The 288,358-nt window shown below is 41.7% G+C and overlaps 2 protein-coding genes and 1 long non-coding RNA gene across 11 annotated transcripts; 1 reads left to right on the forward strand and 2 right to left on the reverse strand.

Moving 5' to 3' along the window:
• The first annotated feature begins 17,678 nt into the window (after window positions 1-17,678).
• Window positions 17,679-121,422, forward strand: PRDM1 (PR/SET domain 1). 7 transcript variants are annotated; one of them, XM_075747805.1, is made up of 10 exons: window positions 17,679-18,220; window positions 18,869-18,962; window positions 19,695-19,733; window positions 97,965-98,213; window positions 104,952-105,071; window positions 108,265-108,517; window positions 116,300-117,408; window positions 117,717-117,845; window positions 118,258-119,807; window positions 119,838-121,422. In XM_075747805.1, the coding sequence occupies exons 4-9, from the start codon at window positions 98,031-98,033 to the stop codon at window positions 118,831-118,833; spliced, it is 2,370 nt and encodes a 789-aa protein (XP_075603920.1). In that variant the 5' UTR covers window positions 17,679-18,220; window positions 18,869-18,962; window positions 19,695-19,733; window positions 97,965-98,030; the 3' UTR covers window positions 118,834-119,807; window positions 119,838-121,422. The 7 variants fall into 7 exon arrangements, with proteins under 7 accessions (XP_075603920.1, XP_075603922.1, XP_075603924.1 ...); XM_075747807.1 differs by lacking the exons at window positions 17,679-18,220; window positions 18,869-18,962; window positions 19,695-19,733 and adding an exon at window positions 64,967-65,415; XM_075747809.1 differs by lacking the exons at window positions 17,679-18,220; window positions 18,869-18,962; window positions 19,695-19,733 and adding an exon at window positions 84,005-84,025.
• A 2,464-nt stretch (window positions 121,423-123,886) lies between these two features.
• LOC142600965 (uncharacterized) lies at window positions 123,887-147,457 on the reverse strand. Its single transcript, XR_012834478.1, has 3 exons — window positions 147,094-147,457; window positions 145,377-145,567; window positions 123,887-129,194 (listed from the first exon to the last, which is right to left on the reverse strand). It is a non-coding gene; the product is annotated as an uncharacterized LOC142600965 (long non-coding RNA).
• A 1,902-nt stretch (window positions 147,458-149,359) lies between these two features.
• ATG5 (autophagy related 5) lies at window positions 149,360-234,781 on the reverse strand. 3 transcript variants are annotated; one of them, XR_012834479.1, is made up of 9 exons: window positions 234,669-234,781; window positions 233,635-233,795; window positions 226,585-226,712; window positions 217,961-218,039; window positions 211,799-211,961; window positions 196,731-196,825; window positions 175,361-175,478; window positions 164,149-164,302; window positions 151,586-151,721 (listed from the first exon to the last, which is right to left on the reverse strand). XR_012834479.1 is itself a non-coding variant. In XM_075747811.1 (8 exons), the coding sequence occupies exons 2-8, from the start codon at window positions 233,740-233,742 to the stop codon at window positions 151,585-151,587; spliced, it is 828 nt and encodes a 275-aa protein (XP_075603926.1). In that variant the 5' UTR covers window positions 233,743-233,795; window positions 234,669-234,780; the 3' UTR covers window positions 149,360-151,584. The 3 variants fall into 3 exon arrangements, 2 of the variants coding, with proteins under 2 accessions (XP_075603926.1, XP_075603927.1); XM_075747811.1 differs by lacking the exon at window positions 164,149-164,302 and having other exon boundaries at window positions 149,360-151,721; window positions 234,669-234,780; XM_075747812.1 differs by lacking the exons at window positions 164,149-164,302; window positions 233,635-233,795; window positions 234,669-234,781 and adding an exon at window positions 230,255-230,440 and having other exon boundaries at window positions 149,360-151,721.
• Between the last annotated feature and the right edge of the window lie 53,577 nt (window positions 234,782-288,358).

Raw genomic sequence — 288,358 nt, forward strand, 5'->3', positions numbered from 1 at the left:
CTGATTTATTGACTTCCAACACTGAAGAGATCAGCTGAAGTTGACAGGAGCAATTCTCAGCACCGCTTGCACCTTATGTAGTCACTGAAATCATAAAAGAGTGTAAAAAAATTAACAGTGCCATTGCCATTCACTTGCATAATGTACAAAACAACTGCAAGTCAAACACTCTGATGGGAAATCATGATCATGACCATATGTTTTTGGAAGGTAACAGACCATAAGTGGGTATACAGCCTTTATCTTCAGAGTTATCATTGAAAAAATCTGGGAAATAGTTACCGACATTTTTCACATTTGTTTTCAAAAAATACTGTCCTTTACATCCTTTAATGTAATATACCTGTTTGTTTCCTGCAGGGAACAAAATTATATATTCATTGAATAGACCTTGACATTCATCAGAGGTCCTACCCCTATGCCTTTAAAGTCAGCGTGGGTGAGTACCTGGTCCAACCCTGTATGTCTTCACCATTCAGTGAAGCAGATCTGACAGCAAAGACATGACACAATTCCTGACTTAGGTCCCACAGGCTTCCCAGGGGAGCAAGGGAATCCTACATGGGCCCACACTTAATAGGCAATATGTATTTACTCCATGAAGGTAAGAGAAGTTTTGTTGTAGTGGGACAGTGGGAGCAGATTTTTGCAGAGCTTCCTAACATCATTTAACGTGCCACCTGCAGATGAATGTCTCAGAAAATAAGTGTTTTTATAGTGTACGCTGTCCTGGTTGTTCACAGACATATGTGAGTGGGAGCTGGATACACTATTCGTATCAGTAACATTTCATACCAATATTACGTAGATGTTAACTCAAAACGTGCTATTTTCAGTATGCCGTAATCCTCACACAAACAGTAATTCTGGACTTTCTTGTTCATGAAGCAGAGTTAGAATGTACGAGGGTCAGCACTGTTCAAAAGGTGAAAATAGAGACAATCTTTAGGCCAAAAAGCCCACGCTCTTTGCAAATTTTTATTTAAATATATAAGTGTGATTAAAATTATTTAATACCAGAACTCATAGAGTCTAAGCAGGAGTGGCTGTAAAGAGGAAGAAAAAGTAGATGGAGCACTAGAAAAAAAAATTGAGATTTTTGTTCCAGTTCCGAGAAAGTGGTTAAGAAGTCCGTGGATGGCTGTTCATGCAGTTCTTACTCTGGCAAAACTGCCACTGCCTTTAACTGCGGTTCACTCAGTTGGATCAGCCTGCTAATCAACTAAGCACTTTTCATTTCATGGCAATAAGAAGGTGTGCTGAAAATGCCATCATATCTCTAACCATCTTCAAAGCCTAGAATGTCTTCACACCATTTCATGGGTTTCCCCTTTCCACTACTAAAAAAGGATGCTATAAAAGTCATGATTTAAATGATATATTGCAATTTTATGGACTTGGAAGCTAATTTTGCTTAGAAGCATTTTTATGGACTTTGGAAGCCATGAGTCGGGGGAAGCAGAGCTCCTAAGATCAAATACTTTCCTTCTGTAGAAAAAGGTTTTGGGGGGGAGCAGTTTCTGCCTCCTCTGGATAGGACTCAGTTGCTTCTTGACTCTCCAGTATTGAAAGGGTTTTGCTGCAAAATACACGTAAAGAGGGAATTCATTTTATCTGCCTTGCAAACAAAAGAGATTGTTTTCAGTTTCTGTTATGAGAGGGAGAAAGGGGGGGTTGTCTTTCCAGGGAAAAGCTGTAAGATGTTTTCCTTAATTAGTTTAATTACAAAATGTACTAAGACTATTAGTTAAACATTAGGCTGTTTTCGGGTTCAAAAACAGACAGATGTTAGCAGGATTAAATCAAAATACTTTATACGCCTTTGAAGATTTTTTTTTTACTCAAAGACTTCAGCTTTTTTTTTTTTCTTTTTAGGCTCTGTAACAGCTGATTTTTTTTTTCTTTTGATTAAAATTACGTCCATCTAACTCATGCAAGTCAGCTTTCATTAGCAAAACAAGCAGGATTTGGCCTATGGTATCACATTTCTGGAATTTAATGATTTCTTTCGTATTCATCCATTCTCCCTGCTCTGATCAGATTCTAATTATAGCCAAATCACAGCTATTGTCTCAAAGGATGAGTAACATTTTTGTGGTATTGGGGGGGGGGGGGGGGCAGAAGATGGCTGATTTAAAAATAGTAATTATACAAAGTAATAAGAGTTGTTTATCATCATTTTTTAATGGAAGATGGCAATAGTGGGGAAAGGGAAGGCATCTTTATATCCCAGTGAGAGAGCTTGTACAGTTTGCTGAATTGAAGCTGTCTTTCTACAGCTTCCCTCAATATTAACACTCTGTCAGCTGCTATGAGGCACTGAAGAACTAGGTAACTCCACGGTAAGAAGCACAAACCATGCTGCTTTGGGACCTAACAAAGAGTTCATGGAATATATTGACAGATGAAGTATCACTGTAGAAATAAATGTAGAACACAGAGAAATATTCATAGCCATGAGCAAATCTGCTATAAACTTAAAATTATGTCACAGTTATATACATACTAGGAGAAGAAATAACACTATATTAAGCAAATGTGTAAAGAGCTGAACCCCATGCTCATGTATACTCACGAGCAATAACAACACTTCTCTGAAACCATCGAAATTATTTCCAAACTGAATATAGGCCAATGGCATTTCAGGCACAAACATCCTTAACTATAATCATTTTATCACCTGAGAGTGACAACCTGACATAACTGCTTTTAAAGGTATGAATGTCATCAACCATAAATTAAAACAGAACTCAAAGTAAAACGAGCAATAAACTATTTTGGTCAGAAAGAAAGGCAGTTTCCAGTGCTAATATATTTACAGGCATTTTTACTTCATCACTTTTTAAATCTATTGCTAAAGACTACCTCTTAGATTGCTTATTACCGGCCTGCAAATTACTCCAAGATACATGCAAAGCCAAATGAAAGACTTCTCAAACATTCTTGCATATCAATAGAAGTTGTTTTACAAGAACAAGGCTAAATGCAGTATATCTTATTGCATTACCCTGCTGGTCACCTCAGTAAGACGAAAATGTAAAAAGCTTTTTTAGCATTTGCTTTTCAAAAGGAGCTTTGGGTACTTGTCAGCCTTTCGCCTCCACAACTGGTCTAAAAGCGTAAGTGTGAGTTCATTATTTGCTCTGAGACTAGCTTCACCAGCATCCACCAAGTAGCAAATAACAACAAAACCCACCAGATGATAGCTAATGATGAACAGATAGCTTCACAAAAAAAATCCATAGAACACAGCAAACCGGTAAATGGGTAACGCCAGAAAGACAGCTATATGTCACTACGCATTCAGTAAAAAAGCGTGCATGGTGAATATGTGCTCTCGCACGTGCACACACAGCCCAATGGCCTTTCACACATGGTAATTCCTTTAAAAGCCTTTGATGAAAAAATACAGGCTAAAATCCCTGAAATGTTCTGCCTGTACACAAACTGAGATGTGCAGTTCCTCCTCGGAAAGAACTGTATAAATATCATCAGGTGTTAGTGTAGTGCAATGGCCATCAGATTTCATTAAATGACTAAATCTATTAAACGATTAAATCCTTGGGCACACCAATTCATGTCAAGTGTAAACATACGGTGAAACACTTTTAAATCAATTACCTGATGATAAAGGAATAATCTTCTTACTTAAATGAAAGCAATTAATGTATGTCAGGGCTATGCATTTAAGAGGTTTCCAGGATCAGAACCATCCATTTGATAGCACCTAAACTCACACTTTCAGAAGTTAGATTAAATATCGCTAGCAGATGTTGAGTCGTACTATAGCACAGAGAAAACTAAATAGTGTTTAATTATTTTTTTTTTCTTCTAGCGCATTTAATTCGACGGGTTCTCACAATATCGTACTTTACACAACACTGAAATGCAGCCACTGGTTTTCCTCCTGCCATTTGTTTCAGTAGCAGTAAGCGCAACAGCGGGAGGGGAGCAGAAGAGGTGGTGCTGCTCCACTCGTACTGCTGAGAGGTGACATTGTGGGGTTCTTACCGCCAAGGGGAACATGAATAGCATGTGAAAGAGAGAAAGAGAGGTGACAGGGCCAAAAGATGTGCCCTGCGGCAGTGTCCTTGTTGCTCAAGGTAATTATGGCCATGGGGCCAGGCACAGCATCCCCATGCTGGACTGGGCGCATAATCTGCTTGTTCTCGGACCCCTGGACCACAAAGCATGAGACTTTTGAGTGGCCCCAACATACACCAGGCCAGCTGACAAAGAAGAAATACAGTCACTAGTTTAACCATGAGCATTTATAGAAATTGCGTACAGGACCTGCCACATTTTCTCTGACTCTGTCTTCCCAACCAGGCCTGTCTCCTGTTGTTGGCAGAAACTGCAGCCCTTGGTCTTGCTCTTGGCAATGTCAACCTAAGGATAAATGAAGAATTGCAGCTGCCTTCCTTTTCACACTCAGTCTCCTTTACTCCTTTCAGCCTTTTAGTTCCCACTTCTACAGATGACTTTTTTTAAAAAAATATTTCTGCAGTATCATGGCATGGTGGCATTGATAGAGAGGTGAGTGTCACCCCCTCAGGTCCACACACCCTTTCTCCCTCAGCCTGTGATCCATTCACCTCAACGTGGGCCTCACCAACCAACACCAGAGCTACTAAGCACCGCCACGGTGGCAGAATTAGGAGTCTCCCCGTACACGTAACCACTCAGGTCACGTCCTGAGCAGAAGAATGATAGTGAACACCAAGAATGAGCTCAAGGGGCCTGGCCACGGGCCCTAGCTGAAGAGCAGTGTGCATTATGTCGGATACTTCAAACACGTGGGAAAGGTCTCATAGCGTTGCGCTGTGGGTGTGCTGAATGATGTGCAGTGTTAAGTGATACTCATGCGCAGCATGACTGTGACCGTGTAATGCACAGTGAAACTGCATTACACATGGCTTGTGCAAGAAGTCTAGTCTCGATGAATATGCAATATACAGTCACTCTGCAGCAGGGCCTTAAGGCAGCCCAATTAAGTGGCAGCAACAACTGTGGGCGTTGGTGGAGCACGCTGATACCCATTCTGCTGAGAAATAGTAGTGTGTTTCTGGAGCAGACATAGTTCATCCAGCATGAGTTCAGTGTTCTCCAACATTGCAGGGTGTTGTGTGGGTTAGACGCACTCAGGGTTGCAGCAGGATGGCTACCTCTCCCTTCGCAGTGCCCCTCTCCGGCTTCCACCCTAATTCTGTGAGAGAGTAATTGCTCTTCCCAGCACATGGGGAAGGGAGAAATTCCAGCCTGCTGCCAGCCCAGGGCTCAGAAACGTCAATTGTCAGATGCAGACAGAGTCATATATGTAGGTAGGTAGGTAGGTGCAGACAGAGTGCAGACAGAGATGGAGACATGTCATGAGTCTTGAGACTTTGTTTTCCTTTGGTTGACTGGCCTTTGGCACCAGACCTTTCCTAAAATTTCACTAGTTGCATCCTTAATTCAGCCAGTCAATCTACTGTGTAGGGTCCTGGCAATTTTCTCCTCCCTGCCCTTTCCTTCATCCCCTCCTCCCACACCTGTATTTTTGGGTTTTTTTAGCTAGGGTTTCACTGTATCCTGCCACGCAATGTGTCTAATACCTATGTCTATACGGCAAACATAAAATCAGAGGGAGGAAAACCAGTCACACTCAGAAACACTTCCAGGATCACTATGTCCAGCTGTAAAATCTTTGGACCTGTGTGGCTTTGCTCTCATCCCATTCTGAGAGCCATTTCCAGAAGTGATGCGCAGGACCCTTAGATGTAGAGAAGTCCTTGATCTACAGAGTCCCAGCCTTGGCTGACTGCACCATGAATGATGACAAAATTAATCTCTCTCCACAACCTATTACACATCTTGGCTGTGCTTGTTACCACATCCTCCATTCTAGGTTTCACTGACAAGTTTAAAAGAGTCCCTGTCCATACAGGATGATACAGAACCAGATCCTCAGGGACATCATATGCAGTATAGATGTATCACAGTGAAGTGTTTGACTCATAGTAACTTTTCACTCTCACTGCCCTTAGATCCCCAAATTAACTTCTGGAACTTCAGCTATGGTTTACCTCCAGTGTATGGTCTACATACCATATATAACTGTCAGGAAAAACTTTGAGCTCTCTCCCGTTTCTGCTGAACTTCATCACAAATTCCCCTTAACCTTTAATTCGTAGATTCAAGTTCTTTCTCTAATGACTGAAGAACACTTTTAAAACCAGACCACTTCTAAGTATTAAAACCTGGGAAATAAGTTTAAAAGCCCCTCTTCTACTGTTTCCAAACCCAAATAATTGACAGAATTGCTTAATTTCAAAATCTTTCAGAGTGGAAAAAAATGTCCTGTCTGAGACTCTCCAAACTTAAGCCACAAATGCGTTTTTACCGTGACCATTTACAACTGAGAAATGTGTGGTTTATAATGGAATGATTATACAGCTTTAGATTGGGATGTCATAGGCCTTCTGGTAAGGTGAGTAAGTAAGAACGGAGCCAGTTCTGATCCTTCATGCATACATTAGGCACAACTGTTATAGTAAAGCAGCTCCCTGGCCCTTCACACACAGTTTTACCAGTTCTGGGTTTTGTGGAATTCTTTTTTTAATAAAGTGTATGGTCTAAGGCCCAGCTTGAAACAAAAATGCTCGTTGCTTGCTGAGTTGTATGAACTTTGGAAATATGGCAATAAAATGGACACATATGTTCTATTATTATTATTATTATGCTTAAGGGCTACAAAAATAAATCATTCGCCAAGCTCACATGGACAAAATGAGCACTGCCTTCTGTGAGCGTCTGTACTTACATGTATCTGTTTACTTAGATGCATCTGTTCTTGATATCTTGTGGAAAAATCAAATATTATATCTTATGAAAAACATTGCTGAAGCATTGTTCAGAAAATCAATCCTAAACCAGAAGTCCATTAAAAAAACTGAATACCTGGGTCTCTCTGCTTGGAACTCTCTTTTATTGTTATTAATAGATCATTTATCTTCAATATGGTTGGAGATAAAAATTCCTTTTTAAAGTGATGAAATGAAGAGATTTGCAAGTGCTGAAACCCCCTGATCTCCCCCTCTCTCTCATCACCTGATACAGGCTTAAGGTTTCACAGTTTGTAAAAATCAATGGGAAGTTCTCCCCTCGCCAGTTTAATAAGTACCTGAACAGAGAGGCGGCCTGTCGAAGGGGCAGTCACCTTTTGCCTGGCAGGAGGAGCTGCGAGGGCCGGGACACTGGAGCACATTGTGTCCCCGTGCGAAGGCCTTAATCAGCAGTGACGAGATTTCTTCTCCAAGTCCAGCTTCCCCCCCCCCGAGCCAGACTGTAACCCAGAGGGGAACCTGCGAGGGAACGGCCAACTTCTGCTGCAGGTTGCAGTTACTGGGGGTGGGGGGACTTCACGGTTCCCGTAAAGGGCTTTCTCCTCACTCACTAGGACAAGCACTTCACAGGGAAACTCCAAGCAGCTGCTGGGCAATTTCCTTTCAACTCTGTCCCAACATCGCTGTTTACAGTTTTATGAAGGCAGCTCCGACTGCCCCTTCTCCTCCTCTCCCTCCCACTTGTTCAAGTTTGTCGATACCCGATCCATGAACATTTGTTTCCTCCTTCCCTGGAGGAGTTTCGCGCTCCAGTGACCTCAAGTTCAGCCCCAGCGAGGCTGGCAGGAGGGCTCAGCTGGCTCTGGTTTCCCCACTTGCTGCAGTCCCTTGTGTTGGACAAGCAAAACCAGTGTAATTCAAGCAGGGGGAACCCTTCCCTTGCCAGCTCCTCACACTGCCCTGGGCTCTGCTGCCGGGCAAAAGTTCACCCGCCCTGGTCCCAGCCCACGGACGTGAACCCCCTACGCTCTGTCCATGGAGGCTGCTGGTGCTGGGGGCGTACGGGCAGGTCCGGACCCTTGCCCCCGCTCTGGCTGCCCATAGCTGTCCTCCCTGGTCTGCACCGCTCCACGCTGTTCCGCACCGCGCACCGCACTGCACACCTGCGGCCTCGCCGCACCTTCCCCAGGTGGGTCCCAACCTCGCGGCACTGCTGTGGGTGCAGTGGCAGTGGGAGGGATGGATGGACAGATGGATGGATGGATGGATGGATGGAAGGATGGGAGGGTGGCTGTGTGTTTAACTCGTCTCCAGTTTGATCTCCAGGTGGTTCCCCTCCCACCCTGTATCAATACTCTTCAGCATCAGACCCCTCTTGCCTCCCCCCCTTATGTCCCCACTTCTCTTTTCAGCAGTGACAAAGCCTTTTTCTTTAACCCGTTCGGGCTGTCCGCTGCAATCTCCCGAAGATGGATTGAGGAGGGGTTGGGAGGTCGGGGTTTTCTGCCTGTCACCCGCTGCGCGCTCCCCCCACGCCGCTCCCCCCCCCCCCCCCCCAGTGCCGCCGCCCCGCGTCCCGGAGCGGGGAGCCGCGGGGGTGCGCGGAGCTGCCGCCGGCCACTCGCGGCGGGGACGGGAGCTGGAGCCCCGGCTGGAAAGAAAGGGTGCGCGGGCGGGCGGGCGGGCGGGCAGCGGCGCAGACCCCCGCGAAACCCGGAGCAGGGGAGGGGAGAGTTCCCCCCGTGGATAAATCACCCCGGCTGTCCCGCCGGCTTCCGCGGCGCCCCGCGGAGGGTGCGCGCAGGCAGGGAGCGGGCAGGGGGCAGCGGGCGGCGGGCAGGGCTCACTGCCCGCGCCGCGGCTCCGCGCTCGGCTCCGCAGCCCGGCGGGGAGAACCGCGCTAATTGCCCTCGCGCGGAGCCATTTCGGCTCTGGCCCCACGGCACGCGGAAACCGGTGCCCCTCCGGTGGCTCCTTCTGCGCCACCGGCCACCCAAATGTTTATTAAATGCCAGCATTCGTTGCTTTCTAATTAGCGGCGCCCGAATCCGTCTGTTTTGTCTTGTTCTTCAAGACATTGCTGCTACGCGAGCACACATCAAACGAGGAAAAAATACCTATATTTTAATTAAATTACCTCGCCCTGCTCGCGGGGAAAAAAACCCCAAAACACGAAATGACACACATTCTGGGAGATAATCTTTACTTTCTAGTCTCCTCTGCCCGCTTTGCCTACGGTTATTAATTCCGGTTGTCGCGCTGTTACTTAATTGCGCGTATTTATGTTTCCCGATAGTTACATAGTAAAGCTGTTTACGCAAACTGCAGCAAGGGAACCGAGGCAAAAAGATTTTGGGAAGGATGTGAAAAAGAATGTGGTTTGATAGTGTCAGGACTACCGCGGAGCTCACATTTATATCGCACTCTTCGTCCTACCGCTTTGGGTGTGCATTTAAAAAAAAAAAAAAAAAAAAAAAAAGAAGAAGAAGAAGAAGTAAAAGAAGACACGCTCGGAACAATGTACTTTTCTCGGTGCTGCCGAGGGATGGGTGGTGGAAACCCTCCCGGGTTTGCTCCGCCGCGCAGTCCCGGGGCAAGCTCCGGCGGCCGGAGCGCCCCGCGCCAGCCACGCATGGGCCGCCGCGGCGGGGAGGCAGAGCCGGCTCCCGCTGGCCGCTGCCCCGTTGCGAGCGGCTCCAGCCCCCGCCGGCGGCTCCCGCTGAGGCCGCTCAGGTGCGCGGGGCGTCGCGGAGCAGCAGGTGGGCCAGGCCGGTCCGGTCCTCCGCGGTCACAAGTGGATTGGGGCCACGGCGAGGACTGCTTAAAGGAGAGCGGTGCGAAGGCAGAGAGATCATAAACGCGGCGCTAACTGATCCTCTCCTCCGCGCCCGTCCCCTGTCTCCGCGGCTGCGGCGCGGCAGCATCGGGGCACATCTCGCAGGTGGGGGCGCGGGGCCTCGGGGAGCCCCTCCGCCCCCGCGATGTCCCCCGGTACTGGCCGCCGGGCCAGGTCCGCTGCACCCCCCGGCCGTGGGGCTGTCGGCGCGGCTGCCGCGGAGCCCTTGCCGGGAGCTGCAACGAGCGGAGCGGTCGCTGGCGCCGTTTTGCCACCGCCCAGCCCGATCTGGGGCTAATTATTATTTTTTTTTTTTCTTTCCCCTCGAACCAGTCGCCGGTGGAATAACGGTGCGGCCATCCGGCACAGCCTTGTGCTTTGAATGTTCCGAAGTGCGGACTTCTCGGTGGTGCCTGTGCTGAAGGGTGAATCAGTCACCGGCGGGGCAAGTCCTGATGCTCAGGAAACGCACCCGGACTGGTGTCGGGAAAGAGAGTGGGCATCTTTTTTCTTGTACTTCCCGGAGGTTTATGTGAAAGGGAAAAAAAAAAAAATCCCTTTAGAGTGCGTTTTAAAGTGCACGATTTTATGATAAAACAGGAAGTTCCTCGGCCAAGGGTTTAGGTTCAGTCCGAGGAGTTAACTCGTTCCTCCGCGCCGCGATGCCGGAGGCGGGAGAGACGGGAGGTGACCGAGCCGTGCCGAGCCGTGCCGTGCCGTGCCGCTCCTCACCGGCTCCGCGGCGCTGGGAGCCACTCGCCGGGGCTAATTCAAATGTGTCCCTTCATACTCGGTTTATAAAAACCGATTCCCATCTGCGAGCAGCTCCTCAGAAGCGCAATGACCTGCTATCGGCTGTCGGAGTTTACATCTTGCCTTTGGGGTAACAATAAACTTACCCCGGGGGTGGAAATGAGATTCCAGGAAGGTGCTGATGTCTTCCTTGGATTGTCCTAAGTGTAACATTTTGCATAGTCTCTAGTGGCTTCCTGGTGATTAAAACACCACGGAATTTTTTTTTTTTTTTTTTTTTTTGGGGGGGGGGGTGGTTCAAAGGCAAGGGCCCCCGTGCTTGCAGGGGGAGAGATACACACGCTGGATTTGGGGAGCAGGGAACAGAGATCTTCCTTTAAGCAAGCACTTACTCTCCTCCTAAATCACCACTTTCAAACCCAATTCACCTAATCCGGTGAGAACCTGAGTCTCTTTCTCACTAGTACAAAAAAGATCGGGTTGTTGGGACTTTGGGATTATTGATTTCCTCACTATCGGGAAGACAGACTGAATGCAATTCAGCAGATGCAAACAGGCAGAGCCTGGCTGAGAGATTGTTTTCCTCCAGAAAGTAACCTTGCAAGATGCTGAGGTTATTGACTTTGGAGTGGGGAAGGAGGTGTCTGATAATCAGCTCACCCTCTATCTCCCTTAGATTTATAGATCAGGGCCTCCTTGTCACTCCTGAAAATATAATCATGCTGGCAATAAACCCTGAGGGAAGAATGAGAAAGCAAGTGTTTTTCCTCAGAGCTAACGCAGTGACCTTTGAGTTACATACTTAAACGAGCCATGATGTTATAGCAAGCCCAGTGCTGGTCTCTTTGATTGCCCTGTCTTGGTTAAGCTGCCCGAGAAGGTGCCAGAGCTATTCCAGCACATGAAGGACTGGCAGCACTTCCCGCACACCCAAAGCACAGTGCCTTGCTCTGGGTCCAAAACTGTTGCCACAAGGCACGGGGCTGGTTTTGAGATATGTAGTTGGGGGAGATATCTGTCTCACTTTGTTTCACCAGATGGGAAAACTGCACCAGAGGGACTGCTTTTCTTTTTTTCTGCTTTTTTTTTTTTTTTTTTTTTTTGACAGAAACGTTTCCTGTCTTCTTTGCAAAAATGTATTTTATGACCATTTTGCTGTGCAGACTTCTCCCTCTCTGGACATTGCACAGAGTAATGCAACACCTTCAATCTGTGGAGCAGATACCTCTTGATTTCTTTATCTCAGAACATGCCTTTGTCTCCCTTCGACCTGTTCTTGCTCTTCAGTGAAAACTCACCTTTTTACAAGCTGTCAAACGTAACACTAACAGCTGAGCATTCCTTGGGAGAAAAAAAAAAAACATATTTACTTAAAAATGACTTAGTATTTATGGCTCCTTGATTTTTTATTAGCCTTTTAACAATGTCTCTCACTTTAACACTAATCCAGAGGGAAGAGGCTCTCTCCTGTGCCTGTAGCAGATCTATCCAAACAGAAAAGGGGAAAAGAGCTGCTTAATCACTTCCAGTATTTCTGATATTTAAGGTCATTTTGGAACAAGTAAAAGACCCCACTTCGGTGTGCCCTCTGCTAAAAAAAATACTGTTTCCAAATTCCATGGTCTAGCCAGTTGATAAGTAGGACTCAAACAAACAGCACAAAAGGCTGCAAATGCAACTGCTCCTACAATCCCATTCTGCAGAGGAGGCACCATTTCCCAAGGGAACTCCATTTAACGAGGAAGAATGTAATCAGGAGATGAAAGTTTGGCTCTTTGACACAAAGATGGTTCAGGCTTCACAGCTCTCCTTCACTTTCTTTCCTAAACTCAGTCCCGTAACCCCAGCCTGCCCACAGTCTGGCAGACGAAAGGAGGCTAAGTGCAACTAAGTGGTATCCGTCTTAAATGGCGCAAGTGGTTACTTTGGCCAAATGCTTGACAGACTGAGAGGCATTTTTGGAGAGGCCCAAGGCAGCCACGAGGATGGGTAACAGCTCAGCAAATGTTAAACAGCAGACACAGGATTTGAAAAACACATTCACTGATTTGCCTCTCGATTTGCTGTAGTGACTCAGGATGGAAATTTGGACATCACTGTGGATAACACAGTGAAAACCTCTGGTCAAAGGGCAGCAACAGTAAAGGAAGCTAATTAAATATTGGATAGCAAAGGAAAGGGGAGGCAAGCGTGGGAGAAAGATTTACATAAGCTTTGTCATCATGTAGATCAGTGGGAAGCCCCTGCCAGGAATAGGATCTCAAAAAGAAAAGAGCAGAAATAAAATGGCTCGGGGAAAAGCACCAGGAATTGTCAGTGATACAGACAACACGGATATTTGAAAGGACCATGGCTGCCTTGGGGAGCACGGGACAATCAGAGGGTAAAATGAATAACACAGATGTGTAAAATATAGCGGGTGTTATATAAGGTAGATTAGGAATTTCTTGGCCACTCTCATGACTTGTATGAGTAATATATAAACAAGGCAAGAGGAAATGGAAAAGAGATCTTAGGAATTTTCTGTACAAGGCACAGTTAACTTGTGGAACGCACTGTCATAAGATGCCATTAAAAGCAAGGTCTTGATGGAATTCAAAGAAAAAAAAAATATATGGATAATAAGAGTTATATTCCTAATTAAGATAATATTTTTGTATTATCACATTTAAAAGCAACGGTAATCTTCATGTCTAAGTCTAAATAATAGAATGCAGGAAGAAACATGATTAATCTAAAAATGCTTTTTTGGGGCAGTTTTTGCAGCTTCCTCTGAAGTAGATGCTAGAAGCCATAATTTGAGGTTGAATACTGGATGCACCTTGGACTAAGTTAATATGACTGTTCCCATGGTTTTACATCTCTCCTGGAACAGCTTGCTTTCTTGGACAGCTTTTAGCCCTGCTTGCTAACACCAAGTCTGGAACTGAATTCACAGAATAGAAGTACCAAATATGACAATAAAATATTAAGTAGAACAAATCAAATAATGCTCCTTCAGTTTCTCCATGTTATCGTGGCATCTATGCGAATTAGGATGTCAGAAAAATATTAAGTCTCCAGATTTTTGAAGATGGGACTTGGGAGCTTTTGAAAACATTACCCACTGCCTAAACAATAATGTGTAATGTATAAACTGTTTCCCCCTTGACCTATTCAAAAATAAGAGTTGTGACCATTCATCTGGTTCTTCACATGTGGCAGAGTCGGTTTGATTTTCCTTTCCAATTCAAGTGAATGCTACAGGAAATCTTTATATTTGTGTTCTAATTTTGGGACTTAGATTTGTTTTTAGTGGAACTAGAAAAGAGTACAAGCATGGAACGTAAAGTTTCTTCAAAACTACAAAGAGAAAAGTTCCATTCTTATTTTGTTCCTTAACTTTTAATAAGGATAACTTTAATTTAACACATCTGGGCAGCTTGCAGAATATCAGATAGTGCCTGCATATCCGGTGTTCTAAGTACGCTGGACAAATACAGTGAATTAACAAATTGAAAAAAAAAAATCTCAATTTAAATAAAGCCAAGAACAACTACTGTCACTCATCAGATACCCTTACAGACCTGCAACACGATTTCTTTGCCCTTCCAAACACTCATTTATTCTAGGCAAGGGAAGAAGAGTAGGGAGGTTGTACTCTGAAAGAAAATACCTTCAGTAGAGTCAAGCTGTTTGAAGCTTAGAAAGAAAATAGGCACCAAATTTCCAGGACTCTAATGCAGTAATTTCTCCCTTGATTCAGGCTGAGCTTCAGTACCAATACCTCTGCTAACTGAAATTTCAGAGGGAAGGAAATTTCTTCAGTAGACTCGTTACCACTTCAGATCAGGCACCTTCCATGTGGAATTGCTGAAGCAGGTTACAAACCTGAAAGCAACAATCCTTACACTCGCTGGGATATAGTGGATAGCTTTACACAGAAGTATTAATTACCTTGTACAGAAAAAGTAAGGCACAATGTCTTGCCCAAGGTTATAGGAAGTCTGTCTGGTTCAGGAACAGAAAGCTCTTTCCTAACTCCTGTAGGAAAACCACCTTTCCATGCTGTATTTATTCCAGCCAGCCCACCTCACGCAGCACCAGCTTTTGTTGCATTTTGTCCATATCGGTTGTCTTTATGGCTGAAGGACAAAAAAGGGTGTAGACTGCCCCAAAGCACCTTTCCGTCAGCTCTTTTCTTCAGAACAGGATGCCATTTAGACTCATGCATACCATTAACATAAACAACCTCAGAACTACTTGAATCACAAACAGTTTGCGCAAGCATTTGGAAACAAAAATACGTGCCAGGTATACATTTTAATTTATCATTCCTTCTCGTTTTTTTGCTTATAAACGTTGGAAAATTAGAATATTGTGAAAACTACGTAAAGGGACAGCTCTGAGCTCGCTCATCCCTCTCTTCACTGCTCAGCACGCTGGCGTGCGTTCTCTGTGCACCTTGACATGCAAACACGGTCTTGGTCGCCCTGGATTATTCTCTTAATGTTCATTAAAATATTTTTCTGCTAGGCAGCGCTCCTCCCTGTAATTTTGAGGGTGGAAAGGCTTTCAGTCAGTTGATTTAAAAATGTGTTTCACTTGTTTGAGAGCACTTTTACTGATGTTAAAAAAAGCCAACAAACAAACAAAGCCCCCCAATTTACCTAAAACATCGTGGGCACTTGATGGACACTTAACTTGATATTCCTTTAATTCTAGCTTTTTATAAGTAGAACTGATGCTCTTTTTATTGCAAATATTTAAATTAAAATGCCCTGTGATGAAAGTGCGATAACAAATAAATAGGGTCGTGGTTCTTTTTAAACTAAAAAGGGAAAAGTAAAGTTCCTTCTTCTCACTTTCTGTATTTTCCCTCTTTCCTTTTGTTTTCGGGGCATCCGAAGGTAATAGAACTTGATAAAAATGCAGCGGAGGGGGTGGGGGGGTGGGGGGGGAGGAGAGGGAAGATAACATTATTCCAAGCCCCTGCTCTGTTTTGTTAGGAAAGGTTTAATCTTTAGGCAGCATCAGAAGATAGGCCTGAATGACTGCCTGATCATCTCTTCACTCTCTCTTCTTTTATCTGGATTACTCCTCACTCTTTTCAGGGATGGTATCTCACAATTCTTATTTGATAAATTAGGCTATTGTTTCCTTGTATTTCACCGATTGTAAAATGTTTTCTTTCTTAACTTCAGGCCATTGTTGCTGGGTAGAGAGCACTCTGTCACTGGAGGGGGGGATGTGTGAGGAGGGAAATATGTAATTGGGGACAGATTCTGCCCTATTTTGCCAGTTAGCAGTAGCTTGCTGTTGAGCAATCTTGATTTCATGGGAGTTTCTAGCAGAAAAACAGGGGGTCAAATTCGGCCTTCTAATTGAAGGGAAAATCCAGGAAAGATAACAAATGTTAATGGAGTATGGAATAGTCTTACACGGCAATTTAATTTTCAAGTTAGCAAATATTCAGAACAGGCCATGAACTAGATGGTTGTTGAGGGAGCATTTGTTCATAGCCTGATTTATCAGCGCTTCTTGTTGCCTCATGATAAATGCTAAAAAAGGGAAGAAACACGAACACAAACGACACGGTCATTTTTGTTCCATTTAACAGTGAATCTCAAGGGTAAGGGTTATAGTTCAGAAACAGAAACCTCAGCACAGAATACTACAATATGTGGTGCTGGGACTTTGTTGTCACTGGGATGTATATTCTGGGGGGTAATCTTTTATCTAACTGCACTGTGAAAATAAAAACCCCCAAAACAAAACCCACTGTAATTACATTTTGCTTGATCGTGCTGTGTAAAACACGCCAGACATTCAGGGAGAGCAGGCTGAGGTGCAGAGGAACCAAGCACGAGTATGTGCCAGTGCTTCACAGCTCGATGGTTGGCACTGGCATCAGCCGAGCTTCGACAAAACCCAAGAGATTGCTGCTGTGCTTGTGACAAGGGCTCAGGGGAAGGTGGTTACAGGCCGGCTCATTAAAGACGATGAACGTGTGTTGGGCCATGTTTGATGACTGTTGAGAGAAGGCCAGAGTGAAAGAGCTTACATAAAAGCATTAACAAGGACACAATGCCAGTTAACTCACTTGGCACAACGTTGTCTCTGCACAGAGCACGTGAAGCCATAACTAGTGAAGTACGTGCTGCCATGTCTTCTGGGAACGGTTGGGAGACACCAGCTCCATTACATGGTTAATGACCACCTGCCTGTGAGCGCCGTGCAGGTGATGGGCATTTCACAGAGGCACAAGAAGAGCCTCTCTGCTCTTTTCTGGCTCTCTCTTCTCCGGTTTGAACAGTACCAACACTTAGACCAGAGGTGCTCACAGAAAATTTCCTTCTTCATACAGGAGGGCCATATCTATAAGATTGGGGTGCTTACAGTAACAAAGGGGAGCGAGACAGAAGTTGTACATCCTTTTCCTATTTAATTACTTTTTCAAAATGAAGGTATTTGTGTTGAGTGTACCTCCCACCCTGGAAATGAGCTCAAAAACCATGATGCTGGGCCAGATCCATCCCTGGCATAAACGTGGGTTGCTGGACTTGCTGTGGGTGGGGTATCCTGCTGGACCCGAGCAGTCCGTGACCGTAAGTGTGGGGGCAGAGTGTTTTGGTGGGAACCGGGGAGACGATGCTGGAGATCACCTGAGGCAACCTGCCCTGTGCCAGGTATGGCGCTGCCTCTCCAGAGGGATTTTCACCAACTCCTTTAGATGTGAAGGGACCAAGCAGGTTGAGGAGTGACAGGATGTATGCGAGATCAGTCCCACTAGAAGAAGCTGGAGTTACCTTGTTCTTCTTCTTTCCCTACTTAAAACAGCGAGAGGAGGGCTGACAGCGCTGGGCCGAGCACAGCCGATACTGCCGCCGCCCCCGCAGCGGGCCCAGGGGCGTCCCCGCACCCCGCCGGGCCTGAGGGGAGGCTGCTGCCCCTGCGCGGCCCCGCGCCCTGACTAGAGGTGTGTGTAGGGGGGGGCTCCGCTCTGCCCCTCAGCCCCCTCTGGAGCGGGGCAAGGAGCTGGGCAGCGGCTAGGCCCCTCGCTCCGGGGGCTCCTGTCAAGGCGCCGCGGCCCCCGGGAGCCCCTTGGCGGGGCCAAAGTGAAAGTGAAGCGACTCCCGAAACCCTTTGGGGGTGGCGGCAGGAGCCATGTGACAGCCGGGAAGCAGCCCGGCCGCACAGGGCTGCGGAGGGCGATTAACGGGAGGCGGCGGGGGGGGGATGGGGGGATCGGGGTGGTGGTGTATGATTTCTAACGGCTGCGGTGCCCCCCGCCCCGCCCGCCACGGCAGCAGCGCCGAGCGGCCCCGCGCCGCCTCTCCCCTCCCCGCGGTTCCGCACCGCCGGCGTCTCCCTCCCTCCCTCCGCGGCCGCACTCGCGCCCGTCCCTGGAGGCGGCGGCGGCGGCGCGGGAGGCCGGGCAGGGCGGCGGGGCAAGGCAGGGCAGGGCAGGGCAGGGCAGGGCGGGCGGCTGCCCCTTCCCTCCCCTACCCTCCGCCGCGTCCCCCTCAGGCAGGGCAGCAGCGCGCCCCGTAGCGCTGCCCTCGGGAGGAGGGACTAGCCTCTCCGGCATGGTAACGGCGGCTTATTAGGGTGGTCGTCTCCCTCTTTTTCCTTTTAATTATTATTTTTAATTTTCCTTCTCGCCGCCGCCGCGGCTGTCACTGCTCTCACCGTTACTCTTATCACCGCTCTTCCCGGGGCTCCCGGCGCGGCCCTGCCCCGCCACCCCTTTGTGCCCGGCGCGATGAGGCGAGGGGCCGACGGCCGGCGGGCGCGGCCGGCCCGCGGCGCCCGGGGGCAGCGGCAGGTAAGCGGGGCGGTGGCGAGGGGCGGGCGGGGGGGCAGGTTAGGCAGGGCAGCCGCTCTTTAGACCGGGTGCGGGCGGGCAAGGTGCCGGTGCGGAGGGCAGCCTCGCCCGCGGCGGGGAGGGCGCGGGGCGGCAGTGCGCAGTGACACCCGATGCCGGGCCCCGCCGCCCGCCCCCGGAGCAGCTCGCTCCTCACCCCCGCCGCCGCGGCCGGCCGGGTTTGTTCCTTCCTTTATTTAGGCTGTGTATAAATACTTGTTATCACCACCACCTAAAAGGACACCTTCTTACTTCCCCCTATCCCCAGTTGAGACCTCTGGGGTCTCTGCCCCTTCCCGGACTGCCCCTTGCTTTAACTCTCACTGTCCCTTCCCGATATTAAACTTGTCTCCTGCTGCGTATCTTCCCTCTCCAGCCTGCCCACCCCGCTGCCCGTCCGAGCCCCCCCCCCCCCCCCCCCCCCGCCTCCAACCTTTGTGCCTATTTTGATTTGGTTTATCTCCCCCCTTTGGTTTCTAAGGGACTTCTCTCCAACCTGTCTGTAGGTATGTTTGTGTAACCAGACACTGAGAGTAGCTGTCTGCCGAGGAATTAACTCGGCAACCCCCAAAGCTTAGTTTGCATTCAATAGAGGTGTTTGTTTTTCAGGTTTAAACCTCCAGACGGGTTGAAGAAATCGCCCGAAAGGAACCACTTGGCAGATTTTGTTTCCTCCCTTGAAATCCCACTGGACGTTGAGCAGGTGGGGGACCGGGAGAGGAGAGATTTGGGGGGGTGGGGTGGGGGGGGGGTGGATGGAGAGTGACCAGGGGCTGAGTGGGAAAAGGGCTTTAAAGTTGGAAGAGTGGAGCCGCGCTTTCCCCCTTCCCCTCCTCCGAGGGCAGGGAGGATAGCTCAAGGCTCTCGCTCTCGTTCGTTAAAAATAAATACTACAGAAGTTGGCAAATTTTGTAGTTTTAGAGAAGTGGATTCTCTCCAGGATTAACGTAAAAAATGTTGATGTTTGAGGAACTGCTCTTGCTCAACCCGTAAATAAAGTGGAGATGTTGACAGTTTGTCTAGCCTCTGGTAAATGAGAACAAAAAAACCCATTTCATTTATTGAAGGGCATCAATAATTGTGAGGGTGGGAGGGAGAGGAAAGAGTTTAACTATTAACCTTTATCTGGGATCGTAAATGAGTTGAAACTTGTGTTTCTGAAGCTTCTTTTATGCATTTGCTTTTCTGTTTTCTCCCCTCCGCTTTCCTTCCTTGGAGATGGTGAAAGGTAAATGAAAACGATGATGCTCACATTAATTGGACAAGCAGGCGATTTTATGGCTCACCAGTAAAAAATAAATGCCACGGGAAAGTTGCTGTTTGTAGTGCAAGCGGTGGGAAAGTGGTCTGGAGGGTGGGTGGGGGGACGGCAAAGCAGCGGGGCTGGCTGCGGGTTGTGCTGTTACTTCAGGGGGTTTTGGTTTTGTGTTTCCAGATCATTCACTTGAAGACGCCGGAGGACGATTTGTGGAAGGTAAGAGAGCCTTTTCCCCACCAATTCTATCCTCCGGGGCCACGTACTGTGCGTACCTGAGTTATTTGCCTTCTGGTCAGGCCCACAGTGCCAGCACACTCGTGCTGGGAAGTGATAAATAGGAGAATGCTGAGCTGTTGCGGGCCATGGTGTGGATATTGGGAAGCACAGTGGTTTTTTTTAGCAAACAAATAAGCTGCTTTTATGCACCGGGATGCTTGTTAAGCTGATGAATTCCTCCCTTCCAAAAAAGGGATACTCTTTCTTTTCTTAATCAGGACATAGCTTAGGAAAACGGGAGACGAAGAGTACAATGAAAAAAGTTTCTGTTGCGACTGTTTTCTACGCGTGGAAGTAATATGCCTAACTTAACATGTAGGTTGTTTCCAGCAAAGATGTTAGTATTAATTTCGGTATGAATTGGGGAAAAAAAATATCCTTGTACCTTCTTAATTGCAGCTTTCCCAAGTGTCTTGTTATGTTACTTTGTGGCACGATTCCTGTCTGAAGTGAAATAAAATGACTCCTACTGCTTCTGAAAATAAACTGTGTCCAGTCACCAAAACTTTTCTCCTTCCTCCAGGCTTAATGAAGTGAAAGCAGGAGATCTTGGGGAGGAGGCAAGGGTGGGAGAGATACGGGATCATAAAATTTGGCAGAGCAAGTGATTAGAGGGGGTGTTGTCTTTGTTAGTTTGTCAGCGTTGGAGTTACAAGCAAAAAATGCTGTTCCAGTAAATGCAAATGCAAGTAATTCAATTGAAAATTGTAAAAATGCTTTCCCGATTTTTTTTTTCCTCAGGAAGAACAGTGTTTCACTTGATTGTCATTATTTTGTCATTCTCTTGTCCAGTAATCAAAAATACAAAGGCCAAATAATGCTACTTATGCTCATCAGTTACTGTAGAAATCTGTACAGCACACTCAGTTCTGAGGGAGTTCCTCTTCCCCCCCCTTTAAGCGAGTCCCTGCCAGCAACAAGTGTGTTGATATACTGATCTGAAGCACTTGGGCACGATGCCAACTCAAGCAATTTAAATGACATGGTTAATAGTGTCTCTACTGTCCTTATCACACAGTAGTTGTCTTTAATAAACTCAGTGAACTTCCAAGTGATAATCATGGATGACAAATTAACTTGAGCCCTAGCTCTCCTGTTCAGATGAACTCCGGTTTGCTTTGATTGATAAATATTAAATGCTAATTCCAGATGAACTATAAGAATTTGCAAAATATACCTCTCTAAATATGTGATTTCTTTCAGGCAAATAAGAGCCAATTAGATTATCTGAAGGAATTTCTAATGCTAAAGTGTTACCACAGATTCTACTGCTAGCGGTGTCATTTTCTGAAGTTTTTCTGTAGTAATAAATTTATGTGGGACACTGCATCCTTCAAACACTTCAAAAGAGGAAATAATTTTACATAAAGTAGGTAAGCCAGTATAATATGTCTAACAAATTCAAACAATTAAATTCCAGTAAAGTATTTTGGATGGAAGTGAAAATGATTGTTCCATCAGTTTCAATTTGAAATAGGTAACCTTTAAAAGCAGCTAATATAATTTCAGAAGTATGCATACTGGCAAACAGTAGGCATTTTCACAGTGGGATTTTTAAACTTTTTTTTGTACCTGTAGTACTCACACTGACTGTTCCCCTTGTAGAATTAAAAGATTACGACATACTATGAAACTAAGAAGAAGAGGCAGAGTAGTACAATTGGCAGTTTGACTGCAAATTGTATGTATGATTGCTTAGATTATGGTTTTTATTTTTTCAGATATTTGATCCTAAAAATATCTTTGCTAGGTCTCATCTTCCTGATTTCCAAACCTGGTAAATCTTGCCAAAAGCCGTAGAAATGCTCATGTTCTCAGCAGCTGTTAAGAGCTTGCTAAAGCGCTTAATAATAATGTATTTCATGTCTTGTGGCTGTGATTGAAAGACAGTGCTGTGTGCTTAACTGATAAGTTTGGAAATGCTGCTTTTAATTGTCAAGATTGTATTTTTGAAAATTAATACATTAATTCAGATTGTCTGATGTTACAGATTTGATTTCTTGTGGCTTTGTTTGCAAAATTCATTCCTTTGAGACTAGGTTCTGCCTATGTCTTAAAAGTAACAATAGATAAATAATAAAAATTGTCAATTACTTTACTAAAAGCCTTGTACAAATGAAGTTTGACAGACTTTTTTTTTCATTTTATGTGTCACCAATCATACTATAGCCACAACAAAAGTTATTTAAGTGTTAGCTTTTGTAAAAGTGAAAGACCCAAGAAGTACTGAAATCTTATCATGAAACTCCTATGGCCCAGAGAATGAGGCAAAGAGGGGAATGTGCCTTTATTTATATATTCACTATATTTTAGATGCGTTAATTTCAGTTATTCCTCGACAGGATGGATCTGCCCTATTCATTAAAATTAAATATTCATTGGTTCCAAGTAACATTTGGAAAGATACTCAATGACGTGAAGGCACAGCATTTCCAGAAACGCTTTTTGATAGTTGATAGTTCACTCCTCCTTTTAGGATGCTCTGAAATTATGATAGTGCCTTTCCGATACTCAGGATGTGAACTTAAAAGTGATCTTCATTGTTAAGCCTTGTAATTTATGAGTTTTTTCCCTGCAGCCCTCCTCAAACCTGATAGCTCTTTCAGTTTCACAGTTGGCCTCATGTTCCACTTTTCTTTTTGCTTTGAAGGCTGTGCAGAAGGCTTGTCAGGGTTTGCAGTTGCACTGCTTCGTGCAGGGCTGGGTGGCTGTGCTTGAAACCATATGGGTGTTACTCTTCAAGAATTGTTGCCACCGTTCCCGATTCCTCTTTCTTATTAAAACCAATGCTAAGGATCTCTTCATTAGCAATGTATTACATTAGAAACCACATGCTAAACATCATGTACTTTCATAATGACATTTTGAAAGATAAGGCCTTGAAGACTTGTCGGGGGGGGGGAGGGTTGGTGAAAACTGAGCACGTTAAATGCACAGAAAAAGTGTTCAGGTTCAGAAAGATTTACATATGCAGCGCATCTGAACCATTTCTCTGTATAATCTCTTTCTCTTTTATCCTCCCTTGTTTGCCATGTTCATCACTTAAGACCTGAAAATGCTAGCATGAGTAATAAGCACAATCTTACTACTGTGAGGAATGCCACTGAAGTAATTGGAATAATTTTTGGTAAAGCAGTGCCCTGTGTTTGCAGAATGGGCTAGCCCTTGTCTTTTAAGCTCTGCAGGGCAGGGAATTGTCTTCGAAGTATTTTCTGTAAAGTGCCTGGCATGTCTGTGTGCGCCAAAAAATGATAAATAATAACAAACAGTAGTTGACAATTTATGTAGACTTTTTAAAAAATTATTATTATTTTGGAATTTGCCTATAGGGTACTTTCTAGCAAAAAGAAAAATGCCAGAGTGGCTTCCAGCTGGGGCAAGATGTGCTCTGACGGCTGAGAAGCTTTTAATCGAAATAGAACACACATTTAATCGATAGTATCTTCTGTGAAGCTGTCGGGCCAAAACATCAACTGGCGTAAATCAGTGTATCTCCACTGAAGTCTGTAGAGACACGGCTGAATTACACCAGATGATGTGAGCGTCCTTTTTGGCTTTAAGAGTTTTCCTTTAATCTTCTTGCCACTTAAACTTTTACTATGATCTGCCCACATTCCAGAAATGTGGAATGAAGATGGGAGAACGTTTCCTTACTTTCCTCCTCCTTTAAGCCTTTGGTGGCTTTTCTTTTGCGTGAATACATGCTTTATTAGTTATATATGCTCTAGTCTCTCCTTCAAGCCTGTGAAGGTAGCTGTCCTCCTCAAAATTACTCCTGAAAAGGAGTGTCATTATATTCAGAAACACTCCAGTCTTGTCTAGCTTGCCACATGCAGGTGTATTGCAAGTAGCTTCCTGATCATACTGTATTTGTGATTAAAGGTTGTTAGTAAGCCTCTTACTAGCAATTTGTGTCATGTGAAGAAGTTTAGAAACATTACCCCCCACATCTATTTCCCAGAATAATTCTATTGTGTCTGCCAAGTGTCTTAATGTTTTAGTTACTAAACTGCATCATCCATATGAAGTAATTGAAAATGCTGAGTGTGTACATCTTGTGTGGTGGGAAGACTCAAATGACATTTGGGCAGTAAAGAGGAGAAATAAATGAATTTGCTTTATCTTCCAAGCGTCTAATAAACATTTTTGAAGGCAGTGTTAGTAAACTAGTTTTTGTTAGGCGTGGGAAAACTGTGTTTGAGTAGAGTGCCACTTGTTTTCAAAAGTTCAAGCTAAACCTTATTCTTTCCTATTGAAGCATAATGCCATTTTTAGAATTTCAGCATAAATATTTTTAACAAAACTTGCTTTATTAAGTAATGCAGAAAAGTAATCGAGTTTGTTAGATGACTGCCCAAAATTGATGGTTTTGAAGAAAGCTGGGATACTTGTGACTGTGTGTGTGTTTAGATTTGGAAGCAATAGAGAAATTATAAATCCTAACATCCTCACCCCCTTCTCCCCCCAGCTATGGGGACAACGTGATTAACTGCCTAATCATACATTTTTGCTCAAACATCGTCTCACCCTATACCCAGTTTTTCCTGAGCTTTATAAACTAATAATCTTCAGTGGAAAAAAAAAAGTAATAAGATGAAAATATTGTGCCCAGATGCTGCACTGCAGAAGGTCGCATAGAAATGTCTGTAAAGCCTGATAAAGAGTGGATTCTGCAAGTGGAAACGAGCATACTCCGTTTCCTTTGAACTGACTGGAAAGTTACTTTCCTCTTTCCAGCTTGCCAGTTCTTCCAGAGCTATAAAGGACCGTAGTAACTAAACCTTTCAGCAACATTTTATTAAAGCAGGAAATATATGTAATTACAACATTTCAAGTGACTCAATAAAGATACATAGAAAACCAATAATATATGCAATAATTTTAGTTCTTACAGGCGCTCAGATGTCGATTTCCTTTTTGTTTGTAGTTAGGAAAAATTTTGGATGGAAATGGGGCTGCGAAAGGGCAAGAATTGATGCCAAAAAATAAAGCACGTTTCAGAGCCTGTCTTGATTTTATTTTCTGTCGGTGATACAGTCTTTGCAGAAAGTGAAAATGTTCTAACAAAACTCTAAACTCGACTGTCAGGTTGTAAGAGTTAACCATTTTCAAAAATGTGTGATTCCTCAATATACTTCCAGCTTGTGCAAGAAGACATGTTTTCAGTCTTTTTTTTTTCCTTTTTTTTTGGTATCTATTTTACTATCAGAAACACTTTGCAGGTCTTAAATTAGTCCTGGTGGGACATCAGCTCCAGTTGAGTTATAACAGTTTATAGCGGCTGAGGATCTGATATAATACTGACTTGAGAGCCTGGTCCTGCTAATGTAACATTCAGTGAAGTCAGATTTCATAGATAGCATGTTATGGTAAGGAAAATTGAACATCTAGATTTTTATCCAATTATTTCCTAAAAATACAATTTTATAAGATGCTTTCATAGGAGAGGGAAGTCCTGTTATTTCACTGGTTTTAATGTTTTTCTTAAACTTCTGTATGTTATTTACAAACTTCAGCTAATGATGAAGAATCAAATGCCATAAACTTGCATTGTAATTTGCTATGCCTAATGGTGGTTTTAGGGTTGCAAATACTTCGCTGGCATTAATTTAAAGCTAAACCAAAATAATTTCTCCGTTCATTTCCTTGAGATTATAACACCGGTTTATGGATTGGAGAATGATTTCTGTTACATATTTTTCAAGTAATTTTTTTTTAATGTTTTTAAAGAAATTGCAGAAGTGTATGAAAGACAAGAGGTGGATGTGGGGAAGTGATTTAAAGAAAGTAAAAAAAGAAGATAAGATAATTTTTAAAACGAAGCTCAGTAAAGCTAGAAATGATTGTTATTGTGTGAACTTTATTCCTAAAGAGAAAAACCCCCAAAACCCCCAAAAGATTTTTCTTTTGAAGTTTTATAAATATTGTAAAACAGTTGAAGAAATTCTATATTGAGGATTGCTTTTGTCTGTAGTGAGGATTTTTTAAGGCTAGATCTCAGAGGATTTTATATATTAACTACAGATCACTCACGGCCAGTCACAAAAACTCTGCATGATGCCTACTCATGTAAGGTTTTTGTTTTGAAATCAAACTTTTTTTTTTTTTTTTTGTTTCTGCATTGTAAACAATTTGAGTAATATTGGACACACTACATTGAATAGCAGAACACCCAAAAGTTTGGCCGATCGGGCGTTTTCTCCTTCCACCCTTGCTCTGCAGTCGTGTTTGCGCAAGTTAAGTGTCCAGTTCTATGAATCTGATTGCAGCGGGAGGGGAACACATGGGACGATGCAGACAGAAAGTTGTTCGCGTGGGAGTGTTCGCAAAATCAGAGCCTTGTACTGTAAGTTGGCCGTCACGATTTCAAACTGAAAGCATATTAACCTATAAGCTTAAAAATAGTTACCCTTAATTTAAATATGCATTGACAGAATCCTCAAGGCTTCTAAGTGCTCTTCTGCTGTGACTTCGTATGCTGAGGCATCTATTATAGAACTTAGCAATGAGGGGGAAAAAAAAAAAAACAACCAGAAAAAATATATCTGATCAAAGCAATTGTTAGAAATGACACTATTTGATAAGATCATCTACTGAAAATAAAGGGGGAAATGAGATCTGACTGAGGTAAAACCAGGTAAATAGCTTTCAGCTCTGCTTTTGTTATTCAAGAAGAAAGAGAAACAATAGGTGCTGTTTAGAGTCAGGAGCTGCCCTTCTAACCTCTGCTGCTCTTAAAATGCCTGAAGGTTATTGCATGGTTCATGGTGGCTTTTATGCTTGTAGTTCAACTTTTAATTTTCTAACAAAAGGAGATGCAGTACCAGCCTGCTGATAAACGACGGGCAGAACAATCGGAGAGAAAAAAGGAAAAATTCCTCAATGCTTTTTTCCTCCTTTCCAGTTACTGAAGTATACTGGCATATTTTTGACAGAAGAAGAGCACTGCCTCCTGTGTTAAGCTACCAAAGCTGGAGATTGATTTTTAAAAAGTAGGAACATTATTCCTACAAGGATAGGATGTGCTTTTACATAGCCCAAACAAATGATCTGTTGCATGCTGTTACGGGGAGTGATCTGAACATCCACAGGGGCTGTATCTATTTCAATAAGATTTCTAATTCTTGCTGCACTGGCAAAATCAAGTTGAGTTAGCCTTAAATCCAGGCTTCTCACCATCAGATCTCCAGCTGCCTGGCCCAGAAGCGTTTCTGCTGAGCACGAGAAGCATCCTTTCTCTGCGAGTTGTAAAGCGGTGCACAGCGTAAGTAACAGGGACGAACGGCAGCCAGCTCTTTGGTCCTGTCCTTCTACGTGCTGCTTGAATTTGTTGGCATGATCATTGCCAGTGTTTAGAATACCATGCTTGCTGTGATGCTTTGTACTTGGATACTGGTGCAATCAGAGAAGGGGTCAACTTCTGAAGGTATTGTTTTCCAGCACAGCTGAAAGTAATGGAATGTAACAGTTTTAGGAATGTACACCTGTGAGTATATAATAAGAGAGTGTCTGTTTGTGTATTTTCATCACTGACATTCAGATCAAAGGTCCCCTAGGTGTTGCTGTAGTAAGAAAAAGGGAAAGGGGCCACATGTCTTACCAACTCTGACCTGTCCTCTTGCTTGTTGTTTGCAAGTTTTCACTAGAAAATCACTCATGAGCCTGCTTCGATGAGGTGACTTATTTTCAGGGGTTCACTTTGTGCATGTGGATAGTCAGTTCAAAAAATGGCAGATTCACGTCTCTGACCAAAAGAATAAATAACTATCACCAAGTGCTGCTGCTTAAATATCAGAACTGATACCCAATTTTGCATTGGATGGCACTGGGATATTGTCACAAATACTTAAAAAAACCCCCATTGTGTTCTGAGTGTTACTCCTGGGTAACTGATGCCAGAAAGGCTGACAAGTAAGCTGAGAAACATCTTCATCTCTACAAACACATACCAGCTTAAGCATCTTCCACCCTTTCCAACTACATGCCAGCCAAAACAAAAAGCTGAGGAGGAGTCTGTCTCTTGCCTTCCAGCTTGCTTACAGCTAAGGAAAATGTATCCCAAATGGAGGAAGATCCCCCAGGCCCTGGAAATTGTTTAATTAATCATCACGTTCAGCCTGCTCATCAAATGGCTTTTCTTTTCTCACAAGGGCAAATGAAAAAGATTATTACACCTGGGAGAAACAATGACACCTGTTAAATCTTCCTCTAATGTTAAGCACAGTTAAAAAAAAAAAAAAAGAAAAAGAAAAATATTTAATTCTAGATATGCAGAATAAGTAGAACTATGCTTGCTTTCTTTTTATGTAGGTTATGTGGGATTTCTGCTGGTACATACTTGAGTCATAATAATTTATGCTATTACACCTGGCAGTAATTCTCCTCTTCTTTAACTCAATTTGCTTAAATCAGAAATACTAGCTTTTTTATTAAGGTAGAGAGACTCTCACTGTCAAATTTTTACTTGCTTCTGTGACACATTCTACTTGATTTCTGTATAATAAAGGTGTTTTACATGAGAGTCAAAACTGCCCTCACCAGAGTCTTCAGTGGTTTTCTGCTTCTGTTGCATTAACATTTTGGTCATGATAAACGTCTTGGCAGCTTATGATGTAATTTATCATGTTGCTTCAGCACTGGGGCTTTGTCAGCAACAGGGAATCTCAGGAGGAATTTTCCATTGGCTCAACAAAGCCAGCAGCAGCACTGTGAGAATTTTACATGAAAATCTGAGTGTAGACATGGCCTAAGGGAAACTACTCGTGTGTCTGATTTTGGGGCACGTTTGGTAAGAAGTAGTAAGCCAGGGGTGTTGGGCAACTGTGGTCATCGAGCTTGCTGTCCGTGCTCAATGCGTGTAAGACCTCTTGCAATCTTTTCTCAACATGTTGTGGAAAGTTATTAGTGCTTTGATAATACACATTTTTCTCTTTCCCTGTGGGCTCTGCAGCTCCAGTTTGCTCTGGATGAATTCCTGGGGCACATTGTTTGCTTACTGTACTCAGGCTTGGGAAATTAGTATCTTATTAGGCGATAAAGACTGTTGTTTGGACAGTTTGATTTAAGATATTCTTTCCGAGATAGACAGTCAGATCAAGTCCTCATTTTGCTTTATCCGGATTTATTCCACAGAAAATCACAAGCTGGGTATAATTTGCAAATGTTTGCTTTAGTTGCAGTTTTCACAGTGTGTTCTTCCAGTCGAAGGGTGGGGAAAATATGCAGTAAGGCCTGTGACACCATTTCACACAACCCTCGGCCACATGGTTTTATTTTATTTTTGCTTTTTTTTGGCAGGCACTAAAGGGGGTGTTAATTCGTGGCCTGCTAATTTTGCTTAGAAGGTCTATTCAGCCACCAGCACAAAAAAAGGGTTACCAGCCCTGCTGTTGCCTATGGCAGCTGTGCTGCAGCAGCAGCACGTGCTACTATGATCACGAGGCTGGATTGTTGTAATTCCCTCGCAGTGAAGCCTTCAGCCCAGCTTCTCCTTTGCTTGCCCGCCGCTTCTTTGGAAAGCAGCAGCGTGGTCGCTTGTCAGCCAGGGGTACTGTAATGCTTGCTGTGTCAGCCCTCTATTTTTTTGGGTTGGCAAGCTATGTAATTGTGACTTGCATAAGGTGGTGCTGGTCTATGTGGTAGGACCTAGTTACCTTAAAGATCGCTTCCTGGAGCTTCGGTCTGAAGGATGTTTGCCTTCAGATGCTAACCTGTTTAATTTTCCCACTGTTACATTGGCTACGAGCAGGGGTGGTAAATGTTTACCTACTGGACCCTGCCCCAGCCATTCAGGTTCACCTCTAGTCCATCTTTGGTTATTTGGCCAAAGTGGCATTGTTCCAAAAGGTGCAGGTCCTCAACAGTTTAAGATCTCTCTTGCCTTCCAGTTCCTGCCTTCTCCCTCGCTCTAGAGCTGGCTCGCAGCTGATGACATACAAGCCACCTTACAGCCCTCAACCTGCAGACTAAGATGCAGAAAATCAAGTAGCTTTCTGCAGGGTTATCTCTGTGAACTAACTGGCTTTTCACGGGAGCGGACGTGCTCCATCGCCAGCAGCAAAGATACGGTGCGAGCAGCCAGCCTGGACAAGGGGGAACGGTAGCACGGCCCTAGCACCAACCCGGTTTAGTTACCTTGAAAGTGTTGCAAAAATGCAGCTCTCTGCTAGCACTGTGGTTATTACACATATTCCTAAGCAGGAAGGCCTTGTCACTGTTTTATCACATGTCTGTACACATGGGAGGGCAAGACGAAAGCTGGGACCTTTTATGCATCGCTTTTTAAGGGCCTGGGGGTGTTTGTTTTAAATGTTACCAAAATCTTTGTGGTTGCCAGTGACTGAGAGCTGGTCTGTATTGTCATATTATTTTTCTTTATGTTCGGAGATAATATATCAGCATAATAATTGCCAAACGAGGAAACTATACCACTTTAATTTAAACCCAAGGAACAAGGGTGCATCTGTCCTGCTTTCTGCAAAAGACTTGGCAATACCATAGCAGGCATTTTTGGCTGAGGCAAGGAGTCTATTTGCAGTATTTACGTAAATATTTTTTTCTGGAGGAAATGCCACTCACTGTACTTCATACTTAAGGTGATCAGCCAGTGGGAGAAAATGAGTTTGTTGCTGTTTAGCTTGCTAAAGAAGATAAACCACTCTCTGCTCATGTTTTTGCCTTTTAAATAGCAGAATTTTTTATCTTCCCTGTTTTGTTTTCCCTAAAACAAGGCTAAGGAACTAAAGCAAACTGTCTGAGTCTGGAATCAGGAATGATAAATCTTTTATTAAATTTATTTTCTTATTTTGGTCATCAGCTGAAGTGTTAAAAAACAATCAAATCCCCAAAATCTGAGTGTATGACATGCGTAACAAAAAAAGAACAGCAAAAGTCTGATTAAAATACCTTGTCCTGCCAATTGCTTAAGTTTTCGTCTCTCGATATATGTGATGTTAAAACCCAGCAAAAATAGCTAGCGAGACGGAGAGTTCAAGGAGAGGAGGTGGGAAAAAAAACTCTAGACAGAAAGGTGGATTTTGATAAAAAGCTAAATGCAGCAACAAGCAAAATGCCTTCTGTCCTCAGAATACTGTTAAAATGGGTTTGTTTAAGTTTCATCCTCAGAGGGGCTTTGTTCTGTTCCAGTGTTTCATAGGATAAAGTGATTTTTATGTCTTTTTCCCTTAAATATAAGTGGGATTTCTCTCAGATAAACAAAGTAACACACACTCAAAGCCTCTTTCTGCCTCATTTAAACACCCCACCTTATCAAAACTCCATTTCCATGAGTGATGGATCTTGGCTCTGGATGGGAGAATGAAGTATTCAATTACCTTATTTTCATGTGCTAATGAAGCAGAATGTGGCTTTAGGGGGTTTCTTTTCAGCAAGGTAGCCTGTTTGGTTATGCACATGCCGCCTTCTTATGTTTCCTTCCACGTCTCTGTCTACACTCAAGCGGTGGTCTTAATGGGCACCAGTGGCTAATCTGTCTGCCTGACAACAAGCCTTGGCCCTCTGCAGCGCAGCAGGAACAGCCCTGGCCTGTAATTAGCGGAGCCATCAAACCAACCGTTCGGCTCCAAACGATTTCTTTTGGCACCTCTTGCAACAACTTTATATGCTGAAAATCCGCGAAAGTTTGTTTTCGCTCACTTTTCTTTGCATGGTGGAGTGCTGATGTTAGCTCTGCAGTCATCAGCAGGTTTATACTCCGATAACTCTGGCTGTCCTCAAAATGGGAAAGGTACAGTTTAAATGTTTGCTGTCATTTGTTCGACAGAGCTTAAAAGTGCAGGTGCATTTGTGATGGAGTGTCCCACAGTAAAGGCAAGTATTTTTTGTATGTCGTGCAGCTGTTGATGCAGTAGAGGTATGCACTCAGCTCAGGCAGACGGAGTTACTGTTCAGTACGGGCACCCCTCCTGTGGCATCTTCTGTCAGAGGTACTGGTTTAAAGGGTGGGATCGTTCATACTCTCAAAGCTATAATATACTTTAGGTGATACCTCCTTAGCCGCAGTTGAACATCCTTTTAGCACTGTATAATAAAAATTAACACACCATGGGGGTTTTCCTAGCAACTGTATGCTAGGAATTACTGTGTCAGCTTCACCACAGTGGATGATGGAGGGAAATAACCATCCAGGAGTTACTCACTGCCAGTTATGAAGTTCTATTTTGAAAGGGATGCTCTGAGATGTCACTTATGAAGTTGAGGAACTGGAAAAAGGCAACCAATTTCCCTTTTTTCCTTCCCCCAAAGAATGAAATGAAAAAGCTTTACGTTGAAACAGATATCCAAGAGTTTGAAATTTTTTTTTTTTTTTTTTTTTTTTTGTGGAGACTTCTACAGAAAGTGAAGAGCGACTTAAATGGTAGGTGTAAGAACAGTAACCTTCAGTTCTCCTGTAAAACATTAACACAGGGAGCAAAAGACTTTTAATATATTACACATTTTTCCCCTAAGATTCATAAAGAATGTTCCTAAGAATTATTCAGCAGCACAATGAATCTCTGCTCCCGCTAACTGATGGTGACTAGTAAGTCAAAGGAGGAAGTGTAATAGACACTGAGTAGTAGCATGGGTTTTGTAAGGTGGGTGTTCTGGATTCTCCTGGAGGAAAAATAGAGGAAAAGAAATGTATGAAAACAAAAATTGAAACCGTTGGATATTCTTTTGATACAATCTTTCACAGAGGTACTAAAGTAAGTGTAGTGGTAAAGTCCTGTCATGAATTAAAACAGGTGGAAAAAATAGGAGGCCAGTGATAATAGTCCTCAGCTCTCAACCTGGAGGAGACTCCTATGTAAGTGTAGCTTTAAAAAATTGGTGTCAGGGGTGGTGTGTGTTTAGGCAGAGAGAGATCAAGAAGCAGCCGTGATCAGTGAGGTTACCTGGCCAGTGGTTTGAAGTTACGTATGTTGAGGGTGCTGGGGGAAGATAACTCGAGAAGTACGCAAGAAAATTAGGTAACTTAGTAACTCACATTGTGGCTTAAGTACGTCGCAAGCCAGATTTGATTGATGCAGTGACGTTACCGGTTCCTCTTCATGGAAATAAGGCCAATAGTGTGTTCTGCCGCAGTTGGATATGACTTTTCGTGCAAATGCCCTGGCCTGCACAGCTCCCAGGAAATTCACCTCGTGTGGAGGAAATTCCCGGCATGCTTCCTCTCCCTCCAGCCTTCCTCCCCTGGCGGGGGCGGGGGGATTTCCGTGCCTCTCCCTTATCTCTTGGCTATGCTATCTCCAGAGTGAGGGGAGGGAAAATAAGGTGTAGTTGGAGCTGTGCAGAACACTGGCTGCCTTTGGAAACCAGAGAGGCATACTGCGATCTGAACCTAGTCACAGCAGCTCTTTTATCCCTTAAATTTGGGGAAACAGTCCTGTGCTCTTTAGTTAGAGTTCGGTAAAAGAGGTTTTCGTGACTAATACTTTGTTTGCCAAAATGTGCTGTTCTGGAAAGCAAAGCAATTGACTTGGCTGGTTATGAGTTCAATTTGTTGTTCTGGTTATGAGTTGGAGAGTTTTCAGTTGAAACATTTTTAAGCTTTTAATTTCTTTAATCATTCTCAAAGCGCAGCATCTCAGAATGTCCCTTTCAAAATAAAACACTTTTTTTTTTTTTAAAATACACAAATTTTCTTTGGAAACCCTTGATGAGACATGTTTTGTTTCACATTGCTTAACATTCTTCATTCGTCCCAAAACAAAACTTTTTCACTGTGCAGGAAAAAAAAACCCTCCTGCCTTCTTAACTGGTTTTGAGACAATTCTCCTCCCCTCCACCCCCTTTTCGATGTCTCTTTCTTGGATCTGAGTAGTAGAACGTCTGGTATCTCAGTGTGGCTTGAAGTTACTAAAGCAAACTTTCCAGAGTTTGGAAAAAAATAAAGGGAAGCAACATAGCAGAACGTCTCCTGACTTGAAAAAGTAAACTTGTTTATACTGCTGCACTCAGCACTGGTCAGCTTGGCAAGAGCAGATACTTAACGTGCATTCGGAGCTAGTAGTAAATTAGAATTAGTAGTACACTGCATATCTATTTTACAAAAGTGTATTTCTTCTCAGAATAAAAAGTTTGTTACTTCTTTAGTTACTTAGGCTTTTAGCTTATTTCCCAGGTGTTTTTCAATTGAGAACATCTCACTGAAGTTGTTCATTTTAAATCCTCTCTCACTTTCTAGTCCTCATACACCAGCACCTTGCTGCACCATTTCCACTGGAAACATCGCAGAGGTATTTGTTTCCACAAGCATGTTTACTAAACTTAGAAGTTTGTAAACTGTTGTGTTTTGGCAAACTCCTCTCAGAAAACCTAAATTTTTCAGCACTCTCCATTTTAGAATGATGATGAAAGAGAAAAAAACATTTTATGGTGGTAGAGGTAATATCTTCTAAATTATTTTATATTAGGAGAAATGTTGAGTTTGCTTTTCAGTGAGATGTGTCCTGGGGACTGTGATGTAGCTTTGTATATTTAAATAGGCATAATTCCTAGGCATGAATTTTGTGTGAGAAGTGGTTATCTTACTGCATCTCATCTCACTGCAGAGAGAACTGTGAAAGTTGTATGATCATACAGTATAACTTTTGTATATAATGGGTATATACAGTATAACCACTGAATTCAGAGTACTGAATTGCACTATTCAGTGCCTGACAGATCATAAGAGGTTTGTGTGTATTATTTGTGGCTTACCAGTATCTGAAGGGGACCTACAGGAAAGCTGGTGAGGGACTGTTTATCAGGGAGGGTAGTGACAGGACAAGGGGTAATGGGTTTAAGCTGAAGGAGGGTTGATTTAGGTTAGATGTTAGAAAGAAATTCTTTACTGTTAGAGTGGTGAGGTACTGGCACAGGTTGCCCAGAGAGGTTGTGGAGGCCCCCTCCCTGGAAGTGTTTAAGACCAGGTTGGATGGGGCTTTGGGCAATGTGGTCTAGTGGAGGGTGTCCCTGCCCGCAGCAGGGGGGTTGGAACTAGATGATCTTTGAGGTCCCTTCCAACCCAAACCATTCTATGATTCTGTGATTACTTTAGAGATGCACAGACTAACAGTCCTCTTTCTGCCTGGTTATATTTAATGTAAAATTTATCTCTACTAAGAAATATAAAGCCAACAGTCTCAATAACTAAACAAAATCAAGAAGAATTGCAAGAAGAGTACAAAAATAGCAAAAGACATCTCAAGAGGAGAAGTCTCTCTCCCCAGTGAATTGATTACAAACTGAAGATTAGCATTTAGATCATGCTGTTTCTTGCATATCAGTCATCTTATGCGGACATATAGTGTCATTAAATTCTATTGTGGCAAGATAGGCAGACACATATCTTGGGGAAACTGAAAGCATTTACAGTTAAAACCCCATACCATTGCATTGCATTCAACCTGCAAACCTTCATGCATAAATAATCATAAAGCCACATTTAAGGCTGTTGTGTGTTGGATTTCACTTCAGCTTCTGAGTAAGCTGAAGGACCCGAGCAAGTAAAGCCACGACAGTAGCCTGTTCTAGAGGTGACCAGAATATGGTAAATGTCAGAAATCCACATCTGAAATAAGAGGTCGCACGCTCTTTACCAAGCGCAGACAGAGAAAAAAGGCTCTTTGATGTGGCTGTAGTGTAGTATCAGCTTTGTCTCTGACAAGACCTCTGCGCTGCAAACTTGATTTGTGTATAAAAGGCTGTACTGTTGGGTGGAAGGGCTGATACAGGCTTATCCTTCCTGTTGTCTCCACCCCCACCCGCCTTCTGCACCTCTCGGGTGATCTCTGTTTTGGCTGGCTTGAGTCTCAGCCAGCTAGTCGTCATCCCAGCCCAATCACCTAAAACCCCTGGATAATCCCATTCCAGTGCATAAACCAGAACAGCCATAACAGCGATAAACAATTGCGTAGCAGCTGCTTATTGCAGACGTACACCCCCTGGAGATGCCTCGGGAGGCAGGGGGACCTCAGATGCTCCTGCCCAGAGAGCAGCACCTCAGGTGGAAAATGCTACCTTGGTGTCTCCCTCTGGTTCCCAGCAGACATAGCGATTTCTGTACCTACAGCAATTCATGCAGTTGCTGAATGTATACCCCTTCTTAACATTAGCGTTGCTTTTCACCCCACTGCTACTCCTACTGTGCCTGGGGGCATGACCTACATAGCAAGTACCTAAGGGTCCCTCTTTCATGCTTTCCTCTTGCACAGTCCTCCTTTGCCCAGGCATTGTCACCATAAAGGAGGTAGTTTTGGTATATCTGATCTGGCAGCATAAGACAGGACAGTGCCTGTTACAGATTAGATTTTTGTACATGGAGATGTGAATATAGTAAACCTTCCAATACTGTCTTTTGTAGACAGGCAGGAACATGGCAGGAAAATGGTAAAGGATGAAATGACCAAGAGCCTCTAGTTGGGGCCACTTCACTGCCCTTCTCCTATACTCCTTTCACACTGCCACTGCCTTTTAAGTAGCTTTATGTTTTGGAAAAAAAAGGGGTTAGGTATTCTGCTAGGTAAGACATGTCCTTCTAGTCACATTAATGTTATTAAGCTGTTACATGGATCATTGGTCCTCGTACTTCAGCCATGAAACCGTGTTGGCTGGTTTGAGAAGAAATGATCCTCAGCTCTTGCATAAGTACCACTTGCCTTAGGGTAGCCGATCGGGCACGCATATGAGAGGGTTTTCACTTCCTTCAAAATTCAGGCTTTCTGTAAAGATGGCAGAAATAGGATTTAGTAGTTAGTTCAGGACATCCTCAACTTGATTACTGAAAATTAAGGGGATCCCCCTTAATATTATCATGGCAAAATAGTCACTATTGCGGCATGTGGATTGGTGTGCTTTCTCAGTGCAGCGATTTGAGGTACTGCAGGATGGAAGGGGGACCCCAGGAACCCTGCCTTCCTGGATCCCCGCTGCACCCAGAGCCCGAACGCAGCACAGCAGGCCGTCAGGCTTGTGTAGGAAAAACACTTTCACTGGCTCCAAAATCTGGGCATCCATTTAGGGTGTAATGGTTTTTCAGCTGCCAAGTTACTAATGCATGGCCCAGGCGAACTGGTGGTAATAGCTATTTCTGCTGTCCCACTCCTTACCTCTCCGTCCCAGGAACTACAGTGCTGGCTGCACCGGTGTATAAAAACTGTTGGCGACCAGCAATGCAGTGTAACTGCTAGCATGGCTGTGGTTGAGGAAAATAGATATATCTGGACTTGAAGAAGGAGCTTGAGCACTGAGCTGCCTGTTACGCTTTCGCCATGGGGATACAAGATGAGAAGTGATGGGTGAGGTGTGCCCAGAGCCCCTTCCTCCCACCCTGCGGACTCACGGGGCAGAGCTAGCATGCCAGGTAGGGCACTCTGCTCCTAGGCTGGAATGTGATGGCCTTTTATTAACCTTCTCTTACTTTTCAAAACATACTGCAGAGTATTTACCAGGACATAAAATATACACTATCAGGAGTTACCATATAGAATTGCAGCTGCCAGAATGAAAAAAGTAATCTTTGTGAAGCTGGTGATAGTGTATTTAGTGAAAATTCAGCTCTCTGAGCCAAGGAATGTCTTCAAACAGGGGTTTGTAAGTCAGAGTTGTGCACTCGAGATACCCATGGTGCCCAGACCCCCATCACTCTGCGTGGCCATGAGTGCAGTGACACAGGCCTCCCCCCCGTCATTTGCTCAGTAGATGGAGAGAGAGGACACCAGTGGAAAAGGTGACCGGGGTGGTTCCCACGTTGGCACATGGGCAGCAGGTGTGCTCCCAGTGACTGCCTGCCCGCAGCTGGGGCTGTGAGCTCTTACAGCTATCGGAACAGGACGGGCTGAGGGAATTCAGGAGGCAGTCTCTTGATTTGTGTCCCCCAGACTGCTCCTACCCCTGACGAGGGCTGCGGTGAGGCAAACAGGACTATTTATCAGGCCTCAGGTAGTCAGCCAAGCAGTTGGTTTTTCCCAAATATTCCTTGGAGAGCAACATGTAATGTATGGTGAAGGACGCTGTATAGTTTTCCTTTTTTTTTTTTTTTAACAAGGCAATTATTAATTGTAAAGGAGGTATTAATCAAAGGAGATTCATACCTCCTGGCAAATTAATCCACCCTGTAACCTTTTACTTTTGGTTATATGGTTTAATATCTTTGTATGGTAGAGCAGTAGCTGTATCACATGTTCATGTTGCAAATCAGTTTGGTCAGTTCTAGATCCGCTGTACAGCCACTTCAGATCACAGCTGACATGAGGGACTGCTCCTCCAGGTATTGTCCTGGGAATTGCTCCTCCATGCATCAGAAATCTGGCTTTTCTCTTACCTGGGTTAGGAACAAAAGAGGAGCTGATAGAAGTCGCTCATCACTGTTAGCCATGAAGCAGCCGTGACCTTGTTTGTTTTGAGCTAGTTTTTGGATGAAGAAAGCATTGACATTTCTTTCCCCTCCTTTTAGATTGATGGATGGAAGCAGTCCTTGGGATTTGGCTATTTTCAAAACAAAATATTTGACCTGAAAGGTAATATTTATAGCAGGCAGCTAATAGAAAACATGCTTGCCCTCTCTCTGTCTCTCTGTGTCTCTTGTATATGCGTGAGTGCGCGCTCCGGGTTCCTCCTGGGCCTGACCTCTGCCGCGCACGCGCTGCGGCTTCATTGACTTCACCTTCTATTCTCTTCTCCTGATAGATGAATCACTGGAAGCAGCGGGGCTCGGTATGCGGGGAAGCAGGGTGCAGGAAGTTCATGGCGGTCCCGTGCCATTCTGACCCTCTGCAAATGTCCCCTCCTGCCGGGGTGATGGATGGCACGGGGCTCCTGCGTCAGTCACTTGTGAACTCTGAAGGTCAGCCGAGAGAGCGTATTCAGCCTTCAGAAGGAGACCCTGGAGGGATGTTGATTTAGTGACATCTAGCAAGGACTGACCCTGTCAGTCAGTGCAGTAATGTTGGAGTGGGGAATGGTGTTAGCGTTGGGTCACTGGATATAAAGCAGGAGGAAATGATAGCTGGACTCCGTAAAAGCCCTCCTCCGGGTCGCTGATTGGATCTGGCAGGTGGGAAGGGGCTATTTTGGATGAGGTATCTGGCCGAAGGAGCAACTGCAGTCCCAGCTCTCTGGCGGCAGCAAGTGCCTTGCATTTAAGCGAGGACTGGGTGAGGCCTTATAATTTGTTTCCAAACAGGCGCTCTCCCTTTTTTTCCTCGAGGAAAAAAATATCTTGTCAGCGGGCCAGGAGGATCTCTAGGGAGCTTAAAAATGCCCATGGAAGTAGAAACGGCTCCTGCAGTTTTTTAGGCTCCAGCTTCCTAGGAAGTTTGGATTTGAACAAATCTAATTTCCTTGTGTTTGGAGCCCTGTGCATGTCCCTAAATTCGTTACTGTTGAGTGAGGATTTGCTGTGAGGGGAGGTGGCTCAGTGGGAGTCAAGGTAGGCACAGAACAGGCGGTGAGGTGCTTACACCACTAAAATGAATACGGAGGGGTGGAAGCAAACCAGTTGCAAAAGCAGCGTTTGGAGTGAGGTGGGAAGAACCTCTGCTGAAACAAATACAATTCTGGTCTCCCTTCCCAGTTTCCGGCAATGCAGATCAGTCCTTGCAGTCAGAAAACAGCCCCTGCCTGCGGTGCAGTGCCGGTGCACTTGCCATCAAGGCATTCGCAAGAGTGTAGTCTGACCATAGCTGTAGGCTTACCGTCTATTTCAAAACACATTGTGTTTTTTTTCCAGCCAAAATTGCTGATACACCAAACAGCAGTGGCTTCACGACAATCCTAACGCTGGAGACCTGACACGGAAAACCAGCGTTCCCCAAATATCACAAAGTTCTAGTTTTCGGCTTGGCCATTACGAGTCCCGAAATGGAGATCATACCCTAAACAAGTTGGAATTTGAGTGAATTTAAGCTGAGTATTTATTAAAGCTCTATTTAGACTGGGCCGCGATGAGGCTGGATTGCAGAGCTGCGATCAACACTCAGCAGGAGGTTATTTAGATTAAATACCAACTGTCTTGGAATGGTGGGAAAAGTTTCAGACAGAAGTTTTATTTACTGTTTTTTTGGACAAAGTTGTGGGCTTGCAGTAATATTTCAGGAATTCTGCTGGACAGATAGTTTTCCTCCCTGAAGAAATGTTCTTTTTGCGTTGCAGTGTTCTTGAATTCAGCTACTCCCTTACATATCCTCAGATGAATACGGTTGATATCCAATTTGCTACCCTCCTTTATCTCTTTACTGTGAGACTGTAATCATCCTTTTGCTTGCCTTTTTTTTTTTTTTTTTTTGCCAAGAGGAAAACAAGAGAATGGAGAACTTTTGTTTGGGTGGGAAAAAAAAGCTTCACAATTTTCTCTTTTTTCTTGAGGTTTTTCTCCCTTTCCCCTCTTTCCCATTTTTCACGTTGACCTTCCTTCTCACCTTTTCTTCTCCTGCGTCCTATCTAAAGGGTGGGCTCACTCCTCCCTTCTCATCTACTCTTTTATTTTTGAAAATAAGAATGATGACCGATTGGGTTTTTTTTTCCCTCATCGTTTATCTACTTGTCCACACCTGTTTCTTTCACTCTGGTTTCCTTCAAGTTTTAGCACGTATTTTCTCTTGTTCTGCCTTTTGCTTTTCGTTTCTCCTCTGTGATTATGCCAGATCCCCCAGTCCTCCATCTCCTCCTTTCTGAGCTGCCAGCCCTGGGCTTGGTTCCTTCTTCCCAGCCCCGCTGCTGTTGTGGTGCTGCAGACGCACTCGTGCCTTTCTGTTTTTCCCAGCGCAGCAGTGTTCAGTTTGAGCCCTAATGTGATTTGTATCATTTTATTTTGGGGTCAGCCCTTTCAATAACTAATGCATGTAGGAAGCACCGTAATGACTCTGTTGCAGTACTAAGCTTGAACTACATAAAACAGGGTCCGCTGACTTACTTTCAGAATGAGTGCACAGTGTATAAAAATCACAGAGAGGAAGAATGATACTCATGCAGTTAATGTCCCTGTAAACAGAATGAGTGATTCTGTAAACAAATGTGGCAAGCACCTCCCTAAAATTAAGAAAAACGCATGTTTCCTGTAATAGTGCTTCATGTTTATACGGGATCTCTTGTCTATTTCTGGCTCCATAAAGTGAGCAATACAAAATAGTAGAAATTATTGTTAGTCGACTAAAGATCTCCAGCCATTCTCACTTAGACAAGTAAGCGAGATTTCCTGTTTCTCATTGTCATCTGGTTACCATGACGGAGGTATTCTGTACAATTGCTAATTTTATCTAAAAATTTTTCTTTTTTTATTCCTTTTGTGTTGTTTTTTTTAAGATATTCTCAATTGTCATGAAGTTTTCCTGAAATTAGTTTTACTAATTGCTGTATATCTTTTGCCTCAGTTAGTTACTTTTCTTTTTTTCTGTATCGGAGCTTGGAGATCCCACGTCAGACCGTGCCTACCGAAATAGTCAATGGAGCTACACACAGTCCTTGTCACACAGCGCTGTGAAATAAATCACCGCACAAAGGGCCTTGGCCGTAATGGGCTAAAAGCAGCTGCTCTCCAAAAGCCACAGGCACAGACGTGCACTGTACATCAGCGGGGAACTGGTTGGAAGGTGGGGAGGTCTTGTGGGCAGAAGCTAATTAGTCAAACGCTAGAACAAAACGAACTGGCCCCATGGTCGGTGTTTAGCAGATGGATAGGAGGGAGGTACAAGGACTGACGTGTTTTATCTGTGGAGGTGCACATTGAAAGGCTGGTGTGTGAATGTGGTACGGCTTGGCATAAGCTGAGGCAGTCCAGGTGATGCCAATGGCCGAGGGAACCCTACGCGTCTTTGCGCGAGCCGTGTGGGACAGGCCTGGCAGTGGGCATCCACTCACTGTGTTAAAAAAAGGAAGTGACAGAGACTTGTACAATAGAAACTTTTCGTTAACGATTTCAACAAAATTCAACAGTACAAAAATTATAAAATTTGTTAAAATAAAACTGAAAATACTGAAAGCCTTTGATCAGAATCTACTCAAGCTCAAACTGAAACTATCTTGTTTGATTTTCCAGTATCACAGTGAAACCAAATACTCATTAAATCACTGTAACAGTATTTAACATCCTCATGTCTTTTAAGTAATCGAAAGAAGTTTTTGTTTCCAGCAGAATAATTTCATCAAAGTCACATTTATCATCTGAACTTGCTAAGCAGGTTAATCAAATTGTAATTTACTATCTATCTGAACCACAAACACCGTGTCAATTGTGCAAAGCTCTCTGGTTACACTTTCAGGTCTTACATCCTAGTTATTCCTCTTCCATCCTGCCCAGCATAAAAATGCCATTAATACTTTAAAAGCTTATAGCTCTTAACCAGAAACTGTAGGTGAACAATCTCAAGACACATAGCACACTTTTAAATAGTGTCTCCTGCAGACCCTTGTGGTGCTTAAACATGGGTTATTTCTTACAGCACCTGTCTCATATCAGCTTCCGGGAGGGTCCCATAACTATGCAGTTTCATCTTCGTATCCTGATGACAAAGAAACTGGAAATACCCTTGCCATTTAGTTTAAAAAGATGTCAACAGACATTGGAAAATTAAGATTGTTTAAAGGGAAAAAACATGAGCAAAAAAAGCTTCACAGGTCCTCGGCTCACGCAGTACTCTCGTATCACAAGCGGCAGAATTGCAAAGGAGATGGCAGAGAGCTGCTGGTATTGCCCTTCTTAGCAGCTGTTCTCTGCAGGGTAGAGGGAGACTGATCCTTGGCTGGCGTGCGTTGGCTTGCATGGCTTCCTCTTCCCAAGGTGCTTCCTTGCAGAAGCTGTGACCAAAACGGCAAGCCATCTCAGACAGTGCTAGCTTACAGCGGTTTAGGAATGGCGCCTGGTGTCGGCCAAGCAGTAGCCACCACAGGAATGTGTACCGTGGCAGCTCTGGTTTGTAAGCAGTTGGGTCCGCGTTTGCAGGAGGTCCCAGTTAGTGGACTTCCGTTTTAAAATGTTTAAACAAAATTTTAAAGTAGATTGGGATTTTGTGCCAGGGTCTGTGAGCACCCCTCTGTGTGCCCCATCACAATTCCCCGTGAGAAAGGCCACTTTAGAAAGTGTGCTCTTCTACTGTTGTAAGATCTCTAGTTTCCACAGAATTCAGCATAAACCTATAATTAATATGATTATTAAAACAGACAAGCAGCCTCTCTAAACCCGAGCACACAGCTCAGTTGCTAACATGATTGCTCATCAGCAATAAAATAATAAATTCCTATACAATAAATGCCATTTTCTCTTTTGCTGATCTAAAGAAGAGAAACATTCGTGTTCTTCATGTAAACAAGGCAACTGTAGTGACCTTCCTATTTTGGATTTCATCAGTACGTCACTCAGTTTATTTTCCAAAATGTAATAAAACGGATGGGAAAAATTCTTTGAAACTCATTAAAATGAACCCTAATATATATAATTTAAAATGTGGTTTTTCTGCCTCTACAAGCTGTTTGCATGCTATGCTATACTACTGGTTTAAGATCTCTTAGATGAGGAAAGAATGATGAATAACAAAGCTGCAGCTTTCCCCAGCATGGGGGTGACTGCCCGAGCAGAGATTTCTACCAACATAAAGAGAATTCCCGAGAAGGCGTAAGGCTGCTATTTATTGTGGTAGTCTCTGAGCCTAAATAATAACTCTGCAAATTGAACCTAGAGGTCCCATGTTGCTCCCTTATACTGATTCCCAGGAGGATATTTGACATCTCAGCAGAAAACAGAACTCCAAAGTTTTCTTTTCCATGGGTTTGTGCAAATAATGTATTCAGGTTGTATCTGTGTCCTCTCCCACAAATTTGGTCTTAGGTTCTGGCTCTGAACACATAGAAAAATTGCAGTCAGGAAGAATGAAGTTTTAACTTGGCTTCGTATTGAGACCATGAATTTGGCTTTCAGTCATGAGATTTCAAGGCAGAATCATGAATTAATCTAAATGTTTAAGCTATCAACAATTTCACAGCACACACAAAAATCATGGAAAGGTGATTTAAAGCTTATCACATACAGCGTTGTCAGGAAAGTTTTATGCGGGCCTGAATTTGTTTCATGCACTCTCAGTAGCTCTGAACAGCAAAACCTCCAACATTATGTGTCACAGAAGTAAGAAAATATACATTTCTCTGTCACTGTTAATTTGATACTGAGCTGTGATAGATTTATGAAAAAAGCTACGCGTAGGAAGCACTATTTATTTCTATATGAGGTACCACAGGAAATGTATGAAAAATGCTGTGGCATTAACACACTTTGGAAAAAAGAATGGGTTCAATGTATTGCACATATAAAGCATTATTTTCTTCTTCTTTTTATCTCCCCCCTCTAGTTTAACTTACTGTGTTTAGATGACAGGGGGAATAAAAGTAAGGCTCTGGTTCTGCAAATATTCAATAGGATTGCCAATGGCAGCAAAGCTAAGTATACTCATTTGTCAGGCAATTTAAAGAGATAGTAGGATTCATAACCAAGTGTTCTGTTTTCTTGCTTGCTCATAAATGGTTTATTTTGGGCTGATCTTAGGTTGGCTGTGTGCGGAGGGCATCAAGCCATGTTCTGAGGCAAACCTGCTTTGTTACCTTTGGAAAAAATGGTTTGGATTATGGTTTTCCCTCAAATTATTAACACGCACAAATGGTGTTTGATTTAACTTGCTTTTTATTTACATAATGATCAATGATAGGGTAGTGTCTGAATTAGCCTGGAAATCATACAACTGTTTTTATTTGACCTGGTTTCTACATTGGATGAGTTTCCTTTTCCTGCATATAAGCATCCATAAAAACATGTTGAAAATTTCAGGTCTCACCTAGTTATTCACTTTGTTGTGGCTACTGCTATCTTTATGAGTTCGATTCTACAAACACTTATGTACCAATGTTCCACTTGATGACCTGTTAACACACATTGTACAAATAAAAACCCCTTCATTCATCTAATTTTAATGTAACATTCTTCTCAGAGAATCACAGAAATAAGAGATAGAAAGGTCAACTTTGCAAACTTTTCAGTTGTGTAAGACTGTTCCCCAATTCCTGACTCTTGTCTAATGTTTCTTTTTGATTATTTTTATTACTTACCAATTGTCTGTTACTTAATAGATAACCAGATACCGCACGTTATTTAGGCAGAAGGCTTTCTTTGCCCCTGAAGCTCGAGCAGTTAGTCACGTTACCATGATCCACAGAACAGTGTTTTTCCTATGGAAAGACTGGTAGCTACGCTGTTTATAAGCTGGCAACTAAGGCGGCGTAAAACCCCATACAGTTCTGACTGTTCCTCTATACATGGAAAGTACAAAATAATTTAAGAACTGTGTTTCTCTTTTTTACTCAGGCGATGTTCCGAGTAAGATTTCAGCAGAATTGCTTTTGTGATGCAGCAAAAAAAACCCTGTCCAAGGACTTCACTGTTTGTCCCGTCTCTCTGTCTTTCTCTCTTTTTTTTTTTTTTAAGTCTTGCAAACAGACATCGCCGTTACCCAAATTAACCTCTTCTGAGTTTTGCTTTCCGCCCCCTGCCCCCCCGTATTTGGATCAGGCTTCTCTCTCTCTGGGTGGGGCGAAAAGTGAACTCTCCTAACATACAGTACAAATTAGGTCTTTTTAAAAAACAAAGACTTCTCTTAAGAATAGCTGTATTTTATTTCTGACAAAAGAAGGGAAAACACAAGTGCACACACTAAATCAAGAAGTCAAATGTGTGTAATCTGATGCCAAGTGTAAACATGTATGGACTTTACAAGGCTTGCCGACACTAGATACTCTGATTTTCTTTCATTTGAAAAAGTGCTTTTGAGTTTTCACAGTAGTGCTTGCAAGAGGCGGTCAAAATCGCAAAGTGAATAAGAGCAGGTCTACAACAGCTTGTGTTGAATCGAGACGTTTTTAATTTTTTATGGTCAGTATTTTCTGCCCAGAGTAGCTAACATAAATTTGGTAGATCTAGCTCCATATGCAGCGGGGCTTTTTGGCAGAAAGTTTCTTAAGTGAAACTATAAAAAGCTGCTAAAGAGTCAAAATATAGTCCCTCACATACTAACAAAACTGTTTGATTTCAAGGGAGTTTAAGCACCTAACTACCTCAGGATATTGGCCCTAAAGACCACCTGAATACTCTCCCAGCGCTGCAGGGCCTGAATACCTTTCTGTGTTCACTGAAGGAAAAACAGTGTGCAGAAGTTCGTGATTTAATAAATAAAGATGTTGTCTTGTCTTTGCTGCTATACTGTCAAGCTGCTGCTGTAACAAATCATGGTATTACTCCATGTGTGCAGAAGTACTGCTGTAAAACTGTAAATTTTCGGGCTGCTTAACATTTGTACTGAATGGTTCAAGCTGTGTTAATTATCTATCTGTAAGCGCTCTGGTAGCAAATGTTGGTTGGCTAGATCCCGGAGGTCTGCCAAGGAATTTTTCACATAATTTTAATGTTAACGGTATTTTTGTAGCTGGGTATTTATTTTAAACATATCACAAGGGTTTCTAAGCACTAAAAAAAAAATCATGTTTGCAGTTAGTGAGTGGGACTTTTGTTCTTCAGCCTTACCTCTAATTACAGCCTGTGACTGTGAGAAAGGGGTGTTTCGTTTTTGCTTGTTCATGCTTTAGAGCAGTTACCAGATTGCTTTGACATTGTTGTGGGGCGGCAAATGTAATGACTTTAGCCCTTTACTTTTCTTCCGAAGAGGGTGGGGCATGTGATGGTCCTTATTTCTAGTAAAGAGGGAGATACTGATCAAAATGCAGTTATAAGAGTTTTTCTGTGCTGAGAGACAGCGTGCCCCACAGTTGATGCTCTGAGCCTCTGATGTCCCAGCATGCAGGGAAAGTGAAAGATCAGGAAGATCTTACATCACCTTCCTTCCTCCCCTCCCTCCTCTTCCTCACGTGGTGGCTGAGGGCTGGTTCAGCCTACCATGCGAGCTACAGCAGCCACAGGACCGGTCTAACCTAAGCCACTCGGCACTTGTGAAAAATTGGGCACCAGAAGCCAGCTGGAAAAGTGGATGGCTTTCAGCTCTGGAGAAGTGCAGTGCCCAAGGAGCTGCACTGGTAGGTTGGGATCGCCATAGCGCAGCAATGCCCCTCGCGCTATGCGTTCCCTACGTGGGCCTGTAGGCAGAAAGGACAGCAAGATGCTGGGTTCACCCCACCTGGGAGACACCCCGTGGCAGGCAAACTCCCACCTGCCCCACTCGGGACACGTGAAGCAAATGTAGCACAAGCCAAGTCCCCAGCCCTAAAAATACCTAGGGAGGACAGTGCAACTAATTTCTTCCTCAAAACCACCCTTGGGCACAACTGCTTTAGTAGGTTGTGGTTGCTCCTCAGGAAAGTCTGATGGGAAGGGATGGGATGGCATGCTACCGCCTGTCCTGCCTGTGCTACCAGACCTGAGGGACACCATCTAAAGAAGGATCCAGAAAAGCCTAGATGAACTCATATAGTCCTTCTCTTTCCTTCCCTTCCTCCCCCAAGCATTTTCCATGTAAAAAACCAGAGAACTGGCTCCTCAAAGTCACATGGATGAGTATAAACTCTTGAAAGTGTCACGTAGCCCCTGGAATAATTCCAGATAAACCCCGGCTTGTTTGGAAAAATTGCTCCTTGAAAGAAATGAACAAACATTGGTCTCAATCCAAAGCCATGAAATCAACAGGGAGACTCTCATTACAGAGGGCTTTGGATCTGGCCCATTGGTGGCTATGATCAGAATGATGGTCTGTTACAATAAATCATTTTTAGATTCCTGTTTTACAGATGCCTGCAAAGTTTTGGTGAGAGGAGAAAGAAAAGAACAACCTTCAGCTGCCTTCACGTGAAATCTTCTCTTCCAAACTCTTTGAAACTATAATTTATGGATTGTCTTAATGTTCTACTTCGAATGCAGTACCTTTTCTTCTCTCTTTTTACAAAGATTAGAAATATATGTAACCATTTAGAGTGAAGACAGCGAATTAGCTGTGCTTCTAATGCTTTTAATTTTCTTTTTTTGGTTTTCCTTAACTGCTGAGTTTGTCAGATTATCTGCATCCATAGGTTATCCCAGGTAGTTTACATACCCATGTCACAGAAGAAGAGACAGAGACAACAGCAGGGACTGAAAGAAAAATTCAAAGTTTGTCCAAGTGAATGTGTTATATATTGAGTCCTTTAGTGTGCTTTTGCAGAACAGAAGCTTGAAACTGCTTATTTGTTAGTATCATTTGCATTGCATTCAGTTTTTTTATCATTTGGGTTTGGTTGTTTTTACTGAGAACAGTGAGCACCGAGTGCACTTGCTTTGTCAGAAAACCACAGGCTTCACTAGAAGAGAGTTGATAAATGCAATAAAGAGCAAAGTATTGATCTAGAGGTCGGAGAAGGAAGTTAGGGTATCAAAATAGTATGAGTTAGGGTATCAAACCAGAATTTTTTACCTGCAGAAAAGCCAAGGAAAAAATTTAAATCAGTGCAGAGAATATGAGGTATTTAGATTACTACTTGTAATGTAATCAAGGCCCAGCTTCCAAGAACTGTAAGTCAGGCTCTAAGTTGACTTAAAAATCACAGGTTATGAAAGTAATATTTTGAGTTCTTTAATTAACCTTCTGGGTTTGGTGCTATTAGATTTCAGTTTCAGGCTTTTCTTTGTCACCAAGAAGACTAGACACTTAATTTCTTTCTCTCATGAAGACTGAGATTCCCACAAAATCACATGATTTTTTTAATACAAGGCTTTAAAAAAAGCCTGTCTTCTAAGACTCACAGTAGAATGCTTAAGAGCTCATACCACTGGTCTTGCATAAAATATGAGCTGATGGTAGATAAGCACAGTCTCCAAACTAACTCTAATAAAAGCATTCTGATCCTCGCCTCATCTGATAGATGTCATCTTAACATCCCTAAATATTGTGCTTGTAAACTCTTAAGGGACACCTGCTACCCTTAGCTGTACAGAATAGTCTCTGCTGTGCCTGCAGTGGCAGAGGTTCTCCATCTCCCAGGCTAGGTTGGCAGCTCCAGGTGTGTTCTCTTCTCTCTTTGTACTGAGAAAGGAGAAAGCAGGGGGCAAGAGGGTGCAAAGTGGGTTCTGTCTGTATCTCTCATTAGCAGCTCTAATTAGTTGTCTTTTCCCAGAAGCCATGGAGTTGGTGGAGGGGTGCCAGTAATAATAGGTTTTCCTATTGACAAGTCTGGAAATTGAATAGAGACTGAAACTTTTCAGGTCATCTAGAAGAAAGGGCAAAATAGTACATCTAGAAATTGATGCACTGGCATCACAGAATGCTCTAGTGGGTCTCATTGACCAGCCTGCTAAGGATTAAAAGTGTGGCTGTGTGGAGTTTCAGTGTTTCACAGGGATGAATCAAATTCCACTCTTCTGTTAGGCTCACAGTGAAGACAGTAATGTTCTGGAAACAGGATCAGATTTACCAATAAGCACTACAGGCTTGTATCTTGGTCCAAACTTTGGGACTCATGTGATGTAGCAGGATCTCACAAGTGGGCTCTGGTTGCTCTTTATGGAGGAGGTAAGAAGGCAGAAGAGAAAATGTGATCCATGTTTCTGCCCTTAATTTTGAAAAGGGATGACAGTTTCAAGTAGAAAAGAGTTATAGCTGGGGTCAGGATGAGTTTGTGAGTGTTACTGAGTTGCAGGTGAAGGAGGCTTGGTAGTGCCAAGGAAGAGGCGCAGGGGTGATCTGAACGGCCAGGCCATGCCCTCCCTCATCCATCAGTTCTTGCGGCTGCAGCAGGACAGTAGCACAGCGCTGTGCAAGGGGAACATACTAATTCCTGATTTTGCTCATCAATACATCTTATTGGCTTCTTTTTTCTCAGTGCGTGAGACTGAGCGGACAATGAGAAGCTGTGCCACCGAGATGGGGACTGAAATGTGGGAGGTAAAAGGCCTCTTAGTCCCCTTTGACCAAGAAAATCCATACTTAGCCCCAGTTGTGCATGTTACTGCCTCTGGTTTGAAGAAATGGTTGAACCAACGTGCATTGGTTTGGTTTTGTTTGGTTTGTTGGTTGAGGTTTTTTTGGGGTGGGGGGTGTTTACACTTTTGAGAAGGTCTTTTTAATGCTGAATGCCCAGAGTCTACGTGCTGTCATATATGAAAGTTGATGTGGTTTCTTTAATACTCTGCATTCCTGCAAATACAGAATTACTTGCTTTCCAGCTTTTGAATGGAACAGTAGCGTGTATATGTATGTGTGTAGATGTGTTCATTTACAGTAAATGTGGAAATAGGGGAGACCTGAGAAGGATAAATGAAGAGTCAAAGTGAATCTCAGAGGACATAAGTGGTGAAAATGGGTAAACAGAAAACTCCACTGCTGTGGGAAAACATGGAGGAACAAAACCACAAACAGGAGAGGAAACAGCCAAATCTAAACAATTAACTGCAGCAGCAAGCTGCAGCAAATGTGATTTTAAAGAACAGAGTGTTCACAACAGACATGCGTCACTGCTGAAGATCAAGTATGTGAGCGCTGCTTTCCTGCTTCCTCATCCCCAGTACCTCCATGGAAAGCCCAGCCTCTCCTGTCCACCTTATTTGTTCAGTAGTGGACTTCATACAACTGATTCAGTTCTCATTAAACTGATTTACTGGGCTCGTTGGCTCTGCTCAGCTTCAGTTTATTCCTACTTTGTTTAAAATTCGGGAAGTGCTGGGGGAGGGGACAGGACACTAATGGCCGTTCTCGTGCAAGTGGAGTGGTAGCTGATTTATTGCAAAGGTTATAAAGGAAAAGTATTAAGTGTGTTCCATTCTGCTTGGCAAAGCCATCCTGCACAATGTCCAACAAAACCCTGAGAGCGCTGTTTTGTACAAAAAAAAAAAAAAAAAATGGAGGAGGGGTATGCATGTGTGTGGAGGGGGGACGCTCCACCAAAGATGTGCTCTTCTTCTTTTGAGCATTAATTAAGACTGTAAATCACAGGCAACATGAAACAACTGTATTCGACGGAACGTGGACAGTTCTGGAGTTCTGCTGTGCTTGCGCGATCAGTTCGAATACCTACACTGAAACGCTAATGGGAGAACAAACTTCAAAGAGAAATTTTGGCATGAAGAAGCGGTCTGCAGGACCATTACATGGATAAAGTTGTAAAATAGACTCCTCCGTGCAAACTGGGAAGGGAGGTGGAATGAAAGTTTGAAAGGTTTATAGGAACTCAGGCTTCTTTTCCTTTCATGCACAGTCAGTCTCACATTAATTTGGTCTCGGCTTGAAATAGGCTTGTGTATTTGTGTTTTGAATAAAAGGGGGGAGAGGAGGGAGACAGCAAAAAAAAATTGTACTTGGGTAATGAAAAGCTCAGTTCATAATCTTTAAAATTAATTTTCTTTTTCTAATAAATAGTTGAGGGAGCTCTTTTGTCACATCATAATTAATGGTGAGTCACATTCCCAGGTTTATAGAATTTAAAGCCCAAATTTGTTATGATCAGGTAGTTTTATTTCCAGCAGAACATCAGTTATAGAAATTCACCCAATAATTCCTGCACAGATCTCATGTCCTAAATGAATGTGCTAAAGCTTGTTTTTAGGAAGCCATCTAATCTTGACTTAAAGGCATTAAGTAATGCAGACACACACCCCACCCCACCCCCGCACATTCAGGTCAGGTTGTTCACTTTGTTATTATTTATTTAAAATAAAACTTAATCTTTAAAATTCCACTTTATTTCTCCATGACTTCATCTAGTTTCAGTTTCTTGCTAATGTGTCTGTACTGGAGCTGCTCTAGCGTAGTTGAGAAGATGATTTTCACCCATTGTAGAATATGGTCCATTTGTTCCTCATTTTACTTTGGTGTAAAGCTACTGGATGCAAGTAACATCTTGATGAAAAATGGTCTGTCCTTAATAGTTACTTCACAAGCAACTTATTTCCCAGCACAACATATTTACATAATTATAAGTAGACTTCTGTCCAACTACTTGTCCAGGATTCCTCAAAGCGTTTTTGGTTTGTGAAGTGTGGTTTGAAATGTAATTCATAACGTGGGGGATTCCAGGAAGCCTGATGAGGTTAATTTCCCTGCTTGTAGAATATGGTATTGTAATAGAGATATTCTCTTTAGATATGCAAGATGTATTTAAAAAAAAAAAAAATTTGTGAAGAGTAACTTTGGAAAACAAATCTGGAGTTATTTAGATTTAGTATATAGGAATCAGGAGCCCTGCTTGCAGCAATAGTCCTCATGCTTGGCATAAAGCTGCTTCTTCCACTGACCTTATTAATTTCATGCCATGAAAGGATAACCATCTGATGTCACGATACTGTTCTGAGGACTATATGTTAATATAGAAACATTATTTCTATGTTTAAATATAGTATAAATGTTTATGCAATAAGCAGGAAAAAGGAATTTGTTCTATTACAGGAATGTGCATGCTAGAGGGTTTATGGAATGAGAATTCGAGTGTCTCAAACCAAAGGTAGGGTTCAGAGTAGTTGGACTTGTCCTAACTTGCAGAAAGAGCCAATTTAACTGCATGCTACTTGTGTTGTCAAGGAAAGTACTTGATGTAAAGCACAGTGTGCCCACTGCTTTGCCACTGTCCTAGTACTTCAACTCAGTACCTCTCCTTTCCTTAATGACAAGAAAAAACACCTTAACTGACCTTCTGTTACATTTAAGACAGCATCTTTTTTCTTAATTGGGAACCAGGATTGTGCTGGCTTAGTGTGCTGTACCTTTCAGAGGTACTCAGATGGTGTTGAACAAGTGCACGCTGTTTGCGAAAGAGGGTTGAACCACAGCATAGTCATGTGTTTGAAAAGGCTTACACTTGCATGTACAACTTACACTTGCATGTCCAGATGTAAATAGTTTAAAGGGTGCACGGTCTTGAACTGTACCTTATGCTGGAAAAACAAGTAGTCTTGTCAAGAAGCCTGAGATAACCATAGACTCCTCTGTTACTTTCCCGCTGCGCTCTCTCTACCGAAAAAGAAGACACAGCACAAATGAGTACTGTATTAATAATTCTTCTTTTAAAAAGAGATTTCGGCAGTATTACAGCAGTTCATATGCAAGGCACATTCTCAGCTTGCCTAACTTGGTGCATTGCCACTGATTTCCATGGACCTAAACCAGTGTTTCTCACATCCAGCCAGTATGGCTGCATTCAGCTGCTAAGGACATCACGTGCAGCCACCATGCAAAAGCATGCTTTTATTATTCAGTTGTCTTTCTGGCAATGCTGTGGCTAGTTTAGATTGGCTGTGGCTAAATACGTGGTCACAGGAAAAACATGCGTAAAAACTTCTGACCTGAAATGATTGGCAGATGCAAAGGATCCGTCCCAGGCTCTTTAAAACAATCATACTGTAACCTTGGTTCCCTAGTTGCCCTGGTGTGCGTCTGTATGTGTGCATATATACATATATATACATATATATACACATATATATACACACACATATATATTCCTGTCAATTCTTGGACTATCCAGGAAGAATACCTATCCATAGGTCAGGGATTTATGTCAATTCACAGATACTTTATGTATACGGGAAGCAGGCAAAACATTTCTGAATGAGAGGTGGTAAAGGGAAGCAAGAACCAAGGAGAGTGTTGGTTTTTCCATTTGTTGACTTCAGATCAAGATCCAGTGCATTCCTGGGAAATACACTCCATGCAAATGAAGTGCATGGGATTACCAGCCAAGTGAAAAACACCGGCTAGTGCTATGTAAATGAATGGGCTTTCTGCCCACACTGGCTGAATCCGTGATAGCACAACAGCTGAGCAAACACCCTTCAACAGCATTTGTTACCAGTGTGGTTGCTGCTCCACAGTGATCTTCTATCTACACAGGTAAGCGTGCCTTAAGTCTCATCTTGTGGCAAGCACTTGGAAGAGAGAACATCCAAACTGAATTTCATGGTCCTCCTTTGTCTCCGGTGTGATTCTGGGCAGGGAGCTGGGGTGGCGTATTTTTCACCCAGCTTCACGTGTTTGAATTTGAGTCAGTTCTCTCAGAGCTCCGTGGAGAAAACCAGCCAACATTTACAACATGTGTATCAATCTCTTTCAGACATGTGCAACAGGGAAGTTTACATTTAGTCAGATGAAAGTGACACTTAGCATCAGACTTTAAAATGCATTAAGATGGCCAATGATGCAGATGGATGCACACTGGACATATCAAAAGATGGCGGAGATTTCACTCTAGGCTGTTCTCTGTTCCCCAAGGAGACAAAATACCTTTAAAAATCAGTCTCTGAGCCTGTGAGTTAGTGGAGCTAGCATACTGGGCAAAGGAGTCCTAGGTCCTGGAAATCTATATTGCTAACTGGTGGGAATGGTTGCTAGCAGTTTTGCCTTGACCCAACCAACACTCGTTTGGACAATTCCTGGGCACAGTTTGAGTGTTAAAGAGAGACCAGGGGTTGTTGCTGGTAGATGACTTGGATGCTGCCCTGTCATAGAGGCTAAAAGATGCTGGTAGGGTGAGCATAGGCCCTTCTGGGCAAGTAGCCTGCAGTGTCGGAGAGTGGTTGCAGCTGTGGCTGTAGCCTGTGTGTCCTTGTTCCTTGTTTATTAAATGATGGCCATAGCGTTCCCTGCCTTGGAGTTGTTCATGAGTGTAAGTTAAAGCTTGTGGAAGAGTGCCCATCCAGGGTAGTTTAGGGCCGGAGCAGCTCCGTGATCCATTTTGCACACAGCTGTACAAATGCTGGTGTCTTTATCATTGGGGAAGGCTGGGGTGGGGGAAGGTAAAGGTGTCTGCAGGTAGAAAGAGGGGGGTGGCAGCAACCAGCATTGCTGCCAGAAACTTGTTCTTCAGATGACCCCCTGTCGACTTCACCTGCCAATCCATGGTCATTTGCATAGTTCAGTATATTGGCTTCAGGGAGCCCCAGAACAAAGGCTTTCCTTAAAAAACTCAGACCTTACTCAGATAAAACTCCCACTCATGCCCCAGGGAGTTTTGCATGACGAAGGATTACGGGATGATGTCTCAGCTTTGCAGCTTCTGGTAGCTGTTTTTTAGTTCTGTGGATGAGTAAGGCTCTGCCCATTTAGAGGGAAACTTGGTTTCCATTTGCTCCCGCTCAGTTTGCTGGAAACATTTTTTAGCATCCTCTTTGTAGGCTAGAGGTGGGGCTTTTGAGGAACCTACAGGTGAAGAGGAAGGGCACCCACCAGAAGGAGATGCCTTGGGTGAAATGTGGGGAAGGACAGGGCTTGGAAGATCTTAGCAGGCAAGAGGTGGCATTTGAGTTTCGTAAGTTGCCCATACTCCCACTCACCACTCCAGGGTTTCAGAGGTGAGGAGTTACTTGGCCCTGGTAGGACTGCTGTTAAGCCCGAGCTCAGCCCGTGTGTCTGTTCAGTGTTTGGGGATCCCGAGATGCTTTTTTCCCCTCCTTTCCTGGTGTGGCAGGTATGCTGCATCATGTCTTTAGTTTCTCTGATTCTGCAATTACTCATTGTTATTTTGTGTGAGCAAAGCAGGCAGATGTTACAATACCATCCTCGTCAGCATGTCCTGCAGTTTCTGTTTCCTTGGATGAAGCAGTAAAGCAGTCACTTCAGGGCCAGAGAATTGGGCCGCATTTCATCAGCTGGAAGGTGACTAGTTAAAATCTAACTAGCAGTCTCACACCCAGTGCCTGACAGGAACAGTCTTTGAAGACTATTAAGAAAATAAAAATTCTCTGCTCTGTCATATAATGGAAATGAGTATACTTCAAACAGCCATCCGCTCTAATCTGTTAGCCAGGCCTTAGCAGCTTACCAAGCCTGTATTTAACCTATTTCCCTAATGGCAATTAAGAAATGTTTTCATTTCCCAGGGAGAGGATTGCCAATGAAATCCCCCTCTCCCCCCCAATCCCCATCCTGTGGCTCCGCTCTTTCCCTCCTCTTCCCCACACCCCAGCTCCTTCTTCCTTAGCCCAAGGCATCCAAAGCATTCCCCCTGTGTTTGGGTAGCATGCAGTGAGGAAGAAATGATTAAGCAGCTGAATGTTTGAAATCCAGCTAAATGCACCGATTATTATCTGCTTAGGGCTTTCTTATCTCGAACTGTGTGGTGCTTAATGGCAGGGCCATTGTTTTCAGCTCAAAGGTATTAATGAAGGAATCAGGGCAGCAGGCTGATGTCATAGGTGGCTGAAAGGTGACTTGCTGCACTCATTTCCCGTGCTCCACCCCTTCGCCAGTCCTTTCCAACTAGTTCAGGAGAAGGGTTAGTATTTTTAGAGTGGAGGGGGGAAAAAAAAAAAAAACAGCCAGGTTGCATTTGTGTGTCTGGTAAAAGGATTGCAGAGGCTCCTAAATATCCTGCTTAAAAGATGTACTCTCTTAGCTTCTGCTCTACTTTCTCACTTGATAAGGACTCTGAGCTGCTGGCGCAGGTCTCAGTGTGAAAGCGGCTGGCCGGCCCTTCTTCACACCTGCCCCAGGCACTGGCCAGCAGACTACACTTTATGTTCTGACCTATATCCAAGGTGAGGTTTCCACTTTGTGTTTTCGATGGGAAGAAAGAGCTGTGAGTAAGTAGCTGCCACCAGGGGTTACATCTTGAGGCGGACGCAGCCCCCAAGATGATGTGCAACTTAATGAAATGCTTATGTAGTCAAGTATCAGTTGCACTTTTTGTCACTCTTCCGAGTTAAATGACTTTTTTTTTTCTCAAATGTACACGGTTATTAGATGCCAAGTGGTGTATGTTGTGTGAAGAGAGAGACTCGTCTCTTTGGGGTGGGATATTGTGAGCATATTCAGTTTTCAATTACGCAGCACAAGCAGGGAAAGAGGCGAAGATTAGGAGTAGATTAGATTTCATTGTCATTGTTTGTATTTCAATCATACATTGTTATTTCTGTAATTCTTTTTGTGACAGATTTAATCTGACATTCCCTTATTTTTTTATTATAGACTTGAAAACCATGCTGTTTTCTTTGACTTAAAGCTTAAGAATTAGTAGTATTGCTCTACACTGTAGAACTTGGCATCACACTGCCTTCAGAAATGGTAAACGCAAATAAAATTTCATCAATTTCTTTTTTACGGATCTAGCTAAGAATTTGAAGAAAGATGTGTTAGCAGAAACTGACTTGTGGAGCTTTTGTGATTTATGGAACAACAAAAGAAAAATAGCTTTTAGGCAGTGGTGTCATTAGGTAGCAGGTAAAGAGTTCTTGTTTCCATACATATCCAAACAGGTTTCAGACAAGAATAAAAAATAATGGTGGTTTAGGTTTGGGTTTGTTTTTTTTTTTTTTATGAGACAATCTTTTTGTGTAATATGTACTTTAATCAGAGTCTTTGTGACTACAGTTAAAATTAATGTCCTTGCTGGCATGTGATTAGTAAGTTAGGATTTCTGTCTTACCTAAACGAATGAGTGAAGAGTTTACTCCTTTTTCTTATGTTTTCTTGGTTTTGTTTATTTTTCTCCATTCCAGTTTAGTTTTGGTCTGGTGAACATGTAGTAGCTTTCACTGGTCACTGGAGTATTTTGTGCCTGTTGAAGGAGCTGTCTAAATAGTCCTCTAGCAAAGGCTAGACCTCAGAAGAGAAAGCAGAGGCAGAAAAAGAGTGGCACTGAATGCCCATACGTGCATCAAAGCCAGCTGCTGTCTTGATGAATAAGATTTGCTTAACAGCAAGTCATCAAACATGGAAATGTTCCCTTCAAATTTGTTTTTTTCCTGAGGGGAAAAAAAAAAGAACTGCACACTAGTAGAATTTTTTTTTTTCCTTTCAACTTACTTGCTCATGGTTGGTTTTTTGCCATTGGAAGTGAAATCAGCTAGAGTTCTGAAGGAAAAACTGGAGAACTTTTAAAAACTGTTAGCTGAGGTGAACCAAAAGAGTTGAGTGAACTGACTGGCACTTCCAGTCCCATCCCCTCCCATCCCTCCTCCCCGTTTCTGTAGGTTCAGCAGTAAAAACCTATTGAAATGTGAGATTACCAAACTGAAGCAATCAGTCTGAAATGATTAAGGAAGACGACTATTCTTTTCTTCAGATGATCAAAAGTCATCTTGTTCAGAGTTCCTTATCTTCCAGCTGCTATTTCACAACTGTTTCTGTCTTTCTAAGTTTGTATTTCCTCTAAAATCTAAAAGTGCTTTACCTCCTATGGAAGCTTGTATGTAGAAACCATCACCAGTAGTTATAAGAAGTGGGGTCTGTCTTTCCCCTAAAATTATGTTGAGATTTTTTTAAAGGAAAAAGTGTTTGTCTATTTCTTCAGTAATTTAGCAGATTATGTGTCAAACCCAGGGTGAAATTTCATTTGCTGAACTTATCTTAAACCTCAGGAGGGGAGGAAGGTTCCGTTTAAAGGTCGAAGTGTTTCAGGATTTCAATTCAGTATGCTTTTTACCTTGAAAGTTTTCCCTTACCCTACCCAGACCTCAGATCTTAGAAGATTTTCAGATGTCTTACACATGTTCATCTTGTATTGAATTTTTTGAAACAACTCTACATTAACTCCCACAATAGTTAAATATCCACGTGCATATTACTATCCGCTGCGCACAAACATCACTCTGGGAAGAAATTCAGTGTTTGAGGTTAGGGGAGAATGCTGGAGCTGACAAAATTCAGATGCTAATGATAATTAATTTATGTAGTGGCAAAGATAGGTGCACTGCCAGGTGCTTTACAGGCAGATAAGATCTGGTTTCTGCTTCAGTGAGTTTGCAATCTGAGGCCCTGGTTTTGCAAATAGTTATGCACATGAGTTATGCCACGGAGTGCAGTGACACTGCTCATGCATGTAAAGTTACTCACCTGTAGTGAGCGTATCTGTGTACAGTTTCAACTACATTAGCTTTTCAATTGATTTCGCGGTGAGTCAGTAATTGTTCAGTGTGATAATTGAAGTTGTTTAATAAGGTCTGCAAGTCAGAAGTTAGAGGAAAATACAGGAGTCACCTTTCCTTAAGGGAATTGAAAACTGAGATTTTTCTGGGAAGTTTTTTAGGATGCAAACAATCCATGTTAGATCTGGCACTTTCATGTCACAATGGCTTAAATTATGTCTATTTGCTTACAAATCACACAGGAGAAAAAAAAATCATCTGATAATTGGAAAGAAAAAGTGTTATTCCCCATCCTCGTTTGTCGTGATGCTGATCTTGGGGCCACATTAAGAGTGTTTCCAGTGAAATTACTTTCAAGTCTGGGAAAATTTAATCAACGGAGGCCTTGGTAGCTGTAAATTTGTGGCAACAGTCCCTAATTCATCTTGTAATTCAATGACAGGCTCTGAATTGCCCGTATTTGGCCAGGGATCACCTCAGTGGACAGTTAATGAAAGAGTAGAGGGAACTTGAAGGTCAGTTGCACTGAATTCTTTTTTCTTCCTGGATGTGTCTTTTTTATTGCAACCTATCTTTCTTTGTATAATTTATTAAACAAAGCCTTTCTTGTTTCCTGCAAAGGCAAATCTATCCCTCTTTGTTTATCTGCTTTCTTTCCTCGAGGCATTTATAAAATAGCCCCAAAAGTCTCAAAATAGATGTTTCTGGTGAAATTACTAGACAGAATTACACTCTAGCCAATTTATACTTCTTGTCTGAGTGTGGTTGTGAGAATAAAACTGCAACAGATGCTGTAACCAGGTATGGTTTTGAGAGTGGAATTTGTACATCGACATCTAAATCTAATCTCAGGACAATGAGAAGACTTTAGTTACTGGCTCAAGCTCAGAATAAATGAATTTGAACTTCAGAAAACTGTGAGACTAATCACAATAGCACCAGAAAACGCATTTAGGTCTGCTGGATTCAGACTAACCAGCAGATAAGCTGGAATAGCTTTTTTTTATTGAAACCTATAGTAAATGGGTGTTGACTTAGCAAAACACAGGATTTTCTTGTGATGGATATGTAGAAAATAAAATGGAAAAAATAAAAATAAAGAGAGGGGCATGGAGTAAAAATTCTAAGGGCCTTTTCTTTTTCTTCTTCCCTCTTTCTTATTTAATACAGTAAGTGCCTGTTAACACTATTTTCTCTTTTTCAGGATCTTTTCTTTCTTTGGAGGACATCAGCCTTATATCTTGTTTTATCTCATTCACTCTGTCCCTCAGAATACCTTGTGTCTTCATCTTCTCTCTCTAGCTTACTGCTCCACCCTTTTTGCCTCCTTTTTCTATCCTTTTCCTATTGCTTTATTTTTTCTCCTTCATTTTGACTTCCATTCCAAATGCAGCATCTTCCCACCTCAGAGTTCCCTTCCCCTGTTCAGCCTGTGTCAGAAAAAAAATTTGTAGGGCTCACCATCATTTGACACTTCAAGATCAAGTGTTCTGAATGACTGCTCTGGCTTCAGAGGAAAAGGAAGTGTTGGTAGATGAAGCTGTGGTTTTCCAGCACCTGAGCTCTTAGCATCCTTTCAGTCACAACAAGATCACTGCTACTTCCTCTGAGGTTGAATTCCAAATCCTTCGCAACTCTTGGGAAGCTTCATTGACTATTAAATTAAACCTACAAAGTGGGGAGAAACAGGCAATATGAAAAGTGGGTAAAGTCCACTTTCTGCCTAGTATATAAGGAAAAATTAAAAAAAAGATTTAGAGGTGAGTATATTTTTCAAAGTACGTTTAATTTAAACTAGCCATAAGAATTACCTGCAATCTTAGGGTTATAATCTAGTCAAGGATGCCCTTACTGTAAATACAGTACAACGAGCTCTTCTATTTGTAAATTTAGGATTTCATGGCACTTTTTAATAGGCTTCTGAAGCACACGTCCATTTGACTAGCTCTGATACAGCAGTGGTCATCACTAGCTGCAGGACCTGCTATTTAGTGTGCACGAGCTGTGCCTGTCCCAGGCAGTGGGACATCTCTTGAGGATGGTGTCACTATGACCACTGTTTGTCATTTACCAGCACCAGGGGATTTCCAGCTTCAGCGCTTTTGCAGATCACAAATGTGGGATGGGAAGCAAAATGATGCCTTTTAACTTGGTCGTGCTGTTGTGCCTGTGCGGACAAGAGGGGATTTTGCCCATATTGAACCTTTCAAAATGATGCCAACGCCATCTCAGTCAAGTCCTGTGGAACAAAAATGGACTTTGTTCTTGCGCAGACCGATGTGGGAAACAAGGGGACCTCTTACAGTGTTAGCAACACCGCATTTCTACACATGATGAGTTTCCAGTATTTGTACAAGAAGGCACTCTGAGAAGGTTGATTGGAAGTGATCAGGATTGGTTTGCATCTTGATTTTGTGTATTTCTGTTTATATCAGAATAAGTGGTCTTACTTGAAATGCTGGAGTTGGCAGTAACTGCAGAGTAACAAAATTGTTTGAAAGAGGACATGAAAATCTTCTGTTTGTTTGAAGAAGGCTATTGTTAATTTAATATAATTGGGTGTCAAGCTTCAAAAACCATCATATGCTTTGTGTTTATAAAGTACTTTTCTTAATGGTGTAAAAAATTCAGTAACAACGCAAGAAACTTCTCATTGTGAGAGGAGAAAAATATTAGTGCCTTTCCTGACAGGGTTTCTTTTCACAAGGGATTCCTCTATGGAACACTAATCAAGTCCGTTCAGAATGGCCTTAATTAATTTAATTAAAATCTGTCAGATCAAACTGATTAGCCTGACATCCAGCCTGGCAGGAGGAAGGAGGCCGGTACGCACGTCGTAACTGTGTTAAGGTGAGCATGCTGTCTGCAGTCAGAGCCGTACGGCCACTGTGGTGATCAAAGCCGTCTTTCATTGTCGTCAGAATAAATGTTACGGCTCCCCCAGGCAAGTGATCCAGTTTCTTTTTGTTAGAAAATATTTTATATCTCCACAGCCCTGGACGGCAGGTACCTGGCTCTGCCTGTGATTGAAGGGGAGCGCCAGGTGACCTTTCCTACCCTTCTGACAACAGGAATACAGATTAAACATTTTTCATCCCTTCAGCATCCTCTGTCTTAGCTGTTGGCCATGACTGCGGCCGCACAGGCAGGAGAGAGACAAAGGCCACCTTGACAGGGGCGGCTGTGTGAGCGTGGGTATCGCCACAGCTGAGCTTTCTGAGGAACCGTGTGTCTGCGTGGGGCATCTACCTTTCGAAAACCAAACTGAGGTGGAAGCTGAGGAACTGCACCCTCTGCTATCTGGCTGTGCTTGTCCAAAATACGAGGAACCTCCTCAACCGCATAGGCTTCTTAATCCTGCAGCTGCTAATAATGATGTGTGGTTTCTATGGCAAACATCAGGATGGCCAACGCAATCTGTGTCTCTAGCCCTTTCCACTTCCCCTACCCCACACATGTACTTACGGAGTATCTCTCATCTTCAAAGCTTTTTTTATAAACACTTTTATCCATCGTTATAGTGGGATGGATCCATCAAAAGGGTAATAGCTAGTAAATGCTCAGGTTTTTAGGCCTCAATCCTGCAGGCGCTTAGGCATATGTTTTAGCTTTATGTACCATTCACGGTGCATGAAGTTCAGCATATGTGTAAGTTAGGAATTGCAAAGATTAAATAGCATTCCTGTTTGCTAGAAATCAAAAGGTAGATGAAAACAGTGACCCCAGCTACAGAGGAACAGCAATTCCTGAAGGAAGAGCAGCAGCAGCAGCTGGCATGAAAGACTTCCCAACAGAAGACCTGCCAGTGACGTGTGGTTGGTCTTTCTTTGTGAGAAGGAACCTTTTCCTGGCAAAATGCTTTATTTGTGAGAACCTTTTCCTGGCAAAATGCCAATGGGCCAGTTTGAGGGTGGAAGTCATCTGGGGCATCCAGTTCCAGTTGCGTGGGTGCACATGGTGAAAGCATCTTTCTATAGTTTAGCAGTATGTATTCAGTTTTAGTGCTTTTTGCTAGTGAAATGTTGGAAGAAATAGAATGTAAGTTTTGTCTGCAGGTATTTTTCCTGACTTGTAACTTCCCACTATTTTCTGGCCATGTCAGTTGAATTGATATTGATATCCTTGACACAGGCAAGGTGGCTTTAGTTTGAATAGTGAGCCTGCAGTAAAAAGGGTATGTTTGGTCAGTTTAGGATCATACCACTGGAGAAGCATGCTTTATGGAATGATTCAGGGTCATAAGGGTAGGGCAGACAAATACATAAGAACATAAGCCACTAGCCAATATATTTGTCATTTTTGAAATAAAGTAATATTTTGCCTTTTCTGCTATCTAAGCCTAAGCTTAGCTGTGTCGACACATTTTCTCCTACCTACCAAGGGCTCCTTTGATCTTGATCTTGTATTATCTCCATGCTGGCCCAAGGAGCCACCCATGATGACACCTTTTAGCGAGGGAATGTATTACGCAGTGTCTGCGTGTTCTCTGTTGATGACTAAATTCTAGCAGTTTCTTCCTAGTTGACTACCAGAGTCTGTATTTTTTTTTTTTTGTAATTCTTGCTTTTACCATGGGGTCCCTTCCCTGGTGTCTTCCCAATGTCTTCATTATTTATGTCTTAAGATAATACAAAACCAAATTCTATTTAACTGTCCTCATTAAATTGGATTCTGCTCTAAATTTTATTTTATACTTAATCATCAGGTACCTAGCTTGGAAAACTTCAAGATTCCAGTCATGTAACTGAGAGTGAGTGGTTGATTCAACACATTGCTATAATGCATGTTTGCAGATATAAATGGGCAATGAGAAGGAATTTTTAAAGAGATATTTCTTAGTAGGATATTATAGAATTTGTCTCTTCCTGCAAAACTACTGTACTAACTGTATGTACTACTTGAATCAAAGTGATTCTTATTTCTATGTTTTCTTCATCTTTTCCTTTCAACTAGCCTAATATTTGTGAGAAAATAACACTGGGCATTATTGATCTATTTTTTTCTTTTCTTCCTGGCTCCTAGGTCACAGTTTAGGCCCTAGTTCAGCAAAGTACTTAAGAAGAGGCTTATCTTTAAGCACATGTTCAAGTCTCAGCGAGTAAATGAGAATTAAGCAAATACTTAAGTACTTTACTGAATAGGGATGGAATTAAGCACGTAGTTGAATGTTTTGCTGAATCAGGGCCTTAAAATTAAAAATTAATCTTATTTGTGCCACAAAGATTGAAAAGCTAGGCACTAGATTTGGATCTTGAATTAATATAAACCAGGAACAGGGTAGCACCAACTGTCACAAGAAGAGTGTATAGGTGTAAAAACGGGGTAAAGCTGGGGTTGTTAAAGTCCTGGGTAGGTCATAGGAGAGATGCATGTTCGGTTCCTACATCTTGTTTTAGACTAAATTACTGGAGATTGACAATCCCTTGTGCTTCAGTCCTGGCACTGGTGAGCCCTGGCACACATAAAAAGCCCTATAACGTTAATAGCTGCCGTGCTAAGTCTGAAGTTGCAGAGAAGGGGCTTAATCTTTCTAAGCTTCAATACATACTCTCTTTGTCCTGTGAAGTGAAGGTAATGCAACTTCCCTTCTTTCACTTTGTGCCTCCCTTCTCTATCTGACTGGAAACTCTTTGAGGTGGTGAGGTTTCTTTCTGCATGTTTACGTGATGCCTGGCACAGTGATCTTGCTTGTGGCTTCTAGATGGTTTTGTAATAAAAGTCCATAATAATAAATGTTGTGCTTTGGGCTTGACAAAATAATTTGTGCGACATGACAGAGTATTATTGCAGCTAAGGTTTTTGTCAAGATTTAGGTTAATATGAAATAATGGCAGCGCTAAGCAGTTTTCTGACCAGCATGAGTAACTTGTGAGAATCTAGAAAAAAATATTTGAAGAAGCATGGTAACTTTCCACTGTTTTTTAGGAAGGCAGCTGCTATTTTCAGCCTCTAGAGTTGAGTAGCGTATGGATGAATGTAGGGGAACGTTTGCATGGACTGGGTTTAGGGACGTTTGTTAAATCTGCAAACATCTAGTATGAGTTTTTAGTGCCCATGAATTCCTTTTGAGCAGTTTTTGGAATCAGTAATAAACATTTGAGTTGTGTCCGTGAAGTATTTGACAACCGTAATTTCTACAAATACGGAGCTTGTGCCCAAGGCTGGCTCAGCGTGCATCACAATGTTCTGTGTTAAGCCCTTTAGCGATGCTTAGAGAAGACTGAGTGACCCAAGTGCTCGTCTTAAACTAAACTTAATTTAAGGATACCTTAACAAGTATGCATAGTGAGTGTAATACGATCTGGACGGGCGCTAGCTAATGGTTAACCCACTCTGTTGAAGCCCTGCTCCTTAAACAAACGCTATCAGTGTGGGATGAGTTGTCTTGTTTCTGCAGACAGGCGTAGGGCAGGTTGGAGACTAATGCTTTCTTCTTAGGAGTAGAAGACAGCAGGAGGGCTTTCACTGCCTGCTCAAACAGGGGAGGGAAGGAAGGCATCACGTTACTAGAGCTGCTATTTTCAAATAAAGACAGGAGGGATGACGGTAGTGGGGTCTCTGAGTATGTCCTGAAGTTCACAGGGTGGCTGACCTCAACTCAGCTGTTACTTTGATTTTTTAACTGACTGTTGTCTGAACAGGTGCTTGATGCAGTATAAAGCTGCTCAGGATAGTTGGCGTAACTTTGCTTTCATGCTTGGAGAAAGGGGAGAGAAATAGGCAAGATCATGCTTTACGCAGGAAGTTACTGTGCGGAGATACTCTGTACGGAATGAAGGGGCAAGATAGTGCTGAAACTTTGAGCTCTCTGTACAAGGCAAAAACCTAATAGATCAGGTGAGTCAAAACTCTGTGGATCTTGCTTATATGCTGGGGGCTTTGGAAACTTTGTGGAAATTGCTTGTCATAAGGCATATGGGATAACAATCTTGTTTTCTGAACTTTTACCAAGGGGAAAATTTACATTTTATATATGGGAGAGACCTCTCACCCAGGCACAGTTCTTGCAGTGTATAGCATTGCATGGTCAGCTCGATTAATCTTCTTGGCTTACAAATGGGCTCAGTTAGTATCTGTAATCTGAATAGTTCTTGAACTGTTAGAAAAACTCTGGTTCTGGATGAGTTGTAATTGTCTTTTTTTTTTTTTTTAATGGCAAACATAAATTCCCTCTGTGCATTTGAAATAAGAAAAGCAGGCTTTTGTTGAGCATAAGCAAATTACTCGTTCCTACAGGTAGAAACCCAGAAGCATGGAAGGCTTCAAAAGCACATCTAGAGCAAAAACAATGTATTTGGGGTTTTTTTTTACAGTTATGGACAGAGTAAGTTCGTATTTCAGGTTTTTGACCATGGCTAGTAGGAGATATATTAAGTACTTCAGAAATTGTCTCTTTGTGATTATTTTTTCAGACTAACTTTTCCTCCCTTGATGAATTAAGTGACAAACAAATAAGATTGTTAGCTTTGAATAAAGAAATGGACTTAAAACTTTATAGCATCTACTGCTTACAGTAGAAGCCTCTGTTCAGGACAGAAGTTTAGCATTTGATGCATTCAAGGTATTTTTATTAATCAGATAAAAATTCTTTGTTAAAACATTATTGGGTATTCAACTGCCTCTTCGTTTAGGTTATCCTTGCACTGGTGTAAATACGTTTAATTCAGTGAAGTTCCCTGTGACTTAGAGCATTAAACGTGTGACAGGAAACAAAACGATGAGAGAATTAAACAATAACTCTATCTCTTTTATTTTTGTGTTGTTTATTAACAGTATACTTCATTTGACTTTGGTTGCACAAAGGCTCTGTCAATTAAGTTAATAGTAAATGTCACTTTCTAGTTAACATGTCATGAAAGCCTCTAGAGTACATAATGATTATTTTAAGAATCTTTCATTCACAAAATAAAATACATAGCTGTAAATCTTTTCTTTTTTAGTCTTCTAAAATGACTATCAAAGAACAAAACCTTAATTTGTAGCTTGAAGTTTTTTTGTTAAAATAATTTTTTCTTGATAGACTTATTAATGTACAAGTACAATTTGATATGATAACAGAATTGATCTATAATGGGGAATGAAATAAGAGTGAAGATACATTTTAAACAGATCAATTAAATATTGACAGGGCTGAAACATAGATTATTTTGTTTTGTGAATTCTCCAGTCATTTTTTTTCAGGCAGAAAAATCACACATGGACCATCTCTATGAATTATTCTGTTAGCCCAGCTTAGGGTGCAGAAAGGTTAAGACTATAAATCAAAAATTTTGAAGTGAATCTGAAATTAGAAATCTGGAATGAGAGGCTGGTGTTGGACTCCGTGTTTGTTACACAAAAATGCACCAGCTAGTTTGCTGGGAAATTCCTCTTTTAAGCATAGCAAAATTATAAATATTTAATCTCCTTAATACCTTTTTGGATTAAAGTACTAAAGCCTAAAATTACTTTATGAATGCAAGTTTCAGGGGTATTGTTTTGTTTTGTTTTGTTTCACTAACATCCATTTTATGGCAACTTTAAGAGTTCCAGTGCACCTTCCAAATATTGACAGTGCCGGGGCTGGATGGAAAGTTCAGACCAAATCTTGAACCTCCTCCTCCTGTTGGTTCTACAGACTGTCTGGAGTCCAAAGGTTAGGAACTGCTTGTAAACTGTCTCCAGAATAAAAGCCCGTGTGCCAGGACATCAGTGCTGGTATTGTGTTCTCTATTCTTTTCCTAATTTGCAGTTTCTCCTCACCCAGCCCCCGTGGATTCTCAATGGCCTGAATTGCTGCAGCGTATTTAATGCAGTGAGGTTATGCTAATCGGTGTCAGCTGAAAGCCTTTCCTGAGACCCTGGGACTTTTCAGAGATGTTAATTCGCTTAGTGCTACAAAACTACCAAAAACCCCCAAACAAACAAACAAAAAAAACCCCAACAAAAAAAACCAAACCCACAAAAAACCCCTAAATTGTCCATTCCTGAGGATTCCTGAGGCCAGAATATTAAACCCCTGGATTCGGTCAGCTGTTTAAGTGAGCATACAGCTTTTAATGGTACTGATTTGACAGAACTATTTTCTTTAACATTAAGCACCATGTAAAAATGTGACTGATGTAATTTGGTGACTGATGTAATTTGTTAGCAGTAAAGCATCTCTTTGCAGTACATTTTCTCTGTTGGGTCTGGCATCATAAAGATTAGAATTCACGTACAAAATACTCTGTACAAGATTGACCCACTGACTACTGAACTCAACAGAAGTCTTCCTGTAACTCCAAATTCAAGTGTGCCTTGCTTAGCTCCGCAAGATGTTCATGCTGAATCAACTAAGACCATTTTATGTCCTTAAACGTGAGGCACTGCTCAACCTACAGGCATCCCAGAGTGGATGTGGACCCTTGTGGTAGGTACCTGGAGGAGAATCTTCAAGCCTGAGTTAGGTGCTGAGGCTTTCCAGGTGGCTCACTGGGAGAAGACGGTGCTCAGGAGAGGACTCCCAGGAGCCAGCAAGCTCAGCCAGAAGCATCCCGAGCTCAGTTCAACAGCACGATTTCTGCATTTTTTTTGCAAAGTGGAGGATGGGATGTAGTACAACTCTCTCCCGCAATAAACTGAGTTGCCTGTCTGTGCTTTGGATATCCTTTGAGGATCCAGGCTCAAACCTCTCAAGCAGAAGTGCAAAATGGTACATTTCCTCAGTCATAAAAAATCTGGTTCTAAATGCACTTTTCTGCCTAAAGCCCTTTTCCAAAGAAATACTTTTGCTAGAGAGACAGGGAGCGATCACTTACAGCTTTCCACAGGCAGCCCCTGTACGGATTTTACTCCCAACTGTGATAAATTTACCTCTGTTGTAGTTCATTAAGAAAACTTACGCGGGGAAATGCAATTTCTCCTCATTGTGTAAACATAACAAATAGTACTTGCCTCCTTTGACTGTTTGTTTTTCAGACATGAAACTCCTGGTAAATGGAGCTAATTAATATAAAAAAATTTAAAAACCCACACATCTTTTCCCCTCCAACAGTGTGTGTTTTTTAGTTAATAACAGAGTATGTAGAATCAGTGGTTCATCAAAGTGATCAAAGTTCCAATGAAGGCAACTTATGTCACTCTTTTAACTCTCAGTTGATCCTCAGTGATCAACTTAAACTTGTCGCTTCATTTACTAGAAATAATTTTTTTTTTGTAAGATAGCTTTTACCAAAACCTTTTTTCTGTATCAGAATTTTTTAATATTATGGTGGCATATGCCTCATGAGTATACTCTAAATAGCCTTGGTAGCCAGCAGGGATCTCTATGATAAATCATTTGACAAGGCTTCGAATGTTCTTAACTCTTAGTGAGATAATCCCAAATTTAGCATGTTAAATATTTTCAAGAAATAAGCCCGCTGACTTTTAATCTGCAGATCTGTTTTGTACAGCATGCAGTTTCCAGGTACTCGGTATCTCCCGTGCTGTGTAGCCCGTATCGCACGCATGGCTATCTAATCTTGCGGCAGGTGAGAAGTTGTAATTTGTGGGGCGTCTTATCGAAATACAGAAAACTGATGGGGAAAGAATGGTGATTGAACCGTATTTGGCCCCTACGGTCTTAATTCTGTTTTGAAAAATCAGCAGTAATGAATGAATAATCTTCAGAGCTGTTAAAGCGTTGCGGGTCGCGCGGTGCAGAGGCGAGCCCTGCAAAGCCCAGCTGCACGGGGCACCAGCGCCTCTTGCTCTCCGGGGGCCGAGCGTCCCCCCGCGCTCGCCAAGATCTGTTTGTCCAGTGATGCAAGAGTTTGCTAATTAAACAGTTCACAGCAGTGTTTGGGGCAGAACCTGTGGACATTTAACCAATTGAACAATTTATTGCTGTAATTGAAGGGGTTAGCTGGTGTTTATTAACTAGCCTTCCTGTCACGTTCGAATGGCTGGACTAACCCTTGGTCCCTGACTTGTTTTCAAGTGTCCCACCGGTGGTGTTGGCGCTGCGATTGTCGCTCTGCAGGCTGCTGCTTCAAGGCCAGAATGTTACTTATCCCACTTTTGCAAATTCAGCAACATTATTGGGCTTTTTTTTTTTTTCCCCTTGCTTAAGCATGTGTTTTATTACAAATGAAGTGCTATCCCTTTAGAGCAAAAAGGGAATTTTATCTTAGACAAAAAATAAATTGGGATAATTAAGAAATTTCAGCAAACCACTTCTGGCTTGAAAATGGGTGTTAGGCTTTGTCATCTCAGCATAGCGCTAGTTTATTTTCCTCTTACGATCATGGTCACCTCTGCTGTGTCCGTCGTCAATAAAGCGGGTTGGGGGCTAGGATAAAGGCGTCATTGCAGTGGCGTGCAGCAGGACTTCCAGTCAAACCACTGAGGCAAACCCAGTTTGGGACACGAATCTATTCAGGGGAACAATGAGTCCTGCTGGTGATAACAGGCTGCTTCTTCCCCTTACCCATGAAAGCTTCTATAACTAGAACTAATTGGCCGTTCCTAAAGTGCAATTAGGAGGGATATTAATCTGGGCCTGACAGGTGTGAAAATGTGTTTGAGTCCGTTCAAAAGACACCCTATCTGATAACCGTAGGGGGAGCCTGAAGCAATTGTGTCTATAAACTCACAAGGGTTTAGTTTGTCAGAACTGATCAGCCCGCTTTTATTAATCGCATTGGAGTCGGAGGACATTACCTCAACAGAAATGGATGGGAGGAAGTTCACTTAATACTAACATAATACTTGGTATCACTTCCACCATCAGGAAAGGAAATGCTTGCTTTCGCCTTCATTTGGGGAGGGAAAGAAAAGGGAAGACTTTTTTTTTTAAAATGTTTTTATTAGAAAGATAAGCCTGAATTATTTTGCATTAAGGATCAGTGGGGTTTTCCCCCCTCCCAGTTCACTTCTAGTGCAGTTTAATAATCTCCATTTGCAGCGTTTGCTACCTTTCTCATTTAGTTGTTCTTCATCCCACTGGGCACAGCACGTAGCAGTGACTTTAAAAGGTGGTGCCACCAAGGGTGGCATTCTCATCAGCTGTGCCGGTATTAAATAGTACTAATGTAACAGTCTGCAGTGGGGTTTCAGTACTTGTTTGAGGAACCTGGGCCAGATATGTTGCCACTAGTTAAACTTCTTTACCGCTGGTGTAAATGGGCACGGCTCAGTGGAGCTGCACTGATTTATACGTGTCTGAAGATCCTGAATTCAACCAGCGGACTTATTGCGGGATGCTGAAAGGGTTCCATCTGAATCTGCAGATGGCTGCTTGTGCTAGTGGGTGTCAGGCCTGGAACTAGATGAGGAAATTTGTATTTCCCGTTTTAATTAAAAGAAACGTTCTAAGGACGTTCTAAATGGAACAATCTAAGACTAAATGAGAAAGCCTACCCCAAAGACCTGCATCTGTTTTACATAAAATAAATGCATTAGAAGAGTGAGAAATTGCTTGAAGATGGTCTCGATACTGAAAATAGAGTGTGTTCATGGGCATGCACATGCATGTATACTGCTCAGTCAGCTAGAGTTTGTTCCAAAAGTCGAAAATTCTGTTTTGTTTCATTATGTATGGTCTGTTTTGAAAAATGTATGCGTAATGCTTTACTGGCTCATCCTTCTGAAATTATCCAAATGTCTAGACCACTGTGATATTTCTTAGAAATCTCTTAGAAGGTTCCCTAGAAAAAATGAGTCTAGAGGAGGTCTGCCTGGTCACTCAGCCCAAGCTCCTGATGGGAAAGGCAACTTCATAAAAAAATTGTTTCGCTAATGAACAAGGGCTGTCTTACCAAGGCTAGGATTTTTTTCTCCATCGCTGTGACGAAAGAGCCCCTCTCAGACTAAAGAATTTCTGGCCTGAACTTGCTCAGGCCAGTTTTGTTCTTGAGTGAGAATCTTCAGCTAAAATAGCTGAGGAAATAGTTCCTCGCTGTTTACCTCATTACATATTTATAGAGCACAACCGTATCCTTTCCCAACCTTGGCAAAGCCAGAAAGCAAGAAACCTCATGCTTACGTTGCATGATGGAACGAGGTTCAGCAGCCTTCAACAGCATAAGCAGTGATAGAGGTAGCCTTAGAAATAGTATAATATGTCCATGGACTTAAAATTGTGTGCCTTCCTGAGCAGTAAGGCTTATTAACTTAGCTGCTAATGTACCTGCGCTGCTCTCTTGATGCAGCGATGCCCCTCACGACACTGCACTCTTCCACAGTCAGCAGGCTTGGAGCTGGCTCTGCGGGCGTTGCAGCAGAGCGTGCTGCATGACACAGATGTGCCCTTTTGCAGCTTTTCTAAGAAAGACTCTGCGTTTTCTAACCTATTGCCATCTAAATTGATCTTGATTCAACATGCATGACCAGCATAGGAAATGACACCCCCCTTCCTGAGCAATAGCAAGGTTTGTAATTTCTTTGGAACCCATTGCCCTTCTGTCAAGATATCTGAATTTTCTAGATGATTTATAGGTTTAGTATTAAATTCCTGATTTAGGAGGGCAAAGCAGTCATTTTCTTGATTATTCTAGATAGTGCAAAACACACAAGAGGAAGGAGGGTCTTGTGATTGAGACGAAGGGCTGTGATTCAGGATGCGTGGGTTCAGCTCCCATCTCTGCTGTCTGCTTTCAGTGAAACCTTGGGGAAGTCATTCGATCTCTTCCTCTTACGCAAAATCTCTGACTCTTTCTCTCTTTTCTATTGAGCGGCGAGATTCTTGTCATCAGCTGCACGTTTGTATGCCTTCCCACCATCGTTGTCCACTAATGCAAACTGGCCAGCCTGCCTTCTCATGTATGGGGAGGAGGGTTCAGGTATGAGTTTTTGGGGTCCATTCATAGAATGGAGAATGTGATCCCACACCCAAATCTGCTACGAGGACTCCTGCTCGCTTTTCTGTCTCTCCCCCAATTCTGTCCCCCACCCCAGCACCTCCTTTTCTCCCCCATCCCTTCCAAACCACCCAGAAGAAGAGAGGAAGAGAAGGGCTAGCTCTCCCCCTCCGCACTGTGAAATCAAAATATATTATCAGTCTCCTCTTAACCAGATGTGGGAACAAGATGACTCAAATGCATGTCAATGGAGTGCAAGTTATGCAGTTTTGCAAGTTGCTGACTAAAATTATTGGAATTACCCAGAGCTAAATGATCTGTTATAGCTAGAAATTGGAGAGCCTCTGGTGTTTACACCATTGTTCGTGGTGGAAGGGATAAGTCCCGCTGTTCCCCTCTTCACCCTTTTTATAGCCAAAAAAGGTGCACAGTGAAGATGTTTGTTCATACGTGCTTAACCTCAAATGATTTGGACGGTGACTTTCTTCATACCTCAGTTACATTTTCATTCCTATTCAGAGTTTTCATTAGCAAGTTATTTTGTGGCTACCCAGAGTGACATTTAATAATTGCACTGAGATGTTTCTCTCTTAGAAATCTACATTGTAATAATGCAGTAAAACCTGCTTTTGCCCAAGAGATACCTGAGCAGAAAAAAATCAGCAATTAAAATAATGGTTAAATAAGCACTGATGTGGTATTTATTGATAGCAAGCCGCAGCTCTTTGCTGCGCAGCTGGGAAGAAACAAGAGAATGAATAATAGCTACCAGTGTCCCAAGTCTGAAAAGTCAGAGGAAATGGCAGCAAGAAAAAGCAAATGAAGATGGATGAAACCCCAGGATGGTGAAGGGAGACGTCCTCCATGCTGGACGGGGCTGGACGGCTGACTCCTGGGTCACCTCGGCCGTTGCTTTTTGGAGTGGTGTTTTGAAAGGGCGCTGTTTGGGAGAAGTGCTTCCTGGCTGCCACCGCCGTGCACCACTTGCAGATGCTGCCTGTGGGTCAGTGGGAGGTCACCGCCAGTTAACTCAACACCTCCAGCGAGGAGAAAGCTCTTGGGGATAAACTGCCTTACTATCACTGTCTAACCCGCCCCGAGAGAACTCGCAGATGCTTAACTTGCCCCTTAGCTTTGCCCTGAAATACGTTTCCTTGGCATCCTCAGCACTGCCAACTAACCCCTCTCCCCTCGCGGGTTCAGCATGGGTTCCTCCAGCCTGGTGGGTGGCTTTTCTCCTGGCAGGACCCTCTCCCCGTGCTGCGGCCAAAGCCGGGCTGCCCTTTGTTGCCTCACCAGCATCTCAACGGAGCTGCCAAGGACTGAGCGAGACCTTGGGGTCCGCAGAGGCGGCAGCGTCCCACGCACAGTTGGGCGCCCCCAGAGCACGCGTGGGTGCCCCCAGAGCACGCCGTGGGTGTCGGGGCACGGGGCATGGTCCCGTGGGGCTTAAAGCAAGACCAGCTCCCCGCTGCCGTGGCACTTGCAGCTCCGTGCCTCAGCAGCGCCAAAGGGAAGAGGCAGCTCTTACACCTTTGCCTGAGTGCTGTCAGTGGTGACATCTGGGGTGACATCAAGAAGGGATAGACTGAATGTGAAGGTGGAGAGTGTTTGCTTATATATATGTAAAGTCAGTGTGTCCAGCAAACTGCATCAAGTCCTGTAGGTCTCCAGAAGTGCAGCGGTTGCATTTAAATCATTGTGTTTTGAAAAAAAAAAATTAGAGATTAAACTAAATGGCACAAGTAGTGCGGGATCCCATTTCTTATATATACATAGAGGTACAAGAGAAGTCTGTATTTTACATTGCTTCTGCATTTTTGCATCTGAGAGCTCACAGGTGAGTCTGGGTGCAGACGCTCCCCGGTTGTTACGTCCTCGGGCAGCGTTTCCCAGGGTAGGGGGGTGGGGTGAGAATTGGTGGGGCTTTCTCAAGGATCCACACGGATTCTGGGCAAAAGTCTGGAAAAGGTAAAATGCTGAGGCAGGGGGACTGAACTCTGCAAAACCTCTGCAGGTTGCAGACTGCTCTGTTCTTGCCCATAAAAGAATTTAGTAGGCATATATTTTATGTGTGTGGGTACATCAGTAGATGCGTAAAAATACATATGTCTGTTTTCAATAAAAGTATTCCATGATCTAAACATCTTCCAGATAACATCTTAAAAATCTTAGGCTTCACATTTTCTCGAACAGGCTTGTTCAGGGAAACGAAAGAGGGTGCTTGACAAGATTATGGTGTTGCTTCTATACATTTCCTTTATTCTTGTGGCTAAAAGGAAATTACAGTGTGTTGTTAAGTCAAAGCGTGGTCTGTGGAGCTGAACCAAAAAAACCTTTAAATGGACTAAAATTCCCCATCTGATAAAAGGGAAAACTACACAGCAGAGAGACAGGATATCTTTAATTTAAATAGTGGGTTTAGGTATATTAGTTTAAGTTCAAAGCATCTTTCAAAGGGTATGATGCCCACATTTTTAATTTTACCTAATACTGAGCATCTGGTGTGGACTGGTTTGTGGTACTGAGAGCAAAAGGAAATACATTACTCATAGATGAAAGGAATGAGGGGGAATCAGTGTCCTGACTAAAAATAGCCTTTTTTTCACCAGTTAATATCAGCTGGAGGTTTGATTAAATAGTAATTGTCTAGAAAAAGACAATAATTGAGTGTGACTGTTTCCTTTCAGGGGCCAGGCCCAGGTGGTGAAAGTTAAGTATTGTCCTTCAGATAAGGTCCTGAAAGCAGTTTTCGTGGATGTCCACCGAGCCCTTCTGCAAAATGTCCTTTCTGGGTGCTGAGCTGCAGACAGACAAAATCCAGGCCTTTTCGCAGGGCAGCAGCAGCTTTTGGGGATGTAGCACCGGAGGATTTTATGGCTGCATTGCAGATACAAGCTGGCTCACCTCTTTGGCTGGAACTCTAACCCAGAGGCGCAGAGATCACAAGAGACAAATGGCTTGAATTAAGAAATGGGGTTGACATCCATAAAAGTCAGAGCACGTCTAGTAGGCAACATGTGTAATAAGACTATAACATTATATCTAATAGGGAGATTGGAAAGCTGTCTAAAAATGCAGCTTCTGTTCAGATCTGCACGTTCAAAACCAAAATACCCCAGGTTAATGCCTTTTGGGTTTTCCCCCCCTCTTAATTTATTAATCTAAGTCCCTGTGGTCTTTTCGTAAAAATCAGCCTGTCTTTTTCAGTACGAGGTTCATGATGATACTGGTAACAACTTCGCCTAGCTTTACTGGCAGTCCAGAGTGAAGAAATACGTATTTCTGTGTAGGTTAACAATATTTCCCTCTAGATTTCTGTAAGGTTATTCTCTCTGAATGACCCTTCTATGCTTATCACTTATCTGGAACTTTACGTATTATGAATGTCTAAGCATTATTTAATTAACCTTTGCAAGTGTCCAGTGAGCCAGAGAGCCATGAGAGACAGCCAGGCAGGAAATGCTTTTTCTGCCTTGTGAAAGTTTTCAAATTGCCACTTACTCTGAGTGGAACGGGCTGAAAACTTTGGGGAGTTTTTCGCGGAGGAAAAGTGGAGGAGGAGAGAGCGTGAGAGACCAACTGGTCTGCTGCAAAATAGCCAAAATGGACAGAGTGCTCCCTGGGGAAGGGGAAGGCTATTGTTTCAGCCCTTTGTCCTGCTTGGTGAAGGTTTGGGACTTTAGCCTTACGCCTCCACATGCTGAATTAGGACCCTAATGACGGGGCCAGAGTCAGGCCAGCTCTGCCGGGTGGCCTGGGGACAAGCGCTTGGAGAGGCGGTCGCCGTGCTCCCAAAAAGCTTTGCTGGCCATGGCTCAGACCATCTTTTCCCTTGCGCTCCAGGTGAGTGGGTCTCGCTGCAAGGCGAAGCCGAGCTCTCGTCCAGCCAGAAATATCACTCGCTTGAAAAGCAGCACACATCTTCTACCGGGAAGCCTGGGGTTTGGCCAGTCAACATTTACTAGAGGAAGCTGACCCCTTGGGTAGGTAAGGGTTGTTGCTTCAAAGCCACAGCAGAAATTGATACCATATTCAGTTTGAGAATTCGGATGTCTTAATTCTGTGGTTTAAACCACTAGACCACACTCTTTCTGAAATAGGTAGGAATATTTGCATTTTTATGTAAGGAAACTGAGGCGTGGAGAGGGTACAAGGCATGCCAGAAGCCACGTAAGAAGCCCGTGGCAGAGCTAAGAACAGAACCCAGGTTTCCTGATACCAGCACCTGTGATCAGCTACAGCATGCTGCGAGGGCAGGACAGGAAGGAACAAGAGATAAAAATTGAATTTCTTCTGAAAGTGAAGACTCTTCTTGCTTCAGCTAGCATTTTCCACTATACCCAGAGCAAAGATAAAGTCAGATTCCTTGCTGCATCCCTGTAATCTAATTTTTCTTTTCTTTAACAGTTGGGCTTAACAACGAATATCTCTTTGGCACCTACCTGGGGAAACTGCTGGCCTTCTGCTAGCCACAGATGGGTAGGCTGAAGAGACTGCCCATTGAGAATATAATCCTGGTCTGCAGGGGGCACAGAGATTTCTTCACCTCTGGGAGGCAGCCTGTAGTTTAAAGAGCCTGTTTAGGTACAGCACAGCGTGCTGAAAATTAACATGAACTTTAAAAGAGGGGGAGAGCGGTCTTCAGCTGGCGAGAAGGGTGACGAGTTTCCTTGTGATGATTCTAAATATGTAGAAAATGCTTACGAACTTTTAAAGGGCGTGTTAACCATGAGTTCGGGAAAGCAGATATTTTCCTGTCTTCCCTCATTGCAAATATAGTGGAAAAACAATGTAATTCTGTCCACGTTTATCAATGTGTTTTAACAGAAAAAAAAAATGGGGTCAATCAGTCCTCTGAAAAGAGGCTAAAATGAAGGAAGATTGAGAGTTCATCGCTTCCATATTTTGAGCCTGTGACTTCCAAAATCAAAGGCCTAGTAATCCTAATGGATTGACTTCCAAAATTCCTTGGATTTGTATTGCTGGACTTGTCTCTCTCCAGGGCTTAGCTGGATCCCTGCAGATAGATTTTCAGGTTTATATGCTGTAATTCCACTTAGTCCAGCTGTAAACTTGTGGTGGCTGAATTAATACATTATAGGGGGAAAAAAAAGGGGCGGGGGGGGGGAGAGTATACCTACAAACCCCCTAGCTTGTGTATCAAATCCTGAGGGGGGAAAACTGGGCATTTCAATTAGTTGGTTGTGTGGCCTGATTGAAGAACAGCCCCATGGCTAACAAAGCTTTGTCTGTAGTATCAGCTTGCTCCTCATCCACCAGGACAAATAGAGTGGTTGGTCATTAACGGGCTAGCCATCGGGTAGGGGTTTTGTTCTTAAATGGGGGCTTTGTCTTATCCCTGCTGTTTAAGCCCTCTCCAAGCACTCCTCACCTGTCATATCTGTCATACATTTAATTCATCACGCTCTCTGGTCAAAAGCTACACTGATAGTATCAAAAGAAGACGAGGGGGCTTCTTATAACTTTAGCGATCAAAGGAGATTACCAAGCAAATAAGATTTTAATGAAGACGGCAGGTTTGGAAAGGAGAATTTACTGCATTGCGAATTGCTAACACATAAAGGTTCATTTTATCTGTACAGTATTTGAGAGTGGAATCCCAGACTACTGCAGAAAGAAGGATGGATACATGTGTTGGTTCGTGGCTTTAATTAAAAACACAGAGGGAGGAGATGTAGGGGGAAAAAAAGAGCTCTTTTATTTCACTTATAAAGGTCATGTTTTTAATCTCTAAATATGATAAGCATAGCAGACTGTGTTTAAACACAAGTTTGTTGCAATGATGACAAATACATCAAGTGATTTGCCACTGAACTGATGTTGTCAGGCCAATGCTCTCTGTTATTTAACCTAAGTTTCAAAATATCCATCACAATTCTGAAAAATGCTTGGCCTCACTGTAACCACTCAATAGGCAAAGCAGGCAGGCAGTTCCCAGGCGCGGACACCCGCGTGTTCCTGTGATCCTGTGTGACGGAAGCCAGAGATAACAGAAATGCACCTTTTTTGTTGGCGAGCGTTTTCCAGGAACGCAGCCCAGCGCTGGGGGAGCGGGGAGCACCGAACGCCTTTGCTTCCAGGTGTGCATGGAAAAGCGCATGCTGCCCCATGGTGCTTTGTCATGGAATGCGAGCCTGCAGCACCCGCACCTTAATTCATAATTATTTGCTATTAAACCTGCAGTCTTTCCGCAGAGGAATTATCCCACTGGGGACTGTCAGTTCAAAACACATACTCTGTTTTCTGATAAAATGGGAACAACCGGTGGGGAATTACCTGTTGCAGTTCCTACCGCTACTGACGTGCAGTAGTCAAGTGCTGCATGGCCAGTCATTTGGAGATTCAGTTAGCAGCAAAGATGCTCTACTGGAAATGTAAAGCAGTGCTTCAGCCACCGGCTGGCATCCGTGCAGTGTATAGAGCCAAACCTGCCCTGTTAGCAGCAGAACTAGGCAGCTTTATTTTTGCAGTTTTTTCCACGTGATGAAAAGAAAGCCTCTGCGATTGCTGAAGCCTTTGATAAAAGAAGGGGTAGTTGTATTATTAGCAAGGACATTAACATCTTTACTTAAAAGACAGTGGGGAAGTGGCTGCCTAGCTTTCTTTAAATTGAAGATGTAGGGTCCAGGAAGGAGATCACAAAAACATGTCTGAGCTTGTCAGCCTTTACGGGTTTGGGTGGAAAACTCCAGTTCTCACTTTCCGCTGAGTAATACTGAGAGCTCATTATTTGTGTGGTTTTCAGCCTGGCTATGAATTATGAATGATTTATTTAAGAACTGATAAACTATGGGCCTGCCCTTCAGCTATGAGGAGGTCCCTACAGCTGAGGTGTTTTACATTCAGCGAGGAGATGGGCCTCAGCATCCTTCTGACGTTGGAGCTGATTTCTTATATTTTCAGTTGCATTTCAGCCAGTATCCATCCCTTTAGTTGCTTTGTTTAAACCCCATGGATCTCCTGATACGCAATGCACAATGAACTAGTTTTACTGAAAGGGAGATGAAAACTCACATGCTGTCATCTGGTGACATGAGTTTAGCTGAACCCAAGTCAGACTCAGATTTATTTGCAAGCGAAGACGGGATAAAGATACAGCCAGCATCAGTTCAGAAACTCTGCTTGAACCTTGCCTGGAGTAAGCATATCAACAAATACCTTCTCAACTGATTTGCTTGAATCAGTAACGATAAAACCCATGTGTGAATAGGGCCTAAAAATATTTACCTGACACTGCGACGAGACGGTGCAGCAGAGGCAGCGGCAGCAGGGCTCTGCTCCCCCAGCGCTCGCACCAGTTCAGTGGGTGGGTGTTAGTGGCACTGGGAGTTGCTCGGTAAAACTCTGCCCTGTAAACGGGGTTGGCATGTGTGCCAGATGCAAACATTTGCATTTACTGTTGGTTTAAGGACCTCCATGCTTTTATTCAGCTGGAAACTGTTTTGGTTTTTTTTTTCTTTTTTTTTGTTTCTCCTCTGTAAGTTAAGGGGGGGCAGAGGCTAACTTACATTATCATCCTTCCTGTCACAAATTAGAAGCTTTGGGAAGGTGTATGGGTTACTTGAGCTATGGACCAACCATCTCGACCAATGCGTTCTGGTTATAGGTCTTAAGAGTTATTTGCAAGACCAAAGTACTTATGTATAGAAGTGTTTTTTAAAAGAACATAAGTCCAGATGACAGCATATAAAAGTCAAATGACAGAGCAATTCATGGGTTATTGTTGCAAAACTAACCTTTCAAATGAGGTCCTAAAATGCTCTGTGGTTGGAGTTTCACTTAAGGAATTTAGTTTTAAGCCACTTTCTCCAAGTTTAAATCTGTCTACAGAAAACTTCAAAAACTTTTTTTTTTTTTTTTTTAAAGAGAGGAAGAAAAATAGGATGTTTTTCTTCTGCTTTAAAGTGAATGCTTTTGAAACATATCACCCCATACCTGACTGGAGTAAAAAAAAAAAAATTACCTTCAGAAACTGGGCATCAGTTTTCTTCGACAGAACAAAAGCCACCGTGCCAACACTTAGAAATTCAACACATCAGCTGTTCTTATAGCTCATACTTTATTCTCTGCATCAAAGCTCTGGTGGGGGGGGAGAAAAAACAGAGAGTGAGAGAGCGAAAGAGTCAAGCTCTTCAGAGCCTCTAATGACGCGTGCCAAACACGTGGAAGGTAAATCCCCTAATTCAGTCTATTCTTTCAGCATTCCCTGGCGGGTGGCCAAGCTAAATATTTCTGCCGGATAAAAAATGCACCCTCCTATGCGGCACTTTCTTAACAGGATGGCTCTCCAGCTTTAGCGGAGGGGGTTTCTCGGGGGGAAAGCCAACATGTGTGTTCTCTTATCTATTTATTTATTTTATTAAAAAGGGGCTTTATGGGCTGTGATTGGATTAACTTGGTGAACCCTGGAGGAAGAGGAAAAACAAATTGGGAAGCTGGTTTAGCACCCCCACCTTTTTGTCATCTTCTTTTGGGATTTCCTGGCTGGCTGCCACCTTGAGCCTGTTGAATGTTCTTTAGATCAATCAATTAAAAAGGCTTTAATATTTGGGTGATTGGAACGCAACATATGGGCTGCTGGTGCGGATGTCATGTGGTGCATGGAGTTAATTGAAATGATTAATAGAGGTGTTAGTTTCTTCAAGACTAATTGAAGAAAGAATATAATTGGAAGCATGGACTAACCATTATTGTTGACTTTTTTTAAACATATTGTGTCCCTTAAACACTTTTACATGTTTATAAGCATGCAGATAGATTTTGTTTAGATTTCTTTGACACGGGGATTTGCAAAATCACATCTACTGTACATCCAAAAGTCAAATCTATTTTAATGTAAATTAACCTGAAAAAATACTTCCATGTGTCTCATCTGTTTCAGTAACCAGCACATACACTGAATTTCTGGTACCTGTCTGTCTTTAGATCCTCGCTAGACTTACACCAGTTTACCCAGCCTCACTGTTATCTGTGTGGTTACAGCTTCCATCCTCAGAATGTGATCATCAGCCTCCAAAGGTCTGTTAGGGCACTCGTCTCTGTGCGCAGTGGGTTGTGATAATTTACGCTCTTGTGGTGTCCTAGCACACTGCAAACGTGCCAGGTATTTCAGGGAAATAGCATCTTGATCATTCTGCCCCATGCCTTGTCAGCTTGACCATATTTCAATGGGATCCAGCTATTTATACGTAGGATTGCAAAAGCCTGGCGCTGACAGTCAGAAATAAATGTGAAATGAGAGAAATTCAGAGGATTTAACTGAGATCAGATCTTTTGGCGTCTCCACTTTCTTTAAGAATAATACATACTTTTTTCAGTAGTAGTAGTCATCTGTGAATTCTTACCAAAATTGCTAAGCTCTTGCAAAATACAAAGCGTAAGCCATGAACTGGCTGCAGAGGACATCTGGCAGCAAGGAGAGGGTACAAAGGATGTGTCTTCTGACAGTCATCTCGCTGCGCAGGGTAGCTCTCAGGTTAGAAACGGGGAAACAGAGAAAACATGACAATCTCTCGTCTGTAGTTAGCAAGCACGGGCTGGCCGCCTGAGCGCCGGGCGAGGAGGAGCAGTGTTGCGTCCTGCTCGCTGCTGGGCTGTGGTTACGAGTGCCGTAGCAAACTTTCAGCTGGGGATTTCTTAAGACTGAAGATCGTGGCTTAAATAACTTGTGAATCTGCTAGAGGGCAAGCGGTTACCTTTGGGAGGAGAAAATCAGGCAAGATGGTAACGGAGTGTTGATCCAAAAGGTAAGTCAGTTCGGATTTAGGACAGATAAGCTACATTTTGAAGTGCTGTATTTTCACACCAGCCTTCTTTTTGCCTACTTTTGGTAATAGAGGAAAGGCTTATGCATAATTTTAATGTTCTGGAAGAGAAGTATCTTTCTGGAAAGGACATACAGATTTTCTCTATTGTTTTCCTTTGGACATGTGGCGCAGCTTATGTATTTGTGCATGATTTTCAGTAGTCAGAAAGTTTATTCTGAAGCCCAGAATAAACTGAATAGAGAAGTGATAGTTAAGTTTAGAGGGGGTTTGTTGTTGGCTTAGAAGAAAAGAGTATAGGATGGTTTTAATATTTTAGAGTCTTCCCACACAGATTTCCAGTGATGCTTTGAAGGCAACTGTGCGTCTGCAAAGACTTTGAGCCTCCCCGGAAGATGTGGCCTGTCTTGTGTACAGATCTGAGCAAAGCGTTTGTAGAAAGGAAGTGGCTGTCCTGTACTGGGGGCTGAGAGGAAGGGAAGACATTAGGTCTGATTGCAAGCTTCCCTTACTCCCTGTTGCCTGATCTGTGTGCACGTAGTGCTAATAATTTTAGATGAGGAGTGTGCCAGGACAGACTGGTGCAAATTAATCTTTAAAAAAATTTTTTTTTGTTTTTATTATTATTATTTGGTGATGAGATTACTCACTTAAGGATCTTGTTTTATTACAGCAAACTACTGCAATTAGATAGTCACTTGTTTATTTCTTTAATCTTAACAGCAATGAAAAATAGTAGCATCAGCATTTTTGTTGTCTCCATTGCCCTTTAGGATTTAGTATATGAAAAGGAGCACATATGTAAACTTGTTGGACCAGGAGCATCCTCTCAGTCTTTATCAAGCCTTGCTATGTTGTATAATTAATATAATTCTAGTGCATTGGCCCAGGTGACTGAAAGTGGAATAGAAGACCAAGGAAATAGGGTTTAAATCTATGCACATGCTTTGTATGTGATTTGTGTGTGATGATAATATTCTCATTCTCATACATAAGAGAATGTTCAATAACATCCCCCTAAAATTAATCTCAGGAATCTGATCTCTAATATAAGCAGGGCTGGTAGCATCATCTGTTGCTAAGACAGACCATTTGCATTAGGTGATCCCACTTTTAGGTGCTCATAAATCTACTAAATTCTGAATGTGTGACTCAGTTTCTTCTTACATTTTACTTTCCTCAGGCTGTATTTTTCCCCAAAATCTATTCTGCTATTTCCAAGAACTTGGCTATGTCAAAAATTATGTTGCTAACATTAAGAGTGTGATGACTTTTCTTTTCAAAAGTAATCTCCACCATGACAGCCCCCATTTTTTGGAGCAGAAGTTCAAATGACAGGTTCAGTGGCCTGGGGAAGCACAGTGTAAGTGGCAGGGGAGGGTGGTGGCTGTTGTTGTCAGGGATGCTGGAATACCGTCCCTCTGCTGGGAGCACTTCCCGGTTCCTCGATCTGCACACGTGCTTCACTTACATCGAGTCTCTGTTGGAGCAAGACCAGGACACACACCAGTCCCATCCCCAGCTCCATCCCTGACTCCCACTCCCAGGAGAATTGCTTTTGAGCTAGAAGCCAACCTAGACGACTGTCAGAGCAGCCCCCCAGGAGCTGTAGGAGGGCATCACAGCTCGCTTCAATGTGCGAATGCTGTTGGGTCTAGCACTGAGTGCCCGAACTGAGAGCAGAAAAGCGCATGTTTGGTGCATGCTTACTGCAAACCATCCTGAGGCCAGAAAGTCATCAAAAGGAGCTGTTTTTAAAAGCCTGTGGAGAAGAGCTGAACCTGGAGGGGATTATGCAGGAGGAAAGACTGCGCCTGGAGATCAGCAGTGTCAGGGAGGAGGGAAACTGAGAGTAAGGTTGGTACGAGTCCGAGGGATTTATCTTTATGGGTTATTGTAGACGAAGACGAGCAAGCTCGGTGTTAAAAGCGGGTGGGATGTAAGCCAGCTCTGATCCAAAAGCTGCCTGACTGCATTAGCATGGTGCTAAGCCCAAGCTAATATATCCGGCTTCTCACCAGGGCTTATTAGCTCGGGCTCAGTGCCATACTAACATAGTCACAGGACTTCGAGTTGGCTTGACACCATGTCTGCTCAACGTGTGAACTGAGCTCACCGCTACGTGACTGCAGAGGAGCACCAGGAGATGCCTGGAGACTTGACTACACCACGCTGCTGTTCAGGCTGTGGAGGCCAGGCCTGCTTGTCAGTGGGAAGGGGGACGTGGGGATGGAGAGTGTACCATGTTTGCTCAGATCAGGAGGGGAAAGAAGCGGAGGAACCAGGAGGGACTGAAACTGGCTTGATGAGAAGACCTGGCACAAAGAGCCTGGGTGTGGGAGAGGAAAATGGGAGTGACTGGAAAGGGAAACTACAAGAGGGGTCAGGAGGAACAAGGTGAGGACTTGCTGGGCAAGGAAACCGATCAGAATTCTGAGGCAAGGTCTGGAGGAGGAGATAGGAAGAGAGGAGAGGAACAAACTCAACACTAAACCTGGCATGAAACCAAGATGCCTGAAAGCAGTCATTCCTCTGCTTTCCCCAGGTTTTCCCACCTGGGAAAACCCACCAGCAAAAGTGTCCTATCCCTTCCAGTGCTTATGCTAACCTTGCCAAAAACAACCGTATGGTTGTTCTGAGCCTCTGCCTTCCCTGCCGAGGTCTGTCTGTGGCAGATCAGCATATCCCAGCTCTGCTGATGATCCATGTGGGCGTTGGTGTGATGCCAGGTCATGGGATCTCTGCTTTTTCTATTTGTAGTTTCAAAAAACTGTTGAAGAACATTACTAAAATTGCAAACTCAAGTTCTCCAGAGTTTAGGTTGTTTGCCTAACCCCAATTTGATCCTCTTATGCATTATGATACAGTCTTTAATTACTCATTTAATTACTGTTTTTTCTACTGGTTACTTGCCTCATTCAGGCATCAGGCAAGCTTGCTAGGGGAGATAAATTGGGGTGGTGTAATAAAATGTTATCTTTAAGACACCTCTTCCCCCCATCTCATTCACTGCAGCGTGAGGAAGTAAAACAGCCATGGTAAGAAGAAGCATTGCTCTTCTCAGGGCAGGTGAGCTCTGCTCTCAGGAACCAGGTATTATTTCTGCTCATGATTCTGAATAAGATTCATGCCACATCTCCTCAACAAAGCCTCTTGCAGGTGGTTGTTAATTTTGACATCTTCCGGGTGCCTGATGTGAAGCCCTTCAAAATACAGAGCCATCGCAAATGCCAGGAAGAGAACTGCTTTGAACATAGAAAGTAATATGCCGTGCTGAGTAAATCGGCTGCTCTACATTGCAAAATTAATGTACACTTTTGATGTTAATGTCATTGTGTCTCCATACCCCTTCTGCAGAGCGAGAATAGCAATAATACCTTCATCAGCATATGGGGGAGGTATTGTGAAAATCAAATTAGTCATTATTTGATATTTGTGAGGCATTCAAGTGCTGCTGTTGTGATGAGCAAAGTGGAAAAATAGAAGACAAAATTGGTTTGTCTTCCATTTGAATGAGCTGTGGTAATAGTAAGGCCTTTCAAGGAGAAAGAAGAGAGAAAAAATGTGGGAAAATGACTTTTTTTAGCCATCCCTCTTCTTTCTAAACGCTGAACAAGGAAGAGATCTGGTGGAAAAAAAGATGGTGCATCGTATGCCAGGTGTGCAAAACTGAGTGTCCGTATGCAACTCTATACCTGGCATCTCCTACCATTTGAAAGAGGGACTGATTTTGCACTGTAATAGTCTCCATTTACTGCTATTTTGGAGCATTTGTCCCAGCTTTTTATGTGAGGCTGTTGTCTTGCAAATCTGATGGTTCACTGTAAGTTTTTACAGAACTTTGACTCAGCTTCAGGGAAGGAGGAATGAAGAAGCAGAAGAGTGAACTTCTGGAAGCTGAAACCCTCCTTTCCCTGTGTTTGAGCAATCTGCGCTCTTATGAAACCTCTTGAAATCTCATTTGCTGATGTCTTTTTGACCCCCAAAATTATTCTTGTGCAAATGATGACACCCAGCAGAGATGAAATCATGGACTTGGGAAAACATATCTAGCTTATCAGAAACTGCAGGATTCCAACAATACACTAGCAACACCAGCCTTTCTTTTCTCTTTCTTTCTTTCTTTCTTTCATTCATTCATTTTTTTAAATCGTTTATGGTTAGTTGGCAGATGGTATTGTGAATCAGGTTATACGTATCTGAGGGAGCAGAATGTTTTTTCAGTTCGTATGAACCTGAATCCATGTCACGTACCAAACTGGTTTTATTCTCTCCTCTTCTGCTCATGAATTTTCTGTGTGCTTATGATTTTGATATGTTTACTAATTTCATGTTGACAGTTTTAATTACACAGTCCCAGAGTGTATAAACAGAACAAGAACTGGATATGTTTTCCAACTGAATTCAGGCTGTGTGTAAATTTTCTGTGTGGGTTGGACCCATAGCTGACTGAAATCAAAGGACGTCAAAGTTTCTTCACTGATCACCTGAAATCAGTTAGTCCTCAATTGTTGTTTTTTTGATGGTTCTGACACTAAATTTCTTTGATCTCATTGCTGAAGGAAAATGATCTGAAAGTGGATGGACAAACATCAGAAAAACGTTGAGGCTTTGGTCTCCTATATCATGCCATTAGACACCAGGCAGGGCAAAAGGAACAATTATAATCTATTTATTTGTGGATGTCTGTAAAGCCAGACGATGCATTTAAACTTGATTCTACATCGTAGATTTTTAGAATCACAAAGTAATTCCAAAAAGAAAAATATGCTTCTATGGAGTTTGCTGTGCATAGGAGGAGGGAGCTGCCCTCTAATAAACTAGCAAAAAACCAAAATAGTCTTGTTGGTCCAAAAGCAACAATTTTGAGTTCGGCTGTTCAGACGTGAGTTTTGGGTTTTGTGCTTTAAATTAAAGGCGTGGCTGAGTGTTCATTATCCCTATGATAAAAGCAGTAAAAATAGGTGCAAAATGGCTCTTGCGCAATGTTGTAATTTACCTTTATTTTAAACTGGCTTACACATCTTAATACATTATGACAATCAGAATTATCAGGCCACCAGGCAGAGAGGAGTTTGTTTTGTTAATTGCTCTTGTTAAGCCTAATTACAGAACGGGGTGGAGTGGATGCGAGGGGAGGGAGGAATCTGCTAGCAAGAGGAAATTCTAAAATCCTCGGAGCGGTTCCAGGCAGTGCGTGTAGGGGAGCGAGAGCGCGGGTGTGGTGTGTGTGTACGGGTGTGTGAGTGTGTGTAAGGGTGTGAGAGTGACGGACTTTCCATATGGACTAAAATCCTGAGATGCATGAGCTGGAGGTGGGGAACCTGTGCTGTGTGGACACATGAAGGTACAGCTGAACAAAGAAATGTGCTGTATTTTGCTTTATGAATTAATGCCTTTCTCTCTTTTTTGGGTGGCATGATGCGGATTACTTAATTTGCTGTTAATTTTTTAATTTTGTGCTGGGTTGAGTGTTAGAAGGATTTCCTGATCTGACGTTCTATCCTTTGATATTATGGGGTTGCAGACACAAGGTGCGTGTCCGTACGTAGCTGTGGGTTGGTATCCTAGATCCCTTTGAACCTTTTTCCTTCTTCCCAGTGATTGCAGTGGAGTAGTGCTGCCCACAAACTGTGTTAGTTGTTTAGACTTTCCAATGGAAAGCGTACATCCAAAGAGCCCTCCTGCCCTGCATTATTCCAGTTTGTTTGTGTGCCCCACATTACGCTGCGGGCGACTTACTGTGCCTGACCTGCATTGTCAGCCCCCTCCATTGCCTCCGGAGCCTCCGGGACGGAAGTTTCTGATAAGGCAGTTTTGAGCAAGCCAGACATAAAGCAAACGATTCTATAACAAATCTGTGCTCTTCTCCGGGGTATGTTACCTGACTTGTTTGCTGCCAAGGTGGTTTTATTGTTTTGGCTACTGGGTGGAGGGAGGAGACTAGAACAGCAGAGGAGTCACGCTTTTGTTTTGCTTAATTACAATGTACGTTTTTAATAAAACCTTTTAGCGCCGTGAATTAAATGGCATTGCAATCCTGCACAGGAAGAAAAATGCTACTGCTGTTGTAGCTGACAGCTGAGTGGTTAGATGGCCAGTGTGGCTCTGAGGCTCAGAAGCCTTTTCTTTGCTGGCTGGAGATACTGCTGGGTAAATGTGTTTACTTTTTCCTTAGTATTTATTCTAGTTAATGTGTCGCACTAGATAAATCTACTTCCTGAGTCCATCTTTCAGCTTGCTTTCTTCCCTCCCAATTGACAAATGGTTTGAGTTTGACACCATTTTATCAGTTGAGCCCCTGCTGGGTGCTGCATGCCTACTTGTTTCTGCTTTATCGTGAAAAGTGAATTATCTGCAATATTTTGTTACCATCTAACTAGCAGTTGGCAGGCTTTCCTATATGATCTGATTTAGATTTCAGCAAGGGGAGGCTGTTGTTCTGCAAAGCCCTGTTGTTGCTTTCCAGGAAAACAAAAGATCCCAGAGCTTTCTGCACCACAATCTGCTGCTGTCCCACTTTCAAGGAGGTGTTTTGTTTGTTGCGGCAGCTTCCTATCTTAAAATGATAAATTGAGCAGACATGTGTGCTGTTTTAAACCTCTGTCTCCGGGGCTTTGTGTTCACTTAGGATAAAATACATTATTTTGTGGTAGGCTGTGGTGTGATTTACACTTGGTTTAAAGATTACAAAGCAAAAGGGAAAGCATCAACATCTTTAGCAGTGGTAGTTTGATGAGGAATAGCTGTCACAAGAACTCTACTGACTTACCTCAAGTGGGTAGCAAATGCATTAGGGATTCATTAATATTAATAGTAGAATAGACATTTCCTGCATTCATTTGACATCTTCCACACTCTTTTTTTTTCCCCTTTGCTTTTTTTTTTTTTTTTAAGAGCAACTTGGAGTGCAGTTTTAACACTTATTCAAGTTAATACAAGGACGATAAGCTAAAGTTAAACAGAAGGAGACCCCTGAGTGTGTGGGGTCGGTCTCTAGGAGTCCTGGAATTTGGTGCTGTGCTTTAAAGATTGTGGTAAACTCCTGGGTGAGGCTTTCAGGGCAGTTTGCAAAACGGTCCGCTAGGTACGATTGTAACCAGAAGAAACTGTTGTCAGAAGAAATTGTTATATGAGGGTGATGGGAAGGTCACTGTCAAAATGGCATGTACGGGTTAATAACTTTGTAGATTTCTGAAGTGGACACAGTAGTGGCTTGTTCGTGTACTGGTGAAAAAAAAAGAAAATCCAAACCATTCTTCAGTCTTCAAATATTTTGTGAGGTTGGCTGAACAGTGTAGTTTGAAAAATAAATGTATGCAAGGTAATTTTTACTTGTTTTCTCTTTTAAGTCTTGTGATGCATATTTTGATACTTGTGCTCTGTCACCACTAGGCTTCCAAGCTTTCTTCAAACAAAAAAAAATCGAGAAAACCAACAAATATCTTTGAGACATAAAATAAAACCAAGAATGTTGTCAGCACCAGGAGGGAACATGTAATTGCATTTCAGCGTCCTGCACATCACATCACAATTTCACCCACTGAGCCCTTTAACTAGGAGAACTCATTGTAGGATAGTGAGGCAAGGGGCTTGCTTTTTATAGAAAACACAGCTAAGAGTTGCAGTCTATAAAACGTCAAAAAAAAAAAAAAAAGATAAGCCCCCACCAAAGCACCTAGTCTGGCAAGACTAGTGATGCAGCAGCTACAAATGCAGAAGCACACAGGGGTTTGGCAGCTCTTACTGATAGGGCAATTTGAATTGCCAGTGTGCGTCTGCTCTACTTGTTGAGCCTAATGAAAAGTAGAGTTTAATCACTGGTGTGCCAAATTGACCATGATTAGCTGTTATTGCAGATTAGTGCATTGTCTGGGGCTCCAGAATTATTGATCCGGGTGCTGTGCTCTGGTGTTTTCTGTGCCCTCTATCGTAACCTCTTCTTAATGCTTAGGGGAGGGAAGCAGGAGAGGAGAGTAGGAGGGAAGAAGTCCAGATGGGAAGAAAACAGGTCCTGAAAAGACCACATAGGAACTAGGTCAGGTACTCTGGAGATTAAAGAAGCATGCTTCATCCCTGGACGCAGGAGGCAGGGACAAGTAGCATACAATTACGAGGAATTAGAACGGCAACAAGTAGTGCAGATTTATCAGCTTTAATTGTCTATTGTCAGGACAGAGCCCTTCTTGTAGATCAGGCGCTGCCAATGCTTTAATACCTCTAATGGACTCTCTATTGTGGGATTATCTCTCCTAAGGACAATGTCTTTCTTAAAACTAGTTGTTTTGGGAAAGGGGGGGGGGGGGGGGGGCGGGGAAGAAGGGGGGGGAAAGAAGTAGCTGCAGCCCTCGGTTTTTTTCTCTCTAGTTTCTCTGGTTTGTCACATTCTGCAGGAAGTAGCTGAGAGCCCAGTGTTGCTCTTCTGTCAGCAGCGCTATTCCTTCAGGGGGACTGATAGATACCTATTGAACATTAACCCCCTTTGCTCCACCTTCCCCAACGAGCTCCTCCAGAAACAATAGCTGGTTGATAAAGAGCAGATAAGCAAGGACACCCGGCTTAAGAATCTCTCTGCTATCTTTATTTTAAAAGCTTTCCTGGGTTTTGCAAAGTAAACATTACAACATTTAAAGAAGGATAAGGTGTCAACTATTTAATGAGAAGTTGTGTTTAATAGCAGAGGAATTCTTCCCTCCCCCAGCCAACACACAGGTATGAAAAGACTGTTATTTCACCACCGTGAGGTAGGAAAGGTGGAGAAATGACAACTGTACTCTTAAAAAGCTTAAAAAGTGGTCCTTCAGCCCACCTCTGCCAGATTCCCTAATTGGCTCTAAACCCACAGTCACTATTTCGAATCCCTTGGTCCTAGATGCACGGTAGTCGTGTTGCTGGATCTGTGATAATCTGTGGGTAAATATTTTTGTTTCCACCATATGCGCTTTGTCATGGTGCGTAGCTGTTGTTTTTGTTAATCTGTTTTGAAACGCGCTCTGTGGCCAGTTCTTTGTCTGAGAAGAGTGGTGTGGTTCCACCCATGGATCTCACCCTCTTTCTGCTTGTGTTCATCAGCTCCACGAGACTGGGCAGCCTGGAGAGTATCTGAAATGAAAACTGAACTGTGAAGGAACAGAGTCCGAAGTTTCACTGTGGTTCACATCACTATGACTTATTAGGCAGGTTGAGGAGAGAAGACCCCCAAAAAGTGTCGTGACCACCAAGTTGGGAAGAGACATGAAAGTTGAATTAATGCAATTAATTCTGAGGTGGCTTCATTATTTCAGATTGTTGTGAGCTTGTTGCGGGGCTCATGTCTTTGAAATAGTCACAGGAGTGAGCCTTCTAATATATATATATACCATCCCATCCCTCCTTCATAACAATCTGGAAATCAGCCTGTTTTAAAGGATAATTTCCCGAAACACACTCTTTTTTTAGTGCTCTGTCACTAGTAAGGTTGCAAAGTGGTTGGAATGGGTTGGCCTGTTTTCATTCATTTTTCCTCAGATTTAGTTGCCGTGGACAGAATATTCAAAAGTCTGTGTTTGGGATGTGGAAGGTTGATTTTTATACAGAGGTTTTCTTGTCCGGTATAAACTTGGGTTGGTAGAAACATGCAAAGATGACACAAGCATTGTTGTATGGGCTCCTGGCTATCGTCCCTGCCTTTCCCAAGACCACCATCGCTCAGAAGCGTGATGGGGAGGCTGATGGTAACCAAGAGGGGAACATCTGTGTTCTTTGCTGTGAGGCATTTCCCCTTTTGTAAAGGTCAAGGAGATGGCTCCTTACGTTTAGTCCAGACCCTGAAGTCTGCTGCCTTTTCCCACAATGAAAAAAAAAAAAGAAGAGCGGTGACAAAGCTGCTGCTGCTGCTTTCTCAATACCTTCACCCCAGCTTGCTTCCTGGGAAACAAGAATCAGTGGCTTGGGACTGTTTTGCCTTTGCTGCTCAGCGAAGAGAAGCCCAACTTCTCACAGTGACTTGCCCTCCTGATAGCAGGCCCAGACAGCCTTGGCTCCTTCTTCTCAAACTCGAGCCTCAACAAGAGGAAACAGCTGAAGCTTAGTTCTCGCTTCTGAGTACTGTAAGAATGTTTTTTCCATTGGAGGTGGGTTGTTTTGGCTTATTCATAAGTCATCTGAGCAGTATTTGAATAAGGCCTAACTGGAAACAAAAAGGGATATGGTATTTTTGTTTGACTCCTTTTTTCTCTTTTTAAGGAAAATTTCTTGAGAGGCTAAACCAACAGAAATCAAAAGAGATGTTAAGGCTTGTGCTAGGCAGTAGCTGAGAGTGCAGCCAAAAGATCTGCTCTTGGTATGCACAGTCAAGACGAAAAAAAAACCCGTAAAGGCATTTGGAAGCGCTACAAGGCAATGACCAGGGTGCTCTGTAATTAAAGGCAGTCCCTGAAAGCTGCATGTGCTAATTCAAAAGCCTCCTGGCTACAACATACACCACCCCAAATGCCCTTGCAAAAACCTTCATGTAGATTCAAGTGCAATTTTAATTTCTCTCCTTATAGGCAATACCATGCTGAAGTTGTCGAGGGCATACAAAGCCTCTGAGATCGTATCTGAAGCCTATAGGCTGTGTTTTGCAAAGGTCAGGCCAGTCTGTGAGAAGAAGGCTGTAACTTTTCCTGTTGCACAGTCACTGCAACGTGTGCTTGGTCTCTCTCCCTTGAATCTGACGGCAGCCACATTTTCAGAAACGTGCCCCCAAGACACGAGTGTATCTCAGCAGAACTTGAAAGCAAGTTCTTCTTTGAGTTTGATTTCTCAGTTGGCTTTTAAAAGATGTGCAGTCGTGCAACTACATCATGTACCTTCTCCGAGTAATGACCACAACTGGTCCCCAAATGTTTACCAGCACAAGGATGCCTACATGCAGGAAGTGGGAAATGGGGGTGGGTCTGGTAGTTACTCTTGATGTGGTCAATCTGCCACTGACCTTGTTTGGGTAAGGGGAAGGGGAGGATGTGAAAATGAGACTCTGCTTTAATCTCTCGTGTGCATTTTATCTCCCCTCCAACTTTCTAAAGAAGTTTCATCTATTAGAGCCAGCTCCCTTCCCTCCTTCTTCCCCTTACAATTACAGCTCTCACAGGCGCAAGGGAGAACAGCAGCGGCAGCAGCTGAGGCTGAGTCGCGCAGGCTTGTTGTTGAGCTGAAGTGGTGATAGCATCAAAGGAAATGGATGGGGATTTCTGAGATCAGAGCTGTTAGGGCCATTCATGATTTGTTGCCAGGCTGAAAGCTGCTGCAGAGAGAGCTGCCTGAGAAATGCTGATTAATACGGTAATTGAGGTTTTCTATGAGCGAGAAGGAAAAAATGAAAATATGACTAAAAATGTTCTTTTTGAAATGAACAACATTTTGAGATTGCACATTCCAGACAATAGCGGCTACTGGTATGAAAGATTTCTATAAAAGAGCAGAAAACTGCTGGTTGAACAGGGCGTCTTTTTATGTTTCTCTATTAAGGAGGAAGGTCAGAAGGTCAGTCTATATATTTCTTTAATGGCAGAGTTTCCTTTGTGATTCTTACTTTAGCACACATTCTTAACAATTTGTTTCTGTCTCTTCTTTCTTGATAAACTTAGTTTTATTCCAGATCAGGCACCATTAGGCTAGACCTGCATGTCAGTGACATCCCTTCTGCGCTACGGTAGTTCTGGGCTCAGCTTCCCTGAGACACCTGGAGCTAATTTCAGGATAGCCTCAGAGTGTGCCATGGAGTTATTTGAAGTCTGTAGGCTTCACAGGCTGTACTCGCCCCCCCCAGGCTCCAGGGGAAGAGCCGCACTGACCTGGAATATTGGCATCCTCCTGTTGTCCTGAGGAATATTTCACTTCATCTGGTCTGATCTAATCTCTGCTGCTGCTGCTGCTGCTGCTTCTTCTCCAGCCCAAAAGCATTCTCAGTTCCTTGAAAGGCAGATTTGCTTTTCTCCTGCTCTCCTTCACATTAAGAAGATCAGCCCCTGAAGGAAACACATCAACCCCTCTTTTTCTTGCCCTCCCCCCCCCACCCCCCTCTTTTTTTTTTTTTTTTTTTCTTTCAAGCTAACAGGGAAGTGAAAAGCTCTGAAACAGCTGCCTCTCAGAGTGAGACTATTTTTCGGTAAAATAATCACCTTCAGTATGACTACATTGTTTTTCTGTTCTATGCGGTGTGACTCAGCATCAGTTAATTAACCCAATCAAGTAGGCCGGATTTCTCTCCTTTAATGAATGGTTCTTCCTACATCAGAGCCTTCCTAGACCTCATTTTGGATGCGCCTCGGTTTTACCAGGTATATCCAATTACATTTATATCCTTCAGCCCAGCACTCAGGCCACCTCTCTGGTGGAATTACACTGTGGTGGAAGTTAAGCCAGGACACTCACTTACAAGCAGTTGCCCTACTTATGTCTGCTGCCACAAGCCCTCCTGTGTTAGCGCACATGGAAGGTCTTTATGCAGATATACTATTCTCAGCATTGCGGACCGAAAATGGCAAGTAATCCTTTCCACACATCTTTTATCAGAGGGAGGAGGAGCAGGTTAAGGGAAAGGGATGTGTGTACACCTGTCAGAGAGACAGACAGGCACCCGATTGCATAAAATGTGCTTTTTTTCCCTCTTTCTCCCTTTTTCCTGTGAAGAACTACGTAACACCCAGATGACCCCAAAATATAAGTATGCGTGTGTTTAGAAGAATATGAAACTAGCTCCCACGTAAAGTGTCGGGAAAGTGATGAGAAATACGCTTGCAGACGTGTGAGAAGAAGGAAGAGTAGTAGAGTTGCTTCACAGTGAAGCAGCTAGCGTTCGCACTGGGCTGTAGATGGCTATAAATGGAATTGTGTATCACCGTTCCTCTGAGCCTGAGGACGCCTTGCTGAAGAGACAGGACCACTGAAGGAAGTAAGGCATCTGGTTGTTTTGTAATGAGAAGCAGGAATGCTCTTAATAATAAACAAACAGGACATTGTATGCCATCATCACAGGATGTCCTTCCTTCAGCCAGCACGCTGACTTTGGATCGGAGGAAAAAAATAAATTGGGTGCAGGGTCTGCTAATTGTGATACTAATCCTCCTTCCATCATCAGCATGCTCCCGGACGGACGGTCGCTTACGTATTGCCTTGTGCGAGATCAGCGCTTATTTTCTTACCATGCTGCAAAAGCACCGAGTTTGGAAAGAAATGCTGCCTGCCTTGTCCTGCTCCTGTCAGCTTCTCTGCTGTTAATCGGGGAGAGGGAGATTTTATTTAAAGGAAGAAACTGAAACGTTTTTCCTAATTCCTTCTACAAGAGTTGATTGGAAAGAGACTCCGGAAAGGGATAAAATAAAACCTCTGAAACTCCCAAATTGGTCGTATCAAGTAAAGTATTATAATTGTTAAGGTTTGGGAGTAAGTGCTTTGAATCGGGTTTTAATCAATGTTCTGGAACCTGAGAGTCATTTTAATTGTTATTTTTATAATGTTCTATCTAGTCAAATTAAGGGAGAACGAAAGCGGGTACGTGTTGACCTCTGGAGCTTAAAATAGCACGAAAGATAGATTTCTACTAAAAACTGTCTCAAATGCGCTTCCCGCGAAGCGCGGAGGTGCCCGCCAGACCCAGGCCGCTGGGCAGCGCCGCGCGTCTCCCTGCTTACGCAGAGCCCGTCCCCGGCCGTCACATCTTGGTCGAAAGGGGGTTTAATAAAAAAAAAAAAAAAAAAAAAAAAAAGAAAGAAAGAAAGAGGTAATAATACTAATAATTTTAAAGTCCACAACCCGTCCCGGTGGGTTGGGCGGGGGCCCGGCGCAGGGCAGGGGCGGCAGGTAGAGCCCCACCTCCCGCGCTGTGAGGGAGAGGAGCCGGGGGAGAGAGGGAGGGGCCGGGCCCGGTGCGTGAGCGCCAGCCGCGCGCGGGCCGAGCGCGAGCCGCGGGCGGGCCGAGCGCGCGGCTGTGGCAGGCGGCCCCCCAGCGTTTCCCAGAGGCAAGAGCAGGGCGCGCGGCAGCACCTGTCTGACAGCGGGGGAGGAGCGGGAGGGGAGCGGCGGCGGCTGGAGGTGTGAGTCAGTCTCCCGGGGACCCGGCCGCTGGAAGGAAGGAGAAATGTTTACTCTGTAGAGATGAGCCAGGTTTGGCGCCGACGGTGGGCTTCGGTGTGGAAACGCGCGCGGACTCTGCCCCGGTAAGGAGCGCGATGCCTCCCCCCAGCCCCCCCACCTCCACCTTCCCGGCTCCTTTTTCTCATCCTCCCCGGCCGCGCCGGCCCCGGCGCCCGAAGGACGAAGCAAAAGTTTCCTCGTCGCCTCTCCCGGGTCGGGAGCGCTCCTCTGCTCAGCATTAACCCTTTCGCTCCGCCGCGCAACTGTCACCCCCCTCACCCCCCACCCCACGCCCCCGAGTTTCTCTCTTAGTCTCCTCTCCCCCATTTAATGCCGAGAGTCAGTAACTATCGCATCGCTCGTCTCGACTTGCAGTCGCGACGGGGCGCGGGGGCTGGTCCCAAGGCGGCCGTGGGGGAGCTGCGTGCCGCGACTCCCCGCCTCAGCCTCTCCGGGCAGTTGCCGGCGGCTGCGGGCGGCCCGGCCGTGTCTTCCCCGCGCGGGAGAGGCGGTCCCGGGGGGGGGGGGGGGGGGCGCCGGGGGTCTCCTGTTAACCCCGAGTCAGTCAGCCCTTAACCTTTTCCTCGGAAGATCGTGCTCTTTCAGTCTTGGCGTTTCGGGTTGGGGTTTTTTTTTTCTTTTTTTTGTGTTTTGTTTTTGTTTTTTTCCCGGAGGAGGGGTGTGAGTTGCACAGTGGCTGTATATCCGAAAAGGAAAAATGAAGGGATTTTACACCGGGCTTGCACATCATTCCCGGCTACCGGCATAGGCACAGATTTTTGTCCCTAATGAACCTTAATGGAAAGAGCCTGACCTAGTACCCGTTTTCGGATAGGTTTGATAATAGTGCTTCTGTCCTGAATAGACAGAGGGGCTGAAGGACTTGGTGGAATTGTCCTGCGAGGGTCCTGTCCAGTGCTTTGAGACAGTAATTCTTGGAGGTACCATCAAAATCAAAAGGAATAATAGAAAAACTTATTATTATTTATTTTATTTATTTTACCTACTCCTTTCCTTCTCTGGCCTCCGAGAATGTGTTGCAGTGCTTTGTGCAGGGCTGCTGCTGCTGTAGTGATGCTGGCAGGATGTCGGCTTTCTCAGCCTTCCATGCCAAAGGATAAGGGGACGTCAGGAGGAGGCGGGGGGGGGGCAGGTTGTTTTGAAAGTTGTTTGTGTGTTGAAAGCCGGTGGGAAAGTTCAGGCTTCCCCATTTGGAAGAGGCAAGGCTGGGTTCCGCTCTTCCAACATGCGCTTTCCATTTTTAGCTTCATTCAGACGCAGACAGCAGCTCCTTTCCTCTTCCTCTCCTTGTTTGTGACACTTTTCTGAGGCAGCTTTTCCACAGGCGGCTAAGTGGTCTCACGGCCATGACCCCACGTTCTCTTCAGCATGGAATATCTTTTTTCTCTCTGAGGCATTAAGGAAAGGGTCCGAAAAAGGTAAAGCGGTTGTCAGCCTAGGGATTTTTTTTCCTTTTTGTTTTTGTTCCCTCCTCATTATTACTGAGGCTGGCGTTTTAAGGTGCTGCTTCAGTCAGAGCAGCTTCGTTTACACTGCTTTTTGGCTATTACTCAACTGTACCAACTATCCTGCATACGCTTTTAAAGTGTCACAGACTACTGTATTAGTCACGCTGTCTCAACGGAAACCACAACACTGAAGGACAATGAGGATTAAAGGCTGTTTTCTTATTTTCCAGGCTGCTACACAGTGTAGCTCGGACGCTGTGAGTTTCAAGAATCTGGTGAAAGGGAGAGAGTGGACAATGAAAATGGACATGGAGGATGCTGACATGACTCTGTGGACGGAAGCCGATTTTGAAGAGAAGTGCACATACATTGTAAATGATCACCCGTTGGATCCCAGTGCCGACGGAGGCACCCTAACTCAGGCAGAGGCTTCCTTGCCAAGGAACTTGACTTTCAAATACGCATCTAACTGCAAAGAGGTAAGCGGCAATGCTCTGGGGAAGGTTGGAGTCAGACAAGCCAAATCACAGCGTTTTGGAAAGTGTGTGCTTACCCTGGCTTCCATTCTTTAAGAGACACACACACACACACGCACCCCCCCCACCACCAAATACTGCCCACTGGCTTTTGAGATGGGACCTTAATAAGTCTTTTAAGAAACTGTGAGCTGGTCATCTGTTGTGTAATATTTTCGGTGGAAATCGCAGCCAGTCTATCCCTGAAACTGGTTCTGTACCAATTCGCAAACAGTTAAATTTTCACACAATTTGAACAGCATCTGAATAAGCATATTTAAACTGTGGGGTAGTTCTCTGTGCCAATTTCTAGCCTGCTCTTTGCCAGGACCATTCATTGCCTCTGGCTCAGAGATTAAAGTGCCTCGGTTGTCCAATAAATAGTTTTAAAAAAAGTAGAGGAAAAAAACCCCAAATTCCTGGAAATGTGTTTAATTATTTCTTTTTGTTTTCCCTTTGGTTACAAAATTGCTTTATTCTTTTTGTGAGCTTGCCGTATTCCCAACTTCCTAAATTCTTAAAAACTCCTGCATATCGATTAAGGGCGTGATGGTGGAATTGTAGCAAGCTTGACAGAAGGGTGGCCGTAGCTTAAATTAACTTTTGTTTATCTGGGACAGTATCTTCACTGGTAGCTAGCCGTGCGAGTCTGTCCTATCCTTGTCCCTGGAGTGGGTACATTCTTTGTTGTTGTTTCAGAAGGGCTGGAAAGAAATGAGCCCGGATGAGCAATTTGGTTTTGTGTTTACTCCTTCATATAGAGTAGCTATTATAGCTAGGTGTGATGTTCGGCAGGGTAATAACCCAAGGGACAACCCTTCATTTCTCCTTGTGCTGAGACTTGTGGTATAGCAGCTATTACCTGTGCTTCTACTTTGGCTAAACACACTGACCACAGAGCTGAATAGAAGAGGTACATTCATCCATGCCTATCAAATATTTCCTTCCAAAGTAGGTACTTGTTTAATCCTGTGTACAGAAACAGGGCCGGACCCCCACCTGGAGGGTATTGGCACAGTGGAATTTACTTGGCAGTGCCTAATAGAGTGCCTGATAGGTTTGGTAAGAGGTTAAAGCTGAATTCTCCTGTAAAATCACTCTTCTCTTCCCATCTGCCCTGCCCTGCCCCGCAGAGCTTTGGCAGAGAAAGGACACACTCCAGAGAAGAAGTGCAGAACCTTGTTTTGTGTTATTGCATCGTTAGATAGGTCTTACTTTGGCAGGGGGTGGTGAGGGGGGACAGATAAAGCTGTGACTCTGCTGTGTGATACGGGAGGATTTCTTGGTTGAAGGACGAGCTTGCGGCGGGACAGCTCAGGCAGATCCTCGGCAGCCGGCTGGTGACTGATTGGCTGCTCAGGCTGCTGGTTCTCTCTGCCCCTGTTCAGTCCTGCTGCTGTGGCAGGAGACATCCAAGGAGCTTTCAAAATTTCCCAGCGCTGTGTTTGGAAACACCGAGGTGTAATTTCTTTATGCTATAGCTCAGGTCGGTGAATCAGGGTAGGAGGATTGCTGCCATCTCTGTATAAGAGGTGGGGGGAGAGAGAAGTCGTTGAAAGATTCCTGGTTCTTCCTTGTAAAATGTGACCCGTGCAGCTCCCTGCTAGTGGGAGTCTGAATATAGGACATCCTCCTTTTGTTCTCCGGAGTTCCCCCTGGTCTTTTATTTGCGCTGAGTAGCACCTACCGTAAGGAGCAATAGGAACTTTCAAACCCTGACTATTTCTAAGGTAGCTCTGAAAGAAAGGGCCGGTCTGATCCTTTTTTTTCCCACCTTCTGTGAAAGCTACGGTCCTGTGAATGTACGGACAGGTCACTCATTTGCTACTTGTCTGCGGGGTGAAATAGTTGCAAATGGTGTAATCCACTTGCATTCTAGCAACTTCTGGTGAGAAACATTATACTGAGTGCGTGTTGCTCTTGCACATCGGTGTTTGTGGGGTCAGCAGGGGAGCCTGATTCTGGTTTTGACCTCATGGAAAACCACTGGAGTCCTGACAGCTCGATAGGGTGGGTTTTTTTCACTTGCGAAAGGATGAGGTAAGACTTCGGGGGATGCATGCGTGCGTGTTTGCCAGTGGGTTTCAGATGTGAGCTGTCTTCGTTGTTAACTTTGGGGAGAGCTGTGGCTTCATCTGGTTGAGAGTTTTAAATGCTGAGTCAGTTTATTGACAAAAACATATATAATACATCGCTTGTGAAACGCTAATACTGTCATGATTAGATCATGAAATCCTAGTGCTGTCATGATTAGTAGTATATCTCCATTTAGAGTAGGAAAAGTACTGCGTGCCTGCTTAGGAGGGAGGAAGTACAACCGCTGTTGTTTAGGGAGTGTTGCTTTTTGTGTTTCTCTTCCTTGCATGCTTTGTGAAGCAAGTAGCTCCTCTTTAAAGGTTTATTGAATTTGCAAGGGAGTCCGTGACACGTCATATTCTTGTTTATTCTTGGATCTTGATCGGGGATTTTTCTGAAGGACACATTTTTCATTATGAGTTCACGGTATGTGTCAGCATTTTAAAAAATGAATTACTACTGCTCGTAACATTTTAGGCTGCTAGATTTACATGAAGTCATTTATTTATTTCAATGCGTGAATTATTTATCCTTTCCTCCAGTTTTAGCAATTGACAAAAAATGATGAAATGCAGTGCCAAAATCACACTCTAAAAGGCCATATGTGAATAATCTTTTTCATGCAGACATTTAAAAACATTTTTTCCAACAATTTTTCCCTTTGGTCTCAGTCCTTAAAGCCCAAACAGCCCTTCTTGATGTAAAGGGCCAGATATTCTGCTGTCTTGAATATTACTAGTGCCTCATCCTGGTCCATGAGCTTGACAGAAACATACCTCAGCAAAGCCATTACTTGTTGCATTTCTCTGATAAGGCTGTTCCTTAGAGACAGACCCTCAATCAGTGATTTTGATGAAAGTAGTGATTTTGAGCTGTTACTAAGTGTGCCTCGCTGACCTCAGACACTTGCTCTCCCCTGTTGCTTTTCTTTCTTTTATATACGATCATCGAGGAAGCGGTCTGAAAGCATTTCATTTCATGGCATCTCTTCTAGAAAGCTGGTCACTGAACGAAGGGGAAAAATTTATGTGGGCTTATGTAGCTGTAGAACTAGTAGTTAAAAAAGAAATAAACCAGTGTTATTCCAGCACGGCCTTCCCTGTTTGCATTTGGAGAATACTGTTATTTCACTGAAGCCAATAAGAGTTTGTTTGGTGGTTTTTGTGTTTTGTTTTGTATTTTTTTTAAAAGCAGTTTAGGGGTCCCATTGCAAAATAACCTCCTCTTGCAGAATTAACAGGGCTCGTTGTTTACTTCCAGTGCCCTCTCCGCAAACAAAGATGCAGGAGTGCTGGTCTTTCAAAGCACCTTCTAATAACAAATTTGGAACCCGAGCCCATCCATCTCCTTTCCCGGGGGCTGCGGGCAGGGCGGGATGTGCTCTGCCACCCGGCCTGCTGACCAGGCCCGGCGGGCTCCAGGCCTGCCCGTGCCCACCCCCTGCTCCCGGCTCCCGGCCCCCGGCGCCGTATTAGGACCCTGGTCAGTTCCAGGGCCGCCGCCGCCGCCCCGGGCTGCTCCCGGCCCCGGCCCCGGGCTCCCCTAGCCGGGCCAGCCCGCAGGCGGCCGGGCGCTCCCCGCCAGCCCGGCTGGGCACCGCCGCTGCAGCGCCTCCAGGTTGCAGCCGGCCCCCGCTCTCCAGCCGGCTCCTCTCGGCTCATCTCTCCCGCTTGGACTGAGGGGAGAGCGGGTTAGCTCGGCCCGGCCTTGGCAGGAGTCACAGCTGCCTGCAGGGCCGGGAACCGGCCTTACGGCTTCAGGCTAACGTTTGAGTTCATCTTCGTGCTAGAAATGCTGTTTTACTGAAAGGAAAAATGTGGTAGCAGCCTGCTTGCAAGAGTGTTGAAAGTTGGAGCTTTGAAGGGAGAAGGGGGTAAGTGTCTGTACAGAGGAGATTGTTCTGAAAATAGCACGTTGCTCCCTTACGGCACAGTTTAGACCCAGAAGGCTGCACAAGGGCAGCAGGCTTGTATTTGTGGGGAGCGAGCTCAGGTCATGCTCCCCTGTGGTTCCCTGCCACGAGGCTGTTTCGGAAGGTCTCATCGCTGAGAGGCAGCAATGTGCTGAAGGACACCTGGTGGACACAAGTCTGAAATGCCTCTCTGCGACAGCTTTCCGGCAGCCCAGAGACGGCTTCCCCTCAGCTCTGGACGTGGAGTTCCTTCTCTGTTTTGCCTACAAGCCCTCGGCAGCTTCGTGGCCTCTTGTTCAGCTGCCTCCTCTAAGCTGCAGCAGGGCAGGAGTCCCTTTTGGCTGCAGCGGGGGGGGCTGCGGGCAGCCTGGAGCCAGCCTGCCCTGGTGCTGCCGGTACCCCTCTCTCGGAGGGTACCCCTCCTTGACCACAGCAGCTGAGCTTGTGGGGGCCAAGAATTGCTGACCAGAAAGCCATCTTCAGTTAAAAGTCATCTGGACAGCTTTAGTCTGGTTTAGCAAAACTTGAGTGTTGGCACAGACGGATGTGCAGAACATCCTCTGCCAAAAGAGTCTTCTGATGGGTACAGGGTGAGAAATTGTCTCCGTGTTCAGCTGGGGGAGAAGCAAACACTGAGTGTAAGGTGGATATCAAAAAGTATCTGCTGTGTCAGAGACAGCAGTTCAGTGAGTGTTTCAAGTTGACTAGTTCAAGGAGCGATTTCTAGAGATTCTGAGAATTTCATTAAAGTCGTTTTAATAAAGGCCAGAATATTTTAGAACCATGAAAAAACTCAAGCTACCATGCAGTAAAACTGGTAGGGTGTGCTGTAGCTTGGTTGTGAACTTTTCTTGAGAGGGCAGATGGATGTAAATGAAGATATATGGGGAAGATGAGAAGAACATCTGCCTTTTTCAGCTCTCTCTGAGAAATGTACAAGCAAGACAAAAATAAAACTGAGCCACTGAGCTTGTTTCAGCTTGTGGTAGGTGTAGGAAAATTTCTGGAAGTCCCTTTTCTCTCTGTTCAGTCCAGATGCACAGATCAATGGAGCATTTAACTACCTCTACTGTTGACGTTTAATTTTTTTTTTTTTTTGTAGTGTGCAGAAACACATGTTGAAATGCAGACAAGCACAAACAGCCACCATGTACACCCAGCAATCTGTTTCCGGGTGGATTACCTCCTTGACTCCATGGCTGTTATTCGTCCCCTTTATTTTGACGTTTAACACAAAATTATGCTAGGCATTAGTTGTTGAGTGGGATTTTTAATCTTGACCAATACACAGACAAGTGTTTGTCTGTCTGTCTGTCTCCCTCTCTCACACCAAAGCTGATACAACAGAAGAAAATGTAGCATGAGACAATCACAGGGTTTAGCTAATTTGTGAAGTGCTGTCTACAGTCCGGGGCTGTCCTTTGCTCCAAAGGACTGTTACGAAGAAAATTAAATGCTCACTGAAGTGAGCTGTCTGCAGGGTCTGATGAGTGCTAATCTGCTTTGGTAAAAGAACATTGATTCCTTGCAGGGTACAGACAGCAGTAATCCTAACTCTCAGTGTTCATCAACCACATCTGCTGTTCCTGTCTTGTTCTGAGATCCTGGCAAGCAAAAAGACAGGTGGCAAGATGTGTGAAGGAGATACGATTCATACATTTTGCCACGAAAGTTTGGTTATAGTACCAAATTAATGGACTTTTTGCCTTCCTTTTTTTTTTTCCCCTCTATCTGAGCAGCAGAATCAATCTTGCAAAGGCTTGGGGTTTTTCTGTTTACAAAATTGTTGTTTTTCTAACATTGTTTGGATACATTAAATTTAAGAAGATTGGTGAGGAACAGAGAGAGACAAAACCAGTAACTCAGCAGTGTTTTGCAAAGGGTTACTCCAAGGCACGTTCTTCTGAATAATGATGAATTGCTTCCTGATTTGTGGTCAGTGACTTTTTTTGGTATAATTACTGTCAAGAAGGAAGCTGAACAACTAGAGTACATTTCTTAGACCTAGCATAGTGGAGCATTTTCATCAAAACCCTTACGCCTTTTTGACCAAACCCACTTGACATATGTTACCGGAACTGCTGCCTCCTTTTTATAAAAGAGGGTGATCTGTGAGTACATGTCCCAAAGCCATTTCATATTCTGTTTTGTATGCCACTGTATGCTGGTGAGAGAATTGTAGGTCGGGGGTTTTTTTTGTTTGTTTGTCTCTTTTTAGCTATCAGGACGCTATAGAGTGAAGAAGGTGTTGGTGGTGGGAGGTTTCATTTTGATCTGGAGCAGTCATTCCAGTTCCTAACTTAGTAGAAAAGTCAGCTCTGTAGCAGTGAAGTGATTGATAGCTATTGAATAGTTTTGTTTGCCGGAACTAGACTTTTGGGGGTTGCCTTTGCTAGGAGAAGTAACTTCTGAAGCTATTTGACAGTCTCTGTACATTTCATTTGCTGTTTCTTCTTGTAAATGTATTTCCACAAAACACGTTTTCCAGGCAGTGTTCATCTTTGGCTTCCATATGTCTCAGTAAGATGCTAGTATCTAACAAAGCTGGTCGTACCGTGTCCAACACAGTTGCTAATTTATTTCTGTTTTGCTGACCTATCACTAAAAATGTCTTGCATTGGGTGCTTTACCTTGTTAAGTTCAGCGGACAGGGGAGAGGAAGACTTTTTGATTTCTGCTGGCAATGGACTGATCCTGTGCTGCTCTTCTTGTAGGTCACTGGAGTTATAAGCAAAGAGTACATCCCAAAAGGAACACGCTTTGGACCCCTGGTAGGAGAGATCTATACCAGCGATACGGTTCCCAAGAATGCGAACAGAAAATACTTTTGGCGGGTAAGCAGGAAAAAACAGCACCATGTTGTCGCAGTAAGCAGATCACTAAATGAGTACAGCTGAGAAGCTGGGTCACTTCCTGCTTCAGACCTATGTGAATGCAGGGGGCAACTTCTGTACGCTGCCAGGGACAGGCAGAGCCAGTGGGGTGAACTAAGCCAAGTAAAAGCCTGGCTGTCTTGGATGTAGGGACTGTGTGGGTGGAGAGAGCATGGGAGATGCGCAGCCCTCCCCAGCTCTGTCTTCCGAAACAGATCGGTGCTTGATTGTGTAAAGAAATAGTTCTGCTGCTTGCTGTAGGGGCAGGTGATTTTGCATTTCTTCACAGCGGAAAGTCATTCTTGTTTACGTAAATGTCATGTATCCTTGATTTTTCCACCTATGAAGAAGCTGTGAAAGTACTGCATTATCTTTTACTCTGGAATTATGATACATTTTGTGACCTTTTTTTCCTGGGTTTTAAATAGAACTGCTGTACCACAGTGGTGGTGGTCTTCAGCACGTAGCATTCAAGTCATAAGCTTTTCTTAGTCCACTTCAGAAAGTCTTAAAAGAGCAGCCCACAGATCTCAGTGAAGAGAAAAATCCATTAATGCCAGACAAACACTAAAGCTGATGTGTAATTTGTACTTTGTAGTGTAAACTGGAAGGGAGCACCAGCCAATTTGTTTTGGCTTGGGAAGTCTGCACTGGGGATTATGCTTCCGGTTTATCAGTTGACATAATCCTCAGTATCCTTTACAGACCCATTATTAATTGTTAGAGAACGTTCCTTCAGCCCCATCTCCTTCCATGGGTTTGTTTTGCTGCCTTCTAGCCATTTATGTTGTGTCTAAATTGGTGGATTTGGGAGTATATCCAAGCCTCTGTGCCCAGGTGCCTGCCTGCCTTAGCAATATCCCAGCCTCATACCCAGGTGAAACCTAGGGCAAGCACCAGCTTTCCCCACACCCTTTTCTTCCTATCTAATTGCATCATTTTGGTTTTCTCAGGTTGTCTTCATGCAATGTAATACAGCATTGCACTGGCAGTTATTTTGCATGAGTGTTTTTGCAAATCAGGCAACTGTTTTCACATTCGTTAGGCTACAAAATGTTTCTTTTAACTGAATTTTTTGGGAGCTTGCATCCGGCATAGGAAGAGACTGGTATACCAGCCCTAGCCCTGCCAGTTGCTAATAAGATGGCAAACATTGGGAAGAGGGGCTGCTAGCCATCTTGCAGGACTTCATTCATATATTGCAGGGAGAAAGATGACATCATTCTCACGGTGTGATTTTAAGCCTTAATGCGGAGGGGTCCTCAGAAATGATATCCTAGGATCCATCTAAGCATCGTTAAATTCCCTGTTATAATCTCTTGATTCGTTCAAGACACACTGCTGCACCAAAAATGAATTCCTTTCTAGGGGTCTGAAACAGGCTTGCATATGCAAAGGAAATTGTGGGAGATAACTTCCCACATGTTATTAAAGGCATCCTGGGCTTGCTGGCAGGAGCGGGAACATCTGCTGCGCGCGTGGGGGGACACTGCCTGCGCCTTGCCCACACGAGGGGAGCGGGGCCACCCGGGGCCGACGTCATTTCTGGGAACCGTGCCGTGACTCAGCACATCTGGTCTCGCCATCCCCAGAATAGGTGGGAGCCTGGTGGGGCGCCTTTGCTCCAGAGCCAGAGCGTGGTGACCGGCAGCATCCGTGGCCCTGTCATGGGAGCCATGGACGGCTGGTTTGGGAAGCGGCGGCAGGCGTTGAGTGCCGGAGCCCCGCGTTCCTGGAAGTTTGCGAGCCAGGGTGAGCAGAGAAACCCGAAGGCTCCTCTTGATGCAGCACAACTCGCCCGGCTCCCTTCCATTTTCTCATAACAAACACACCGCAAAATCTCTCGCAAGCTGCTTTGATGAGGCCACATGTATTTCCCCCTTCTCAGTTTACAGGAAGTTACTCTTAAAGAAAGTGATTCTGGTGTTTACGGCCCGCGTTAAAGGGCCAGGCTGCCTCGCCCCTCTCTGCTGGCGTCTGTCTCTCGGGGAGAAGAGGAGAGGTCCCAGCCGGCCGGCAGGCGCTCACAGGGCGTGCTGCCTGGCCAGGTAGGTGCGAAGGACAGCAGCGTGAACGCAAAGGCAGGAACACGCCATGGAGTGTTTGCCCCCAGGATAAGCTCTGTTGCCCCTTCGGAAAGGCATTTCCTGCTCAGCAAGGTGCATTGCTGGTGCAAGCTGCTCCCGCTTCAAGGTTTAGCTTTTGCCTGATCATCTGTTTTGTGAGACCCAGGAACCCCATTTCATCCAGCATGGAGCTAGTTCCCTTCGAGAGTAAGGGATGTGTCTTTAACAAACGTGTTTCCTGGATTTTTCTTTATTTTTTTTTGTCCTTTAAATAATTCTCTTATTCTTACCACTCTAAGAAACAGTAGCTTTTGTGAGTGATTGGGACATCTTTCCCCCCAAGCTGCTGAGCAGTTTTAGATTCATGTTTTCTTTCCCCTCTGTGGACAAGCCAGAACGTGTCCCTCGATAGGAAAAGTGACTTCTCGTCGGCTGGCCCCTCTCCAGGTCTTCGTTAAGTTATGGCAGGTGAAGTTCATCTTTGCCTCGCCCAGCCTTTCTACAAAAGGGCTACAGTCCAACTGTGAGCAAGTGTTGCTTTAGGACTCTGGGGGGGTGGAGGATGTTTGCATAGTTTAAACCTTTGGGCGGAGGTGGTAGGAAACTGTAAGTACAGAGGCCATAGAAAAAGGCGAGAAAGACTCTGACGTAGCACAAGCGAGTCAGTCTTATACACAGGTGACTCAAAGCATTAATGCAAGCATGCACTCAGACCTGCAGTCATTAGCATCACCCACTTGTTGATCATAGCACCAGGAATAGGACTCTAAGGTAGAGTGTTCATGCAGGGGGAGTACTCTGCATTTCAGATTTTGGGTCTGATTTGTCCATACTAGCAGAGACGCAGCTTAAGCAGAAATGGAAAAGGTGACTGTGGACTTACCTTTGAATAAACATCTCTTTTCTTAACACAGAGGATATCATAGTTGGAAAGGGGGGAACCCAGCTTGAATTCTTTTTTCAGTAATTTCTTCTCTTTTTTTTTTTTGTTTTTTAAGAAGGCTTATAATTTTTCCCCTCTGGACTCTATGTGCACGTGTTGCATATTGTGTGTATATATATTTATAGGCACTTCCTCTCTATTCCAGATCTATTCAAGTGGTGAGCTTCACCACTTCATTGACGGATTTAACGAGGACAAGAGCAACTGGATGCGTTATGTAAACCCTGGCTACTCCATTCAAGAACAGAACTTGGCTGCTTGTCAGAATGGAATGAACATCTACTTCTACACCATCAAGCCCATCCCTGCCAACCAAGAGCTGCTTGTGTGGTATTGCCGAGACTTTGCAGAGAGGCTGCACTATCCCTCCTCCAGAGAGCTGACAATGATGAACCTCAGTAAGTGGATTACAGTATAAACAAGGAATGCTAGTAATGTTTCTTCTGCCTCGATGATCTAATAATAAGTTGTATAATTACACAGCTGCATCATCTGTTGTGTCACAGTAGGTAGCTCGGAGTGGAAAAGGGGAATTAAAAAAAACCAAACCCCAACACAACAGCATGAGTTCCCTGTGCCCGTTCAAATGTAAACAGCTTATAAAATATCTGAACAGTTACTGGTTTACAGTCTGAGTCTTATCTGAAGAAACTCTGGACAAACAACCTGAATATATCCTCTGCCTTCAGAACCATAGATGTTTGTTCACTCTCAGACTTTCCAAGTCCAGATCTCATAGTGCATTGAGCACAAGTCTGCTTTGATAGCATAGACTAAAGGCTGTCCAGTCATGTTCCCAAAGGGCTGCCCTTACTATACAAGGAAGTGGCCGTGTGCCATGACTCTGTCTAGCTGTCTGACAGAATATAGGTTGACTGCATAATGCTCTTTGAGCCTTGCATCTACACGTACTTATCTTATGGGAGCAAACCTCCTGTGGTCTTCTCATCTGGTTGTTTTTTAAGCTCAGTGTAATTTGTCCCTGTTTCTTGGCTGTGTATTGCAGCTTTCGTTTTCTGTTCAAAAATAATAGCACTGGTAGCAGGGGTCAGAGGTATTTCCAGGAGTTTATCTCTGTGTTCCTCTGTGGTTTCTGACCATGAGTGCTTTACTCATAGCTTAATCACTGCCTAGCACCTCACCCAGAGCCCCTTGAAGAGAGGGAGAGATTCTTGCTGACTTCTTATTCAACTCTTAGGCTGCCTCCCCTCCTGCTAGCTGCTCTGAGATAGAGCAGAGCATTCTTTTGTCCTTCTGCCAGTGCCTACACTGAAATTTGAAAGAAAAACTGCAAGCAGGTTGTGTTGTTTTTGTTTTGTTTTTTGTTTTTGTTTTTAATAAAAAGGACTATTTGCTGTTATTTGGCAACAAATAATGGGTTATAAAATAGCAGTGTTACTTTGGGGATCATTAGAGCTAAAATGTAACCCCGCATCATGAAAATGATGTCACACATTAAGATTAATCAGAAGTGCGTCTATCCTCCACGGATGTCATCCTTTCACCAGTTTTTGGACTTTCCCTACTAAGTGTAACAAATTAGAGAAGAAAATTCGCTTTCTCTTAATGGCAGAGGGAAGAGAGGGAGGGGATGTCCTGTGCTGCTGTATTCCCTATTCAAAAAATATCTTGCTGATTCTATCATCTTTGCACATATGTCATTTCACCACTCGCTGTGCAGTTTTATTTCCTGATATGATGAACTGTTGGCTTTTCAGTGGGATGAGACAACAGCATTAAGGGTTGCTGTGGATGAGGAGTTTGCAAAGACCCGGCTAGACACATTTGGCCACTAGCTAGGAGGGTACACAAATGCAGCCTCAGTTTCCTGCATCTGCCGGCATCTTAGGTTGCCTTGCAGAAGTAGCAAGGAATGTATTTGTAAAGTGTCAACTAATTACCTGGTTACTCTTACTCAGGTCAAAACTGGGGGTGTCTGGACATGTGCAGAATAACCCATTTTAGTAAAAGTAGGCTCAGTACATGGATTTAAAGAGATGGGATCTTGAGTGACAGTTGTGTTGCTCACCCTTAACATTCGAAAGAGCAATCTTTCCAGATGCTGGGATCAAAATATGCCTTCTTTTTGGAGATAATTCTGTTTAAACCATTTAGAAATTTTATGTTAGCCCCCTTCACCTAAAGAAAATAGCAGTTCAGAAAAATGAGAAAAAGTTCTCACTTTTTTAATCTTTCCCCTCATTTTTGTGACAAACACATTCAAGCCTAAGGCCTGCAGTTAGGCCAGAAACCCTACAGGTACTGTAAGGATTGAGGTTTTTTTTCTTGAAAAGTACAGAAAAAAAATCGAGAGGTTTCCCAAAGATGCTCATTTGCTGAAGGCCCTGTTGCAACAGTGCGAGCAGGGATGGTTCTTCCAGTGTTAGTACTGGAACCAGATGAGTTTAAAGTGAATGTCAGCACCATTCCATTTTCTTCTTGCCCTTCCTCCCAGGCCACTTCTAGGTAAATCCAAAATTTGCGAACATCCTGCTGCCTCTCCAGCCTCTCTCTCTGGCGCAAGCCTGGCCTCACACTGTGTTCATCTATGAATAAAGCACAGGAGGCTTCTCCCCAGATAGCGAGCATCTTGTGTCTGCTGCAGACATGGGGCTTTGCCCCATCAAAACATCTTAACACAGTTTTGCTTGGGGGGACCTCTCAACGGTCACCTCCTTCACCTGCTATAAGCTCAGGAAAGCCCTCTCCAGCCAAACAGATTGCTAATAATCTGGTGTTTAGAGTGGCACGGCTTCCCTCAGAGGAGCAGGCGAGCATCGCTGCCTCTCCCATCTCCTGGCTGCTGGTTTTGGCACCCTCTGAGGAAGAGGGAGGGAAAGTCGGGGTCCACATCCCACCACAGGATGAAGTCAGGACTCCCTCCCGCTGGGACACGTACCGGCATGAGCGTGGGACAGCAGCGCTGCCAGCCCACGGCCGTGGTGTGTTGCACCCAGCTCCCTCCCTCCACCATGACTTCGGTGTGCAGAGCATGCTGGCGCCCGCAGGAGGCTTTGGAAGAGCCGTGACTTGGCTGGTTGCCTGGCCCGGCACAGGAGACGCCACTTGGGCCACACACCAATGGAGAGCTTCCAGTGTGGCCTCAGTCTTGGCAACTTCAAATGTAGGCAGCTGCTTTAGGTGCCTCAGGGGTTGGAGGATCACGGTCTTGAAGTTCAGCACCTCAGTTCCTCTTTAAGCACCCAAGTGGGATGGGCCTCTGGGGAAAAATGTAGCCGAGAATTTCTCTGGCTTTGTTTCCTGTAATTAGTGGCCTCAAAAATGGGAGAACTACCACTTTAGAGCATAAATATATTTACACATCCACATACAACATCTACTTGCCTCTGTAACAGCAAACTTTCAAATTAAAGGTAACTTCTCCAGTGTTAGTTCATTTGTGCCATAGAAGGAAAGCATCCAGATTCAAGACAGCAGTTAGGCATGTACTTAGTTATGGGTTTAACCCTGTCCTCCATGTTTTCTGGAATTGGGGCCTTTGACCTAGTCCTTCAGACGCTGAAGCACACACCTACCTTCATGGCCATGATTAGCTCCGAATGGAGCTATGTAACTTCAAGTGGATGTTGAAGTGCCTGCAAGGTGTTGCACAATTAGTGGTAGAGGGAGGGCTCTGCGTTATCCCAGCAGTGGAAACTCAGTCTGGTTTCAAATGATCCCCTTCTCCTTCCTGCCTGTTTTGAGGCCACTGATGTTGTTTTCTATCAAGATTTGAGATATGTCACCTTCAGATGGTGCCATTGTCCAGTAAATGGTTTTAAGTGCAACGGCACAAGATTTCTATATTCTGCTGGCCAAAATAATCAATTTTCAGTAATGTGTTAAATGTACTTAACCTCATTTAACTGGGCCCTCAGATTGTCTTTTAGTCTGTGATATTTTATTTTTGGAGTAGCAAATGGATCGAGGAAATTTGCTTCAGGGGTCCCACATAGTTTAGCATTTCATTCCTACCTCATTATAGGAGGATTATTTTGGGATGGAGGGTGGAGAGGGTAACATTTAAAAAAAAAAAATTTAAAAAAACCAAACAATTGCATTGACTCAGGACATGACTATTTGATAATAAAGTTGATGTATTGCAATCACATGATGCAACTTCCTGCTGCTCATGTCATGTTTGTATCGTCAGTCAAGTATGGGCAGGTGACATCTTCTTTTGGTCAAACTTCAGGAAAAAAGTTTTGAGTTGAGGGGAAGACAATTTGCATATTTACAAAACATTTGGCAATCTTTTTTGTTTCATTAACAGGTTTAACGGGGTATTATTTAAAATCTTCCTGATTCTCTGAAGATTAACTTTTTAATGCTGTTTCTTAAATGTGATTTATTCTTTTCTTCTTCCTGCTGGCCCTGACATGCTGGCCGTTAACTAAGCCCTGCCGCTTGCTTTCCCTTTTGTTTATGGGCAGTTTCACTTTCTGCTTTGAAGCTTTTCTGTTTGGGTTGAGAGGAAACATCTGCACTTGCTTAAAAAAATGCCTCCTGGAATCTTCAAAAGGACTCAGGAAAATTATTTTGAAATGGTATGAAAGGTTGTCTTCACAAAACCAGAATTTGGGGTCTAAAGTTGGCTTAATATTGAGCATTATTTGAAGGCTGCCTTAAAGACCTTCTCTGAGAAAAATGTTTCCAAAGGCATGTCACCCTGCCTCGGACACATTTAGAAAACAGATGATCAAATTATAGACTTCTAAATGTTGGTCTCCATTCTCATTTTGAGTGGAAACACTCTTTGTTTTGCCTGCTTCACAACTTCGAGGTTCTCTTTCTACTAGCAAAAGAGATGCTTAATTTAGATCGAAAATGTGAATCGGCATAATTAAGCTCCACCACTCAAAGTGTTTAGTACCATCTCACTCCTGAAATTACTATTGAAATTACTGTCTGCCTACAACCGTTTTTCAAGTTTTTAGAAAAAACAGATCATTGTTTTTATGAAGTCTCTCAGGCTACAGCTCGGATCCCAAGAAATGAGAGCAAAGGCTACGGCTATGTAGCAGTCTGTAGCTGGAACACCCACATTGGAGTGACTTCAGGCAGCCCCTCCGCTCAAGTTTTATTAATACCTAAAAGTAAAGGAGTTTTGTCCCTTTTCCTCTTGCACACACTGACTAATCTCAAATCTGAGCAAATAATCTGTTGACCTCAGTGAGAAGTGGATCGGGCTCCTCAAGAGGCACGTCTGGGGTTTGTTTTTTTTTTTTTTTTTTCTTTTTTTTTTTTCCCCTCCTTCCCCTCAAATCAGTACTCTAAAAGTGCAGCTGCACTGGTCTTGTTTTGTCATGAACCTCTTTTCTGTGTGTCTCTCTGACCACAGAAACTAGACAGGTCTTGGAAGAGTATGTGCCTATATTGATATATATGTATATGGGGGTGGGAGGGAGAAATGCATTTCAAGAGCAAGAGGGAGACATTGGGATCGGTAAGAACTTAAATATAAAATCACAAGTTAAGAAAAAATAGCATTTATAAGAAATATATCTCTCTAACTTTGAAGTATGGCTCCTTTAAGAGCAACAAGAAAGGTTGTAAACCTCTCTAATCCAGGTTCAGTATAAAAGGTAAGAGCCTCTCCTTGGCCCTTCTCTTATTTTACACCGTGCTGACACGCTTCTTTATGTTTTGATCTCTCTGGTGTTCCCAAGCGTCCCTTGTGCTCAGGTAATAGGGGAAAAAGCCAAGAGGGGATTTTATGGATCAAAGTTAGCTTGCGAACTAAAGAGAGCTGGCACAGTTAGACTTGAAAAATAATCTTTAAATATTGTGACTTCTGTCTGTGCATGGAAATTAGGAGGAGGAGAGGCTTTACCGGGAACTTTGAAGGGAAGGAAAGAACAATTATCTTCAGTCTGTCAAGTGGGGACATGGGCCTGTTGCACAAAGAAAGTTACGTTCTCGGTGTGAGCTTCCTTTCTGTCACTCGCAGGCTTGCTGCGGCGCATAAGCCACGTACGTCCCCACCCTGATGTTTAACCTTGTGACAGTAGGAGCCGTTCCTCCAGCTGACGCGGCCCCGGTTTCTCTATCACTTTTCCAGCAGCACCAGCACTTCTTCCTCTCTCCCTCCCCCAGATTCTTTTTTTTCTTTAAAAGAGAAAAGTGTCAATTTGAACTTCCTGCTTGACAGACCCCACTGAGAAACTGATACGGGCCTGATAAGGTGGTATTTATTTATTTGTTCTACTGCGAGCCTTTACAAGTCCTGCTTCCCGCCCCCCGCCCAGCTTTCAATACTTCCTGGTCTCCATACTTCCCAGTGCTGATAGTGTCACCGGGAATGTTTGTGCTGAGACACTGGTGTGGTGACAGGCAGCTGATAAGAAGATGTAGATAACATTATCCATAGTGCCATTGTGGAGCTTCTTGAACCTAGTAGGACCTCTGTGTTATAACTAAAAATCTGGGTGGACATTTAGAAAATGAGTTGCCAGTCTACAAGTACGGACAAAATAACAAAAGAAAGTAGATGATTTTTAATGCCAGACAGTGCAACACACTATTAATTTATCTTTGAAACAGCTCTGCATTCAACTTTAACATTGAGAGAAGTAATTGGGAAGCTGTCTGCACATTTACGTGTGTACGTGCTTGCTTACAACACACCCTATGTTTTATCCTAAATACTTTAATTGAACATAACTGTGTTCAATTGCATTTCATTGCAACTTGAAAATACACAAACTGCCCGCATATCTCAAACTAAATTTGCTTGCTACTAGTCTAATGCCATTTGAAAAAGGATGCTGCTGTAAAAGTGGGTTGCTGCTAAAAGTAGGAGCATGCTTTGAAAACAGCTCGTTTTGTGGGTGCATTTATTAAATGGCTGTTTCATTGCCTTATAGGGTAATGTTGCCAAATGATAGATTCCGTCAGAGTAGTGAACAGTGAAGCAAAGGATATGCATTCAAAGTGGCGTGGTCATTGCCTGTTCCCATCTTCCTCGCTGGGTTCAGGTGGTCCTCCAGAAAACATTGGTTCTCAGCCCAGTTAATGAAATAAGAACAGTCAGTCACAAAAGGAGAAGTTTGGCTAAAGGGCTGCGATGATACTTTCGAGTCACATACCTATTGGCGTTGACTTATACCTCCTGATGGAAAAACTTGCACATAACTAACCACGAACACAAAGCCTTCTTGTAGTTTTTCCCCTATAATAAAAAAATCTTACAAGTCATCATTTCAAGATTATATAACTGTTAACTTTGGGAGATTAGACAAAAGCAGACTTCTTCTTCTGTTTCAGTGTACTGTTTATATTATTATATTATGTCCAGATAACAAGGTAGAGTCTTTGAATACAAATAAACAGTGTATGCGTTGAACTGAGCTGAGTGGATGTTAGCTTCTGTATTTCCTTCTAAATACATATTTCTTTTTCCTTTTTTTTTTTTTTCTCAAAGTACATTTCAACTTAAGCTGGAGACAAGCAGTCTTGCTTTCTTTTGCTTTGCTTCAGCATTTTTTTTTATAAAGCACAGCTGTAAGCAGAAGAGTTTTGCATAGACTGAATGCCACAGAAATCTGCAGTAAATAGTCTGCTTTGTTGTAGATGTTCCTAAGCAGTATATTTAATGAGTAATGATCTGTTTACTGATGGAGAATACCTTCTCTTTGAAGAAGGCTTTCATCTTAGCCAGCCATGGGTTTTTTTGGTACTATAAGTAATTGAACTGGCTGGTGAAGTGACTGCTGTGGTTTGGCAAAAGCCGATTTGTCATGCCTTGTTATTTTATTGAGGAACATTTCTGGGAGCTTGTGTTCTGCAGAGTCCTTCTGTTAAACCTATATTGTGAACAAATGCTTGTTACCGCATTTATTGGAAATACTGCTTAAATAGACATTTGACAGCGAACCCTGTCAAATCTAAAGGGAAAGAAAGGTGAAATCAGTTTGCAAAGTGGAGACTAGCAAATGAATCATGATCCGGATCTGGATGTACTGGCTGGTGTCCCTTAAATTAATGATGCTTTTTGTTAACGCTTAATACCAGCAGGCATTTCTGCACACAGAAATCAGTTTTTTGGCGAGTTAAATGATTGCTCGTCTCCAAGAGTGACGCTTCCTTCCCACTAACCTTGTAGGAGTTAGACTCTGTTTTGGAGAGAGATAATAACGGTGGCATATCTAAATAATCATTACCTTGTCTTTGTGTTTCAGCACAAACCCACGTTAATCCAAAGCAGCACAGTGCTGATAAAGATGAGCTCTATCAGAAAAGCATCCCAAAGAAGGAGCACAGTGTGAAAGAAATCCTGAAAATGGAAACCAATCCTCCAAAAGGAAAAGACTTCTTCCAGAGCAACATTTCACCAGTTACTCCAGAGAAAGACTTGGATGATTTGCGTAAGAACTATAGCCCGGAGAGGTGTTTCTTCCCTCGAGTTGTCTACCCTATCCGACCTCACATTCCAGAAGATTATCTGAAAGCTTCCTTAGCATATGGGATGGACAGATCCAGCTACGTTACTCACTCGCCCATTCAGACATCTACTACACCGAGTCCTTCTGGGAGGAGCAGCCCAGACCAAAGTTTACAAAGTTCAAGCCCTCACAGCAGTCCAGGGGTCACGGTTTCACCACTGGCACCTACTTCCCAAGAGCACAGAGAGCCGTACTCTTACTTAAACGGATCGTATGGCTCAGAAGGATTGGGGTCTTATCCTGGATACGCGCCCCCTGGCCACCTCCCACCTGCCTTTCTACCATCCTATGGCCCCCAGTACCCCAAATTCCTGTTACCTCCATTCAATATGAGCTGTAATAACCTGAGCGCTTTGAACAATATCAATGGCATCAACAATTTCAATCTCTTCCCAAGGATGTATCCTCTTTATGGCAACCTGCTCAGCGGAGGTAGCCTTTCCCACCACATGTTGAACCCCACCACGCTCCCCAGTTCGTTGCCCAGTGAAGGAGGCCGTCGATTGCTGCAGCCCGATCATCCGAGAGACTTCCTCATACCAGCCCCTAACAGTGCCTTCTCTATCACGGGCGCTGCTGCCAGCATGAAGGACAAGCCATGCAGCCCCACCAGCGGGTCACCCACAGCTGGTACAGCAGCCAGTTCAGAACACATAATGCAACCTAAACCTACCTCAGTGGTGTTGGCTGCCACCGGCGGCGAAGAAGCCATGAATCTCATTAAAAGTAAGAGGAATGTGACCGGTTACAAAACCCTCCCATACCCACTGAAGAAGCAGAACGGGAAGATCAAGTATGAATGCAATGTTTGCTCCAAGACCTTTGGCCAGCTCTCCAATCTGAAGGTAGGCAGTGGAGAGGGAGACACAAGCCTTCTTGGAAGGCTCTGGTCTCTCCCTGTACGTTACATCGGGAGAGGAGGGACAGGCCTCCCTTGCTTGTTAGGCTACTTATCAGTCTGGGCTTAATGTGGCACCCCCCAGCAAGAAAGCATGGCTGTAAAGACAGCGTTTCAATACTGACGCTGCCTAATTAACTAGATAACATTGTATTTTGGCAATGGGAGGCTTCCGCTAACTTTAGGAAACATCTGAAAGTACTTTCGTTACAGTACTGGAAACTGCAGATTGTTAATTGCTTTGTTTCTCCCTAGGTGCACCTCCGAGTACACAGCGGAGAGAGACCATTTAAATGCCAGACTTGTAATAAAGGCTTCACACAGCTGGCTCACCTCCAGAAGCACTATCTGGTACACACGGGAGAAAAACCCCACGAGTGTCAGGTACGTAACACACCGGATACAACCTCCCTGGAAGGCCGAAGGGACGGCAGGGCCCATGCACACCCCGTAGGGCACGCGGGGAGGGCTGTGCCGCAAACCTTCGGCTGCTCAGGGCCGGCGGCCGCATCGCAGCTGTTCCCAGCCCTGGTGCAGCATCTGTCTGAGACAGCGGGGTTGCCTTTAGTCTGCCAGAGCAACATCCGCCTTATACAGTTTTGCCATCGGCTGTACTCAAAATGCTGTTCAGCAATATTTGAATAAAAAAAGGTGGGGATTTTTTTCCCTTTATGCGAAAGTGTGAAGCTATAAAAAGCTGCTGCTTCATCTTGCCGTCTCCTCCTAGGTGTCTCTGATTTAAACCATAAAATCCCCTCCCACTCACTCGCTGTTTCTCTGCCACCCCCCACATCAGGTTTGTCACAAGCGGTTCAGCAGCACCAGCAATCTCAAAACCCACCTGCGGCTCCACTCTGGAGAGAAGCCTTACCAGTGCAAGCTCTGCCCAGCCAAATTCACCCAGTTTGTGCACCTGAAGCTGCACAAGCGTCTCCACACCCGGGAACGTCCCCATAAATGCATCCACTGCCACAAGAGCTACATTCACCTCTGCAGCCTGCAGGTCCACCTGAAGGGCAACTGCCCTGTCGCCCCTGCCTCTGGCCTCTCCATGGAGGACCTGAATCGAATCAACGAGGAGATTGAGAAGTTCGACATCAGTGACAATGCCGACAAGTTGGAAGAAGTGGAGGACAATATCGACTTAACATCGATCGTGGAGAAGGATATACTGACCATACTCAGGAGGGAAATGGAGGGAGCTAATCTGAAAGTGTCTCTACAGAGGAACCTGGGAAATGGACTTCTCTCCTCAGGATGCAACCTTTACGAGTCGTCAGATATGTCAATTATGAAGTTGCCTCACGGTCACCCGCTACCTCTGTTACCTGTAAAGGTCAAGCAAGAAACAGTTGAACCGATGGACCCTTAAGACTTTTTGGCAAAGTGATTTTTTTTTTTTTTTTTTTTTTAATTTATGACTTGGCAAGTCAGGGTGCCTGTAGCAGTTGCTTGTACATAGTTTCAATGCTGCAAAGCAATCTTGGCTTACAGTAGTTTTCCTCGCTCTCCAGCTGAAAGAAGGAACTCCAAAGTTACTGTTTTCTCAGGGCATAAAAAGGGGCAAAGGACTGTGCATTGCCTCGCCAGTTACTAAAAGACAATCATCTATCCATAATTATTTTTTCAATGATAGTACTTCATAATTTATTATGCAATTAATCATTCTAAAAGCAATAATTAGGAAAATGTTTACAATGACTGGAAAATTCATTGTAATTTTTACTTTAAATGTTTTTATTTTTTGTTTTATGGCCATTCTTTGTAGATATTTTTTTCTGCACATCTGTTTTAAGAACCTAAGATTGGGGTTTCAGTAAATGTGTTTTATGTACCGATGTCTTTTAAACAAATGTGGTTTTTCGTATTGCCAAAGTTGGACATTTGACATACAGAATCCTAGATCTGTTGGTTTGAAAAAAGACAACAACAACAACGCTGTGTACTTTTATGTGCAAATCACCCCACTGGGAATTGAAAAGGAAAAAGAAACCAAACACCCGGAGTAGCAGCAAGTGGGGAAGAAACCGCTACCCCTGCCTCTCTGAGGATAGGAGAGAGATTGTTCTACCTGCAGCTCTGCCCGGAACAGATGTGGCACAGCAAACCCCAACCTGCCATGGACAAACCACAGGTTTTTTAGGAAACAGCTATAGCCCCACACGTTGTCACGTAACTTTATGACCAAAGGAATGCATCAGCTTGAAGTGGCTCTTCCAAAACAAAATCTCACTTCCATTCTTTTGTTTCCAAAAGCAGTTTAAAAGCAAACACACAAATATTCTTAATATTCTGCCTAAAAAGAGGGTTTTGGCAGACTTCTTTCCTCTCTCTTTTTTTGGGTTGGTTTTTTTGGTTGTTTTTTCTTTTGGCCAGAGCCTTCCAGGGATAAAAAAAAATAAAAAATGGTCAGATTCCCTGAGAAGGGGGTTTGGTTTTACATGTATTTCCTTCCCTCACTTTGCCTGGGTAGAAGTGGGGAGCAAAGTCCTTTCCTGGCACATACTTTTTTTTTTTCCCCTTCCTTCCTGTACGACTCAGATTTTTCTCAGTATTTGTGTTTGTACATTTTGTGGTTAATTTAATTAAAGAAGAAAAGGGCATTGCAAAGTTGTTGAACAACAATTACCTCAGTGCTTGTGTCCAGTGGTGCAGACAATGCTGTTTTATCTAAATGCTTTGCTACTTTAGAGAAGAAACCAAAATGTGCACAGGGAAAGATAGAATGCACGTCCTTTTATCTTTTTGTTTTGCTAAGCCCAAAGATGATATGGTGACGTTTGAGGTGTAGCAAAGAATACATGTATATTTATAGATATATTTATACCACTATACTATATATGTATATGTATATATATTTATACCACTTTAAGTTGTGAGCCAAACCATGTAATAAAACCTATTTTTCATCTAAGTGTGAAAAGCAAATGTTATCCAGTTTTGCATGTTACCAATGACCTCAAAGCCAGAAGGTTGTACTAAGGCATTTATCGCTCGCCAGCGCGTGCGCGCAGCTGTCCAGGCGAAGCCTGGACTTGCAAACGCCTTATGTGAATGATGTCACCTGCGCGTGGCGTCTCAATGAATCCGGTGGGAATGACCCTGTTTGCAGGATGGGGGCGATGGGCCCCCCCTGATGGGGGAAGGAGGCGGGTGGTCAGTGAACAAACAGCCAGAAAATGTAACTGAAAGAACTTAAAAAGAAGACAACCACGATCCGTGTGTGGTGTGTTCACAAAACACGGCGAAGGGCAGGATGGAAGTTAGTGGGGATGAGCCCCTCGTCTCGTTGCACCCTGCCATTAATGAGTTGCACGGTCAACTCGCATAAATGTAAGCAGCATTATTACACACCTCCCCTCCATGTATATCTTTTTGTCTGGTTATATTCTTACAGATTTTAAAATAGCCCACTTCAGCAATCCAGGATTCGGTGAGCTTTTTGTCAGCAAACTTCATTTTAATGCCTTCTGTTAAAAAAAAAAAAAAAAAAGATGCTGAAATACAAGTCATTCAACACAGCTTTTGAAGGACCACAGTTCATTACATTTCCACTCCTGCAAATTGTGAGGCTGACATCTTTTAAATGTAGCAATAGTTCATAAATATAGTACTTGTAGGATAAACCAAAGTATCACTACTCTGTCACTGGACACACACTTTTCCTATTATTTGCCTGTAGTGCTTTCTTGTATTTGATACAAATTTTACAAGAATTTATATGCATCAGCTTTAAGAATTGTTACTTCTCTCGACTGTTTCCCCCTTCCCTTAGAAGTTTTACATGTGAATGTAGCAACAATCAACAGTGTTTTGGGGTTTTTTTTCTGTCTCTCTTAAGAAAGACTCTGACCAAAGTTATCAGGCTTTTTACTTTGCTAGAACAACAAACTATCATATGTTTACGTATTGGTTTACATCATTATTTATGTGCAAATTGTCAAATGTAAATTAAATATAAGTGTTCATTGCTTTACTGATGCTTCCCTTGTCTTCAATCTCTCTGCACTGACCTCCTGCGCAGCCTCCTTGCGGGTGCCTTCCCCTCCCAGCCGCAAAGGCCGAGGGCGATGTCATTTCCAACAAGTTCTGCCTTTGTGGGCTCTGATTTTCTGTCATCGAAAGTTGCAAAAGCAATGCCAGAGCTCAGTACCCTGGCTTTGTTAACTATGGCGCTCTCTTCATTTTTACCTTTTTTTTTTTTTTAAAAAAAAAAGGATTTAAAAAACACCCCAAGAATTTTCAGTGTTTCGATGGAAATACTTGAATACTATCTGCCTTGCAGATATGTGACCAGGGTTCTCATTTACATATTTCCAAACAATTGTCATTTCTGGCCTGAAACCCTAACCACTGGGACCACAATGACACACTCAAAATGTTCAGCGTGAGACCACTTAGTCCTGTATCAGCGTGGTGGGAACTGCATTCAAAACAAATGTGGATCTGTTTTCATTGCTCACAAACGAGACGCAAATGCGAACTAAATCCAGAAGAAGGTCAAGTGTCCGTTCCCCCTTCCACCACCTCAGTCAAAAAATAACAATAGGCCAGGATGCCCCAGAAAAGCTAATTCAACATTTGCTACTTCCATCATTGACCATGAGATCTAAACCAGAGAGGCCATGTGCTGCCCTGCCCTACCTGAACGTTAAAGAAATAATGTTCCTGCTCATATTGAGACACTCAGCGCCGTATGATGTCTTAAAAGTACTTCACTGTCCTCCTAAAAAAATTCATTTAAACATCTGTCTCAAGAATTTGAAATACTGCCAACACCAAACTGTGGAGTTAAGAAAACCAGAGCACTGTTGTCATAAACGTGCCAAATGCAGCATGTTATATTCTTATATTCGACAGAGCTATTGCTGTAATATTTTTTTTTAAAAAAAACACAACATAGGATAACCGTTACCACCATAAATCATACTTCATTACTTGGCAAAGCGTTACATTGCGCTGGAGAGTTATGTCCTGGGGACACTTGTAAGCTTTAGAAGATGTTTAATAAAACACATTACATAAAAAGACAATGCGTGTTGTAGATCACAGCCTCACGAGGCCGAGCGCGGCAGCTGCTGCCTTCGTTTCTGGCAGCCCCCGAGCCGGTTGGAAGCTGCTGCAGGCGTGTATTGTGCCCAGAATTTCAGCCATGGCAACACCACCACCACCAGGTCGGCTAATCGTGACAACGTTAGCAAGGTGCAGGAGTGGGGGGGAAACTCCTCGTTTTGGGTGCTGCCATAAAATGGAGGCCTGCAAGGTCACATGCCCCTGGCAGAGAGCCACGGGCTGCCTGTGGGCGAGCGGGCTCGATGCCCACCTTGCTGCCATCTGCATGAAAATGTTGGGACCGAGCGTGATGTGGCCAGGAAGGAGATGTGCACTTTCCTTCCACGGCTTTGCCAGCTGAGCTGCTTTTGCCACAGGACAGGGCAAATTACAGCTGAGATAGACAGACTCATAGATTTAAGGAGGATCCTGCCCTTCTGTCTGGTTTATAAAGCCCAGTATCTCTCAGCTAGTTGCTGGGGAAGACACCGCTAATTCTCAGCATGGGCAATTACGACTTTGAGGTCAAAAACTAAGAATGTGACTCACCGAGGGAGTATGAGCCCTTCGGGTTCAAATCAGCGGCTGCCGGTGCACGGCTGCGTCCCAACACGTGCTGGGACCGCGCTCCGCACGGGATGCAGCCCAAAACCTCTGCTGTCGTTCAGAGGCGTTATGCTAGAGTGAGGCAAATAGTTGTGGCTGTAATTAAAGGCAGCCAGGAAACACTTGGCTAATTACTGCGTGAGCTGGGGCTGAGTGGATGCGGTGCGGCCGAGGAATGTGCCCGTCACTGGGCAGGTATCTGCAAAACACAAGCCGTCATGATGGCCTAAAAAAAAAAAAACCTCACCGATGGCATCGAGGTAGCTGCCCTGGCACTGAGATGGAGGTCTCCCTCCTCCGCGCAGAATCGGGGTAGACCGGCAGGGAAAAGGCAGCTGCCTGGGCTGGGATGTGGGGGGGGCACAGACGGAAATTTTGGTGACTTCAGCACTAACCAGTCCTGCCTGAACAGTGGGAAAACATGGGGGGGGGGGTTTGTCAAAATGTAACACTTCCCAAAAACCACGGGTGCTTAATTTTTCATGAGATGCTGAAAAAGGGCCATCCTGCAACCAGCATGGCTGCCGCCATTCCTGTTCTCACAAGCAGCGCATGGAAGTGCTGGCACATTGGCACGCCCATCAAGGCCACGTTTGCACTAACTGCAGTCAATGGCAGAAGGCTTGAGAGTTTCCAACACGCCGCAGGACTCTGCTTTCGCTCATTTTTAAAAGGAAGTTGGGGACGATTTCCCAGCAATTCACAGTGGTGGCTGAAGGGGAGAGGAGCCACTAATCCTTGCCGAGCCCTTTCTGCCTCAGTGTATTCTTGTCCCATGCTAGAGGGGTCAGATGTCGATTGCTCAGAGCCGCATGCAAGCACACATCACCTTCTGCTTCACAGCCAAGCCTCCTTACCTCCACGGTGACAGCTTGCAGCTTGGCACAAGTTGAATGGCACTCAGCACAGGAAAACTCAGCACAGGGAAGATGAGGTAATGCTTTCCACCTCCAGGCAGCACAGGCTTAGCCGGGTCCAGCCATTCAGCTCTGCAAACTTCAGCCTGCACAAGCTCACCTAGGAAAAGCACCTGAGACATAGCCTGGGCTCCTGAAGTCATCTTTCTCATCCTGTGCTGATGTTGTCCTACCACTCGCTATAAAATTCTCCCCGGTGCCCCCTCCCAGCTCAGGGCGATGCAGCCTCATGCACCAGCCAGAGCCCAGCACCTGAACATCTGTCTCCTGGCACTTCAGAGGCACCCGTCAGCCATCGCATCTGGCCACAAACTGCTTTCTGGAGCTGGCGGTTAAACAGACTGGCTGCCACGAGAGGTAAGCCAGGGCCTCAAGCAGAAGCCCAGCAGCGAGGCAAGGAGCTGTGGACACTGGGCGGGTGGCACACGTCCCTAGGAGGAGACCCTCCCTGGCAGGGGGGGGAACTCCAGCACAGGGCATGCCTGAATTTCCACTCATTTTTGATGCCAGGGCTTGGGGCAGAAACCTGTGCCCAGAGCACGGGGATGGGCGGCACTGGTGTGTGCATTGGGCAGAGATCTCTAAAAAGAGATGCCTGGCCCTCTGCGAAAGGGAGATGGGCACTCAGAGCTCTCCCTACCCTGTGAGCTGGTGGCCAGGCACCTTGGTGGCACGTGGGAGCGGTGGCCCTTCCTTCCCTCCTCCTCCCCAGCTGCACACGGGGAGATGGTTGGGATGCCAAACCACTTAGGTAGGTGTGACCAAATAGCCCTATTGAAGGGAGCCAAACCAGTATGACTTCCTTATTGTGCAATGATTAATAAAGGCCTTCAGCTCTTTTTTTTCCATTAATTGTGAATAGGCAAGTCCTTGATCATTTCCTTATCCAAGGACCGAGTGAGATTCCTTACAGCATTCCTGCCCCAAAGTGGCTGCCACTGTGCTGGGAAGAGAAGCAATTCCTGCAATATTGAAACCACGCACAGCAAAATCAAAGGCTGAAAAGCTCCTTCCTGGTGTGCCCATGCTGAGGACTCAGCCATCCCAATGTGATGCCAGGCTTAGGCAGACCCCAACATTCCTGCTTTTACCAATTGAGTTTTACATGGTAAATCCTAACTTAAATGAGCAAAGCAGAGAATAGCTTTTGGGTAGGAAGAGGAGTGCAGCAGGCAGCAGTCCGTATGGGATTTCTTGGATATTATAGTCTCAGTTCTCAGCTTCCCTACAGCTTTCCTAGGGCAAAACTTTCTGCGAACCACAGGAAACATTTGCTTTCCCCGTCCTTAGTTTACCTCGTGTATTCAGATAGCTTTTTTTTTTTCAAGGACAGGTTCTGTGCATTTTTACAGACCAGATATGCTCCTCTTGTCAGCCTCAAAGCCCTGTGCAGAAATTCTTTAGTAAGCGGGGAAGGTTTGGTTTCTTCTGGCCACACTGGGGCCGTGTCCCCAGGCGGGGACCCAGTTAACCAGGCTGGGTGGTGTCCCCGAGAAGTCTCATTTTACTCGCAACCAGTCATGAAAAAAACAAAAGTTAAAAATGTTGTAGAAACTGCAACCAGGTGCGAAAGGGAGCAAAGATACATGAAAAGTGAAAATTTGCCTTTTTAATAAGCCGTTACAAGTTAGTTGGGTGTTTAGGAGGGAACATGCGCTGGTGTTTATAGTCATTCAGAGAAGATTCTGTGTGTGTGTGCATGCTTTTAATGAGACCAGAGGGTGCAGAACAGGGCTCCTTTTCTAACCTATATTGCAGCAATTTGTGCATGTCTGTAGCTGTGGGTGTTATGTGCTTTCTACTCTGAGTGGTAAGTTTCAGTTTGATTCTGCTCTCGAGAGCTGCGGGGACAGTTTGCACTTGCCTTATCAACGCGGAATCCAAATAGCTTCACGGTGTGCCCGGCCCCCTGACACTGCAAACTGAAAAAACATGCTTTAAGCACAGAAAAGTGAGTGAGGTGACAACCAGAGGGCTTTTTCTCACCAGAGCATCCCAGTCTGCCAAAGCCCTTGTGCCCCGATCAGCGGGGCAATAAGCTGCCTCGAGAGCCGCAACCTTGGCACCGCCCTGAGAGGCCCCGGCTGCGATGCCGGGGCTGGGGCTCTCTTCCTACATCCCCACTGCCCTAAAACCCTGCACTGCCTCCGATGTCCCAGCACTGGGGGCCCAGCCTGCCTGCTGCAAACTGGGCAGCTGCAGGAGGTGCTTGCCCATCCCCGTTTGTCCCCGGGCTTGCCCTGAGCAAGCCTGGCCGCGAGCCACTGACCAAAATTGAGCCCATGATTAGAGACGGCAGCAAGGGAAGGGCAGGGCAGGTACTTCCATGGCCCTTGGGAAGCGGCTCTACTTTGGCTCCAAAGACTTGTGGTCTCAACAGTAATGCCTGTGCCCAGCCATGCAGGTAATTTCCAAATGAGCGTTGCTATCTTTACATCTGTTTGCTAAAAACGCCCATCTTTTAGACTATACACCAACGTCTGTGCTGCCCGTCCTGCTGTCCCCAGATGGGCTGCGACCGAGAGGTGCCCCACGTCCTCCATCCCTGTGCCTCCTGCCTGGGGGGTCCCGTGTGGCCACTGGCCCCACGGCAGCAGCCCCCGTGTTCCATCACCCTCGAGAAAAGCCTGTTCCCTGCAGAGACCCCGCAGCATGCTCAGCAACTGCTGCAGAAAAATGTTCCCCTCCTGCCCCCCCAGAATCTGGAGCCATTCAGTTCAGTGCAGTTCCCCTGGGACGCCTGGGTTCCTCTCACCCTCCTTCGGTGCCGTGCACCACAATTCACTGGGAGCCTTGTTCGTAAAATACCCGAGTGTTTCGCAAATGAAGTTATGACCTACATAGCCACTAAGAGCAATGTGCAGATTTCCTCCCTCCCTCAGATCTGCTTGAGGTTTTTAATCCCCTCCAGATACAACATTCAGGAATGACTGTGGTGTTTGCTGCACAGTCACTTGTCTTGCTTGAGCTCAAAAAGGAGCCCAGGAGAGGAGGTGGAACAGTGGCCTGAGGAGAGAAGGAGGCCAGAAAACAAAGGCCCTCCCTCTGACCATCAAACCCATTCTCCTGAAGCAGCACATACCCCTGCAGAACACTCAAAACATCAACATCCTAAATCTCAGTCCTTTGCCGCTGACCTGCTGCCCACCAGCTCCCTCTGCGCCCATTAGTCACAAGGGAACACCTCAACCGCATGTGGCACTGACTCCAAAAACACATTCAGGGATGGATCCAGCCACGGACTTCAGCTACAGGTTCTCATTTCCCCCAGATCTGGGGTATTTACGTCTGGGAATGCCTGTTGATGCCATTGCTAATGCATTTCTCTTTTTAAAATTAATTTTCAGTGTAATTGTTTAGATCAATCTAAACACTAAGGCAGTGATGTGCGTCTACACAGGGGAATACATCCAAGTTTAAGCTTATATAACAATGGAGATTTAAAAGACTGACTTTTTTTTTTTTTAAATCTAAAAATTTCAGTACTTCAAGGCCAGAGCCAAGTTTTGCAGCAAGGACAAGGACCCAGGAGCCAAGATAGCTGGGTTCTGGTTATGGTACCTCCACTAACTGGTAGCAAGGTCTAGAACAAGTCAGTTGACCTTCCCATACAACACCCGACTCATTTGTAGAATAGGTACAAGACTTGTGCAAGCTGTGGTGTAAGACTAATATTTGAACCTTGTTTTGAGATCCTCCGATATGTAACAGCATGTATTTTTGTTGTTCGTAGAGAGAACAAGTTGCTTATAGAATTATCTGCAGTATTGTAATATTTAGAAGTCCTCACTTATGGGCTACAACTACCCTGAACGCAACAAAACTCTCTCTGCCCCAAGAAGGTTACAAACGAAGCACTAATAAAAACCCAAAAAACCACAGTGGCTAGGTGCAGAGCTTAAATTTCCATTTTCTCTCAGCATTTTCCCACGAGGGGATTGCATGTGAGAGCACACAACAGAAAGTCAGATCACGCCTGGTTCAGTTGCTCTGGCATGCCATTTGGCAATACAAGAATGACATAAATTAAAGTGAAACCTCTTCACCTCAGCCTAAGTGAAAATATGAAGAGCGAGGGGGGTGAGGAGGAAGGGGGGATATTGATCCGTATCTACTCAACAGTCAGACCAGTGGTATGATGGCAACAAAAGCCATGCTTTTGCTTTTTCAGTAACTAATAATCTATAGAGAACCATTTCCTTTTCTGCTGTTGAGATAACACATTCCCACCTCAGCTGCATGCAAATAATTCGTGCCTCTGCTTAACTAATTTACCTCTCTGGTGCAGACAGAAGGGCAGAAACCTCCCACCAGCGTCGACCAATGTGCAACACTGAAAAAGAAGCCAGCTCACTCAGAACTTTCTGAAATGTTTAAATCGTTAGAGGACAACTGCACCAAACGCTCTGGAGGAGAGACATGACTTTGTGAGATTAAATGGGTTATTTTTGCTGGTCTTTGGTCCTGCCTCTGACCCACATGTGGGTTGCAGGCTGGAACCAACATTATCCAAAGAAAAGCATTTGATATCTCTGCGTAGACCACAGCTGGTCAACAACTCATCCCAGATTTAAACACAATATATTAGCTCTCATCTGTTGCCAGAAATATTACACGCTATTAAAAGCCCGGGCCCCCAGAAGTGTGCTGAAACTGAGTGGGCCTTCAATTCACATTGCTTGGAAACAAATGGGTATTGGGTCAGACATGTGTCTGTACCTGATGGAAACCTTGTTCTAATCAAAACGCTGATGCTACTTTCACTTGCTTGCATACGCACACCTCTCCCCTCACATTAACGCAACACAAGCAAGGTTGCAATGTCAAGCAGCAAAAAGTTATGAAATGCCAGAATTAATTAAGCTTGTCTGCATGTAAGCTTCAGGAACAGCCCTTGCTTGCAGGATCATGCGCTGGTTTTCCCACAGGACTTCTACCTCAGCACGCAAGGCAAGAGATGCTCGTCCTGTGCGGGACGGGGCAGGGATGCCCTCCCTCTCCTCCCATCTCCTTCGCTGGCCACGCAGCTCCAGCCTTTGTGCCCTGCTCTCCAGCTGGCGCTGGTTGCTCCTTGGTGCTTTGGTGGGTCCATCGGGAGGACGGCTGAAGGCTTCACCTGTGTCACTCACTGTCCACATGGGAGAGGAAGGTGGTATCCCTATGCATAAATAGAGAAGAAATGAAATACAGGAGTTGAAAATCAATATTCTCTTTGGGTGCCCAGACTTTCCAGGGCAGTTTATCCCAACCGAAGTGTTATTTGACTATAGTATAGCTCATCCTAACCTCAGGGGTCCCTGGGAATCCTCAATGCCTTCAAACCAAGCACCTAAAATCAGAGAATACTGTACTTCACAGCCTGTGAAAATTCAGGTTAAGTGACTTGCTCCGTGCTGTGCACAACTGCTTGGGTAACAGCCAGTGAAGTATGTGTTTCCTCCAGGCAGCACTCAGCGCCCTGGCCTCTGTCTACCCCGCTCCTTTCAATAGAGACCACCACCAAGGTGTGGGGTTTACAGATTAGAGCCTCCTTTGGTTCCCGATGGCAAAGGCCGTGGGGAAAGATAACATGCATCCTGTAAAGACCACATCATTAACGTACATCTCTATAGGCCTGACTCAGGCTTACTGCTGGCTTTTCTCAACCTCTGAGTGCCTGAGCTTGCCGCCTCAGTGCTGTTCTCACAGGTTGCCTGGGCAAGCTCCTGGGTTTTGGAAAGGACATGTCCTGGTGAGATTCGTCCCACTCTGTGGCTGGCCTGGAGGACATCAGTACAACACAGCAGGATCGGCATTTTTCCATGAATCAAGCCACCAACTCTGCTGACCGTGGCGCTGCTGCCAGAAGCAGCCTGTCACCCATTAGGTAGACTAGCACGGGCAGGTGGTGAACCCCATGCTCTTTCTCTCCATCCCTGTTACCTCCCCTTCGCTGCACCCAGCCCTGTCCTCTTGCCTTCTCAGTGAGCATCCCCACGGCTCCCGGCCCCCTGATGGTGTTGCCAGCCCTGCCAGCACACCGGCCACGGAGGAAGGTGGCCACCAGCTTCTTCAGTCTCCCCAGTCATGACCTAGTGGAGGAAAGCAGTGAAATGCCGCCTTTTCTTTGGAAAACCTGATGCCTCCTAAGCGGGGCAACCCATGAACTAAGGGTAAGGGTGAGATTAAATACTAAGAGAAAGAAAAAAAAAAAGGAAGAACATCTTTTCACAGTTTGTAGATGCAAAATGAAACTATTTTGATAGATTCAGCTCTCCCACGTTGAAAGGCCCAGACTTTCTCATCTCTGACTTTACTCTGAGGCTTGAAATTTCACCCATGACTTGACAAACTATAACATCCACAATGCTTTGTGGCTCCTCAGAAGCCTGCTGCCACCCTGCCAAAGCTCACCTTCAGTGTTTTGCTGGGTTGATATTGCCAAAGTACTCCCTCTTTTAAAGTTTCCCTATTTTGATGCATCTTACTTTTCTAATACTTCTCCCTGGAGCTGAAAACCCAGCTGTGGACTTCCTGCTGCCCTTAGCACACTGACGTCTCCATGGCTGGATACAGGCAGCCAGGGAAGAAAATACTGGGCCCAGACTACCAAAGTGTCCCCTTTACTGGCAAGTGATCACCACCAGCTTTCCCATGGATGCCGAGAAAATTGCTAAGCTGCTAAGCAAGAGTCATTTGCCTTCAGCCTCCTCACAGGGACTCACCTAACTCAGCAGAGGGCAGATCTAGCCTGGCAGCCTGATTTTGAACAGTCTTAATCTACAACCCATGTAGTGGATATTCAAATCGAGATTGGTTTATGCAGAAGCATTTTAAGTGAAGAGAACTGTGTTTAAGCCTGATCTTATGAAAGCTCAGCCATGTGCCTGGCTTGCCAAAGTTAGTTCAAAGGGATAATAATTCTACATACTGCCTTTCAAAAGATGCAGTGGGCTTGCTCTATTCTGTTGTAGTAAAAGAACAATCTAGTCACAGAGATGAAGGAATTGGTAAATGTTCCAGTCTCCACTGAGCATCTCTCAAAATGAAGTGGTCTATCTCAGTGAAGCTGCAGAGGGGTTCAAAGGAGTGGATGACACTCAGTAGTTTGTATCATACAAGGAAACCAAGGATTAAAAAATCTATTATTCTGGAATTACTGTATGAATTTTCCTCCTAGCATTGTGAAAGGTTTCTGTTTCCCCATCGACAGTTGTTGTCTAAATATGTAGTACATCACCTACTCACTGTCACCATTGTCGCACCCTTTGATTCAGGGGAGGTAAGAAGATAGGTCAAAAAAGAGGTAGCAGGTGATTGTACCACCTGTGAAATATTCATGCCTAATATGTTGTTTGCTAGAGTTGATGCTCAGATACTTAAGATATGTTTCCTGCTTACTTCTACTTCTCCTTCAAGACAATTTCTTCTTTATTGTTTCTATATCATCTTGGTGTGTTTTGGCATTGACACATGTAAGAGCCCATATATGCTCTGCCCTGCTTCAGGGATAACTAACGTACATCTCTAGAATGATTTGAAAAGGCCAGGAATGGGGAAGAACAAAAACAAATGCTTTGGAGACCTTTTGTCCTGGTACACACAGGAATTAAATTGTGTTTGTCTCCTCCCCCTGCTCTAAAGACAGAGGTGGCATTAATAATGCGGAGCACATCTCTCTCCAAGCTCTCTTGCAGCTTTTAAAACATAGAGAGCAAATGGCAAAGTTACCTTTCATCTCCTTTTGAAACTTAAGTTAGGCCTTATTGATAACAAGTGAAATTAAACTGGTTGTTGCTGTTTAACTTCTCTGTGCTATTTCCTCACATGAATTAGTCATGATCAACTCTACTTGGCAGTTGTCTTTACAAAAAACAGAACAGAGAGAAGGGTTAAGCACTCCCATACAATTTACCCAATAAATTTGTCATACCCTTATATAGAGTTGTCCCTCCAGTTCTGCCTGTTCCCTAACATATCTGGCAGTTTGAACAATGTTGGCAATATTTGAGCAATTAGGCATTCCAAGTGGAAGGGTTAATATACCTTACCCTCAAATGCAGGGTGTGTTTTGTCTTGTGCCTTCAACCATCCTTGATGAGCACTGATTGCACAACAGCTGCGAAGTAGGAAGGTCTTCTTTCAATTTCAGTACGGCCTAGATTGTTTTGGTTTAGCAAAAGGCCAGTAGTTCAATGGCTAGGACAGGACAAACACACCTTGACCTGAGTGCTATCAAGGCAGCTCACAAAGATCATTGCTGTTACCACTTTCCAAGGGTTAAAGCCTTTGGTCATACTGGCACTGGTGCAAAAACGGGTTAAAGATAACCCATAAAAGAAAAATCCCTCTGATGGAGTTCAGAGTAGGACCAGTCAAGGAGATGTGAGATTTCTGCTTTAGTTTCCCCTCTTTTGGTTGAGCAGCATTGGGATCTTGGCTTCTTTTTCAGTCAGTTCTTGGAGGCAGCACTTTGTGGTCCAAGTCTGTCGGGAAGCACTGGGCAGGCTGGGGAACTCCTGCAGCCTCACACCGGTCCCCACCGGACAGGGACAAAACCACCTCCCAAGCCAGCCAGCCCAGGAAACAACGTCCTCAGCTCAAACCATCACTGAGGTTGGAGAGAAGTGCGAGTTGAAACAACAGCCCCACAGAGAAGCACTCCAGGTAGCCAGGAGGCCACCAGCCGCTGGACCAGCTGGCACAGCCCTCCTCCGCCAGCAGCAGGTCACACCCAGGGGCCAGCCTGCCTGCCCTGCCCAGCAGGGATGCTTGGCTGTGTAGTCAGGACCTAGCTTAAGCCAGAAAAAAACAAATCCAAGCAGCAGAGAAGGAAGTTTTGCAGGTCGCAGCCACCACTGGTGCTGCCATCCACCCTGAGCCTTCAGAGGAGGTCCGGAGTGCCAGTGGACAAAGGAGATCAGGTCCGAGATGCCCGGCTGCCCCCTCCCAGGGGGACCTGAATGAATCTGAACAACCCTATGTGTGCTGGGGTGCTCCTGCAAAGCCCCACACACCTCACCAGGGTCTGTCATGCGACAGCCCCGTAATGGTAAAAACTGCTGAGAATTGGGCACTCGGCCTCTCCAGTTGTGGCTAGTGGTATTTCTCTGGCCAGGGTAATGTTGATGTTCATAATGAAGCTTTGGCAGAGAAAGACAGACATGTTGTAACCATTAGCAGATGTTGCATTTAGAATTTACCTCAGAAAAGGACAAAGGATAACTCAGCTCGATGGGGTTTTTGTGCAAGTTTGGGCCTATGCTTTCCATTGTAATACCAGTCCTGGTCTTCACCATTTTCATCCTCTGACCCAGAAAAACTTGATCATGAAAATAATGTTAGTTAGAAAATAATGGAACTGAGAAGTCATTGCAGGCACATGTGTGTCTCATTATACATCAGTTCGGTTTCACTATATATTTTACACTATGTAACATAAATTTCACTATGCGCCACAAGTATTTCAATATGTGATAGTCAGAAAGTGGCAGTTTACACTAAAAGTTTCAGTATGTGGTAGGATATTTCAAATACTATAAATCCTCCTTTTAAATGAAATGCATTGTGTAGATTAGTAAGAAATGCAGTTGTTTTAGTTTACCCAATGTGGTTTTCTTTCAGAACAGTACTTAGTTCATGTTCAATTGCCATGTTTATTTTTATCATACATATTAATGGATGATTAAGTGAAAATTCATTCAACATATACCACACAGGACTCAAGCAACCCAAGTTCCGTTTCTTAGATCTTTTATCTCAACTCAGCTTACACCATATTAACAAACACACTATATTTATGAAGACTATATTAATGAACATATTAATGAACAAAATAAATTTCCTGTGTGAAGCTTGTTATCGGCTTGTTGTTTTTTTTTAATTAATTCTCTTTGAGCAAGTAAAATTTGAGGGACCTGAAATTCCCTGTAAGGGTGAATTGTTAAAGCACCGCGCAGGTATATCAAGCATCTGCACTGAATCGCCATTTATTGCAGATGATCACCGTTTCGGTCACAACCAGCAGCAGAGGAATCTGCACTGCCAGCACTGCACTGCTAATCATGGCTTTGAATCTGTTGATCAGTTGACCATATAAGTATTGTGTTAATCAGGCCTTTTGCTAGCAAACCCCATCCCAGTTCCTGAAAAGAGGTAGTCACCATGATATTACTACACCAAAAAGCTCTGTCATACATTAGAGTTACCAGGTCGTCATATTTTCACACGTGACATCCTTCAGCACCACACAGTACAGGTTGTCTTTGAAAGATACTTGCCATGAACCAAGAGCATATCAAAACCAATCACGTGGCTTAGAAAAGCCAAGGCCCATCTGCAGCAAGGACCAGCTCCTGTAACCTTGGTCAAAGCTACACTAACGCTTCCAGACTGGTGTAGCAAAGCAATTTCCCAACATCCAGTACCTACCATCAGAAATGCAGAAAGAAAAAAAGACATTAGCCTAAACGTTGGTTATGAGTTCTCCCTCACTCTCCTCTCTTTAAAACACAAGCTACACCAAGAACAGCTCCATGCAAAGTTCTATTTTATTCAAAAAAACAGCCTCAGCAGAGAGAACTCCAGCCCGAGAGAGAAACACTAGCCAGTTACCTCTGCTCTGGCTTCTGCTCCTCAAGCTATAATCACACAGACAGTTTTCCAGCAATTTTCAATGGATAATTTCAAAATGCTAATGATCTGTACTGAAGTTCAGTGTTTAGAAGAACTGGAGGCCTCATCTACTCCGACTTGCACTGAGAAGACAAGGGTGACCCTGCACCAGTGTGACTCTGGACAAGCCACTTATAGCGTTACAAAGGCCCTGGATTAATTAGAAAATGGGTCTTTCAACGTAACTCCTTGCCCCATTGCAGGCCTAGCAGACCTCATTGGCTCCCTTCCAAATAGTTCAAGCACCTATTAACCAAGGAAAAGGTAAAGAGCTTGGGTTGTAACACGCTGGATTTCAGCCCAGCGGCTTCAAATCTCCTAACCCGCAGGAGCAGCTTATCTATGTTTGGAGGTCAAAGACCTCAACAAAGCCCCGTTAACAGGTGCACGCTGGCACAAACTCAAATGTTGGGCTTTTCAGATTACAGCGATTCTTTGGTTTCTTACAAGTGGGGCAAAAAGGGCCACCAAAGCTGCCAGTGACACACTCGAGGCTGGCCTGAGTCTGCTTATGATAATTTACTTGGCAAAACACGTCAACACGAGTGCTTCCTTAGCTCACAGAGGCTGCAATTGAATGGATCCACTATACAGCTTGGCTACCCTACTCTTCCAAAATTTAAACCCACGACCCACAATACTCCTTGTTTGTAGTTTCTACCTACCATAAGTAACAAATTCTGCCCCAGACACACCACAAAGCAAAGCTCATGAGCTGCATCAGATGTCTCCCAGTGATTGGGTTGAAGGAAACTGGAATGTTTGTGTCAGACGTGGGGCATGGAGACAGTCCAGAGAGCGGCAACTACTGTTTTCATCCCAGATGGGGGCTGGGTACAATAGGAGCTGCCTTCTTGTGCCCAGTCTGAAACTTTGAACCAATTATGTTTCCCCATGTTCCTCCTCTGAGGCAGCTTGAGAGCAGCCCTGCTGCTTGCCAGAGTGTCCGTGCATTAGACTGGATAAAATGTGGGCTCATCTCTCCATTCAGTCAGATATTTGGGATGAAATAAAGGTAAATTTTTAAAGTGCATGTCTGCTTTCCACCATGACCAAAGCTGAGCTGTTCCTGTTGCTCTTTAAGGAAAGGAGAAGAGACAACAGTACAAACTTTCCCATATTCACTTCTGTGTTAGATCTGGGCTGAGATATGTACAAAGCAATGTATTTATGCCCTAGATTCCACTGCTGATACTGCCAACAAAAGCTAAATTACAATAATTTTCCTGTAGTCAGGTTGCTAGTTGAACAAGTTTTGGAAGGAGGGAAATACATTACACACATCCTCCAAGTCCCCTCCTAAGCACTGTCAGGGTATAATTTTAGCTTACTCGTATAATTGCTGTTGAGCCATCCTTTAGCCATCATGAAAGTTACATTATCTAAGTTGTTGCATTACTTTCACTAACTCATCTTGTCCAAAGTTCTTAGTATTTCTTGACTGAAAAGACAGAACAGCAACAAAAATTCATAAAATGTATACCAACTAATCCAAACCTTTTCATTTGACCCAATTAGGCTTCACTTGTAGGCTAAAACACATGATTTCAGGAGAAGAAATTGCAGCGTAGCTTGCAGTATTTGCTGTTGTGATTTCAGAAGCAGTTGGCATCGGCTTGAAGAGCACAGTTTCATGTGTACTAATAACATTTAACAAAGGACTTTTCCATCTTTGCTGACTGAAGAAGTAGGACCATTCATAGTATATAATTAAGCTGTTGAGTTTCCGTTGTTTTGAACATAACCTAGCTTTTTTCCTCTTTACTCAGCTATGGCTGAAGCTAACAGCTGTTCATCAAAATCCTTCTGTTTTGAATCAACGTATCTCCATCTATTCAAATCTGAGAGGGGAAACGCTCACAATGCAGTTCATATTCCTGGTAGCTGGAAACATTCCCGTGGAACATCTCTGCCACAGTCATGGACATTTCTCCATTAGAAGTTAACGTCTACAGGTTTTCACACAGAAAATTTTCATCAGCCTTATTTCCTCAAGCTTTAGCAGCAAAACATTGTCATCAACACACAATAAGCAAGAACCTTGCAAAGTGACACCTTAAAGAAAAAAAAATTGATAAAAAGGTTATCTTGGCGTGGTGTGAAAATTTTCTACATCAGCAGCTTCCTGCATTCTTTTCCACTGGTTTTCTTCAAATTAGCCTTTCTTTCTTTTTTAAAAAAGACAAGTACTGGTGCTTCTTTTAGCTCTGATGATACATAACAACTGAAGATTTCAACAACATACCACGGCAAATAGTATTCTGCTGATCTTATGGAAGGAAAAAGACCAGTTAGACCAAAGCTTCTCATTCATTCATTGCTGCAAGTCCCTGCCTCCAACTGATCTGCTTGAGGGTAGGAAGGCTCTGCAGAGGGATCTGGACAGGCTGGATTGATGACCTGAGGCCAATTGTATGAGGTTCAACAAGGCTCAGTACTGGGTCCTGCACTTGGGTCACAACAACCCCATGCAACGCTACAGGCTTGGGGAAGAGTGGCTAGAAAGCTGCCCAGCAGAAAAGGACCTGGGGGTGCTGGTCGACAGCCAGCTGAATATGAGCCAGCAGTGTGCCCAAGCGACCAAGAAGGCCAACAGCATCCTGGCTTGTATCAGAAATAGTGTGGCCAGCAGGACTAGGGAAGTGATCGTCCCCCTGTACTCGGCACTGGTGAGGCCACAGCTCAAGGACTGCGTTGAGTTTTGGGCCCCTCACCAGAAGAAAGACATTGAGGTGCTGGAGCATGCCCAAAGAAGGGCAACGAAGCTGGTGAAGGGTCTAGAGCACAAGTCATATGAGGAGTGGCTGAGGGAACCGGGGTTGTTTAGCCTGGAGAAAAGGAGGCTGAGGGGAAACTTTATCGCTCCCTACAGCTACCTGAAAGAAGGTTGTAGCCAGGTGGGTGTGGGTCTCTTCTCCCAAGTAACAAGCAATAGGACAAGAGAAAATAGCTTCAAGCTGCATCAGGGGAGGTTTAAATTGGGTATTAGGATATTAGGAACAATTTCTTCACCGAAAGGGTTGTAAAGCACTGGACCAGGCTGCCCAGGGAACTGGCTGAGTCACCATCCCTGGAGGTATTTAAAAGACGTGTAGATGTGGTGCTTAGGGACATGGTTTAGTGGTGGACTTGGCAGTGCTAGGTTAACGCTTGGACTCTATGATCTTAACGGTCTTTTCCAACCTAAACAATTCTATGACTATGATGTTCCCTTCAGGACAGGGGGAGTGGCTTTGCTTTGCTGGTAAGATTGCTTGAAAGTTCTGATGGGAAAACATCAGAATGTTTGTACTGTGGCTTTTATGCTGCAAGACATAGAACAACTGTAAAATTCAGCATCTTTTGAATTCCACCTGTGTGGACAGGGAGGCATTTCCTGTTCTGGAATTGGGGTTTATTGTTTACAAGGACAGCAAAGCCCCCCCGCTTTCATTTGCAAAATGCTCCACAAATACAGATGAAAGCTACAAAGGAGACTCAGTGATCACTTTCGTATCTTAAGCAAGATGGCCAAATGAAAATAAACAGCTTATCGATTTAAAGGAGCACTGCGAGAACTCCTCCATGGTAGCACAACACATTTTACCTTCTGGACAACTGCAGAAAGTGAACAAATCACTTGTTTAATGCCTGATTTCTATATGTAGATATCTCCTGGTTCCCATTTCATGTAAGCATAGGATAACACTGAGGATGACACAAATTCCGTTCTATTATAGTAAAAGGCAACAGCAGTCAAAAAGAGGGCAGCACAGAGAGGTGTACTGTAATCAGCAGTTATCTTCTGAAGTTGGCATATCTAATAATTTCCTCAAGTTTTATTTTTTAATTTTTAAATTTTAACATCCCATTATTTTCACAGAGCTGGCAGATCCAAAGAGTTGGAGAGGAAGAGACCAAATTCAAATATTTCTTACACACAGAAGCATCAGAGGATGCTGCAATCCCAGAATGTATTTAGGAAACTCAAGAGCTGGGAAAGGTTTCAGCTACATGGGGGTTGTGCCTGGGATTAGGCACTGAGGCACAGCCTTTGGAAAGGACATCGCTCAAAAGGCACAAACCAACGTTGGCATAAAGGAACCTCACTGGTCTGGACAAACCTCAAATCATCGTGGCTTGTGCAAAAAACAAGCTTTAGAATACTCTCAATTAAGAGTACTCTCAATTAATTCTCAACAAGTGCCGTCACAGATCAGATTCACACCTTCCCTGGAATGTGGCATTTGGAATTTACCTTTATCCCTCTACTGTTTCTGTGGAAATAATGAAAAACACCAAAATAAAACTCAGATAAACCCTGAGTGGCAGGAGAAGGAAGCAGTGCTGTCTTTTTCTTGTTCAGGTAGCAATACCCCAGAGCATAATGAAAGCAATTATTTCCATCTGCCACACAACCTAGAAACCTGAAGATTGTTCTACTAGTAGAAATCTAATAAACTAGTTGAGTAACCAGAAGCAATCTACTGCTTTCTTTCGTGAATGGTCACAATATTCTGGAGATGCCACAAGTGTAGTTCACTGTTGTGCTATGCCTGGTAGGGTGGATGTTTAGTACTGGTCTCCAGACTGAGTGGTGTATCAAGCAGCAGGTGGAAGAGAACAGAAGTACATAAAACGCTGACATGCAGAAATTACTCTTTCCTTTTGGTCTGCATTTGAAAAGTATTAGACTAGTCAATTTTTACCCTTCTTTTGAGGAAAAGCTGGTAATGACCCAATTAACTCATTGTGGAAAGATAAGTGCTTTGAGATTATTCTTTGTGCAAATAGACACCATTTTTAATAAAAAGTAATTATTTCAGGATAAATGTGTAGGACTTCAGCAGGTGCAAACATCAATTTAAGTAGTGTAGTTGCCATAGTTCAGCCCATAAAGTCCCCAGATATTTAGTTGGTCACTGATATTGAGATTATTGATCACTGTCAATGAGAGCAGAGATGTCACTCCATCAATGCACCAGCACTGCCCCTCATTCCTATACATCTGACTTTTAAGCTGCTGCGTCCACGTGTCCGGACCATCCAACCCCTTTCCAACAGGAGCACAGCGCTGGGTAGGGAGGAGAAGGGAAAGCAAAACTGGCTGTAGGTATCATTTCTGCAGCCATTTAAGTCCTAACTATTTGCTAAAACAAGGACAAGTTCAATCTCTTTATGATAACTTGTATAAAACACTCCAGGAAAAGCAAAGCATTATTATCTGAAGGCACAACTTAACTTTTGAACAGTGTAACAATTTTCTTAACCATAAATATAGGACTACATAGACACATCTCTGTCTTCCATAGCTTGGTTAATAGCTATGAATGTTTTATCTTGATCAAAAGGACAACTAAGCAGATTCCAAATCATTATAAACTACTGAGAAGTAAGCATGCTAAAGAGGGAAACAGATGACCTTTCTTCAAATGACGTGGATGAAGTCTGGTACCTGGCTCCCTATACCCAGGCATAGGCTCTGGATGCACCCAAACTGTCAGTCAGCCAAGCTACATGGTGCAACCAGCCAACCCTCAGCAGTTAAGGCTCAGTTCCACGCACAGATGATGAGCTCAGATTGTTACCTGGCAAATAGCGAGTTGCTGGTTTAGCAGGACTAGCAAAATCTTAAATAAAAGATGAGATCACACACTGTTTTTTTAAGAGAAGAGTTTCAGTAGCAAATGCATAAAACAAAGCTCTTGTGTTTGCTAGAAAAGAGATTTTTAGCTGATGAAAAATCTGCAGTTACTAAACTTGTCACAGCATTCCCTATGAATTTCTCAATAACTGAGAAGGGGACTGGCTAGAAGCAGACAAGCTAGGCAGCCACTCTCCCATTGTTAAAATAATTGGGATGTCTCAAGATTCTCAATTAAGATAAACTAACTCTTGTGGTCTGATCTTGTTGAAATATTTTGGATATTCTCTGTTTCTGACAGTCCAAGGAATTCTATTATTTTGTTTGACAAAAGAGGCAAAAACAGTAGATCTGCATGATGAATCCCCACATAATCACCCTCCTAGTCAGATCAAAGAGGAGTTCTGTCTCAGTCTGCAATATTCATCCCCCACTTCTTATTTATTGGGAGCTGCATTTGCCAGATACAGTATTTTCCAGAAGGGAAAGTAAGATCCAGAATCTAAAATATCAGGAATGCTGCCTCCCCCTAACCACACACACTAACCTCAACATTATCAAAGCAGTCAAGAAAATCTGAGGGTGCTGCATTGCGTTGGTTCAAATTAAACAAGCCAAGCAAAAGATTTTTAAATTTTATTTATGAGATGTGAAAAAGTTGCCTTCTACTCTCCAAACCATAGTGCTAAATACCAAAGACACTGTGAAAGGGGCGCCTCTATTATTCAAAAAATATTTGTGTGCTTTTGGTAGATTAATTGCATTTAACATTTTGGTTAAACACACAAACAAGCACAGATTTTTGTTGTTGCTTCAAATGAAGCCAGAAAGAGAACAAAAGGCATTCAACTGAACCAATTTAGGTTTATAAACATATTAATTTTAAGAGCGCTATGTGTATACTTAAAATGAATTTACAGCAGTCAACCTTTGCAGTACGATGCCCAGTTTCACTGTATCCAAATAATCCATAAATCCAGATGCAAGTTGTCACAGACACTTCTTTGGAGAGCTTGCGAAGTTAAAAGTCAATGTTTCCTATTAATTAATAATTGTTTTCAGCTGGTTTGGCAAGTGATTAAAACAAAGTGTCTGCCTTTAATGTTACAATATAAAAATTTTCTTCTTTAGAGGCCTAAGTGCCAAGCGGGAATTACCTCATTTGCAGGAAGGTGTCATATGTGATTGCTTGGAACATTTGTAAGCAAGTAAGATGAACAGATATTGTACCTGCCAGTGCAACAATTTCCATACCACGTCCATTAAAACTGCCCACCGAGCAGTTTCAGAGGAACATCCGCTGAGGTAATTAAAACAATACTTCTCATGTTAATGGAGTACCATGCTATGAAAGAGTCATACCCATAAAGAAACTGTACGTGCTGCAAAGCATGATAGCACCTGTCCTTTCTGAGCTCCAAACCATCACCAAGATGTTCCTAACAGGCTTGGTCGATGTATCAGTGGATGGTTCAACATAACCCCAGTTCTGACCAGCGCCTGCTTCACAGCAGGATTAAAACTTGGCTTTGAGAAGGACCTTCTGCCATAACTAGCCTTCTAAACATGGTCTTTTATTCTCCAACTTCTACCAGTTCATTCCCCACAGTAAAACTGAAATAACAGTTCTCCTGGAAGCCAAATTTCCACACCCCTGCAGAGGAAGGACAGCAGACTTCACTGCACAAACTGAGAAACTCTGTTTGCAAAGTAGAAGGTGCTGACATTAACATAAGCAGCAGTAAGATCCCTAGTAATCTTCCCTATCTGAACATCGGACAAATCATTGAGAAACCTTTCTCTTCTGCTGCATTGAGAAGCTTGTGAAGTGATGAAAAGTACAGGATTTGAGCTCCTCTCTTTCTGGTACATCATGGGAGTTGCTGCTAGCTCCTCCTAGCTCTTGGCTTCTGCCTCTAGTTTTAAAAACTTTTAATATGTTCTTCATTTGTTGAAGTAGGATTTTTTTTTTAGACTACATAGCACACTTTATCTCTGCAAGGCAATGAATCCAGATAAAGCTGCAGAGTGTGCTGAGCAAGTAACGATGTGGCTGTGCTTGGGAAGTGTATTAGTGACAGAATTCAGAGGAACCAGATGCAGGTTTAGGTCAGCCCTTATCTTGGGGAAGGAGATTTTTCCACTGGTACAATACCCTTACTACGTGATCTGAATGGCAGAGTGATACTTCAGCGCTCCATCAGTGAGCCACCAAAACACTCAGCAGAAAGACAGCACAAACAGGGACATTCTTCTGTTCCTGTGATCCTATTTGCCCGTGCAAAATAAACTCAAAAATTCTCAACAAATTTCCATCCACACCATTCACACTTAATTGTATCTCATTGTACAGTGAAATTAAATAAAAATCCCAGCCACTGATTTGCTTCAAATAATTAGCAATTAGCATTGACCAATGCTAGTCAATGAAACGATCCCTGTCCTAAGGTTACTACAAATCCCTGAAAAACCTTGTTTGATATAAATAAAAAAATCACTCAGAAGAAATCCTACAGGTAAAGATGAACACTCAGATTTATTACTGTCGGGTCAAGATGCATGTGTGGTTACAGAGCATCTGGCAAATCCACAGTAATTATTCATCCTTACGTTCTCTGTCCCCAGCCAATGTCAGAGAAAGCACCCTGCTGCTCTCAGAGACGTGGGCAACCTGTTTACCCTGGGACAACAGGAGGTAAAAGTTCCCTATCTTGGGGCAGCTGTGAAAAGCTCACGCCCTTGTTTATTATGTGGCAACTACAGCACATGCCCATACATTAAGATGTTAAGGATCTTCTTTATTGATAGTATCCGCATCCATTTCAGCATAGCGCCTCACAACCCATTAGGATCAAAGCAGAACACCTAAATATGTTACAGTTCATTCCAAGCATATATTATATTCAAGATGAAGAATGTGTTTTTATCCCATCCAGACAATACCTTGCAGCAAAGATCTACTTGCTGATGCTGCACACTCCATGCCTTTGATTATTTCAGCATCTTCTAATGATGAAGAAAAAAAACCCTTTAAAAAATAAACATTTTTTTTTCTTGAATACTCAAGTCTCCTGATACCATCAAATGGTGTTTTGGAATAGAAGCCGCATGTGGTTTTGAAGCTCTGTTAATTGCTTGCAGTGACACAAGCAAGGATTGACTTGGGTGCGGGCAGGGGAAGAGGAGTTGTGCAATAGACCTCTTCCGTATGCCATCACACGATCTCGATTAGGTTTGTATACAGAAAGCTGATTACACAGAGACAGCAAAACAAGTGTGAACGGAGGTAGGTATCAGCCTTTGTGGATACTTTCATTTACTTGAGGACCAACCTTTAAGGAAAATTTAATTTACACCCTGTGTTCTCTTGCTGGAAACTTGTGTGGTTACTCCAGACCAAGTCTCTGTTAGAGGTGTGGCTCAAAAACTTGAAAGACCTAAATTTCAGAACCCCCCAAAATGATAGCTGAAGAATTAATCATTATGCCCAGTAGCTATAGTTCACCTGCTTTGTTGTTCAAGGCATGCAACAAAAAAAGGAAAGGCTGCATTATGGAAAATTGTGGCATCTGGTTTGGGGAAGGAGGGAGGGAAGAGTGCAATTAGGCAGGCTTCAGAGAACTGAAATATTTTCCCCCATGCCCCCAGAAGACACAGAACCCCACATGATTTATGGAGGCCAGAGGGGATACAACTCCTGCTGCACCTCCCTGAGGAAGCCAATCACAGCAGAACCCTTGAATGCATTCAAGTTTCAGTAAGAGATAAAATAAAGGCCAAGTAGTTCCTCTTATTGGCATATTAATTAAAACCACGCAATATATTTCAAGGAAATTGTAGGCTGACCCATTAGGATTGTGCCCTCTTAGCATCAAACTAATTGAATGCACAACCAGAAGTAGGACGACACTAATTTCACCAAAAACTGGCATTATGATTTCTTAGCGAAGGACATTTGAGCAATAAATTAAGCTGATTTTTTTTAATTGCCATTAAGGCTATTGTTCATTGATTTCCTCAACAGCTGTCAAGTATAAATTTATATACAATAAACCAAAACTGGACAGTTTCCATAAGAGAGCAGATCCCCCAGATTAGCAGAGAAACTGCCTGGGTGGTTCAGCAAAAACACACCTCAGCAGAAAGGTAGAAGTTCTTGTGTACCTTCCTGCTGAAAGGTGTCGAGTTGTAAAGTGCAGAAATGCTGATGATTAAAAATGGCACGTCCTCTTTCTACTGCCTATGCAGCCTGATTATGAATATTGACATATTTTTCTAGAACTAAACCCAATATAATGGAATCTTATTCTGACTGGAAAATGAAACAGAAAAGGCTTGTGACCAAAACTGGGTTTGGTATTTATTACAGACATTGAAAATGCGTTCTGCTGTTCTGTATGAAACATTCATAACAACATAAAGTAAAACTTCAAAACCATGAAACAGTAATTTTCATGACACAAAAGTCCTAGTCTGTTCCCTGAATAAAAAAAGCAAAGCCGATGATACGCTTTTCTACAACACAACGTATTAAAACCCTAACAAGACGTGCCTGTGCAAACCATGTCTCCATTTTGTGCAGGACCTCCTGATTCCACACAGTTGGAAGTGGCCCAGGCCTAGGATGTGCTGCAGAGGAAGAAGCCCTGAAACCATTTTTGTAAATAAAGGCCTTCATAAACAACGTGCTAAAACAATGAAGTTAAATACACCCTCTCAAGTGTACTGCTCGCTCCAAGGAGAAGGCAGCTACGGCAGACGATAACACCAGAGGTGCCAGACATTTTGCATTGCAGGTGAGAGCCAGCGCACCACCACGTTCATGGAGAGGACGGAAAAGAAAGTACACAGTGGGAGCTGTAAGATGATGAGTGAACAAGAAACTGGGTGAGATCAAGAATCCAGCTCTGTCATTTCACTCCCCATGAAGTATTTTTCTCTCAGGCCCCACCTTCACTGTGTTTTTTGATTCTCATTTCCCTCTCCCCTCCTCCGCACCTTTCTTTCACTCTTTTCCTACAGGGCTACCCAGTTTGTGGTAACAGCCAGCAGAAATGAACTCACGCCTCAGACATCGAAGGAGAAGCTGTGTGAGAAGGGCTGCGGAGCGCTCCAGAGATGGAGGTTTTAGTCACGCTCACTGAACGGTTACTGACAGCAAACCCCCAAGAGAGAGGCAGGCGCTGGAGAGCCAGGGGCAGGTTCAATCTCATCTCTAGTCGGCCGAGGTCAGGGATTAGCTAAAAAAAGAGAAGCTGCAAATTAAAGAAGAGTTTGCAAGTGAGGAACAGAACCCGTACAATAAAATTGTCACAGTGTAAATAGTCAACAACGTGTATATAACTTCCTGGGTGATGCCGGCACTTCAGGGCTTGAGGGCCGCTCCTGCGGCCTGGCCTCTGCCTCCTGTTTGCCTTGTACAGGCTTGGATCAACTTTAAAATGAAGGAAGACCAGCTGATTTCACTAATTTTGAACTGTGGAAAAAAATCCAGTGAGGGCGTGTATACATATGACTGATGGAAATAAAACCTCTGAAGTGGAGATTATTTTAATTATAGCTAGAAGAGCCTGTAAGGTGCAAGTTTCAGCCAGATAGTTTCCATTCTGATCTTTAATTCTGTAGTGATGAAAATACTGATGAGTGCCTCTGTCTAGCTGAAAGAGAATTCCGAATTATCTTTTTTTATGGCAGTTGGGACACTACTGACCCTAAGCAACAAAATCTGTAGGTACACAAGGAGAAATTATATAGGTATCTGTATGAAACAAGACATCACCAGCTTTCGCACGTGCTCTCTCCACATGCCTTTCACTGTAAGGCACCCACTGAAGGGAGAGATTTAGTGAACAACGCTATTGATTTTTATTTTTTTCCCCCACCAGAGCCCATTTTTCTTTGAAAGAGGATCTAACTTCTAGTAGCTTTGAAGATGCGCATGTGAACTTGCATTTGACAAAGTCTAGCAAGTGATCCTCCAAATTCTGGCTGATACAAACTATATCACTTATTGGACTTACCTCTTCCAGTGTACAATACTCGCAATTCTCACAATTACCGTGAATGCTAAGATGAGAGTATAATGTGTATTAGTAACTAGATCACACATTTGTGCCCACAACACATTCATTGTATTGTATCTCTTGACCTATATTAGTGAAATGATGCAAGGATTAAGGTTTTAAACATCTTCAGTGGAAAGCGCTATTTTAAAATCTGACGCATTTTGGCAGTTTCGAGTGCAGTGAAGTCAAGCTCCTCCAACCCTAACACAGTGTTTGACTGCCTCTCTTTCTATCCTAAGTGTTTTTTATCCATTTAAATACTACTGAAACCATGTGGGAAACCATACCTTTAAACTTCATATAATTGCTAGTTATTTTATACATACAAAAACCTGAACTACACAAAACTCCTCTTCATGTACCTGTTTGCATAGTTGTATTTGAAAGAAGTTTTGTATTCTTTTGTGTTCTTTAATCTATTGTTTAGAGAAACTAGCATTTCATTTCACAGTTAAAAGAACTTAATTACATGAATCGTGGAGACATAAAAGGCAAGGGAAGGGAAGAAAACATCTCTTAATTTTAAACTCTTCTTCCACAAGCTAATTTGATAGTATAACTTGAAAGTACAGAAATCTGAAATCTACTTCTGAGCATTTGAAACTTCACATCTTTTTACCTCTCTCAAAAGATATTACTCAGGTTTAGTGTGACATTTTGAAATGTCACCATCCCTGTCTCAAAACCAGAAGTTTTAACGCAGAATAGACACCTACCTGCTCTAATTCAGAAATGTGTTTTATATATGATGTGATCTTCTAAGAACCTTTGTGCATACCCTTTCTCATCCTAAGTGAAGAAAGAAAAAAAAAATCACTTCAGTAATCTCTTTGCTGTCCAAATAAACTGGGACTGCTAAAATCAATGGCTAGAGTCACTTTCCAAAAGCCTTACTATTCTGACAGAGCCACAAATTTTGAATCAAAAATACTTTGGGGGGGAAAATTTTTTCCCTGAAATACACTTTTGCCATGTCAAGAAAATAACATTAGTTTCTCAGTAAAGACAGAGTAATTTTGGTTTTGCTGGAAGGCTGAAGTTGGAAGAAGTGGTGGTACTTGCTGAAGATCCACTCAATCTCCACACATTTGCAGCACTCACAGGAGCCCTTGCGACCACTAATGCGGTTCTCTTTCTGGCATAATCTGATAATCATCAATACTAATATATTATACAAGTATGTAATCAGTTTTAACATCTACATATGTAGCATATGAATAAATATGTTCTGTAGCTAGGCTTTTTGAGGAGTTTAAAATCATCACATGAAAAATGTTTAATTTGCAAAGTACCTATGAAAGGGATTAATCTATCTTCTTCTTGTTCCTTCCCTTGATTTGGTAAATTATCACTGGCAAGCTGTGAAATTTGCTTAAAATTCTCTAAAGTGAACAGTTTTTTTTTTTTTAGCCCTACAAGTCTTCTGAGTGTGCTGATACACTTGTACAGCCAAGATGCAGACTTTCCCAAATATTGAAACTGAAAATGGCTATTGCCAGTGCCGTAAACAAGGACTTGTCACTTATACACCATTCACCATGAAAGGAAATTAAAAAAAAGGGCCATAATTATTATGCAGGATATAAATAATCCTGGAAGTGATGATCAAGAGTCTTTGTCAGCTGATAGGCTGTCAGAGCAAAACACGCAGGAACACAGAACTGAAAGGACTTTCCCAGTCACCGAGTCCAATGACTTGCTATCACAGGCAACCAGCTCTTACCCTTTCTGTTACTTAACCTTCGCATCAGCTTGCTCCACAGCTCCCAAAACTCTTCGTGGAGAAGTAACTTGAAGTAGGTCGATAGTTGTCCTTTCCACACATCTATTAATGGCTAGTTCATCCTGTACCTTCCTGTGCCTGATATGTCCTTAAGATTTAATATTTCATCACATTCCTACCATTTCTCAAATCTCCCAGTCGCATTTCCTGCAAATCACATTTCCCAATCACACCGATGCACGTACCCAGCAGTATTTGCGTTTCTGTCGCTAAGGCAGCGGCATGGTCCCTATGCCAGCCCGAATCTCTCCTTTCTGCACAGGGGCATTCAGACCTGCCCCTCCCCCCACCCCCCAATATTCCATGTGAGAACCACTGTTCCTGCAGGCAAACAATTCCTTCCCTTTTCTGAATTTTCTGTACCTAATGGTAACCCAGGATTACACATGCTTTAGCAGCGTAACACACCATCGTATGAGCTCTATTCATTTCCCAGCAGAAATCCTTCTCCTCAGTCCCTATGCCCACTCTGTATAATACATTCAGTTCAACATCTTTTCCCATTCTCCATTTTTCAGGGTTACCAGTCCTTCAGATGTCAAGTTCACATTCTTTCTAGTAATGGCAATATAATCAGACTCCCCCCCGCCCAAGAATTCATGGAAATTAATAAAAAGCTAAGATAATCAATTTCTGGCTCTTAATGAAAGGGCATCACCTTGACTGACAGCCAGTGGTATCAAAGAAATCACTGGAAAATTAACTTTCTTCACAGAACACTCTAAAATGGAGGTAGCCATTGCCAAACATCATGAAATACAGTGAGGACAGCAACAAGCTCTGTGTTTTGCTCTTTTTTAAAACTATGATTTAACTTGCTTACCAGATACACTTAAATTCTAAATGCAGAGGAGTGTGTGCACGCATGTGAAATTAATTTAGTGAGCACTATATTAGATTCTGACCAGTTCAGACCAAATCTATTTTTTCAGATGTTACAGCAGTTCAAAGAGAAGAATTTAATTAAGCCACACACCTTCTGTTGCTATTGTTATTCACAAAGTAAAAGAAACTACAGAAATGTGATTTAAATCAGGTAAAGCAAAGACACCACTTCATTTTTGTGATGATGTGCTTTTGTTTAGATGCATCACCCAACCAGCTCTTTAAGAAGCTCCTACTTATTAAGTATTAATTAGATGGTTTTGTCACTCCATGAAGAGATCCTTATTTAGCTGGAAATAAAGACAGACTCAAGCTTTGTTTTGTTTTTTAATAAAGTTTAAATAGTTAAAATAAGAGGAAAGAGTATGTTTTAAAGCCAAGCTATTTCTTTGTTCCATGCTAGGCCTTAAAAGTTGGATTTACTAGCAAATCCAGGCCATAAGAAGAGAGCTGTATACTTAAAATGCTGGTGTAGAATATATTAAAATAGCCATTGACTTACTCCAGCTTACCTTAAAACAAAGGAAACACAATCTTTACATTTTTTAAATGCACTGCCACTTATCCTGATAAACGGAAAAAATATCCCTACAAAAGACTTTTTTTTTTTCTTTTTTAAATATGAAGACTTTATAAAATATTTGCTTTATCCATTGGCAGGACTTTGAAATTCTCCATAATATTTAGATATGTCTGCCCAAGAAAAGTTTATAAATGCCAATCCAACATGGTAACAAAAATTCCAAACAGAACTGGAAATTAGAGTAACTCAACCAAATCATCCCATTATAAGAATATATTTCAATTCTGCCGAAACACAGATCAGCATGGTTTGAATTGTTTTAAAAATTCTTCATGACCCGCAGAATACAGCATAGGTTTATTTCACTATTACCTTTTCCTTTCCATTTCCTTAATTCTATTTCCTCATTTACATTTAAAACACTATCTAATTTGTTTTACTGACTTTTTCTGCCCTTAGGGCTTTTTTAGCCTCCATTCTATCCTTACCCAAGGAGATCCTTCCTCTCTTACTTCTTAAAGAGGTTTTTGTTTGATTGATTGATTTTCATTTTCTCCTTTTTCAGCTACAGGTAAGTACCCTACCATAAAGGGAGCATGGAAATGTATGGGAACAGCACTGGGAGTTACCGGGACATCTGCAAGCCAAGACTTTTGAGTAGGAACTTCAACAGCTACTATTTTTGAAAGAAAAATGTCATGCTTTCTTTATATTTGATAATATTTGACATATTTCATAATATGTCTAGTATAAACATAGTCTTGTGCCACAAACAACCACAAGCTGCAGACAAAGCACTATGGCGCCCTGTCTGATGAATTCAGCGTAACAAAAAAAAATATGGTAGACTCCTAGTAGCAGCTGTAATGGTAACAGACATTTACAAACCAAAGTGATCCAATAACCTAAAAATACATCTGCTAAACTAAGGAAAAATCTGTGCAATGAGATTAGAAGCTTCCAAATTTCAGACTGATTGCTCAGGGACCACAGTAGAAAACTAAACTCAGATGTAAGGAAGTATTAGCTTGGAAAAGCCTCAGCTTTCCAAAATTCAAAATTATTAAAAAGCAATACATCTGCTCATCATTGTATGATTTAGCTGTTTTCTACTCTATGGGAATAAACAGCAGGATACAACAGTTTGCAACATCGGTTTACTTTTAAAAAAAAATATCTTTTTAAACTAAATTAAGAAAGTATTCTTACAGAAAAAAAAAAATTCAGATGAGCACAAAAATGCCATGACAAATCCCAAGACACATTATCCTACATCACTGCTAGTCTATGAAAACTGGTTTGAATAATAAACATACTGGAGTATTCAGTGACAGCATACAAATTGAAAGTATTTGTAAATTATTAAGTTGTGCATGTTTTTAAATGACAAAACATGCTTACGGGTTTACTTTAAAATCTCTCACTGCTTGTTATCAAAGTTAAAAGATCATTTGCATACCAATACACATACTGTAAACATGAACTTCTCATTAAGGAAAGATGGGTTTACAGTAATTTGATCTTTTACAAAAAGCTATTGGTAACTGAATCTCTCCATGTCTAACTTTCTAGAAAATTAAACCAATGTTTCCACTCTCAAAGTTGAAACAGTACCGCTTTAGGAAACAGCCCTGTTTATTTGTTAATCAGAAATACAATCAAGTGGCATATTTCCATTTGCTCTTCGGCTGACAGTTTCAGCTTCATTATATTTTACAAGAAAACACCAGACTTGCAGAGGCCCTGTAAATTCTTTCATATCGCAACTGATTTAATTACAGTGGTGAAGAAAAGCAGCGGTGATGCAAAATAAGATCAGCCCAATTGCTCTTATCTGATGATAGGATCTCTCTTCCTGTTTGGCTTGCAGCAGTGAGGACTTCTTGTTTTGTTTCGGTTTTTGTTGTTTTTTGTTTTTTTCTGATCAGGCTGCCTCTCTTGAGACTGACAGAAGCAAGTTGACATGCCCTTGTAATTCCAGCTTGAGAATGATCCTCATACCAGTATAGCCGAGTTTCAATCAGTAGGTCGGGGAATGATACTAATGTGGAGAAAATTATCTGGATAGCTCATATGTTCGCTTAGCCACTGTATGGGTGTTTCCAGCATTGGCTCAATTCCATGAATCATCACTTGAGTCTTCTGCTCTCCATCTAATTCAAAGAAAAAGAGAAACCACTAGTATACCATTCAAAGTTCACAGAAAGATTAAACATATACTTAATTTACGGTTGATTTAATTGGTGTTACAGAGTTTAACATTTAACAGAATGAAAACCAGGAAATACTAGTATGGACAAAGCTGAGATTTCTATCCTCTAAAACAGAAACTTTGAGTTAAAATTAATTCCAAGAAAAAAATAGGTTAAAATGAAACTTAATGAAAGTGCCACTCTTCTTTATTAGTTGTAAGGGTTTTTTTCCCCTACAGTGATCATCACAGCTTGGAGTCAACACACTTAAGGCATATCCATCTCACCCGGCTATAAGCCATATGAATTTTACACAGATCATGCTTAAGATGTTGAGCTTCCCAAAACATACTAGTAAAGTTGTATTCTTAATAATGTGATCTCCTGAAAGAGCTGGACTACATGTAATATGTCAGGCATATAACACACGTAATATTCCTGAAGCAATTTTGGTTTGCTAAGAATAATTTACTGAAGACTCTAGCAATATTTCAGAGTTACTCAGAAGGCTGAGTTGGCACCAGCTTTTTCTCACTTAGTTTCATCTCTTGGAAAAGTTAAGCTAGCAAATGATTCCCAGTATGACAAGAATATTTTCTAAGAATATTTCAATTCTTTTTATTTATATTTGTCCCGGAGGATGCAAGTACTTTGATCCTTTGATTTAAATGATGGGAACCAGCTAAAGCAACTGACATAACTGTCATAAAATGAACTAAAAAAAACCCCAAAAATTTATTTCAGAGCCTTGAGATGAGAAGCACATCTGAAATATGCTCCAAATAATGGCCAGAAAAAAAAAAAGTAGGCAGTGACCTTTTCCTGTTTTTATACTATACTCTGTCATTCTCACATGGACCTACCACAGTGAAATCCACATTCAGTGCTCAAAAATATCACTCCCTTCTCTAACTGGCATTTCATGCCCCCCCTCAACTGTCTATCTTGCAGAACAAACCACCATGCTCCCAAAGAGTTGCACGGAAGAGAGCAGAATCTAGAAGTGAAGGTACCACTACTGGTACCTTCATACTGTATCTTTCATAGCACAGTTGTAGCATAATTTCTATTTTATAATATAGATAAAATCTTATTTGTTTGGTAACCAAAATGATTTGACAGCTGCCTGAAGAAGTTTGTATTATAACGGGGTATCTATGCCAACACAGGCTAAATTAGACTAGGAAGAATCATCCCTGAACATGCTGTTGACTTTATGCTAGTAATAATTCTTCCCGCAGAAGCAGACAGTTATGTTTGCCTAAAATAAAGCATTTTACATTAGTTACATGTTACCCACATATGGTATCATATTCTGTACAAATTCTCAATTAAATATATAAACCTTGATTCTGTACGTGGCATAGCATACACATTATCACACTAAATTAAGCATAAACAATTGCTGGTTTCTGGTTTCATTGCAGACAGGTCAAAAGAACACAGCATGTCATTTAAAAATAAACTTCTGGTATTTCCAACCAAAGCAGGCATTTATTGGGCTGAAACACTCAAGAGTATAAACTCCAAAAGAAAAGAGATTCTCAGAAACCAAGTTTCTACACTGAGAAGTTCAGGAACATCTAAATATTTTTAAAGTAACTCCCAAATATATGTATTTAACACTTTCAAATTAAAAATCTATGGTATTTCATAAATTGGCCACAGAGTTGGTGACTTTTTTTACATTTCATAATATTTAATTTTCAGAAAGAACTAATTTGTACAGACAGATGGCAGAATGCTGTTTTGGCATTAGTACTGTGCTAACAACCACCCATACACAGCTGACTTCTTAGCAAAAAATTGCACAAAAAATAGATTAAAAGCTTTAGGATCTCAGTATCATTTTCTTGCCATTGGAGGAAAGACTTATAAGTGATAAACATTTTATTTTGCTCTTCTTTTACTGTGTGACAGAGCATTTTTGGAGGTGTGTGCATGTGTATACTAACTTGTGCATCTCACTTAAAACTGCAATGCAGTTAATCTGGGTGTCCCCATTCCCTGCTCTCTACTCAACTTTGTCCCTTTCTCATACAAATCTTTTATTCTGTTCCTCAGCAAACTGAAAAAGTCTCAGAGGTCAATGAAGAATTTACAGTTTAATTAAAGTCTAAATCTCTGCATTAGCATTGTTTGTGCTTTAGTATTATCTCTGACAAAACATCACTTCTCCTTAATTCCTTTCCCCTTGAGGCTTGACTAAAGAGATCTTATCTACCAATTCTGTATTTACGGTAGCCTTCTTTCACAAAATCCATTGTTTTTACTTTAGCATTCTTCCCTCCTTTTGTTACTAGGGACCATAAACTCTCACTTAAGTCATATTTACCCCAACTTTCCTCAACTTTCATGTTTTCAGTAACTTCCCCACTTTGAAACACATACAGAGGCCCTCTCCTATAGATGGCTCCTCTGCTTTATGTAGAAAAACCTTGTCAACAGCAAATACACTAAAAAAAATTACTGGAAAATATTCTGTTTTTCTCAACAGCTAATTCATATCCACCATTACCACTGTGATCTGGGTTCCAGATGATTTGCTAGCTATCATGAAAGCTTCATCCACCTGGTTTATAGATATTTACATAATATTTTTTCTTCCATCACTGCTCATAGTCTCAAGAGTTGTAGTCTTAAAGAGCTGTGCTATTTTGTACGCATATTGACACACCAAGTTTTCCTCTTCTTGCCCATCCCATATTCTATGATAACAAAAAGTCTTTTTTTTAGACTGACAAAATGCCTCTGTAAAAGTGTACAAGTTGCTAAACACAACATATATTTAAATGAATGGTGTAAGATTTAAATGACATAATTACAAAGATTAATGTCATTCTATGTCATTGAACCAGGCCTATAAAAATTAGGGCAAATAAAAACACTCAATTGTAGTGCACAGGGTCCAGACCTGATAATATCATTACTGTCAATACTCATTTTACAATATTCAGTAATGTAGTAAAAACCCCATGATTTCCTCAAAACCAAGAGGTTCAAATTTTCCAGTCACCTCACAGACTTTTTTTTTTCCTTTTAAAATCATGATAGAACTGAGTTATGTGTTAGCTATCATATGGCCTAAAGATAGTTTCTTTTACTTTGTTGCAAATTGCTCTCTTTGTGGAAATCTGTGAATACAGAAGGCACTATAGCCCCTGAAAGTCACTAGTGGAAAGTGATAAGCACAGATTATAAAGCTTTTTGGTAAAACTTAACAATATTCCATCTCCAGAAGGCAGATAACTATGCTTACGTGTTGTGTACTAAGACATTTCTGAGACATTTCAGATCACTTTAGACACTAACTCAAAGGCTGCCACACTTGAAGTAGGTACCTGACCCAGCCTAATAAAACACACCATGTAAAGTCAGAAGAGTTTTCCAACTCTGTACAGAAAATGGAGAGAAACAGGCAGGTCTGAAGAGATGCGTTTAAGAAGAGGTCTGCTGGTCTATTGTCTGTAAAGTGCCTTAGTGTTCCTGATCAGGAAACCACCTTGATCCAGCCAAAGAAAGCATTGCCAAAGGACTCTCTTTTGCAGATAGGTGCCTGCTGGAAAGAAGGAAGGAAGGGATAGTGGCTGTTGCATCTCAGAGTCCTTGAGGCAGTGGCTCAAAGCCCTCCTCAACCTGAGGCAGCTTGAGTCCACTCGCCTTCAAGGAGAAGGCCCTAACTACTACAGAATTTGCTGTTGCTAATCCCAAGCTTCATCTAAAACCCATCAATGTTCAGGAATCAGTGAGAGACAGAAAGAACAAAGAGGAGAAAATCTACAGTCTTCTGAGAAGGTAGGAAGATTTGCAATGTCATGGTAGCACATAAGTTTTTCTGTTCCCTTTAGCTATGTAAGTTATTGCTTGCAAAGTAAACCATTCAAAATTAGGAAACAAAAGAATTTAATTAGCTTATTCAGCATCAACTCAGATTGTTACACATACCCCCGATGCAATCTAAATGCATTTTTCTACTGAATTATCTTTTTATTCAGAAAGGAAGAATTAAAGATGGAGGAAAAATAAAAGATTATTTTTGAGATAGATTCAAGTGCCTAAGAGCAGAACAGTGAGAAGGCACCGCTTCTGGCAAAGGTACGTATTTCAGCCATTTTTCACTCATTGCCACCAACATTTCAGCTACATACTCCCTTGCACCTACACAAGATTAGCTTCTCTAGCTAGACTACATCTGTGATGCACCACTTAAAATTCTTTAGTGAGATGAAATACTTCTGGTTTGAAGCCTCTAGCAATCACCTCTCAGGGCAATTTAGCTGGCTTAAATTCTTTCACTAACAGACAATACAAGATACTCAGGATTTAGCAAAAATGTCCCTGGAGTACTTAAATTAGAATCCTCCACAGGCAAGTCCTCTGCATAGCAAGTCCCACAACCTGTCTGTAGTCATCAAAATGGACAATGCAGAAACCACAATTTCTTACTCAGGGCAGTACCACTTATAAAGCTGGCTTTAAAACCCTAAAAAGGGAAATGGAACCCTGTGCTCCAAGCTAGGAGCAAATAATGCATGTCTTGCGTGATACAAGGGCACAGGACTGTATTGGTCAAGGATACTAAAAAGTGTAAGGACTAAATATAACCAAGGAAAGCATCATGCAGTAGCAGCCTTATGTATAGCGTAACAGAACTAGTTTCCAGCTTTTTCAACTGTGAAGTGGGGCATAAACATTTGCTTGCTTATCTTCAGAATACGTCATATGTTCTGGATTAGAAGATAGTAAAAGTATTCCTGATAATAGGTAGGAAATTCATCTTGGGTCAGTGTTACAAGGACCAGAGTTCTCCTTTTGTGGCTGTGGTGTGGCTGCTTTCCTTTCCACCTCTCCTGCTCCTCCCATTAGCAGGCAGGGGAACAGGCCTTTAGGTACATGTACCTTGAAGCAACTGGAGCACTCCTTCACAACGTATGTGCTCAGCAGCTGGTGTCTTGGACATCTCTGAATCTGAAGAGACACACCAACATCTTCACCAGGAATATTTTCATCTACCTCTTTAGGATCTCTTAGGAAATTACTTACAGCTACATAGCTTTCAGTAATGTGCTTCACGTGTAGATGCAACCACTAAATTCGTTACTGACAGATATTGCTGACTCACTTTTTAAAGCCTAAAGCCAAAGCTGGGTGGGGCTAAGTCCCCAGTAAGCAAAGGTGAAAAGTTCCTTCCTAAAAGCTAGACCTCTGGTCTAGCATAGAGGATCACATATGAAACTATGTGCAATTATTTACAAAGAACTACACTATATTAGCAAGTAAATTCAAAGACTATGCTCTAACCTGTAACCAGAGGTGGTAAGAACGAACTGGATAGTGGCTGAAGTTATCCTTCCCCTCTCTAGGCACCTCAGGTTGGATATTCTACGACACACAGAGAAGAGACAGCCCCAGAAAAGCTTCATAGTCTAAAGAAGTACTCCAGTGACTTCTGCACCAGTAGTAGAATATAAATAAACAAGCACCTGATGAACATACTTCACTTTTAAGTAGTTAACATCTCTAAAAACCCCCAAACCTCAATATTGTCAGTAATGGTTCGATTTGATACAGGGATCTTTCAATTGCTAGTGCTGAAACTGATGAATAGCATCTAGCTCTTCAACAGCAATCTGTCCAAAACTGAAAATGGCTCCAATGTCTGATATTAAAATTGATAATGATTGGACACTGTTTACAACAAAACAAGCTTCCCAATTATTTTGATTGCGTGTGCTACAAAAATCACATGTGCTCATAAAATATCCATACACTTCAAAAAAATTAAGCTAAGAGGTATTTATCAACACTTTCACATCACTTTTCTAATATTTACTTTAGCCAGATACCGTATCTTTTTTAATCTATGGCAAAATATTTCTTTGCTCAGTGAGCAAGCTTAGCTACAGAATGAATTCAACCCATCTATAAATCAAATATCCATGTTTTGCTTTTCTTAAGTATATTTAAAAAAAATAAAGTTAAAACATTATTTCAGGCTTTTCCATTCATAAACTCAAATCTAACTTGAACATTTCTGCAGTTTCTGGCATGTGTATGTGTAATAGCGACCAAAGTACAGAAATATGACCTCAATATAAAGGTCCCAAATAGAAAAACAAACTTGTATTTTAAACAAATCTTACCTACTCAGCTGAGTACTAACAGGTACTCAATACTGACACAATTTTGTGGGAAGTGCATACAAATAAAGTTGAACTTGGTCAAATGATCACTTGCTCTTTGAACGAGCTCATGAAGCACAAGTACTTCTGACAATTAACACCAAGTTCTCCTTGCTGATACAAAATATTTTGCATTTAAGAAATTATAGTGTCAAGATCTAAGGTTACTACACATTCTATTCAGTAGGGTGGGTTTTTTTAGTTAAAATGTTTTAAATAAGAATAAAATCTTAGTATGAGTTTTCAGAAGCTTCACACTAGGCTATTTCAGCCATCACATCCCAGGCTTTCCTCACTTTTCTGTGAATTCCACCCTACTGCAAGAAGGACTCTGCTCATTACGGTAGTAGGTTCCATTGCTAGAAGTGACTCATTTTCCATAGCAATCTTAACATACTTTTTGCCTCATTTTTATCGCACATAAACTACCACATAAAGTACCAAACATGAGTTACTTTGCTCAAACTGAAGGTCACAGTTTTCTTAAATATATGTTCTCAGCTCTGGATATTCTTGATAACTACACAGATATTCCAGAGAGTTTTTAACTGGCAAGTTCCTGGCCTCAAAGACAACCAATGGTAAATAAAATCCACAACTTTGTATTTTGTTTAAAAATCTCTTTTAAAAGGAATGTTAATTTTTAATAGGTTTACTGAACGACTCCTTACAAATAACAGAAGAGTGCTTAACTTATCTTTTCTAACTCATTCTTTTTTTTTTTAATTCTTCTCCAAAATAACAGTTCAAAACATCAATCTCTCTCCATCCTGGAGTGTTTGTCTTTCATATTAAGTGTCTCAATTTCACCCTTACAGCACCTTAATGCCACCTTACCAGAGCCCCCCATAAGAACTGCTGCTTCTTAGTCCAAAGTGCTATGACAGAACTAGACCTGTATCCACCTCAGTTAACTCAGTTCTTGCAGAGTACTTTACTACAACAGCCTAACTCCAGGCAAGATAGCCCAAGTATTCCTCCATTGTGACACTGTCATGAAGTCAATATTCATTGATTTAGCTTTAATTACTGCTGTATTTCTTTACATGGTTTTGACACAGGCCAGTTGGCTGATCTCTACATGATCTTCTTGTGGCATAAACATCTCCTACTTGAGTTTAGACAAGGAAAGGAAAAAAGGTTCTTTGACACAGTTCTCAGTATAATTAGATTTCCTGGATTATATTCCAGCAGTCCTAGTTTTCTCTATCCGCAAAATGAAAGCAAATGAATATCCAACATTATTGTCTGCATTAAGTAACATTAAATACTGAGATCAAATCAAATACTTGGTATCACCCCTATTCACCATTTTCTTCTCCATGTAATTTTTCCTCTCTCATTATTTCCTGTCATCTACCTCAAGTCTATCCTCAAGTTAGATAGCCACATTTCTGAAACATAACAAAAAATGTGGATAAAACTAATTACCACATGCAAAAGTTTATTACACTTTGGAACAGCTTTTGAGAACTTGGGTTACATTTCTAATCTCATAACAGCCAGAAAGTATGTAAACAAACTATTATTTCATTGAAAAAGTTTTTAGAGAAAGTGAATTTGGCATCAAACACCAGTAAGTCCAGGTTGCCTGAGCAGATTGTATTTAACAATTCTCCATGCAGTCCAAAAAAACAGTTAACAATGACAGTAATGCCATCCAAGACAACCAAGGGGATTTTTCCTTCTGTAAAAGAGTTCATGCAGCTCAATGGAAAAGCAGATAAGAGTATGGAAATGAAAGCTTTAACTTTTTTTTTTTAATTTTTATTCTTGTATATTTAATAGAAGCTTTTTAATGGAGTTGTTGTGATAAGTGCCAAACTAATTTATGACAGAACCCTGCAATACTTTCCTTAAACATCTAACATTTTAGTAGTTAAAACATTTTAGAAGACCTTACAATGACTGAGCCTGAGATGCTTCCCAAACATCTATCTTCAAGCGGGGGGGGGGGGGATTTTATAAGATGAAACTCCCAGGAAATATTCTGATACCCCTTCTTCCTTAGCAGAGAATCACAGAATCATTTAAGTTGGAAAAGACCTTTAAGATCATTCAGTCCAACCATAAACCTAACACTGCCAAGTCCACCACTAAACCATGTCCCTGAGCACCACATCTACACATCTTTTAAATACCTCCAGAGATGGTGACCAGGGATGGTGACTCAACCATTTCCCTGGGCAGCCTGTTCTAATGATTGAAGCAGTGCCTTAGCTCTGAACCAGCAATAAACCTGTGCTAGGTTTATAAAAGACTGGGGTTAGCAACTGAAGCTTATAAAACAATTTTCTGCCATACATTTAAGTTTGGCTACGCACACATGAACAATGTGGCAAAGTTCAATGCAAATTATGCTGCTGTTCCATGTAACAATACATTTATATATAAAAGGAACAGGCAAAGTGTGCGTTAAAAGATAAGCACTTGAATGCATGACAAATTGAGTCCAACTCATCCATGATATGTTTTCCATTGTTGAGGGAGAGCTAAATCACTTGTAGGGGTTGTGTAGCTTTTTGAAACAGCAGGCATCTTGCCTTACAATAAGTTAACCCTTTCAAGCACCACACCCTTAATTAGATTTAAGGTTTCCCTTCCCTCTAAACTGTGTACAACTGACCTTCAGAAATTAAGGCTATCTCTGTATACAGCTGGGGAGCTAAATGCGATCAGTACGGTTCTTGAAAAAAAATGAAACATTTGATAAAGTTTTTTCTCTATAAAGATTGGTATAAAGCAAATAAATTTGCTGTAAAAGACCTCTTGTTGCTAATAGTTTGCGAGAATTTTATAATGTCATTGTTTTCAAAATACTGTTATGCCAAACAATTAAATAGCAACTTCTCTATACAATCATATTATATATTCCCTATGCGTATGTACATTCATACACTTTTAAAGGTTTTTAATGGCATTCTTGAACTTTCAACCTCTGTTTTACTTCATTTTCCAGTTACTACAATTCACATCGTGCCTGCAAATATTCTTCAATTCTAATGGCCGTCCATCTTTTATAATGAACTTTTCAGCTAATCAAATGATGAACTATTCCTAGCAAGGCAAAGCAAAGAAGGATTACCGTTGCTGCAAAATCATTGTCAATACAGAAAAGACCAGCACATTTACTTGGTTTCGTGAAGCCATAACTAACTGTTAGTTTATCTGCCCAGTTTAATAAATCAAATTCAAAAGTGGACATTCGGACATAATTACAATTTAAAAACATTTGCCTGAAAAGTGATAAGTGATATATACAGATCAAAGGCTTAATGGTTGCTATTTCATGTTTTGTACCTTCCTCCATTTAACTGGAGAAAAATAAACTGGGTTTGCCTTTTTTTAAACACTACTTCCAGCAATATTATTTAACAAAATAAACAACTTCACAAGCAAACTATACATGAAAATGGAGATGAGCTATTCAATTAACCCCAAAGTATGGACAGTTTTGTTCCACGTCTGACAAATTCTTCAACCTCTGCGAAGTTGATCAGTAAAACCTCAGCTAATTGAATCCATCGATGTGAAAAACCACAGGCTCAAGTCTGTACTGCATACATCAAGCTGAAGGATTTCTGCTTCAGCCATGGCGGTAATAGTCAGTGGGGTCAGGTCAAAGAGGGTTAAAGTGAGTCAGGATATAGCCAAAGGAATACATCAAACACTGATTTTAAAAGGGCAATTAATCTTAGACAGAAATGCTTCCTGGGGAATGAGATCTCAATCTTAAGAGCACACTACATGATGTAGCAGTAAAAATGTACATATACAAGCTTAGAGAGCTTTCATCCTGTGATCACAAACAGAAGGGGAGTGCTGTTTATCAGAGAAATACAAACCCTTGCTAAAATACTTACATCAGCTTCTTCCGGGCCCTTACTCATTGAAAAATAAATTCTTTAATGAGTAGGCAATAGAATTTGCACACATGAAATATCTTTTTCTGTACACATACTGTAAGTTCTTTTGAACTGCTAGTAGATTAAAGTATTTGGAGATCTCTTCCATAGTAAAATTAAATAATTTAGTCTTGAAAAATTTAGGTAAGAGTGAATAAATGCATAATGGAATACCTGAAGGGCTTTTTACACTGAATAAAAAAAAAATTAAAAAAAAATCACAAAACAGCTACCTGTTCAGAGTTAAGATTGCAACTGAATCTTCATCAAAAGTTCATTTTAATTTTTCCATTCCAAAATATCAAGAGAGTTAGCTTCAAAGTTGATAGATTATCATATTCTCTTTATTTTTCAAGAGAGTTTGGTAACCTAAGTATTTTTTTCTTTAGAATTCAGAAAGTATTTTTCTGCTTTACAGCAAAAAATTTAGACCCATAAAACTTGCAACACATACATACAGCATTTGCAAACAGAATTTGCTCAGTTAGTATAATTAATTAATTAGCAATATTACTAGGAATCATTAGCTATGTGGACAAAACACTTCAGGCACATAGCTCTGAAATGAGTTATGGCTAATTTCTGCTGCATTAGTTTGCAATTTTAATGAGAGCTGGCTTTGCAGCTACCCTTCCACCTGAGGATACTGCTCCTCAACATCACAAGTGGCAGAATGCCATCTATTTGTGTATCTGGTTCATACATCTGGTTTATTTGCTTAAATTGCCAGCGAGTAACAGTTTGCATTAAGATATTGGACTTAATGAAGTTTCCCAAAGTGTAGACACTTGCTGCTTTTTGCTATTGTAATTGTAGTGATGATACTACCAGGAAAAAGGGCAAGGAGCACCAGAGGCATTCACAATTTCAATGACTATAGCACCTCTGCGCACATGCCAAGTCACTGTGTAAGGCTTTAACACAGACTCATAGAATGCTTTGGGTTGGAAAGGACCTCAAAGATCATCTAGTTCCAACCCCCCTGCCACAGGTAGGGACACCCTCCACTAGACCAGGTTGCCCAAAGCCCCATCCAACCTGGCCTTGAACACTCCCAGGGTGGAGGCAGCCACAACTTCTCCGGGCAACCTTTATTTTCTTACAAATATTCTCCAAATTGCTACAGGTGCCAAATAAGATAGAAAGTACAATTTATCCACTGAATGTGAAGTTATCAAAATCTCTGATTAAAACAAGGCATTCAAGAAGGGGGCGACTACTGTTAACAAGTGCTGCTGAATCCTTAAAGGAAAGAGTAAGACACAGCAAATAGTGTTTATTAGTGGATTGCTGTGTTTTACATTACTGGTAAGGCTGCTACTTTTCTCCTAATTAGTTTTTGTAGGTCCTTTAGTTTTGCAGGTTCTCTTTTTTTTAGATCTTCTTTTAAGATGTTTATTTCCTGGGAAAATCAGGCTGTACCTATACACATCAAGGCAGAATAGAATAAGACTGCAAGAGAAAAGCAAGGAAGACAGGAATGATTTTACTCAGCCCCCTCTAAAGATGCAGTACCTATATCCATTTTAAAGGTATAGATGTAGCTCATAAAATGGACCAGAACCCACTCTCTGGACCTCAGGGTAAGTGCCAGAGAACAGCTCATGTCTATTCAGCTAAATTATCTCCCCCCTCATATTGCTTACTGAGAATAGTCCCCAGATTCTTAATCCACAAACACTGCTCAAATTTTCTGGGAGAGTATTAATTGGCCTAAACCAAAATCATGCCAGAGAACTTCTAATAGCCATATAGCACAGACAACACATATTCTAGCCCTCTTTTGTTTACTAGTATAAATAAAACAACTGACATCACAATGTCTAAATCAGGTTGTGTCCTGGTTGAGAACTTCACGTTGCAAATCTTCACAGAGGTTTACTGCTGTCTCCTGAAAGCTTTGGCAGACCCACTGAAGTCTCTAGTTACACTTTCACCAGTTACAACATAAAAGGTGGCAGTGATTATACGGCATATGAATACTAACAGGATGATGACCCCTACTTGAAAAAAAAGTGTTTTGGAGCACTCTCACATTTTTCTATGAAACTAACCATAAAAAACCAACATGTAAGTCTACATACTTTGTGTACTTCAGCTGTTGCTGACATGCTTGTGTCTGTGAGCAAGGATATATAAGAGACTAGAAGAAAAGTTTGGGGGTTTGTAATTTTTTTTTTCCTGTGAAGTTTTTGATGGCTCAGTCATACTACATGACCTCTGTGATCTCCTTGGGGTGAGACAGACTGATTTAGATCAGGATTCAAAAAAAAAAATCCAATTCTTAACTCTGCTACTGACCTCAGTGTGACCAGGTGCAAGCCACATCACCCCTCTGTGCCTCTAATTTCTCCTTCCTTTTTGTCTCTCTTCACTCATCTTTTGTCTAAGTGATAAAGTCTGTGGGAACACACTGCAATGTCCATACAGTGCATAAAGAACCTGAGGTCTCCTCCTAAAACACAAAAAAATATTCCTTTTAAAACTGAAAGTTCACCACAACCAAAACATTTTGTCAAGATGCTTTGATTCCAACAGTTTTAGGAAAACTCATTTGCATGGCAGATTATTGACAGAAAACGTGCCCAACTTGTAGTGATTTTCCCCAACCTTTTCTTGACTGCCCAGATTTTCAGATCCATAGCATTCCATCAGGGATCTGGGGGTAGGATGCTGATGCTCCCAGGAAGTGCAGCTCTACTGCAGCCCATGAAGCAGACTGGTTTAGGATGAAAAATTCCACCTCTGTTCTGAAGAGAGTTTCAGACATGCTGGCTTGTGATTTCCAAATAGAATAAGCTAAATTCTTGAAAAGTTATTTCACTCTCTGGAGGATTTTACTTTCTCCATTTCATACTACTACTGTTAATAATAGACTTAAAAAACGTTGTTGTGCCTGAATAAAGTCATTGGCCTTCTGACAAATGTGAAGAGAATAGTCTGGAGTCTGATACTAATGTAACTTACTGGGTGGCCAACAGAACAAAATTAGCTGAAGCTGAACAAATTTCCAAAGGCTTGTTGGAGAAATAGGATTATTTCCTGTTTGCTGTACCTCTTCCTACACTCTACCCTTTTGAAAGTGCGTACATGTGCATGCCCAGAAACCACTTCTAAGTCACAAAGAAAAACCACATTACTCTTGTGATATTAGGAAAGTTGCTGGATGGAAGAGGAAAGACTAGAATAAACTATTTCAGTTGGAAGGGACCTACAAGGATCATCTAGTCCAACTTCCTGACCACTTCAGGGCTGACCAAAGGTTAAAGCATGTTATTAAAGGCATTGTCCAAATGTCTCTGAAACACTGACAGGCTTGGGGCATTGACCACCTCTCTAGGAAGCCTCTTCCAGTGTTTGACCACCCTCTCAGTAAAGAAATGCCTCCTCTGTTAAGAAATGTCCAGACTAGACCTCCACTGGTGCCGCTTTGAACCATTCCCACATGACCTGTGACTGGATCCTAGGGAGAAGAGCTCAGCACCTCCCTCTGCACGTCCCCTCCTCAGGAAGCAGTAGATAGCAATGAGGTCGCCCCTCAGCCTCCTGTTCTCCAAACTAGCCAATCCCAAAGTCCTTGGTTAGTCCTCATAGGACATTCCTTCCAGCCCTGTCACCAGCTGTGTTGCCCTCCTTTGGAGGCATTCAAGGACCTTCACATCCTTCTTAAATGGTGGGGCCCAGCACTGCAAACAGCACTCAAGGTAAGGCCGCACCAACGCTGAATACAGTGGGATAATCACCTCTTTTGACTTGGTTATGCTGTGTTTGATGTACCCCAGGATGAGTTGTGTCCTCTTGGCTGCCAGGGCACACTGCTGGCTCACACTGAGCCTATTCTCGACCAGCACCCTCAGACCCCTTTCTGCAGGGCTGCTCTCCAGCCACTCCTCTCCCAAATTACAGTTGTGCCTGGAATTACTCTGTCCTAGGTGCAGAGTCCAGCATTTGGACTTGTGAAATTTCATCCCATTTGCCACTAGGCAGGCGGCAGAGGGCTCACAAGCTACCAAGTGGATAATCCTTGTATAGTCAATTGAGGTAAAGTTGGAGCAGTCCTTAAAACCAAGTTATGCTTGCTGTTTCCTAAGAAATTCCATGCTGAAAGATCACAACCAGCCCCAGATCCCCACCATGTTTTTCTTTTCTTTTGAGAGCAAGCAAGCCAGAACATTACACATACACGGAAGCCTTCTCTGATTATGCAAACAGCTTGTTTAGAAATGAAGATGGCTAACAAGAAGCCATATAAACAGCATAGCCGCCACACTAAACTCAGATTATTTGCACCTTTCTGTGTAGTCATGACAAATTAATTCTATATTAATTAATTCTGTAGTCATGACTATTAATTCTATAATCTCAAGACAACCTCTGGACTTCCACTCCTTTTGATCAAAAAGAACTACTAAATCAAAAAGCATGAAATTTTAACACAGAAAAAAAAAATATTTCCATTTCAACTTAAAAACAAAAGCAACTAGGGAAGGTAGATGTGTGTGAGCATAAAAAAAATAAAAATCCAAAAGTCAGTAGTCAGACAGATGAAAGGCAGATGCAGAAGGATAATCCACGCAGATGGCCTGGTTAGGAAAAAAGAACAGGCACAAATAATGACTCACACCAGAAAGGAGATGTACATGATGACCTCCTCTAGCATGCAGAGCACCACTGAGTCAAGGACACAAGGAGAGTGGAATAGCTTGAGTAGTGGTCTGAAGTTCAGTTCTGACCTGCAAGATGACTCTCAAGGTAGAGGAGACAGTGGCCTAGAATTCATATCACTGGTGAGCTTTTAATCATCTTTTAAGTATGCCTGCACACTACGAGACCTCTAACCCTTCACAATACTGTCTTATCTGTGTGGGATGAAAGTGTGGCTAATAAATTGCCTAAAACTGACAAGGGCTGGTTATAGTTTTAAATTTAGGTGGCCTGGAGAAGTATTTCAACACTATAGCTCCACAGCATTGAAAAGCAGAGGCAAGCCTGCAGAGAGCACAAGCAGTCAGACTTAAGAGTTAGACAAAAGCTTCCTAAGTTTGTTCACTCCCGGAGCAGCAAGGACTGGGACGGTACTGTGCTGCTCCTCTCCTTGCTGTGCATCTCCCACAGTAAACCCCAGGTCCAGCTAATTCTGACCTCAGACAGAGCAAGCCCAGTCATATTTCATGTCAATCCAAAGACATTCACACTGCATCCATTTACTTCCTTTTATTGCACTATTTGTCACTTGCATCAAGATTAGGAGCCTACATGGCAAATCTAATCTAAATTCGATTTTCTGTTTGACTAATTTACTGGAAGTCAATGCTTAGAAAACTGAGGGAGAACAAAAACAATTAATATGTAGTCTCTCATACAACCTACATTAAAAAAAGCTGAGACTTAATTGAAAACAGTTGATCCCTAATTTTACAAAATTATTCAGTACAGCAAGTCTTAAGAGAAAAATCCTGGAACTCTTTTTGATCCTTGTTTTATTTCTGAAGGAACTAATGACACTGCTGTAGAAAGAGGTCAGTTCACACAGCTTTTCTGAATGAACAACAATGCTGTGAAAACTGGGATTGATTGATAGCCTACTGTTTGCGTCATTATGTCCAAATGTTTACCATTTGAGTCTTCAAGGAAGCATGAGACAAAAATCAAAACAAGTTTTATGAAGACTTCAACAACACTGGCAAATTAAAATTGTATCCAGAATTGTTTAGACATGATAGCAGTGGAAGAAAACTGTTTCCTTCTGCATTATACAATTTTTATCTTTGCATTATGCACAATGTCTTAAATTTCTGGTGTGGAAGAGGAAAGAAGTCTTTCCCTCCCCCAGAACAACTCTGTTTTCTATCATTTTAACCCTTTGCCTCTTCAAAGCATTCTGTTGAACTCAACACTGTTTCCTCTTGCAGTTGTTGCTCTGTAGTTATGCAAGATCACACTGTGTTCATCCCCTTCTAATAAGATGAGTCACCATTTCTAAATGAACTGTTTACAATATTAGGACGTTCTTTTACAGGAACTTCATAAATGTCTACTAAACTTTTTTTTTTTTTAAATTGCTGTGAATTATTCACATGCGTTTTTTCAAATTTGATAAAACTCTGAAGTTCAGAACTGGTACCACTACTTCTGGAAACAAAGGCCCCTTAACTGGCAACAGGAACACCTATCATCAGATGCATAATACCGTGGGGAAACACAGCATGGCCTCTCTAGCAGCGACAGATAACACTTAGTTTTATTTATCTGTCATAAACAACATTGTTGCTGTAAGCAGGTAGCTTAATCTACCTAATCTCAGTAAGACAGAGGTTATTAGAGAGTAGGGAAAAATAACTATGGTGCTATCTCCTTCAGGCACAAATAATTAATTTTGTTATTCAGCAGTTTTGGGAAGAATACCCATAAGTAATGTGTTCCACTGTATCAGCTATGTGACCTTATGCTCTATTTGCAGGCAACAACACGGTCTCGACATCTTCTCTTCCTTACCTGCACAGAAACTATAACTATGCAGTTAAGGGACCACAGGCAATATCAAGCTTCATCTTCGTTTGTTCCTCTCACAAATAGTAATAACTCAAGTTCTTTAAAAGACCGCCTAATTTTCTGGAACTGGAACTACTGCTGACAATTCCACTTTACCACACAAGAGCTGTCCCATTAAAGGATCAACTTTTGTCTGTGCAAGTGGCATCCACAAGCATAGGAAAAAAGATCAGACAATGAGTTTACAAGCTGTAGCATGAATAATCAGAATAATCCGATTCTAACCCTGGAGTCCTCATGAATGGGTGTTTCATATTAAAATAAAAAGAGACATCTGCCATGAGCTTAGATTCAAAAACTAAATGATGCACAGTCTATGAGAAATAAACCTAAGACTTTGGAGTGTTGGATGGAAAGGATCTTTGTACAATTTCAGGAGTGTAAAATGGTGAACAAAAAGGGAGACACTGGACAATTTTATTCTGGACTTCCCTGAGTAACCAGAACATTAGTCTTCTTGGAGGACATCTGAGAAACAAGGGATCTAAACTGGGAAATGGAAGAAAGTTGATAGAGACACACAGTCCCCTAGGTATTTAAGTATTTTAAAGTTTCATATCCAATGGTACAAAAACTTGTTGGAAAACTCAAGGAAACTGAAGCAGAAGTATAGATAATGGAACACCATAGGACGAAAGGATGGAAAACACAAAGAAAAGCTAAAGCAGAAGTGACACAATGACTAACTACTTCCCTGAAGATCTATTTGTATTAGGAAATCAGCTAAGGTTTGAAAAACTACAAAAATAGTTATATAAATTGTGGTGAGCTTGGTCAAGGAAGTAGAAGAGCCAATTTTAAAGGATATAAAAGCACATATGAAAAGAGTAACAAAGGACAGCAAGAGTCATGTATGACTAGAATAGAGGTATTGAAGAAACATGATGCAGGAAAAAGAAAGGAAACAGCTGTGGAGCCACTGACAGGAAAGAAAACAAGATGGGTCAAGACAAGTTGAAAAAAGAACTGAAAAAAAGTGCCAATCTTCCATGATGCTGGGATCAAGATCAGAAATAATTAACATTGCCCAAAAATGTAAACGACCAGCTTGCCTCAGTTTTAAGTATGAGCAAACTAGGGAGAAACAAATGTAAAAACAAAACCAAGCACTCGCTTTCCCCCCCAACAGGATGTGTTCACAACTGAGAACTAAACACAGTTTAATATGCTCAAATTCCAGAACTTGTAAAGGTTTACTTTAAAAAACTGAAAACTAAACTGAAATTGCACATCTTCTAGTAAGGATCTCCAATAACTCTAGGGGGTCAGAAATAGTAGTCCATGAATAACAAGCTAAGTATTATCTATACAGTCACAGAACGCCCAAGTTCGATTGCAATTGTATGCAGCCTTTAGATTAATTTTAGTGAACAATAATTATGGAAATATAGTAAATACAAAATGTAGTAATACACAACATAGGTTTACCCATAGTAAAATTTCAGACCGAGGTGTGTGTCTTTCATTTATGAACAGCTGTGTAACTGATAAATTACACTTTATTATTGCAATAACTAAAACCCCAAATAATAATATGCCTTAAAGAGAGATTACAGTAGGCGGCAATACAGAGGAAGTGATTAGTGGATTAGTTTGTGTTTAAGAATATTAATTTTAATATTTATTAAACATGACAAGTAGGACTTCACTGCTTCCCAAACTTCATGTCAAGACAGGAGGATCAGAACAAAGAAAAAAAATTGAAGCAAATTAAATGCATCAATATTAAATTCAAGGGGATGCACTTTCCATGATGACTTGGTCTTACTATTTCTGTTGCCACATAACCACAAGCGCTGCCCATGAAGCAGCTAAACAGGCACCAAGGAAAAAGAAAAACTACTTGGCTAATGAGAAAATACCTGATTTATCACATTTACTGTCTAAATACTCATATAGACAGAAAATTAGAGAAGGTTATATCAGATCAGTTCTAACCTAGTCTTCCAAAAGAAAGTACTGTACAGTATTGCAGTAGAAGTACTGTAAGGTGAAAAAAGAGCATCTTCCCTGAAGGTTCTCTTAACGTTGTATTATTCTTAAAGATGTTTGCTACTAATAAAGGTAGTCATTCTCCTCGTTGTTCTAGAGGAACAGGGTATCCTTTACAGTCGAGATCACTAACGTAATTGTCAAAAGCTTTAAGAACTACACTGGCTTCTTAGTGCTTGTTCTAATTCGAAGCACTGCTTTTCTTCACACTTTCCGATCATTACCAGTAATGTATAAATTGCTTGACAGGCGTTTTGACGAGTGGGTTCCAAACTGCTATACCCTCTGTGACAACTCCATTCTGGTGATTAAGGACAAAAAAAGATCAGGCTAAAACTCCTTGCAATCTGAAGACTTAAAGGATAGACTCTAAGTAGAAGTCACTCTTTCCTTTGGTCTAACAATGCCCATGACAAAGAGCATTTAACTTTTATCCATCAGTTTTCCTCTGATGAACACTTTAAGGAGATGAAACTATTTAGCAATCCAGAAAGGTGAGCACTGTACAGCAGTCATTAAGCAGGATAATATATACATAATTGAATAAAGGACCAGTTTGAGGACAGACAGGGAAGTATAGGTTGGGATAACAACTGCTCAAGTTTTTAATTTTTAGAGCACTTCAACAAACAATAAAAGCCTTGAATAAATAGTTTCATAAGCTAATTTAAATAAAATGCAGTATCTAAGCAGTTACCCACAGTCTGTAACAGTCCAAAGTAATACTGACACAATAATTTACAAAGACCATTTTCACTATCGCTGTTTTAATGTCACTATTCAACCCATTCTACTTCTGACAACATTCTTTACATCATGTTTTCAACAGTTGGTAATCAATGTATATATTCAATCCACATATATATAAAATTACATTTTTTCATTGAAATATTTTTTCTCAGCACAGTTAAAAGAGAGACTTAATTACATCCATGTTTCCTAAAGCAAAGGCATATAGACACTGTGGGTGGTTCTTGAAACCCTTCCCTCCCTCTTCTTGTGGTGGTCCCTAAGTATCTGGCAGCAAGAACAGCTCACATATATGGCTACAAATGCACAGTCTGAAAATCATATATTCTCTGTGTTCCCACGGCACAAAGCTCAGTTATGGATGTCACTATAGACAAGCAATCACAATTACCATGAAGCTTCCAGTTGAATGAAATGTCATTGGAAAAGAGAAAAACACACGAAACAGGAAAAAGTTCAACAGATGAAGAAAAACAGAAAGACAGAGAAGCTCATATTGATTGTGTTACACTGACAAAAAGATGCAGCTAATGTCACCAATGCATTAATTCACTAAAGATGGAGGATAAAAAATAGTCTTGGAAAAATATCTAAATTACTTTTTGAAAACAAGAGTGAAAAAGGTTGAGAACAACTTGCTTCACCAATATCTATTATGTTTTTAAGCATGTATTTGATGAGATACGACTTTTTTCCCCCCTTTGTTCAGAAATATTAAGTAGATGTAAACTTTGATAGCACTGGAAAAAGTCTGAAAATCCAGATGTGGGAAAGAGTTTGCTATAATTTTCTAATATACCTTTGATAATGTATTCTAATTTATTACAACATTATTTTAATGTCTTGACCAGAATGAACATAAATTGTCGATTAAGCCAAAACATGTAAGTTTACAAAAAGAAAAATTAGAAGATACCAGAAAAGGTCAAAAGAGGACAATTTTTAATATCATGAAATTCAAACAGTCTTGACCACAAGCTATTTTTCTTGCAGAAACTGTTTCATCAAGATTTTCCTGTGGAAAGAGACTGTGTTATCATCATGTTGTAGATCACATACTGAAGTCAAAGAGACATTATGGCCAGAATTATCCATTTTTTGGAGGATGGGGAAAAAAGAAGAGTAATGAGAGGCCTAAAATTTGACTTCAGATAGTGCCTGGTGCTGGCACACTCAATACCGCTCTGTAGTTTCAGGAGTTTAGTCCACTAAAGGGAGAAGTATGTCCTCATTAGGGCTGCTAAAATTTCTACAGGTAAAACTCAAAAGTGGCACTATGCAGTCTAGTGAGTTATTGTTTGGTTTTTTTTTTTTTAATAGGTCAAAGCTGTATTAGAGCATGAACACTTAATATGGTGCACATTACATTTGAATAGTGAATGAGATGAATGGATTAAGGCAAGCAAGAGAATAATCCAAGATCACTTTTTGGCTAAGTTGAATAATCATCAGAGTATGATGAAGTACTCAAGCCTAAACCCATGCTGCCCTTCAAACCTGTTAAGTGCAGCGACCTTACCCAGTGCATGTTCCTCAGCAGTAAGAATCACTGCGGTCATGGGCATCCATCTTTTCAGGTCATTTTCCGTAAGTCTTTTCCTGTCCTTTCTCTATCATCCCTCCATTTTGTCCTAGTTGTCCTTTTCCCCCGATCTATTTCCTAGGTCTTTTCTTTCTTTCTGTGTTGCCATCCTCAACTTTCTACTTTGTATTCCTGTCTGGGGAGCAGTCTACTTGTCCAGCAAACCCTGAACAAGTTTTCCCCAGTCCCTTATCTGACTACACCTGACCACCCATCCACCTGCATCATCTTGTTCTGCCAGAGCAAACTGCCCTTCAACTTTTGATTCAATTTGTTTCTCCAAATGGGTCTCCAGACCATCCAAATCACTTGGCCAGCAGGACTTCCATTCCCATTCTTTCACAGATGCCTTACAGAATCTCAGTGTGTGATCCACATGCAATATGCTTTTTTTTCTGCATCCTTTTATCATCTCCTATCCCACTTACTTTGTCCAGGTGCTCACAGTTATGTCAGTTTTTGGCTTTTGCCCCAACCTCATCCTGCCACATTCTTTATAGTCACTCCCCCCATCACATTTAATGACTCCCAGATCTGTCATTTTCTTTCAAATCATTTGTTCAGTCAGCCTGCCTCCCCTCCACTGGCTCCGTGTATCAGTCTACCCCCATATCCCCTCAAGAGTTCATATTATTTTCTGCATTTAGCTCAGACATCTTTTCTTCTGTTACCTACCACAAGGAGGAGAACACTCAGAATATAAGAAGAATTGAACAACGCAACAATACAAAGCTGCATTACAGGAGAAATTCTGCTGAATCCTAGATAGCTCACACCCACGTGAGAGAACAAAGTTATTAAACTCTAAGTTTGCAAGTTGCTCAGAATCTTAAGGATCAAGACTAGGCCAAATTTAAGCAGATTTATACAGGAACAGACAAGTATATTCCAATACAAGGAAGCCCTTCTGACAACTTTCAAATCGCTCCTCCCAAGTGTAAGGCTAGGACTTATTTTAGTTCTTTTCTTCCAAGTAATCACTGTGTTTTGCCCCTACTGAGTAAACAATATAGGCTTTTTTTTTGGTAGTCTTTAACAAAAACGAAGCAAGCAATTAGCATAGCACATTTCTATTCTGCTATTAAAGGTTGGTGCATTTGTTGACATCTGAAAAGAAGGTCTACTAATGGGAAACATCAAGTTACTGGTACTCAGATTAAAATTACATTACATTCATGCTTTTAATAAAGGCAGTAACTAGCACATTTGCCATCTGCAGTTTTAGCAAATCCACATTAAAAATATCATCCATTATATCCTGGAATAACTTTTGCATAAATGCTTTTTGAGTTTCTTTCATTTAATTTGTGCTCTTTGCCTTCCAAGTCAAAAAGCATCATCCTTCTTAGTCTTTTTTTTAAAATTCACTTTGTACCTTTTCACTAGTGTCTGTAGGATCCTCACACTTAAGTACTTAAAGATGGTTAAACTTGCTTTTGCTAACATTCAAGTATCTATTTGTATCTTGCTTTATCTTTTGGACAGTTAGTTGAAAGTATTACCTAAAATTATGCTCTAAAATTTATAGTAGCTTTATGAAAAATGGACACATGGATAGCAATATTCCATATTTTTCTAACCTTTTGTTATTTTTAGAAATTGTTTCCATGTGTTAACAAGGATTAAATGAGGGGTAAAAAAATACTTTGGAGATTTCAGTCAATTTCTAAGATCACCATACTTAAAGAAATCCATGACAACTGTTTGATTTTGAATTACATGACTTCTACATACAACATCTTAGAGACTGTTACACTGATTTCAAATTTAGTTGTCAAAAGGTCCTGATGCTACACCAGTAAATTCTTTGCCAAGATATTTTCTAGAATATCAGCGATTTCTCAAAATAAATTGCAAAATACTGACTGAAAAAAGTTACCCATTTACAGGTACTGGTAAGACAACAGCAAGAACAAGATGAAAAACATTTCACATTGAATAATTTTGATCTTAATTTGCTAAGTACATACACTTTTCAGGTGGGATAAGCATTTCTGGATGTTATTTTAACCTCAAAGATTACAAATATTGTAAGTCTGATAACTTTTACGTTTATTTTTCTGAATAAATGCTATTGTATGAAATGATATAATGCTACATGAACTGATTGGTGTCTTGTCACACAATACTACTTAGTAACCATAAATAAACTATTACATACTTATAACAATCTCTTTCTTTTCAACAAGGAAAAAAATATTCTGAAAACACCTTAAATTTCTATCAATTTTGGAGTTTTACATATGAAAAGTTTATGCAATACAAAATTAAAGGTAACTTAAAATACAACTTCTGTTGATGTTCATTTAAGAATATTTTTTAAAAATGCAGAAAATAACATGTGAATGGTTTTAAGAGCATGATTGCAAAGGAGTAGACAAATTTTAAAATAAAACTTCCAAAGATTAATTTCAGGAGTGCCTAAGGACTGAATCTCTCCAAACGTTGCAGGTAATGTATAATGGGCACACTAAAGGGCCAGGAAGGGATGAAATCTGAAACTGTGGTACGGAGACATAGTTGTACCTCCAAAATCGCCATATTAAAAACCCCTAAAAACCAAACCAAACCCCCAAAATTAAACAATAAATCAACAGAAAAAATTATCTTATTGGACAAAAGTTGTTTCTACAGTACCTTCAGAGGTGATAGCACTAGGACACACATCTTTTAGCAGATCTCCCAAAGTATGCAACTGTCCTCCTGAAGCAATTGGTCGAAATAGCTTCTGTATAAAAGGTCTCTCTGTTGTTGCCTGTTTTAATAACAAAATTAGCAAAAACAAGTATGTAGTTTTACTATTTGAGAAAGGCAGAAGATAGGACAGAACAAGAGGTTGCAGCAGAACAAACACCTGGCACTTCCATTTCTTCCGCCCTCCCCGCCCCTTGCATTCCATTCATATCATGAAATGCAGGGGAGTTTTTGTTAACAACTGAAAGTTGACACTCCAGAAAGCTGTGAAGATAATTTATAAACAGTGTCATGGATATAAAAGTGTAATTTTTTTTTAATTAAAAAAACCCTTCTGTAATGGGAATAGGATTTACTCGAACAAAACATTTTAATATATTCTTAATTTAAGTAAAACAAGCAGTGAGCACAAACTTAGGAGCTCAACGTATACCTCTGTTTTGCCAAGTCAAACAAACATCCAGTAACTTCTGTAATAGTTCTTCCTCCTTTTAGAAACATACTAAGTTTCAATGGCAAACAAGTGCTCTTATAGCTCAAGCCAGGTGAATTTATTTTCCCCAGTAGATTTTACATTGGAAAATTCAAACTATTTCAGCCACAAGAAACAGAGTACAACTAAAAAAAAAAAGGAAAAAAAATAGTGTTGTGCTTTGACAGACAAACTACAGTCTTCTGCCTACTTCAGGAATTAGTCTTGTGTAAAGGACATATATGCCCCACTTCTGCTGCAGATATGCACAGGAATTCAGAATGATTTCAACTATGGGTCCTGTTAGATCTTGCACACCATCATAATTTCTCCTGGAGACAAAAAAAGCAAATTGTTTTATTGCCTATGTCCACAACTTAGGCAATACAACTCCCAATGTTGCAGAAGAAGCAAAGTAGCTTATGGGCTCTACAGATGCAGTTCTTTAAGCACTGTGGCTATGTTAAGGTAATCCCCTTTGAGTATCTATATAAGCAACCCTGGGGTCAGCAAGCATCTGATATCGAAAGGACAGAAAAAGGCTTTTTTCCTGGCAACCTGATCTCTCCTCCCAAACTGGGCACCTGAGCCAGAAAACAGTAGTTAAAAACCTTGCAGTCAACCAACTCAAAAATTTTAATCAAGCTTTAAATTGTTGCTGACAAATTTCTGCTAGCAGCTAACTCCAGAAAGCAGCCGATGTAGCCTGCATTACGGGTGACTGGGCTCCAGTAAATTACGCTTTCATCACATATCTTAATTGGAAAAAGCAATACAAGCCACTGCCCCTTTCAAATGTCGTTTCCTACCACTTAGAAAGTGGTTCCTGTCCTACTACTTTAAAGTAAAAAATAAAAACAAACCAACACAACTCAGCATCAAGAAATATTTTATCTCCCGGTGGCATTTTTGGGGAAAAAAAAACAAACCCAACAAACAAATATAGCAAAAAATTTAAAAGATAAAAATTAATATTGAAAGGAACTTATGATGGGGTCTCTGTCACCTACCTACATGAAAAGCCACAAGCCGTAGACAACTTAATTGTCATTCACCTCTCCAAAACAGCAGGGCAAGGAGTCTTTTTGCAAGAGTGGTACGCTACCTCAAAGTAGTTCCAGGGCAGTACAGAGCAGAACTGTTGACACACAGCTACTTGTTACTTCTTGCCAACAGTCTCCAAAAAATGGAAAAAAAGTCTTTTTCCAGTTTTTATGAAGACTGATCAGAAGGAGCTGACTAGCTGCTGGAGGCAATTCTCTGTGTCTTCAGGGTAGCAGAATGTGGACACAAACAGCACTAATGAAGTGTCTGAACATATGAAAAATGATGGGAGGCACGCAGCCAGCAGGATCCACCTCAGACAAATCTACACTTGAGAAGTGAACGTTATAGTGAAGAAGTGTACCTCCAAAACATTATCAAAAATACAAATAATATAACCCTAAAACATTGTTATAGCCCAAACTACTTTATATCAAGTTTATTTTTAAAAAATAATCCATTATTCACAGAAGTGTAATCAGAGCTCCCAAGTGCTTAGCATCTGAAGTAGCAGAAGTGGAAATAAACAGCAGGAGGATGCAGGCAAAGGTGGTTATCAGCAATAGACTTTTAAGATAAGAATTTCCCAAGCACATACTGCGGTTTCTCATTATTTATTAATAGATTACAATCAAATTTTCCCTAGTTATCATAATTTAATGGCAAGAGGAAAAAGCCAAAGATGTATTTTCTAAAATCTCCCACATAGTTGCAGACTGCCGCAAAGCAAAATCCTGAGTTGTCATGAAACATTATAGAAAATTAATTCAATTTTATATTTTAAGTGTTGAGCAATACCAATGTGGTAATGTAAATAAAAATCACTGGTCTCCACCACTGTTAAAATTATAAAAGTAACTGCATGTTGTTTATACAAAGATTAGGTTCACAAAAATAATCCTACAGGCAGAGTATTACCCCAACATGCTTACACTTCTTCCCTCCCATGTAGCAGATGCTTTATGCATTGAAAGAATCAAAAGAAAAGTCCCATCCTACAATCCAGAATGCTTATAGGATAACTATTCATAGTATCTTAGTCATATAGGAGCATAAATCATTTCAGAAAAATCTTACCATCACCCCTTTCGAAGTTTGGTAGCTAGTAATATAAGCCCAACTTGACTACAGCTTTCTACTCTAGTATTTAATACAACACATGAAGGAATAGCCAACATGAGTAATTGCTTACATAATGTTGTGTTTTGTACAATATTTGCTTAATCAATCATGCAAAACAGTACTATCTGTAATCTAACCCACAAAAACATCACTGCATAGCTATTAACTGACAATGATTTTAAATAATCTACATCAGGCCTAAAGTATGTATTTGTACAGTACCCACTGGGGGTTTTTCCTACTAAGATTATCATAGCTTCAACAGAATATAGCGTTTCTTAAATTATTTTATTTTACAGTCTAGCCCCAATGTAGCTGTGACCTGTTCAAGTGATGCTGGATGCATTTGCAGGATACAATAGGTGAGAGTCAGTCAGTAATTGCTGATGGCAGATCTACCAAGGAAATACCTTCAAGTATATGAGCATATGAAGACAATCACCTGGTCCAAAATTTGCGGTGAATTTGACACTGATCATGTCTGCAAATTTTTATGAAAGCAAGTATGCAACTCTCAGTTAACATATTTTCTAGAAAGTTGGACTTATTTATTGCAATTGAAATTTCTCGTTCTTCTATACTGCACCACAAATCTTGTGCTTTGCAGAACAAAAGATGACTTTACTCTTTTTAAAGAAAGTTTAAACAGTAACAGTGATAGGAAAGTGACAGTGAAAACAAAATTACACTACAGTGAGAAAAAAAAAAATTAAAATTTCCTATTCAGCTATACTGGCCTTGAGAAGACTTATAGGTAAGGGAAAGCTTTAAGAGGTCCTTTAAGGCAGCATAAAGCCTCACAGGATCAGAGATAATCTATAGAGTTACATATTGTGCTAGAAATAACAACTCTTTTTCTTCCCTATCACCCTGCCAAAAGAAGAGTAGTCAGCTTGCCTGGTCCTTTTCAGATTCAACAGAACATCAAACACTGCATGAAATCCACAATTTAATTAGATATTTTACACGGGTTGCATCTTAAACTGAAGATGTAACTCATGAACTGCCTGGGGTTTAAACTGAAAAAATCACAGAGTTACCAGTATTTCCATTTAAAGGAAGGGATTTGGATTGTCCGTCCAAACACTCTGCTGCTACTCTAACAGTATTCAAACAAATAAAAGTTACCATACATATTGAGCCCACAAAGTATTAAAAAAATGAATTCCTTACAATTCCCACATGTGCATAAGCTGGCAGCCTAAAACTGTAAAACTTGAGACTTCCCTACATACTCCATCATATTTTCAGTAACTTGTCAAGTTCATAGTCTGTGCTGTTTTGTAATGAACCGCTTTCCACAAAAAAAAAAACCCTCATAATTTAAATTTATCATTTTGTTTAAACTGATTTAAACTCAACCAAGAAGCTTTAAAAGTACCAATAAGAGTTTGCATAATGATTTCAGCTATTTTATATAAAAAGTACAGGAAAATTAACTCCTCCCTGAAAATAAAATTAATTGTATAAATTCTATTAAGTACTCAAAAGTCCATTTCTGTATATTTTCCAAGATGTCCTCTGCTTCGTAGAAATGTTTTCAATTAAAAATCTCAATGCACAATGAAAAAGTGACTAAATGAAAAGATGACAAATTGCCGTAATCCCAGAACCATCACAATACTGTGTCTGTCGGCGAGCAAGATACTGCAAAGTCCTATCTGAAATACTGCTCTTGTGCTGAAATGCAGTTTTTCTGCTGGTATTTCTGGGTATCTTTGCCTTCTTTTTGCTTAATATTAGACCAGAATCACTGAGTACCGTCATTGTGGAAAAGGCACAAGCAATGTTTGGGGTTTTTTTTCTTTCTTTCTTTTTTAAAGACAGGCAGGTTATCAGACTGAAAGATTACATAGAAGTGGCAGCTAAGACTGAAAATCACCAATAATATCAGGTAAGAAAGAATTTGAGTCAGAATTGGAAAGAACTATTTCTGGGTGTGTAGAAAAAAAACAAGTTCTAAGGACCTAGCCTAAGGTAGCCCTCCTGAACTTGCCCTACCTCTTGTTTTAAAGTTTTACAATTTTAGTAATGTTATCTACAGTTGCTTCAACTGCTGTGTGTTTTGACTTTCATTCAGAAACTAGTGACATGAAGAAGGGTTACTTGGCTCTTTAAGCTTATTTCATATATCCTGATACCTGCAGAACAAGGCCGATAGAAACATTTGAGTGGCTTCTGGAAAAAAAATCACCAATGAATAAAAAAAATACCATGTCAGAGAGAATGTTCACATGTGTAAATAGCTAGCATCAGATGGCCAAAACAAGCCAGCAAGGCAGCCTGTGCCACAAATAGCATCAGTGATGTAGGAAGGAGAAGAACATTTGAATAGCAGGTCAAACTGACTATCATCATCTAGAAAACAAACTGTGACTGTACAGTAAAGAAATCTAAGAGCGGATTTAGCCCAACTCATATTCATTATTTTGCATTATTGGGATACCTGCAGCCTGCATAAGATGGTGATTGCAGCAAATAATAAAATGCTTTATAAGAAAAATTCTGCGTACGTAGACCTCTAATTCTTTCCCCACCATTCAGTGCTGCTGTTCTAAGCTTTCTATCTCAAATCCTGCTCGCTCTTAAACAAAACTAAAACCCAACCACTTAGTTTTGTAATGGCCAGGGTAACTCAAATAGATTAAATCAATTTTATAAGTTAAATTAAATGCTGCAAATTATTTGTGTATAAATAACTAGCCGATATCTACAGCAGTCCTTTTTTTTGTGCTTTCCTGCATATTTCTTGTTCATATAACCTACTTAATATTTTGAAGTATTAATTTATGTTTGACCTATCAAAACATCTTACGCTTATGCTACATACATCCTAATTAACTCCACAACAGAATAAAGGTGATCATGTAGTTAAAAATATCAATACTGCCTAACTGATACTTGTAAGTAATTTCTATTTCATCATTCAATAAATAAAAGCTTACAAAAAAAGCTAGGCAAGCATGTATTGAAGGCAATACTACTCTAGGCAGAAACCTGTGATGTTAAACTTCAAATTCTCCCTTTCACTTTCATTTGTAATCTCAAATTAAAAAACACAGGAGGTACTGCATTACTTATTAAATCGATTAGTTTCTTCTATGGTCCAATCTTATTTAACTTTTGTTTTTAATCTTAAAATATTTTCCTATTCACAATTGCTGCTGTTTCCCAGCATACCTTCCAGTTTATGCTTCCAAATAAATAGATTCTGAAAGATTTGTATGTCAGCTGAAGTCTCGGTATTTTACTTAAAATATTTCAAAAAATTATTATATTTTTACTTCTTCATCGACTATTTCACAAGCAATCACTTCGTGCTGCAGTCAGGATAACCTTGAAACAGTATTTTCCAATGTGCTAAGAAATAATACACTTATACGCTCTAGGACTAGAAATTCAAGTTACAGCATAACTTGAAATCCATTATTTAAATGCCAAAACACAACATCAAGGTAACTTCATTTTCACTACTGAGTTGTAGTATAGTATACCTATGCACAAACACTACATTTCAGCAAGTTAACAGCAAACCTACAGATTTAAAAAAAAGTAAAATAATTCATGTTTGTTACTTATAAATAAACTTAAATTGTGTCCAATTCCTGAAGAATTCAATAAAAGATCATTTATTCATTTCAACACAAATGAAGGAAGCCTTTTCTTAACAAGCTGCCATTACTCAAAGAGTTGTTTGAGAAACAGAAGGAAAAAACTCAGATTCCTCTCTGATACAAGACATATTTAAGCTAAAAAACTGTGATTCTTACATCTTCATTAGATGTGTGGGGAAAAAAAAGGAAATGATATGTTTCTTTCCACTTTACATCTTTTATGATAGCAAACAAGACTCAAAAATGGTTACTATGTCAGACAGAACTATAATACTTATATTTACTATGATCCAAAGAAAACACTTTTTGACTTTGGCTTTTAAAAATCTCAATATAAGATAATCTTACACTCCAAAATACATCTATTAAAGCAATTCAAAGCAAGTTACCTGCTAGAAGCAAAATGCCAGATCACTTAAATGAAAATCCTGATACAAACGGATTGCTAAAACAGAGGAAGACTTTCCATGGATTCTGAAATTATCATCACAAACATTTCCAAAGGAGGAAAACAATTGTAGTCACCATATATCTTTGTTAAGTTACACACATTTTAACACTGCATTTTACTAAGATGAATGTGATAAAGCCAAACATGAAATAAATGCATTACATTCAGTGTCCTCAGACAATTGGAATTACAATACAAGAGAGAAACTACAATGCTAGTATACTGACCAACTAAAACGAAACAAGAATATAATGTGAAAATGCTAGTTTAATAAATGCCTCTGAAATAGCCCTGGATTTTTTTTTCTGATTAGTCCAGTATTTTTTCTGTGCTGCAAGGAACTTTGATCACTGTTCTTAAAATCACTGTATTATTCATCACAGACTTGCTCCAAACTGTAGTTATAAAATTCAATTTACAGGTGGTGCGGTAACAGCAAAGCTGACTTCTAGAAAAACAGAAATTTAAGTAAATAAGCTGCTCAAAATATTCATATTGCTTTATTAAATCTTAAGTTATCTGAATTTCCGCATTAAAAAGTACTAATTACTCCCCTCTATTTCCTTAAGTGATTATTTTACTTCAACATATCAAAGTCAATGCTTATAGTCCACAGGCCGGCGGGGGGGGGAAGTGGACAGAATTCGTAATTCTGTTATTAAACCATTTTAATTGGCTTATCTCTGTTACCTCTATTTCGTAATTGCCCCAACATCCATGCTTTACAGGTCTGTTTGCAGATCACTGACCTCTGATGACAACAGACACACAAAAGGGAAGAAATTCAAATGCTGATATTTATTCTACTAGAATACCAAAACAAGCTATTTCTACAAGCCTGTCCCCCACTTAATAACAAACAAACCCAACTGATTTCTACACAAAGTCTAATTTACAGCCACAGCACAAGGCTGTGTCTGCCACTCTAAAGCACAGCATTTCACGCTATCTGGGACTTTCCAGTGACAAAATGAGAGGTTACCTTCAGGAAACTCAATGCTCAACCAGGATCAAAATGAAACACATGAAAATACCTCTTTTTATTTTTATCTATTTATTTTTTTAAGTTATTTAAAATAATTTCCTTAGAAGCACTGGTTACACTGTTGCCAGCACATATAATTTATCTGTACTAATTTCTTTGCTAGAAGGAACATACCATTCTCTTAGAAAGCATATTAGTGCAGCGTGGGCTAAAGAAACTCACGCAACTGTAGACCTCAAACTGATTACTTAGATTTAACCTTTATTTTTATACCTTTACACAGACTCAGCTAAAAATCTGTAACTGCTCTCCTCCACTTCCCTTGGCTAGCTTTCATTTGAAAGATTAAATTAGTAGGTTTTAAGAGGCATCCACAGAGCCCCAGTAAAACAAACTAAATCAAAGTTACAACACTCTTCCTCCGAATTTCAAGCAACCCTCGACCCCCTTCAAATCCCACCACAAGCAGTCAATGACTATAGGAAGGACAAGCAGCTAAGGTTAAACTCAGTAAGAAATACATAGATACACTGAAAGCAGCTTCAAAGAACTCTTTTCCTCAATCAGCTATTAAAAACCTGTAAACTTCATCTCTTTTGTAAGGAAGCACATTCACCCTTGATGCTTAGCTCCACAAGCTCAAGTACACACATACACACACGCAGACAAAGGAAATAATCTCTTGTTTTAGCCATTTAAAATCTGTTACCTTTCAAATTTCATTGGTATTTTTTGAGCTTCTATTATGAGGCATAAAACACAACAATATGATTTGTCTTTATCCTGTAATCATCGCTCCTCTCCCCTCCTTCAGATCTTCCAAGCCATAGAGGGCTTCGCCCAGGCACCCCATTGCTTCATTGTACATCTTTGACAATTTTTCTATTTCACTTATTCTCCAAGTTGTTCGGACTGGAACAACCTTCCAAGAAAATTAAGAGACTATTTCTGGTATTTCTTTAATTAGTCTCTGCAAACTCTGTCCAATAGATGCTTTAGTTATGCTTTTCACTGCTTTGAATAAGGCTGGTGTTGCTTTTGTTAACATTCAGAATTTTGAGCTGTTTACCTGCAGCGTCACATCACTGTTCAGAGAACAATCTACATTCTATTACAAAATAGAACCCATTAAAATTTTTTGAATAAAAGAACTAAGTAATGTTTTTTTATATCCAATACGTAACTAAAGATGAAAAGGAGTATAAATAAGCTCAACACACCTATCTAGAATTACCAGAAAAATTGACTCACTGACAGGATGTGATGGGGGTTGCAGGACTAGCTGTAAAGTCAACATATAGAATAAATAAAATTACTTGGTTTTCCCCATAATACACCTTAAATTGCTTTAATAAATTACATATTTTCAGTGGCTGTAAAAATTATAGTATATACCTGATTACAACCTATAGAAAAAAATGCACCCATTCACTTTTTCTTGAGTTTGTGTTAGGATTTCTGCAGCTACGTGGTGAGAAGAAAGCTTTGATTTGCTCAGGAAATGAAAAGTCTGTACGGTGATGAACAGGAACTTTATACTCCCCAGTATTTTTAAGAGGCATGCAACTAAGTTAAAAAAAACCCAAAACATCACACACAACAAAAAACTCTGACACGAACAGGCTACACATCATACATTTAATTCGCACTAACAGCAGTCACATAAATTAGCAGTGCAGAAATATATCACTAGATTGAAGCTTAAGCTAATTCTATGAATACCTGTACGTGTGCTTTAATATGGTGATGACAAATGTGTATTTGGATACATCTTTAAAAACTTCTTACTCCTAAGATTTGAAGTAACATGAAAGGATAAGATATGAAAATAACATATACTGTTATAAGAATATTTCATAAAAGGAAGGACATACAAACTTATTAAATGAAACATTGTTCTCCTATAGAAGCGTGTATTCAAATTACCCCAAATCGATTCTTACCTTTGCATAGTTTATGTAACATATCAAGAAAAACATAAGCTTGCAATCAAAATTATAACCTGTACACCTATGAAATAAAATTAAAATTTTGTTATTCTTTAAAGCATTCTTAACAGTATTACAAGCTGGAAATCCTATAGTTTTTGAACATTAATGATCACCACTTTAAAAACAAGAACAATTATATGATGGGTTCCCTTGGTGGAAGCTTGTTATGGTCTGTTATGTGGCAAATGTTATGTCAAGAATTGCTGCAAGTAATACTTAATGCCAGAACTAATTACTATCTTAGCTGAGATAGTAGTCAAATTAAAGCCACAACTAGAATTATAAACGCATCTGGAATAAGGTTAAAATTTTATGTAGTAGGGTTTATTACAGATATGTCTAGATAAGAATACTGAACAATTTTTGGTCATGAATGGTTAAGGACTAGTCTCATCATGTGTGCACAACAACTCGTGTCTTCCTTGAAGCCTTTCACTGAGCAGAACACACTGTATGAAGCAACTGCAGTTTTACCCTAACTTCCCACATAATTAATAATTTAGCATTATTACAAACCTACAGAGATATATGGCAACGTTTTCAGCTAGTTCTCCCACACACATTGTTGAGGGCCATTACTTGCTCATCTTTAAAAAAGACGAAAGAACCATTTAAAATACCACTCTTTTCCACGTTACTTAAACTGGCAACGTGCTTCCTTACAACCTTTTAAAAAAAGCTTTACGTAATAGCAACAAAATCAGTTATTACAACCATGTAAAACATTCAAAAGCCCTATCACATGTTCTACTAATCTGAAAAAGATACGCCTAGTTAGAACACATCGTTTACCAAACTCGAAGCATTCAAAATTTAACAAGTTGGCTTAATTGTAACACTTCAGAATAGAATACATTGCTTCCATTTCTCTAACTGTTTCTAAAGATGCATCATGTTGTCTACATTGATTTTGTGCCCATGTCAAACACGTTCACATCACATTGCGTACAGGCAGAGAGAAAAAAGGCACAAACCTCTCTGAGGAATGCTAGATTTTAGCTTGGTAACATCAAGGAGGAGCTTGATGCTGTCACAGAATTCATAAGAACAATGGTTCCTAAGGAACAATTTAAGCTTCTGCACTTGATAGAACGTATTTTGGCTTTTCAGATTGGCTTCTCAGCATGTTAGCATGTTGATTACAAATCCCAGATTGGTTAAGGCTGGAAGGGACTTCTAGAGGGCATCTGGTTCAAATCCCAAGCTCAAAAGCAGGGCCACCTAGAGACAGTTGCCCATGTCCAGGTGGCTTTTGAATATCTCCAAGGATGGGGATTCTACAATCTCTCTAGGCAACTTCCGCCAGTGCTCTGTGACTCTCACAGTAAAAAAAGGAAAAAAAGAAAAAAAGAAAACAATTTTCCTGATGTTCAGATGGATCCTCCTGTGTTTCAGTTTGTGCCCATTGCCTCTGGTGCTGTCAGTGGGCACAACTGAAAAATGCCTGGCTCCCTCTTCTACATACCCTCCCTTCATCTCTTTATACACATTGATGAGATCCCCTTTGAGCCTTTTCTTCTCTAGACTGAACAGTCCCAGGTCTCTCAGCCTTTTTTCCTCCTCATATTTGATGCACCAGTCCCTTAATCATCATAGTGGCCTTTGCTGGACTCTCCAGTAGCTCCATGTCTCTTCTGTACTGGGGAGCCCAGAACTGGACAGCGCTGAGTAGAGGGGAAGGATCACCTCCCTTAACCTGCCAGCAACGCTCCTCCTAAAGCAGCCCAGGATACTGTTTAGCCTTCCTTTGCCATAGGACCCACTGCTGAACACCCTGTTTTCTTTGAATTTAAAGGTTATCTAGGAGAATCTTCACATTTATGAGTGTAGACACTGAGACCCTTCTGATGTTCAGAGATTATAGTCTCTTCCATCTCTTTCAGAATGGGGTCTATTTGATACAACGTTGTTATTGTAGAACCTCAGTCCCACTGGGAACACTTGAGTCCACTGTGTGTAAGAGTGCCTGTAGACCTGTTAAATTAAGAAAGGCCATGACAGACCCACATCCCTTTAAAACAGTTATTTTCATACTGTTGCTTCTGAGCAAATCTGCAGCTGGTTGATAAATTCCATTGCTTTTGGGAAATATGGATTATTTAAAACACATTTCACAGAAGTGTTATTATTATGTCCACAGAAAATCTTTCTTCTACAGGCTGCTAAATCATGTATGGAAGGACTGAGTTTACTCTTTCTTCAGTTCTCAACCAAGAATTCAATATTTCAAGTTTTCTGTGAGAAAACAGTTGGACAGATGATAGGTTGAGAATGTACATCTGTTCTTTAAGGTGTGTTAATAAACACCCTTAAAATGCTCATTTATGTTGTGAACGATTCCAAGCAGTATTCATTACAGAGCATGATCACTTGAAGACTGGTCCTAAAGTCCCTTGTTATATGAAGGCTAAAGCAACAAAGTCATGTTATTTTGGTTTCTATAATGTGACAAAAAAGATTAACAAATGTGTGAAGAAGCTCTCTAAGTCTGCAAGATGACCACTAATATTGCTAGGCCGAAGGAGACTTGGCCCTAATCAATACTTGCTAGTATCCTGACCAACTTGGACAAGATTCCTAAATGAATACGTGGTTAAAAAAAGTAGTATTGAAGTGGTCAGTGCTCTGGATGTTTTGCTGAACAGATGAAGAGCTCTCCTAAAGGACTCTCCCCAGTCAATGTCAAAGCCCACAACTCACCAAAAACATGCAGCAAAGCTTCAGTCTGGAATGTATGCAGTTATGGACAAGACTTTGGCAACACAGCATCTTGAATATTGACCTGGGAAAATCTTAAGTATTTAAGATTGTCCAAAACAGGGTGTTGTTCTTGTAAGCAGTGATATAAGAAGGACTAGCTATAACATCTTTTATAGTCCAGCCCTTTTGGTTTAAAGAATTCCTTGGAGCTCTAATAATAGATAATAGTAACATAAAGACACGAAGAACACATTCATTCAACAGATTCCCACAGTGGAAAAAGATCTCTCACAAAACAGGAAGGAGAGAGAAATCAAGATCTCCAAGAAGCCTATCAGTAACTAAGATGAAAAATCCTGAAAAAACTCTTCATCTGCAGATATACAGCAGACACATCTAACTAAGTGACCTTTGCCAGAAAGGACTAAAAAACTCTAGAGCTAAAGCGGTACATGCTGTAGTCCAAAATACAGTGCAGATACCTTACCTAGAGGTAGTAATTTTGCTTCACAACAATCTAAAAAAATCTCAAACTGCTTCACTAAATAGGCATTTTATTGAGTGTCATCTGTGCTACAACATTTCTGACAGGGAAAAAGTACATCTGTAATACTATGCAAGCTATCCAGTGTCTGTGTCGCAAGAGAAAGGCAACAAACTTTTGAAAGATGGTGATGATCCAGCTGCTTTACAAGAAGGGTCTAAGAAACACAGAGTTCTGGACATTGAAATCCAGACGCAGAATGTACCAAAAATCAAAGGCTTTTAGGACAAGCTGGAACAAACATTATCCAAAGCAAACATCCTGTTATAGTATATAGGTAGTTTTTAGCAAGAGTATACGTTGCCAGAAGTTCCGTTACCAGTTCAATACCAAAAGTTCCAGAAGTACCATTCACAATCACTTTCATGTTAAAATCCCTAACAAGCATGGCTGAACCACATTCTGGCTGTAGCCTGGTCTTTCAAATGATCCATAAAATTTGCTTGTTCAGGGAAAGTAGCCCTATATCCTCTGAACAACTGAATTTGCATTATTTAACCTCAAGTGAATTGTACAGATTCTAGAAGCAGAAGAAAGTCAACACGCAGAGAGTGGTAACACACAGAATAGCTAGCAGGCAATGGTTACAAGGCCAGAAATAACAGAGACTAAACAGAAGGAACAGTTCCAAGAGACAGTTGTTGAGCACTGAGAAGCCAAAGACAGTTACAAGATAAGCACGGCCTTAAAGTATGAAATTTCCTTCCCAGAAAAGGATTCATACTTGCAATTGATAAAATAAAGGTATCTGAAGAGTCAGTGACAACAAATCAATAGTGCTTTTCACAGCTGCAGTATCTTACGCTCATATGCAGACCTAAGCCTCACAGAGAAGTAAGCAATTGAGTACTGGCTACCTACAAAGCAAATAACTTTAGAAATGGATTTACATCCACAAAAGTAAATATTACATTGTTTACTTAAGAGCACTCAATAGTACAATACTTCATACAACATTTTCAATTGCTTAAAAGCATTAAACCCAATAATTCTCCTTAGCTTTCTACAGTAACAATTAACTAGAAGTCAGTCCTATAGTCAAGGATAGCAAAATTTCAGAAATTTATGTCTGTTAATTCATAATGTATTCCTAGAGTATGGTGTCATATCCCGCTTCCTCATAGGCTTGTTCTATTCCACACTTATCTCTGTACAATTTGCTTTCAGTCTTCTGGAAAGTGCAAATAGAAGTCTTGGTACTTTCAAAAAAATGGAACACATTCTGTATTTTCTAATTCTCAATTTTGTGCAAAAGTTAACTTACTTTATTTACCTATTTTATTAAAAATAAGTAAAGGAAAAATAAGATGGCATACTGGCAGTGACAAATCAAAACAGGTAGTGCTGTCACTTTCACCTACACAGGGTTAACTTTTTGCATCATCATCTTAGGCTAGGCTTTGTTCTAGTTTAATTCTTAAGCAATAGGCACTGCATATGTGCTGCACAGCCCCAGGAATAACCCTTGAAGATGACACTCTTCATCCCTCTGAAGAAAAAATTCCATTTGCTTTTCCCCTTTTTCTGAATGCAAAGCAGTTCACCAACTGTGGCGTAGGTTTTTTTTTGTTTGTTTCGGTTTTTCTTTGTTTTCTGCTATTACATCAGAGTACAAGAGCAAATCTCAGAGGAATACAGCTCCGGATTGCAAGTTTCAGGTAGCAAAAATCCCTCTTGCTACAAAATAAGAACCTGACCACATAACGAAGTATGTGGTAAAAGTGGCAAATCAGTTTGTGTTGACTAAACCGAGTGAAACAGAGAACTAAAATGATCAGCTTTAATGATCAAAAGAAAGGCAGCAACATACTAAAAAGTATTGCATTTAAATTACAAGATCTAATGGTAACTCTGCACAGAACTAATTCAACTGAATTACTGCTTCATTTATTGTCTTCATCCCAGCCTCTCAACTTACGAATAAGAATTAAAACTCAAGTTTGAGGTAAAATGTGCAATTATATTTTTTAGTTGCATGTGTATATTAACTTTCATAACAAATTTATCATGATATATAAATACACAAGAGTACTACCTTAATAAAAAAGTTTAGGGGAATAGAGCCACAAGAATTCAAACCTCATGGTTTAAATTCAAATTTGTAGCGTGAACATTTACATAAATGTATTCATATCTGAGTTCATTATCATAAGCCAATTCAGAGAAGAGATGACAAATTACAGATTTACACAAAATTATTTCTTAGAAAAGTAACCTACCAATTTGTGATTAGGGAGTGCATACATTTGGTAAGATTAAGGCATTTTCAAATTAGGAATAGACAATTTTTATTTTTTATTTCCACCAAAAGTGTTAATTATTTCATTGTAACTCAAAATGTAATTTGACTTATCTTTAGATTAAAAAAAAAATCCATGTAACTTTACAAAGTTAATTTATTGACTACTGAGATGCTACTGTTTTTTTATACGTCTCGATTCTTCTAGGATCTAAGAGTATCTGATAAGAGAAAAAAAGATTTAAAACAAAATACCAGCCAATTTTCCCCAATTTGCAGAATCCAGTCTATCCCTAAATTGTTTTAAACTAGTTATAATGTAATTCATAACCTCAACAAACTATTTTTCATACGAGCAAAACTACTTTATTCTTTGTATACAAGCTACGTCTACATTCAGCTCAGGAATACTGTAGCTCCTACTGACAAGCCTGAGCTAGCTTAAAGCTATCCAGCTTGGTAACAACAGTTCAAGCAGTTCAGAGAAAATACCCAAACTGAGGTTTTTATAGCCTCATCTCTTCTGCCCCTCCTCCCCCGAGCACTGTGCAACTTTTACAATAGCTTTGACAGGCAGATTGACAGTTTTACAGATAACTTGGGCATATTTATGTAAACTTTAGTAACATATCTGACAACAAATACAGTTAATAATCTCAGATCTTTTCTTTTAAACTCTGATTGACAGCCCCCATCCTATACTGATTTTCTTAAAGGCACAAGGCTGATCTTGCACATGGATTCCTTAAGTCTTAATACAACTGCATGGATATTCCTTAATACAAAACATGTAAAAAAGTAATCTTTAACAGCATTGGTTTGAGCTAGTCCATTTCACTTTGCACTTTAATGGGCCAGAAAAGCTCACACAAATATGGAACCTCAACTGTGGTGACAGTGACCTTCAACTCAAGGTGACAACTTGTCAAATTGCTATTACTTTCAGTACAGAACTACGCAATCAAGTTCAGAAAACAAGTATTCATAACTTATGGATCACGCTGCCCGTATACAATACTTGATTGAAGGGTTTTTTTCCCCAGTAATGAGACACTAGGGAAAATATTTGCCTACCAAAGCTTTTAAACTTTGTCATTCATAAAGGTTTGATTTTGAAGTAATTTAAAACTGGTGAAAGTGTGCTAGTTTTTCTTCAGTGCTGAACTATCAGTTATTAGAATAAGTCATTCTGTGTATTTAATTGATGATGAGAGTGGTGGGGTTTTTTTTCAGCACAGAAATTCAGCTGAGCGCAGCTCTGTTACACAAGTCAACCACCATTTCACATTATTTTCCTTATCGCTCAAATTTCCTCTTCATAAAAGGACGTTTTTAAGAAATAAACTGATCTACTTTCAGCAGGCCCTTTATGAAAACATCATTTTTAATAAGAAAAGTTAAATAAGGTATTATACAGAATTCTATTCAAGAGCATTTTGCACTAGCCAACAAGATGCTGGAACTTGCTGTGTTGTGTTGCCCTCTTCAGGCCAACAGCACTTACATTTTCCATGCTTTTGCTCTTTCACAAGATACTACATTTCAACTTCTGTCATAAACATTTTCAGATTTGCAGTTTCAAGTAGCAGCTAACTTTACCTCTATCCCACCAGTGCTCGAAGTATTTTTGATGTAAAATCCTATAGAAATAAACTTCACTTTTCGCCTCTACATCTTTAACTTTTATACTAATCTTGAGGATTATCAAAATATCAGCTAGTGTTTGAAAAGATGACTAAAAAAACAACTTCAGCACTGGTAAGCAAGCCTCATGACAAAAGGCTTAAAGAGCTCAGTTGATTCAGCTTACCAAAGAAAACTGAAGCTGCAGAAATCACTCCGTAAATGAACTTGGAGGTCAGAAAGTCAAATGACTAAAGTAGAGTAAGGCAAAACAAAATCTAGAAACTGGAGTTGAAGTCAGACAAATTCAGCCTTGAAATGCAATGGAGACTTTTCATCCAAAACAAAAAAGATTTTAATAACCTACTGCGTAAAAGGTTGGATTCGTTATTACTTGAAAACTCTACAGGTGGACCCAGTATCTTTCCAAACAATCTGTTTTGATCAGGTTTTGAGTAGTTCTCATAACATGGGCCAAATTCTGATGCTGATTTGCACACTTGTAAGGAGCTTTGCAATTCATTATCTGAGCTCTGCCAATTAATCTGGAAATAGAAATAAAAGTCTTCCATTCCTTGGGAAAGAGCCATGCTTGGGCTTCTGATTCATTTATTAAGCCAGATATTAATTATGTCTTAGAATATTTCATCTTCTCCTCCCACCTCGTTATTTTTAGAGGACAGCTCATGGTAAACATTTAAATTTATTCAGACATCTCCGTACTGCAACAGAGAGAGCAAAGTGTTGGATTTAACTGACATATTAAGTGTGGAGAATTTCACTCACATTACTAAGGTAGATAAACATTGTAACAGTTTGTGACTGTACAATTTAATCACAACATCTTAAAGGACTTACGATAGGAAAAACCTCTTCAAAGCTAAGGCCTAGTGTGTAATTAGGAAATAAAATTAATAACTCAATCAAAGCCCTTAGAAAATAGAGTCAAAGTAAATGCTCATTCCATGGCATGGCCCAGTGCCCAAATCAAGGAACAAGCAAATCAACAATGCCCTTTTGGGCTGGCAAACATACAACAGCCAGCCTGCCTTAAGCCAAGCGTGACTCTAGAAAAGCTCAGAACTGCCTGTCATGAATAGTTTTAATGCATTTTCTTTCACATACTTTTGTAATGTTATTCAAGAATGGAATGCTATTTACAACTTTAAATCCTATATACTCATAGGGCAGACTCCAGAGGAAGGGAGGAAGATTGACAGGGGAAGAATAAGCAAGATAGGGGGAGAGAGCAAGATACCACAACTCAGGGATGAGTTTTGTGCACAAAACTAAGTGCACAACAACTGAGACTCAGAGTGCTCCCATCTGCAGTGTAAGACAGCAGACTAGTTCACCAGGGTAGTCTACCAGCACGTAGAGACTCCTCTCCAGTACCTGACTAATATGCCCTGTCACAGCGCCTGGAGCCAAACACTGATGAAAACTTCCTGCCATCTATCAGCCATATGGTTTGTCAATTAGAAAGCGCAAAATCAGCCGGTCTTATAAACACAGGGGAAAAGGTCCTCAAGCCAAACTAGCTTTAGTACTGTACAAGAAAAACAACTCTTAAATGCATAACATCCTCAAAACATTACTATTGTTTTCTCTCTTGCTATTAAAGAACAAGTGAAAAAAAGCACTCTATTCAATAGTACTATTGGACAGAGAGGCAAAAAGGGTTTTGTGCAACTGTCAACTGAAGACATAGCAGCTCATATCTCTGAAGTGATGAAGTGGGGTGGTTTTTTTTTTTTGACGTGTGTTAAGTAAAAGTGTCACAAAAATATAATCACTATTTTTAAACTGTCTCTGGTAGAAAAAGTTTCCACCTATGTCAAAGGTTCATCTGGTGCAAGTTCCATATGACACAGTTTAGACTATGACAGCTGGTAATAAAGTCTCCAAGATCTCTTAGCTAACTTTTAAAATTGCATATGAGCTGATCCTTAGAAATACTCAGTCTTTTTCTTCATCTTCTACAGTAGAAGCTAGGATTCTGGTCCAATCTTAGCTGCTACACTTAGAAGAAGAGGTGCTGGACAAGGGCTCTTAAAATTACCTGTGGTTAGTTTAGTTCTGACTTAACCAAGTATGACGTTCATATTTTTGCCATCTCTTTCTCCCCCACACACCATCAGATTTGGATACCACACGAGGTATGATTCATATTATTCTTTAGAAATGTATTTTAATAGACAAGCTTTACAATTGAAAGAGCCTTTGAGTTTTGAAAATATCTGGCCTTCAGTGAAAAGCATGGCAGATCGCTTCATTGCATGCAAGTTTTTTGCCACAACTTTTCCCAGTCATGTTTAATCATTGCCAAGACTGATTTTTCTTAGTTGATAGCATTATCTAGTACATTTCTTTGAAGGAAAACAAATTCATCTGCCTCATACTGCAAAACAAAATATAGGCAGTTGTCTTCATCACAGAATTTCCTTCTAATAATTTTGGGGTGATAGAAGGTGTGGAGACTAAGAGGAAGAACTCTCCCCACTGAAGGCAATGCCTAGGAGTTTCCTGGCATCCACCTGTATATCCTTAAGTATCTCCAAAAACACTATGTGAAAACACATGGAGAATAAACATCCACTCTCATACAAACCTAGGCTAAATTGGCTTTCAGGTATTTATAGAATCATAGAATCCTTTAGATTGGAAAAGACCTTTAAGAACATCAAGTCCAACCATAAACTTAACACTGCCAAGTCCACCACTAAATCATGCTCCTAAGTGCCACATCTACACATAGGGATATGAAAACAACCAGTTAGAATGCAAAGCTGACTTCTACCAGCACTAAGGGAAATTAAATGCAATCAAGGTGGGGGTTAAATACATCTTAAGAAAACTTTTGAAACAGTTACTTCAGCATATGCAAGTCTGTCACTGAGTACTGTAAATTTATGTTAAAACTACAGGAAATAACTCCTTGTTTGGAATCAAATTATAATCTCAGCCTTTCTAACTCTTTCTGAAAATTCCTTTGAATACACAGTTTTATGATGAGCAGTAATCAGTGCACAAACCAACAAATCAAACACAAAAGCTAGAAACACCTGCATCCACTTTTTTAAAAAGAGGAACATTACTGAAAATATTTAGAAATATTAAGAGCAGCATTACTGAAAATAATATGCACCAACCTTCTCAAAGACTGTCTCAGCAGCATATATATTTGTGTTTGGTCTTCTATTCTTAGGTATTTTGGGTTTAAACTACAGTAAGTAAGGATTTCCAATTGAAAACATAATGAGAATCAAGATAAATACTACTGGCTAAAGGAACAGGTATTACTGAATTAGATTTTTTTCTTTCTTTTTTTAAAAAAGCTTTACTAGCCTGAAATCATGTGATACCATAGAAAATTTCCCTCATGGCTTAAAGGGCCGTACCTTATTCAGACAGCAAAACCTCCATTTCGCAAGCCCATTTACATGATTTCTATGAAAAGACTTTAAAAAAAACCAACCCAACTATCAGAGAATAAACAAACGACTTAGTTACCGACCAAACAAAATGCTGTGAGTGAACTACTTTTCCCAATACATACTTTTTGATACTTATACAAACTTTGCCATCTGCTATGATCTCTGACAAAATAACTGACTTCCGTTCTCAATTGAAGGTTTCACTATGACGGTAAATGTCTTATATCTAACATTAAAGTTACTTCAGTCCCATTGCAAGATTTATAAGTTTGTATAGTCATTAAAACCTGTTATAAAGTAGTATCGGACTATTCAGTATTATGAATAAAAGACTTCTTTTGAATAGTTACAGGTGCAAAACTTAAATGTAAATAGATGAAAATGTTTCAAAGACGAAAACGGAGCAGATCTGTTCAATTTAGAGAGGTTACATGAATTCTCTGTAAGTTTTTAACCATACTTAATTCCAAACTTCATCGTGACCGAAATGCTATAAAAACTATGGGGACATTGAAAAATTGTAAGGATTCCAAGGAATGTGTCGCCAAATAAACTGCTGAAAAAAACAGAGCACTGGTATATTAAATCAGAAAAAATAATCAAAGCTGATTTTGGATTGTAAAACCTACAGTTAGAAGACAAAGGTAAGAACTAGATGGAAGACCTACGCCATTACTTTCACCTCATAATGCCAAGAAGAAACCTACACAGTGGTTGAGGGAAAAGTGTTGCTCCTGAAATGTTGGACTTAGACCCTGCAGAGAGCATTTGCATCCAAAGCAATCTTCATAGCAGTTACTTTTAATGATAGAATTAGCTTTTTTAAAAAAACAAACATCATGTATACCAGCCTTAAAACATTCTCAAGTATTACACACTTAGAACATAACGAGTGGTACTTATCTAGTAGAATAAATACAGTCTATTTTGTCTTTGCTGAACCCTTGAGTTCTATGAATTAGCAAAGATGAGCATACAAAGTTTTACCATATTGTTAGAAAAGGAAACGTATCATTCTGAAAACAGATTATGATATATGACACCTCAATGGAAGAGTCTAGTAAAAGTGGTTTTATTTCATTGTCTCCTACCTGATAAATTCTAAATGGGATGTATCGAAATCCACTATCTTCTGTAGGATACTCCATGAGTTTTCGATTTATTGCCCAAAACTGCTCAAATTTATCTGTGAATGTAAAATTAGATTTTGTTAATAACACATATTCTTTTTCAGGTAAGAGGTAAATGAGTCACCATTGGAACAACATGTGAAACAACATGCAAACTTGTCTTACAGAAGTTTGACCTTTATAAATTTATTTTCCCCACATTTCTCTTCCTTGTTTAGCCTGAAGCCAAGTAGGTCACCTGTGTTCTCCTATGAAAACAGTGGTGTGGCACCTTATCAAACTGAAAGAGAAAGCAACTTGAATTCATATCGTATCTCCCACTGTTAGGGAAATACAGGGCCACAAGTTACGGATTTCATTACCTCAGTTAACAGTGCTTGTTTTTCCACTCTGCTGCTACTGGTCCAGACTCACAGTTTGTTAAAAACATCTAATTGTTCTTAACTATAGGTGAACAACAGGTGTAAAGGACAGAGAAACAAAAGCAGTAGAAAACCTTCTTGAGGGGTTTACATTTGGTTATGTAAATCTTAAAATAATCTGCAACAATGTATGATATAATCAGAAAACACACTGCCAATTTCATGACACAACCTGAACATAAAAGTTTGTGTTTGAAACATTTTTGTTAATATTATCCAAGTAACTAGGCTTAGTAGTCTGAGGCAGCATATCATTTCATCCTGTTCAGATGTTACAAAAACTGAACAGGTTATTGCGCTTAAAATGTATTAAGGACAGCACAGATCTAGAGCAAGAAAGGCTTTCATACATGTGAATCTTATACAAATCAAGGAAACATCCAATACCAAAAGTGACAGAAAAGCACACGAAGAGCTAAGATAAATAAAGCTGCTGCTAGCCTTACTAGCGAAGGCAGCTTTAGAAGTGGAAAAGCAAGGGATATGTTTCCTTATAGGCCCTAACTCTCCAAGACACCAAACACAGCGGACATTTCTTCAGAAGGAACACAGAGTCTCCAGTTTTCCCTCCTTGACACAATGTTCAGCCGAGTCTCAAGCAGTCTGGAGGTACAACAGTTACAGAATTCAGCCCCCCTGAAGCAAGCTAAAATTCAGAAATCTATTTGCCAAACAAAGGTTCTTCCTGCTTTCAAAACTGCTGGTAACAATTAAAGCAATTGCCGTAAATTAAAAGAGCCTGAGATTTGCTTCACTCTGGCAGACAGCACTGATGCCTGTCAGTGCACTAAACGACATTGTTAATTCATATTGCAGGGTTTGTAACACGTGGCTTTTCCTGACTGATTGTGACACAAGGCAAGAATTTCCAAGAAACTGTAAACAAACTCTTGCCAGGTATTCCGTAGGAGCATTTCCTGATACTTATCTCAGAAAGTACTTCCACACCCTTGTTTCCTGATGAGCAGCGAGCGCCTCTTGACTAGCACTTGCCTGAGCTGCAGTCAGCACCACCACGCAGGCACCTGCCCGAGATGAGGAGCTGCCTGGACGCAGAGTGCTACCCCATAACCCACGGCAGGGTGCTACCCCATAACCCACGGCTCACCGGCTGGGAAGCTCAGCAGGTGGCAGTGCCAGCCCTGGAGCTGAGTGTACCCAAGCAAGGCTGCATTTGGGAACCCCAGCCTACAGTCAGAGGTTTCTTAAAAAAAAAAAAAAAAAAAAAAAGACTGCATCCTCCTCATGAATGCTGTCAGCAGAAAGGTGAAGACTGAGCGTGCTTCCCTCATCTTTGGACACAGCGTTGAGAACATCTTACAGGTTTCACTACAGATTGTGTGGACAGGCATCCTACAGTAGGCATTGGTCAATTTATACTTCAATTACCACATCTGACTATAAACTCAGTTGGTAAAACTTAATTATGGTGATACAAAAAACAATCAAGGCTTACTTAAGCTAGTGAGCTTCAGCAGACTCTTAAATAAGGAATCTACATATTTGGAGACATCCTACCTGAACCAAAATAAAACAAACATTAACTTCATTTACTTATTTAATGCTCATATTACAGGAACTAGGAAAGTTGGGTAAACAGCTTACTGTATTCAAAAGTCAATAGAGATGAGCAACACATCTTATGGATCAAAAGAACAAGAAATTCTGAACAAGTAACAGACTTACGGTAGGAGCTTAAGTATATTGTCTCCTGTGGCATATATAGCAAACAAGTGAATCTCTGAAGGACCAAAAAAAAAACCACGTTCAACAGCAGTAAGGTGCAGTTAACTCAATTCTGTTCATCATTCCAGCTTCCTCACCTCCCAGAAATCATGCGGGTAAGCTTATTTAAGGCAGGTAAATTTACAAATTTATACTTCTCAGATTATTCTCTGAACACTCAGACAACGCTCAAGAAAATCTATTGTTTTATCAAAAGGTTTCAATTTCTAATAGTTTCTCTAGTTTCTAAATATAACAGCAAGAAATCTGCAACAGTTGAATGATGAGCTTGTTGCGTTTTGTAATCAAGTATGTTCCATCAATCCACCCGATATCCCAGGGAATAAACAACTTTCCAGTAAATAAGCTAGACATAACTGAGTCAGACATCCTAAGACACATTTCCACGGTGTGTACAGCACTGTCCAAAGACATCCAAGCTAATTCATTCTCATAACCTTATATTGCTGTCCTCCAAACATCTTTCCATGGATACAATATTTTTACTACAGGAAACTGAGCTGGGTGTAAGAAAATTAACACAAATTTTTAAAGCGAGTGGCAGGAAAAGACTATCCAGTTTGCATACTGATATATACTCTCTGGCAAGAGCTTTTATTAGCATCAGAAGCATTGGCTGAATGCCAGAAACCTAAAGCTCCAATATATAAAATCCAAAAATAACTGCTTTTGCAGAACCCTTAAGACTCAAAGCTTAAAACAAACAAACCCCCCAACACTACTTATCACACCCTCCGCAAACCCCTTGAAAATACAAGCGAAAGGATTCATCATTCTCCCATTTTTGTGTGTCACTACCTCCTATTTATGCAAAACAGACTTAAGAAAGCTATTAATGCTACGATGAGCTATAAGAACTAATTAGTGCTTTGGCTAGACAGGACTTAAAGACAGAAGGTGCTGGCCGGAAGTTTGACAATCAAAACAAAACTGAGTTTTCATCAAGACAGTAAACAAGGGCGAGTTCTCTACCTATCAGTAAAAGCACTTCACACACTCATCTCCCTCCCTCGTGAAAAGCTGATGCAGTCTACATGGTATCTAAATTCCCGTAACAGTCAAATCTGATTACTTTTGTTTTCCACAATCCATCTGTTTTTAAGAAAGTGCTTGACCGATGTGTTAAAGTTTCTGTATTAGCAAAAAACAGTACTTGCAAAAGGCAGATGTTCATATCTGAATAACAATATTTAAATTAATGGCAATAAGATTCAAACAGAAGTGAGATTAGTGACAGTATAAAAATTTCAGATGACTACTAATCATATTTCTTAAACGAGAGAGAATAGTTGCTACATAAAACTTTGCTTAAAGTGAAATATAAAAACTTTTCTCTCTGTATTTTATGTCAAAGATCAGAAAGTTAATAGCCAAATAATGGAGGAGAGATCCAGTTGAAAAAAAAAATCTATCAGCTAAGTCACTTATATTTATAAATATTAATTTATTAGAAATGCAGTCACTGCACGTACAAACACCAGGCAGACGTTAGCCTTCCATCCTACAGAGATACACAGAATATAAGGAGAGTTTTGAAAGTATCTGTTTTTATATATATATAAAAAAATAGTAAGAGTTGGCAAAACTACAACGAGTTAATGCCATCCATAACAATAATCTCAGTATACAAATTCATTAAGCCACAAGTTAAACCTTAAACATAAATTTACAAATACAGTGTGTCACATTATGCATTTAGGGTTCAGCAATTTATCACTGAATCGTGCTTTTAAAGCACCCTTTAAAACAGTTTAAAAAAAAAAAGACTGTTACAGGGAAAGACTTTGAGAATTGCCGTTTCCTCCATTAAGCAAGACTTGAGAGCCTGTAGCAGTCATCGAGATTAATCCAGATTTATAACTGTTACATTAAAAAGTTGTTAGCAACTCCAGTCATAGTTTGTTGTTAACAGATAGTAACTGCTGAACCTTTTCCTATTAAGTAGCATCAACTCCAGGCTGAAATTTTGAAGGCTGGGTCTCTTTCTCAGGCTGAGACCTGGGGGCAACATTCTTCAGACAGTTTTATTCGTGCTAGCATCTTACAGTCATTCTCTGAAACTCAACTGCTGTCATGCTTCAAACAACTTGCAATTTCACATGGATCTTGATGTTAGATGTGTCTCTTTCACCTGACTCTTTACTAAACTGGTAACCAGGATGGATCACTAAGAGGGTAAAGGGCACTGCTCGCATGCTTGCAACCAACAGATGCATTTCAACGCAGTGTAGCTTTAAATCAGCATACACAAATAATATGGACAATTATCACAGAATAAGAAATATCTACAAGTAACTTGCAATAAGACACAGTGGTCACAGCATTATGGCCAGTTAAAATGGAGTTCCCACTATAGAACAGTGGGCAAAAGAACTAAAACCACCTTAATCTTTAGACTTATCAACAGAAATATCTTAATAATAAGGAATTATTTTGTTTCTGTATTTGACACTGATGCAACTGCTATCAGAATACTGACTTCAGAAGTGGATATATCTCAAGAAGGCTGTGGAAAGGGTTTAAATAACAGAAAAGAATTAATGCAGAAATGAGGGAAAGATTGTTTAAATTCAAGAAGGAAATGGTAATTCACAGCTTTTATCTTCCAGTATCTTTAGAAAGTCAAAAAAGTGAACAAACAGCTGTAACACTCAGGGTAGCATACATACAAGTTTTTGTCAGGACTATTCATTGTTTCTTCTTAAAGCCATTTAGTGGTACAAATTTAAAAAATGCTTGGAATTGAATTGTATCTCTAGTTCTATGCAATTTGCCACTTGCATAAAAATAAGTCCAATCCTTCAGTTTAAAACACAAAACATTTTTTGTCTATTCAGTGGTTCACCGTTGTCTAATAAGCATATGAACCATAGAAATGACGCACAGCTGGAAGTACTTGGGTAGAACCAACCATAACTTTAACTAAGATACCAAAGACTCTACAACTGATGTAACAGAATCATAGAAAAAAATTAGATTGGAATTGCTTTTGGAGGGCAAGCTTTGGAATAAAAGCTCCTGCCCAAAAAAAGAACCATCTACACCAAGTTCAATGAGTATGCTCAAGGCTTTGCCCAGTCTGGTTTTGATCATCTCCATGGGTTTCCACTCAATCACTTTCACTACCCCCCCGCCAATACCCCATCAGAATTCATAGAATCATAGAATAGTTTGGGTTGGAAGGGACCTTTAAGGTCGTCTAGTCCAACCCCCAATGAGCAGCAACATCTTCAATTAGATTAGAGCCTCATCCAACCTGACCTTTAATGTTTTCCACAAACTGGACAACCTGTTCCAGTGTTTCACCACCCGCATGGTAATAATTTTCTTCCTTATATGTAGTCTGAATCTACCCTCTTTTAGTTTAAAACCACCCTCTTTTAGTATAAAACCACTACCCACTGTCCTATTGCTACATGCCCTTGTAAACAGTCTCTCTCCAGCTTTCTTGTAGGCCCCCTTTAAGTATTGAAAGGCTGCAATAAGATCTCCTCAGAGCCTTCCCTTCTCCAGGCGGAACAACCCCAACTCTCTCAGCCTTTCCTCATAGGACAGGTGCTCCAGCCCCCTGATCATTTTTGTGGCCCTCCTCTGGACCCACTCCAACAGGTCCATGTCTTTCCTGTGCTGAGGACCCCAGAGCTGGATGGACTCCAGGTGGGGTCTCACCAGAGCAGAGGAGGAGAATCACTCACCTCCCTCGACCTGCTGGTCATGCTTTTGATGTGGCCCAAGATACAGCTGCCTTCCTGGGCTGCGAGCGCACATTATCGGCTCATGACCAACTGTTCATCCGCCCCAAGCCCTTCTCTGCAGGGCTGCTCTCAATCCCTTCATCCCCCAGCCTATATTGATACCAGGTGGTTGCCCTAACCCACATGCAGGACCTTGCACTTGGCCTTGCTGAACCTCATGAGCTTCACATAGGCCCACTTCTTCAGCTTGTCCAGGTCCCTCTGGATGGAGTCTCATCCCTTGGGCATATCAACCACACCACTCAGCTTGGTGTCACCTGCAAACCTGCGGAGGGTGCAGTGCATCCCACTGTCTGTGTCATTGATGAAAACATTAAACAATGCTGGTCCCAATACAGATCCCTAAGGGATACCACTCATCACTGATCTCTATCTGGACATTGAGCCATTGACCACTACCCTCTGGATACAACCATTTAACAAATTCCTCAACCACCAAACAGTCCATCCATCAAATCCGTATCTCTCCAATTTAGAGAGAAGGATATTGTATGGAACAGTGTCAAAGGCCTTACAGCAGTCCAGATCGGCGACATCCGCAGCTCTTCCCTTGTCTACTGATGCAGTCACTCCTGCCACAACTTGTAACTGTTTTCTTTTATACTTGCCCAACTCCACTGGCCAATGGAGACATGTCTGAGAGGAGTCTGACTTCATCTGCCTTACAAGCCTCCCTTTTAGGTAGTGGAAAGCAGCTATTAGATCTATCTTCAGCCTCCTTAATTTCAGGCTAAACAAGGCAGTTCCCCCACTTTCTTCTAATAGAGCATATGCTCCAGACCTATAATCATCCCAGCAGCACTCTGCTGGACTCCTTTCTGTTTGCCAACATTTCTTTTGTCCTGGGGTCCCAGAGAGGACGCAGCATTCCCCGCGCAGCTTTACAAGTGCTGAGCCGAGGGGAATAATTACTCACCATCTGGCTATATTCTGGGGGGCCCAAGGGCTAAAGCAGCTCCCTGGTTAATCTTCATTTCTGCAACACCACACAACAGACTTTTATGTTCAGCTTGTTGTTGATGATTACCCACTTCCACAAAGCTGCTTCCCAGTCAGTCCCTAGCATACCCTGACATATGGGATTTTTCCTGCCTCTGGTGCAGGACTTTGCACTTGCACCTGTGAGCTTCAGGAGGCTCCTGGTGGCCTCCAGCTTGTCATGGTCCCTCTGAACAGCAGATCTGCCCTCCAGTGTATCAAACACTCCCTCCAACTTTTTTCTTTTAGTCATAAACAAACTCACTAAGGGTTTAATGGGTGGCATACATATAAACAAATAAACTGTACAGACAGCTACAGCTGCATGTCAAGTATACAAGTGTATATTCTTAACATTAAAGCAAGTATATTTTCCACTGATGCCTGCTCTAACAAGCATTGCATTTAACTGCTAAAGCCAGAAAGAAGTCTTCTCAAGATTTAGTATCATTTCTCCTTCCATATTATTTCCAGGAAGACTAAGAGTCCACATGCATACATAGTTCTGCTGACTGGTGAGGAATTTTAACCGATTTTATATAAAGTTAAATGTTGTGTGGTATGCCTCGAGCATGAAACAGCTTTGTTGATGAAAGATAAACACTTTAAACACTTCAAAACTAACTGTCCATGCTATTCAGAAACAATATTTACAGCTGGTTACTCTCATTTCTCAGCTATTTAAAGACCTGTCTCTAAATGACTTTAGGCCATCTGAACTCATTCTTCTTATTCTTGTACAATAAAAACACAGATAATTATGACTGTCAAGGACTTCAGGAAGACTCCGATACATATTTGACTCTCACTGACTACTATAGTCCAGTGCCAGCCTTTTGAGAACACAGCTTGAAATACTGGTATGGCATCATTAAAACTTAAGATTTTTTTTCTTTTCTATTTTACACATTGCCACCATTCACAGTTAAAATATTCTCGCTATTAAATACTTAGGTTACTTGGGTATTTTGACAGATCATGGTGTGTATGTATATATACACACACATACAAATCCACAACTGAAGAGGGCACCCAAGTTTACTAGTCTCTTCGGGCTTGAGTAACTATTGGGCATGGAGAGACAGGACCTTAGAACTGCTTTGACTTAAAGTGACAGAAGCTACAGAAATATGTGGAAATATTCTTCACATCATAGAGAGCAAAGTACAATGTTCAACATGAATGTACATATCTGAAGTAGTCATAATTTTGCCTTGTAATTACACAACAGACATTATATGAAATATCTCCACTGCATGATGTGCACGTTAATCTTACATACCCTCCAAATCCGCATTCAGCTGTCACGTTACTATATAATACCACTGGAAAGCAGTAGAGATTGTAAAATTTGAGAGTAAAAAACAAACAGACTTTACTTGCCCTGTCTATGTTAAATAAGACATGGAATCACCACAAAAGTAAACAACATGCTAACTAGCTCAAGTACTATAATAGTCAAATACAGTGGTATGGGCCCCAAGGTTGGTTACCTTGGTCTGTCACTCTCCTTTTAGTACTATTATCTTGTAATTTAATTAATTAAATTCAACTCTGCTTGCCTATATGCACTATAACAAATTTCCAACAGCAGTGTTTACAACCAGAGAACAGTTAGGAGAAACTTCTTTATGTATAGTTAGCCGTAAATTCTAGTTTAAAAAAAAAAATTAATTCATAAGCCATGCTATAAATTGAGCTACGGAAGCAATCCAAGAAAAAAAAAAAAGGGGGGATCCCTCCTCTAAGACTGTACAGTTAGGTTTGAGATCAGTGTATTCAACACATTTACTTTCATGCTGTAATGCATCTGTTAGTTTTTATAGCAAAGTAGTGTTCTGAAGATAAAGAAATAAAAGCCTATTGCTTGTTTTGCAGTTTAACAGGACATTTTGAAAACTGTATGACAAAGCAGCATTTTACTCTTCAGATTATCTATCAGATCCAAAAAGGCCTTTCCAAGCCAAAAAGCTGTTTTCTTTTAATATACACAAGGGAGCCATACCTTACAATTTTTTTATTTCATTTATTAAACATACTTACGAAACAGAAGTTTCACTTTAAGTACACTGTTTCCTTAACAACACCTCCCTTCATTTCTAGGTCATCAATTTATCTGGAAAAGGTTCAGGGGAAGAAAATAATCAAGATGGACTACTTTCTTTCCTTTATTCAAATATGAAAATGCATACATCCTACCAAATTTAAGCTTTCTGTGTAGCCTCAAAGCAGATAATCTCAGTAGGTATTGCCACTTAAGCTAAAAAGAAAGTTCTGATGACTATTAAAAACGTGTAATCCATTTTGGAAATACATAACCCACAGGTTGTGTGGGAATAGAGCAGCAGGACTTATTACAGACTCTCTTGAGTAATTCAAAAGGAAAAGGACTCCTGACAATTTTACTCATCCTCCAGTTCTCTGCTCCAAGTCTAGACAGTCTGGGTATTTTCATGCCTTCTTTGCCTCTGATTATGCTCTGTTTATATACATGAAAACAGAGTAGCATATTTCCGTATAACTCGCTAACCTACTTTGCTTTCCTCATACTATGCTTTGTCTAAAATACAGCTTTTCTTAAGAGTTAAGGAAACTTGATATTAATGCCTCTGTCAAATGTAGGCGTTCACTCCCTCAACAACTAAAGAAAGTTAATTTTAAAAGTGAAGTCCATTTCTTAGAGAAAGTTTACTTTGAAATTTAGTTAGACCTTACACGTCTTCCAGGAAATGACATATTTTGAGGGGGAGGGAGGAAAGCAGAAGGCAGTAAAAAAAAAAAAAAGGTTCTCCATCACTTATACCTAAGTAAAATAGATTTAGAGAAACAAAGTCAAAGATTCTCTCAATCTGAATCCAAGTCTACCAAATATCTGAAAAAACTACAGAACAGAAGCAGTGAAGACTCAGAACCAGCTTATTTGTGATTTGGGTTGAAGAAGAAAGGAGCACACCTGCTTCAGTAGGAAGTCTGGAAGGTGGCTACATTTCTGAAGAAATGGTAGTGTTCCAGGAGGAAGAGAGTCAAAGTGAGGACAAAACACAAAGCCCTTGAAACTGTAACAGGTATATAAATTCAAACTCTCCAATACATGTGAATAGATTATATGGTTGGCAGATAACCTGCGCCAAAGATGCAGAGACCTCCAAGCTTGCTCCCTCAGAGTTTAACGGTTTTCATTAGACACATGACATCTAACACAAAGTGGTGAAACCACTAGAAGGCATCTCTATCTGTGTCTACTTATCTCTAGACAACCTCCTCTCATGGTGGAGATGTCAGTATAAAGTAGCATTGCGAGTGCTGGGTTGCCTTTTGCTTTCCTCCCTTTTCTGCCTTGGCGCAGTTCATGCCCTCCTTTGAGGCACACCGATGCGCGCTGGTCTCACTAACACAGCAGCTCTGCCCTCTTGTTGGGAGCGGAGCACAGAAAGCCAAGGGGGGAATTCAGGCTGCCATCAATTCCCCACCTTTGCACTGTGACAAAGGGCAGCTCTGCAAGTAGGCAGCAGGCCAGCACAGAAGAGTAACATGGCAAAAGCCAGTTTTGGGGTGGAGTTTAGAACCATGATACTGTACCCATATGGGTGGAGAATTAGTTTAGTCATTTGTGCAGAAAGGGTAACGGGCCAGTAAATGCTGCAGAACTAACACTGAAGTCTAGGTCACATCCATTACTGGGAAAAAACCCCACAACCAAACCCCAAACAAAAACCACCACACAAAAAAAAGAAATATCCCTGGGAAGGCCTGCTCTGCTGCATCTGATTCATCCTGCAGGTCCAGCCTGTCTGCATCTAGCCCCAGCTCAGCACTAAAACAGTGCTGGGCTGACTGAGTCTGCCTACACCACACCCCCCCAGGGTTCCATAATATCAGCAACCCCAATGTTTGGTGTATGCCATGCTATCTTAACTCCAGAATAAGCAGGTATTGACACTAATTGTAAGAAAACGTGACTCATTTCCAGAAATTTTTAACCACCAGCCCAGGAAAGTAATGACTTTTTTTTTTTTTAATCCTCTTTTAACCAATATACCCATTTTCAAAGCTGAAAAGAATTGCTTAGTCTTTCTTCACAGTTAACCAAATCTCTACAGATAGAGCATGGAAATACATTACCACTTTGGCAGTGATACAGGGAAGAAAAAAAAAAAGATGGCTTTGTGATTTAAAAACTAATGACTTGTTTGTTCATTTTCTGTTAAATTTCTGAAGATTTTCTAAGCACATATTGCCTAATTTATGTTTCAAATGACCAGCTGACATTAGAGATTTTTTGTTCAGCTACCAAAGCACATCGATCATCTCGGACTAAGGTAAAGAACAGTATTGCTCCCACCAGTTCTCTACAAAGAGGAAAAATATACGTATCAAACCTGAGTGGGCCATGTGTACATAACACAAAAGAGATGCTGATAACATACGACACTATTTCTTTTTGGCAGTTCAAACATTTCTAAAAAGGAATGTAATAACTCAGAAAAAAATAAGACTTCTGCCCCTCAAAAACCCAGGACTGGTTTAGAAACAATTCAGAAAGAAATGCAAGAAAACACAGGCCTGATTCTGTCAGTAAGACAAGAAAGAGATCACATGCATTAAAAGATAAAATACTGCATATTCTGAATATTTGCAGGATTTTTCTCCTTTAATAAGAACACTTCAATATGGCCACTTAACTTTTGGTAAGCCCTACAGTATGAATGAGCATTACATTCTTTTTCCATAATATTTTCAGTAAAATAATGACTTCATTATATTTTATAATACATAAAGAAGCCTTAAAATGGCCATGAGTTTTTACTGTTTATTTCCCCCACTCATGTATCAGAAATACCAAGTTTAGTCTTCACTGGTTATAAAGGATGCCTGTGAAAATTTCAGGGTATGGTTGCTTAAGTCTCTCCACAACTGATGAAAAGCAGCTGTGTTGAATCTAAAACCCCTCCTTTATCAGAACTATTATATACTGAAGTTATAGATATTAATTCTTTGAACCATGCAAAAAATATAGCTCTCCCCCTAAAAACAGCTGGGATTTCATTTGGTCCTGAGTCATCACTAGGCCCACAGAGTCTTAATGTTTCAAAGCTGAAAGTCTTTATTTTTCCACACAAAAGGCAAGAAGAAAAAAACCACCCACTTGAAAAATCCTCTTTATCCATGATAAAAATGGCCATAACACTATCAAAGCAAGAACAGTAGTAACATTTTCCATCCATTCTGAACAAAGAATTTTAACAATTCTTAGAAAGGAACACAGGTCAGTATAATTATATAGCCTGCCTTTGTCGCTTCCCTACCACAGTGAGACATCCATTACACTGGTCAAAATTAGGGCAACATAGATGTACCCGTCCCAAAGAGGTGTTCTAGCTAAGAAATACCTGGTTTATGGACAAAAATTGGCTAACTGAAGTCTGAAGAACAAGCAAAACCACAGCACAAGCAATAGAGAGAAAAGAATGTTTACCTTCCTGATTTGGTAGCAAATTAAGACAAAACCAGAAGTGGTGGAAGGAGGGATGTAAAGGTTGTTATGAATACCTACCAGCTGTTACCAGCACCAGATTTTGCCACAAATTCACTATTACAGCTCTTCCCCTAAAACTGAAAAGGTTCTCATGCTACCTGTTTAAGTACTTCCTTCTTAGAAGAACCATTTATACCAAATGTTACTTGTAATTGGTAGTTATATTTCTCCAAACAAGCAAATTTGGATTTTTTTTTTTCAAAAATTTTAATACATATCCCATAAGTATTGCTATCACTTGTTAAACAAGTAACACTTCCTATATTTAAGAACTGAAGAAAATTGTTTGAAGTTTCACAGAAAAAAAGAGACTGCAGATGTATCATTACTTACAAGGCAGTTATCACAAATGCTACTTTCTTTTCTTTTTTGTGGTCATTCATTCTGTTTCACAAAGAGGTTTAAAATTACTACATCTCAAACGAAAGCCTATAAAAACATACTGAAAGATACAACATGCTTAAAAAGAGTTTTCTTGGTTTCACAAGCTTTTCTTGTTTCTCTTTTATGAAGAGCTGAGAAATTAAAATTAGCATTTGAAAGTATTCAAAAGATTGTTCAAACTTCTCATTTAGGTGTCAGATTCCACAGGTGTGATTTCTCATTAAGTACAGCGAAACCTTCTTGAAATCAACCTTGCTAGGCAACCTGTGTTCTTAACACTACAAAGCAAACCAGTACAATTCTGGTTTCCCTGCAGCTGAAGATACTCTTAGACAAATAATAAACTAAAAGATAGAGCCCAAGATGAGCACGGAAAGAACATATTGCACATCTGTTCTCTTACCTTACATGTTGAGGGCATCGAGGTTCTATAACTTCTGGTTAAGAAAAGAACCTTAACTCATACTATTTCGTTATGTAGTCAACTCTTTTGCTATTATTATACTCATATAACTCATTATGCTGCTATTATAACTCATGTTAGAGGTCTTTTAATTTTAAAAAACATTAATAAAAAAGAGCACATAAAGTGCACTGCTGGGAACACTTGAGTATCAGGACTAGGTGACAGGATGTCTTTTTGCAATAAAGTTAATAATTCTTGAAATAGAAAACAAAATTATGCTGGCACAGCATTTTGCTTCTCTCAAACTAAACTGCTTGCAAGACAAATACTACTCCAGCAGAATACTTTTTTTTCACAGAATTATTGAAACCGCAGTTTAAACTGACTTGTAACAATGAAAGCTTTAGGGAAACATCTATTTTTATGCTGATTCTGGCTTCCAATGGACCAGAACGCTTTATTTACTGCTAATTCACAAAAATGAATATATTATCAGTCAGTTTGCTGGCTAATATCTATACAAAACAGAATCTCTCCAGAAGTACTTTGAATTGAACCAGATAAAGTGCAATTTCTTACTTGATAAATTTTGCAGCTGTGTACCGCATCCCTCAAGATCTTACTATGCGAATGGCAAATTAAGATAACACCTCAATTTCTAACTCTCCACCAATTAAATAAAAAATAGAAAGCAGAGTTTCCTATAAGCACTCAACCTTCAAAATTGTTACAGGAATACCTTTAATATGAAAGGCAATACCACTAAGCAATAAAAAAGATTAGAAAACCCACACACATTAAATACACACATTAAACCCAGACTAATTTGAAACCTCACTGTCTAAAGCACACACATGCCTCAAGTCTTCCTGCATTCAAAGCTTCTCCTGTTTCATTTAATTTTCATTATAAATATAAGGGAAGATGTTAATTCTAAGTGTTCAGTATTTTACATCTCAGAATAGACATCTTCATGCTTAGAGCTTTCGTAAAGTAAATTTACCAGTAATAACACAATGACAACTTCAGGAGGTGAGGAAAATGCATTGAAAGTGGCATTACCACTCATTCCAGATAGCAATTTCTGAAACACTTAGAAAGCTTTTCAACCTACAGGCCATTAAGAACCATGACAGGAGAGAGGAGACACTAAAAACAAAAGAAGTTCTATTTTGCACTGCAATATAGATTCATACCATCTTTGCATGAAGTAAGAATACTAATTATTTTAGAACAACCTGTTCTGAATTATTTTGCTGACTTTTTCAAGTCAATACTTATCTATGCAGAAATCTTTGTGAAAGCCGTGGTAATATCAGCAATAAAAAAGCATTAAATTTGGTAGAGGGAAAAGTAAAATTATTAATCTATTGGCAACTTTTTTCAAAGTTTACCTGTACTGTTTATCAGTGACAATCCTTAAGCATAAACTAGAGGAGACAACCTTTTTTACTTTACAGTCCAAGACAGATAATACTGAACAACACTTACACCCCAGGTGTTTCCCAAATAAAGACAATCAGTTGCACGTAAGTACAGTAGACAATATTTAGTTTGTTTTGCTGCTAGTTTTGGTTTGTTAAAACAGAGTCATGACCCAATTTATTTCCTTGAATATCTCAAGCCACATTTGAATTCTCACAGAAAATGGTGACTGTTTTTATAATAGATCTTTTCTGTGACATTAGACTAAAATTCTGCAGAACAATAACATTTTATATCCTGTATCATGACTACAATTTGAAGAAATTTATTAGCATGCTAGACCTAAATATAATTAATTCTTGATGCATTATATTTACCATTCTGTAATCCCATCCACAGTTGCTTATGATCCTTTTTTTGCATCTCATTGATGACTTGACTTTTGTGCTTTAAAGCATCTGCTTCTTTTATACAAGCCATAAAATGAGCTTCAATCACATCCTTAGAATGGCAGTGTAGAAGATCCTTCTCTGGAAAATTCTACAACGATAAAAGATCAAGAGAAATAAATGCATCACACATCTTAGAAGATGAAGAATAAATGATAATTTCAATCGGGTTTATATTTATGCAAAAGAAGTCCAGTGGAATCTGCTACTTATGGAAGAAGGTAACAACCATTCTCTCACACCGCTGACAAGAAAGGTTTTACAGTGAAAAACGTTTCAGGAAAAATAAAAGTTGAACAATTTTCTGTAAAATAAGAAAATACTCTAAATCACCCAATTGCAACTTGATAAATAAATTTAAACACATCAGTGGATGTATTTAGGCCCTTAGATCCAAAAATTCAGGAAATTAAGAGTTTTAACATGTTTTCAAGCAGACATTCAATTCTCTGGCAGTGAACAGGAGGAAAGGGGGAGAAGTAAGCGACAAGCACCCAATTCCTACTAACTGTCAATAGTAGTTTAGCACCCCTTTCTATGCAGGCCTTTGAAAAACGTTTACTCCAAGTATCATCACCCACATATATGAGCTCTAGCATATATGTCACTCACAAACATTTTTCTTTAGAGATACTGGAAATCCTTGTCAGCTCCAACTCGACCTAATACCTGTGCCTATTGCTAGCCTGTGTGACTTGATTCGATACTCCTTTTACTTGGTCAGAGCTGGTGCACTGCATTCAGCATTGTGGACGCACAGTTAGCACTCCCCAGGTAACTTTTACCCCCTCAGTAAATAACAAATAGCATTCCTAATTAATTTATTAAGGAATTATAGTAAATCTCGTTCAGGTACAAAAAAATTTCTTTGGAAATTAACTAACCAGAAGTTCAGCACTGTATTACAACAAGTTGAACAACAGTTAGGGTTGTTCTTCCTCTCATTTGTCTTTTATCAGTGCTTAGTATCACTTGCCATTTTACAATAACACAAGCATTCAGTATCATCAATTCATTGTCTTTAGTTTTCAAAGGTTTAAAAACCCAGCATGTTCTATCCCCTCCTTATTCACCTTTTTTTCACAGTTGCTTATGACCGTGCCGAACAATGCAAACCCCCAGAGCCAAACCAGAGTGGCATCATTAGTGCTCATAACAAGAACTCGTCATGTATTTTTGTACTTTAATTCTTATCTGTTATTCCATGAGAGAATCCTTCCTCTAAACACATTACAAATTGGCGATTTAAAAAAAGCTTTTGTGAGGGACTGTCAAAACCATTTTGGAAATACAAGTACATATAAGGGGATCCTTTTCAAAGGCTTTTACAACATAGTTAACGTGTCACATTAAGAGCAATATAATGCTGGAAAAACCCATACCTTCCCTCCTCCACACAAACCCAGGAAAAATAGTGAAGACTACTTCAAACTACTGGAACTCAAGATATCCAAGAACTGCTAACATTTGGCAATATGAAAGGGAGCTGAGGATTGCCTTACCTGAAGGAAATTCTGAGGACAAGGATGACAGTTCCGTCATCATTAGGTTATTGAAAAGATTTGGAAATTAAATAATGGAATTACATATTGTGATTCCTCCTTATAACAGCGAACCCAGACTGTGGTTCAAAAGCATGAGTATCTTCCAAAAACAAGAGTATAAAAGGAAGAGAAGACCGCTAATATCTTTTTTTACTGAAGCAAACATGGTTTGGTGTTGAACTCAAAGGGAATGCTACTGTTACTTAGGACTGATGCATGTAGAGCTAACTAGAAATCTAAGGACAGAGATAAAGCTTGTTTCTCGTATGAGGATGGCCAAGTACAAAGACATTAAAGAGGACAGAACAGAAAGTTCTCCTTCTAGGGCAGATCTCGCTCCCTTTCTCCCCTACAAAGCTGAGTGTCTCAGCATCATTAGGCCCAAGAAGAATGAACACATTAGTGGGATTGTTACTTACCAGCTGACATCTGTATAGGCCTGTAATATACTTTTAGAAGTTTAACTTACTTGCTCTAATTAAAAAAAAAAAGAAAAAAAAAGTAAAAGTCTAGTAACCAATCCAAAAGAAAAGAACAGTCAGAAATAGAATAATTCAAGATCAAAAAAGTTCTTTACACGCAAGAATTCGAAGTGAGACACTGGCATTCCTCAAAAAAAAAAGATGAAACAGTAGAATGCACCTAAAGCCAAGTAACACAGGAACCTAGAAACTGACTTTCACAGTTAAAAGCTGAATTTTTAGCCAAGTTTATGAAAACAACAGTTTTGTTACAACAGCTGTTTTAGTACACACATGTCGAAATATATATTGAACTGCAGGGTCTTTTATTTGGACATTCCTGCCTTTCTATAGGTAGGCACCTCCCTGCTGACTTTCTTCCATTGAATTTCAAATTACAGGGAATGTCACTCCCTGGGGATATGTTCCAGAGAACATATACAGTGTGGTCTGCAGAATAGCGAGACAAATTTAAAACCGGTCAAAGCTACCTAAGCTAGTGGAAGAAATCTAGCCACAGTAGTACAAAGGTATGGCATGATTCCCTTTCCCAGCTTCTAAGGGATAACACTGTGGAAGATTGGAAAACACTCCTACAATCTCAGTGCTGTCAACTCTTTTCTTTAGAAGAAAAACACTGACACATTTCTATGCAGTACTGTGAGTAGAAGCTGAAAAACCTAAGCATGAAAGTGATAACTTAGAAAACAACACTGCTGCATCTACAAGAGGCATATGAAACAGTTTCACCTACATGAGACTACCGACAGAAAATATGGCATCCCCACTGATTTATAAACTAGGGCACAGAATAATAAGTTTTATACTTAAATATAGAACATGTATGTTTGGGGTTTTTTTAATTCTACTTGCCTTCTTTCTACTTGAGGAAATAGTGATCAAACGTAAATAACTTTAATCAGTTCCCTAAAGAGAGAGACAACTGTAAATGAGCTGGTAGCCACCCCGGCTATAAAACTTTCTGCAAATCTCATAGTTGTAACAGATCCCACAAGCAACTTGAATTCAAGTAGTCTTACTGGTGACATCTTACTCCTTCCATGTTCTACATCTTTGAAAGAAAAGTTATTAAGGGTTAACTCTGATTTGCCTAGAAAACTCAAGTAGTAGTGGTTTTGTTTTACATACCAGTAGACACTTGCAGCATAAACTTGGTCATAAAGAAGTAGGTATCATCTGTACAGACAGGAGCACTAAATGACTTCTCACATAAAACTGTTCCAAAACCACTGCAGGTAATTTCAACAGTTTGGTTTCATAACTCCATTCCACCCATATTTATCTATCAGTTCTAGTTCACAAGACATCTGTTTATACTGTGACAGTCTAGTTGCATTAGGCTACATTTGCAGAAAGTTACACCAATAATAGGGCATTATAACCCATAAGGAAGATACAGAGTGGCAGAGGGAGTATCCATATATATATTTGTGTTTAGTTACCATCAGTGGTCTTTTTTTTTTTAAATTAATATTTTTTAAAAAAAAACCCACAAACCCCTCATATATACTTCTGGCTTCTGTAATGTCTCCTAGCAGTTCCACAATTTATCCATATGCTACATGGAAAAAATACTTCCTTTTCACTCCACCTGACCCAACTTTGAGCTGAGAAAACCAAGATGACAGCTGTTGTTATACAAAACCTGATGCACTCTCTCCTCCTCTACATCAGGTCACGGGGTGGAGGGGCAGGCAACCAGCGGATAAGGGCTTCAGCAGAGAGAGAGAACATTAGCCTTTCTGCTTGCACACCTGATTTCTTCTCCTGCTACTATTTCCAGAGTAGTTCACCACCTCCTACCTACTGCCCAAAACTGGGAGAGCTGGTTACTATGCTGAGAACGTGAACAGTGCTAAACGTGCCACCAAGTAGCATGAGATGAGATTAACAGGAAGGGATAGAGTTTCCCTCCTTCCCGTAAAGCCACACCTGGGTAACAAAAGCACCTTCCCAGACTACCGCTTCTCATGATTCTCAGACCTTAGTACTCTGTTCAAGCTCATCCTTCTACGACTACTTAAGGCAACTATATTTCAACTTTACTAGAGATATAAATGCATGTTATTTTATTGCGTACCAAAAGTACAAATGAATAAACTGTTTCTTCAATGCAAACAATAAGCATGTGCAGTATTTGGTCTGCATACATAATGCACGAAGACAATTACAGGTTTCTGTCAACTTTCAAACTTCTGCTCAACAGAAATAGACTTTTTTCATGGTTTTAACTTTAAACAAAGAAAATTGATAGGGGAAAAAAAAAAGTTAAAAACACTTGTTACAGATGTTCGAGGTATCTGTTGTTGACTGCATGCTTTGATAAAAGAAAGGGAGAGAGCCGTGACAGCAAAAGTTAAACCCCAGAAAAATCTAATGCTGTTCAATTAAGCCAAATAAAAAGTATGGCTCTGAAGAATAACTACACACAAATGAAAAGAATAATCCAGACAGGAATCCCGCACCTAAACTATTTACTATTACTATGTAGCTGTAAGAAACTGTGACATATAAAAATGTCTACAATATTTTGACATACTTTCATATATTTCAGTTATGTTTTGACTTTAAGGATTAAGAGGGGTTTATTTAAATAAACTTTCAGATTACATCAAAAACAGGAAGAGAGATTAAGCAGGTGCTTAATCCAAGGTGTTATATTTTTAAAAACTAAATTACATCAGCCTTTAAAAATAATGCTGCCTTGGCAATAAATTATTTCTGCTGATCTTTCACACACACACTTTTGCGACAAACTTAAATTAGCTGAACTTTTGGCAACCAGCAATATAAGGACATCAAAGTCAGTTTACATTACCACATGAAATTTAAAAGCTCTGCGGTGCTGCAACTTATTTCTCAAGATTGCTCTACTTTGGAATAGCAACATCCACACACTACCACTGTTAATCTCCCAAAGGTCTCCAAACGTGTAACAATTAAATCATGACTTATGAAACTAGATGCCCTGCAGTCTCTTCAAAACACTGAAAATTTCTTCATCCCACCTCTCTCTGAGACAGAAGTGTAGCAATTACAATGGTTTCAAAAACATCCCCATCTTCAGATTCAGTCATTTTAAAAGTTTCAACATGTGGAAATATATATTATAAGATTGCATGATTTCAGTGAGAACTTCCAAAAAGAATCAAACTACTCCTGTTAACAAGACTTCTTCTAAAACATCTTCAAGAGAAGAACTGTTTGAATGAAAACGTTCAACACAACTGCTTCCCAGTATGCTATTTGATTTTATCTCAGATCTCACACACAAAAGTCAAGCCTATTAACCTAGTATTTTCCTTTAGATCAGTTTTCCTATTGCATTCTTTATTTTACAATAGAGAAATCAAAGTTTCAAAGTTAAATACCATGATCTCTAGTTGTGATTTTTACTTCAAAACATAGCTGGGATTACTGTCTCAATGCATTTCAGAGCATGAAAGAATCCTACACCAAAGCTAACCCTGTGCAAGTACTCTTCTGAGCAAAGATCAGTAGTGCTATGAAGTCATACCTAATGATTTTACAATGTGTAATCAAAATAATGTCTCTCCTGTGACTAAGCTGTCACAAGACCAAACTCATTTCACTCAGTTCTCTAAAGGGCACCCACATGAAGTACAACAGCATTCCCTGACTTCAAGAATTTCTACAGTATCTCATATCCATCCTCATGTGTCTAAAAGGATGAGCACTTCTTAATCTTCCCAATCTTCAGTCAACTCAAGTTGACTAAATTAAAAACATTATAGAAAGTTCTTCCCTTATATCCACTCAATTGCACTGACACCGTCTTATGACCTATCTTGAAAAACAATTTTGGATTTTCAGATTATAACCGTTTTCAAAGGAAGGTCATAGAAAGCACATACAACCTCATGGAAAACAGCTGTAGATTTACAAAAAGCTTTAGGTGATTCCTGAAGAACGAACATTCTCCCCTTCAAGTCATGCCATTCACTTATTTATAAAATAATTATGAAACCTTTTCCTAGCTTTCAAATTTTATGTAATCCCACGCTCACTTGCTCTTAACTAAAGGTAATGTATTTCAATTTTACCTTGAAATGCACTGTGATGCTCCAAGGAAGGGCTGTATTTGATGCATGGAGATCAAACAGCAAACCAATTGGGTAATGCCTAAAAAGGAAGAGATATTAAATTAACATAAAAGCTATGCATTTAATTCTACATATAACAGTTAACATACTTGCATTTACATGAAAAAAGTTTGCTGTGACTCCCACAATTAACATTCATTATTGCTTATTCAGAAAAGTTATACAGGCAGGTATAAGTGACTGATAGTTTCTGGCAGAATCAAGTCTGGAACTGACATGTTCAATATCTAAACCAGTGGTCTTCAAGCTGGTTTTGTAAGAGTATAGTGGCCTACAGCCACTCGGTGGAATCATTCAAAACAGTATTTTTAGTTAAAAAGCTTGATAATGATAGGAATAGCTGGTCTGACAGAAAAGTATACATGCTCTCAGAAGTTTAAACGCATGGGTTTATACCACATTGACCCTTAATACCTCTTCCTTCTCTCACGTGCCTTATGTCATTGCAGAGAATAAGTAGTAAAGTGAAAAAAAATGGCATAAGGGCTGAAAGATGATAGATCAAGATGAACTCTGTATCTTGACTATCAAATTAAGAAGAATGGAAGGGGAGAAAAAAGATTAAAGTTTTGTATTTCGGTGTAGTCTGGATTAAACACGAAGAAGCTGCTTCCTCCAAATATTCACTTCTGTCTTATAGCTTTGTCTCCTTTAAATACATTAGAAGATACAATCTCCAACAATATAAGGAACATATATCACATACACAAAACTTCCACAGGCACTCTAAAAAGATATTTCTGCAACTTTCTCACAAGCAAACGCTGGCAAGATTTTTGTGGGTTTTTTTTTTTTTTTCCCCGCAAACCAAGCTCCATTCTCTTATGTTTTAAAAATCTTCAGGCAAAGAGCCTCACTAGCTTTTCATCCTACAGAGAGATAAGCACATGCTTAACTGTAAACTCAGTAGTTCCACTGAATTAAACAGGACTGATCAGAGGACGCAGAGCCAAGCACGTACGTAAGTTTTGAAAGTTCAGACAGCAATAACTGAGAGCATTGCTCTAAAGGCACCTGTGCCAAGCAGATTTCCTGACCTTCTAAACTCTCACACAGCAGTGCTTTAGCACCCTCTACGGGTGAGCTAACCCCAAAGCTAAGACAAAGTCACTTCACAACAGCAAAATTAAAAAAAAAACCCACAAAAGTACTACAATTCTTGAACTTACCTATTGCATTTGCAACTTCTTAAAAGGAAGAATAAGGGGAAATACAAAGAAAGTATCTAGAACTGTGTTTTCACTGTGTTTTCTTGACAAAGGGAATAAAGAATATAGATCATGCATATCCAGATTTATCCTGATTCACTGCTAATGTTCAGGTTTTTATTGCTTTATTACTGTCAATAATGTCTTGATTACTTCAACAGGGATTCAGCAAGAGTTCCACAAAAAATTGGGTTTGTACTTTCCAGGTAATAAAAATGGGATTTCCTTTAACAATTAGATGAACATGAACAATGACTTTCAGTTACTTTCAATTTATACAACAAAAGAGATAACTACAAAAAAAAAAAAAAAAAAGCAAAGCACCAGTTTTTGGCCTACCTTGATATTTTCTACCCAGTGTAAATTACAAAATAAAGTTCATGTACTCAAGCTTTCTTCAGTAAAATCCTTGTGCTTTGCACCATTGATATATGGTTTTTATTTTGAAAAAGCCCTAAATTTTGTTCCATAACAGAACACAGGAGATTAATGAAGAAAGGAGATCATGAGAGAAATAATTTTCTATTCAGAAGCACAGCCCTCCATTAAGAGTAACGTTCGCAACAGGAGTGAGGCAGTCCTGAGAGGTAAGGCATGTCCTGCTTCAAATTCCAGTGCTCGCACACTGGCATTTAATCTGAAGCCAATAAAAGCCTTAAGTAATGCCTGTACATAATGCTGTGTTTCACTTATTTCTGAGACATAGTTACAAGCATTTTTTAAGAGTCTGGAAACAATAGCACTCCATGTAACAATACTAAAGCTATTTTTCATATTTCCTTCATAGTAAAACCTGGTTTCTTAACCAGGATAGAGAATTAAGGGAGGCACAAAGAGAGGAGTTGAGAAGAAAAGAGGACTTGTCAATCTGTACATGGAATAAGGAAAAAAAAAAAAATCCAACATTCCCTCACTCCATTCTTAAGTGTTTATCTACCTTGTGCTATGAGCCAGTACTCCCTCATTAAAGATCTTGCTTCCAGTGGTACTGCTGCAATGCTGCTTCTGAACTTCTATTTGAAAAAAACAGGCATTGCAATTAAAGAAATACACAAACGCTCTCTAGAACGTACTGTAACCAGGAAAATAAAAAAAAAACCCAAACTGAACTAAAATACCCAAGAGAGCCTTTAAAGATTCCACCCCTCCTCTGCAAAAGAAAAGACAAACAGAACAACAGCTAAGGGAAATGTCCAGGCCAGAAAGGTCTAATTTTTGAAAAAAAATATTATTGTATTGTTGAAATCAAACTGATCTTAACTACAGTGGGAGCTAAGGAGAGGCAGACTGTGTAGAACTTTCTCAAAGGAAATAATGGGAAAAATATCAAAGAAAATGTCCAAGACCACAAATCTTTTTTTACAAGTTGCTAGAATAACGATTGGTTCTGGAAAGTCTTCAAACTATAAAAGTGTAACAGCACCTTGACTTCCAGCCATTGTCAATTTATTACTGCTTTTATTATTATTCAGAAGGTGGTTTCAGAGTGCAAGAGAAATCCTGGAAAACACCCTGTTAAGTACTTAAAATCCTTTTGAAAGTGACAGATGGACAGTAAAATTAATTACTACTTTTCTAACAATTTCTTTCTGAACTCAGGACAGAAAGTGAGAGCATGAGTTGGTAGGTTGTTTTCAGACCAGGATAATTTATTGCAGTAATTCAGTAAGACATGTCACATGAACTGATAAATCCAGGACAAAAAAATCCTATACTCCAGAACTGTTTGGGATACTACATGTATCAAGTGGCCAAAATCTGGTGTTTAGGTATTTCTATGAACAAATGTTTCATTGAGGGAAATTTTGGCTGCATTGGAAAATAAACTTACCTTTTCCTTTAGTATTCAGTAAGAAATAATTTTTTCTTATGTCTTTTAAGCAAACGTTAGTTTTTTCAAACAATATGTCAGCTATGCCTGATCAAATGGTGCTTTAACCTTTGATCTTCCACTGATTCCTGATGAGGAAGGGTCAGACATCCATCCAGTTCGTACTAGAGACACCTATGAGACTACCAGAGCTAGAGCACAATCCACAGAAAGGGGACAGACACTCTGCTGAAGGCCACGTGAAAGTGCTCAAAATGGATGGTAACAAGCCATAGAGTCATCCCCTAGCATTTGCTGAAGAAACCACTTTGGCACATCAGAGGCCTTCACTCAGGCAGGGCTCCTGAGAGAGGATGCAGCTCTCCAGGTCTCAAGCTGCCAGGAAAGCTTGGGACCTCTCCTGAGGGCTGGGGCAAGCAGAGACAGCGTCCTTGCCTAGAGGAGGTGTGTGTTGGTGGAAGAGCTATGTCACCAAGTTAAGGAGCTGCAGGAAGTCAGTGAGCTGCAGAGTGTTGGGGATGATAAAATAGATTGATGGCATTTTCACTGAGACCTTGCAGAGGTAAGAGCCTAAACTCCCAGCTGCACAGAAAGGGGGTCTGCAGTCATTGGAGTGGCAAATGGAGACTCACAAGAGGAGGAAGACTGGAGGCTTGTGACCTCTGGTAAGACAAGGCAGGGTCCTTCTCCACCTGCAGTCAGCACCTCAATGGCAGACAGGGAACTGGAAGCTCCAAGGAAGCATCAGAGCAGCCTGAAGAGTACATCCACACCAAGAAGAAGCAGTCACAGTGGTAGGAGACTCCCTCCTACAGAGGAGGGAGCACTCCCCCATCCGCCAATCCCACTTGCTACTTGCAGAGGTTTGCTGCTTGCTAAGAAGCTGCAGACAGACTGACAAAGCTTATCTTGTTCTTGGATTATTAGCCCTTGCTGTTCAACCTGTGGTGGGTTGACCCTGGCTAGGGGCCAGGTGCCCACCAGAGCCACTCTATCGCTCCCCTCATTCACAAGACAGGGGAGAAAAGGTATAACAAAAAGCTTGTGGGTCAAGATAAGGACAGGGAGAGATCACTCACTAATTATCGTCACGAGCAAAACAGACTGAACTTAGAGAGGAAATTCATCTAATTTATTACTAAGCAAAACAGAGTAGAGGAATGAGAAATAAAATCAAATCTTAAAACACCTTCCCCCACCCCTCCCATCTTCCCTGGCTCAACTTCACTCCCAGCTTCAACCTCCACCCCCCTCAGCAGCACAGGGGGACGGGGAATGGGGGTTACGGTCAGTTCATCACACGGTGTTTCTGCCGCTCCTTCCTCCTCAGGGGGAGGACTCTTGTCATCGTTCACCTGCTCCAGCGTGGGGTCCCTCTCACAGGAGACAGTCCTTCACAAACTTCTCCAACGTGAGTCTCTCCCACGGGCTACAGTCCTTCACGAACTTCTCCAGCATGCATCTCTTCCATGGGGTGCAGACCTTCAGGAACAGACTGCTCCAGCATGGAGTCCCCCACGGGGTTACAAGTCCTGCCAGCAAACCTGCTCTGGTGTGGGCTCCTCTCTCCATGGGTCCACAGGTCCTGCCAGGAGCTTGCTCCAGCGTGGGCTTCCCACAGGGTCACAGCCTCCTTCGGGTGCCTCCACCTGTTCCGGCGTGGGGTCCTCCACAGGCTGCAGGTGGAATCTCTACACCCCCTCATCCTCCCTCCATGGGCTGCAGGGGGACAGCCTGCTTCACCATGGTCTTCACCACAGGCTGCAGGGGGATCTCTGCTCCAGCACCTGGAGCACCTCCTCCCCCTCATTCTGCACTGACCTTGGTGTCTGCAGAGTTTCTCACATCTTCTCACTCCTCTCTCCAGCTGCAAAAGCTCTCTCCCTAACTGTTTTTTTTTTCCTTCTTAAATATGTTATCACAGAGGCGCTGATTGGCTTGGCCTTGGCCAGCAGCGGGTCCATCTTGGAGCCAGCTGGCATTGGCTCTATCAGACACAGGGGAAGCTTCTAGCAGCTTCTCACAGAAGCCACCCCTGTAGCCCCCCCCGCTACCAAAACCTTGCCACGCAAACCCAACACACAACCGCATGGGCACAAACGATAAGTGCTGCAAGGGTTACTCTTGATACACACAAGGGTTCTATACAGCTCCAGGGGCAAGGCGGCATTTGCACAGTTTTCCCAATGAAGGAGAAAGGCTCAGAGACACGTGAATGTTGGTCAATAACTGCAGGTCAGTAACTGATTGTGAACCTGGTGTGACAACGGGGACTTGGCTTTTCTAGCCACAGGACACCCTTTGGGGATAAAGGGCTGCTAAGGAGAAATGGAATTCATCTAAGTGGGGCAAAAGTAACTTTGCCTTCAAGTTGGCCAGCCTGGTGAGGAGAGCTTTAAACCATGAACAAAAGGGTGTGAATACCAACCCACAGCCAAGTGAGAAATTAATGGACATGGGTGGAAAGCAAGTGGTGAAAGGTGACAGCTACAAGGGAGATCTCGAAATGATACAAGAGGGTAGAAAAGAGTCTACCACAAGTATATGTACATAAATGCATACAGCTTGGGAAACAAGCAGGAGAAACTAGAGCTCCACATGCAATGACATAACTGTGACAGCGTTGGGCTACCTGAGATATGGTGAGACAGCTTGCACAACTGGAATGCTGTTGTGGATGGATGGATACGAGCTGCTCAGGAAAGACAGGCAGGGCAGATGAGGGAAGAGGGTTGTCTTCTATGTGAGGGAGCAGCTTAGATGCATGAAATTTAACGGGATAGTCAACAGGTTGGTTGAGATCTTGTGGTTCAGGATCAGAGGAGAGAATAGTAAGAGCAACATCATGGTGACAGTTTGTTATAGCTCATGCAATCCAGGTGAGGAAAAGATAAAGTTGTCTTTAAACAACTCAAGAAGTTTCTGCATCACAGACCCTGGTTCTTGTTAATCTCTGACATTTGCTGGAAAAGCAACATGTTGGGACACAAGTAGTCAAGATTTCTTGATACAGGCATTGGATGGACCAGAGCTGACCCACAGCTGAATCTGTTGCTTACTAACAAGACAGAATAGTTCTGGATGCGATAATCAGTGGCAGCTTTGGCTGTAGTGACCATGAAATGGCAGAGTTCAAGGCCCTGGAGAGATTGATAAAGGAGAGTAAGTAGAATACAGACCTTGCACAGTTCAGGCTCAGCTAGCTCAGACACATCATTGGATAGAGCTTTCTGTCCCTCACCTGCAGCCAGAGCACTGAACTTATCCTATAGTTACAGAAGTGCAGATGGAGAAAGAGGCATCCTGTTGCCAAAAGTCACAAGCTTCCAGGCCTTCTATATCTTAGGAGACTATTTTCCAATCCAATAATCATAAACTGCCTGCATCTCCTTCAACGTAGTTGTAGGTTTAGGCTCCTGTAGCTGCAGGGTCGCCGAGAAGATTTGATTCATTTCCTTCTGCAGTCTCTGATGCTGCACATTCTGATGACCTCTTCTTGCAGCTCCTTAGCTTGGTGACACAGACCCTTCCCCAGCACACACCTCCTGCAGGCAAGGAGACCATCTTCCCCTGCCCCAAGAACCTCAGTGGGAGGCCACAAGCACTCTCCAGACCAGGAGAGAAAGCTTCCTCCTCCTTCAGGAGACTGGCCTGCCTGCTGCAGACCATGAAGTTGAAACTATGTTTCAGACTTCTTCCAAAATCTCACTGGAAAACAGCTGCAGCTAAAGGAGGTAAAACTACATCTCCATCAGGGATGAAACCTCATAGACTGTAAGAAATACAAACTCATAGTGCCAAGTAAATAATTAGAATAAGCAATATTACTAGCAAGTTCTATTTGATTCTGAATGCAACAGTTCCACTTAAAAAGATTAAGCATTAATGCTCACTATATTCTTTCTCTACAAACTACTAGCTCAATCTCATTCTCTGTTCTGGTATTTGAGTCTTCCCTGGAAGCTTCAGCTATTTAGGGGATTACCATTCTCCTAAAATAATGGTCTGCAGATAGCATTTTCCCTCGAAAAAGCAATTCCACTGAAATCAGTGGAGCTGTTCCTGGCAGGATATACCTAGATTTTTGTGAAATATCATAATTACACTATTCATTTTCATTTCAATGTTCAAACAGTTTACTAACTCTTAATTTTAGAATTATAATTTATATTTTTACTCTATATCTATATTCTATATTTTTTTTAAACTAGAATTTTAAATTCTAGTTTAAACATCATGGTAGTTGAAAACTTACAGAAAATACAGGTCTATTTTTGGTTGAAGTAAAAAGCCTCTCTTTCCTTTCTTGTTACAACTGCAGTGATACTTCTAAAGTTTCCTCCCATTATCTACCTAAGGTTATGAACACACTGGGACAAACAGTACCTTGCTCTTTATTTAGACAGTATCCATCACGATTCAAGGTCACTATGGCACACCAAGAAACCAATTATCATTAAATTCCAGATAATTTAAATAGATGTCTAAAGGTGGTTTTGCCAGCCAGTTTTGAAAAAGTGAAAAAAGCTAGTTTTTATGTTGTTCTATTTACATATTTTCAAGGTTTACACCATGTTGGTCTCAAAGAAACAAAAGCCTAGACGATATCTACTGCATCACCAAGTCTAAAGAGGCTCCATGATGTGATGCTTGCTAATCACAAGACAATCCAGGTTCAAGAAGCTAAAACAGTCACTGGTAGTTTTCTTTCCTATTATGATACAGGAAACACAGATATATTAAAAAAACTCTTTGGCATTCATTACACTAAATACTTTCTGGAGAGCTGATGCTATCTACACAGAGCTAGCAAATATCGCAGGTTTCAATGTTTTCTTTAAACTCAGAAATAAACAAAATCTGATGAATAGTATTTACAAAAACTAAGCAAATGAAAGAATGGTAGTCTAATTTCCCAGCCTCTCAGAAAAAAGATACTTTTAATAGACCATATGACAAAAATAGAATCAACAGCAGTAAGTTCAATAAAATTGAACTAATTGAATTCAACAAGAGCCCACACATCACCATTAGATTTTCTGTTTTTACAGTGCGAGCACATATGATACCAATGAAAAGTGAAGTTTACGAACATGTTTTATTATCTTTAAGCATATATCCTGTTTGCATTCAGTCTCCAGAAATAATACTTCCTATCTGTGTTACTAGGCATCTTCTAAGAAGGCAGAATAAGCTAAACAAAGATTTATTTGGTGATTTTACTGCAAGAAACTGTAAAGACAAAACCATAGGCGTTTCATATTACAGTAGCAACTAGAACAAAAACAATAGGTGCAGTGCAACCTCTGCCTTATACATATAGTAAGTACAAGCAGAATAATCAAAAATGCGTCCAATATCAAACCTTCTTCTGTTTTTCCCAAACAACATGCATTTCTTACCCTCCTCTTCTTTCGCCATCTTTGAAACTCAATGGAGTGATTAGTTTAGGCAAAGTAGTGACACTGTGCTGAACTTGATAACTCTTTACATGATAAATTAAGTACAAAGTTAAATAAACTCACCATTTCAGTGGTGTACCTTCATATTCAAACCATATTTCACTAACTTCCTCCTGTCTCATAACTTTCTGAAAGTGTTTCTTCACTTTGTCTGTTACCAGTGTCAAGTAGCTTATCCTTGGCAAAAGCAACTGAAAGGAAAAAAAATAGAAGCTTTAAGTATACATAAAGTTTACTAAATTAATAAAAATCTGTAACAAGTATGCATTTGCATAACCAAACCTCAGTCAGCTTGCCCCCCCAACCTTAAGGTAAGATGTCTTTTAGACAGTTTACTTACTAATGGTTAATGAAAGGCTATAAAATTATGTACTCAGGAGATGCAGAATAGCCATATCCAATACACTCACACACAAAAAAAAAGTTCTTGATTCTTTCAGTGTGGTGGGAGGGAGAAGAGTGAAATTTAATTTCTGCTTTTCTGTGTTTAAGCAGGCCAAAGAATGAAGTTTTTAACCTTTTTCATATGAACAGATAGGAACATATTTTAACTTCTTATTTAATATAATGAGCAACTGTGTATCAGCTATTATTTCAAAATGGAAATTCCTACAAATTAAAAAAAAAAAAGAAAGAATGAAAACTAGCTGCTTAATGGTTTGGTTTCCAAATGTGTTTTGTATTTCCAATAGCCGGCAATTTCCATTTTCTTTGCACTGGGTTTGCCAATTCAGCATGTTAGTCAAGGCTACTATGATTCTTCCACTATTTAACCTTTGCCCAGCTACTAAAATCCGAAAGAAAACTATCAATATTTTATCAGTTGAAACAAGACACCTTCTACAGCTTTCTGGTATACTATCTTTGTTCCTCAAGTGTAATGTTATTCACTATCCAAAACAGAATGCTGCGTTATTTTTATTTGCAAGCCCTTCCCCCCCCCCTTTTTTTTTTAATCTCATGCCTAATAAGACTGGTTAGGCAGGCTACATCAATCAGTGCACCGATTGACAATTATATAGTACATTTACTCAAGACGAATCGGTCTGTAAGCTTTAATGAACAATGCCTCGCACTATCCCAATGAGAAAAGATTAACCTCCCTGTAAAATCACATTTAGCTTTGGAGCAGAGATTTTAAATAAATTATATTCATCCTGTAAAGTTATTTTCATTTCCTAATTATTAATAAAATAGATGGGTCTAGGGAATCAATAGAAATAAATTATATTTTGCATATTTAGACAGAGAAACATTTGCTTTTCAGTGCTCCTCATAACCAGTGTTGTTTCTTAAAATATTTTCTTTATAGTATGTGGATAATGCTAGGCCTTAAGTGAATGTCTATGGTACAGACATCCTAAACTATGTAAGGATATATTTTGTCTGACAGAAAACTTGATCTCTGCTGCAACATTCTTCCATAATCTCTCCAACAATTACACCACATTTCGATATATATACATTAAACAATATTTTGACTGATACTAGAATTTACTTATAAATATTAGATTCACAAAGAAGTATGGAGAGTAAATCAACAGTAAATTCTTATGAAAGAGAATGGATTTGTCTTTTAGATAATGCTGCATTAGGTTACTAATCTGCCTACATCTGTGAAACAACTAAATTTTAGGATTATGTAAAACTACAAAAGATCAAGACTCACCACTATCACAGTCATCAAGTCAGTTAACACTTGATCTTTTATGTACCATATGGTTTTCTTTTTCCATCTGTTGCTCTTATTGTCATCATCATATTGTTTCTACCTTCTTTCATAGGATTCTAATTCAGCAAGGTAATTAAACGCAGCCTTCAGTTTTAAAAGGTGAACAATCTTAATAAATTCAATGAAGTCACGTACATACTCAAGTGAGAATTGTTTGGTACCCCAATGACTTGAATGACAAGATAATCTTTTCCTTTATTAATCTAATTCCACACATACCTGCACTGATTGTTCTTGAGACAATATAGTTCAGGCTATTCCAATCAAACCCAAATATTTTTGGTAATAATTCTGTATTATTTCTGTGTGATATCTGCAGTTAATATAATGCTGATATATTCTGATACAAGACCCATTTGAACTGCTACAAAAGCCAATTTTCAGCATGCTGCATGTGGCACAGCCATGTGAGAATTGATAAATATATTAAAGTATTACTGATTGCAACACTGTTTGACACAATCCTTTAAACTGCATAACTAACCTCCTCTGTAAAATATTTCACTCCAGTTTGTAGGGTGGAATAACAATACAGTTTTTATTTCAACATAATTGGAGATCACAGACAATAACTAAACAGCATTTAACTGAATTTAACCAAACCCGGCCAGCACTCCCAATGGGCCTCTTCGGAGTACAAAGCCCAACAGTTAATTAGGTTAACAGGGACTGGTGGTTTTTCAGAGCTGCTGAGTATTTGCAGCCCCTACTGAACTCCTCCTTCTGTCCTCCCACCTCTTCTATCTTGCTACACTCTTCCCCTTTCATGGGAGACACAAAGGGATCCGATTCCATCATTTTTCTAGCTTTAATCATCCTAGAGATTTACACGTATACTAAATCTGTTAAGCAAGACCTTTAAAAGCATAGTTTAAAGACATTTTCATTTTGTTACCCCCTCTTAATACCCCTTCTCCACCAGTTGTCTACACTCAGTGAAAGACATCAGTTGACACAAAACATTTTTACTCCTAAATCCTGTAATTTTAAAATGCTATTACTGAGTATTTCCAGAGGAAAAGTACTAAAAATATTTAGGGGAAAAAAACAACCCTTAGTGTATTTAACTATATGGGGGTTGGACTAGATGATCTTTAAAGGTCCCTTCCAACCCAAACTATTCTATGACATGCTGGGCTTTAATCAAATTCTCTGACAGCAGAATCACGTTAATTCTTTTATAGAGGCCTCTATGAAAACCAGAACTCTACACAGCAGTTCACCTTCTAGACTATTAGACACTCACAAGCTTCTCCAACACTTTAGCCACATGGCAAGGAGCCTTCCTTTTAGGCAAATCTGTGTTCACCAGAATAACCTCTCTCCCACAAACACTTTTGCTACCTACTCCTAAACCAGTGCGTGCAAGCCAATGAGGCTATACCCTTTCACCTTTGGTTACTCTATAGAAGTATTTATAGATGCTGGGAATGACTGGTTATGATTCAGTGACGAGAGAGATACACTAATCTAAGTTAAACTCATTTCACTAGCTATTTGCTCAATTGCTTTTTTTATTTTTATTTTTGGACAAATAACCTTTTATCAGCAGACTTTGTGCTAAAGGTTAGAACAATGCTACAAAAATCACACACATCCAACTAATGTAGTAATGCAAGTAATGTAACAACTTGCAATCTGCATGTAAGACTGATAAATCACTACATAATACAGTAAAAGATAGAATGCCCATCATAAATTATCTACAGTACTGCATGGGCAAATATGCAGACAAGGTAGTATCAAAGTTTTTTAATGAATAGACTGAGTGCATATTTAGCATAGATTCAATAGTTAGGAGTTTAAATAACGTATGAGAGAAAATAACTAATAGGAAAGTTCATGGTATAACAAATAAGGAATCAAATAGAAGAAAATCCCAGTTTTGATTCAAGTTGCCTGATAACTGACTGCCACACTGCCTGTTGATCAATGGCAGACAAGTATAATGCTTGCCTCTCACTCTGCTGTGTAACAGAGAAACATGAATGAAAACCCCACCTTCCAGTGCAGCTTTGTGGCTCAGAAAGCCTGTATCTGTCTTGTCCCCTAAAAAAGGGTGAACTTAAAAGATTTGAGAGAAGGCAGTGGGTGAATTGCTTCTGGCAAGACCGAGTAAGGATTCCTGAAATGTTCAGTGTGGCTGGGTGCCTTTCCCTCCAGCAACCAGCTGTATAAGTTTTCTCCCACTTGGTAGGAAGAAGCTGGCGTGAATTCCCCCAAAGTATTCAGAGTACATGGTATAAAGCCAAGTAGATGTTCATGATCTGTTGGGACACAATTTATACATGTGCAGCTTAAAACAAAACAGCTATACAAAACCAACTGGGGAAAAAAGCGCAAACAATTAAGAGTTCTCATTAAATTAAGAAAACAAAAATCTCCAAATGTATAACAAGGCAGAATTAATCCCCCAAATTACACAAAATGCAACAACTTCCTTTTGCATACTGTGTATTGTATTTAATCATAATAATCAGGAATGCTTTCCACAGAGGTTAAATGAAATGCAAGAATTTCCTAATGCCCATATTAAATGTTTGCAATGTATCTTTGTGTAAAAAGAGTACCTCTCCAGCTATCTCCGTGGGTTTTGTTGCAGAACAACACACCATTTTATATGCAAAACTGACTATAAACCAGAAAAATTCTAGATTTAACAGCAACTGAACTGGTTTGATCACCAATGCACCCAGAATGAAGAAAGAAAGCATCCTAACCTGGAATGGCTTTACATCACTCACTATTACAGACATCTGAAGAGAAAAACCCTTCTGACACTGAGGAAACTTAGAACGGCCCAGCAGAGGCTGCTCCCTTGGGCAGAGTATCATTCCAAGACTGCCTTCTACTGTAATTTTGCTTTTTACACCTGATGAATGTTAGCCAATGAGTACTCCACTTCCTGCACCTTTTATTTCTAACCGTTGCTTGCACCAAGAGACCAACAGCACACCATTTTAAAATCAGAATTATAACAGTTTTAGGACTAGGGAAAAAGAGTAGATAGTTCAACAAAGGCAGTTCATCTTTTCCTAATTGCACTTCCACTCCAAACACAAGTAGCTTTAAGAAACACTCCAAAGAAACTTGATGTATCCATTTCCAGTGTAACTCTGCAAAGACCTACCTGGCTTGACTATAGGAAGAAATAGGACAGCACTTCACCTGAGCTGCTTAGTCTTGATGTCACTCCTCTTTCCAAAAAGAGAGACAAGCTCATTTTAAATTAGCTCTGCAGTGTCATAATGTGATACATGCATGCATCACACCTGTGCTCTGCTAATACATCTAACAGACAAGTGTCTCCTACCACACCTCTCACAACAAACTGAAAGCCATCACACAGACTCTGGATTGCTTTTCAAATCCCTCACCCTCCAGGTCTATGTCTTCCTTCATCTTCATAAAGCAAGCTTCTCAGATCAGAAGCTTTTTTCCCATATTAACATAATGATATTGGTATTTCCTTAACATGCAGCCTTCCCATTAATGGAAAGCAGTCTGGAATACAGAGGTTATATCTACATTAGCAAGTACTGAGATGTGATAAGAGAAGACTCACAAAGCTGAACAGTAGGTATCAAGGGCTAGGAACGTTCACTACATAAACTTTTTTACTTCAATTTTGGGGGTTTTGACATTTTTCATTTCAATTTAGCTCCAGTTTGTTCCCATAGACTAAATGTCCATTAGCAGCTAAAGCATATCTTCTGCTTCAGCTTCACGTGAAAATGATTCAACTTGTGGGCTCCAAGACTGCTGTGTGATGTAAACCTTTCCAGTAATTGGAAAGGATGAAGACTTGTTTCAAAAATGCACTCCAGATCCAAACAAAAATATTAATGTAGATGCACTCTGAAACCATGAGAAGTAAACCATGATCTAAAACCTTGACTGCTATTCTATGTCTTACTATTATAAATCCTAGGTCCCTCCAAGAAGCAAAGCTGTATTATCAGCTCCAACATGACCTGAAAAAGGAAGAAGCTAAAATTTTAGAATTGTGATCTGTGAATAACCAGATTTTGCAGAAATAGAGAATTAAGCCTTGACAATTTTTGTGCACACTTTAAGCACAGTAAATAAAAGAAAACCTACCAGCTTAAAACTGTCTCCTTGTCTTAGAAAGTTGGCCACACCATGAAGATAACATGGTTTCAGGGTTTCCACGCTGATGTTAAACAGATCAAAACTGCATGTCTCTATACTTAAACTCGTACCTTTCATGTAACTCTTATACAATATATACATATATATTTTAATCATATATATAAAATTTAAAGTCTGAGACTTCTAGATAGCTCAAATCCATTTGGCAACTGCATGAAGTAAAAGTGCTCCTGTTTTACCAGTGGTGAAACTAAAGCACAGGACAGTCACTATCATCACTGAATGAAAAGCATTAATGCTTTATTAGGTTTCAAAAACCCATTGAACACACATGTAAATCAGAACCTGATGACATAAAGATGCTATTAAACACAGAAGAAAAAAGTATTTCTATCCAGTAATATTTTCAGGAAGAATATAATGGGATATGACAAGATTGAAGGATTTCAGACTCACATAAAAACTCAACACAAGGTTTTCCTCCCATGTACTTGTTACATTTCAAGTTTAAGTTTCACTGAATAAGCTAACATTCTCTCTCAAGCAAATGTCTATTAGGTGCTGGAAGGATGAAAACTTCTGAGCACACTATAAGTAAAATACTACATGATTATAGAAGGCCCTTCTAGTTTCCAACTCAAATACATCCATCACCCTCGTTTTTGTCATCAGCTAGCAACCCAGTTCAGGTACTGTACTGTTAAGATATTACAGCTGTGTTTCCTACATCTGAGCTAGGTGTCTCATGGCTGCTAGCGTTTAAAGAAGAGAAAGTTAGCAGAAAAAGTCCATGAACAGAAATATTGGAGCCAGTGTTCATTATGAGCATGTTACACAGGTGACTGAATCTTAGTGTTTAAGATTGCACAAAGCTCTGACTGAAGTTATTTCAGTAGTAAGGTAACATACAAGTTCTCTTCCTCCTTCTGGTCATTATCCAAGAACACACAAACTCACCATGAGTACATGCAGAGCCTCCTCCTTTTACCTAATTACTTAGTGGCCTTTCATATTTTTTCAAGACCCTAATTATCTGTGATAAGTTTATCTCACTAGTGAAACAAGCTTAAAGTTTTGAACTGGCTGTAAAGAGAGACGAATCATGCAGCATGGTTATACAGTTTACTTTCAGAAGGTACCAGGAATAATAAGAAAAAAGGGTTGGGGTTTTTTTTCCCCACAACATGTAGCAGCACACATGATGAGAATGAAAGAAACAACTATAACTATGGCATTGGACTATCTGTGACTGCCTTTGTTATACTCACATAGTAAGGTTCAGCTTCCCTTTCAGTTATCTCATCCTGATACAAAGTGAAACAGGTTGGTATTCGTCCAAACCACACATCTCGAAGTACATCTTTGTCATCTGTCATTCTTCCAATAGACAGTGAAGCACATGTAGATCAGTTTGTTTCTTCAGCTAGAAATGTAAGCCCATTCCCCCCCAAAAGAAACAAGTCAGCATGACTACAAATAAAATACACCTTGTTAAAGGTTCTCCCAAAACTACACTCCTGCAAGCACGACCAACCCTGTCACCCACAAATTAAACACATGAGTTTGTACAAAGAATGGGATGAGTTAAGGCCTCCAAGTTAACAATTTCCCAACTACAAACACACAGTGGATGATCAGTAAATGAGCATTTTCTAAGCCTGCATCACGCCCCAACGCAGAGGCAAAGGGACCTTCCCCATTACTGCCCTGCAGCCATCCCGCAACCCCCGCACACCCCCCCGAGGCCCCGGCTTTCCCGCAGGCGAGCGGCCCCGGACCCACGGACAGCCAGCAGAGCCGGTGTCCGCAGACAAGCAGGACGACGGGTAGCGATGGGGCCGAAGCAGCGAGCTGGTCTCTCGCCGGCGGGGCCGCGGGCGGGCCCAGGGGTGTCACCGAGGCCCCAGGACGGGCCCCCGCATCGTCCACCACCGCGCTGAGACCCGGGGGCGCCTCGCCGACCCCGCTGGCCCGACGCTCGCCAACAGGCTCGGGGCGGCGGCCGCCCTCGGGGCCCGCAGCCAGGCCCAGCCCAGCGGTGCCCCCCTCCCTCCCGGGCGGCCGCCGAGGTGAATCAGCAGAGCAGGGCAGGGCAGGGCAGGGCAGCGCTCGGCCGGACCGAGGAGCGCTACGGCGGCCCCGGCGTGCTCTCCCCGGGCAACGGCAAGGCCGGTGGGTGGACCGCAGCAGCCCCGCCCCAGCCCGCCAGAGGTGAGCGGCGCCCCGCGGGAGGAGGGCCGGGCCCGGGCAGCCCCGCCGGGGGTGGCGGGAGCGGGTGGGGAGGGGCGGGGACAGCCGTTACCTCAGTCGCGACCCGCACCACCTGCCCGCCCGCCCGCCGGGGTGCGGCGCGCCAGGCAGGAACTGAACCGTGGCCCCGCCTCCGCCCCGCCCCCAGGCGCACGCGCTGTCCGCCGCGCAGCTTCCGCCCGGCTCCCGGCGCCGGAAAGCGGAAGCGGGGCGGAGAAAGGGTAGTGGCCGGCGGGAGGGGCGTGGCGGGTTTGAGGTCTCTGGGCGGGAAGGAGGCGGGGGCGGGGCCTTGGGGCGGCGCGTGGCAGGTGCCTCACGCCGCTGCGCCGTCCGCCTCGGGCACCGCGATGGCGGTGGGACCGAGTCGGTCCCGCAGCTGCCCCCGCTGCGAGCAGGCGGCCGGCCGTGCTCCCTGAGTGCGCTGCTGGAGCTGCAGCGGCAGGGCTGGAGGCGGGAGCGGGGTGTCACTGGGCTGCAGCTGGGACCGGGCCCGCTCCTGAGGCGTCAGCGGAGCCGCTCAGCCGGTAGGCCGCGCGTCTGCCAGCGCGCAGGAGCCGGTGAAGCTTAATGCTGAAAGCGTTGGGTGCTCGCGGGTTCAAACGCTCTTCGGAGGGTTTTGACCGCAGTCACTTAAGCTCTCTGTTGGGTTCTCTGACTCGATTATCTTTTCCTGTTCTTTAGGCAGTAGATTTTATACACCATATATACCCGTGAGGGTGAGGTGTATGTGCTGCCACCAGGGACATCTCTTACGCGCCAAAGCATCGTTCTGGGTCAGTTTTTATCGGCCCCTTGGGTGCAAGTTCACCGTGAATTCCATCTCTGCATTTTAAGGAACGTCTCCTGCAATTCTGTCACTCTGCAAATCCGCATCTCGATGTCCTACACTTGTAAGAGTGAGCAGGAAGGACCAGCACTTTTCAGGTGGGAGGGAGCATCATAATTCCAAGGACGAGGTGTATCGTAGCTTCCTTGCTACTGTATGTCACCGATCAGTAATTGTCAAAGCTGGGGTCTTCTGTGGCAAGAGGTGCAACTGCAGCAAAATTATTACAACTGGTATTTTGGCAGTTAAAAATTGAAAGAAAACGGGTAAGGCGTTTGTACCTGATGTAGATTGCACACACTACAATTTCAGTAGTGCGAGCTTCTTGCTATACTGACTTGTGGCCACCAGAGGTCACGCAGTGGCCACTGCTGCTGAAGGTGTCTTCAGGAATTCAAGAATTCTAACTATTACTGATTTTTTATACCCAAAGACTAGCATTTTTATGAATGTGCATTTCGCTGATTCAACCATATGATTTGGGGAGTTTTAGGGTTTTTTTCAGTCATCTGAAAGATTAGTCTGAAGAACTTGTTTTATTTTTTCCAGTTTAAACAAGCTTGCCGTGATAACCTGTTTTTGATAAAACATAATGTTCTGAACACGAGCCCTATTATAATTATTAGAAAAAAGTAACTTTTATTGTTAATGCCCTATAAACAAAAAGTTTAGCCATGGCACTTCTGTGATTTGGGACATACACAATGAAACTTTCCCTATCTGCTCTCCAAGGGGTTCTGTGACACCTAAATTCAAAAAAACCAAACAGGTAAACTGGTGTAAACCTGGATTTAAACTTCCTATTTGGTATGGTCTACCCCAAAGCACAGGGAAAGACAGCACATAGCATGTGCCATATTGCAAGGGCTTTAGGCTCTCAAGTGACCAGTTCCCTTATGCTCCTAAATACAGGCAACTTACACTTGCCTTGGGCAGCACCTCTGAAGGGCATGCTAACGCTGAGGTGATGGAAGGGGAGGGGTTCCTCCGGAAGGATTCCCTGTGCACTCACAATAGTTTAACTAGCGTGGATGGTGTGGAAATGACTGTCTTTCTTGCAGACCTGGAATGGCAGAAACTTCTGGACGCACAAGGACACTTCCGTGGAGATCGGTGCAGAACTGATCCCACAATTATAAAGGCATCCATCCCACAAGCACTGGTCATTGCTACGGGCTTCTCTACGGATTTCCGCAAGAAACTCCCTTAATGATGTTACAGGTCTGTTGAAACCAGTCTGATGAGGATGCATTGACTAGTGGAGCTGCTCTGAGGTGCCAGCACCACTGCAAAAAGAAGTAGTTTGCCCTGGTTACAAGATATACAAACTTTCAGAAAGCTTTGCATGTATGGACTTCCCTAGAGGAAATGAAGGAGAACCACATATTTATTCTATCCTCTTTCCACCTATGAGTCCTCAGAATACTTCTGTGAGAAAAAGTTGTTTCAGGTTTCAGTAGTGCTGAAGGGTTTGACTGATCATTGTAGCAGCATCACTAAAGCTAATGCCAGCTTGTATTGAAAAGAAAATGACCCAGAAATGTCCACTGGCGCAACTGCTCCCGCTCATTTTTCCTCATGATCAGGAAGAAGCCTGCCAGCACTGCTATTAGCAATAATGCTAATAGTGTGTATATACTGAGGATGTGACCCATTCTCCCCGCTCCCTGCACTTACCTCTTGAGATCTTGCTTAACCTCTACTGCTGCAGCTCTTGAAGCATACCATTGGCCAGCTAGACTGTCTAATCAGCATTCTGTTGATTACTAATGACAACTACCAAACAGATTAAACATTTACTTTTGCATTATTCTCTCATGTATAATATAAAGAACATAGGCACCTGACTCAGGCATATGGATTCTACTCCATAGGCTGAAATTGAACACCATCGAGCGCCCAAGTCGCCTGCTGGATCTTGACACAAGATGCTAAGTAGAGAATGAAACGCAGTAAGTTCTAAGTGAGGTAAGTTGCTATTTAGAGTATCTTCCTATTTAAACATCCTAGCAAACTGCTGATGTAGTTAGTAGACACAGATGCAGCAAGACTCATTGTAAAATCTGTGTGAGATTATAAAGACAATAGTTCTATAGGAAAGTGAGGCTCTGCTACTGAGGGGAGAAACTTGGTTGTAGGTAAATGCATGAGATATAGTGTAACTACTGAACACATAAAGTAAACCTGAAGTGAATGCCAACTTTGCTATTCATACAACTATAAATGATGAATCCAAATCCAAACATTAAAAATAATTGCTAGCATGGAATGTCAAAACAGGTACAATAAAAAAGGAATTACCTCCTTTGGCATTTGATTTTCCACATTGTTATCTAATGTTGTATCTAAGTTGCATCATCACTCAACAGAATGGACCAGTCTAAATTTGAAGGGGAAGAGCTCAACGAACATATTTCCAATTCCAAAGATCCTCAAGCAGCAATCCCCCATTTTGAACATCATCATCAGACAACACACAGTGAGTCACTGCCCAATGGCACCCGAATCAAAACACCTGTTAGTGAGTACATATGGAATGTGAAGATGCTTGTAAAGAACAAGATTATAATTAAAGATGCATTAATTCTAACAGAAATAAGAGAAATGGAACAGATGGTTTACATATTTGTGGGCAGTTATGTTTTTGTGTAATGGTAGTGGAGATGCAGATTTGTAAACAGAATCACTGTATAATTTAGGTTGGAAGGGACCTTTGGAGTCCTTTCCTGACCTCTAGGCCTACACCCGCTCTCAAATCAGGAGTAGCTACAAAGTTAGGTCATGTTGGTGAAGGCAAATAATGCCAACATTAGGTTGCTGAAAAGTTACCTGAAATAAAATGTGAAATAGTATTTCCCTCTATATTTTGCTACAACTGGGATAACTGATATTCATTCCTTGGATCACGTGGAACGAATTTAATGCTGCTTTCATAGAACTGGTATTTTACAGCACCTACATAAACACAAAATAAGGATCATTCATATGTATAACAAAGAACCCTGGCAGGTGGACAAAAAAATTCCTTTTATTCAGGCCTGGGTCCTCTTTGTGTAAAATCCCGACTCCATTAAATCAATGCCAAAACACACAAAGATAAGTGAAACTTAACTTATTCCAGTGTCACTTTATTAGGAACTGATCAGCAATCACTATTAATGTTTTCCCTTCATTTTCCTAACAGTTTTCAATAGAAAGCAAAACCTATTTTAGTTTTTTAGCTATTGTCTTTTGAGTGTGTAAACAAAAACAGATTGTGAGAATAATTAATGTACACCTTTTAACATGCAACAGTGAGTAAGAGTCACATGAAACTCATAATGCTGCTATTTATATCTAGCTAAATAGTTCATTGTTGCCTACTCACATGGAAGAATTAATTTGATTAATTAGACGAGAAGCTGATTCATTCATCCAAGACCTGTCTGGAAATATTACAAAATACAAGTATTGTCTGATGGCACTTAATGTTTTCAAGATACAATTTTAATTTATATGTTTGTGGAAGCAAAAAATCACTCTTACCTGGATATACTTCTCCTTTCATGCCCTCTTCTACTAATATTTGCCTTCTATAACAGGTGAATAGGTTTGGAAATATTCTGGACTGTTTTTAAACTGAAAAATAACTGAAGTGTGCTGACAGCTGTCGTAGTTTTCCCTCACAGTAGTTAACTCTGTTTTACTTTGCTGATTTCCTGTTTTAATTCTAACTTAAAATTCCTAAGTCATTTTTCAGATAATCAAAATAATCTCGTATTGCTAAACAAGTGACTGGACATTAGAACTCCTAGTTCTAAGTCTGCTGCTTATTATTTACCTTGAAAAAAATTTCTTGCATTTGCTACTTTGTCATAGCCCCATTAAGACATCTTGGTCTTAGTGAGGAGGGGGTGAAATACCATTTTTTAAAATGTCACAATATGTATGGATTGAGATTTCTTATGAACATAAATCAGGTCATAAGCTTTCTTTTTTAATATATTAATAGTGTCAACAGCCATTTGTTCACTTAGGTAGATTTTCACCTCTCTGCTTGTTAACTAAGTAATACTTTGTGAAGTATTGTCACCTATCAAAGAAGAGTGCCTAGTACTCAAAAGGCAGTAGGATGATGATTCCCAATGACTCCCATTTTTTCTATTGGGAATACTGAAACAAAGAAAGGTTAATGGCTTTGTCAGTACTATCTCGGCATGTGACAGGATTGGCTCCATCTATGTTTGATACATAAATTTAGCTGTTTATGACTGAGGATCACCACTAACTTAGTGCTGAATCATAGCATGGCCAGGAAGTAAAACAAAAATATAAAGAGAATAATATAATATTCCTGTGCTGTTTGGCTATTGGAACGGCCTTGAGGTTGTTTGTTTTTAGGCAAGAAGACTTTTCACCCTTAATCTGAATGGAAACCTCCTGTTAATGCTGCTGGGATGTCAGCTTCTGAGGCAAAGGCAGTCCAGTCCTCAGTACAAGATGACACTAAGCACCCAGGTGTCACCCAGTACTTAGGAACTCCCAGAACTGAAACTAGCATTAACTGCCGTTTATTGACAAGTAATCTTTTATACCCTGGTAAGAAGACTTGTTGCTGAGAGTTTTATATTAAAATCCTTTCAATAAGGATTTAATTCCTTTTCTATGTTACATTGCATAATTTTCAGCATCTGAGTTAGACACTGTCATCTACACATATTCATTACAACCTAGTCTATTGACTAACTAATGAAACCTGACATACTATTGCAATAAATTATCATATATCATATGGGATCATGGATAACACACTGCTAAGTGTGGTGTAGGTACAGCAGGCCAGATTCCCTGCCCATACAAGTCACCACGGCTTTAGAAAAGTCATTTTCTGTTTTCAATAAACATAATGATGTGTGTCTGTTACACAACTGTTTTATGAGATGGTTGTTAAATCACTCTGATTTCCCAGCAAAAAAAGTAAGCATACAAGGCGTATAAAATAAGAGGATGGATGTTACCGCTGATGAGGAAAAAAGTAAAAATCCTAAAGTCTTTCTGATTCCATGGGAAGTGGAATTACCAGTGGCCCCTGCAGTGCTGAGTGGGGAGGAAACAATCACTTCCCTTGACATACTGTCTGCACTGTGGCTATCGTAGCCCAGTATATGCTTGGCTGTCACTGCTGCAAGTGAGTTTGCATTTGCCTATATTAACACCATGATTTTTGTGCTGGTTCATTCCTCTCATTTGCTGGGATTCCTGTGAATGGCAACCCAGCCCTCCAGCGTATCAACAACTTCCCCCACAGTTTGTGTCATCCGAAAACCCAACAAGTGTGTTCCATCTCATTGTTCAGGTCAATGATAAAAATATTAAATGGCACTGGCCCTAGTAGTGATGCTGGAGGAGCACCACTAGTAACAAGCTTCCAGTTAGACCTTGAACCATTAACCACTACTCTCTGAGTCCAGCAGTCCATGCAGTTTTTCAGCCACCTTGCAGTCTACTCATCCAGTCCACATCTCCTCAGTTTAGCTACCAGCATACTATGAAAGATTGTGTTGAAAGTCTTGCTTTAGATAAGCTACATCTGTAAGTCTCCTTTCATCCACAGAGACAGCTGTTTCATCATAGAAGGCAATCAGGTTGGTCAAGGATGATTTGGCCTTGATAAATCTCTGCTGGCTGATTCCAGTTACCCTTCTGTCCTTCATGTGCCTGAAATGGGGAGGACTTGTTCCTTACCTTGCCAGGAGCTGACCAGGTTGTAAGTCTTCCTTCTTGGCTTTTTAAAATATTCATGTAACATTTGACTTTTACCAGCAACTGGGGACTTCCCTCAGTTGCCACAGCCTTTCAAAGATGATAAAGAGGAGACTCATAAAGACATCAGCCATCTCAACTTCTGCAGATGCATCTCATCTGGTCCCATGTCCAGAATTACTTAAATTCTCCCTAACTTGATCCTCCTGTACAGTGGGCACTTACTCATTCCCCCAGTTTGCTACTAGGTACAGAGACCTGGCCTTGCTGGTGAAAAATAAGGCAAAGGCGGCATTAAGTACTTCAACCTTTTCCATATAGTTTCTCACTAGGTCCTTTCTAGCTTGCCTGCACTATTTAGCAGCAAGGTTACATTTTCCTTCATCTTTCTTTTGAGGCTGCTTACCTGTAGAAGCCCTTCTTGTTGCCCTCCACATTCCTTGGTGGTTTCAACCCCAGCCGTGGGCGGCTTTCCTAATTTGACTCTTGCATGCTTGGGTGATGCTGCTAGATTTCCTGGTAGCCTGTCCCTGCTTCCACTTTCTGCCTACTTCCTTTCTGAGTCTTAGCTCAGCTAGAAATTTCCTCTTCAGCCAACCTGGCCTCCTGCCATATATGCCCAACTTCTTGTGCAATCATGATGGGCCATTCTTGTGCTTCAAGGAGATTTTATTTGAAGATCAGCTCTAATGGGATCCTTTTCTTTTTTGGCTCCCCAGGGGTTCTTGCCTATGCGTTCCCTGACCAAGCTGAAGTTCACTCTCCTGAAGTCTAGGTCTTTACTCTCCTATATGCTTTCCTCACTTCCCTTAGCATCTTAAATTCAACCTGTTTCTCCACTTCTTTTCAGGCTTTGATCTCCATACCCTGATGAACCTGCTTAAAAGCCTTTCTCAATAGATTAGCAAGACTGTTGGGAAAGATGCTCTTACCTCTCTTTCTCACGCAGGTGCCGTCACTCACCACCAGTCCTTGCTCCCAGAAGACATTCCATGGGCATAAAAGCCAAAGACCCTGCCTGTGACACCAGCCACACTGGCTTTGATCTGCAAGATACATCCTTTCCTACTAAACCCATCTCCTTGACTGATAGGATCAAAAAGGAACACCACCTTGGCCCCTTTACCACAGCTTAGAGCACAGCAGTCATCTTTGATCTGCTCAAGGTCTCTTTTGGCAGCAACACTTGGGGCCAGATGGGTAAGCAGAAATAGATAGTAATAGTGCAAAGACAGTAATAGATAGTAGTAGTCCAAAGACCCCATCAACCCTACTGTGGTGTCCCACATTGGGGCCCAGGACAAGCAATCAGCTTCCTGACAGCAGGTCTGACCTGCAGGTGGGTGCTCTGGCCCCTACAGAAGGGAGTCTCAGCCGCTGTTACACATTACTTCATCCTTATGGTGCTGGTTCCAGCCAGTTTGGGATTTTTGTTAGATACTCCTGGAATTCCCCAAGAACTTCTCTAATTTTAGCTATCCCCCACAACTTTCTATCCCATGTAAATTTTACTGTCTTGCTACATATCATAGCTCATCAATAAATATTTTAAATAACAACAATCTTATTAGAGATGTTTAAGGAAGTCCATTGCTTGTTTAATCTCAATTTGATTATTCTTACTCTTTCTGTTGGTCTGTGACAGCTCTTTTTTCTCTCAACCCATAAGTATATAGTTTCCTTGATAACCTGTTGGGAAGGGCACGGTTACAAAGACTGAATAAATTCCAGCTTGTTCTCCTTCATCTATTTTTTTGTAGACCAGCTAGTAGATAACTCCCTAATTATTGTTTATTGATGGGACAAATTCACTGACCTGCATTCTCACAGTCGCCCTCTGTGCTTGTTTTAAATATTACATATTCTCTGGGATCACAACTGATTATCATGGGAAAAGCGAATGCTGATGAACAGCTCTGCCACTTCATGCTTCTACTCCCTGGGACTCCCGATAACTGGTTTGCTTCATCAGGCTGTTTCAACACCTCCTCTTTCGGATAACTTTCAATGGGGCAGTGTAATGTTTAGATTCATCTGAGAAAAGGACAGAGCTGATGGCTGCACAGAGCGGTGCTGGCTGATGGATTTCACGGGGTCTTCATGCAGATGAAAGGGCTTTGTAATATACAGGAGACAGAAGTGGTGACTGGTAAACATAACTATGAACAGAGTTTCAATTTGCTAGTAAAGCTCCTGTATTACCTGCAGATATATAGGAACAGTTATGCTTTTAATTATATCTGGTCTGCTTAATATTTAATTGCAGATTCTTTAGCACCTAAATAGGTTACAGAAGACTGGATAGTCTTGGATTTGTCACAGGACTCTCATATCTCACAGCAATTTAATCAGCTGTGCTTACGCTTCAATCTTGAGCATTTTGTTTTTACTGTAAATTGCTGAAGGCAGAGACCTGCCTTCCTGCATGCTTGTACGTTTCCTAGCTCATCTGTTAGTATAAATAATAATAAACAACCAGGAATTATGTATTTAGTTTTCAGGGCTATTGATAAAGTAATATACTTGGAATCTCTAGAAAAGAATTAATTTTAAATTTCATGGTGGTTTCTGCCTTCCTTCTTAAAAACTAAAATTTCTATCCTAACTCAAGTCATGCTGGCTGATAGATTTCTATAAGAATATGATGAAAATACAATAGAATGATATTGCTGATTTAGTCAAACTTAAATTAAAAACTATTCTCTAAGGTGACAGGTTTCCAATTTCATTTCAGCCTAGAGAATAATTAAAATTTAGATCAGGATGCAAAGTAAGAACATGAGATATAGCCTAGCCTTTGGGCAACCATAACACTGTAGCAGTACTATGCACACTAATTAGTGGAAAACTAGAAAGAAAAAGAGAAACAAAGCCATAAAATATTAACCTCTAAACATACACATTTCAGCACAGCTATATCTACTCAGGAAAACATGAACACATCTTGATATTAAGCCGTAAATTAACAATTTGCCAGTATTGTACTCCTAATACCTCATTATTATGTTAATTTTGGTATTTTTTAATTGCATTGATTTATGGTCTTAATAGTATACCTTTAAATTGTGACTCTTTGTATGACTACAGGAGAGCAGAGTGCTAGAACTAACATTTTTTTATTTTATTTCTTTAAAATCAAACTCCAGAGGAGCCTGGAGCCCCCGATGCACAGAGCAGCACGATGCTGCCAATTGATGGCATCCTGCCCTCTTGAGAAGCAGCATCTTTCACCTCCCACTCAGTTCCTATCAGTCTACAGGACCACTAAGATGAGAAAGAAAAAGAAAATTTGCCCCAATGTGGAATGTTCTTTCCTCTGAGTAGCATCCACAGCATGTTTCAGTCTGGTTATAGAGTCTGTTTTCTCATAGCTATTTTATCTTCCCCTGTTACAGTTTCAGGAAGGAAAAAACTACTTATTGAAAAACCCCAGATACCAAACAAATGCCATAGTGAACCAATGTTGACATTAAGGGAGCTGGTATGAAAAACATAGCATACATATAGTCTTTTACAGATTTTAGTGTTCAGCTTGAGACCAGGGACAGAATCTTTATGTAAACTTTATGTAAACTAACTGGCAAGTCAAAAGATTGAAAGCTTTGGAGAAACTATGAGATGAAAAATCAGAGGAAAAAATCATCTTTTACAGGGGGGCAAAAGAACACAATACTTGGATAATACTAAGAGCAAGACTGAAGTGGGATATACGTGTTATCCTGGTTTTGTACTGACACTGCATTCAATGAAAGGTAGTTATCATTAAGAGAAGAGTAACATCAGTTTGTCATTAACAGAATGGGAAAAGCACTTAGCAGATAACAGAGAAGGAAACCCCTGAAAGAAATGCTTTCTGTGGGAGAGTATTTTTCTGTGAACTGATTGGAGAAGGAATGACAACTACTACCATAGTTGTATTAGCAAGAGTAAAAGTGATGTCCTACACTGGGAACTCCTGAACATTTCGTAACTGAAATCTATTTGGCTATCTGCCTGGACTCATGGGCTGCACCTAGTTGGCATTAAAATCGAACAGAGCACTCTCACTGTTGGGAGTATTCTGTGGTGGTAGTAACTAATGCAGAAGTCATTCACTACTATGTTAAAAAAAAAAAGGATGGCTGTGGATAGCACTGTAAAACTCTGTGTTATAGTTAAAGATCACATGCTACACCTTGGCCATGTTGTGGGACACTTTTAATGGTAAGCACTGAAGTTATACAACCCCACAAACTACATACTGACTTATTTTGTTTCCTTCCCTTGAGCTGTAGGATTCTAATGCAAAAGCCTCCTTCAAGGCCCAAAGATGGGTCGCAGGACTCTTCTTTGAGTAGCTGACAGGAGGTGTGTGGTTAGCAGAGGGGGTCTATATGACACCTTCCATCTATGTGAATTTATATGCTACTGAAAGGCTCAGGTAAATCGTTTGCATTTTACAGCAACAATAAGAAACCACGCTAATATTGAATTGAATAATTGAATATGCTATTTTCCCATTACAAATTCTATCCACTCCTATCTGCTGTGGACTACTCAGTTTAAGGAATAAAAATCTTAGGGTATCAATGGGTTTGGCAGAACTATCCATGAATAACTGGAATATGAATTAAGCCAAAGCTATCAAAAGAATGAAGATGGAATCTTGACCCTGACAAGGGTCACATGTGGTTTTGACTTGATCCAATCAATAACTACCACCTAAGAGATGGGCATTCCATGCTTTCAACAGAGGTACCAGCTCACAGATGGAGTTAAATGCCAAAGATCCCCAACTGGACCGTGATGGAAACAAGACACCTCAAAATGAGAGCAAAAGCATCCAACACACAAAGCTAAAGTGTGTACAAGTGAGAAGAAATTCAGAGCATGAGGTTACGTAAATCCATCCCCACTCCAAAATGTCCCTCAGAGCCTGAGGTGCCTCCATCTACTTCAGCTCCAGTGCCTGTGTGCTTGCCTGTGTGTGCCCCCAGGCAACCCAGCCGTACAGCTGCCAGACAGACCAGGGTAACTCATGGCTGCTGGCACGCCAGTAATGTTGACTAAGTGAAGATTGCCCTTTCAGCCTGATTGATGTTTTGCCCCACCTACCAGGTACGTAAAGCAATCCCACAAATTCTTCTTGGCTTCCAAATTTGCTTCTTGGTTGAAGCTGAAATCCTTGGCTCTTGCTTCCAGATTCCTTAGTCCTAGTCTCATTCAATCTCTGCTTGCTATTTTTCCAGAGCCCTTCCCTGTGACATGGACTTGCTGACCTTTATAGGGTTTGCCCAGCTATTTGATTAAGGGTCTCTTGGCTTCTCTGGCTTCCTACCTATTGCTGTGGCTGCAGTTCTGGCTGGGATGTTCCTGAGCTAATTTAGTCCCTAGAGTTGGCTTTCCCTGGTCATAGTATTTCGTTGCATTTTCCATTTTTCGATTCCAGACTGTCTTTAACCACCAGGAATGATCACCCACATCCCACCATGTCTGATAATTTACTGAGGATATTTATTTACGCCTTTTATTTCAAGGCACGGAGTGGAACTTGCTCCTTTTTTCAGGTGTAGCCAGGGAACTTCTAGTCTTGTTGGGCCAGAAAGAAAACTTTAGTGGTAATATGACTGTGAGGTAAAACATCCCCTTGTAGGTGGGGTATTCCTGAGTTAAGGCCACCATTTCCACCACTATTTCTATGTCGTTCCTTGAACACTTGGAAAAAAATGGAAGCTGGTACAGCATTTTGTACAGAGCCTGGCATTACTATGTGTGTTAAACAAGACCCAAATATGCCAACCACAGGAAATCCCAGCAGAGATTTAGGCCAGGCAATACCTAGTTTTTAGCTGCTTGTCAGACTTAGGCAAGACAGGCACCCAACACTCAGTCTTGTAAAGACTGAGGCGGTTCTGGGCATGTGGAGGGGTGAATCCCTAAGTACCTGGGACACTTTCAAGACAAACAGGGAGGCACCCCTGGATTTTAGGTGCCCGTAGGGCGTTTTGGTCTTACGTGTTACATGTGGGACACAGGCAGGATTTTGGCCCCTGCATACTTTATTGCTCTTTTATCACCAGCTCCAAAGTGTGGGAATCCAAACAACTCTTCATGTATTCTGACAGTGAATTACCTGAATCTCAAGTATTTGCTTGCATCTACTGTTTCTGGAGGAAATTTCAAACCTCTATTGTATTGGAAAAGAAGATAAAATATTTGGTGACAAAGTTGATGATAGTCCATTCCTATTTTTCTATAATCTGCTTATGGGCTTTAGATTAGATTAGTTTTTTTCACATATGTTGTGCCATATATTGGGACAGTTTTATATGAGAACAGTGTTTCTGTTTTGAAACAATAAAAAGGGAGGATCAATGATTTGAATAAATAGTGTTATCTCAACTTGTGTGTTATTTCATTTCTGTAACAGCTTCACAGATTTTGAGTCTATGTTTGATTCTCATTGTAATTCCAAAATTTCTGGGTTTTTTTTGTTTGTTTTTTTTTTAAATCTCACATATAGTGTGCAGTCAAACTAGGTGGATATTGAATATGATAAAGTCTACTCTAGATACCAAATCATCTTCTTTTTCACCATGTTGGAATGAAACCAAACAGGAGAAGGATAATTTGTTGCATAATATCCTTCTATGATATGAATTACTACTAACTGTTGCAAAACTGTGTTGGTTCAGATAAAAGCTAGACTGACTTGTTCTGTTGCATGTGTCAGGACATAAACATGACCATCATTTAAAGTTTCCTACACGACTGGCCGATTCTAATGAATTTGTATCTTAACTAATGGTCTTTAAAATGCTTTTCCTGAAAGAAGAGGTCCAAATCTTCTAAATAAGCCTAAGAACAAGTACTGCTACAAAGTACTGAGCCTCCACAAATCTGTTTGGATCGAGATCATGTATTGTTCTGATACTGCCATCTTTAACACCCAGACTTTAATTTTGGCCAAAGTTTGAACAAGTACTATCAACCAAATCCTCTTCACCTACTTTTATGTATCAGGATATTGTAGTATATGTTAACACTGAACCACAAGTGCTGGATACCTCAAAATTGATGTTGCAGGCTTATTTCTTATATGTGTCACTCCTGAGAGATACTTAACTCTGCATATTTTGTAGGTACTCAATGATGCTAATGCTGACCCAGACCCTGACAAGATAATCTAAAAGGAGTTGAAAAGATGCATGCCTTACATTTTTCTGTTCTGTGATTTAAACTGCATATTGTCAGGCCACACGTCTTTTTTTTGCTGTGGAATGAAGTAGCACAGGTCTGCTGAACATACCCTCAGCCGTCTGGCCTGCTGAGAACTGCGGGCACCTAGTGGGTATGGTGGCAGAGACAGGAGACACCAGGACTGCAGTGGCCCAGACTCCTTTGTCCCCAGTGCTGTTTGGCTGAAGTGGCTCACCAACACCAATTTATTCACCTTTGCTCGGGCACAACAGAATCCAAATTATAACTGAGGCCTAAATGGAAATGTAGTACACATACTTAGTAAAGTATTTATCTGGCTTCTTCATCAGTGAACGTCATAAAATGCCATGGTTATGCCAGTTGTAGATGTCTAGTCAAGGAAATATGAATAAATTTAGGCTAAAAGAAGTATAGTCAGTGTCAAAAAATCCTACCCAGGTATAGCAAAGAGGACCTCCTGCTTTCTTCCTAACCATCCATCAAGGACAGCATACTACCTTTGATCATCAGGTCTTCTGTCTCTGTCCTTGAAGGTACTTCAAACCCAGCTGGACATGGTCCTGAGTAACCTGCCCTTGATGACCGTCCCTGAGCAGAGGGGCTGCACTGGACAACTTCCAAAGGTACCTTCCCACCTGAAGTATTCTGTGATTCTATGATTTCTGTGCTTATATAAATTGCTTTACTGACATTGACATTTTTTCTTGACCCCTTATGCATTTCCTGAGGGTACAACCATCTACCTTTCCAGTTCCACACAATTTTGTCATGACACATACTATATACTATTCATCAGCTATTTTAATTTTGGGAAAAATCACTTTCTTCATAGCTTAGTCTGTTTAATTAATCACTAGCCAAGTAAATTATACACAACTCAGGAAAATAACTGAATTTGCCCCCCGTACAGGTGTACGTGCTGCTCTGGGTAAAACAGTAGTATAGGGGGGGCTAAGCTGCTCCACCAAACCCCTTCTGTATTTTGTCCTCGCTGTCTTGATCACATCCTTGTCTTCCTGCCATAAAACCCCCAGCATTAATTTATGTCCATCTCAATTTATGTACTTTGTCAATTATTTTCTGATTATGACCATTTTTTAATAGTGAATTTAAAGTTTTTTTCCAGCTCACAAACAATTTATTATCTCATGTCAGCATTTTTAGCAGACAGTTATAACCTGTGTGTCCTATCAGCAGCAAGAAATATCAGAACAAACAAAACTCCCTAAAAGCTCCTTATACCAGACAAATACACGCTGGTTAGTTAGAATTTAGGACGGATGTACCCTGCAGCACAGAACAGCAGTCTCCCAAGGAAAGCTGGAGAAGACCTCAGGGTCATTTAAGAGAAGATTCCTAAAAGCACCGAGGGACACAGGGGACCACCACGTCCTGGCAGGGGCTTGTCACGATACGACCCGACATGATGCATGTCCCAGCTTGACCCTTCCCGCGGGAAGGGCTCTGCCTCCCCACGGAATCACTTGCTCGGCCCTCCGCGGCGGCATAAAGAACCGGCAGGACGGTTAAAGCCAATTTATTCCCAGGGAGAGGGATAAGCAGCTAATTAATTAATGTCGCGGGCACTGGGACAAAAAGCAGCGCTGCAGGGTTTGGGGTGTGCTGGCTGCTCAGGAGCCCCCTCGGCTCCCCGGGATGGGGGGCGGCGGGGAGACCGGAGCGGGCGGGCCGAGGGGGGCCGGCGGGGGATGCGGAGCCCCCGGCGCTGCCCCTGCGCGGTGCGGGCGGGCGCGGAGCGTTTCCCCGCCAGATGCACACGTATCCGGGGCGCTGGGCACAGCTGAGGGTTAGCAGAAAACAATAACAAGATAATGGCCCCTAATGCGCACCCTGGGCACGGATCACACGCGGGCCGCTCCCTTCCTGTGCCACCGGCGGGGAGCCTGCCGCGGCGCGGCTCCCTCGGCGGGGAGGGACCGACGCGGCCGGCGGTGGGCAGGGAGGGAGGGAGGGAATCGCCTTATTAAACGCATACACCGAGGCGGGCGGCTGCCACCGCCGCCCCGTCCATGCCCGCGGAGAGCCCGAAACCGCAGGGAACGCCGCGCTGCGAGCAGCTCCCGCCGGCCGCGCCGCGCTGCCCCCGCTCCTGCTGCCGCTCCTGCTCCGGCTGCCGGCGGGAGGGCACCGCCGCCGCGCACAGTCCCGCCGCCCGCCGCGGCGACACGGTGCCCGGCATGGCGCGGCGCGGCCGCTTCCAGCGCCTCTTCGGTCGCAGCGAGTCGGAGGACTCGGAATCCGAGGGGGCGGCCGCCCCCTCCCGCCACCGCCCCCCCGCCGCCGCCGCGCCTAAGCGGCGCTCCGCGTTCCCCCACTGGCGCCCGAAGAAGAAGGAGCAGCACCCCCGGGGGGGCGGCGATGCCGTTCCCGCCTGGACCCCGCCGCCCGCCTCCCCCATCGGCTCCCCGGCCCCGCGGTAAGCGCGATCCCCGCGCCCCCACTCCGCGGGCGGCTGCGGGCTGGGCGGGAGAGCGGGCGGCGGGGGCGGGCGGGGGGAGCAGCGGTGCCTGGGGCGGGCGGGCAGGGCACGGCACGGCACGGCACGGCTGGAGGCCAGGGGTTTTTTTCTGCCGAGGAGGGAAGCGGGTGTCCCGCAGCCGCCTTCCCGTCCAGCGTTTGTCCGTCCCAGCCTTCTGGCAGAGCGGCGCCTAAGCGGTGTTGACAAACAGCAGCGCCTGTGTGAATAAGTAACAGTCACCGTGTGCCCGAAGCAGAGGGAGGCTTCCTGGCCCGAAACAGCCTCCTAAAGTGCGGCTGGTTTGTGCGAAGAGCTTGGACTCCTCTGTAGCAGTGGGCTTGCTCTGCGCTCGCTATTCCTGGACGTGGAAAAGGAGGGAGAGAAGGGAGAAGGGCTTGACACCGCTTTTCTACAGTACTGCCCGTAGCTGTTGCTCCCCAGTGTGGTTCCAAGTGTGCCATGAGTAATGACCATCTAATGCACGCTGGCTTGTAAGTTCTTGAGGACACAGGCGTTCCCCGGGGGCTGTCTACAACCTGTGGTCGCAGCAGGGCGAGGAGGCTCAGGGAGAACGTGGGGTTGCTGAGCAGTAGAGCTTTTCGACGTGAAGGTAGTTCACGGCAGGGTACGGTGAACTTGGCATTACGTCAGGAATCGGTTCGGTTAATACTGCTCAGATTTGAGCAGCAAGAGCCGAGCAACGAGAAGATGTCAGTGCTACCTGGATTTAGAAAAAAAAAAAAAAAAAAAGTTGTAAGTTATGGGGCTTTCAGGTGTTTGGTTCAGAGTGAGAAATCTGTAAGTTACAGAAGGGGTGGTTCTGTGTGTTTATAAAAGTTTTACAGAAAATGCTAGTATTTGCCTAAAAATAGACATTGCATAGAAGTGGAGACTTGACTAACTGTAGTCTAATGATGCATGCATTTGGTATTGAAATGTGTTATTGAAAACTTTAAAACCAACATTTTTCATAAAAGAAAAAAAAAGTGAGCTTTTGTTTGCATATGTGTAGGGGAAAAAAATGAAGTCTGCTTTTCAGAACTTTTAAACCAGGAAAAGATGTATTTCACAGCGCTGTTGAGCGGCCAAGCTCAGGGTGGTGCTGCAGTTGACAACCAGGAGCAGACCCTCTTCTGCCTTTGAAAAGCCAAATAAAACAGGAGGGGATCATAGTGTAGCTCAAGTTGGAAGGGAGCCCCAAGCATGGTGGGCTCTGAGTTCAGACCCAGGTTTCTCAGGACTGAGTTTTGAAATCGTCCAAGAACTGAGTGTACACAACTTCTGTGGGCAAGCTGCATCACTGCCTGTGTGTGAGAAAGTTTCTACCGGTACAAGGTTGGAACACCTCTTCTTTCAATTTATAGCCTCTTCTGCTCCTGCCATGCACCACTGAAGAGCCTCTTGGCTCTTCTTGGTGACCCTCACATAGATATCGGAAGGCAGATGCTGGGTCGTCTCTGAGGTCACCTCTTGCCCAGGCTGAACCAGCCCTGCTCCCCCAGCCTCTCCTCTCAGGGTGAGAGCACCAGCCCCTGAGCATCTTGGGGCCCTATGCTCAACTCACCCCGGTTTATCATCATCTGTTTTGTGTTGAGGGGGCCCAAAACTGAACAGAGTATTTAGATGTGGCCAAATGAATGGTGAGAAAAGGGGAATAAGTCTTTAATCTAGGTGTGAGTTCCTTTTTCTTTCAGATACCTTGCTAGGTCTACACTGCCAAACCAAACCAGAAATGCGGCATGGGATTTGGGGTTCAGTTCTTAAACCTGAAAAAATTGGAGGATGTTTTTGCTGCATAAATTTGTTACCAAGTTCTGTGCTTGCAAATACAAGCGAAGTCTAATAATTGCAAGGCTTCTGAAATGATAGGGTTGTAACTCCTGTTGCAAAATACTGGGGTTTTTGCTTTTTGGTTAGGGAAGTAATCCTTCTACTATTGATAACAGGTTGGGCTTGTGCTTCAGCATGTGGAAATACACGTGCATGTCACCATCATTAACTGCGGTCATTCATCTTCAGAAAGCACAAACTTCTCTTGTTTGTGTAGCTTTCTATGACTCTTGTTTTTTTTTTAAAAAAAGACTAAACAAAGCCTTTAATACACAGCCAAAAATATTCAGTGCATTTTTTTAATATGTTGAAGATTATGGCAGCATTTTTCAAAAGATGTTGATTGAAGTATTTTATTTTTATTATATGTATGGTAGGCTGTAATGCATGGTTGCAAGAATGCTGTATAGGCCAAATAAAAGTATACTTTTAACAGTGCTGGTTTTGAAAATTTGAGATGCTTAATAAATGGCCATGGCTTTTGCTATGAGAGATGTGGTTTGGCACATAACTAGCATGACAGCTGGCAGTTTGAAGACACCTATTTATATGATACTCCAGTTTAAAAATTATCTGATGAACGGTTTTGCTATTCTTAAATTATTTTTTCAGATAGCGAATACTTTTCCTTGATGTTAGTTACATATCTTGAAAAGCAGTAGCCAATCTGGCATAAAAAAGTCTTACCCTGAAAACCAAACTAGCAGCCCAACCCCTTTAGACTTGGGGCCACAAGTGTGCATTCTCCTGCCTTGGTGAAGTTTGTGTTGTGCTGCCTCTGTTCATGGTTGTCTGGGGTTAAATCGGGGAAGTCACACGAACTCCTCTGGTCTCTTTTTCCCAAAAAAGCTTGTAGAGTCTCTTTCCTGGGGCTTATAGCTACAAATTGGAGCCTCTACACAGAAGAAGGTGCAGTGAAAGAGGAGAATGAAAAAGAATGACAGTTGTCATCATGCTGTAGAAAACTGTACCATATTAATAAATCAATTTTTACTTGGTCCCTTGGAAGTCATGTCCCTACAAAATTGTCATGTCTTGGACATTGAATGATCTCCACCCAATCGCAACTTTAAAAATGAAGATGATGACTTGAGTTTGAACTTTGAAGCAGGAAGTTGACTGCAGGAGGACAAAGAAAATTGTCTGTCTTTGGGGTGTGATTGTTTAGCAGTCTTTCTCACAATGTGTGCTACTCTATGAACCTGGAGCTTTGGTATTTGATGGTCAAGATCAGACAAGTTACTTCAGTCCAGTTATGAGTTGGCTAACACATAAATGACAGTAGCTAGATTCTTGCCCAAAATGTGTCAATGTAATCACCATGAAAAAAAGAGGACATTTTTGCTGCTTATTACTTCCTCTGTTTGAAGAAACACCGATAATTTAGTGTTGCCCTTGGTATTGAGCATGCTAGGACCACTTCCGTCAGCAACACCCCTTGTTTTTACTACTTTCCTCTCCTCTGATTAAATTTAACTCAGCTTGTCTTCAGCAATATACTAAATATGTGAAGGCGAAGAAACCTAAGTGACTGTTATTCTACAACAATTTGACAGGGAAACAAAAATGAATTAGGGTTCAGTAATAGCATAAAAATAAGCAAATTGAAAGAGTATTAGGCTACATCCAAGGAAAGTTAGGCTGTGGAATAATTATGCCTTATCTCAGAGAGGAACGCACACATTCAGGAGATATGTTGAATGTGAAGAAATGTTGTGTTGCAAGCAGAGAAAGTGGCGGTGAGACCAAGATCTGATATCTCTTCCCTACTTTGATATTCTTTTGAGTTACCCTTCTTTGAGTTCTGTATTAGAAGAGGTGGAGGAACCGTGCTTCACAGCCTGCATGTAACATCACATTTTACAGAAGGATGAAGAACAAATGTTTCACCATGTGAAAAACAGAGCTTATAATAACGCAGAACATTACTAGCTTGATTGACAAGATTGATAAGAACTAAATGTAGAAAACTGTCATACAGTCAGCTGTGTTAAATTGTAAAATACGAACCCTCAACTCAGTGTACTTTATGTGTGTAACTTTACATTTGTGCATTGCCTGATTGACAGAAAAAATCTTTGCGAGATTGAATGTGGATGTCTACAAGTGTTCCTGGTTGCACTTACTTTATGGGAGGTGGAAGTGGAAAAGGGTAATTACATTTGCAGTATAATTCTTGGTACTCTGTAATGTAAGCATAATGCCTTAGGAGTAAAGATTTATTAGTTTAATTAATTTTGGTTTATAGTGGAAAGAAGTTCTCTTAAACTATCATGATCAAATAATTAAATGCAGAACATTTTTTGCTCATATTTTATATACTGTGACCTAATGAGGAAATTGGTGCTTATTAAAAAATATGATTCTAGAAAGATACTAAGATAAGAGGGATGGCATGCTAAAACATTGACTTTGTTTGCATTCTTAAGAGGTAAAAAATACCGTCCTGTGAAAACCTACATAATGACATCTGTGCCATGAAAGTAGTAGTCTGTCTCTCCTGCATGAGTTTAACATCAGCTGCTGTTTCTGTGTTGCTGATTTTGCAGGTTTGGTGGCTGTGAATACACCAGTACGAAGAGCACTCTCCTTTTCATTTTGTCCTTTTAAAAATCAAATGACAGTCTAAAAAAATCTGAACCAGTAAGACTGCTGGTGCCTTCCTGATCAGCCTGCTTGGATGTCAATGGAAGGCTAGATCCTGGTAGAACAGAGTGGGATCTCATTCCTGACTTCTGTGGAATTGCTGAGTTTCTTTATTCATCTTTTTTTCCCTTAAATTAGAAAAAATGATCTTAAAAAATAAAGTGAGTCAATGGACTCATGCCATTCACAGTCAAGGAAATTTTCTTTATTTTTTTGGGTGCTTCTGCCTTTGTTGCATGTTTATTTTGGAGGGATGGTGTACCCTACTGTATTTGGGTGAACTTGAGCCATAGTAGTGCTGAGTACCATTGAGGTGATAGGAGTGCTGTACTGAATAGTTAAATGTCTATTAAAACAAGGAGTGTTGCGAAAAAGCAGGTTCTAGCCTACTCAAACTAGATGCCAGTCTTGACACCTTTGGTTTTAGTGTGTCAGATCCACACTTTGAAATGGTGGCAAATAAAAACATAAAGGTGTTTAGAGAAATTTTTATTATCATAAAACACCATTGTAGTAACCACCCAGGAAGGTGCACAAACAAAAAGTTCATACTGAATGCAAGTACATACAGTTGGCACTTAATAATGCATGGAATGCTAAAACCAATATTAAATATTGAATGTATAACGTTCACTGAGTACCATTTGTCTAAAAGTGCAAACAGCACTTTTCACCCTCTACTCTTTCTTAACACTGCTAACTCTTGCCTCTTCCTTTTCTCCTTGTCACGTTCCCTTGTTCCTACAACTCTGTCCCATCTTTCCCTCCCTTTTCATCCTTTGGAGATTTGCATCGAGCAGTTCAGCCTTCCTTCTCTAGTGGGATCCTGCCTGCGTGGAGCAAACACAAGAGTGATGCTTTATTGTACCTGTGATGGCCTCAGGGCATAGGCAGGACAACATTTGTAGATATAAATTAATACTGTTATTGAAACGGTGAATATAATTAGACTAACTTCATATACAAGTACAAGATGGGATCCATACCCTCTAATTTCAGATATGTACATCTGAATTAGTTATTCCCTTTATAATCAAGGAGGGCAAATAGGCACGTCTGGTGTGCAATTCATCTCACTCTAAGGTGAGTGTCTAAAACAGCATAAATGAATTACATCTTAGAAGTGCCAGTTTTTCCTCATTGACTTTAAAAGTTGCCTAAAGGTGACGCCTCCAACATCTGAATTTTGGCAGCTGAATTCCATCTGTGTTACCTGATAAGGAGGAGTCCACAGGCTGACGCTTCCATGCAGGAGATGCTACAGTGCCAAGTGAAACAGTCATGACCTTCAAAAACTATGTTCTGATTTTTCATGGGCAACTTTAAGGCACCTTCTTTGTTCACAAGCAATCTGCTTTTAAAGTCTCGCTTGCTTTGGAATTTCTGTGTTATTCAGTTGATTGTGGTTAAGTGTTTTCAAGGAACTGGGGTTGAACCCTACTTCTGCTGTGTTTCCTAGGGAAAGCTGGGCAAGTCATGGAAAACAAAACTTTCACAGATGATTACAGAGAGAGAACAGGGGAAGCCAGAGAAAGGGGAGAGGACACTGCTTGACCTAGCATCTGATTTGCAGAATTTTAGCTAAAATGACAATGCTTAGGGAAGTTAAAGGCTGCTGGAAACAGCATCTTACAATGGGAAAGATGGGGACTGTTAACACTAGGCAGTTTTTCCTTTAGCAGCTTGCATTTTAAAATAGAACGAAAACGTGAGAAGCTGTTTTGTAATGAGAGGTTCCTGTGCAAGGATAAAAATCCCTTCTTCAGCTTTCAAGACAGACAGAAAAATGTCATTGATGGTTTGTGTGCATGTAATGTAACTGATAATAGTGTATCTTTGCAGATACTATTCTTATATTAGTCACTTCTTACAGCTAGCAAACTTTCTGCTGTACAGTTTTCCCTCTCATGCATGTTTGTTCATGCCGCTAACACAATCTATCATCAAATCTATCATGCAGTGCTCCCTGAAGACAAGAAGGGAAAGATAGGCAAAGACTGATCAACATAAGGGATTAATTTTCTCCTTTGGTGCCCTCTGCAAAAAAGCATAGTATTCATTTAAAGAAAAGAAATCATCGTCTTGTCCATATCCTTCATTCCCAAGTGTGCAAAAGTACTGTCATTTTTCATCAGCCTCACTTTGGAACTGTACTTGCAAATTCTGAAGTGAAAATGAAAAAATATTAGTTGGATAAAATAGTACTTTTTGCTACATGAATCCTTTATTCATATAGAATTTACAGTTATAAACTAAGTTTTAAAAACATATCCCAAACTGTGAAAATTTGTAAAACAGATGTGTTTGATGAATTCCCCAAATTCCATGTTTCAGGTAGAGCCTGACACCAGAAGCACAACTGCTATTTTGACAAAAATACCTGGTTTTCCTCTTTAAGGATACCTGATGTTGATTACAGTGCTCCTTCTATCATTAGAGTCACACCTTAAGTACTTCAAGAACTGTAGGCAGACAGAGGGGCCAGAGTGCCTCCTTTAACCAACTTTTTAATAGTTGGTATTTCATCTTTGTAAGCTACTGTTATATTGTTTCCCGAGTATTTTGGACTGTTGCTGGTGCCACAGCTGTGGTGCTGCTGTTGAGGCAAGGCTGTAGGTCAGCAAAGGTGTCCCATGCCATTCAAATCACAGAACCGAGCAGAAGTTCAAGTTGCATGACCTGGTGGTAGCCATCATTTTCCATTTGTCCCTTCTTCTGTGGCCATGAGCAGGTGCCCCAACACAGTCTCTCAGGGGTCATGTAGAGTCACAGATGACTTCTAATTAATGCTAAAAAAGCAGGACAGGACCTCTAATATCAGTGGACTTGTGAGGAGAGGCTGCTTTTTAGGAAGTGAGGAGGTTGTATGTTTTTTCCTGGCAGGAAACTAGCAGAATGCTCTCCTCATTATACCATAGATACAAAATTGGTTGATTTAGGTTGGAAGAAGCCTCTAAGAGCTCTTTTTGGCCAAGTCCCCACTGAAAGCAGAGCCAACTGTGACATTAGATCCTGCCCTGAAGTTAGATTGGGTTGCTCAGGTCTTTGTCTAGTCAAGTGTTGAATATCTGCATGGAGAGAGACTCCACAACTTCTCTGTGAAGACTGAAAATTTGTCCTCAGGTTTAATCAGAATTTCTCACGCTGCCACTTGTGTCCTTCTCCTCTTGGTCTGTCCCTGTGCACCTCTGAGGAGAGGTTGGCTCTTGTTTGATAGCCAGTGTCTGCTCTTCCAGGTGCTCCTTCTGCCTCATACCCCAGCACATAAGCATCTTGCTGGCCCTTTTCTGTACTCAGGCCATTGTGTACACTTCCCTTGTACTGGAGATGTACAGGTAGCCTTCACTGTCACAAGGGCACACTGCTTATAATGTCTGATAGTAGAACAGCGTGAAAACTAAGGACTTGCAGAGACTTGGCACTGAGAAGTACAAGGTAATTCTGAGTGTTGGTGTGAACCTGTGGATTTTTTGGAGGAGTGTCTATAGTTTCTTATTCTTTGGCTTCCAGAAGATTTTACAGATCTGTTTGTTTTGGTTTCCATAATTTTAATTCCTTGAAACCACCCATTGGGATTTCATGGTGGACATTCCACAGCAGCCATGGAGGTACTCTGTGATTAGCAGTGCTGACACGTTTTCCTACCCTTGGCTGGGAATCCTGTGCCATTTATGAATCATTTTGTAAGTAACCGGTAATTCTTGTGACAGAACGTATATTTAGAATTTTGGGACAGTATAAGCACGTTTGGCATAAAACCAAACCATATGATTACTAATAAGAGTCTATAACATTATAGTGCCAACTCTGTCTTCAAGGAAAATGTTTTGATGATTCACCCATGATTGCCAATTTGCAGATAAAGTACAAATAATTCATACTCCATGGTGTAGGGATGACACCTGTAGATGGTGAAGCTTACCTGTTGTCCCCTGTTGAAGCATCTTTGTGACCTCCCTTAGCTATGTGCAAAAGCTGAAGCAGTAGGGGAGAAAATAGGAATGAAAGTTCAAGTATATCTACCTTATGCTCTTTCTATTTGAAGAATATTTGTGTACTTGGCTAAGAGGAAGACGTTGAATTTTTTCTAAGTATGTTTGACGTTAACGCTGTAGATAATTTAGTGGAACTGCTGAAATGACAGCCCTCGTGTTACCTTTGGTGTTAGCTCTGTATTCTTACCTGTGCATTCTCGGTGGCAAGAAGAGGTATAGGTTTTTGCATGTTCACTCTCCCTGGGTTAGAAGTTGTCTAGGAGCAAGGTACCTTCTGTATGGAAGCAACGCAGCCAGGCTGGTATAGCTAGCATAGGCACAGATAGCTTACACTATCGCATCCTGTAGAGAGGCAGATTGATCGATTGAGCTGATTGATTGGGTTTCTAGAGCACTGAGAATAACCTCACGTGCTCAGCCTGAAAGGACGAACGTGCGGACGCAGCACCTAACTACAACAGTGACATGGCTTGCAAACTAGAACCGCTTTTTACCCGGCTGATTTAAACTTGGACGCGTCAAACACACACACATCTGCCTCACCCCACCGTGTAGATGTAGTCTGAGTTAACCTCGTGGGATTCTTCTGATTTGAGGCTGGATTCCTTAACTTATTCAATGGGAGGCAACCATGTCTGTCTTCAGTTTAGGCAGTAAGAAATCTTTTTCTCACACTTTTTGTCTGTGTCATTAGTTTACTGAGTAATCTCTCCCAGGCTGTGGTGGCTTGGGTTGTGTGTTTATCAAATGTCTAGAATAATGGAGTCTGATTTTGACTTATGGCTTCTATATGCAAATAGTAAATAACAGCACAAAAGACCAAAAAAAAAGTTGGCACCTTTCAAAAGCTCTGAATGAACACAAATCATTTGCAATTTCAGAGTGGAACTCATTAGGCTTTGTAGCCCTTGTCTAATTTAAAGGGTGTGTATGAGGTGAAGAATTAAAAAAGAGACTGAGAGGCCTATCAACATTCCACAGAGGTTTATTTTAAATATAATATAGGTGACAGTCCTGCAGGTGATAAGTTTATTCACGTGAAATTAGCTGCCTGGCTCCTGATGAATAGCTCGATACCCATTGCTGTGACATTTGTCAGAAACTGAGTATAGCCAGGGCTTCAGGGAGGCTCTTCTGTATTTGGGGTGAAACCTGCTGATGTTTTCAGGAAAATGCTCATCTTTAAAGTTCTAACAAATCTGAATTATGGAGGTTTCTGTCCTCTCTGCTGGTAGAATAGAAATCCAAAGGCAGCCAGAGTTGTCCTATTATTCATGTGAGTCTGTCTCGTTGTTAGCAGTATCTTACGCCACGTATCTGTGGCTTGGAGTGACTGGTAATTGAACTAACCAGTTCTTTAATAAGATCTAGATGATAACTTCCTTGCTTGGGACAAATCGAAACCCTTACTATATACAGTCTTTGAGGTAAGGTAGAGCCAATAGTTTTAATGCAGGATTTTTAGTGTTTTATATGAGATGATAAATGTTTGAGTAAGCTAAATTCTGTGGGAGAGATTTCATGTTTTCACTATAATTCACTTAAAAAGGAAAAAAATGGGTGGAGGTATGACAGTACTCTCTACTGGCTCGTTACAGTTAATAAAAGGAACAACAACAACAAAAAAATCTGACACCTAAATGCTGCTTTTTCTGTCAAGATACCTGACTTCTCATCTTGACTTTCAAGAAGTATTTGTTAGCACAAGCATACTATGTTTGGATCAAAACATAGTTTAGAAAACGTTTAACTTTTATAAACTTAAGTTCAAAACAAATAGGAGTCTTATCCCGAACACCTTCTACATGTGTGCCAGTGTGCTAAGAATGTCTTACAAATAATAAAAAAGTAGAAAATCAGCACATACTTCATAATGTAACTTTTTGGCAGAAGTAAATCTAGTCAGATGATAAGCTCTTGTCTTTTTTGTTATGCAAAAAGTCCCCTTTTTTCTGTAAATACTAAATACAATGTGATAGTAAGACTTCTAATTTGAGAACATGAGCAAAAAGTGGCCTCTATTATAAATGTTTACTAGCAGGTGAAACTCTGTGGTAATTTAGACCTGAGTATTTTTATGAATGCTCTGCCTCCCAAACAAACCTCATTTAAATGGGATATCTCTCTTTTCTTCCTAGTTTACGGTGCAGTGCTCAGAAGCCGTAGGTGAGCCCGTCAGGAGCCGGCCGGCTGCTGGGGCTGGAAGAATGACCCACCAGCTGCTAAACCAGTGGGGCAGCGGCGGAGGGAATAATAATAGTTCAGGGCTTACACGGCAGTATTTCAGTGATGATTACACGTTACAGACGTGCTCGCTGTGACTGCTGGGGAGGAATTGAGCAGGAAGTATCCGGCAAAAACTTGGCAACTTTAAATTCTCAAATTCTGTGTCTAGTTGAGCTCTAGCAAGTTCGAATATTGAGCACAACAGTATTTTTGATGGCATTGTAGCGTTGCCTGATTTAATCAGATTTTTGTGATGGGTATTTATGTTAATGTTCTGGCAAGTTTCTTTTAAAACTACAAAACACAATTAATCCATGGGGGGGATTTTATTACCGTTGGAAAGGTATCTGAATCACATCTCACTGCTGCTTACCTGTTTTCTTTGTCTAGTTTGTCATCCTAGGTTTATTTAGCAGTTGTTTTCTTTGGGATTGTTTTCATTTTTTGGGAGGTGATTTTACTAAATATGATCAGAGTGATTCCTCAATAGCACTACAGTTGTAGGTGACAAACTTGCTATACTCCACAGTTTTGTTTTGCTTGATTTTATTTGGTTTTAAAGGAAGAAGAAACCTCTGTATACCTGCTTGGACATGTCTAATCTCTTCTAAGTTTGATCTGAGTTATTTGCCAAGCTTTGGCATATTTCCTTGGTGTAATTCTGTTAAACAATGTTTTCCCCCCCCATGCTGTTTTCTGCACTAGTGCTTTTCCTGCATCCACCTTAAAGCATGTCCTTTTTGCTCTGAAGACTTTGCATTTTGATAATTCGTTTCTTTGTGGTTCATAAGATTTGTTGAAGGCCAGCAATTCTCTGTTCTCACTGTTCTTTATTACGGTCCATGGAATTCCTTCTCTTCCAGTGACGGATTGGATATGCTTTTCCAGTTGAAGTTGAACTCTCCGGTCATTACCCTGGGACAGCTGCCAAAACAATGAGCTATAATCATGTATTCATTTCTTCCCACGGTGAGAGGTATCGGTTCTGACTTTGTTCCACAGAACATAAGAGTTGATGATAGACTTTAACATTTATTTCCTCTTTGTGCCTCCATAATTAAGATGGACGGAGTCCTCTCTCACCAGTAATACTGCTTATTTTTTACCGACATGCAATTCCTTCAGTTCTTTTTCTGGACATAGTATTCCCCAGGCTGTCTACCATCTGATGCGTTTCTCTCATAATTCGGAAATATATTTTTATCTACTTCCAGAGAACTCACTGATTTACAGCCTATATTGCAGCATAGATGTGTGGAGTAGATTTATGGGATATAAATGAATAATACATACATTAATCTTATATACAACCTGTAATACTTGTTTTCATTCTAACATATACATTTTGGTTTATTGACTGCGTTTTCTTACTAGCAGGATGTCCATTACACTTGAAGATGGTTATAAATAAATTTTACTGCTGATGATAAATTAGGCGTTCATGTCATCTAATGAAGCAGGCGTGACCAGCCACGTGTTGGCAGTAGCAGGCCATGGTGTGTGTGAAATACACGTGCTCACTTTTTTCCTTTCAAAAGCAATCAGGGTGTGATTCTCCCAGGGCAGATTTTGTTGCTTCACGATGGGATATTCCATCTACTGGTTGAGTCATTTCTACCTTTGGAAAGAGTTTTGAACCCTCTTCCAAGCAGCATCTTACTCAGTTTGTGGGAAGACACATGCAGTTGCCTTTACCTCTCCAGTCACGTTTTCCATATTTCTGAAGCTGTAAGACATCCAGCTCTCCTTTTGAACTCTTTGTGGGCATTTTCATCTCTCTTAGTAAACTGTAGTATTGTTAGTACTGTTAGGGTATCACTTTGCTTTAAAAAATCCTTCACCTTATATGATGGTCTGGGTGCCACTCATAAACAAAAAAAAATTCTCACACCAAATTATTTCTTAATACTAAACTTTATTTTGTAATGTAAAGAGTGTCAGGAGAAACAGCTGTGAAATAAAGGGTATTGACTGTCATGAAATTAAATACTATCTAAGTGGAGACTGAAATGTGGACAGACTTCCTTGATTTAGCATCTCTTGTATCTTCCCTGGGTTGCTCTTGCTTGCCTCTCGTTTCCTTATAATTTTAGCCTGTGAACACTAAAATTTTGGAGAGTCTTTTGATTATTCTGTTTTCTGCACTTTAGGGTCAGTTTTTTACAGGTGATGTTAGAGATTGGTCTAAAAGAGAGAAACAGTTGCCCTGAACGGCTCCTCAGAAAGAGGGTTTGGCAGGACCTTTTATTTCTCCACACGTGTATTCTAAGTTGACTGGTTTGATTTCAAGCAATAGTCTTCATTTTTGTTCAGGTGTGGATGTGTGTGGTTACCGTGCTCAAACATAAGGGCTTTCTAATCAAGCAGTATCCGTAGGTATCCGTAGATTTGCTGCTGCAACTTTTGTTTCATATTAGAGGAACAGAGAGTGAGACGTCTTCATGTGTTTCAGTCACTCCTCAGCCTTAGTGCAAGCTTCTTATTCTTGGGGAGCTTTTAACTTCAGTTTTAAATAGTTTTTGTAAGCCTGGCTCTATTGGTTTAGGTCCCTCATCACAGATTTCAGAGAGCTGAAGGACACATGAGCAAACAAGGTGGTGGTCAGGGGCATTTGGAGGAGTAGAGAGCACCTCCCAAAACTGGAAGCGTGAATATTTTCCAGCGGTGCTCATGCAGCTGCTGATGTTGGTGACCAGCTTCCAGAGTGCCTGGGTGAGGAACGGGTGCTGTGGTACTGCTGATGCCTTCTGCTTCTCTCCCAGGGCTGGATCACTGGCAAATGACAACACAGAAACAGTTCGGACACTGATCCTCCCTCTGGCATCATGTTATCTGGTCCTTGTTAACCACTGTGGCATTCAGTACCAGTGCTGGCACAACCCAGGGTGCCAGGCTGTATTTGTCAGAGAACCTAGGATACGTTGGGGCATCTGAGCAGCAGGTAACACTGACTAATGCTCCAGGACTTGAAACTGCCTTGCTGACGGCATTCAGTTCGCATGATGTTCCCTTGGCACCAAGGCTATCACTGTGGAGGAAGGGTGTTGCCTTTCTCTATGACTCCTTGCCATTTGCAGGAGCCTAGGAGGATGTGATGGATGTAAATATTCTCTGTCTTTGCCAACATGAGTGGGTCCTGGAAAGAAAAGATGATTTCTGAGACAGTCTAGGGCTGCAGAGTGTTTGTGGTGGACAGGGTGGCCCAACGAGGGACCCTTCAGCCCTGCATCCCCCTGGGAGCAGTCCCCAGGGCAAGAAGATGTTTGTAAGACAGTGACTGAGTTCACAGGTGTTGGAGATCCTGTTCCCACCTCATCCTCTCGAGATGAAGTAATTGTCTGTAGGGGAGCACCCTACAAGTGAAAAGATTTCACAGGGCTAAGGTCTAAGATGTGATGGAGTGGCAACATATCGCTACATCAAAGAGCCAGCCAGTATCGTAGAAGTTCAGCAAACAGCCTTGGGAACAGTGTCTGTGCCTATAAACAAGTGACCTCTGGATAATGGATTTGCCAAACCGACCAAGGCTGCCAGAGCGCTGGAAGTAGCAGCTCCAGCATGGTTAAAAACTATATTTATCTTATTTAAGCATTCCAAAGGACAGTTTTACAGTTTCACATTCATGAAATACCACACGGTTTCTCAGGGTATACAGATTTGATGGTATATTCAGCAGAGCAGTCCTTGAAGTCTCCTTTCTACTTCCCACCTCTGAGTTGACTGATTTTTCCTTTGTAATTATTCACATGTGTGCCTGTGGACAATCACGACTAGAGGAAAGGATTTTTTTTAATGTATTATTTAGCTTTCCTGAAGATGTGTTGTCCATAAGCACCTTGTGCAACTGGTCTCTCTACAGATAAGCAACTTGGGCTCACGTGCTCATGAGGAAACTGAAATTCGGGCATACTCTGCCCTTTATGACATTGGTGCAAAGAACATTAAGCTACATATGAAGAACATCAAATGCATAGGTACTACTCATCACGTCTGAGTATTTGTGATGGGTTGGCCCATCAGTCCCTCGCTCACTCCCTCCCACCAGTGGGATGGGAAAGAGAATTGGAAAAGCAAAAGCAAGAAAATCTCATGGGTCAAGATAAGGATAGAGTAACAAGTGAAGGAGAAGGAAAAAAAACCCAAGTGATGCACAATCAATCATTCACCAACTCTCACCAGCAGACTGATGCCCCACTAGTCTCTGAGCAGCCGCTGCTTTGCAAAGACATGCCCCTGCACGCATGCACACAGTTTCTGTTGGCGCGCATGACGTTACATGCTATGGAATATCCCTTTGGTCAGTTCGGGTAAGCTGTTCCCTCCCAGCCTACTTGCTGGGTGGACAATGTGAGACATGGATAAAGCCTTGGCGCTGTGCAAGCCCTGTTCAGCAATAGCTAAAACATTAATGTGTTATCAGTGCTGGGTTTGGTCACAGATTTAAACCACAGCACCATACGGGACCCTGTGAAGAAAATGAATTCCATCCTAGCCAGGCCCAATACATGCTCTTAGGTGCTTGCCTGTAGTTAGTGATTTGTTGTCCCCTGAAGTATTTATTATATCAGTTTGTGGATTGTCTTATTAAAGGCATGAATGAACTGCAAGGTTGGTGATAACCATGATAGTTAGATGTGTGATGAGTTTTACGTACCTACATAGTCTAGAAGACAGGAAAATAAAATGGCTGTGACTTGAAGATTGGAAAGGTCTGTACACAATAACCCATGTTACCAAAGAAAAGGTGAAAATACATTAATCACTTCTTTATAACTATGATAAAAAATACTGTTTTATATATATCTTTAAATCCCACACAGAATCTTCAATCAAAGAATCACCAAATTAGTCAAGGAAATTTAACGCTGATATTTTTTTTTAAAAGGAAAAATAAATGACACTGCATTTTTACAGCTCTTGAAATGAATTGGCTGGGGTGCACATGAGGTCAAATGCTGGAGTTTAGTTTTAGAAAAGTCCTGGATAATTTTTACAAATTAAAAGATTTGTAGTTGGTAAGCTTACAGTAAGAAAAAATAAATCCTAGACTTCAGAGCTTAAAAGATTGCCTAGGGAATACAGGAAAGACTATTTTTGCCCAGTATTTACGCTGTTACATAATTAGAGGAAGAATTTCCTCACTTTATTTACAAAATAAATTAAATATGGTCTTTTTAATGCTTTGACGAAATGCAGGTTTGCACATCTAACACAATTTCACTCACTTTTTCCTGTGCAATTTTTCTTTGTTCCTTGTAGACTCTGTGGACACTTTTTTTTTTTTTGAAGACTTGTTGAACTTATCTGGTTGTGTTTGTTATTCCATGTAACCATGAATTTGAACACATATCTATGTCCGAACAAACAACTGGACTTATTTTACCACAATATGACGTTCCCTGCTGTCCTGCATCATTATTTAGCTAGTAATGAAGTGCTATCATTGTTGCATCTGTTATCCTGGAGGTTACTAGAAATGCCATCAGGTTTGGGTGACTGTCACTATTGTCCCGTGATCTGGATTGGAAAGACCGCAGAGGTACATGTGTTGTGTGTATCTTGGATGACTCCCAGGAGCTTGCTCACATCCTATCACTTGGCTTTGATGTTCACACGTACTGCTACCTGGCGTCGATGCCTCCCGCCACAAGTCTTCCCTGTCAGATGTTGGGTCTTGGTGGTGATAAATCTGGTGAAGCAGCTGCTGTTCTGAAACTGTTATGATAATTGCAGATGTTTCAGCATAATTGTGCCTCCTCCCTTCCCACTTATTGGCCATACCCACTTTTTGGGGCGGGACCTACCACAGTGAGACTCTGAAGATTCTCAGCGTAATTGCAGTGCAAATAATGCTGGATTTTACTTCTTATGCCTTCTTTTTTGTCTTTAATATGGTTTACCTGTCAATTACATTGTATTGCTTAATATTTGGGTCTGAGTTTTTACATGGCGCCTTCATGGTATGTACGCAACAGAAAATAACAAATTGCAAAAGCTTGAAGCAGTACAGACAATCTTTTAATGTTTACACTAATTCATTTGTCCTAAAACTACTTTCCATTTCCTCCAAGAGTAAGAAATACATGGCTAAAAAAAAGGCTTGAGGAGACCTTCTTCTATTAATTGTTAAAGAAGTCCTTACCGTCCTTTCTTTTTCCTTTCTTAAAGTACCTTTTTCATCTCTTACATTTTCAGAAGTGCTTTACTTCCACTCCGATTTCTGTATGTCTCATATGCCTGGAACAGTCTCATTATTTTCATCAGCTCAATAATCTTTCGTCTCCCTAAGTCCCTTTACACAAATGTGCTTATTTTGGTTAGCTTTCCACCCCTCCTTTTATGCTGCTCCGCTGTCCTTTAATCTAGCCCAAATTACAATTTAATAATGAAGGTAAGGGCTGAGGAAGAGGGGTGGTTCTAGTTTCAAAAGTTAGCTGTAAAACAAAACCCTTCAGTCATCTCGCATCTTCTGTTATTGCGGTTTCTGGTTTGGTCTGCTCAGGCTTTTCAGGCTGCTTGTTTGTTTTCTTGTACTTGTGTACAGAGCGAGGGGCAGAAATAGCGCTGTATACAGCTTACAAAAACAAAGGGGAACCGAAGCTTTTCTTTAGTGAAAACTGCGCGCCTTTTTTACTAGGGATGAGCAGAGCCTTTTAACAAAAACAGTTTTCTAAGTGTCTGCCAAGGTTTCTATAGCAAAACTACTTTTTCAACCAACTCTTGAATATTTATTTGCCTAGTAGAGCATTAAAAAGAATGACTAACGGCATAGAATTAAGGTAAAAAACAGCACAGAGTGTAATATAATCAGTTTTGCCCCTTCCTGTATTTAGCTGCTAGTTGAGGGCTTCCACCTTTTCTTCTGCATCACTGACACGAACTGCTTCTATTAATTTTGCATTATGCCAATTAACATAGACAGGTATTTGGCTATACTGACTGTACCTTGGGTATACCTTTTACTTTAGGACACTGACATTGCATTTTAGTACATTTTGTGACTTCTGATCAAAGATTAATACTGAGAGGATAAAAAGGGATTTGGGGTGATATTTAACTTACGCAGACTTATGCGGTAAGAAAATAAACTTCTAATGAACGAGCTGGTTTGATAGTGAGATGGGGGTGTAAAATGAAAGGTGTTAATTTTTGTGCTGAGATTTGTAAAGCTTGATTAGTGTTCAGTGCCTCCATTTTTATTAGTCTTGTGACGCATCTGTAAGGGAGGAGACTATTAGGCATGCTTGGTGTAAGTTATTTTGTACAGCTGGACTTAGCCCAGCGATCATTGCCTGGGAAGGATAGGGCCTTGCTTACAGGTCCAGCCGCTGTTGTTCTGAAGTTCCTAAAAATGTTATTGCACGTGTTAATTAGTCAGACCTGAGTTACTAAAATGATGTTGAACTAGCTTTAATTAGCGAAACCAAGACCTCAATGTCCTCTTGTTTCTGTGGCTCCTGTTTTTTCCCCATTAATTAATGGAAACATTAATAGAAAATGATATGTTTCATTTACTTTTTTATGTGAAAGATTTGTAATTAACAGACTTACAGGCCCGGCTACAGTGTTGCCTTCTGATGGAAACATAGTTCAGATCAAGTCTTTTAGTAAGGTCATTTCTTTACGATACTTCAGCAAAATTATGCCATTTTATTTTTACATCTATAATTTAGCGATTTGCAGCATTTAAACTGTGATTGATCTTGAAAATAAACTTCAAGTATTTAGCAATTATTTGCCATCCTTGGTTGCCTCTTTCTGATCCTTGGCTTCTTTGAAGTGAGTATTATCTCATACAAAGACAGAAACAAAATACAGTTCTGCACTATGGGTAATGAGTATCTCTTGACAGTGATTTCAGAGTCTGTATCTTTGCAGGAAGAAACTTTGCAGCCCTAAAGGTCTGCTGCCAGGTTAACTTATTTTTCAAATGTGCGTTTACTGTACACAGCAGCCTAGAGCAGGCCTTCAGAACGCTTGAAGGTCTGAGTTTGGAGACCCGAGCCTCCAAATTGTCACTTGTTTTACTGTGTACGCAATACAACTAGAACACGACCGCTTTCCTTCTTTTCCCTCGCATAACTGATGCTAGTAACAGAGCACTGATTACTTCAGTTGCTTACTCTTGCTCTTTTTTGGAGATTACTTAGGGTTTTGAAAAGGAATCTATGCTCCTTTAGTTGGGAGAAAGTTTTTTTAAGAAAGGAGGGGTTTATGTTATACTTTGAAAAATCATCTCAAGAGAAAATACTCTGCAGTCTAAAAGCCAGCACCAAAAATGTTTTGCCCCCAGATCCTGAGGATTTATCTGTGGGAGATCCTTATTTCTTTGTCCCTTATGAAGGAGTTGCCCCATCTAGGTCATAAATGACAAGATAAATGCCTTGTTAAACTGGTTCTAGCCCTTAGAGGGTTGAAAGTAGGCAAATGCAGAAATTAAAATAGAAGGTTTTAGCAGGTAACTACAGAGTTGCTGGCAGATGACTCTGTAGTAAGCTATTGTAAATAGGACATCCTAGATGACTTAAGTCAGTCTTTGAACTGGCTCCAGAACGACTTGTATTTCATGTGTAAAGTCCAAGACTCATAATACATTTGTACCAAATGATGCTTTAGGATAAAGTTTAATGTGTGAACCTTTTTAAAATTAAAATGTGATTGAAATTGTAGTAGAATTATTTTGTATGATTTGAGATGTTTACTTAATTACTCTTTGCACTCAACTGCCAATTAGATGTCTTGCCTAAGACCCAGCTCCAAACTGAGCTACCTAACCTACTGAGATAGTAGAATGGTTTAAACTCCTTTGGCTCCAAAGGAACACCAGAAAACTTTGTATGTGGTGCTTTTGTTTCTTCGTTTGTTTTTAAATGGTCACATGATCTTTTTAAGACTAGAAGCCTTCAGGAGCTTCCACACTGAAAGTACGTAAAGCATCAGAATCACTGAGATAGTATGTGCGCACCACTTGAACAATATAGTTTGTCACTCAGTGCTGTACCAAAATAATTCATTTCTTGATGACAAAGAACTGAAGCATGACACTGAGACATGAAAATTACTTCCTTCAGCAAACAGTGAGGAGGTTACTCCTGCTAGGTACAGACCAGGTCAGGTAGATGTGGTAAGAATATGTGATGCTATAGCTGCAGGGTAGTAAGAGCAAGTTCACTCCCTTAAGTTTTTCTTCTTAATTCAGCTTCAAACACAACCGTAGTAATTGTATAATTTTATAGATGACATCTTTAATCAAAGATAAGGAGGACTATATCTAAATTTGCTTGTCACGTGGAGAGGGAGCTTTCATTAATGATAGACTTGACCCAGTCAGAAGAGTAGGTGTGTCTGAAAGTTAACGCTTATGGTGGACAAATCAAACTTGTTTTCACTCAGAAGTGCATGTGTATTGAGATTAGCCACCCCTGCTCTGGCTATCTGTTAAATCTAAGAGACAAGATAAATGTATTTCTTGTATAGAGGTGTGGCCACAGATCAGTGCAAGAAATAGAAATAAAGAGTTTGTCTTAACCAGCTTCCTCAAGGTTAAAAACTTACTTAATTTTTTCTTAGGATTTTCTTTTTGATACAACGATTTCGTTATAGGAGCACCTTGTTTTTCCTCATTACAAAGAGTCTCTGCCTGCTTTCCTGTGTTCAGAACCGCTTGGCAGTCTCCATCCCAGACATTTAATATAATTAACTTGAAGGTGTTTCCTGCTCAGGAGGTATTTAAGCATCCTGGGATGAACACACATTGAAGCTGGAAGATGAGCTGTTCATAACCAATAGTTGAAGGCCTTGTAGTTTAGTAATCCAGAAGAGAGCTGTTAATGAACAAAGTGGAAGCAACATTAAGTAAGTGTACTGAATTGTAACAAAATGCTCATAATTTTAAATAACAAAGCCTTACACAAAATTAACTGGGCTGTCAGTGTCCCAGTTAAAAAAATATTCTCTCTAGTTTGTCTGCCACTCCTTTCTCAGGATCCTCTCATGTTCATTTTTCATTCCCCCTCCTCTCTTCTGTTTTTTACATCCTTCCTTTTACCTTCCCTTACTGCCTGCAAGATCACTTTTGATAACTGTGGAAAAGAGAAGGAGGTGGAAGAGGGGAGTGATAGATGGCTTTGACAAGAGGTAAAAATACTGTCAGGAGACAGATTCTCATTCCTCCAAAGGTGAAGTAAAACAAATTGTGAAAGTGAAGCCTCTGGTCTTCTGGCTCTGTAGAGGTAGGATGCAGAGACGCAGGTAGGCTGCCTTGCAGCGAGCTCGTGTCCGGGACAAATCCTGACGTCTGCCGCTACTTGCTCTGTGAGTTACTCCTTCCTAACAAGCCAATATGACTTCAAAGCAGCACTTCATAGTGTAAATCGATGTTATGATGTCTGTCTGAGCTGGCAGAAAGGCTGTCCGCTATGGAGGTATGAAGAAAGCCCATCCGCATCCTTGTGCTTAATTTGATGTGTAACTTTTGACAGTTTAAATATCTGTATGCATTGTTCTCAAGAGAATATAAGAATGAAGAGTGCTGATGATAATCCGTAGTGCCACAGGATGTACTGTGAAATGGTATCTCATGTTGGTGCTGTGCTAGAGTGTCTGACAAAACCACTTTTTATGCTGCACCTGTGAGTGCTGCTGATTGCTTGTGAGTTGCCTTTTCACCTTCTCCATTGTTCTCTTGGCTTAGTGATTCCCAAGATTTCCCTCAACTACTTTTTCTGCTGAACTCATGACTTGAAAAGCCATAGGAAGTAGGAAAACAGATTTTTTCAAAGTTTTGTCTTGAAATATGTCTGTGTTAAAGCACTTGTAGTGTTTTTTTCTCATGAATACAACTGTAAATACACATATAATATGAAGATTGTTTGCGCTAATACTGATGGAGTTTTGTCATCCTATTACTTTAAGACATGATTCAAATTTCACTCAGTTGTTCCATACAGAAATATGCAGAGAATTTGAATGAGAGTAATTAGTTGTTTCTTAAACCAAAATAGTAAAATGTTAGGATTTATATTAAAATCTCTGCAGGTGCATGTTTTTAGGCAAATGAGAAAATCCATATTAATATATTTAGCAGTGAAGTTACCATTAATTGAAACCTGAAATTATACAGTCCATTATTAAGTCTGGAAGCAACAAAACATCTCACATTACATGAGCTGACTTAATCTAAGTATAATTTCATGTTCTGCTATTACTTCTTACTGAATATATAATTTTAATTCATTTTTCCATTCCTGGCATCAAAAACAGTTGCTCAACTGTTGTCATAAATTGTTCTTCCTTTCTACTTAAAGCGCAGTAAAATTTTAATGGCCAATTTTCAAAGCTAAATTTCCAAGTCTACTCTCTTAACTGGTGCCTCTATAGTGCCATTTTTTTAAAAAATATATTTGCTTTTTTCTGTAGCATGTTTGGAACTGCTTTATATGTTTCCTAGGTATTTAGGTTGTTGATACTCAGAAATGACATACTAAACTCTTATATTAATGCAATTTGTAATCACAACTCCCCATCGAATATAAGCCACTGTGTTACTTTCTGAGAAAAGGTGGCTCGGTGCTTTGTTGCCAAAAGTCCAAGTTTCAATTAGGCTTAGCATAATTGATGCGAATGTAAAATGGCTGGTACCACACTAGTTGGTTGCCTTTGTTCTAGACAGTGGGCTAATTTAGCTCATGAAATCACCTCATTTTAAGCGAGTTCCTTTGCTGTAATTGCAGGGTGTGGTTTATGAAGATTTTGATGAATAGATAAATTGATGAGTTTATGCAGCACCAGCCAAACCTCACAAGTCCTGCATGCATCTCATTCATTTGGCCTCTTCTTCGTTCTCTTGGGCTGCGCTGCTGGGGGTTCACGGGACCTGCCCGGGGGTCTCCTCGCAGGCCCGATGGGTGCAGGAGAGGCCGGAGCAGGGGAGAGCTGGAGCGTTAGGCTGCTGTGTAATCTTCTGGGATCTCACGCTGAGAGGGACCTTCCTGTAAGCTGCGGTCCCCAGCCGCAGGCTGGCGCTGCGGTCATTTCTGTAGGACAGGATGTGGCCCCGGCACAAGGCGTAGTGTTCAGGTGTGTTTAGCTAGTGCCCCTCTCCCTGCTGCCTCTGTACCGTCCTGCACAGGCTTTCTTGCGTTTGGCCAGTGGGAACTTGAGAGGCCTGTTTCGGTGTCATGGGAACCTGTTTCATCCCTTCTTGTGGGCAGAAACATTTTTTCTAAGAATTAAAAGACTTTCCTATTTGCCGCTGGAATGGCACTGTATTTAGAGTTGCCCAGATGAATTGGACTTTTTCAAAGTGGAACTTTACTGTAAGGCAGATTGCTAGATGCTCACAACAAACTTTAAAGAGCAGAGAGCACAGACTTTGCTCATTTTTTTCCAGCTGTCACTTTTAACCAAATGCTAATACTCACATAAAAGCAAAGGGGCGAAAATGTTGTGAGTCTGTATGTCCAGAAGTATTTTCATGTCCCTGAATTTGTAAACACCTTTCTGTATCTCTCGATGTAGCTACAGAAAGTACCAAAATTATGCGGTAACGTGATATTTCTGTTCATCAAGTCATAGTGAGTCAATATGAACAAAGGAAGAAAAGCATCTTGTGTTTAAAGAAATGAGTGATGCCGGCTTTCTGTCTCCTCAGTCAAACAGCTTCATCTGGTTCTTTGAGCTTCTTACTATATAAAATATTACCTTTGTTAGGTTAAGTCAATGTGATGATTATTGTTTATACAGTGCTTTAAAGCTAGGCCAGAATATAAATATCAAGATTAGCTCTGCACTCAGTGAGATACTCCAGTGCAGCATAGTTAGAAATGATCTCGGGGGGTGAGCAAATTAGCTGTGGTGTACTTGTTCATTGCCCACCAAAACTGGAATATGACTTTGCTTGGGCTTGCTGGATGCTACCACAATGTCAGACGTGATTTCTTTTATATTAATGCAAAGCAACAAAGATTATTATGTATCTCCTCTGTCACATCTCTCAAAAGTTGCCAATACTTACACGTATTCAAAGAATCAGGTTTCCACTGACAGGTTATTTTATACAGGTTCATGTCCTGGTTCTGGCAAGGATAGAGTTAATTTCCCAAGGAGCCAGGACAGGTGAGCCAAGCTGGCCGGGGGCTATTCCATACCATGTGACATCATGCTCCCCATAAAAGGGGGCCAGGCGGGGAGGGGCAGGTTCGGCGTGTCGGCGTGGCTCCGGGACGGGTCGAGCGTCCGGTCGGTCGGTCGTCGGATCGGTAAAATCGTTCTCTGTTATCAGCACTGTTGTTGATTGTTCTCCCTCTCCCTTGCTGCCCCAGTAAACTGCCCTTATCCCAACCCTCGAGGCTTTGCCGTTGTTTTTTCCGTTCTCCTCCCCATCCCGCCGGGGGAGGGGTGAGCGAGCGGCTGGGGCTAAACCACGTCAGTCCTTTTTGGCGCCCAACGTGGGGCACGAGGGGTTGTGATAACGGCAAGTCTGACCCAAGTGTGTTAAAACAAAGTTGTTAAAAGCATTTATGATGTTATTGAAACAGTCACTGGTTTTAATGATGTTCTGTTTGCTCACATGGCTCTGTTTTGTAAACCCATGTTTACTCTATGCAATCCCTGCGGTGCTGTTTATCACCTCTGGAAGAGGGGTTCGTGTTCTCATGTTGTTATATTGTGTGATAATGACTTATGATAAGATATCATTGACAGTCATGGGTCTGAGCTGGTATGTGTATGTAGCATTTAGGTCAGGCCCGTACCTCGGTCAGTATCTTTCAGAATTGATTAATAATTGGACCCAATCTATGGGGAAGACAGGGGGGGATACTTTCTCCCACTCTTTCACCTCCTCTTTTCCCTTTTGGTTGGTTACAACAATTTTTGAGTATTTTGAATACCCTTGGAATGTTCAGGCCATTATATTCCTATTGCTAGGTCTCCTGAATGCTTTCCCACTCCTGAACAACTGCAAGACCCTGACAAAATGGTAGAATATTTGAAAGGAAAATGCTGTGGGGATTCTAAGGAGACACAACTTACTGCGCTGTGCTGGGCCCTGGCCACAATCTATCAAACACTGCTGGATAGTAGACAGCACCATCCAGAGGGAGAGAGCGGACCCACAGGCACTGCAGCTGCCCAGGCCCCTGCGACAGGCACTGCAGCTGCCCAGGCCCCTGCGACAGGCACTGCAGCTACCCAAACCCCCGCGACAGGCACTGCAGCTACCCAAACCCCCGCAACAGGCACTGTAGTCGAGCCAAAAGATCAACCCACACCAGTATCAGTTGCCCCTATACACAAAAAGAAATACACAAGGAAATCAGTTCGCTTAGTGAAAGATGATGATGAACCAGGGCCATCACGAGAACAAGAAGAGGAGCCAGAACCAGAAGTGATTACTCGATCCCTGTCCCTGAGTGAGCTGCGAGATATGCGGAAAGATTTCAGCCGCCTTCCAGGGGAGCATATTATTACCTGGCTGCTCCGCTGCTGGGATAATGGGGCCAGTAGCCTGGAACTGGAGGGCAGGGAGGCCAAGCAGCTAGGATCCTTGTCTAGGGAAGGGGGCATTGACAAAGCAATTGGGAAGAAGGCACAGGCCCTTAGCCTCTGGAGGCGCCTCCTGTCAAGTGTGAGGGAAAGGTATCCTTTCAGTGAAGATGTCGTATGTCGGCCAGGCAAGTGGACCACTATGGAGAGAGGTATTCAATATCTGAGGGAATTAGCTGTGCGGGAGATGGTTTATTATGATCCGGACAATGCACAGTTGCCCACAGACCCTGATGAGGTCCACTGTACCCGACCCATGTGGCGAAAATTTGTGCGAAGTGCACCATCTTCGTACGCCAACTCACTGGCAGTAATCGACTGGAAAAGTGAAGAGGCACCCACGGTGGACGAAGTGGCTGGCCGACTCCGGCAGTATGAAGAGAGCCTTTCCTCCTCCCTAGTCTCGGCTGTGGAGAAACTGTCTCAGGATGTCCGGCAACTCAAAGAGGATATCTCTTACTCCCCACCTGTACAGACCCGCATTTCAGCTGTTAGGAGTAAGCGTTTTTCTGCTCCAGAGAGGGGATATAGAGCATACACACCACGAGGTATCCTGTGGTTTTTCCTGCGTGACCACGGAGAAGACATGAGGAAATGGGATGGGAAGCCCACCTCAACCCTGCGGGCACGCGTACATGAGCTACAAGGCAAGACAGCTGTAAGAAGGGACTCTTCCAGAAAGAATGCTGCTCCAGTTTCCACCGGGCAGCCCCCCAGACCAAGTGAAAGGCCAGATCGCACTTCTGATCCTCTTGAAGGGACCTCTAAGTCCTTTTTGCAAGACGTGAGTAGTGACTATGACGAGCAGGACTAGAGGGGCCCTGCCTCCAGCCAGGTGGAGGAAAGGGACAATAGGGTTTATTGGACTGTGTGGATCCGATGGCCTGGCACATCGAACCCACAAGAGTACAAGGCCCTAGTGGACACGGGTGCACAGTGTACCCTAATGCCATCGAACTATGAAGGGGTGGAACCAATATCTATTTCTGGTGTGACGGGGGGATCCCAACAGTTGACTCTGTTGGAGGCTGAAGTAAGTCTAACTGGGAATGAGTGGCAAAAGCACCCCATTGTGACTGGGCCAGAGGCTCCATGCATCCTGGGCATAGACTACCTCCGGAAAGGGTATTTCAAAGACCCAAAAGGTTACAGGTGGGCTTTTGGAATAGCTGCCTTAGAAGCGGAGGAAATTGAACCATTGTCTAGTTTGCCTGGTCTCTCGGAGGACCCTTCTGTTGTAGGGTTGCTGAAGGTTGAAGAGCAACAGGTGCCGATTGCTACTACAACTGTGCACCGGCGGCAATACCGCACCAACAGAGACTCCCTGGTTCCCATCCACAAACTAATTCATCAACTGGAGGGTCAGGGAGTGATCAGCAGAACCCACTCACCCTTTAACAGTCCCATATGGCCAGTGCGGAAGTCCAATGGCGAGTGGAGGCTGACGGTAGACTATCGTGGCCTGAATGAAGTCACACCGCCCATGAGTGCTGCCGTGCCGGATATGCTGGAACTTCAATATGAACTGGAGTCAAAGGCAGCCAAATGGTATGCCACAATTGATATAGCTAATGCATTTTTCTCGATCCCTTTGGCAGCAGAGTGCAGGCCGCAGTTTGCCTTCACTTGGAGGGGCGTCCAGTACACCTGGAATCGACTGCCCCAGGGGTGGAAACACAGCCCCACAATTTGCCATGGACTGATCCAGACTGCACTGGAAAAGGGTGAAGCCCCAGAGCACCTGCAATACATTGATGACATCATTGTATGGGGCAGCTCAGCAGAGGAAGTTTCTGAGAAAGGGAAGAAAATAATCCAAATCCTGCTGCAGGCTGGCTTTGCCATAAAACGAAGTAAGGTGAAGGGGCCTGCGCAGGAAATCCAATTTTTAGGCATAAGGTGGCATGATGGGCGGCGTCAAATCCCAATGGATATTATCAACAAAATAGCAGCCATGTCCCCACCAACCAACAAAAAGGAGACACAGGCCTTCTTAGGTGTTGTGGGTTTCTGGCGAATGCACATTCCGAATTACAGTTTGATAGTAAGCCCTCTCTACCATGTAACCCGGAAGAAGAATGATTTTAAATGGGGCCCTGAGCAACGACAAGCTTTCGAACAGATTAAACAAGAAATAGTTCATGCTGTAGCTCTTGGGCCAGTCCGGGCAGGACCAGATGTAAAAAATGTGCTGTACACCGCAGCCGGGGAGAATGGCCCTACCTGGAGTCTCTGGCAGAAAGCACCAGGGGAGACTCGAGGTCGACCTCTGGGGTTTTGGAGCCGGGGATATAGAGGATCCGAGGCCCGCTACACTCCAACAGAAAAGGAGATATTGGCAGCCTACGAAGGGGTTCGAGCTGCTTCAGAGGTGATTGGCACTGAAGCACAGCTCCTCTTGGCACCCCGACTCCCAGTGCTGGGTTGGATGTTCAAAGAGAGGGCTCCTTCTACACATCATGCAACCGATGCTACGTGGAGTAAGTGGGTTGCGCTGATCACACAACGGGCTAGAATAGGAAGCCCCAATCGGCCAGGGATTCTGGAAGTGATCACAGACTGGCCAGAAGGGAAAGATTTCGGAATGTCGCCAGAGGAGGAGGTGACACGTGCTGAAGAAGCCCCACCGTATAATAAACTACCAGAAGATGAGAAACCATATGCCCTCTTCACTGATGGGTCCTGTCGCATTGTGGGAAAGCATCGAAGGTGGAAGGCCGCTGTATGGAGTCCTACACGGCAAGTTGCAGAAGCTGCTGAAGGAGAAGGTGAATCGAGCCAGTTTGCAGAGGTGAAAGCCATCCAGCTGGCTTTAGATATTGCTGAAAGAGAAAAGTGGCCAACGCTGTACCTCTACACTGACTCATGGATGGTGGCCAATGCCCTGTGGGGGTGGTTACAGCAGTGGAAGCGGAGCAACTGGCAGCGTAGAGGCAAACCCATCTGGGCTGCCCCACTGTGGCAAGATATTGCTGCCCGGCTAGAGAAGCTGATTGTAAAGGTACGTCATGTAGATGCCCACGTACCCAAGAGTCGGGCCACTGAGGAACATCAGAACAACCAGCAGGTAGATCAGGCTGCCAAGATTGAAGTGGCTCAGGTGGATTTGGACTGGCAGCGTAAGGGTGAATTATTTATAGCTCGGTGGGCCCATGACACTTCAGGTCATCAAGGAAGAGATGCGACATATAGATGGGCCCGTGATCGAGGGGTGGACTTGAGCATGGATGCCATCTCACAGGTCATCCATCAATGTGAAACATGCGCTGCAATCAAGCAAGCCAAGCGGGTAAAGCCTCTGTGGTATGGAGGCCGATGGCTGAAATATAAATATGGGGAAGCATGGCAAATCGACTACATCACGCTCCCACAAACCCGCCAAGGCAAGCGTTATGTCCTCACAATGGTGGAAGCAACCACTGGGTGGCTAGAAACATATCCTGTGCCCCATGCCACTGCCCGGAACACTATTCTGGGTCTTGAAAAGCAAGTCCTGTGGCGACATGGCACCCCAGAGAGAATTGAGTCAGACAACGGGACTCATTTTCGGAACAACCTCATAGACACCTGGGCCAAAGAGCATGGTATTGAGTGGGTGTATCACATCCCCTATCATGCGCCAGCCTCTGGGAAAGTTGAAAGGTGTAATGGGCTGCTAAAAACCACCCTGAGGGCAATGGGTGGTGGGACTCTCAAACACTGGGATACGCATTTAGCAAAGGCCACCTGGTTAGTTAACACTAGGGGATCTGCCAATCGAGCTGGCCCTGCCCAGTCAAAATTCCCACGCCCAGTAGAAGGAGATAAAGTTCCTGTAGTGCACATGAAAAATATGTTGGGTAAAACAGTTTGGGTTATCCCTGCTTCAAGCAAAGGCAAGCCCATCTGCGGGGTTGCTTTTGCTCAGGGACCAGGGTGCACTTGGTGGGTGATGAGAAAAGATGGGGAAGTCCGGTGTGTACCCCAAGGGGATTTGATTTTGGGTGAAAATAGCCAATAAATTAAATTGCATGATATTAATAGCGATATACTGTATCAATGGTATGACCATAAGAATCACCCAAAACTAATGAAGGATGGACTTTGAAACTGAGCAAAGTGCCACGATGATGGAACTAGAACTGCCTTCAACTGGTGCCCAGAAACTTCATCGAAAAATCACATCTTTGGCATCCAGACTGTGAGCATGGACCATACCAGATACACCGGCTGTGAAGACTCCGGATGCAGCGTGTAACAATCCAGCTGCACGCACCATTGCTCCTGCTCTGAGAGACTGTAATGGCAGATGGAACCCAGAACCCTGGACTAAATGAACTCGACAGACATTTTAGAGCAATAGCCCATAGAGTAAGGCAATGAGTTCTGTAAAATAATCTGGGCATGACGTAGATGGTATGGAATAAGGGGTGGATAATGTCCTGGTTCTGGCAAGGATAGAGTTAATTTCCCAAGGAGCCAGGACAGGTGAGCCAAGCTGGCCGGGGGCTATTCCATACCATGTGACATCATGCTCCCCATAAAAGGGGGCCAGGCGGGGAGGGGCAGGTTCGGCGTGTCGGCGTGGCTCCGGGACGGGTCGAGCGTCCGGTCGGTCGGTCGTCGGATCGGTAAAATCGTTCTCTGTTATCAGCACTGTTGTTGATTGTTCTCCCTCTCCCTTGCTGCCCCAGTAAACTGCCCTTATCCCAACCCTCGAGGCTTTGCCGTTGTTTTTTCCGTTCTCCTCCCCATCCCGCCGGGGGAGGGGTGAGCGAGCGGCTGGGGCTAAACCACGTCAGTTCATTTTCCCAAAAAATTAGGAATAGAAAAATTACAATGGAAAATTTCAGGAATATTTTGAAAAGTCAATTTTTAGTAATAAACAAACTTTAGCTGTCTCCCAACACAGCTGCATACCCGGAGCTGATATCATGTCAACACTTGGTTTGTTGGGGCACATCTGGCATCTGTGTAGAGGTGCCACCCAGTGGCCAGATAGCAATAATGAGGTTTTATGACTAATTAAAGTTAAAAAAAAAAAAAAAAAAGCATGATCAAAGGAGGGCATCTTCCAATATTTTCTTTAATCATTTTTTTTTTTTAGACTTCATGATCAGCACATGGGGTTCAGTTTCTTGAAAAGTAGTAACTGACAAAGTTTGTTAATGGTCTTCAAATTACAGAATAAAAAAGAACTTCAGGTAATTCACATTGTCTCCAAGTAATCAAATGACAAAATGTGTTCCTCCTTTGAAACCAGGTTTTAGGAAGTGTATCAGTGTGTGTTCAAGTGGTTTTGTACCAAACCAAGGTGCTATTTTTGTTGTTTTTGTTAGATTGTGGGGGTTTTTTCCTATGCAAACAAGAGCTGGAAGTACAACTAAAGAGAAGTGATTGTTTGTGATAGGTGTTAACTGAAATTTATGATGCATCTCCTCGTAGCAACATTAGTACAGAATTACAATCATCTGGTTCATAGTTATAAAAAGAGAAAAAGTGGAGTTGCTACAAAGATATTTATGATGCCAGCAAGATACAAAATTAATCTATTACAGTGATTAAATTCCTTAGTTGAGATTATCAGGAGACAAAAGAATTAAATGGTGACAAGCATCTGGTACAGGCCTGACATAGATCAAGCTCTACACAACTATTCATGAAGATTTTAACTAGCTATATAATGGCTGGGTTCCTGGTGCAGCTAAAAACATTATTCACTAAGTTTCCAGATTATCTAGGAGATGATAACCTCGTAATTCAAATGCAGCTATTCTCAGTCTGAAGTGTCAGTATTGGGTTTATTTCCCAATTAGTAGAGGTGCTAAAGAAGTTAACTTTAAACATAATGAATAACTGTAATAAGTTCTATGACAGTGGGGCTGTTTGATTTTTCATACAGAACCACACAGAATGGTAGGGGTTGGGAGGGACCTCTGGAGATCACCCCCCCCGCTAGAGCAGGATCACCTACGGCAGGTTGCACAGGATGGCGTCCAGGCAGGTTTTGAGTATCTCCAGGGAAGGAGACTCCACAACCTCTCTGGGCAGCCTGTTCCAGTGCCCTGTCACCCTGAGAGTAAAGAAGTTTTTCCTCATATTGAGATGGAACTTCCTGTGTTCCAGTTTGTGCCCATTGCCCCTTGTCCTGTCACTGGGCACCACTGAAAAGAGTCTGGCCCCATCCTCTAGAAGTCCACCCTTTAGATATTTATAAGCATTGATAAGATCCCCTCTGTCTTCTCTTCTCCAGGCTAAACAGACCCAGCTCTCTCAGCCTTTCCTCATAAGAGAGATGCTCCAGTCCCCTCATCATCCTCATAGCCCTCCGCTGGACTCTCTCCAGTAGTTCCCTGTCTTTCTTGAACTGAGGAGCCCAGAACTGGACACAATATTCCAGATGTGACCTCACCAGGGCAGAGCAGAGGGGGAGGATAACCTCCCTCGACCTGCTGGCCGCACTCTTCTTAATGCACCCCAGGATATCATTGGCCTTCTTGGCTATGAGGGCACACTGTTGGCTCATGGAGAGCTTGTTGTCACCAGGACTCCCAGGTCCTCCTCTGCAGAGCTGCTTCCCAGCAGGTCAACTCCTAACCTGTACTGGTGCTTGGGGTTATTCCTCCCTAGGTGCAGGACCCTACACTTGCCCTAACTGAATTTCATATGGTTCCTCTCCACCCAACTCTCTAGCCTGTCCAGATCTCACTGAATGGCAGCGCAGCCTTCTGGTGTGTCGGCCATTCCTTCCAGTTTAGTACCATCAGCAAACTTCCTGAGGGTACACTCTGTCAGGTCATCGATGAGTATGTTGAATAAGACTGGTCCCAGTACAGACCCTTGGGGCACACTGCTGGCTGCAGGCCTCCAACTAGACTCTGAGCCGCTTATCACAACCCTAGACTTTTTTGCAAAATGGAAAAGGGTCACTTGGAATAAGAAACCAGAAGGTGCTTGGATTCACTGTATTAAAGGTTTGGCTACAGAGCAACACTGTGTATCTGTGTTAGAACTCGGGAAAACATGTTTTGAAGGACTAATGACTGGAGTATTTCAAATTGCATACTGTTTGAAGCACAAGAAAGCCCAAAGCTTGAAACCATTTCATCTCATGAGCAGTTGCTCAGAGCTTCACCAAACTGTCAAATGCAAACAAATACATTTAATAACCTGAAATTAATATATTGTACCGGGAAGGCAGTAGGGCTGAAAAAACAAATACATGTAGGTATGGCAGTGGACAACAAGTATGACAAGTTTGTGGTGTTACAGTGGCTCAGAAAAAGCTCTCTGCAGTCTTTGGGTGTGCAAATGTATCGTGGAACAAAGCGACAAGGCAGTAGACCTGCTCTTTGTGAGTTTTGGTGTGACTAGAACCGGAACATTGTGTCCAGCTCTGGACGCATCTTTGCTGGAGAGATGCTGTCAGAAGGAAACAGAGGAGAACACAGGAATTCATTTACAAAAGGAAAGATTATGCTAAATAATGGCTGAGTGGGAGATACAGCTGAAGCCTGCAAATATTTAAATGATATGAATTTGCCAAACAAAGAAAGGAATTATTTAGGCTGACATAGGAAGGCAGAGTGGAGTAACTAAAACAAAGGGTACTTTTAGGTGAGGTATTAACCCTGTTATTAAGAGGTATGACAAAATACTCCGAAGTAAGCCAGTAGAAATACATCTGCCCTGACAAGATGTAACCTAAGGTAGTTTAAACAGACTTTTCTATCTCTAGGATCTAGAAAGGTGGAGGCAGAAAGGTAAAACTTGATTCACCTGTGAATCTGAAGCCTGGCCATTAGATGGCAGGGTGCTGGCACAAAAGGGTGCTTGCCTCCCTCCTACGTCTTAATGCCATGCCCTAGGAGGAGCTCAGAGCCACTCAGCAGTCCCAGGACCAGGGAGAAGTTGGAGATGCTCAGTTTTCCTATAAAAAAAATCACCCACATGCACCCTGTCACTCCCACGGCAGAACATCATACAACAGTTGTGTCCCAAGCACCTGTTCCTTCAAGGACACATGCGTCTGCTCTGGCTTTTCAGTTCTTTTGAAACCCTGTGTGTGGGGGGGGGTAGGTAGGTACAAGAGGTGTTTAGTTACCGCAGTGTAACAAACCATTTTGTATAGGAGCTGAAGTCGGTTCGGGTCTGAACAATGTTGTAATGAAGGGAAGAGAAAAAGCTCTTCTATAACCGGGGATACAGTAATGGGACTGCCAAGGCAGTGGGAAGAGGTGATGTAAATGCAGTACGTAGCTTGCTGCAAACTGTTCAGGAAGTCCACGTACTGGTTTTGTGGAAGAGATGACAGAAGGCATAACAAGCAGTAGCTTTGTATGTGAAACTGCCCAGAGCAGGCTGTTTGAAATGCTCAAAATATATTAAGACTGTTAACTACAGCAACTCAAATAATGTGCAATAAAAAAAGGAAAAAAAAACTTGTTTAAAATAGAGTCTACACTGCTAAAGGATCTGCCCCAGGGTGCGATCCTTATATATGCATCCACACCTCTCCAGATTACACGCCTCTAGAGTGAACTGGCTGTGTTTGCGCTGCCTAAGACTTGACCTGGGCCTGATGCCCCTGTGGCTCTAAGACCATAATTATATTTTTGTGGCTTTAGTTCAAAGTGTCTGAGGTAATGTGAGGGCTGCTTTGCTGCCTGCAAGACTGGTGTTTTTATAGCATTATGCCAAAGGTATGCTGTGTCCATGTGGGGTGTGCATGTGGGGTGTGGTGTGGGGCATACTGGGGGTGTCTGAGGGCAGGAGGCTAGCTGGGACGGTGTAGGGCAGGAGGAGCCAAAGCTGGTATAGTCCCATCCTTGCTCTGCCATCCATAGGGCAGTCCATCTACAGAGCTGTGCCTCGGCTTTTCCTCAGAGGGAAATAGTTGGTTTTCTCCAGAGGAGAGTCCAAGCGCAAAGTGACGCATGTACAGTATGGCTGACAAGGGGACCAGGACCAGGGAATGAACCAGGGAGGTAAATTATTTGACAGTGTAGGTGCACCCATCGTAGTCATGAGCACCTAGGTGGTGGTTAAGCCAGGGAAAAGCCCTTTACTGCTCTTAATGTTGTTTTGCAGTAAATCCTTAGCACAGCCACTTTGCTGATCAAATTGATATATGCTGGTCCCAGGGAAAAAATTAAGTGCTGATATGGCGTGGGAGGGGGGAGACTGGGCAGAGGATCTGAATAAACAAACAAAATGTCTTTCTGTTTTAATCAAGTTGCTCTTGCTCATACATGCTCTCTCTTTTTAAAAAAATTATCTCATCCTATGTAAAAGTGTTGATTGAAAGTGGGAATTAATATGCAAGTATCATCTACCAGGTACAGACTGGAGATGGATATCAGGGCTGAATATGATGGATTATGAGGGAAGCCATGGCTGTAAAATTTTAAGAATGCCAGTTTAGTAAGCATTATTAGTTTAAAATATATGGCGATCTCCTCTTTTTCTTGTTTTTCTTTGTGAGCTATTTGCTTATTGGTCCTACCTTAGTGTTTTCATGTATTTTTGTCTTCAGGTTAATTCTCTTCAAAATTATTTGTAATTGTCATATAGATTAAGACACTATCTTAAGATGGTTAATAGGATACCGTTGTGTCGCTACTAGGGACTTAGGCATGGACAGGTACGAGCAATGGGGTTGAGGTGTGTGGTCTGCAGCATAAAGAGAGCACTCCCCAGTTTAATGCCCATCTGATGGTTTTCTTTTCCAGTCAGTGGTTCTGCTGTGAACCAGTATCCCTGTACTGGAAAAGAGGAGATGTATGTACCTATAGAACTTCTCCTTCCTGCTTTTAGTGCCTCATGCTCTCTTCAAAAGCTTGGCATGCTCTTCCTTTGCTTCACTGTAAAATTAGTTATTATTTTCATTAGCTATATGAAAACATGCCAGACATACATTGCTATAGACCAGGTAAACATACTCTGAGCATTTTTTTGACGTAATTCGTTGCACTATTTAGTAGCCAAACATGTAACAAACAATAAACTACTCAGTCTATTATAAATATTCATCCCACCATTTTTTTGGATTTAAAAACTCTTACCTCCACAGACAAAGCTCCTCTCCAAGTGCCTCCGACAATTGATGGGCCTTGCAAAATGTCTGGGAGGGTTTCATAACGTGCCTAGCATGTTGCAAGCACCCTTTTCCCCTGGGCCCTCGGGGCTCTGAGCGAGTGGGTATGGTTACACAAACAAGCCTGGGTGAGGAAAGCAAGGGTGTGGGTTGATGGTGTGTCAGCTCCTCTACGGTAACTGTCCATCTGCCTGCCATTACTCTACGGTGAGTTTCTTCGCAGTGAGTTGGGGCGAGCTGCTCCACATTTGGGCTGGAAGGAGAGAATTTGGCTGGGCAGTTAGGGCAGAGGAGGTGCACCACTGTGCTTTCACACCCCAGCTTGCCCCCGGGGGAGCTTGTGTGCATGCCCATGCCTGCAGGCGGGAAGCGTACCGCAGCGTTTCCCTGGAAAACTGCCCGGTGCCATAAAGTAAAGCTTTTGGGAGGCTCTGGTGAGCTCAGCTCATCAGCAGATTGTTAGGAGGGTAGACCTTAAACCATGAAGAAATTCAAAGAGTGCCTCTTCTCACCCATTTGGAAATCTGGAGTTGGCTGTTGTCCAGCATGCCGTCTTTGGGTTGAAACTTTTCATGTGGCTTCTGTCAGCTCCAGCTTTCGGCATGAAATCATGTCCTTTAAAAAAAGGTGTCTGAAAGAAACAGTGCTGCTTCACCATACCCAGAAAGGAGTGGCTTCCTGGCTACTGCGCCATGGACCTGCCAGCGCCCTGAGGTCCAATGGTGTCTCAAGGACTGATGGTACTCCACCATGGCCAGGAGTGGGCCCGTGGGGACGAGGTGTGAGGATGCCCCCAGGGAACCCTGCTTCCGTTGCTGGAGAGGGAGCCAGCAGGTGCCTTCCAGGTGGATGTTGCTGGCTCACCTGGGGACTGGCACAGCCCCCTTCCGCAGCAGGACACAGAGGGATCCTGGGGAAACATTGTGACTTCCTAACCTAGGAAGTGTTTGCTCCCAGAGCTTCCTCCTCTTGGCACTTTGACATGTGGGATAGGTGGCACATTGTTTTCTGACATCTGTACATTATATAGCACTTGGGGTGTGGACACTTGGCACCAGCCCAGCAGCACCATTGCGAATGGTGGCCTCTCACTGAGTGTTGGTGTCACCTCAGCACTTGGCAGCTCTTCCATCCACTTCCCACCGTGTGCCGTTATTTTCCTCTTTCTCACTTGGACTTCAACCAAGCGCCTTCCCAGTCTCCTGCCCATACTATGTCACTTGTTCCACTGCTCTAAGTCACAGAGTTGATAGTTCTCAGTTCACTGTTGCTTCCTTGAGTGGTCTTACAGATGCCTTCAGTATATACATTAGACAGAGCAGGGTGCAACAGAATCTTTCAGCACTAGGTGACCAGCCAGTTAACGTGACTTCAGAATTCTCTCATATACAATGTGTGTGGAACCACCCCAAAAGCAACTTCCATTGGCAGAGGCAGAAAATGAAAATCGAGATGGACAGCTGAAAGTCAGCTATGGCTTGGAGAAGGTAGCCAGCTATTGAGAGCAATGCAGTTTCTTCCTCAGAAATAGGTAAATAAACAAAATAATTGCACACGTTCATTGGGATACATGTTAAAGTGTCCAAACATTTTCACCACAATTATGCAATAAACTGAACACCTCTATAAATACGCCTGAGGCTTTTCTGCTCCCTTATTTACTCTTTGAAAACTCTATATGGCAGTCAGTTATAAAACTAAATTTGCAACTAAAGCTGTACAAACAGAGCTGGATTTGGGACTTTGTGATGAGTCTGGAAAAGAAGCCTATGGGAAAGGGAGTTTTGATTGAACTGAAATGGAAAATATGCATATTTTAAGCACAAAACAAAACCATTTTGACACTTTTTTTTTTCTGAAAACAAAATATTTGTGAGGGTATTTTCTGCCTAAAGATCTCAGTGCTTCAAACTGGGGTGAGTTCATCAGATGGCCACCACTATGTTCATGGGTTGCCTGTGAGGCTGCACTTGTCCTGTGAGAAGAGGATGGAGAATTGGGGCTTGTTCAGTCTGGGGGAAGAGGGGCAGCTTTGGGGGATGATGAGGGGCCTCGAGGTCCCCCAGTACATGTGAGGAGGTCACCAAGAGGACAGACACAGACTCTTCACAGTGGTGCGTCGTGGGAGGACAAGAGACAACAGGCAAAAATTGAGAAAGGAGGGATTCAGACTGGA

This window comes from Balearica regulorum, chromosome 3, assembly GCF_011004875.1.
Source record: "Balearica regulorum gibbericeps isolate bBalReg1 chromosome 3, bBalReg1.pri, whole genome shotgun sequence".
Lineage (NCBI taxonomy): Eukaryota > Metazoa > Chordata > Aves > Gruiformes > Gruidae > Balearica > Balearica regulorum.

Coding starts and splice junctions, on each gene's coding strand:
- ATG5 (XM_075747811.1), bottom strand. CDS start 233,742: ATGACAGATGACAAAGATGTACTTCGAGATGTGTGGTTTGGACGAATA. Junction 226,713..233,634: donor GGGAAGCTGAACCTTACTAT/GTGAGTATAACA, acceptor TTTTCCTTTCAG/TTGCTTTTGCCAAGGATAAG. Junction 218,040..226,584: donor GAAGGTACACCACTGAAATG/GTGAGTTTATTT, acceptor CTTCCTTTTTAG/GCATTACCCAATTGGTTTGC.
- PRDM1 (XM_075747804.1), top strand. CDS start 97,932: ATGAGGATTAAAGGCTGTTTTCTTATTTTCCAGGCTGCTACACAGTGT. Junction 98,214..104,951: donor ACGCATCTAACTGCAAAGAG/GTAAGCGGCAAT, acceptor CTCTTCTTGTAG/GTCACTGGAGTTATAAGCAA. Junction 117,409..117,716: donor GCCAGCTCTCCAATCTGAAG/GTAGGCAGTGGA, acceptor GTTTCTCCCTAG/GTGCACCTCCGAGTACACAG.